Source organism: Phoenix dactylifera, unplaced genomic scaffold, assembly GCF_009389715.1.
Source record: "Phoenix dactylifera cultivar Barhee BC4 unplaced genomic scaffold, palm_55x_up_171113_PBpolish2nd_filt_p 000046F, whole genome shotgun sequence".
Taxonomy (NCBI): Eukaryota; Viridiplantae; Streptophyta; class Magnoliopsida; order Arecales; family Arecaceae; genus Phoenix; species Phoenix dactylifera.
In genome coordinates this window covers 2,141,156-2,425,416 of record NW_024067669.1, presented here as the reverse complement: position 1 = coordinate 2,425,416, position 284,261 = coordinate 2,141,156, and the positions used below count along the sequence as shown (strand labels likewise).

At 39.5% G+C, this 284,261-nt stretch overlaps 25 protein-coding genes and 1 long non-coding RNA gene across 42 annotated transcripts; 17 read left to right on the top strand and 9 right to left on the bottom strand.

The window, feature by feature from the left end:
- Positions 1-13,110: 13,110 nt before the first annotated feature.
- Positions 13,111-14,415, top strand: LOC103713538 (zinc finger protein 3-like). Its single transcript, XM_008800506.3, has one exon. It carries the CDS (start codon positions 13,275-13,277, stop codon positions 14,208-14,210), a length of 936 nt encoding a protein of 311 aa, XP_008798728.3. The 5' UTR covers positions 13,111-13,274; the 3' UTR covers positions 14,211-14,415.
- An 8,823-nt stretch (positions 14,416-23,238) lies between these two features.
- Positions 23,239-32,077, bottom strand: LOC103712158 (uncharacterized protein At2g39795, mitochondrial-like). 5 transcript variants are annotated; one of them, XM_026806774.2, is made up of 5 exons: positions 26,352-26,584; positions 25,688-25,873; positions 24,546-24,860; positions 24,113-24,462; positions 23,239-23,843 (listed from the first exon to the last, which is right to left on the bottom strand). In XM_026806774.2, exons 3-5 carry the CDS (start codon positions 24,738-24,740, stop codon positions 23,684-23,686), a joined length of 705 nt encoding a protein of 234 aa, XP_026662575.1. In that variant the 5' UTR covers positions 24,741-24,860; positions 25,688-25,873; positions 26,352-26,584; the 3' UTR covers positions 23,239-23,683. The 5 variants fall into 5 exon arrangements, 3 of the variants coding, with proteins under 3 accessions (XP_026662575.1, XP_017699642.1, XP_038971971.1); XM_017844153.3 differs by having other exon boundaries at positions 23,245-23,568; positions 23,662-23,843; positions 24,546-25,873; XR_005506997.1 differs by lacking the exons at positions 23,239-23,843; positions 24,113-24,462; positions 24,546-24,860 and adding exons at positions 31,390-31,442; positions 31,541-31,590; positions 31,710-32,077 and having other exon boundaries at positions 25,107-25,873; positions 26,352-26,983.
- Positions 32,078-35,194: 3,117 nt separating this feature from the next.
- On the top strand, positions 35,195-36,060 carry LOC103712149 (60S ribosomal protein L39-like). The gene is made up of 3 exons (XM_008798594.4): positions 35,195-35,276; positions 35,422-35,525; positions 35,646-36,060. Exons 1-3 carry the CDS (start codon positions 35,274-35,276, stop codon positions 35,692-35,694), a joined length of 156 nt encoding a protein of 51 aa, XP_008796816.1. The 5' UTR covers positions 35,195-35,273; the 3' UTR covers positions 35,695-36,060.
- Positions 36,061-43,594: 7,534 nt separating this feature from the next.
- On the top strand, positions 43,595-46,082 carry LOC103712140 (probable cinnamyl alcohol dehydrogenase). Its single transcript, XM_039116042.1, has 5 exons — positions 43,595-43,782; positions 44,070-44,183; positions 44,317-44,547; positions 44,787-45,226; positions 45,724-46,082. Exons 1-5 carry the CDS (start codon positions 43,598-43,600, stop codon positions 45,918-45,920), a joined length of 1,167 nt encoding a protein of 388 aa, XP_038971970.1. The 5' UTR covers positions 43,595-43,597; the 3' UTR covers positions 45,921-46,082.
- Positions 46,083-47,688: 1,606 nt separating this feature from the next.
- On the top strand, positions 47,689-48,814 carry LOC103712135 (ATP synthase subunit b', chloroplastic). Its single transcript, XM_008798568.4, has one exon. It carries the CDS (start codon positions 47,839-47,841, stop codon positions 48,538-48,540), a length of 702 nt encoding a protein of 233 aa, XP_008796790.2. The 5' UTR covers positions 47,689-47,838; the 3' UTR covers positions 48,541-48,814.
- Positions 48,815-52,964: 4,150 nt separating this feature from the next.
- LOC103713529 (probable cadmium/zinc-transporting ATPase HMA1, chloroplastic) lies at positions 52,965-85,363 on the top strand. Of its 4 annotated transcripts, none has more exons than XM_039116039.1 (14): positions 52,965-53,557; positions 55,751-55,901; positions 56,009-56,193; positions 61,536-61,682; positions 62,897-63,092; positions 68,355-68,467; positions 72,630-72,871; positions 75,830-75,935; positions 78,081-78,245; positions 80,880-81,096; positions 82,429-82,616; positions 82,689-82,790; positions 83,126-83,332; positions 84,424-85,363. In XM_039116039.1, the coding sequence occupies exons 1-13, from the start codon at positions 53,063-53,065 to the stop codon at positions 83,306-83,308; spliced, it is 2,490 nt and encodes an 829-aa protein (XP_038971967.1). In that variant the 5' UTR covers positions 52,965-53,062; the 3' UTR covers positions 83,309-83,332; positions 84,424-85,363. The 4 variants fall into 4 exon arrangements, 3 of the variants coding, with proteins under 3 accessions (XP_038971967.1, XP_038971969.1, XP_038971968.1); XR_005506996.1 differs by having other exon boundaries at positions 52,966-53,557; positions 83,126-83,483; positions 84,424-85,358; XM_039116041.1 differs by having other exon boundaries at positions 52,969-53,557; positions 82,704-82,790.
- Positions 85,364-87,175: 1,812 nt separating this feature from the next.
- Positions 87,176-88,627, top strand: LOC103712120 (probable LRR receptor-like serine/threonine-protein kinase At4g36180). The gene has a single exon (XM_008798544.4). The coding sequence runs from the start codon at positions 87,219-87,221 to the stop codon at positions 88,413-88,415; it is 1,197 nt and encodes a 398-aa protein (XP_008796766.2). The 5' UTR covers positions 87,176-87,218; the 3' UTR covers positions 88,416-88,627.
- A 5,487-nt stretch (positions 88,628-94,114) lies between these two features.
- Positions 94,115-102,914, bottom strand: LOC103712114 (D-3-phosphoglycerate dehydrogenase 3, chloroplastic-like; the record flags this gene model as incomplete). The annotated part of the gene is given in 7 exon segments (XM_008798531.4): positions 94,115-94,914; positions 94,916-95,491; positions 96,277-96,372; positions 96,477-96,587; positions 96,687-96,784; positions 96,787-97,062; positions 102,353-102,914. Coding segments are annotated over 7 exon segments (1,815 nt in total), but the record flags the coding sequence as incomplete, so codon positions are not given.
- A 9,245-nt stretch (positions 102,915-112,159) lies between these two features.
- LOC103712109 (probable isoaspartyl peptidase/L-asparaginase 2) lies at positions 112,160-115,244 on the top strand. The gene is made up of 3 exons (XM_008798517.4): positions 112,160-112,614; positions 114,155-114,241; positions 114,485-115,244. Exons 1-3 carry the CDS (start codon positions 112,219-112,221, stop codon positions 114,992-114,994), a joined length of 993 nt encoding a protein of 330 aa, XP_008796739.3. The 5' UTR covers positions 112,160-112,218; the 3' UTR covers positions 114,995-115,244.
- A 9,350-nt stretch (positions 115,245-124,594) lies between these two features.
- Positions 124,595-131,642, top strand: LOC103712098 (50S ribosomal protein L18). The gene is made up of 3 exons (XM_026806744.2): positions 124,595-124,754; positions 127,023-127,130; positions 131,059-131,642. Exons 2-3 carry the CDS (start codon positions 127,023-127,025, stop codon positions 131,509-131,511), a joined length of 561 nt encoding a protein of 186 aa, XP_026662545.2. The 5' UTR covers positions 124,595-124,754; the 3' UTR covers positions 131,512-131,642.
- Positions 131,643-133,023: 1,381 nt separating this feature from the next.
- LOC103712067 (small RNA degrading nuclease 1-like) lies at positions 133,024-143,720 on the top strand. 4 transcript variants are annotated; one of them, XM_039116036.1, is made up of 13 exons: positions 133,024-133,200; positions 133,283-133,568; positions 133,839-134,018; positions 134,116-134,205; positions 134,585-134,653; positions 135,641-135,781; positions 135,897-136,013; positions 136,087-136,156; positions 136,264-136,361; positions 139,670-139,747; positions 139,884-139,991; positions 140,080-140,184; positions 143,224-143,720. In XM_039116036.1, exons 2-13 carry the CDS (start codon positions 133,506-133,508, stop codon positions 143,551-143,553), a joined length of 1,449 nt encoding a protein of 482 aa, XP_038971964.1. In that variant the 5' UTR covers positions 133,024-133,200; positions 133,283-133,505; the 3' UTR covers positions 143,554-143,720. The 4 variants fall into 4 exon arrangements, with proteins under 4 accessions (XP_038971964.1, XP_038971963.1, XP_038971965.1 ...); XM_039116035.1 differs by having other exon boundaries at positions 139,670-139,804; XM_039116037.1 differs by lacking the exon at positions 143,224-143,720 and adding an exon at positions 142,426-143,217 and having other exon boundaries at positions 139,670-139,804.
- On the bottom strand, positions 143,590-149,420 carry LOC103712086 (extensin-like). 2 transcript variants are annotated; one of them, XM_026806742.2, is made up of 7 exons: positions 149,085-149,420; positions 145,019-145,123; positions 144,811-144,937; positions 144,653-144,724; positions 144,506-144,560; positions 143,943-144,414; positions 143,590-143,831 (listed from the first exon to the last, which is right to left on the bottom strand). In XM_026806742.2, exons 3-7 carry the CDS (start codon positions 144,900-144,902, stop codon positions 143,794-143,796), a joined length of 729 nt encoding a protein of 242 aa, XP_026662543.2. In that variant the 5' UTR covers positions 144,903-144,937; positions 145,019-145,123; positions 149,085-149,420; the 3' UTR covers positions 143,590-143,793. The 2 variants fall into 2 exon arrangements, with proteins under 2 accessions (XP_026662543.2, XP_008796706.2); XM_008798484.4 differs by lacking the exon at positions 149,085-149,420 and adding an exon at positions 145,199-146,878.
- Positions 149,421-153,489: 4,069 nt separating this feature from the next.
- LOC103712059 (oryzain alpha chain-like) lies at positions 153,490-157,753 on the top strand. Its single transcript, XM_008798446.4, has 5 exons — positions 153,490-154,070; positions 154,392-154,627; positions 154,728-154,868; positions 156,539-156,988; positions 157,348-157,753. The coding sequence occupies exons 1-5, from the start codon at positions 153,572-153,574 to the stop codon at positions 157,441-157,443; spliced, it is 1,422 nt and encodes a 473-aa protein (XP_008796668.2). The 5' UTR covers positions 153,490-153,571; the 3' UTR covers positions 157,444-157,753.
- Positions 157,754-160,612: 2,859 nt separating this feature from the next.
- LOC103699549 (UPF0481 protein At3g47200-like) lies at positions 160,613-162,490 on the bottom strand. Its single transcript, XM_008781569.3, has one exon. The coding sequence runs from the start codon at positions 162,378-162,380 to the stop codon at positions 160,857-160,859; it is 1,524 nt and encodes a 507-aa protein (XP_008779791.2). The 5' UTR covers positions 162,381-162,490; the 3' UTR covers positions 160,613-160,856.
- Positions 162,491-166,327: 3,837 nt separating this feature from the next.
- LOC103713521 (UPF0481 protein At3g47200-like) lies at positions 166,328-170,150 on the bottom strand. 3 transcript variants are annotated; one of them, XR_005506995.1, is made up of 3 exons: positions 170,070-170,150; positions 168,285-169,965; positions 166,328-166,811 (listed from the first exon to the last, which is right to left on the bottom strand). XR_005506995.1 is itself a non-coding variant. In XM_039116033.1 (2 exons), exons 1-2 carry the CDS (start codon positions 170,085-170,087, stop codon positions 168,340-168,342), a joined length of 1,644 nt encoding a protein of 547 aa, XP_038971961.1. In that variant the 5' UTR covers positions 170,088-170,150; the 3' UTR covers positions 166,858-168,339. The 3 variants fall into 3 exon arrangements, 1 of the variants encoding a protein (XP_038971961.1); XR_005506994.1 differs by lacking the exon at positions 166,328-166,811 and adding an exon at positions 166,858-167,435; XM_039116033.1 differs by lacking the exon at positions 166,328-166,811 and having other exon boundaries at positions 166,858-169,965.
- A 5,268-nt stretch (positions 170,151-175,418) lies between these two features.
- On the bottom strand, positions 175,419-177,579 carry LOC103712046. 2 transcript variants are annotated; one of them, XM_008798434.3, is made up of 7 exons: positions 177,258-177,579; positions 177,117-177,170; positions 176,873-177,007; positions 176,598-176,706; positions 176,458-176,499; positions 176,285-176,341; positions 175,419-176,140 (listed from the first exon to the last, which is right to left on the bottom strand). In XM_008798434.3, exons 1-7 carry the CDS (start codon positions 177,398-177,400, stop codon positions 175,577-175,579), a joined length of 1,104 nt encoding a protein of 367 aa, XP_008796656.2. In that variant the 5' UTR covers positions 177,401-177,579; the 3' UTR covers positions 175,419-175,576. The 2 variants fall into 2 exon arrangements, with proteins under 2 accessions (XP_008796656.2, XP_008796648.2); XM_008798426.4 differs by having other exon boundaries at positions 176,873-177,170; positions 177,258-177,564.
- Positions 177,580-185,851: 8,272 nt separating this feature from the next.
- Positions 185,852-187,969, top strand: LOC103713513 (uncharacterized protein At4g06744-like). The gene has a single exon (XM_039116032.1). The coding sequence runs from the start codon at positions 186,132-186,134 to the stop codon at positions 187,758-187,760; it is 1,629 nt and encodes a 542-aa protein (XP_038971960.1). The 5' UTR covers positions 185,852-186,131; the 3' UTR covers positions 187,761-187,969.
- Positions 187,970-194,138: 6,169 nt separating this feature from the next.
- LOC103712037 (chaperone protein dnaJ 10-like) lies at positions 194,139-206,226 on the top strand. Its single transcript, XM_008798415.4, has 10 exons — positions 194,139-194,731; positions 199,763-199,822; positions 201,168-201,250; positions 201,451-201,610; positions 202,492-202,621; positions 204,440-204,598; positions 204,767-204,945; positions 205,030-205,110; positions 205,185-205,337; positions 205,564-206,226. Exons 1-10 carry the CDS (start codon positions 194,645-194,647, stop codon positions 205,651-205,653), a joined length of 1,182 nt encoding a protein of 393 aa, XP_008796637.1. The 5' UTR covers positions 194,139-194,644; the 3' UTR covers positions 205,654-206,226.
- Positions 206,227-208,469: 2,243 nt separating this feature from the next.
- On the top strand, positions 208,470-210,965 carry LOC103712028 (chitinase-like protein 1). The gene is made up of 3 exons (XM_008798404.4): positions 208,470-208,932; positions 209,966-210,119; positions 210,223-210,965. Exons 1-3 carry the CDS (start codon positions 208,593-208,595, stop codon positions 210,626-210,628), a joined length of 900 nt encoding a protein of 299 aa, XP_008796626.2. The 5' UTR covers positions 208,470-208,592; the 3' UTR covers positions 210,629-210,965.
- A 705-nt stretch (positions 210,966-211,670) lies between these two features.
- LOC103713502 (UPF0496 protein At3g19330-like) lies at positions 211,671-227,718 on the top strand. 2 transcript variants are annotated; one of them, XM_039116031.1, is made up of 3 exons: positions 211,671-212,096; positions 212,228-213,444; positions 227,268-227,718. In XM_039116031.1, exons 1-2 carry the CDS (start codon positions 212,030-212,032, stop codon positions 213,412-213,414), a joined length of 1,254 nt encoding a protein of 417 aa, XP_038971959.1. In that variant the 5' UTR covers positions 211,671-212,029; the 3' UTR covers positions 213,415-213,444; positions 227,268-227,718. The 2 variants fall into 2 exon arrangements, with proteins under 2 accessions (XP_038971959.1, XP_038971958.1); XM_039116030.1 differs by lacking the exon at positions 227,268-227,718 and adding an exon at positions 214,300-214,568.
- Positions 227,719-229,375: 1,657 nt separating this feature from the next.
- Positions 229,376-234,256, bottom strand: LOC103712002 (NAC domain-containing protein 17-like). The gene is made up of 6 exons (XM_008798381.3): positions 233,773-234,256; positions 232,364-232,641; positions 231,986-232,255; positions 230,869-231,379; positions 230,369-230,763; positions 229,376-229,700 (listed from the first exon to the last, which is right to left on the bottom strand). Exons 1-5 carry the CDS (start codon positions 234,254-234,256, stop codon positions 230,369-230,371), a joined length of 1,938 nt encoding a protein of 645 aa, XP_008796603.2. The 3' UTR covers positions 229,376-229,700.
- A 10,625-nt stretch (positions 234,257-244,881) lies between these two features.
- Positions 244,882-250,804, top strand: LOC103711991 (UDP-rhamnose/UDP-galactose transporter 1). The gene is made up of 5 exons (XM_039116029.1): positions 244,882-245,426; positions 245,949-246,133; positions 246,225-246,425; positions 249,803-249,964; positions 250,067-250,804. The coding sequence occupies exons 1-5, from the start codon at positions 245,300-245,302 to the stop codon at positions 250,421-250,423; spliced, it is 1,032 nt and encodes a 343-aa protein (XP_038971957.1). The 5' UTR covers positions 244,882-245,299; the 3' UTR covers positions 250,424-250,804.
- A 3,040-nt stretch (positions 250,805-253,844) lies between these two features.
- On the top strand, positions 253,845-259,956 carry LOC103713492 (FK506-binding protein 5-like). The gene is made up of 3 exons (XM_017844058.3): positions 253,845-255,060; positions 258,105-258,791; positions 259,023-259,956. Exons 1-3 carry the CDS (start codon positions 253,981-253,983, stop codon positions 259,611-259,613), a joined length of 2,358 nt encoding a protein of 785 aa, XP_017699547.2. The 5' UTR covers positions 253,845-253,980; the 3' UTR covers positions 259,614-259,956.
- On the bottom strand, positions 259,795-261,093 carry LOC108511510. The gene is made up of 2 exons (XR_005506993.1): positions 260,898-261,093; positions 259,795-260,775 (listed from the first exon to the last, which is right to left on the bottom strand). It is a non-coding gene; the product is annotated as an uncharacterized LOC108511510 (long non-coding RNA).
- A 1,345-nt stretch (positions 261,094-262,438) lies between these two features.
- On the top strand, positions 262,439-273,913 carry LOC103711984 (chloride channel protein CLC-e). Of its 2 annotated transcripts, none has more exons than XM_026806708.2 (7): positions 262,439-263,097; positions 264,132-264,519; positions 268,142-268,342; positions 268,730-269,196; positions 270,690-271,244; positions 273,027-273,244; positions 273,422-273,913. In XM_026806708.2, exons 1-7 carry the CDS (start codon positions 262,747-262,749, stop codon positions 273,453-273,455), a joined length of 2,214 nt encoding a protein of 737 aa, XP_026662509.2. In that variant the 5' UTR covers positions 262,439-262,746; the 3' UTR covers positions 273,456-273,913. The 2 variants fall into 2 exon arrangements, with proteins under 2 accessions (XP_026662509.2, XP_008796568.2); XM_008798346.4 differs by having other exon boundaries at positions 262,447-263,097; positions 273,030-273,244.
- Positions 273,914-277,249: 3,336 nt separating this feature from the next.
- Positions 277,250-283,988, bottom strand: LOC103711978 (probable cellulose synthase A catalytic subunit 5 [UDP-forming]). Its single transcript, XM_008798332.3, has 14 exons — positions 283,908-283,988; positions 283,577-283,772; positions 283,249-283,460; positions 283,056-283,158; positions 282,727-282,898; positions 281,495-281,761; positions 281,061-281,406; positions 280,836-280,973; positions 280,605-280,730; positions 280,304-280,516; positions 279,894-280,179; positions 279,058-279,251; positions 278,616-278,966; positions 277,250-278,535 (listed from the first exon to the last, which is right to left on the bottom strand). Exons 1-14 carry the CDS (start codon positions 283,986-283,988, stop codon positions 277,951-277,953), a joined length of 3,270 nt encoding a protein of 1,089 aa, XP_008796554.2. The 3' UTR covers positions 277,250-277,950.
- Positions 283,989-284,261: the final 273 nt, after the last annotated feature.

The following is a 284,261-nucleotide window of genomic DNA, read 5'->3' as shown; positions in this document are numbered from 1 at the left end:
ACCTGAACCCAAAATGAGTTCATAATAAAATATTTTAAGAGACATAAAAGAAACTACATAACTAATAAATAACCCATAACCAATATATAGACATGTAAACTGAGAATGAGAACCTCTAAATGTCAGTTCTTTCACCGTTACAAAGTTACTTCCTGTCATAAAAGGTGATATTATTATGAACATTTGGAAAAGTGCTAACTTAAAGAAATTAAGGGAAAAAAGGAAACCTCATTCCTCTTTCAATCTACTCATTGTACAAAGATATCTAATTCTATCACAGTATACTCTAATCAATAGCTTATATGCATGAATCCCTTTGAACATGTAATTCCAATTTATATCTGTGCATGAAAAAAATTGTTAAGTTGACCTGTAGTATAATAATTATCAAATCGATACCAAGTGAGATCACATGACAATTATCAATTAAATACTAAAACAAAAACAAATTTGCCAAATTCTTGTTCATCATATTTCACTTGTAGATGGGATTAGAGGAAGACATGGAAGACATCAAGAGCGTTATCGTCATTAAATTGCTCCAAAGATTGGCTGGTTGGGACGCATGGCATCCTTTTACTATGTTTTTAGATCTTGTTCAGTTTTTATTCCATTCTTCATCTTTTGCTTAGTAGTTTTTTTTTTTGGTTATATTTTGTGTGTGCTCAATTCACTTGTGCATGTCTTAGACTCCCACATTGAAGTAGAAAGAATTACCTCCCAACTGGTTCAAATTAACTTGTAAATTAACTAAAGATTGTCCTGTCCCAACTCTTTTTTGTTGTATAGACTTGGAGCAACATTCATAAAAATGAGAATTTTCTAGTCTGCAACACCAGAATGGGTGTCCAGATTTGCATGGAGAAGTCCAGCTCCATTCCATGATATGTCAGCTTTGAGCTGACAAATATAGTTTCAGGAAATTGACCACTAATTGATATGAAACACTTGATTTACTGACCTAAAAAACATAGCAAGTTGAGCATCCCCAGGCATTCAAACAGGAAGCATTCTTTCACTTAAACCAGATATGTACTTGTACCTGCTACCAATCAGTCCTCTAATTTTGTGGTATCCAAACAACAGAGGAAGCTACTCCACTTAAACCAGCAGGATGGTGTGACTGATCCAAGAAGGTGCCCTCTCCATTAACATCATCTCATTTACTTGTACTGCAGTGGTCATTGTTCTGAAATTGATGTATAGGATTTATCTGTGGTGTTTTATTTATGGAAACTGATAGAATGCCTACTTGAGCACTCCTCCCCAGTCAGCTTCTCAGGATGAGAAAGGGATCCCCTGTTCAAGGATTCAAAAGAAGTTTTGGTGAGGGATTGTAGGAAATCCTATTGTTTGTTTCATGTAGTATCCTCTATGTCAAACAAATAGCTATTAATGGATGAGAGACTATGGAAAGTTTTTAGACTCAGAGAAGAGGAGCCAAATTTGGTAAATGTGTAATGGTCATAAGCCAGCAGCTTGAAGTCTCTTTGTATGTTGATGCAAAAGGAATTTGATTGCCAATTTGCCCAGTAAGCTGAGAACACCAAGCAGTATCAATGCCTTCGTCAAAAATCTGATGCTATCATCGCTTTAATGCGAAACGGTATAGCCAGAAAAGTTAGTATGAGCTATAGTTTGTCTGTCATTTTAGCCTTGGAGATCATCCAGTAAAAACACTGGGATCATTTCTTCGAGTTGAGCGTTTCCATGGATCAGTTGTTTTTTTAGTTGTCCTTGATTGTTGCTCCACATTTTGAACCAATTAGTCAGAGAACTTTGACATACATCTTGACTGGATAAGCTTTACCACCTGTTGCATTAATATATTTAGCAGTTGCAAAGTCCTGCTCAAACTAATTAATATATTTGAGATACATCTTAACTAGATAAGCTTTACTTCTCAAACTAATTCAACTGCACCTACCTTCTAGATTTGGTTTTAGCCTGGCAATGATAAAGTCATTGTCAAGAGCCTTTTTTTTGTTCTGTTTTGTGTGTGTGTGTGTGTGTGGAATGAAAGGAATGCTAGATGTTTTTGAAGAAGAATACTTCTGTTGTGAGGGTGGTAGCCTCTTTTATAGTTAACTCTCTACTTGTTTTGCTTCATGGACGGCCGGAAGGTGTCTTTCTATTGATAATGTTAAAACAAGGGAAGGACGAGAAGATCTCTACAATTCTGATTGATGTAAAAATTACTTGTATATAATAATATGTACAGAATGTATATATAAGTTTAACTATAACATACTTTGGTTATAAAAATAACTTTATTAATATTACAAGTTGGTTATTTTAACAGATAAATTAAATGGTATCCATTCCCTTCTATTCCACACACAAAGAATCTTTAGCAAGATAGCTTTCATAAGCAAGAAAAGAAATGTTCTAATTACTGTCATCTCCAGTACCTAACTTCTCTCTCTATGGACTAATAAATACCAGGATTCATTCACTTGTAGGGAATTATGGATGTGAAAGGTTAGGAGTAGGTCAAGTCATCATAGATTACTCTTGATAGGCCAAGGAAGTGACTCTAAGCATGATATTCGTTGACATGATGTGATTTAAGACAACCATATCTTCCCAAGAGTCACAATTGCTGCTGCACTTCATCTTTACATCTTGCCTTCCATATCATGTTCTTAGAGCACAATGACCATAACAGTAACATTTTTCGTATTACTGAAAACTTACTAAATTATTTTTTAAATTTTTTTTTGAACATCTTGAATGCTATTCTTGGATAATTGAATTATTCAGTATTCACAAGTTCTACATATTGCTCGTATTATCATTAACAACTTGTACTTTAGATACCCATGGATTATGTACAATAATGCCATCCTAATTGAATTATTGCTGGACATCAAAATGGTGGCTGTGTTTCCAACTTTAACACATGCAGGATTAACGTAACCCTGTCAAAATATGGAGTCTCTCACTTTTAGTGCCGAGTTTGAATGACCTCAATCTACTTCATGGATGTTGATTTGTCTAAAGAAACCATCATGGTAGGCCACTGTGTCTCCAGCTAACTTTGCTCTGCCTTTACGTCATTGTTCATGAGATTGACTGCTTGGTTGATGGATGAAAACATGTAATTTAAAAAAATGTTATGATGTGAACAGCATGACTTCTTCGTGATTCATTTAGACTACTTATTGGATTTCTTCGAGGATTAAGAAATAGAGAAGGTCCGTTCTCCATGCTGATTGAGGCCAAATTAAATGTAGAGTTGACACCGAGCTTATTTGAGACCAATATTTCATAGGACAAACCAAGATCTAAGTCTCTCCTTCATTTGTGACAATCCAATGATCTACTTAAACCTGCTTCAACTCGAAGAAGACATGGAAGATAATATCAGCCGAACTAAGCTATATGATAACTTTGTGATTTTTATAAATATGATATTAGAATGTTGCTTCCAGTGGGGGGAGGCAGGTTTTGTGTGCAAAGACTAATCTTGACATAGTTGTAATTCAAATAGTTTTAGAGTTATATATATATATATGCAAAAAATTATGAAACTAATAAAAAGGCAAAACGTATGAAATTCAATTTACTAATATAAGAATGGTGATAAAATGTTTGTCTATATTCTAAGAAGCACATATTAAAAACTTGAATTCAAAAAATATTTTAAAAAGTATAGAAAAGAGGACTAAAAAAAATACCACCGGAAATTGGTAACGAGTATACACTCGAATGAATGAAGAGACGTTACTCTTGCCTTTAAATTTTTGCTAGCATAATTGTACTATATAGATGTTAGAATATTTGCAGAAGAAGAAAAAAAATAAAAAAAGAGAGAAAAAATTAATTTTATTTCTTTGTTCCATCATTTTCAGTACATGTTCCATCATATTCGGTACATATTCCATCATATTCGCTACATGTTCCATTATATTCGATAACGAGTACGAAAAGATATTACTCTTTGCCTTTAAATTTTTGCTATCATAATTGTACTATATAGGTGTTAAAATATCTGTAGAAGAAGAAAAAAATAAAAGAAAAAGAGTGAAAAGATTAATTTTATTTTTCTGTTCCATCATATTCGGTACATCTCAGGGGTTATAAATACTCGTATATACACTCCATACAAAAAAAATTATATAGAATGATATAAGATCATGCTAATGAAGAAAAATAATACTTACCAATATAAGTTATTATGTGATCTCTAAAACTACTCTAACAAGATGATCATACTAATAAAGAAAAAATAATACTAACCGATACATGATCATGTTAACAAAGAAAAATAATATAGGCGGAGACGTGCTGTTATGTGATCCTAAAATTATGCTAACAATAGGAACGCAAAATCTTATATTTTATTTGATTTTCTAATCAAAGCTTTATCAGAAAAATGGAAATTAAACATTAGAGGGATTGGGCCATCATAAACGGCGGAAAACATAACCAAGGGATAAGTAACCTAACTCCTATTCTATTCAAACTTAAGCACCTCTTCTCGCCTTTAAAAAAAAAGCACCTCTTCTCGCCTTCAAAAAAAAAAAAATCTAAAAGTAATTGAGAGGGAAGGCCCATCATGCGCACTGGATATCAGACCAAGCGGGACGTAGTTTTGGTGCAGATGGGATGGACATATTATTAATTGTGCAGTCATCCAGTAGCAACATGCATGGAGTTTTCTCCGTGTTAGATCTCAGTTAGTTTGAGTAATTTATGGCTTCTTCACTAGATGAAGGTGCTCGTTTCTGAGTTTTTTGTATCTCCTTATTGGTTATTCTGATTGATGGAACCATAATCATATCATTTACTCCAGCTCTCCAAGTTTATCTAATCTGCTTTCATTAGTTGATGACAGCAGCTCGGCAGAAAAAATAATAGCAATTATTCTTGATTGCCTGGAATTCTGAAGATGATTGTCCTTCTGTTTGCTTTTTCTCGTTGTATTTGAAATCCAAAGCCAGAAGTTCCAGCCTAGAGAAGGGATTATCTAGAAGAGTTTTCAGAGTTACATCAGTCATATTAATTGTGTCTCACGGCCTCGAACCAAATCATGTTAGGATCTTGCTAAGATCATGTCTGTGTGCAACATTTCCCTTTTGTTTGCCTAACTGGTCATCATGATGGAGACAAGAGGAATTGAGCCTTTGGACCTTGTTTTCAGTGGGTTGTTGATTCCTTTATCATTCATTTCAGCTGACTGAAACCTTGGCCTCCCACTTTTGTAGCCTTTTCTCTTTTCTTTTTCTCTCACTAGCTATATATACATGGGAGCAGATGTGGACATTGAGATCCCAACAAGATATATATGGCCTAACCCAAGTAGACAAACTAACAGGAGGAGATATTCTTGCATGCAGATGGGGAAGTGAATGAGTATATAAAGCACTATGGTTAGGCTTTTGTTGGTTCAGTACACCATCCTTTAGAGTGGGGCTCATTGAAAAGGGTGCTGTTGTGGACCCTAGTATGTGATGACAGTGGAAAAGAAGCTTATCTCAAAGGAGGGGATGAGGGGAAAGTTTGTTTCGTATTAGATATGATAATAATCTAACCAATGCAGAAGAACCTGCTACTGTAGGACATCAGTTGATGGGGGAAACTCCACATTAGCTTTCCTACCTATTGTCGGCCATTTGCCGGCCCTCCAATGTGACAAGCAGCAAGATCTTGTCTTGCCATGTGGACTGCTTTTATTGGCCGTCTTATGTTAGGGTGTCACCAAGCCATTGCATGGCTGTCACAATGCATTCCAGTTTGTTTAAACTATGTGGCACAATGAATTCCAGCCAATTATTAATTTTATCTATTAGCGCACACGTGCGACATGCACATTCTTATTGGCTGAAAGTTCAAAAGATTACCTTTTTCTTTTCATCTTCTCTAGTTTAAGAACTTTGAATTACTTGCTACCAAATAAGTCTTCATGTTAATTTATAGGCAATAGTATTTCTCTGCCATAGTTCTTCATCTACTCTTGTGTATAAGCTTCTTTATGTAATACTCACCGAAGCATTTCGGGGAGGGCTCTCATGCATTCCTCTCATGGAACTTGACATACAAGCAAAACATAAACTTGAGAAAGAGTTAATTATCAATGAAATGGGCGATGATATTTTTTCCTTAATTTCTACTATTTAAGGAAAAAAATGTACTTTGCGGTTTGTATTTCTCGTTTAATGCACCAATAATCAGATATTCAGTTACTTTGGACCAAACTTATGCATTATTCATAACAAGAATGATCAACTAAAGTGTGTTAGACAGTCTTTGGTACGTAGCTAAATCAAGGGAATTTTGAATTGATACTAATCAATATATCATGCAATAAGATTTTGATACTGAAAAATTTAGCGAATTAGACGGTTTGTAGAAAGTTGTGTTTAATTAATTCGTATAGATAGCGTACTTCCTTATATAGCCCCTCTTTGCTCCGAAAGTGTTGTTTCTTTATGTAATTTATATAATGTTTATCAATATATCGAAAATAAAAATTTGATATTAAATTGCACAAATCAATACAAAATGAGTTCTCATCATTCTACTTGAACAAACCTAATTCATTAAAGAAACAAGATCTCAATTATGCATCTGAATCCAAACTGAGCCAACAAAGGAAGAAAGTATCGATGAGTCGGTCATGTTGTAGTCAATATCAAAGGGCTCGAAGGTAAGCTGCATCTAATCCTAATCCCACCCACTTGCAGTTTGCAACACTAGTGAGTATCAAAGTAACAAAGGAGAAAGAATTCTACAAAATCTACCTTGGTAAAAATTAGGGTGGATGATTAGTTACCTCTGAAGATGCTAAAATCACAAAAAGACATTTATAAATTTAGCCGATGTTGGGGCACCTACCGTATATGCATATGAAGAGGAGAAAAAAAAAGAAAATAGGAAAAAAAAGACTCTTGATCATCGTTATAGCAATACTTTATTGAGGCATAAACTCTAGATTATGAAAAATTTAGAAAATGGAGTTCACTTATCATTCCACAACGACACATAAACGTGAAACATTACTTAATTGGCTTCAAAGTATGTTATAGAGCTGTAGCGTCACTTCAAAGTATATAAACCCAATGGAGACTAAACATATCATGAATAATTAAACTATGGTCTATAATTAAATGTGGAACCTGCATGTTACTAAGAGCATGCGAGTTTGGATGTTAGTGGAGAAGTGGTCCATCTACTGCTCTAAAAGAAGAAAAGAATTGACATCTCGAACTTGATACTATCACTTCAAATATATAAGAAGACCAAAGTACATTTCAATATGTTCTTGTTATATGTTAGAAGACTCTGATCACATGCACTAATGGATAATAATGACACCGTTTTATCAGATACCAAAAGAATGTATATGACTGGCTGGCATTGAATTGAAATAAGTGTGTAGCATGCATGCATACATACATATATACATATATATATATATATATATATATATATATAATTTGTGTAGCAACTAATACCTATGTTTCAGAAAAAGAAAACACAAGAAGAAAAAAAAAAAGGAGAAAGAGACTAATATTTATGTTGCAAATGCATCTTTTGTCGTATCAACAACTAAGCACGAGATGCTTTGATTTTTTCTTGATGCACACAAGTTTTGTGGTGATTAGAAAGCTTTAGTAGTCTGTTCTCAATCTGAACCTAAACCAAATATAATTTCACCTAGGATCAAAATATAAATTTATACATAGAATTTGGGATTGAGAACCCTAGATGACCAAAGTCCGATGGGATTTGATCCAACTAATATGGTTCAAAATATTAATTTATCCCCAAAATTTGGACCCAGCCATACACTAGTTGCACATAGGTTGAAGTATAGGACTTAATTAAAGAAAAGATCCAAACCTATCTTGGAGACAAATTACAGCAAACTCAAACTCAAACCCAACCCAAAAATCTGACTGCAAGTTCAAAAATCTAATATTAAAATTCAAATAAACTCCAAATTAACATAAACTTCTAATCTTTTTTTTTCCTAGCATGATATAGACAACCCAAGATTTAAGAGATTCGGATATATATTTTCCAAATAAATATGGTCTTCATTAACCATATCACTCAAACATTATATGGATTTTGTTCAATAAATATACACTTCATTAACCATATATCTCATATCAAATCGTAGCACGTGACACCAAGTTCGCGCATTTAGCCTCCACACACCAATATTTGCTATGAATAAAACGTGATTGCAACCAAATTAGCAACCATTTACATGAGTGGATCTCAACCTAAGATATCTCAGGTCCAAAAACAGCTGGTATTGGAGCTCCTTCTGTGTATGTGATTGAAGAGAAGATAAAAAAGGAGATAGGATTGAATTAAAAAGGACTCTTGATCATCGTTATAATAACATTTTATTGAGGGATAAAGTTCAATAGAGTTCACTTATCATTCCACAATGATAATAGAGTTCACTTATCATTCCACAATGATACATAAACATGAAACATTACTTAATTGACTTCAAAGTATGTTATAAAGTTGTAGCGTTACACGTTCAAAATATATACACCCAACGAAGACTAAACAAATCATGAATAATTAAACTACGGTCCATAATTAAATGTGGAACCTGCATGCTACTAAGAGGATGCGAGTTTGGATGCTAGTGGAGAAGTGGTCCATCTACTACTCTAAAGGAAGAAAGGAATTAACATCTTTAATTTGATACTATCACTTCAATTATATAAGAAGACCGAAGTACGTTTTCGTAATGTTCTTGTTATCTGTTAGAAGACTCAGATCACATGCACTAATGAATAATAATAACACTGTTTTATCAGATACTAAAAGAATGTATATATATGGACTGTCTAGCATCGAATTGAAATGAGTACGTAGCGTGTGTATATATATATATATATATATATATATATATATATATATATATATATATATATATATATATATATAAATTTTTGTAGCAACTAATACCTATATTTCAGGAAAAGAAAAAATAAGAAGAGAAAAAAAGGAGAAAGAGACTGATATTTATGTTGCGGATGCATCTTTTGTCGTATCAACAACTAAGCATGAGATGCTTTGATTTTTTCTTGATGCACAGAAGTTTTGTGGTGATTAGAAAGATTTAGTAGTTTGTTCTCAATCTAAACCTAAACTAAATATAATTTCACCTAGGATCAAAATCTAAATCTATACATATAATTTGGGATCATGAACCCTAGACGACCAGAGTCGACAGGATTTGATCCAACTAATATGGTTCAAAACATTAATGTAGCCCCAAAATTTCGACCCAACCATATACTAGTTGCATATAGGTTGATGTATGCATGGGATTTAATTAAAGATTTGATCTAAACCTATCTTGGAGGCAAATTACAGTAAACTCAAACTCAACCCAAAAATTTGACTGCATGTTCAAAAATCTAATATTAAAATACAAATAAAGTCAAAATTAACATAACCTGTAATCTTTTTTTTTTTTCCTAGCATGATATAAACAACCCAAGATTTAAGAGATTCAAATATATATATTTATTCCAAATAAATACTGTCTTCATCAACCATATCTCTCATATATTATATGGATTTTGTTCGATAAATACACATGCACTTCATTAACCGTCTCTCTCGTATACCAAATCGTACCATTTGAGTCCAAGTTCATGCATTTAGCCTCCACACACCAATATATGCAATGAATAAAATGTGCTTATGGCCAAATTATCAACTATTTACGTGAGTGGATCTCAACCCAGGATATATATCTCGAGTCCAAAAATAGCTAGCCGTTACCCAGTATTTACTCACCATATCTCCATATGTGAACTCCTTCCAAAGCGAGGCAAGTGCGCATTAGTTACACATGGGACAAAGTCCATCTAACCTTTCTTACATTATGGTAAGATTTGATTTGTCATACAAATCATATCTTATCTCTAACACTGACATATGCTAAAATATATGTCATGTTAGACACATATATTATAGTGAATTTCCTTGTTTTAAAGATCCATATAATTGAAGAGAAGATAAAAAAAAGGAGATAGGAGTGAATTAAAAAGGAATCTTGATCATCGTTATAATAACACTTTATTGAGGGATAAACTCTTGATTATGAAAAATTTAGAAAATGGAGTTCACTTATCATTCCACAATGACACACAAACATGAAACATTACTTAATTGACTTTAAAGTATGTTATAGAGTTGTAGCGTCACTTCAAAATATATACACCCAACGGAGAGTAAACATATCATGAATAATTAAACTATAGTCCGTAATTAAATGTAGAACCTGCATGTTACTAAGAGGATGCGAGTTTGGATGTTAGTGGAGAAGTGGTCCATCTTCTGCTCTAAAAGAAGAAAGGAATTGACATCTTAAACTTGATACTATCACTTCAAATATATAAGAAGACCGAAGTACATTTTTGATATGTTCTTGTTATATATTAGAAGAGTCTGATCGCATGCACTAATAGATAATAATGACACTATTTTATCAGATACCAAAAGAATGTATATGACTAGCTGGCATTGAATTGAAATGAGTGCGTAGTATACATACATACATACATACATATACATATACATACATACATATATATATATATATATATATATATATAAAATTTGTGTAGCAACTAATACCTATGTTTCAGGAAAAGAAAAAATAAGAAGAGAAAAAAAGGAAAAAGAGACTAATATTTATGTTGCAAATGCATCTTTTGTTGTATCAACAACTAAGCACAAGATGCTTTGATTATTTCTTGATGAACACAAGTTTTGTGGTGACTAGAAAGCTTTAGTAGTTTGTTCTCAATCTGAACCTAAACCAAATATAATTTCACCTAGGATCAAAATCTAAATATATACATAGAATTTGGGATTGAGAACCCTAGATGACCAGAGTCGATGGGATTTGATCCAACTAATATGGTTCAAAATATTAATTTAGCCCCAAAATTTGGACCCAACCATACACTAGTTGCATATAGGTTGAAGTATGGGACTTAATTAAAGAAAGATCCAAATCTATCTTGGAGACAAATTACAGCAAACTTAAACTCAAACCCAACCCAAAAATCCGACTACAAGTTCAAAAATATAATATTAAAATTCAAATAAACTCCAAATTAACATAAGCTTCTAATCTTTTTTTCCTAGCATGATATAGACAACCCAAGATTTAAGAGATTCAAATATATATTTTCCAAATAAATATAGTCTTCATTAACCATATTGCTAAAACATTATATAGATTCCGTTCAATAAATACACACTTCATTAACCATATATCTCATATACCAAATCGTAGCACTTGACTCCACACACAAATATTTGCAATGAATAAAACATGATTGCAGCCAAATTAGCAACCATTTACGTGAGTGGATCTCAACCTAAGATATCTTAGGTCCAAAAACAGCCTATGCTGGGCAACCTGTTGTGTATGTGATTGAAGAGAAGATAAAAAAAAGAGATAGGATTGAATAAAAAAAAGACTCTTGATCGTCATTATAATAACACTTTATTGAGGGATAAACTCTAGATTATGAAAAATTTAGAAAATGGAGTTCACTTATCCTTCCACAATGACACACAAACATGAAACATTACTTAATTGACTTCAAAGAATGTTATAGAGCTGTAGCATCACACGTTCAAAATATATACACCCAACGGAGACTAAACATATCATGAATAATTAAACTATGGTCCATAATTAAATGTGGAACCTGCATGCTACTAAGAGGATGCGAGTTTGGATGTTAGTGGAGAAGTGGTCCATCTATTGCTCTAAAGGAAGAAAGGAATTAACATCCTGAATTTAATACTATCACTTCAATTATATAAGAAGACCAAAGTACGTTTTTGTAATGTTCTTATTATATGTTAGAAGACTCAGATCACATGCACTAATGAATAATAATGACATTGTTTTATCATATACTAAAAAAATGTATATGGACTGTCTGGCATTAAATTGAAATGAGTACGTAGCACATAGTATAAATTTTTGTAGCAACTAATACCTATATTTCAGAAAAATAAAAAACACGAATAAAAAAAAGGAGAAAGAGACATATATTTATATTTTGGATGCATCTTTTGTCGTATCAACAACTAAGCATGAGATGCTTTGATTTTTTCTTGATGCACAAAAGTTTTATGGTGATTAGAAATATTTAGTAGTATGTTCTCAATCTGAATCTAAACCAAATATAATTTCACCTAGGATCAAAATCTAAATCTATACATAGAATAATTTGGGATTGAGAACCCTAGACGACCAGAGTCGACAGGATTTGATCCAACTAATATGGTTCAAAACATTAATGTAGCCCCAAAATTTAGACCCAACCATACACTAGTTGCATATAGGTTGATATATGCATGGGACTTAATTAAAGATTTGATCTAAACCTGTCTTGGAGGCAAATTACAGCAAACTCAAACTCAACCCAAAAATTTGATTGCAGGTTCAAAAATCTAATATTAAAATACAAATAAAGTCAAAATTAACATAACCTGTAATCTTTTTTTTTCTTTTTCCTAGCATGATATAAACAACCCAAGATTTAAGAGATTCAAATATATATATATTCCAAATAAATATTGTCTTCATCAACCATATCTCTCATACATTATATGGATTTTGTTCGATAAATACACATGCACTTCATTAACCGTCTTTCTCATATACCAAATCATACCATTTGAGTCCAAGTTCATGTATTTAGCCTCCGCACACCAATATATGCAATGAATAAAATGTGCTTATGGCCAAATTAGCAACTATTTACGTGAGTGGATCTCAACCCAGGATATATATCTTGAGTCCAAAAATAGCTAGCCATTACCTAGTATTTACTCACCATATCTCCAAATGTGAACTCCTTCCAAAGCTAGGCAAGTGCGCATTAGTTACACAACATGGGACTAAGTCCATCTACCTTTCTTACATTATGGTAAGATTTGATTTGTCATGCAAATCATATCTTATCTCTAACACTGACATATGCTAAGATATATGTCATGTTAGACACATATATTATAGTGAATTTCCTTGTTTTAAAAGATCCATATAATTTGGGACGCACATAAAAGGCAACATGGTAGCGGAAAGAGAGAAGAGAAAAAGGAGGGAATGGAAGAAACTAATAGCTGTGCAAGTTACCTTGTAAGCCTCCCCCATCACCATTCTTGGTGCTTTTCTGATCTATAACTCCATTTAAACTGCGAAATCACGCCATCCTTCCATTACTGGAAGATAGCAATAAAATTATTGCCTTCTCATGCCTTCTCTCCCTCTCCTTTATAGGCAGGGGAGGGACCTCCGAAGGCCAAACGCATCCACCATCGCAGCCTCTCGAAGAAGCATGTCGGGCCACCGCAGCATGGAGGAAGAGAAGGGGAGGGAGGAGAGAAAAGTTGCACCGCTACTAGAAGTAAAAGAAGGTGGAGAGCCAAAAGAGGTCATTTTGGTGGATTTGGAACTGGCCGAGAAGGATGGAGGGGACGGATCGACGTCGGAGCCGCCCGTGCTCGAGCTCAACCTCATCGGATCATTCGGCTCGGTGGAGGCTGACCAGCCGGCGGTGACCGTGGAGTCGTCGCCCGAGTCGGAGCCGCGCGTGTTTTCGTGCAACTACTGCCAGAGGAAGTTCTACAGCTCGCAAGCGCTCGGTGGCCACCAGAACGCGCACAAGCGGGAGCGCACCCTCGCCAAGCGCGGCGCCGCCCACCGCCACGGGGGGTTCGTCGGAGACCACGCAGCCGGCGTCGGAGGAGCCCCCTACCACTTCCCGCCTTCCATGGCGTCGCTGCCCCTCCATGGGTCGTACCCCGGGAGGCCCCTCGGCATCCAGATGCACTCCATGGTCCACAAGCCGTACATCGGGACGACGACGGCATCGATGGCGGCGGCTGGATTGCTTTACGGGCGGCACGGGGGTTGGTCGAGGCCTCCACCGTTTGTCAACCGCCAGCCGGCGATCGGAAGGCTGCTCGCCGAGGAATTATATGGTGCAACGAGAGCCCCGGTGGCGAGGTTCGATGAGTCGGCAGGAGCGGCAGTCGGAGGTTTCCGGTGGAATAATGGTGGCGGCGGCAGCGGCGGCGGGGGTGATGCCGGTGGCGCCGTCGGCGGTGATGCCGGTGGCGCCGGCGGCAGTCATTTGCATGTTAGACAAGAGGAGTTACCCAAGCTTGACTTGTCTCTCAAGCTCTAGAATGGTTTCTCTTTGGTTTTGGTCCACTTCCTGTTACTAAGATCGGACATAGGACTTGGAGAGTTTAGCTTCTCTTTCCACTGGTTTTTAGTTCTTTCTAATTGACTTCCGATTTGTGAGTAGTTCCTGATTCCTTACTGTTGAACTGAATATCTCTTTTTCTTCTTTTGAGTTGATGTTGAATAATTAGTAAAGATCATTCTGATTTCACATGAGCAATGGAATGTATAGATTTCATTTATTTGGTTCTAGATTTCTCCTTGTTTTTTTTTTTTTTTTGGTCTCATGATTCTTTAAAAGGGTTGCACAAGCATTCTTTCTTTTTTATTATTATTGGATGCCTAGTTATAAACTTTAAGATCTAGGAGAACATGGGTTTTAAACTTATGTTGCAGTTGAATTGGGTGTAGAAGTTGAAAGGTTGCCCTATATGTGGGTAAATCAGTGATTTTTTTTTATTCAATATAGTCAGTTTAAGCCTTCAAGGGATGGTTTCTATGCAATGGAAACTCATGAAGAAGATAATTGTAATTTGTGCAGTGGAAAGGATTTTTATACATGGTAGTATTTCATGATAAGATCATATTTATTACTATATGGTAAAATCTTTATTTTCCTACTATGTTTCAACATCTTGACATCTTTACTATGAAGTTATTGCAAATTGTAAATAACTCCTTGTCATTTTCCTTTTCTAGATTTCCCCCTGTACCATCCTCGATTTTGCTTGTATTTCTATGATTCTTCATTTGCTTTCCTGCTACACTATTTACTAATAAAGGCAATTAAATTATTTACAGCATGCATAAATTCCGAATCCTGGGGATTCATTGCTAATTTTCTTTAAAGCTTTATAACATGGGTGCAAATTTAGATGCCGCTGAGTTGGCTTGCTTGTGTTGGTTTGCTTGCTCTGCAGGTACTCTATCAAAGGACAATCCAATTTGATTTTGTGTTAAGAGGATTAAATCACATTGCAAAACTTAATTAGTTGGGTCTTCAAGTACCCTTCTCAAGTGAATATCTCTCATAGTAAGACAGACTGGAAGGTGTATGGGGTTGTTTATGTTCTCAACATTGTACCTTGTATTGATTAATATTTTAAGTAAAATAGTAGTCCAATATCTCATAACTTTTGCAGAGTCAAATTAGATCATTGTTGATAATTAAAAAGTTGAATTACCCAATAACAAATATTCTTCAAAGAAGAAACTGTGTTAAATATTAGAGTACTATTTCTACATATATATACACATACTTCATCTTATTCTTTTGGATATTTTTAAAATTTACAAATTGTAATAATTAAAATATCTCAATTCTACTATTTTTTCTATATTTTATGCAATTTTTTACATTTTTAAGTAGATGATTCATGATTGTTTTCTATTTATGTTATAATTAAAGAATAATATAGAATGTAGATCTATGTGATTTTAAAAAAAATAGTAATTAATATATACTAATTATATTTTTTTGCTATATTTTATTATAAATCCAATCTAATCAATTGACTCAATGATTGGATTGGTGACCTGGTGAACTGGCCTTTGGCCGGTTTAATAACTATACTTTAAGCAACAACGGGGGAATTCACTCCTACACTTCAATCAACACCATATTTTCTCTCTTGTGATAACTTTGGAGGAAACAATTTTGTTGAAGGATGGTCTTAAAGTACCAAAGAATATAAGGTGCTGGCATTGATTAGCCTTGCAGGTCCATTGGAAAATTGTTCCACCTAGTTAGCATTGGAATCACCTAGTTGATGGGTGATTCCAACTCTATTCTCAAATGATGTATCAATAGTGTATGCATCTCATATATCTTTGTGGATCTCCATCAACTGCCATCATAAATTAAAAAACTTAGTCATAAGTTGTATCAATTAACGACATGAATTTTCTTTTTTTTACTCTTAGCAAATCCAGTTCTTCTCTAAATTATTCTTGAAAGTCTAAATTGTTAGTATGCCAATGGTAAAATCAACTACATCTATGGTTTGAACAAGAACGACGCCCCATTTGCACCTAAAGTCGTAATTTAACTTTTGTATGGAACCCTATGAGTAATAATTATGCCTAGGTGCATCTATATTAAGATGATTATTTTGTGCCTACTCCAGTTATGATACATGTATGCCATGCCAAATAATTCGTGGGAATCGAATGCTGGAATGTGATTCATTTTTCAGAAAATATGGATTAAGTTACGACTTTAAATAGCCACTTTAGCACGATATGACAAGGTCTAATGGCATTACAATTTGATTGTAATTGGATATGGCATGTACAAACAATGTAGTTGGTTCGAGATCAAGAAGAGGACATCGGGATGTGCAAAGAATGTAGTTTATTGAAGAGGAGAAAACATTTGTCGAATAGACATGATCCAATCAATCAATATTGTTTGAGGTAGTTTGACAAAGTCTTTCCTCGTTTGATGTTGCTTTTCTCTTTTATCTTTTACTACATTATTCTTAGAGTGAACAATGACATGAACTCATTTCCAAAAATGCTTTAAGGTGTCCAATATGCACACATAAACTTTATTTATAAGCCGGTAAATACTTATTTGACAATTAATAATCAACCAAACCTTCATATATGGCAACAATTCCAAGCTACATCAATTTCTCCTATCACATGGCTGAAGAACTGTTCATGTGCATGCAAGTTTATGTTCATGTGCACATAAACTTGCACCCTTTTCTTTGGGTAATATAGAGAGATGGTCTTACCAAAGAAGGTTGCACATATAAAAGAAAGGAAGATGGATGGGTTGCAATTGGCTTGCATTCAACCATTGAAACAGGCTAACCTAAATGTCGTACATTTGAATGGCAAGGGTTACCAGAAATCTTTGTACACTACTAATTAAAACAAGAAAAGAAAAAAAATTAGTATGAAATTATTATAAAAAATGATTTAAAAAACAAAAGGATTGCAAGATCCTCAAATGGGACTGCTTTTCTACTTCAACTTTCTCATGTTCGAATCTCAAGCAGCATTTGCTAACCACCACTCTCTTTTCCCCTCTCCTTTTTTGAGTAGTTAGGAAGATTGAGCTTTAGTGGCTACGCTGTGTAATACTGAACAAACTCCTGATGAGGACATGAAATATTTTTATTAGAAAAAAGAAATCTGAACCATGATTTTTTTTTTCAAGAACTAGGAGATCCGGGAGATGATTATAAATTGTTTCTTGCATACAAGGAAATTCCATGCCACTTACATCATCAAGATGCTCAATTTTCTTTTTCTTTTTTTTTTTTTTTGGAACCAAAGCCACAAGAACCAAACAAAAGCTACACTCTAGAAGGAGTGAGATAATTGAAGCAAAACGTTTTATCATCTCTTTTCTTTTCCACTGTGGTTGTAGTTGTTTTCTTGGCCAATGTTTTGTCATAAAAGGTTTTTTTTTCTTAGCCTTCAAGCCAGGAGATAGTATTGACTTGAGCGTGTGGGCGGGCAAAATTACTATTAACTGTTATAATAATTATAATAACTATTATACATCTCAAGTTAATTTTAAATATTTAATATTAGAATGACCATAGGAATAATATGTAGATGCTATAATGATACTATAATGAAAAAAATGAATAATAACAAAACAAATGGTGGTATTTGTCTTTTTCCTTTTCTTTTTATTCATAGAATTATAAACTTTTGAACCATATAATCACTTTATCAGACAACTTTAACAAAATTTGAAGTTTAAAAATAATTAATATTGCAATGATAAAATAATAATAATAAATAATATAATATCATGTAAAGTAAATTATAAAAAAAATAAAAATTAGAGATAAATTACACTTATATCCAATAGTTTGAAAAACCTATATTCTTCTCTCAGATTTATTTTTAACCAATGCTTATTTTTAATCCATAACTCAACAGAACGTTAGTCAAACCATTAACACCTACATGCCATATCAGAAAAGAATTCAAGAATGACCAAAATGATCTTTAAGTGATATAACAACTCACTGAGGACATAGAAAAATATAGGTATCCCGCTATCCATTTAAGAATAATTTCGACTTTTCATATAAGATAAACGATTTTACTAACGTCGTTAATTTAACCTTGAAAAAAAATTTATAATTAACTCCATTCTACTATATAATATAATATAGTAGTTGTTATATTTATATGTTATTTACTTTAATAATATAATGGGAGGTGGCAGGAGTTATCATCATGTTCATAATGCTGTTACTAAAATCGTGATTGACGGCGCCCCAACTGAGTGCGTACTTTTGAAGATTCCCTGCCCGTCATATAAAGACTGATGGAAATCTCATGCTTAGTTTGGCCAAGGCCTGCTTTGGATTACATGAAAAAGATAAAAAGGAAAATGGAATACCATATTATTTGCTCTCATTTTTTGCACTCATTCTTTCTTCTTCTTTTGAGAACTCGCAAGTGAAAGATAAGATCCATGTCAGTCATCCACATCCACGTCAAACAAAGAAAAAGGGCCCAGTGATTTAGCAGAGTGCTTTCTTCCAGCGACAATCCATCAAAGCATCCATTTGTACGTGGGTTTGCATCCAATGGGATATTAGCCAGCTCTGGTTCAAAAGTACTTTGGATTCCCTTGGAGTGGCTTAGGATTCAAGGAGGACAAAGTTTTATGCAGTAATGATGTTTTAAAGTAGGGTTATTTAAATGATGTTCTTTACTTGTTCTTTCTTATAAAGTTTGCAGGTAGATGGATGAAGTCAAGATTTGCATGATGAAATGGATGGGGAAATAGATTCTCATGGGACCCAACATACTTTGATGCAAAGAATAATTAACACTCTTTTAAGGTAATGGAGTTTGTTGCTATCAACTTAGACAGGTAGCAAGTTGGGATTCAAAGTCTAAGAACCATGTTTCAACAGGTGATATGAATCCTCGGAGTTGAAATAGAATATTTGCATGACATGTTGGAAGAAGACATTGATTCAGTGAAGATTGGATCAAGAATGGGCATTGCAATCCCAGCAAGTGGGAGAAGATTGAGCCAAGAAAAAAGAATCCATACAACGCATGAACTACAAAAGACTTGTATCTTTTTTCTTAGGCAACACTAGGAGTTTGAACGCCATTGAAGCATCCATGGAGAGGCATATGTAAAGGTAGATAAGCCAAATCAAGGTGAGAGGTTACTTTTATTAGGCAACACTAGGTTAATTTAACTTGCCCTAGTACGACTATAATTTTAAATTAAAACAGCAGATTGCAGTGGCTGTCACCAAGAACATTTGAAGAGACACAGCATGATAAAACTTTCAGATCCAACCCCACTTTAGTTTTTGAAGTACACCTGCTAAGAGGCCTGCTGCTTCTCAATCTTATGGCTGGCTATATTTCTTCCAGCAAGAGCGCAAGTCCAGCATGGCTACTGCCCAAATTCCACTCTGCTTCATTCCTTGGAATACAGAAACCAATCCTAACCTGAATCACATCTCAAACTATTATGTTCCTGTTTTTATTGTTGTTGTTTAAATAAAGTAAGTCGAATGATCCCCCTCAATAACACCACAAACAATACAATGGTGCGTAGTCTTAAAGTCCTTGTCATATGCCTATTGCAAGGTTAAACATGGCAATTCTCAAGAAGGATCTATCGACATTAAACTAGTGTTTCACACCAGCACTTACTGTGAAAGTTTAGATGAATATTGCAGCACCAAATCATAGTTCTGTTATTAGTAGAATTGATCTTTGGGCAATCAGTGATCCTGAAATGTGAAAGTGGATGTCACACATATACTAAAAGCTAGAAATCATCTCGCCACCTAAAAAGATTATACATTTCAGGCATGCTATGCCTACAAAAGCATATAAAAGCATATAGGCAGAATTTGACTAATGCGACTATGTGCCAGGGCCAAAATGAATAAATGAACCAAATAAATGATGTAGTATTGATTCTGTTTGGTCACTGAAGCACTATCCTTAAAGCAAACAGTTTTCAGAAGTAAAGTTAGTCTCCATCTTACCAGTGCATCTCTGCAATTTATGTTCTGTTAAATACAAGATCTGAGCAAATGCAAAATAAATGCAGGGAGCAAGGAATGAGAAAAGGGACATTATTTTCAAATTATTCCTGTAATGTTGTCACTTGACAACTTATAGACTTACAAAACTTGTGATTAAGTTGGATCATCTCAAATTTTGATCAAACCATTTCTTCCAACATTGCACAGAACTATTATCCACGGCCCGGTAACAAGACACATCCACAGAATATGAGACTATGGGTCCACTCTTAAGAAGTCGGTTTTTGTCAATCTTCCTCAATTACTATATGCGAAGGTTAAGGAAATCTGTTACAGTGGCCCAGAAGATTTATAAGAATACAGAGGAAGTTACAGCAGAAAGAAAAGAAAGACTAAGTTGGACAAGTTTATGGGAGTACAAAATTTATAGCTGCAGGAATTTTGCTCCATAGAAACTAGTAGGCTGGTGTCAGTTTGAGAAAAGTAAGGTAAAGAAGGTGATATGTGCATGAGAAGTAGGTTTTAGAAATCAAAGGCGCAGTCTCCCCGTGTAATGAACTTTCCCTCAACACAACACCAAATTATTTCTAGAGAGAGTAAACTAAGAACATTTTGATTGGACGGATGGTCAACTCTTCCAAGGAAGTCATTTTATTCCAAGGATTTAAATACCAGTACTAAGCCCTCTACCAGTTTTGATGCGGGATGGTATAGTATTTAGCATGATTGGGACAGATCGAGACAGTCAATATCAATAAGAATAAAAGCAAGTAGTATGCAATTGGTAGTCTTACGGACCATCAGTATACAACTGATAAGAACCGATCTGCCCGGTATGAACCGGTATAAGAGAGAAGCAGTTTCCTGCACTTGTACCAGTACAACTTTTCCATCGGAATAGTATGGCACTGGTGGTACCGTACTGAACCAGCAGTATTCAAATTCTTGTTTTCTTCATGTCTGGGATGACAAAATATATGGGCAGATGGGAGGACAAAAGGAGATTCTCTTTGAAAATCTTCTACCCTTTCAAGCAGATAGCTTACAAAGGTTTTTGTTTCACAATTTTATTGGATTTTTTCATTTTCATTGAAAATTAAAGTGCTTACCTGATAGGTAGTTCAAAATAAGTTACAGGCAAAAGCACGCTTCAGACGTTTGAATAAAATGTTTTAAACATTGGATAGATTTCTTACTCAGCATAGTCTATTAACTAGGAGGTCTGATTATATACTGTAGGTAATATGAAAATAGAGCAGGTTCATATCCCTAATATGGGGGACCATGGGGCTTTGGGCCTATGAGCTAGAAAACAAAATGATATGGATGTTTGTTATGGCAAGGGGGAATTGTGTTAGATTTCATCGAGAGTCACTTAGCCCTTTTATCTGATACAGCATCTTAGTCTCACAATCTTCAAAGCTGAAGGCAGAAAAATGAAAAATCAAGTGGATATGAACTGTAAGGATATTCAGTCATGGATTAATATAAGCGATGTACCACTACTTCCAAAGCCTTCTTACAGATAAACTGACCTTTTGCCCAGCTGTGTCTAGTGCTTAAGCTTCCTCTCAATATAAATATCTAGCTTTCTGGTAACTCCTTTTACTGTTGATCTGATTTAACATACTCATCTTTGATAAGCTCATCATTTTTGCCTTTAACTTCTGGCATAGAATTATGATACGTACAACATTATTATCTTATCATCATTCTTATAGATATCTCATTGACTGCCACCAACCATCAAGCAATCATATAACTCTCCAACTATTACCAATTTATCCAACCCCTTCTATTCATTGGAATGGTGACACTTATGCCCACATTCTTCCATGTTATTGGTCAAATGTAGCAAATATTAGTGCTGCAGCATATTGGCAGTCAATCATTGTTAGGACCGAACTTAGTTATTTTCCTGCTAAAATCAAAGTCCACAAGCTCTTATTCTAATAGTTGCTAGATCCCTATCCCAATAACTTTGTTCTACAATTCTAGAGATAGAATCTACCTCCGCTATACCTATCAACTAAGAACAAAGCATCCACCAAAAAAAAATATCATGGAGCATCTAAGTATTTTTAACCATCTGCAAATTATGATTAGTGGGAAGGTGGAAGTGTTTAAATTAGACCTTTAATATAGGACTACTAAAAGTAGGAGCACATTATTGATAGTGCCATCAGAATAATCCTTTATGATGCTTATCTTGCTTGACCTCTTATGAAATTCATCAAACCATATGATTGCTTATGTAGATTTTGTTTTCTGGCCGGTCCCAACCTTCTATTGATAGCCTAAGCAAGAATACTTGTTCAGATTTTTTAAGAAAAGCTCTAATAAGTTTCCCTCATATAAATTGTTCGTCTTTCATCAATTGTTCATCAAATAAATAACTAGATTCAATTCTATGTGGTTACTGCTGTTTCTACCAAACTATCTCCTAACTTTATCTGTCAACTAGTTCCATGTAAGTTAGTCTACTTTTTCACACACGCCAGTTCCAATTTCAACAGCTAACACCACTTCTGCAATCAGCTAGACTTCTCCTTGCACAAGCTTAACAGCAAGCCATGCCACCATGCCTAAACATTTCACGTTGTCAATTGGTATTGCCTGAGCATGTAGTTCCTTGCTTTGTTCATCTTATATAAAACTAATTCTGCATTAATTGTGAAAATTGGCAGATGGTGAGACATGAATTCCCCAATAATCATTTGAGCTGACTCAAAACTTAAACATGCCAACTTAAGACAATCCCAGACACAAAATGCATTGGACCAAATTTAAAACTTAATCAACTTTTGGGGTCACCTTATTAAGTTGACCAGCTTTCAAGTTGATGGTGTCTACTTTGAGCAATCATGGAGGAGTGTAATCAGGTGAATTTTTAGGTGTTGAGGATCTCATTCTATTCCACCGAATTTCTAAACAGATTAAGCAAAAGATCTCTAAAATGTAAATTGTTTTCATTCTAACTCTTAGGTTTAATCCAACACCTCTGTCCAACTTTTGTGTGTGTAATAATAATAATAATAATAAATAAATAAATATAATCATCAAATCTTCTTCAATTTTTGAATTACACATCATGCCCTTTTCATACTAGGCATACAAAATAATAGTAAAGAAATCATTCAGAAAACACTTGCATGAAATATTCATCCAGATGCTACTACTTACTCTCTAACTCTTTTCCCACTTTGGCTGCTTCTATGACTTTGTAAAAGTTCGTGACCATGTCTAACAGATCTTGTATTATTATGCCATCGCATATGAGATTGAAGTACAACTAGAAATGGATGCAAAATCGCCAATGAATTTATGGTGTCCATAAATGAGAAAGAGAGGTGCATTCTGCAAACAAACAAAAAATCTCAGCAATGCATAAGCATTGGAATGAATCAGTGACCTTGAACAATTCCAGTAGGAGAGAATAGAAGTGCAAACCCATAAATAGTTGCAACCGTATCTACTTCTGGACATAAGCCTCTACAATCCTCAACCAGCGAAGCAGCTCTGCCTTGTCCTTGTTCATCATGTACTCATGCAAAAACTCAGCAAGCTCATCATCGACCTCCCTCTCTTCAAGGTACTCCTGCACAGCGCTCTGCATTCCCTTATCCAACTCCCTGCTCACCACCCATCACATTCCTCAAATCTCGATCAGATCACAACATCAACGAAGTGAAGCAGGAACATGAAATAAAAATCAAATTTTGAAGCTATGGAATTATTTGAAGTCACTACATCAACATATTGAAGCAGGAACAAGAAACAAAAATCAAATTTTGAAAGTACGGGATTACTTGAAGTCATGACAACAACAAAGTGGAGCAGGAAATAGAAATAAAAATCAAATTCTGTAAATAAAAATCAAATTTCAAAGCTATGGAATTACTTGAAGTCGCGGCCCATGTAAGGCCGGAGGACGGCGCCCCTCTGGCGAAGGGGGAAGACCTTCTGGACGTGGAGGGAATCAGGCCAGGCGGAGCAGATGAACTCGAGGACGGAGCCACGATCGTCGCCCCTCGACACCTCGACAACGAGGCTGATGTGGAGGTGGGGGCCTTGCTCCAAGGCCTCCACCTTCTTGGAGATGGAGGACGTCGGGATCGGAGCCGCGCCGTCGAACATGGTGGCGTCGACCTTGATGTCCTCCTGTGGCCCACCGGAGTGAGTGCTCCTCAGCCGGATCCACTGCTCCCCGGGGCGGTCCTCGACCGAGAAGGACTTAAAAGTCGCCGGGGCCTTGACGAAGCAGGCCAGAACAAAGGATTAGAGAGGGGAAATCAGAGGAACGGGAGGAGTAAGGAATGGGGGGATTGGGTTACCGGGTGAGGGGGGCGGTAATCGGCGAGGTAGGCGATCTCCGAGCGGAGGATTCGGAGGAGGTTCTCGTCGAAGGCGAAGGGGCGCGGCTCGGCGATGAAGGCACGGGCGAGAAGAGGAGTGAGATAGGAGTAGGGTGGACTTTTGAGGAGGAGGGGAAGGCGACATCGTGCTGAGGAGAGTAGGAAGCGAGCCATCGTGAGGCGGGGTCGTGGCTTCTTCCGAGGGTTTAATGGGGGTTTTGGAGAGCTTTCTTGCGAGGGTTTAAGGGCGGCCTTTGGGAAGCGCCCACCTCCGAAGCGCGGAGATTGCAGGGCCTGAAATGACGCCGCTATAACATTGTAACGTTACCGCTGCGGTATGTAACGCCCATTATTTGCCCCGGTACAGGAAGAGTTGTTCGGGTTTATAGTTATTTCTATTTTAGTCATTATGACAGCTTTAATTTATCTTGCACAAATAGTATGAAGTAAAATTTTGAAATACTTTTGTTTTGACTCGAGCAAAATGCTCTTCTATTTGTTTAATTGGAGTTGAATGATACATATTTTTAAAAATAAATGCAGCAAAATCCATACAATTTTTTTATCTAAATCGAGCTGATTTTATCTGAAGATTTTGTCCAATAAATTTCACTCGATACCGGTAGAAGAAGAACCCAACCTGATAATATTACAAAAAAAAGTTGCAACAAATTTTTTATAGTTAAAAAAATTTGTTATGAAGCCTTTTTTTTGGGTTTAGTGAACCATTCTCGATAATTACCTGATGCACATATTTACTCATAATAAATGCACACACTTTATCCAGGAAGCTAGGAGCATGAGCATGAGCATTAGCATATGAAAATTTGAAAACTGGATCATTTTTTGCAAAAAAAAAAGTGTGACTTTTACCAACAAAAAAAAGTGATAATGGTGTAAATTTGCAATAACAATTTGTTTTTCCGGTTCCAATTCAGACTACAATAATATAATTTTGAGGATGTCCATTATCCGAGGAATCTCCGTTATTGAAGACCTGTCTAGGAGAGAGTGGTTTAAAACAACAGCTCTTGAGCTCTCAAAGTAGCTGTTAGCCTGTTACATAATGAGAATGGATATAGCCCAAGGAAGATAAAAATTTCTAAGTCTCAAACTTTTACCTCAAAAACTCCTCTCCACTGTGCATCAAGACCTTTTCTTTGTTAATGGCTGATCCCCCTCTAAACTAGGACATGATTTACCCTGTAAAGAAACAGCTGGTGTAGACTTGCACCCTTGGACACCAACCAATCTACCAGTTGCTGCCCGAAGCAGATCGCAGTTTTCCTTTGTTGTATACATATTTGCTGCATTTTGCAAAAATATTAACTAAAAATGAGCAGGATAAATAGATAAACTTTCTAATCCAATTCATAAGATCTGACAAGCAATTAATCTGAGAGTTTTAATTCATTGAATGACTTCAGAATTGCCAGAAACCATGCTTTCCTTCAAAGAACATCATTATAACGCAACAACCAGATCTCGGCATTAAAAGCCATCAATTCAGTAAGAGTGAGGATTGGGCAATTTTCTGCTAAAATTGCAACAGAGGCAGGAGGGCCTCCTTCTGATAACGAGACACGACATGGTGTCTTGTTTTCCACTGTTGCATGTGCATGAAGAAAAGGAATTCTTAAGGGGAAGTAGACTGTTCATATCCTCAGAGTCTCCAACCAGTCATAATTCTCTCCCTCAAGTCATGGTTCATCGTAAGAGATTTTGAATTCCCATCTAATGACAGAATAATATACAAGGTTCCTCTCTTAAATATAATGAACGTACCACTTGAATGTCACCTCTAGCAGGCTCCTTCAAGGATACAGGTTACCGATCAACATGCATTTTGGTGGCAATCAAGAAGCTCGTCACCTTAAAAAAATGGAACTTATCCCCTACTGTCAAACAAGCAATGCACAAATGGTTAAAATTTATCAGTGGAAAAAACCTTGCTTCTCCTGTAACAGGGTTCCTTTATTCATTTCACCGCCCATCAAGCAGCTGCTGTTACACCATCGCAAACCAGCATCGCTTCATTTCTTCGACTCTCCAGATCCTGTCTCTCCATTTGAGGCCTTTCTTGTGTGTCTCTTATGCTGGTCATCCACTGCAATATTAGTCGGAGGCTCCCCACTCCTGCTTGTTGATGGTTCACCAGCTTTCGACATTTTTTGGGGATCAGATTTCTCACCAGCAGACACAGCCTGCTCTATATTTCCAACTTCTTGATCCTTGGATAGGTTGGATTGAGAAATTTTCTTTTTCTCATCCACAATTTCCTTCACAGCTTCCTCCAATGCACCCAACCTGACTTTTACCTTCGATAGCTCTGAATCAGGCTCTTCTTCAACTGAACTAACTTCAGCCTCTTTTGCTTTCTCTTCTTCCTCGGCTTGTTTCTTTTTCAGCTCCACTTCCTGGAACACCATGTACTAAATGATCACTTAATTTCCTATTGGAAGAACCGAAATATTTTAACATATTTAAGCGCTTCTACAACATCAACAATCTGTAAAAAGTGCTTCCAATGCATAACAAAGTTGAACCTAGAATATCAATGAAACAACATTATAGTCTAAGAACAGATTAAAGCAATGAAACAATCACATAAAGTTACCTACTAGGTCATCTATATTTAGAAAATGTTCACCAACACATTATATTACTGAGGGTCCAGAGAGGTCAGCATGCATGCAGAAGACAACCCAAGAAAACTATGATGAAATTGTTGGGAATTGCAAAGCTTATCTAATAGAATGGGCAAATTCTACATGATATTTACAGGATAAAATTAGATAGTGATAAATGTTATGTACCAGACATGATCACACTAACTGGTGCAAACAAGCAGATTAACTAAAAAAGGGAAAAATAATGGTCAAATAATCAAAGATAATATGATCAATATACACAAGTAATGGCCTCTAGTACAGCATTGGGATCAAGGAAGCTATTATAAACTCTAACATTATTTGCTGGTGTCCAAACTGGGTTAAAAGGTAAAGCCTTAATGAAAACACTAACAACACAAAGATATACATAAGTATATCACTCATACTAACAGAAAAACTGATGAATCATAAGTAAAAGAAAGTTCACAATGTTGGTTGAGCCAAAAGGCTAAAATAATCAGTTGTCTAACTACACAACCTCTTTTGCAACGATGAAGATCTAGCATTATCTAATAGCATTAGTGAAGGTCATCCAGGGAGAAGGAATCATTTTTGAAAAGGTACCTAAATCTTTCATTGTCACGATCTGGTACCTAGCTCTGCGAAGTCCCGAGTCTGGTAACAATTTTGATGAATCAATGGCCGGAATTCAATTCAACTGAATATCGCGGAAGCACATAACATGTAATTATACAACAAATGACCATTTGTTCAAACAGAGAAAAGCTAAATATCATTCAAAATTTATTTTGACAAACACAATACATTGAAGCCAAAACAAAATCTATTTTATCCCATTGTCTCGTAATACACAAACTAATTCATTATACACACATTTTACATCCTTTAGTATAGGGACATTACAATACTCTCTCTTCACTCCTAACACAATAGTAATCTATAACATACCTTACAGGTTGTAATACAACGCCCAATATGACACTAGGTCCCTTTCTAGAGTAGGCTTTGATATGCACACCCAAAATACTTCCAACTTCTAGCAAGCTAAGCCAACAAGTCCTTCAATTTGAAACATGATAAATAGGTGGGTGAGCTATACAGCTCAACAAGTGGCCAAACAGAGCGAACAATATAGTATTAGAAAAAAGAGAACAATGGAAGCAATAAGAATCCACACCTACTAAAACTCAAAAAGCTAATAACAATATCTTCAAAGAGATATCAAATAACTAGACTTACTGAGTCTTGATACACTTGAATGCTTTTGAAAAATTAGTATTATTAAAATACATGTCTTTTTGTGCAAATTTGTTGAAAACACTCGTTAGGGGAACACTGAAAATATTTAAATATATTAAAAAAATTAAAATTTTTATCATAATCATTTCAATACCAACTAGTTAGTAACCAACTATTATATCCATTGGTCATACATTGCAAACTTGGGGTATTACATTCACCCTTTTGATGGCCTTGTCATCAAACTATATTGTCAAGAAGTTTGGATAAGTTGATAGGAAATTTCAAATACAAACTTGCGACTGACGAGCCCAATATCTAATAATACTAATAACAGAGAGATTCCATGTAGACAAACTTGCAATCTTAGTTTAATATTTTATATTGCACAATAAATAACAATTATCAAAGTTTGCAAAACCAACCATACCGCAATAACATACTCCCCATACTGTGGTGTATCGAGGGCATAACTGTACCATATAATACCACAGTATTTCAAACCTCCATAAACCATGAGTAGATACAGGGGCATGCTGCAGTACATACTACACTAAGATGTGACCGGTACATCCCCATACCATGGTATCTCAAACCTTAATATTATATATGAACCTCTAGCTCTCATTCTCAAAAACATTGATTTTTTTCTTAATCAAAAAGGGTACTGAAACAACCTCACCTAAGCAGACCTGTTATGCCCCTACCAAATTGACCAATATGTTCAAGTTGTTCAATTGGTCATTAGTCTGACCCTACTAACAGCCATGATGAAGCCTTTTCTCGTTAAGTACAAGGGCCAGCTTTGTATCTAAATCCTAGAATAGAAATAAATTAGTCAGATCCAATTCATGGTAGATCAGGATTGAATCCAACTATTTTGCATCCTAGAAGTAAACTCAACAAGTTTAGCATGTAAACAACAATTAATACAATGATACAGATAGATAACTCTCATGTTAACAGCATTTACACTTTGGTTTTGGCAAAGCAAAGCCTGATCGGTTCACCATGAGAAGCCATGCTAAACCCTTGTGATTACATGGGACTAATCAATTAAAAAAAAGAAAAAATATATATTTCTTCAAAAACTTCCACATTGCACCCAAAGTCACCTACCTAGTTTATTGAATCCAAATCCTGTGTCTATTTGGACACCAACTAATACTATATAAGGCGAACTCTAGTTATACTGTAACGAGAATAGATACATCATCAAGTAATTTCCAAAAGCAAAGGTTTTTAGCGTATTAAGTTTGAACAAAAATCAATCCCATAATAATTACAGATGGACGTGAAGGAGGACCTAACAGTATAGCCGTACAGAAGCTGATGACACTCTTAAAAACTAATGCAAGTAGGAGGCAGGACATGGAATGATGGAACTTTTCGTCACTACCAAAATATCGGGTTGAAACTCTTGACAGTTTTAAATAATAATTAAAACCCAAATATGATTTAAAGACATTTTGGTCAGGATTTCTCCCATCATAGTTCTCGAAAAAGAATATGGTTTAATAAAAAACATGTCCAAAGCCTGAAAACCCTATGAAAGTTCCAACAACTCATCACTAAATCTACTATTCATTCATCCACTTTTAGAATGTTTTCTTACAAGAATTACATCAACATTTCTTGCACAGAAAGAAGTTGTCACGGATAGTCATAGTCGAAAACTCCAAATTTTTCGGTTTTAACTGTTGCCCAAAGTAAAACATGTAATAATGCCATCAGAAAAGCGTCCCTTATCAAGACCATGCACCATGCTAGATAAGATCATAAGAAGGCCCCATGGCTTATCAATAGGCAGAGGATCCTTTATTTCTCAAGCAGATTTAACCCATATTTAACCAATCATAATACTCCATTTATGCGATTCTATAGGCTTCTTTACAGCCCCAGCATTTTTAATAAGTATCACATGACATCTTCATGTTAATTTTGTTATAGTTTCATGCATATAAATAATCAGTTTTCCATCCCAAGGCCATGCATTAGTAGTCAGAAAAAAGTTAGCATGAGTTTCTTTGGGTGATGTAGAACACAGGTATAATGTTTTCAGTGAAAAAATGATTTTACAGTACCATACTAGCTCACTATAAATTAGAAGTAATCACATTTGAACTATTATATACTTCACAAATAAATGATTTTCATGAAATATTGTATACTGACCTAAATCGAAATTATATTTGTCGAAGACTAATTCATCGATAGGTAGCACTAGAGGCAGATCAGGTAAATATCACAAGCATATCTACACACATAACCGTAAATTTACTGTATAATACAGGTTTGTGCCTTAAGTGAATTGATGCATATTAGAACCAGATATACATTGCAAGAGAGTGTAAATAGACACAACAGTGGACAGATAAAATTGCAGGTACAAAAAAATATCAAAATATTTTGTTCTGCGAGATATACAGGTCAGAAAACACAGAGAAAAATTTAAGTTTAATTTGAGGATGTCACTTTGTTCATTTGCAACTATGGACTCATTTCATGGTTTCTAAGCTATGATATCTTTATTCAAAACAAGTTAAACCTCTACATATAATCTGAGATAGAAAGTTATCAAGTTAGAACCCAGATAAACTATTTCTGAATGACTTCTCTTAACAACCATAGTGTAGCTTTACAATGTTATATATCAAATGTAGATACTAATACAAATATGCCAAATCAGTTCTCTCCCTTATTCCATCAAATTCATCTTTTAGTTAGTTCAAGTAGATTAAGCAATGTGCATCCAAAGAGGAAAATCAGATTGAATTAGCTTCAAAAGTGTGTTATGCTTAAGAACTACCCGATTGCTACATTTGACAGTTTATGAAGCTCCTGCCTAACCAGAATAAGCAAAATCATCTGTAAAAAACCAAGTTAAACAACATACTGACTGAATTCTTCAGCAATCAAGAAAGTAAAGAGAGTGAAGCACGAAGCGTTACCGCCTCCATTCTTCTGATCTCATATCGAGCATATTGAGCCACCAAATACACAGCTGTTATCACAAAACAAACACCCACAGATTTCGACGTCAAAAGGCAGGAATCTTCCCAAATAAAAACCCGATTTTAATCCAGTGCAAGAAATGAATACCTAGCGAAGGCATGCAGGCAAAGAAGAGCTGCACGAGATGGAAATCAAGCCTGCATCCAACCAATAGAACCAATAGCCTCAGAATCAGAACCCTAACCCTAATACTGGATTCAAGAGTGCTGTATAATGGGGTTACAAAGATTAAGTGGGGGATGATGGAAGGGCTTACCCGAACTTCTTCCTCTTGGGAGGGGTCGTGAAGAGGATCTTAGCGGCGGTCATGAAGTCGAGGTTCTGAAGCTGGCGGTAGGCATCGTATCTTTCCCCCGCCTCAGCAGGTGGCGAAGGCGGCGGCGGCTTGTCGGAGCGGTGGTCCGAGGTGGAGGAGAGCGGCCGGGCGCCGAGAAGGAGGCGGAGGCGGACGCGGGCGAAGTGATGGGAGAGGAGTATTGAGGGAAGAACACGGGGCCCTCCGACCATCTCGCGCTCATCGCCCGGCCACCGCGCGGGAAAGCCTCCGGTAGTCGAAGCGTAGGGAGAGAAGGCGAGTCGGCGAGCAGGGAAGAGAGGACCAGTGATGGTTCAGGGATTTGGCCAGCCTCGAACCGCTTTGGGTCGGTTTTTTCTGTTGTCACTCCAATTAGGGCTGGACTTGGTCCGAGCCGTCCTGGGGCCCATCAAATCAGGCTACCCGCTACCCAAAAAGTTTTCGACCAGGTTTGAGCTTTATATTTAGGATCTATTCCTGGCCCGGCCCAGATCAGGCCCGAAATAGAGCCCAAATTGAGATACTTGTTTGTGAACTGCTTAGAAAATAAGAATGTCATTACCGATTTTGTTATTAATTTACTTTTTAGATAAATATATTTCTGATCATCAGATGGTTGCTAATGTGAAGCAATAGTATTTCATACTATGACATGAAACTGCAGTATGAAAGATTGAAAGATTAAGCTTCAATTGGGTTCGGGGGTCAATCCTGCTTTTAGCCCAAATGGATAATTCAAGCTGGCCCAATCGGATTCAGGTCGGGCCTGAGCCTGAGGTCGGGTCAAGCCTGAGCCTAGTTTTTCCAAAAGTTTTTAGGCCCAGTTTTGAACTACTTAATGCATATAAACACAAACACACAAAGATGCACAAGCTCACACTCACGTATATATATGTGGTCTAAAAGTAGAATATAGCATTGATTCTTTTTTCTTTTGAGAGAAATATTGATATGGTCACTCCAATTCACTAAGGGAATTGACATAAGAGAAAAATAGAGAAAATATAGAAGGTAACAACTGTTGAACAAATAGAAGGTGTGCCACTAACAAAATAGAGGCTCTACCAAAATGTAATATGAGTTATTAGCAATACATGAGTATCTAAAGTTATAAGGTGCTTTTAGGGATGGCACTTTACTCTGCCCAATTGAGTACTTGAGCTTATTAGACCTTAACAAGTGGGTTTTACCCAGTCCATTTAGAGTCAATAATAGGCGTGAATCTTCATTCTAAAACCTGCAACGGATCTAAGGCAAGGGAGGACGGATAATGGCAATGTTCGCTCCAAGTCATATGCAAACCTTGATGATTATAATGATTATGATGATAATGGATAAGAAAGTATTGTGATTGATTATGAAAAAAAATTAACCATACAAAAGGCTATAAGATATATGCAAGTTGTTCATTTTTTTAGTTAATTGCTTTTTTAGTTTATGAAATATTGACATCCTAAAGGATAGTATTTCAATCTATTTGTTTTTCTTTCTATTATTGTTGAAAATTTGTTTGTTATGTTATATGCCTTGGTCCTTATTTTATCTAATATTATGCAAAGTACTAAGATTTAATTTATATTATTATTTTTCGTTTGATTTGTATGAAAAGAGATGATTTTTCTAATTTTATCTATCCTGACCAATCCCAATCTGCCTCATTTAACTCTGCCCACCCTATCCTACCCTACCCCGAGGCAAGTAAGGATAGATACGGATACGTGGTTTCCAATTACAAGGCAACTACATATAATGGCCTACTCGACACATATCCATCCTATTACCATTTCTGGAATGATTGTGACGGCACCTCATTTATATTGTAGTTCGTTTGCATATACTAGTTTCATTTTATAAATCATTTTAGTTGGTGAAGTTTGTTTATGTGAATTGAAGAATATTAAGGAATAAGTCTATTCTACTATTTTCCCAGAATATTGGAGGGCTAAGTGATCAAAAGTTTTTTTTTTAAAGAAAAAAGAAATATCCAAAGTATCTTTGCACCAATTTTTCTATGCTGGCGTGAAGTAGTGAACCTTAAAAGAGAAGTTATTCCTTCATTTATTTCAATTTTCCAACAACCGGGGAGGCACAAAAATATCAATGTAGATGCATTTAATAGAGAAAAAATAATTTCAAGAAAGATATTATTTTATGAGAAGCAAATGTCTTTTTATGTTGTATTTTATTTTTCCCTCTTTTTTGGGATGTACATTAAGGCATTTTGAAGGTGCTAGCTTATCTTGCTGGCATTTGGTGAAGCTGCGTCATAGTTGTAATAAAAATTTGGATTTGCATTCTGCCTTCCCTCGAGGATTTGTGGGGTTATGATTTTTAATGGTCACTTAAATATTACTCGAAAAGATTTTGAAAAAGATTATATCACTATGCTAGAGTAAAATTTGTGCATAAGACTAGGCTGTTTAGATATCAGTTGAAGGATAATTGGGTTAGAATTTTAGCTAAAGATATCAGAAAGGATAAGAAGAGATAATTTTGGTTAAGAAGAGGAACGGGCAGAGATATAATCAGCCCAATCTTATAAATAGAAAGAGATTTAAATCTTAATATATTCTTCATGAATGATACAAGTGTATATAAGTTTACTTATACCCATGAATATAATAAAATTATTTTTAGGATTTAATAAATATTGTTTTTGTAAAATAGACAAATTTGATGGATTCATAGATTGGGATGTCAATCTTCAAGTTTGGAGAAGACTATTCACACCTAAGCCCAAATTAAATGTACTAAATTAAAACGCAAAACATAGACCTGGTTTAAATCTTATACACACATACTCAGTAAGCCCAAGAGTGAACATGTATTGACAAACTTTTGGATTGTTATTTAGTGTTTGCTACCTAATGTGGATTGTATCTTAGCCATATGATGAGGTGAAAGAGCAAAGATACGAGTAGAATTTGGGAAGAGAAAAGGAGTCAACCCTAATTCTTTATCACATTTCGATCTATTAAGTAATATATTCCTAGTTTTTTCCCATTCTCTTTTTGAAGATATCATCTGAAGAGAAGAGTTGAATCCGCAAACCATACTTACTAAAATTTGGGCCACCGTAGGGATACTCACAAGTAAAAAAAATATATGCTATAATTTTTTAAATTTTGAAACCACAAGATAGTAGAGATATGAGATGCGAGTCACTTACAAATTTTTTTGTTATTTAGGTTTTGAATCTGAATAATAAACTGCTGGACTGGCCAATAATCTCCAAGTTTACTCTTTTTTTATTTTATCTTCTCTCTATTCCTTAAATTTTTATTCTTGCGACGAATTTAGTCTGGAATATAGATTTCTCGGCCCCATATTGAAGCCCAAGGGCCCCTGGTCCAGTTAATGGGCTGGATTCATTAGGCCTTTGGTTGACCCGGCCCATTCAGCCCATCCCCAGCTGACCTCACGCTGTTCTCGGATCCCATCTCGTCCTTCCTACCTATAAATGGCGAAGGCCCCGCTTCCGAGTTTCTCCGAGAGGTAGGGTTTCTGCTGTTGCCGTCGAGCGCCATGGTATGCGTCTCTCGACCCCGATTCCGCTCTCTCTTTTTTTCTACTGCTCTTTTCTCCTTTCTATGATTTCTTCCAGCTACGGTTTCTCCTCCTTCGGTCGGATCCTTCTCCTAAACTTGTTCTCTTCTGCTCTTCTTTCTCGTAGCCGTCGCACAAGACCTTCCGGATCAAGAAGAAGCTGGCGAAGAAGATGAGGCAGAACCGCCCCATCCCCCACTGGATCCGCATGAGGACCGGAAACACCATCAGGTGCTCTCGATGTCTCTTCTTCTTCAGCTGGATTCTTCGATGGTTTTCTTGATAAATCTTTATCTCCTCTATCTTCATATCTCTCAATGTTCGCTTCTTTCTTCTTCGTTCGTTTATCAGGTACAACGCCAAGCGCAGGCACTGGCGCCGAACGAAGCTAGGGTTTTGAGGACGCCCTAGGTTTTGCTCCTTGTCTTTTTTAGAGCTAGGGCTTCTTTCTTGCTTAATTTCGTTTAGTGCGAGACATGTAACTGGGATTTGTCTTTACCTGGGTTCAATATTGAACCTTGAATGAGGAAGGAGTCCTGTTGGGATGTTGAGATGTTAGCATTGTATTTTGGGCTCTGGTGAGCTAGTCATCGTTGTCTTGAGAAATGATGTTAATTATTTAAAATTTTGCTATTTTTTCCGTTGATTTTTATTCCTATAAAAGAGGGTGCTCTAATGCAGTAATTCATGAAGTATATGGTTTGTTTGTTATATTACTAATTTGATCTATGTTGTTAATTGTAATATTATTCATAGATGGTTTCTACATTGTTTTGTATATATTTCGGATTCTGTTGTGCTGGACCTTGTCTTGTCTGCTGGTTTATGAATTACTTTGTTACTTAGTTCTTATTCGTACATGCTTTCATTGTTTTTTAATTTTGTGATGACAAAAGGATCACCAGTTAGTGTACTCTGTAGAGGGTAAATGTTTATATTCATTTTGATATCAGATGCCATTAGGTATTTTTATCTGATATTGAATTGTATATTAAAGGGGTTGTGGTTCTACTGTGTTTTGTACAGAGTTAATTAGGTATAACACCAGTTTGATTATTGGTGCAAAGAATGTGCACCTCTAGTAATGTGGCGAGGGCATATGATCTGTACATTGGTATCTAAGTTAATTACAAAGTATCATGTGATCAGTTGACCTTTATGCTCACTGTTTCGTTGATAATTTTCTAATCTTTGCCAGTTTGTAGTGCATAATAACTTCCTGCCAATTTATGATGCATTGTGGTTATGAACTTATTTTATTATTGTAGTACTCTAGAATGTGTAGAAGAAAGATTAGATATTTTAGGATTGTAATATGCGACTAAATATATGGAAATTTAGAAAGGCATTATACTAGACTTTATTTATCATATCTGACTTAGGATTATCAATTTAATAGGTCGGACATAAAGAAAGAAGCTTGTCTTTTGTTTAAAAGAGATGATGGAAGATAAGCAGTATTGGTTCAAGTGGAAGTATCAATTAGGTGGACAGATCTATTATTGGTAATATTGAGATTGAGAAAGATGTGAATGGGATGCTTGGATTGTCGAACATGTAGTTGCTAAAGGTAAAATGTTATAGGAGAGATGCTCTGGGGGATGCATTCTCTAGGTCAATCTGGATGAGAGAAGTAAACACTCATCAGAGCGAGATGTCAAGACAATATAAAAATTGTGAAAGTTATGTGAAGTATAGCAGGAATTAGTTTTGTGGTTTGAATTCCTTGTGTACATCCTAGAAAAATCAAAAGATGACCAAGGCTTTGAGATTGAGAATTCTCTTTCAGGGAGAAAGTGCATATATTGGTTGCACTAACAACTACAGGCTTTAGGTTGTAGGTTACTTTATGTGTCTGTGATGCACGAAAGGAATAGAAGAAAGATCAAGAGGTTTGATAATGGTATACAAGAACTAAACAGTCTATTAGTTTTACTATCTGTTAAATTTTTTTCTGGAGAAACTGAGGGTCAAGAGAAGCATCTGTATTGTGTTGTTAGAATGCTAGCATACTAAGAATTGTATTGATTGAACTGAAAGCATTTTTGAGTAATGATAAATTCACATTTTGATGGCTTCGTGAGCCTCTTCGTTTTATTGAGAATAAAGTAACGAAAGGACGCTCAAATTTCCACTGGGTTACTCAAAATTTCAACTGGGTCATCCTGCACTAATGGGCTGTTTGCCAGGTATTACTAAATAGATTTTTCAATAATTAAAATGAATTATTTTTGCAAAAACATTTGTTTCGCTATGTTTTGTATGTAACTGATTTGGTATATTCAGGCAAGTTATAAAACTTAAATGACTTTCTGGAAAAACAAGTCTCCCCCTGTTTTCTGTAAGATATATTTTACAGAAAACAGGTTTTTTGGTCATCTGTTTTAAGAAATTTCATGGACAAACAAAACTGCCTTAATGGGTCATCTTTCCACCCTTATTTTTCTCCACATTTACTTAAATTAGTTAACAACAGATATTTAAGATATGAAGTCTCTACTTGTCATATATTTTTGATCGGTCAGATGTGACCTACAGTCAAGGCCAAATCTAAATAGTTATGATATGAAATTATGTGTCAATTAGGGAAATAAAGCCGCAGATTAGATAAATGACAATACAGGGAATGCAATTTCAAATTGAATTCGCAGTTATGATTTATGTACTAGATTTCTTTCGGTTGACTATTTGAACTTAAAAATGAATTCTTGAAAGTGACCATATTTGTTAACTTGGATCTGTCATACAAAAGAATGATGCAAAATGATGATACTCTTAGTTGAGTTCAATGCATGTTGGATGAAGTGGGAGAGTGTTTGGCGCAAGTGCAGCCTTTTCTTGTCAATTCGACAAGTAAAATTTAGAAAAACTGATGAGAGCACAAAAGTGCGACCTACATGTTACTAAAATTAGTGTTATTGCTAACTAATAATGATAAATTCACTAGATTAATATTATATTCGGGTTTAACATAGATTAGTATAAATTAGAGATAAAATGCACATTGAGTACAAATTTGACTTCAAATCGGGTCCGAGTCGGGTTCGGGTCCGAATCGGCTCCATTTCTTTTGTGCTTTTGGAAAATAATTTTGGGCAAATCTAAATTGGCCATGTCATAACTATAAGGTGCTGGGTGACCCATGACTTGAAAGACTTGCAACTGACCTCTAGTCAGAACAGATGACCCGTGACGAACTTAGTCCGTCTGTCTACAAGCCAAATTTCATATCACATTATTTTATTCATATGACTAATTGGATGGAAATGGTATCTCCCAGACCTTCCTCCAAACCCAATTCCATTGCAGAAACTGGCACATGACCCATTTTCAGCCAAGCCAAGCACCCGTGCCAGCTCTTCCGGATTTCCAGCATCACGCGTCCGTATTCATCTTCCACCTCATCACCAGCGTCTCCCCAAGGCCGTGGTCCAGCATCAAGCCATGATCCATGTCCCAGCAAGGCGTGATTTCCAGCGATCTCCCAACGCCCATCAAGCCGTGATTGGCTCCTCCGCGTCATCCCCACCTTGCAGCCGGCCCGTGCGGTGCCTCCCATCGATCACGACCCTAGATCCATTGCGTCTCCTCCCATAACGTCCACATCTCCAGCCTCTGACGCCCGCGTCTGTGATCCACGCCTCCTCCCAGCAATCGGATCTCCAGCTCCTCTCAATCTTCCGTGATGCAGCAATGCCCGTTTCTCCTCCCAGCCATCCACGGATCCATCTCCTCCGCGATTCCTCCAGCAGCCAATTCACAGCCGTGATCCAAGCTGTAATCAAGCCACCCGCGTCCACGTCTTCACCGCCATCATCGCCTCCTCGGTGATCCCTCCCATTGATCACCGCAGACCCAGCTGCCTTCCACTTCCAATCCCACGGATCATCGCCTCCTCACCAGCGCATGAAATCTCCCGTCGATCACACGCCCAGCAGCCGGTAATCCAGCTCCTTCCGACGGCAAGCCTCTTCCGGATTCCCAGCATCCAAGCATCCCGGAGCAGATCCACGTCCTCCTTCCAACCTTCCGCTTCCAATCTGGCAGCCCAATCAACTGGATCAGCCTCCTCCCTTCCCGAATCAACCTCTTAGCCTTCCCATGATCCCGCGTCCGTTCCGAAGAAGAGATCCCGTGCACGATCCCAGGCGCCTGTTCCTCCTCATCTCCATACGCAATCAAGGCTCGGGCGACCTATAAGAAGGGGCTCTCGGCTGTGAAACAAGAGAGTGCTCGGGGTGGAGGCCAATAAACAGAGCATTGCTCTGTTCTTGGGAAGAAGAAAGAAATAAAAAAAAAATATATTTATGTTGAAGGCCCACCGTGGGAGAGAGAGGGAAAGAAATTGCAATTTTCTTGTTTTTCTTTTATTTGTAGAAGGAGGAAGCATTAAGCTTCCAATCTTCATTTTATTTTTGTAATTTTCCTTTTATGCAATCCATACATTTATCTTTTATGCAATCTATGTTTTAAGCTTCAATTTAATTTCTGCAATTCATTTTATGCATTTTGGAATTCTTAGTTTTAAGATAATTTTAAAATTTTTCTTCGATATTCGATCTGCAGTTTTCATTTATATTAAGTCTTCAGGAATCGACCCCTACTCTACATTAGAATTCAATTACAAGTTTTCTTTCTTCCCTTTAGTTAGTTTCAATTAGAAATCATATCAACATCCTCAAAATAATGTTTTTTCTTTTATAATTCAAAAATCGATTTCAAATCCGAGTGAACGTTCTAATTTTTATGCAACTCCAATCGCCTCCCTGTGGATCGACCTCTTACAACCACTATTCTTCGAGTAGGAAAGGTAAGAGTATAATTTAAATTAACTTTTGTTCGTCGGTTCTAACAACGATCTGTCTAGCATATTTTTAGGTAGACAGGAAAAGGACGAACAAAAACAGTAAGCATTTAGGTGTGAAACATTGTCTGGAAGCTTATAAGATCAATCATCTATTTTGCAGATGATTTTTTGATATGCACGAAGGCTAAGTTGAAGAAGAATTATAAGATCAAAGATGGTTATTTTAAAAGCTGCCCAGGCCAAGACATCAATATTTACCAATATGGTATCCTGATTAATCCACATGAGGCTTTGAAGGATTTTGGTACATTTTCTATTATACATAATTAATGATTTGTGGAGCTAGTTTGGTAAAGGGAATAATGGTAGAAGGCCGGAGCTCCAAGATCTTCAGCCTCTCTTTAAGAAATTCTAGGAGAAGCTTATAGAGTGTAACAGAAATGTTTATTCAATCTAGTGCAAGTTCAACCACTGCAAATAGTGTCTCCTCTTGGTCATCCCTTAGTGCCATGAACAATATAGAAACTTAAGAACTTTGGTGGAAAAACTTTGGGGGATTCATGAATCAAGTCATTCATTAAAAAGAAAAGCTGCTGCCTCTGATTCTAACAAAGCATCGTGTGAGGAGTCAGGAAGTTAATATATGTTTGAAGTTTGTAGCTGCCTGTCATGGATGTTTCGTTTCTGCTGTTTCCTCTTTGCTGGATGCTGTAAATGGGCAATTCAGTCGAATATTTGGTATTGGACTTCATTTTGCAATTTCAGTACTACTAGGACTTAATATTTTTCTGCTTTTCAATGGAAACTGCAAGATATCTGCAGCATTGTGAATTTCTCTTCAGAGAAAACCTTTGATGTGTAAAGGTACTCTAGGCTCACTAGATGTTGCTCACCATTGCTTCTTTTGTTTGGTGATGAAAATGTCATAAACCAATTTAGCCAGTATTTCATGGCAATGTCGCATACCAACATTATCATGTGGGTTAGTTACAGGACCCCTGAACCCAAATTCAGGATATATTACAGCTAGAATTAAATATGTTTTCAGGATAGATGGATTTAGTCCTGGAACTTGTACTGTTTTAATGTGTGTGCGCCTTTTCTCCTCCTGCAGAGTTCCCTGTTATTTGTGGTTGACTGATTTCCTCAGCATTATTTATTTATTTTTTTATTTTTTTATTTTTTTTGCTTTGAACGGACTCTTCATAAAATGCATGTACGAATACATCCAATAAAATAAAAAAACACAAGCTCGCGTAGTGTCTGTGGCAGCTTTCCCTTTTCTGACCATAGGGTGTATTCTGAGTGGTAGGTTGCATAGGCAACCACCCAGTCGACCGTCCCGTTGGCTTCTCTGAATATATGCTTGGTCTGGAAGGCCATCCTATCCCTTATTATTATCTCGGTCTCAGACCAGGAGGTGCTCCTCCAGAATGATCGAACTGGCATGCAGCACCTGCCGCGCATGTCGAAGATCTGCTCAGGGCGGCTAGCAACTCAGTATTTGGCCATGCTTTGCTAAAGGGCATATGATCACATGTTCACTTGAACAAGGTTTAAGATAATCTGCAGGAATCTTGCTAGTTCCAAAATTCCATGTTATGGAGTGATTTTTTTTCTGTTTGTATTGGAGTACAGGAACTTCACTATTAAACTATTGGGGGTGGTTTGTGATGGGCGGGCTGTTCTGTCCCAAAGTGTAGGATCTGTGAATTTCCTGAATGCTTGGATAAAAATGTTTTGCTTCATGTCTAGGTAAACTGATGTTGATGGAATTTGGATTTTATCAAAAATTTTGTTTTCATTTTTTTTTCCCGTTCTCTATTTCCAACGTGATGATGGGTTTAGATGTTTGTGAATATTATGAATCGAGTGAATAGGGTTGACGAGCAGAATGAGTAATTAGCCTCTTCATACGTGGCTTATTTACGCCATAACAATTTGAATATGGCGAAGTTCTATCAAAAGAATAGTGCAGTTTATTGCTTTTCCAATCATCTCGTGCATTATTTTATTGTGAGCTACGGAAATATCGTGTAGTTATTATCGGTCTTAATTTATCGTGCTGGTACTGCCATGATAATTTCAATCATGCAGGCATTATTTTGTCAGCAAATTAGAAATGGTGTAAACTGGGGTTTTAATATAAGGTTACCAGTTACCTAACTAGACAACTAGACATTGACATATCAGGTTATGTTTGGCGAAGTTTATGGAGAGACTGGAAGCATTTATGGATGGTACAAATGATGATTGGTAAAAAAATCTAAGAGTTGTTTGGTTTTGTTAGAAGCCCGAAAAAGCTTCAATTTTTTTAGCTTCTTTTCAAAAATACTTTCAGAAAAAAATAATTTAGCTTTAATAAAATTTTTATAGTGACCAAATATCTGTGGGCAAAATGATAATTACATCTTATTATTAGGCTGTGAATATAATATTGTAAAATATCGTAGCATAATATATCATATTATATTGGATCATATTATATTCTTATAGTATACTATATACTATTATAATTACATATATAAGAGTATTATACTATGTAATAATATTTTAATACGTAATAATATATAATATATATTATAATATATTTTTTTTGTTATTGTCCTAACTTCAGCTTTCTGGTCCCATCTTCCTTTCCCTTCCTAATCTTGGTTGCACGCGCGCACACTTAGATCTTCCTTCCCCCTTTCTATCTTCGTTGCACGCACGCTTTCTTCCTCTTCCATGTTGCTGCAGACAGCAAGAAACATTTACTTACTCTTCCATGGTTGTTGCATTTACTTCGAATCCTTGATCTATTGAAGTTATACACTATGAGTAGATTTTATATAGCACAACAAAAAAACAAAAAAAAATACTATGTGCTTGGATTCTTGAATGAGATCTAAACAGGAACAAGATTCTTTCACCTATTTGGCATATCAAATTCGAATTATTTGCCGCTACCGCATGGTGGTTGAGCTACCAAAAGCATTATTGCATCCAACAGATTTTTTTTTGGTTTCGAAGAATAAAGAATATTGAGGGCTCCGAGAATAAAAACATTTTTTTTAGTACCACCGCACCGACCCCGCCCAAGAAAGAAAAAAAAAATCCGCCGGCAGTCCAAAAGCTTGTATAGCGTGGCCGCGGGGGCCAAGTTGGATGGGGGATTCGGGTCCGCCTCTTTCGCGCAAAAGGATGATAATCTTTTTTTTTCCGCAACATCGACCGTCGGATCTGTTCATGCACAGATCTCAAAGGACTCGAAATTTTTAATTCGCCCACCCTGCACAGTTGTCAAAGTAGCTGCTGCGCGATCCAGCGGTGGATTCGCGCGTAAGGAAGGTGAATCTTTGTTTCCGCCCCCAAGGATACAACCCCCGTCCTCGGGATGTCTCCTTCGTCCAACCCTGTAGCCTCAACATTAATTAAAGATTCATGAAGTCGGTGGACCGAAAGTTTTTTTTTTTATCAACCGAGACCTCCTGTTACAGTAGGATCCTTTAGAGGGATGGAAGTAATTTACCGTTATTTTTATCCGCCCAGCATCTCTTCGAAGCACATCCCTTCTATATATCCTTCCATGTTGTCTTCTGCAACCTCCAGCCCAACCACAAACATGGATGCAAAAGTGGCCACTGCATGGGCGGCCAGAGATCCAACCGGCGTGCTGTCTCCCTATTCATTCACTCTCAGGTGAGACACAACCAAACCTTCATGAGGATGGTATATATGTGGACGGAAGTTCGTGCTTCTTAATTTCTACATGATTTCCCGAACCAATTTACTTCGCAAAGCCTTGTAATACTTTTATTATGATACAGTAGTCCACGTAAGTTTCGTTTCGAGATGGAAGATTTTATTTACTTTTAGTACTGGTTTCGGTACAGGATTTATCGACTTCACCGGTTTCAGTTCAGAAAATTCAAATTTCTAGCAGTGGATGAAACTTTGACTATATTGTGTGATGCTATCATTGTCAGGGAAATGGGACCTGAGGACGTGCTGTTGAAGGTGCTCTACTGTGGGTTAGACCACACGGATGTTCACATAGCGAGGAACGAGCTCTCCAAGGCCATCTACCCTTTGGTCCCTGGGTTAGTTTAAACTGATGATTTTGATGTTTATATATTCAAATAAAAAGACTGAATGACTCATAAGGATTGCAGCTAATTAGCCCATGTCTCCTTTCTTCTCCGTCCCTTCCTTTCTGAACAAAAAAAAAAAAAGGCATGAGGTGGTGGGGGAGGTGGTGGAAATGGGGCAGCAGGTAGCAGGAAAGATCAAGGTTGGGCAGGTGGTGGGGGTTGGGGGCATTGTTGGGTCATGCGGAGACTGTAGGTGCTGCAAATCCAACCGGGAGCAATACTGCAGCAAGGCGGTGCCCGCCTACAACGGCGTGGATGTCGACGGCCGGCCGACTCACGGCGGCTTCGCATCCACCATGGTGGTAAATCACAGGTTAGCAGCTTTTCTGCACTAAAGTATACTGTCTCGGTACCGAGCTCCGTATTAGTGCTATCCTATTATCGTATCGGTACGATTCCTTATGACATGACATGCTTTGTTCTACACGTTAGTCATCCTTGCTTTTACTTTTACAGTTTCAAACGAAACAAAAACTATGAGATGAATCCATTGAGAACATGACAATTGAATAAAATTTTCACTGGATGTTGACATTAGCTTCTTGTATTCAGGTATGTGGTGAGCATACCAGAGAGCCTAGCACCAGAGCTGGCCGCCCCACTTCTGTGCGCAGGTGTCACAGCCTACAGTCCTTTGAGAAGGTTTTGTGGATCGGAGCCTGGCCTCAGGGGAGGGATCTTGGGGCTTGGTGGAGTTGGGCATATGGGGGTGTTGATAGCAAAGGCAATGGGGCATCATGTGACGGTCATCAGCTCCTCGGACAAGAAGAGAGAGGAGGCCCTGCAGCACTTGGGGGCTGATGCCTATATCGCGTCCAGTGATGCAGCCAAGATGGCTGAAGCTGACGGGAGCCTGGACTACATTCTCGACACCATTCCTGCTCCTCATTCTATCGATTCGTATCTCTCACTCCTGAATCAGGATGGAAGTATCCTTCTAGTTGGTGCTGCACCCCAACCCCTCTGCTTCACCTCCTCCACGCTTATTTTGGGTATGCAGTGCACAATTTACTTGGTTTTTCTAACATGCATACATGCACATATAGATTTAGAGTAATTCATTTAGCTATTCAGGACAGAATGACAGATGCAATATTATCCATCTTTTTACCCTGCATTCTTGCTATGTTCAGCCAAGGATTGGTAAAAATCTTGCTGCAATAGTGAACACTGTTGCAACAAAGTTTTCTATATTGAGATGACTGTATACCAGTCCATTGGAAGCTGAACTGCTACACCCCCTTGTGACTCCACCTTGGTAGATACAACTAAACTGCCATTCTAATCCACATCAATTTATAATGCTTGACATTTCTACACACACACACACACACTTTAACCCTTTATGACTACATGCATTCTGATGAGAAATGCAAGCTATTCAGTTAAACTCACTAATGTGGTACCTTCGATATAGATAATCACTTTGTTTCTAGGTTACTTGTGATTGTCTTCCATAAATTTACTTGCATATTGTTATTTCATTCAGGGGGGAAGACAATCACAGGTAGTTTCGTGGGGAGCATAGCAGAGACACAAGAGTTATTAGAGTTTTGGGCAGACAAGGATTTGACATCAATGATTGAGGTAGTGCCCATGGATTATGTGAACAAGGCAGTGGAGAGAATGGAAAAGAATGATGTTAGATACCGATTCGTATTAGATGTGGCAGGAAGCTATGAATAAATAATGACTTACTATATCGATAAGGCTGTTTTTGTTAGTGTAAGAGAAATAAAAGTTCTCCACATACATAACCTGGTGTATGCTTCATAGCTTGTAACCAGTTAAGTTGTCAAGATTTTATGCTTCATTAAATAATTTAATGGCTGTCGCAATGCTTCATTAGATCTCTACTATATTTAGGGCTTGTTTGAATCAATGGAGATATAAACTATTCAATGGATAAGTACCAAATTTGTTTAAAGTTTACATAAGAATAAGCAGTAGGAGAGAAGAATATAACACATTCGAATTCCTAAAAGATACAGGGATGCCAAATTTCCTGTAGGAGGTGATTTATGTTATACCAGGTTTTTCTAGAAGAGTTCATATCAAGAGTTCTATCTATGGAAGAAAAAAAATGTTTCCCTTCATCAATTTCTTCTTATCACCGTAAATCATATGAGTATTTGATGAATAGCTTGTGAGGGAATCCAAATAAACTTTTGGCATATTTAACTAAAATATTGAATAAAAATCAAAATTTGCCTCTCTTTTCCTCTCCTTTCCTCATAAAAAACTAATCATGCTCTACTATTTTTCTATAAAATTTATTTGAAATATTTGAACAGCCAAATATCTTAGGGCTTGTTTGGAGACCTAACAAGTTCTAGTTTTAATTCATAGAAGAAGAGTTAGAGAATGACCATGGCACTTTGTGCATATAAAGTTCTTATATTTTTTCAGACAAGGTAAATCACCTTCAAGATAGTACGTTCTAATTGAAAATTAGAAATGGAGGAGAATAAATAAGCTAATTGAATCTCTCTATCTCCATTCCATCATATCCTTGAAAGCAAGCTTTACCTTGGGGGCTATAACTAGAAAGTTTCAAGGGCTTATTTGGTTCACGGAAAGCATTTTTCCTTCTAAAAATATGATTCCTGCAAAGCAGGTTCCTAAAAAGAGTACGCCTAGGAAAGTATTTTTAGCATATTTGGTTGACCATGAGAAAGTGACAGATTTTCAGAATGCTTATGTTTGGTTGACCATCCACTTTTCTGAAAAAATTATATGTAATTCCTATTATACCCTTAATAAAAATTAGGTCTTTAATAACTCTTTAATGCTGAAGGGCCTTTTGGAAAAAAATAAAAATAGAGTGATTTTCGGCTTACGAAAAAGTAACTTTTACATGTTTCTCATGGAAAAAACTTTCCCATGAAACATAGAAACCTTATTTCCATGGGAATATAATTTTTTTGTCTCTCTTCTTTGAAAACTCTAGCCAAACAAGAGCCATCTCATTACTTTTCTGTTGACCACACTTTTTTTCCTCCTTTTTCCGCGAACCAAACGAGCCCTAAAGTGGTAGAAACTTGATCCGGTAAACAAAATTGGATAGCTGAACTTTAATCATGTTTATTTTGAAATATTCATAAACCAACCTAACCTTAATATGGCAATTCGGACCTAAATGACGGCATCATATTTTTTTATTATTTGTTACTAAACAAAATAATATATCTTTTGGACCATATAATTACTTTTGGAAGGAATTTTGAGAAAGAAGTTGAATTTCATTTAAAAATAACAAACAAAAAAAATTATTATTTATATTATAATGGTCAATTCTAATGAAAACTAAAGATCATAATATTTTTTTTCCCATGCTATTTATCATGATAAGGTAATAAAGGTGGCCAGAATTGTTATAACAAAACTAAACCATTCGATTTCTTGATAAAAAAAATAAATACTCAATATTTGAGGTCTCAAACAAGGAAGGGAGGCGAATCCAATATGCGGCAAAGATTAGGATAGGGTTCTTCCGCACTCCCTCCCAGTCACTCATCAAGCTTCCATTCTCTCAGTCCATTCCCTCCTCGCGAAGCCGAAATCCATTGGAAGATCGATCCGAGGCGAGGTTAAGACCATAGACATGGCGAGCACGGTCATGGCCTCCTCCTCTTCCTCCGCCACGTGCCAATTCCTCTGCAATGGCAGAAGAACCGGACATCCCTCTACCATCCCACTCATCCCCAAAGTCGTCGTCATGGCCGCCAAATCGGATTCCCGGAGGACCGCTACCACCAATAAAACCTCCTTCCACCGGCGCCTCCTCGACTCCCTGCCCCAAAAGGCCGGCGCAATCGTCGCCGCCGCAGCGGTCGCAGCATCGCCGCTGCCGGCGCTGGCGGAACAGATGGAGAAGGCGTCGCTGTTCGACTTCAACCTGACCCTTCCGGCGATCGCCGTGGAGTTTCTGCTGTTGATGGTGGCGCTGGACAAGCTCTACTTCACGCCGCTGGGTAAGTTCATGGACGAGCGGGACGCGGCGATCCGCAGGAAGCTGGGGGACGTGAAGGACACGTCGGGGGAGGTGAAGCAGCTGGAGGAGCAGGCGGCGGCGGTGATGCGGGCGGCGCGGGCGGAGATCTCGGCGGCGCTGAACAAGATGAAGAAGGAGACCTCGGCGGAGCTGGAGCAGAAGCTCGCCGAGGGGCGGAAGCGAGTGGAAGCCGAGCTCGCCGAGGCGCTCCAGAATCTGGAGAAGCAGAAGGAGCAGACCATCAAGGCGCTGGACTCCCAGATCGCCGCCCTCAGCGACGAGATCGTCAAGAAAGTCCTCCCCACCGCCTGACAAGTGTTTGTTTGATTGTTTGTTACACCTTTCCCCTTCTACTTACTACCTCTCTCTCTCTCTCTCTCTTTTCTCGCCTTTTCCCGGTCTCATCCCCTTGCTCCTCTCTTTTGTCGTTCGTATAATCTTTTGCTATTTTGAATATGAAGTTAATTGCAAGGGGATTTAATGATGAAATAGGGAGATGTTAGTCGATGATGCTGGTACGAACATCAAGTCCTCGTTCCAGAAGGTGTTCTCGATTAATAATAAAGCTTGCTCCAAATCTAACGTAGATATATATAGTTCTTCACAAATCCTCTTTTTGTGGTAAAAAAAATTGATTTGTGTGCCAAAAAATTATAGTTTAATTCGATCCCTCCAACCTACCCCATCTTATTTTGAGACTCTACTCGGCCCATCCTGCCCCGAGACAAGCAAGGGATGATTCATTGTTGTCCCTAAATTGGTGGAAGTTTGGATATGGTCACTCAAAAAGATGAAAGAACTTATTTTACTTGGGGTTTGCTCAAATTGAGGGGTCATGCTTCACCTCAATATGAATGTTGCAGCTTCTAGTGATGCTCTTTGGGAGAGATTTTTAGTTTTAATGGCACAAACAAGACACATGCTCCATTTGCTCGACAACCTCATAGGTATTACAGAGAAAAAAAGAGTTTTGAGTAATAGAAAGTTTGAGCCTAACCAAGAAAGAAATCCTATTCAATTTTAAAACATAAGTAGTTAAGTTTGTTAATTTTTGTCTTAATCACTAAATCTTTGCATCTAGTTCCTTACATTTTTCCTTTTTTTTTATTTTATACAACAGATGACTCGCTCTAGTATGAATACATCCAAAAAAATTAAAAAAAAAAGCAAATCTTAGAGATCACAAGGCAGCTCTATCTCTCCGGTTCACATGACCCCACCCGAGTGATCTACCATAAAGAAAGCTATTCAGTCCGCAGCTCCATTCACTTCTCTGTAAACATGTCTCTTGCCGAAGGTGATACCTCTACTTGCTATATCCTAGATATCTCAGAGCAAGGGATGGTGGAACCAACCTCCATGTGTTGCCTCCAGATCTACCCAACCACCAAGGCCAAGTCATCTAACAGGATGACATTGGCCCTCAAAACGCATTAGGCGTGATTGAAGCCAACTCAAGCTACTCTCAGCTCTGCTCTAAGTATGAAAAAAAACACATCTCAATTCAAAACCCCCAATAAATCATAGAGGGTCCCCCCCCCCCCCCCCGGTTCAATAAAAAAAGGGATCAAGGTTGCATATAGGTGTTCTCAGTTAAAATTAAAAAACTGATTTTCTAATTCTATAGAATTAAAATTTCATGATCTTCAGAACTTACAAAATTTAGGCTGTCTGATGGTCTTTGGAAGTCACAAACTTATATGTGCTGGTTGTTCACAAATTCGATGCATAGAACTGCAGATTAAAAAAAAAAAAATGCAAAGAAAGAAAATTCATCAACAATCTGAATTATGTCGAAAGAATCCAAAAGGTAAAAGAGAAAAAACAAACCCAATCTTAGATTTTAAAACAAATATGTACGCATCAGGCATAAAACCTTTGATTTGGCACGCAAATGATGACCTCGCTGACTTGAAGGCCTCTACTTAAAGGTAAGAGAAACAGCTACTTAGTTTAAGCCTCACACGTCAGATAGAATTCTTTGATAGACACCATAACTAAAATGAAATAATAAAATCTAAGGAAAAGACTCCTCTTGTTACATAGAGATGGTGTGTATTATAATGTAGATGTTGGATTAGTGCCAATTGGTTTTGTTTTCAATTTTTTATTCCCCTTTGTTATATAATCTATTTAAGAACAATCTTGTGAATCTCAATTTCCTAGAAATCAAGCTAGGGGCAATACAATTTTGAGGGCCAGTAGATGCAGTAAGTCAGTGCTGATGGCAAGGGGATCATTGGATGCAAAACAAATTGCACTCTTTTTTGGTTCCTAATGGATTTTCTTGATGCAATAATTAAGAAATTTTCGGTTGCTTTTGAACCTAGAAGATGGGAGTCAGAGTTGCATTTAGGAAGGAGCTATGGAATCAAGGCTGGCTCTGCTTGTAGCCCATTACTTACAAGTTGTTCCTAACTTTTTTTCTATCATTATTTTTAATGGTCTCGAGGCATGAAGCCTAGTGCATTCTAAAGATATTAACTAGAGTCAAAACATATGGTAGTTGAGTTTTTCTATTGCCATTGATTATTATGACAAGTTAAAGGTGTGAAAAAATCAGGCAAGCTCTTAAGATAATCTATTCTATGAACCCAATATATTTCTTTTATCACGACTTACTAGCTAGCCACCAACTCTAGCCTTCTTTTATTTCTTCCCTCTCTTAAACAAAACCAATTCCATTTCATCTGAGGGTCCTGGCATCATATTGGTTTGTTGAATGTTCAATCAATTTACTTCCAATTGACCTAGACATTTGTGAATGATTAGTGTTCCGCATGATGGTTAGGGCTTGCTCATTTTAGCAAATGATCTAGGCTCAAGAATTGCTAAACTCACCATGTCCAACTCGTTTTACACAAGCATGCTTGTATATGTAATGTCCAATCATTTCTTGATATCATTAAGCTTCTCTACCATTTTGTTTACTGAATATGAATATAAATGTAATGGATGAATTATTATATTTGTTCAAATTAAATTTATAACAGAATAAAACAACCATAGTCATCACAAAACTAATATAAAGCCCCTTTACCAACCTCAAACTATCATCAATCTTGTAATGGAGCTATTAGCAAGGAGCCCGAGCCTTAGAAACATACAAGTCCACGTACAATCTAGGTTCGATGTAACCATTCACTTAGGCTCTAGCTCAATTATGCCCCTAATCACTATGATTTATGATACCACATTTTTGCCAATGATGAAGAAAACTTTTAAGTTGGGCATTTTGGGCTCGTTTGGTTCACGGGAAGCATTTTCCTTCCTAGGAATATGATTCCTGGGAAACAAATTCCTAGGAAGAGGATGCCTAGGAAAGTACTTTTGGCATGTTTGGTTGACCATGGGAAAGTGACAAATTTCCAAGGTGCTTATGTTTGGTTGGCCATCTACTTTCTTAGGAAAGTTATATATAATTCCTATTATGCCCTTAATAAAAATTAGGTTTTTAATGCCTCTTTAATGCTTCTTTAATGCTGAAAGGACTTTTTGGGAAAAAGTAAAAATGGAGTGATTCCCGCCTCATGGGAAAGTAACTTTCCCATGTTTCTCATGGAAAAGACTTTCCCATGAAATGTGGGAATCACATTCCCATGGGAATATAACTTTTCCTTCTCTCTCCTTTGAAAACTCCAACCAAACAAGAGGCATCTCATTACTTTCCCGTTGACCACACTTTCCCCCCTTCTTTTCCCGCGAACCAAACGAGCCCTTTGGTAAATAGAGTTTTTGACCAGATTCATCCATCCCGAGTCTATCTCTCTACATTAAAAGTGAGAGATATGAATCAATTAAAACAAAAGTGAGTGACTTTATGGATCTTCAAGTGCATCTTAAGTGCTGATTCTATCGGTCCAAGTTCTATCCTAAGAACAATTTAGCAAAAAGTGAAAATTCAAAATTTGAGAAAACATAAAAATTCAAAACTAAAAAAAAATCAAAAAATCACAATAATAAAAAATATTATTAATATTCTAATATATTTATTCATATGAAAATATCTTCCTCTATCTCCTATCTTAAGAAATTCTCCCCCTCTCTCACATTTACCTATCCAAATGTGGCGTTGTTCACCACCTGTCCATTCTTCATTCCTCCCACTCTACCATAGTTGCCTAGATTTTGAGATATCTTTTCCCTATAATTCTAATATCTCTCTCTCTCTCCCTCTTTTTCTTTCCCAATAATAAAATTCCAATTTCTCTCTTCTAACCTTCATCTGTCATTGATTTTTGAAAGTTCCTATTCTCTCATTTAAGAAGTCTAATTTCAGGCTATAGGATATCTATGCATCATGAAAAGATCCAAGATGGGTTAAGATCCACTGTCCATGAATTGCAGCATAGTAGATCTCGCCTAGTCGTAGGTCATAGTGAAAAAGACGAAGGATCCGAGCGAGATTGTTCCAACTCAACTTTGAATTAGAGAGAATATCCATTTTAATGTTGGAACGGAAAATTTTACCTAGATATTATATTAAATTTAGAAATCACATTTTTTTATATTTATCATTATTTTATTTAAATTTTAATAAATTTTGCATATTTTTGTAATAGTCTACGTTTAATATAAATGTGTGTACATATTATTACCTGCTAATGCGCATTTAATAGAAAACGGGAAGGGAAAAAAACACGTTTCCCATTTGGCAGTAATGCTGACCCAGGGTCTTTCTAGCGAAAGAATGATCACATTATGTGGATCACACTGCGACACTCCCCTGTCCTTATAAATTTCTCCTCTCCAACCCCTCTCTCTCTCTCAAAAAAAAAAAAACAAACCTCCCGGCTATCATTCTCCCCTCCCCGCCGTGCTCCAAGATCCCCGGATGGAAGCCCTCGCCTTCGCCACAACGGCCGGCGGGAGCAGCCCCGCCCACCGATTCCTTCTCTCCCGAACGCTCAGGCCCTCTCCCTATTTCTACCGTCACATTCCCCCACGACGCCGCCCAACCCCCCATTCCCTCTCAGTTCTCTCCATCTCGCCTTCTCTCCGCTTACGCCGCCTCCTCCCTCCCCGATCTCTTGCCTGCAAAGCCCATGGCCATGGCGATCACGACGACGATCACCACCACCACCACCACGGCCACGGTCACGGCCATGGAGGGGAAGGGGAGCTTAATAGGGCTCAGGAGGGGATCCTTCGATTTGCCAAGGCCGTGGGGTGGGCGGACCTGGCGGATCTTTTGAGAGAGCACCTGCAGCTGTGCTGCTGCTCCATGGCGCTGCTGCTCCTCGCCTCCGCCTGCCCGTATGCCCTCCCTGATCGAGCTGCGAAGCCCTTGCAGAATGGTCTTATTGCCATCGCGTTCCCTCTTGTCGGGGTAAGAATTTGCTAATCATTCTCGTGTTTCTTGATCAAACGAGAAAATAACTAGGATTCTTTGACAACCCAGAATCGAAGAGGAACCTTTAACGAAGCAAAGCAATGGAATTTTCTTTCTCTCGAGTTATTAGGGTTTTCTTGCGTGTATAAACATAAATGGGTCATTCTTGAATTATGAGTGCCGACCAGACTTCGAGATATATCATAAAGTTTAATTTGTAATTAGTAAATTATTTCATTAACTTAATAATGGAATTTTCTTTCTCTGAAGTTATTAGGGTTTTCTTGCGTGTATAAACATAAATGGGTCATTCTTGAATTATGAGTGCCGACCAGAATTTGAGATATATCATAAAGTTTAATTTGTAATTAGTAAATTATTTCAATGACTTACTAATGGAATTTTCTTTCTCTGAAGTTATGAGGGTTTTCTTGCGTGTATAAACATAAATGGGTCATTCTTGAATTATGAGTGCCGACCAGAATTCCAGATATATCATAAAGTTTAATTTGTAATCAGTAAATTATTTCAATGACTCAATGGACATCAGTTGCCTAAACATGCCGCCTAAACATACCTTGTTAGTTCGTCTACGCTGGAACACACTAAAATTCATTATTACTTCTCCTGGGGGCAGACTCTTCAGCTCTATCTTTGCTTTGCTTCTCTTGTTTTTCCCCCCAACAATCTGAATCATGATCAGAAAGAAAATTTTCATGCAGCATTTACTCATTTTTAGAACTTTGACTTGCACCCTTGGAACAAGGATATGATCTTGCAGATGATAAAATGGTCTGAGTGTGTGTGTGTTTTGAGAAATAAAAAATGTTTCGAAGCTTCTATTGACAACATTGGAAGCATGACATGCATTAGGAAGCAGTGGTGTGAGAGCCCGTTATATTGAGACTTGTAGCTTTACTGATACCAATAGCATAAACCAAAGGGTGGCCTTAGGCCCTTGTCTCCATTGTCTATAATAGATGAGCTGAAAATTGATTTTTGGCAAGGCTTGTTTCATATGTTGTATTCTGCATATGAGCGATCTAGTATTAATCGAAGATATAAGAACATGGTTGCATGCTGAATTGGATATATGAAGCAAGAACTTTGGATGATATTGTTGAGCTGATCAATTTAACTCTATTATTGCATATTATGTGCAATTTTTAGTTGGAATATGAATGCTATTCAAGATCTGACATAAATTTAATGGCTTCAATGCGTCTTAGGTTATTCTCTTTATCATCTTGAATTCATTGTTCAATAGAATGGTTCATCAGAATTTAAGTGGGGCAAATGTGAATTCGAGTTTCATCAAGTGTTCTTGTGATTCCTAATTGGCGACCAGACCTTATGCAACATAATCACAACACTGGATGAAACTTGACAAGAAGCTTGTTACTTTTGTTGGTGTTGGATGGCCAGACCTTATGGTGCAAATATCAACTAGAGATGTGCTGTAATTTGACTAGAAGTCCTGCTACTTCTGCTATTCCTTCTAGGCTTGAAATAGGGTGACGAGGCCTCGACATTGACTCTGCACTGGATTAACTTGTGTTTTTAGAATTCACCCCAAGATGCTACTCTCCTAGTAACTTGCAGTTTCTTTCACCAACTTGGTTCTGAGACCTTTCTAAGAATGAGTCACCATACTAGAATTTATGTATTTTTATACAATCACATGAATGAATTTCCATTCTAGACTTTGACCTTTTTTGATCAGCATTCATAGCATTTTGTCTTTTGGCGCACAGTTACAAAATTTGTTATTTTAATTGTCAGTGGCAGTATTCTGTTAAATACAAGAAAAGAAATGCTTTGAAAGTTTCTCAATTGTTATCGGAAATTCAATTGAATTTTCTGGATTCTGCTTGTGTTTTAAAAGTGGAGAATGTAAATTAATGACAGTGGAATGGGACAAGGCCCAGCAGTTGCTGTTAACATAATCTATCAGGTAAAAGAGCCCATATGCTGGACTGCGTTGTTAACTGGTATAACTTTATTCTGTAGCACTTTATAAATTCATATTTTTCTTTTAATTTCCTTTTACCGAGTTATAGTCTGTAATGCTTATATCTGAATCCTTTCTATGCCCATGATCCAAAATAAAAATCGATAACCTTTTATATATCAAGGGTTTCTTTTTGTAAATTGGCAATCTCTGAGTCCAATTTGTTTTCTCTATTTTAGGTTTCAGCAGCTCTTGATGCTGTTCTAAATCTTGCTGGTGGGAAAGTAAATATCCATGTTCTCATGGCTCTTGCAGCCTTTGCATCAATATTCATGGGAAACTCATTGGAAGGTGCCCTGCTTCTTGCAATGTTTAACCTGGCCCACATTGGTAAATGACCAGTAATTAGCATCAAGCTCCAATGTTCTTAATGTCCTCCAAAGAGTCTAAATGTCTGAAGTCTCTCATGTATTAATGAATGGCATTTTTCTCTGCAGCGGAAGAGTATTTCACAAGCCGATCAATGATCGATGTGAAGGAACTCAAGGACAGCCACCCAGATTTTGCACTGCTTCTGGAAGTGAATGGTGATAGACCACCTCAATTCTCAAAATTGAATTACACAAAAATTCCAGTGCACGACCTTAAAGTGGGTTCTTTTATACTCGTCAGGGCTGGTGAGGTCCGTGTGCAGAAATCTTTTGCATGTTCGCACTATAAGTTGATATCTCTCGTTTATAGTTCTCCATGTCAGATATGGCACTAATATCATATGATTGCTTGCTGCCAGACATCATTATACACACAGTAGTACGCGGTACTGACTGTACCGACGTACTGGTGGGCATCGGTACCGATACGGTACCGAATCAAACCGAGCCGAACCGGTACGGTACCGATGGGGTTAAAAGCCAAAAAAAATTTGGAGCCGGTACGGACTGGTCGGTTTGGGTCGGTACCGGATCGGTACGGGCCGGTACCGGATTAGTACGCGTCGGTACCGGATTGGTACGCATCGGTACCGGTCGGTACAGGCCGGTACGCATCGGTACAGGCCGGTACGCATTGGTACCAGTCGGTACGGTTCGGTACCGAAATATGTAGCTGTACCGTACTGGTAGGATCCGGTACCGGTATGTACCGGCCGGTACCGACCCGTACCGACCGGTACAGCAGACCATGACACACACCATTATACTATATCCCAGGTGCAGATACTATTTCTGTGTATTGGCTATTACCACCTTCTTGTATCAACCAGTGCTATAGGCCCATATAAATTGAATTATTAGCCTCATTAAAAGATTGTTGCATAACATGCTTATTAGCAGTTATAATTTAATTCTTAAATGATATTTGAGTTAATTCGAGGCATTTTCAGCAATGGAGAGAGCATTATAAATGGGTCTTTTATTGCCCATTTCACCAATGTTTTGGGGTGCTGCAGCATGGATGTAGGTTTTGTCTAAATTAGGATTAGTTAATTTGCTAATTTTATTGAGTCTATCTCTTATTTTCTGGCAATTTTCATAATAATTTTCAGAGATATTCTTCTAGTGAATTTCTAAGTCCTTTTATGAGTAGAATTATCATCTACAGGTCCTACTTTAGGTCTAAGATAGGTTAGAAGAGTTCAAAGTCATCAGAACTATGATTTGGAAAGATTTGATGATCTTTTGTGCGGGATCCTTTTGAATGACGAATTTATTAATATTAGAAAGTCCTTAATTATCTCTTTTTGATGTGGTGGAGTTTTGCTTTGATTAGGAGTTCTATTTTGAGTCAAATAATGGAAGTTAGTAATCTAGGTCCATTATAGAAGTTTGAAGTCCTTATATGATTAAGGAAGTTTGTTCTAGGGATGTTTGAGTGTTTATAAAAATGGATTCATGAGGAGTGACAAATTATATATGATTTATGAATTTGATTAAACAAAGTGACTTCATGGAATTTTATCCTCTGTTATTGTCCCTCTTCTCTACATTTTGTCTTCTCCTCTATTCAACCCCCTCTTCATCTTTTTCCTTCTGCTTTCCCACCATTTTGGCTGTGGAAAAGGATGAATATTTGAGATCTAATAAAAAAGGGTGTATCAATGCATGAATCTCCTGCCATTGTAGGGTTTGGAGAGGTTCAAATGTACACGGCCTTAACCCCATATGTGGAGAGGCTGTTTTTATGTTTCAAAGCCATAACATCCATATCACAATGGTGCAACCTTTCGTTGCGCTAAGGCCACCCTCAAATAAACAGATCTAATTAGGTTTGAAATTTGTTTATGCTCATATCTATATTATTTGCGGACCTAGCTCTATGGAGCTGCATCAAGCATCCCAGCTATGATAATTTTGTTGCCATAGGCATTTGCTGAAAATTGTCGGAGATTGATCTCAGCTCAGCCAGTTGCCATATGATTCACCACATATCAATAGATAATTACGGATTTAAGAAGATATTGTCAAGGTAGGGAGGTATATTGGTTGGTTGTCAAAATTGGGGTTCTCTCTTTCTCTGTCGGATTTAAGAAGATATTGTCAAGGTAGTTAGGTATATTTGTGGGTTGTCAAAATTGGGATTCTCTCTTTCTCTGTCGCTCTATGTTTGCCCTTTTATCTCTAGTGAACAATATTTGAAGGACAAGAATCTTGAAAAAGATATTCAGAAGTTGAGCAATACATCATTAAGCTTGGCTTTGCCACCTCCTTCGCTGAATGGCTTTGTGGTCCTCAAGGTTTTAAAAGCGGACGTGGTATGTGGGTAGTTGGGGGTACTGCATAGCGCATATGAAGATATTTTTGAAATATTAAAAATAATTAAGAATCATAAAAAGGATAAAAATAATTGAAAATTAGCAATCAGTAGATAAATTTTAAAAAAATAAATTGTACACTTCCACCCACTTATTGAAAGCCAATTTTAGTTGCGTGACATGTTAACCTAAATAAATCAACAATATGCTGCTGTTTTCTGTGCTCACATTTCAAGTATGCTAGTGCAATGAGCAAACCTACCAATTGCAAATGAAAAGTAGACAGAGAAAAGAAAAGCGAATGTCCTTAGTAGCATAAGGCTCGGGCTGCATATAAAGGCTGCCTGAGCCTATGTGAGCACATAATGACCCACTATGCGGTTCAACCACAATGCAGTGTGGTCATTAGACTACATCCATGTATGCAGCCACATAGATGGCAACTTGAAATAGTGAGTGACCCTTATCTTTTAATCAAGTGAAACCAAAAGTTTCTAACTGATATGTTATATTTGCTTGAGAAAATGTACATGGCAGTGCTTATTTAAGGATTTAAAAGTTTCTCTTATAAATCTTGTATGGATGGTTTTTTTGACTTTCCTTGCTTCATTACTGTTTTGATATCTGTCTTCTCTGTTTATTAGAGGGATTGCATTTGACCTAAGCTTGCTTCACCATAGCAACATAAGTTATGGTCCCACCAATTGCTGTCAAGATCTTGCTATCCACAATCCAGGTCATACGATCTGGATCAAAATGGTTCTCAGCTATCCAGATTGGATCTGGGATCAGGATTAGTATGTATTCTAAGATTGAGATTTGCAGTAGGATCCGAGTAGCGGATCATACAATCCTTTGGATCTTAAGATCCAAATCCAAGTCATGTTTTTACTCATTAATGCACTTAGTTTGCGCACTTAATACCAATCAATTTCTTTAACTTTTACAGTGATCAATTCACATTCAATAAACTTCCAAAACATCAACTCAGCCGTCTCCTTTAAATTTTCAACCTTTAAGAATAAAGAGAAAATATATTTAGTTTTTTGGAGCTACAACCTATAATTATCTCTTCGCCCATTTTTAAAAAATTGATTCCTTCTAAAATATCTTACTATGCAGGAGAATCAAGTTTGATAAGCCTATGTCTATTTACATTTTTTATTTTTTTGGTGGGGGTCAATAAATCAAATTAAGACATTCTATTGACTTATATCATGAAAAAAGCTACATTAACTAATTGAACATGGTGCTTGTTTATTGGACATGATAAAAAAAATGAGCTTGTTGTTGTTGGAAAGTTAAGTTTTTATGTCCCTGTATGATGGTTTGTTACTCTTTGTTAGTTTAAATTGCAGTTTTAGTGTTCTTTTTACCTTTTATATTGTTTCAATCCTATCTTTTTATGTTTATAAGAAATAGGAAAGTATTTTATATTTTGCAATCTGATCCACGTTCCAATCCAATTCAACCTTTATGATTTATGATATGATCCCAATCTTGACAACATTTGTCTTACCACTTAAGAACTTGGTTCCACACTCAAAAGGGGAACTTGATCATCCAATTACATCCCTCAGTCAACTATACATATAAAATCAGCAAGATAACTCTCTAAAACACCAATAAATAAAATGTGAACATCTAATAAACATAATAATGCAATTAATGAGATGAGATAAAATCAACAAATTTCTGGTGCCCAAATCTTCCATTTGCATTTCTCAATACCTTGGTTGCCCCACATTTGTAGATTTTCAAATGGTCTGTTTTGAGAAAGTGGATTTTCTTCTTATTAGAGACTATCTCAACAAAAAAGAATGCCTGTTGGATTCAGAAAAAAAAAGAAGAGAGAATCAAAAATTCAAAACAAATTTCTTATTCTTCTTTCTCAAACAATGCTGTTTTCACCTCTTATCCATTTGTTGCATGTATCTGAATACTACTACTTGTCTTTCTTCTTAAAAGCTATCTTTTTTTTCCATCTTGGTTTTTGTCAAACACAATGTATTTCACATTGCTTTTCTGTTCGAGAGCGAAATTAAATTTAATTCCATTACTGTTGATGAACTTTTCAGTCACAATGACAATAAAATTCTAGTTTACTAAGCTATTGATATTATATATGGTATTTTCATTGATTAGTATGGAGTTGCTTATTTTTTCAAAATGGCCATTAAATTATGTGCATATATATATATATATATATATATATATATATATGCAAGGTATAAGTAGAAATCATACTGTATGGATGGTATCTGCAACAGTTTGGACTTTGGACTTTCAGCTTAAGATGGCTCACTTATATCTTGGGCGATTCACTTATTATCAGGTGGCATGTCGCAGTGTTCGTGCATTTTGATCTAGTTTGGTCTACATTATCATTTTGATCAAGTCTTGATGTCTTGGAAATCTATCATGATATTTTTCTGTTATGGAAGTTCGATATAGTATGTTTATGAATAATCAGCCACATTGACGCTCTTAATTTTTCTTATAATTTTTTTTTCTACAAATAAAATAATGCTTGAAAAAATTACTGTCTGGCATATGTTGCTTTTTATACCAGTATGAAGTTTTCAATACTATTATTTTGCCTTTGCTATCTTTATCAGCACTAATATGCTTGCTGATGATAATTTGTGTTTCACGTTAGATTTTATTAATTTAACAATTTATTAACCATTTTTCATGTACCTACCCATTACACAATTTTTCCTTTTTAGAGAACTGCCATTACAAAAGATGACATGTGGTATTCTTGTTTATAAATGACCCATATGGTTAGGGCACATGGTTCTTTCACACTAGGTGTGCGTTATTGCCTTAGGCATTTGCATTATACCTGAAACACTATAAGTGTTGCTGTCCTCTCTGGTTATACATTTTAAGAGCCCAGAGTAGTCCCTAGGATCATTTTAAGCTATATCACCTCTCACTGCTGGGTATGTAATCTTGAGGATGGAATTTTGCTTAGGGGGTTGTATCTTCATTTAAGCATCTCAAGTACTAATGAAGTGATTGACTCAAGTCTTGCTGAGAGAATGATGCATTATTGAAACTCTAGATGGATTCCCCGTTATTTAATTTGTCTTTTACTTTGCCTTTGTTACCTTCCTGTGTGCTAGAGTAGAGTTTCTTAATCAGGGAATCATTTTTTTCCATATCATGGAGTATATGTTATGTTGTGGTTCTTGTATTTTGATGGGTTTTTTTTTGATATACTTAGTGTTTATCGTATATTCTTATTCAAATTTGCTTATTTTGATTAGGCCGTGCCTGTGGATGGGGAGGTCTTTCAAGGTTCATCTACAATTACCATTGAACATTTAACTGGAGAAACTAAACCTCTAGAAAGAAAGGTTGGAGATAGTATTCCTGGGGGTGCTAGGAATTTGGAAGGAATGATGATTGTTAAGGTTTGTTTGAAATTCCATTACAAGTTATATCGTTATATTTTTATCATCTTAATACTTTTTTCTATTGCCTAGGTTTCTTGTCAAGCAGATATAGTTCTTCGGTGTGATGTTTTTCTTGCTCTTATTATGCGTTTTTCCTTTTGTAGCTTTTAGTATTTTGATTGATACCTTTTGACTTCAGGAGCCTTCAGTGGAGAGGTCATTTTAAGAGTTAGCAAGAAGAGAATAGAGGCTAATAATCGACATAGATGTAATATTTCTTAACATATAATTACCATCAGGAGGTGCTGCATTGAAAACATTTTCTCATATGTGCCTAGATTTGTTAAACATTTATTGTGGTTATATTTGTTGGCCTTGCCAAGTTGTCCATTTTGTATACCTTCTTTATTGATGAAACAATTTTATTGTTCGCCTGAAAAGATGAAGCAGTCCTTTTTCCCCCTCAAGTGTTTTCTACAAATACTTCGTATAGTTCTGTCGACTAAATGAAATTATAAATATGTTTCTAAAATGCATATAATTTGCTGCAGAGAATTTTAAGGGTTCAATATCTATACTGAAGGATATGCATATTTTCAAAGCCTAACTGATACTATTATAAGGACCCTCCTAATCTTGGGGAGTATTAGTCAGCATGCTCCCACATCAGTGTGTAGCAACCTTCATTGTGGTATTTTGAACAATGGTAGTTATTGCTGATATAGATGATTATCTTTTACATCAATACATTTTTTTTAAGATGTAATCTATATAAGAGAGTGAGCCATGAGGCAACGGTAAGGTTGTTATATTGTGACCTGGTTTTCATGGGTTCAAAGCATGGAAATAGCTTCTCTGCATGCAAGAATAAGGCTATGTACATTTGGCACTCCCTAGACCCTGCACGGGCAGGAGTCTTGTGCATTTTGCGGCCCTTTTTACTTTTCCAGATAATGCTTGTCTGATGGTACTTTGTGGTTTAGAAACTCGATGTTGTTTAAAATTAAACAATAGGTTCTTAATGTAAGTATTTATTAGCTTTTCTATGTTATGTGTGTTGTATTATTCTGGATTCATCATTCAAGTACTTATTAGCTTTTCTTTTCATTCTCGGGGTTTACATATATGCTGAGCTGCTCATTCCACAACTTCGATATCTACCAGCTTTTGTCTTTAAATTTTGTTTTAAACTTGTAATTTATTTAGCTACCTTTTTCCTTTCTCTTCTGTAGGCAACAAAGTCTTGGAAGGATTCGACATTAAACAAGATTGTGCAGTTGACCGAAGAAGGGAAGCTAAATAAGCCAAAGTTACAAAGGTGGCTAGATGAATTCGGGGAGCATTATAGCAAGGTTGTTGTTGCTCTATCTTTGGTGGTTGCTCTGAGTGGACCATTTCTTTTTAAGTGGCCCTTCATAGGAAACTCAGGTACTTTCCTGCTGTATAAAAATATTTTTTGTTGTTTCTGATGCTGCACACGTATTTATCTAACCCGCATACTAGTTAGTTCCTATTAAACTTCTATCTCTTTCAAGTGGTTCAATCGAACCTTTTAAGCATGCTTCATTGGAGTTCTATTTACCACAAATTATATTCTTTTAAATTGCAAATGCTACACTTGATCTATAATGAATTCTTTCAGCACATAGTTTGTAGATATTTGTCATATATATATATATATTGTCATTTATGAGCCTGCATTGATAATCAGAATTCAACATCTAAACTGATTAGTTATTATATCATATAAATCTGATGCCGGAGTCTGTGATTGATGTGAATAAGTTGCATGAACAGTTGACTCGGCCAAAAAGCAAACTGCAGTTTATGCTCATCTGTGCACAACTGGTTCCAATTTGAGCAAGGATTAAAATATCTTGTGCTGGTGCTGCACTGGCCTGGCACTGACACAATATGTACCATTCTGCCACTTGCCAAGCGCCAGTATCTCGCACTGTATTGGTGCTGTGTGCCAGGAAGGCTCAGTAATTTAGTTCATGCCTCCATGGATATAATTGTCACACTATACCCAATATTTTCTGTGACTACTATGTTGTGACTGCATGTAAATCTATCTGGGAAGCTAGTAAGTAATTGTGTTATGCATCTCGCTGTCACATAAATGAAAATTCTCTTCTGTTACTTACATGAATGCATAAGTACAGTAGCTAATATATGGCTAATAAATCCCCATAACATCGTGGTGAACATTTAGATGCAACTATTACATTTTTGTGGCTTAACAAAAAATTTCACCATACAGACAGGTAAAAAATGGATCTATCTGATGTGTGAAGATATTCTGTCCAGCTGTGGTGAGTAGGCTGCAATCAATTCCGTTGAAGCAAAAAATAGGAGTGCTACTCCGTGGAAGTTTTATTTCATGCTCATTACTTAATGTATTAAAATATCAGGATGTCTTGCTTCTAACTTTTTGGCATCGTTAGAAGACATCTGGCTAATTTTGAAGTTTCAAATTATAAAAGCTTCCAGCTGACTCTCCCAACCAATACTCATAGGATTCCATGTTTGCAAATATTGGAAATTAGATAAATGTATTCCTTTTTTAAATGGATACCCTACATAGGTCTCCCTTTTTAAAGGACACAATGGAATGACGAAAACAATAGAATAACACCAATAAGAAAAATTTATATAAGAATGCACACTCAAAAAAGTGGGAAAAAAATAAAAGGGAACCCATTACATCATCATTGAGGCAAATTCTTACTAATAAGTTGATCTGTTGCGAACTATCAACTCCCATCATTATAGAGTGGCCATCCTTTTATAAGAAGCCCCACCCATCCTTGTACGTCATCATGAATCTGGACTCCTCATATGTGCATCAACTTTGCTCAACCCAATGTTTTGGGGCTAATGGTTGTGGGGCACATTCTTACACGCTAGTGTAATGATTGAGGAGGATGACATATGTGGAAGCCAAATTGAGAATATTTGAGTGCAAGAAGACTTCCGTTTGGAATCATTTTATGAGTCAGTGAGGCATTGCTAGTTTAAGATGTCTTTTTATGGTTATATTATCTTTTGTGGAAGTGTGTCTATATATAAATTGGGGGCCTTGATGGATTTGATTTGGTTGATTTATATGTGCCACTCTCACTTAGGAGAACATTTGGTGGAGGAAAAAAGGGGGCAAAAATAGAAGGAAATTAAGGAAAAGAAAGGAGAGAGAGGAGAAAAACTGTTAGAAGGAAAAAAAGGAAAAGGCAAGGAAATAAGAATAGAAAGGGTGGCCAGCTACTTTATGGGCGCACACTTTGAAAGAAGAGGAAAGAAGAGTCCAGCAGTTGATATATGGGAATTCAGAACCAAAAAACCCTCATTTAGGGTTGAGGGGATTGGCCTCATGAGGCAGCAGAACTCTCTCTACAGTAAAACCATGAGACTTGTCAGTGATCATTTGTCATTTTGTTGAAACAATCAAAATTCTTTTTTTTATTATGGCTTTCAGGAGAATTTAAGTTCAAAGGCTTAAAGTTATTGTTATAGATCTTTTTATGCGGAAAATCTGTATAGAAGGAAATGCTTAATTTTCTTTTAGCTTTCAATTTTTCTTTATTTCTTATAGTATTTTACTTTTGAAAATTCTGGCAAGAAGAATAGTAGGCTAGGCATACAACATTAATTTTTTTATAATATAAATTTTTTTCAGATATATGAGTCTCTTTTCGTTTTTATTGTTCAAATTCAAGTATCAACTTAAGTATAGTTCACAACTTCACATCATGAGGTTGATCTACCATATATAGCAAAAGATCAAACATCATTTTTGTCTATTTCCCCATCATCTGGGAACAAAATATCGTGAAGGGAGCCATGGATGAAGTGCTAAGAAGGTATTGGAGGATAGGTATGATTGCTTTGATTATGTAGATGTTGGTTGAGATCATCGAGTTATTGATGCTTCAACTTGAAAGGCCCTTCTGAATTACCCAAAGTGTTGAGCTTGCTATATAGTCAATTTTCATTGCGTGAAATATAAAGAAGCCATGTATTCAAATCTTTTCACTCTTTGCATGTGTATGAATAATGTTGAAGGTGATGCAGATTAATGTATGGATTCTTGTGCATGCGGGCAGCAACATCTTGGCCATGACAATAAACCACAGCATGTTACATGCATATAATTTTGAGCAGCAAGTAGGAATCTTCAGGTCTTCCTCATCATCCAAGAAACCTTGAGATGGGACCACAAGGTCCTAAATCCTATGTGCATGTGTTATTCTTCCATTGGAAAAGTGAATGAAATTTAAGGCACTAGAGTTCTATGGATGTCAAACTATGATTTTTTATTTTTCTGGATCAACTTTCCACTATTGGCAGCTTATTTGCATGATACTAGATGATAGACACTTGAAAGACAGTTTTCTGGGACAAAGTTAAAGGTATTGCCATGGTATTATTTCGGTTCCAACCCCTTCTGGGTCGGAACCGAATGGTTCCGTATGTATACCGGTGCGAACCGGTCCGGTTCGCATGATACAAGCTGGTATTAGTGCGAATCAGGCCGGTTCACACCGGCCCCGCGTGGGCGCGGGGCTACGTGGTTTCCTGTGCTGAGAACCGCGCCCGCGCGCTGCCTTGCGCGGGATATTCAATGCCACATAGTGGCATTCAACGCGTCCGCGGCGGGGGGGGGGGGGGGGGGGTTCTCTTTTGGTCTTTGCCGGTACGGTACCGGTTTGGTTCGGTATCGTACCGGTACCGATGCCCATCGGTACGTTGGTACAATCGGTATGGCGAACATTAAATGTTGTACTATTGCTGCTGCATATATGCAAAGAGGATGCATTCAAAAGCAAATGAACACTGTAGCAAAGGCATGATACTCAACTAGGTTGAAATAAGGATGCTGTTGCATGGTTGATTTGGAGTTGTATGCTCTTAGAAGGCCACAAGTGAGACAAAATCACTTAGCGGAGATTTTTACATGCACAAGTTTTCCTAATATGCATGCAGCATGTGCATTAAACATATGGCATACAAGCCAAAAAAGGAGTGCACAGGTTGTTTTGCGTGGAAGGGCAAAGTGGTTGTTCTGCAAACTAGAACACATTTAGATCTGATTCATTTCTATACCTGTCAGATTGCTCACAGCTCTGGTTGAGATTAGGCAGTGCACTTTCATGGCTGCCATTGCGTAGTGTCCAGGTTTCTTACAGAAACTATTTGCTGGTCATCGGGGCAGGGGGGCCCATGAGGTGATGGGTGTGATTTCACATTTAGTGGGAAACAGTGTAAATTCATTTACTGAAACCATACTGTCAAAATGAAATGTTCGATTCACTATCGTACACACAGTGATACTATGGTCCATGTCTCTGATGCCACAACTGTTCACTGTTCTCTTAATATTTTTGCTTTGAGGCCCAGTTGAAGTTCTTGTATAACACATTATGTAGAGCTTATTGGATGATTTTATAACAATGTCTAAAGCTGATATACGGGCAGAATGGGATTCACCCAGTACCAAGGCACTAGCAGGTTCTTGGTTAGTCATTTAGAGGTCTATGAGGCTAATCAAGAAATCATATATAAAAACAAATCCAAAAAATGATATAAGTCCAAGAAATACATTCCAACATCTAAAACATATCAAAGGCGTCTTTGTGGCAATAGCGTAGTTACTCTCGGTTTCACTGCTCGGAGCACCATCAGCAATAACAGCCTTGGTCATTTCCTCTGGTGGAGGCAGCAGCAGCAGCAGCTGTGCCACTGGTGGCAGTAGCAATAGAATGAAAAAAGGAAAGAGGAACAAGGGGAGAAGGTATAAAAAATTACAAGCATTTGTGCTGTTTGCCTTCACAAGCATTGCCTGAGATTGTTGGCCCTGAGTCCCAGAGCCACTAGATTCCACCACTGTTGCTCTCTTCTTTCTCTCTCTTCCTTTGTTGCTTAACCTAGGGCACAGTGCAACAGGGTAATGTGGTGACTGCACAAATCATGCTCTACTTGCCTGACCCAAGCACTCGCCTATGCACCCATAAGATGTCCAGGATGTCTTGGCACCTTCCAGTGCATGACTTGCATTGACCTAGCTTGCAGGCTTAGGTGAGGTGCCTGAAAAATATGGCACATTTTTAATCCAAGTTTGCATCACAAGTTACTGTTTTTAATAATTATAGAAGCCTTCACACTTCTCGGCAAGACTGAAGCACATTAAAGGAGCTCAAAATATTCTAAATTGATTAAATTATAGCAAAATAAAAGAGGAAGCAGTTTAACATCTTGCTGTTCTTTTCAGCAAGGAACATAATACTTCCTTGCCTATCATTCCTCTTTTTCGAGTTCTCTTGCCTCAATACATAAAACACCTACACATATGGTGTTCTTCCAAATTTCTGATACAAAGAGCTTTAAAGTAAATATTTCCATATAGATAAAACTGATGGACCTGATAAGAGCTTACATTAACTAGTTAAGTCAAAATCTGAAGGGATAATAATTGGACATATGAAAAGCTGCCATGCAAATTCTAATTGCTATTTAAAGTTTATCAACTTATGCTTCTTAAGATGTGTGTGCACGCCATAACTTAAAAATGTTCCCTTTTGTTGTCTGGAGAAGTTCTATAGATGTTTCATATGTAGTGCTTTGATCTAACTTTTTTTCTCTGTTCAACCTTGTATCTGTATAACCTTTTTCTTAAAACATTATCTCTTTTAGTTTCCAGGGGTTCAATTTACCGTGCTTTGGGGCTTATGGTTGCAGCATCTCCATGTGCATTGGCTGTAGCCCCTTTAGCATATGCTATTGCAATCAGTGCCTGTGCTAAGAAGGTAATGTGGTCACTCTTTAGTGCTTTCCATTGGTAGAACTGTACTGACATATCATATTTGAATAATCTATTGATTATTACTGTATTCACTCATAATCTTTATGGATGTTTTTGTCATTATTTGTATCCACTTGTTCACATATGGCTAGAAGATCGCTTAAAATATATTCAAAATTTTTTATTTATTATGTCTGATGCATTTGATGTCTTTTTTTGTTTACTTTCAGGCCTAGAAGGGAGGGAGAACCTCTTATAATTGTTCATGATTTTTATTCTCTTGTTTCTACCTCTTTCCTAGGACATCTATATTGCGCATAGCCTCTCTCATAGATGGAAGAAAAATAGAAAATAAGATCAAGAAGAATACATATTTTAACAGAGGAGCCATAAAGCTAAATGCTATTCTTCTTGACATCATCTAGTTGCTAATTACATTTCAACCTATGGAAAAGATTGCCATTGTAGACAATTTCAAACGTGGTATTGTTGTGTTAGAAAATAGCCTATTGTATTAATCATTCAGTTACAACAATTTTGTACATGGGATTAAGACAAATTTATTTTGGAACAAGGAGCTATAAAGCTTGAAGATGTTTTTCCTGGATTCATTAGTTGCCCAGTTATTTAGTCAAGGAATAAAAATACCTTGGTTTGTGTTTGTGAGGATATGCCCTTATTGTGCTTTAAAATAGCCTATAATCTCAATAATTCACACTGATCTTATGTCTTATTACATTCTCTTTAGCAAAGATCTTAGAACAATTAAGCAAGACTTCTTCGATAAATTGTGTGACTTCTCATATACATTGTAATACTAAACTTTATTTAAGTATTATTATGCATTTTTCTCTAATTTCTAGTTTCAGTCTGCTTTTGCAAGTTGAAATCTAGGTGTTTTTTTCCGTTTACCAAGCAGTGTACAGTCTTAACTTTTGTCTGGGCTCACGAACATCAATACTCAGGGCGCTAAACGAGGATAATATAAAAAATATTCTTCCTTCAGCTGTTCCTCCTTTTTTCATATTATTATATCGCACAAGTGGCCACAGGCTTTTTAACGAACTGTTTGTAGCTACCTTTTGACAAACAAGGGCAAAATTAGGAATTTTCTTTATGGAGGGAAACTTGTCATTTAACAGTACTCGATATTTTATACAAGTATGCTGTGTATTAATTTTCACTTAATTTGAAAACTTGGATTCTGAGTGTCTAATAGATTAACCAAAGAAAAAATGTTTTTTCTATTAACATTGTTAGATTCATACATATGATATGATTCCTTAAAGGCCTTAAATTTCTGACAATGTACAGGTGTTACTATCTATTATAACTTTATATTGTGACAGATAAAACTGCAAATTCATGCATTGATTTAAGCTGTTAACCAGGCCCGAGCTAATTTAGTTTCAATAACACCAAAAAAAGGGTTAAAATGGCCCTTAATGGTTGGGGGAAAACAAAACAGATGACCTCTCATAACTTGGTCACTAGAGTGGCCTTATTGTTACCCCCAAACCTTTTTATCTCAACCTAAATGGAGGTATGTTCTTTATGAAATTTAAATGATCTTCTCAAAATGAGAATTTCATTTGACTAAATTAAGCTAAGCTAACTTGTTAGTATTGATGCTTGATTTCATATTATTATGTAGATTTGGCATTTATATAAGTTATCTTCAACAGAATTTGACATAAAAGTGCTTAAAAGCAACAACATATGCCTAAGTTTGGGAAACTGCTATTCATGCCCTATCAACTGGGACCACCTTTTAACCAAATAACATAGAGGGAGAGATGTTCTTTTATTCATTAATCATCCATATACATACATATCAAGGTAGGCTGAACCAATACTAGTAGGCGTACCGGTCGCCTACCAGACTGGTTCGTACCAGAACCGATCCAGTAAGAACCAGTCTTCTGCCTCCCCTTTTTTCGGTTCACGTCTGCACGCGGACGCGCGCGGATGCGGGTACATAAAAGGCCATAGAGTGGCATTAAATGCCACTTTGTGGCATTTATGACCTGCGCGGGGCAGCACGCCTGTGCGCTGCCTCGTGCGGATAAACTGGCCCGTACGGCCGCGCTGCCCTGCACAGGCGGAGGAATTGCCCGCGGGGCGGTTCCCAACGCGGAGAATCGCGCCTGCGCGGGGCGTTTTGCTCTGAAGGAGCACGTGGCCCGAAAAAATTGACGCACAGGCCGGTTCGCACCGGTACGTCACCGGTACACGACCGATACCGAGCGGGTACCGACCGGTATGGCAGACGTACCGGCCAGTTTTCCAAATAAAAGCTTCCGGTACCGGACTCCACACTGATCCGGTACCGGGAGCAGCCCCGACCATGGAGAGAGAGAGAGAAAGAGGTTGGGCTACTCTCAACAGTGTTTAGCTCCTAACACTTCTTTCCAGCCACAAGCCTGCTTTAAGATCCATGCCATGTTAAAAATATGCTAACATTATACCCTGTTTACTATCACTTGCTCTCTTCCTCACCTCATCCAAATCTCTCTCCCTCATGTCCCACCCCCATGCTGCTACCTCATGATGCCTTGCAATCACCCCAAAATCTACATCTTCTATATTTCCTTCTAGAGCTTGTCTGCTTCTAAATCCACTACTATACGGACAATTGATGGCAATGCTGGTCAGCAGCCTTTGGAATGAGCCTCCAAAGATTTTTTTTGTGATGATCATCGGTGTAGGACCAATTTGATTTTGTACCTGTCTCCAATCTAGCGATGAAAATAAGGAGGGAGTGGCATCCAGCATTGATTGTAACATCAAGGGAAGGCAGGGGAGGGAAGAATGTGATGGGGCAGAGGAGGCTGAGCATGTCCATAGCATAGGCAATCAGATCATCTGAGCCGCCATGGAATAATGGATGATGGGGTAGGCGAGGGCAGGGGAAGGAGGAGAAGGTAGGGAGAGTAGCGACATTGTGGTCGTGGATAAGTTTGCACAGGCTAGATTTGTTATGGTAGTGGGATAAGGAGAAGATGGATAAAAAGTATAAGCATGGTGACCATCCACTGGTTAGGATGCGATTAGGGCATTTGGTGGGTGGTGACTAGAGGAGATGAACAAGAGATTAGGAAGGAGGGAGGGGTTAATGGGGTTGAGAAGCTAGAAGCGTGGTTCCTTTTACCCCTTTATTATACACAAATCTTAAAGTCTATCCTGTGGCTGAAAAGTTAGAAATGCTAGGGGCTAAATATTATTGAAAGGAGCACAACCTTACTCTCTCTCTCTCTCTATCTATCTATCTAGATATGTATCTATCTATTCATACATAGATGTGTGTGCGCGTGCACACACATTATATACACACACATATGTATACATGTATACATATAAATATATGTATGTGTGTGTGTGTGTATATATATATATATATGTATGTATATGTATATATATATATATATTTACATATATGTGTGTGCCTATCTATATATAAACTTTTTTCTGGATTGTCGAATAGTTTTTCATGACGTCACTCCGCGTGTCGGAGGCATATTGGATTACCTCTTCCTTTCGCTGTGTGTGTGTGTGTATATATATATATTTAACTTAAAAAATTGTGAATATTCCTGAATCATACCTAAATACCATAAGTTTCTTATGCTCTTTTTATATCTTATTTTCCTTTCTCTACTCCCAAATATTTTCGAACTTCATCAAGGTGTTTTTTAAATAATTTTTAATTCTTTGTGTGGCATATGTTTGTCCTTGCAAGGTATACCTTAACTCGAAGCTTGATTGTATGAACATGGATGTGACCTTGATGATACATGTATTTTGAAGTTGTTGGATCGGAAGGCTTGATTTCTTCTGGCATTGCATGTTTATATCAATTGTCATAATTTAAACTGATTACAAATGGATTAAGTATTGCACTCAAGTGGTGCAACTAGATTCTTGATTGGAAAATATTTGCTACTTTTTTGGGTACTCCAAGGAAAATTGCTAGAATTACTGTATGCATTTGTAGTTTTCCTGGATTGCAGTATGTTGAGTTTTTCTTTTATTTTCCACATAATACTTAAAAATGTCAGTATATTGATTATGTTATTACTTCTGCTTTTATCTTCTTATTTTCCTCTTATGAGTATAATTAATACAATGCTATTAGTGTGTCTGATTTTGTTCCTTTGTTTTTGTAGGGAATTTTGCTCAAAGGTGGGCATGTATTAGATGCCCTTGCAGCTTGTCAGTCTATTGCATTTGATAAAACCGGGACTCTGACAACAGGGAAGCTTATGTGCAAGGCAATTGAGCCCATTCATGGGCATTTGGAAGGAAGGATCAGATCTGAGGTTCCATCGTGTTGTATCCCAAATTGTGAAAGTGAAGCTCTAGCTGTTGCTGCAGCAATGGAAAAAGGAACTACTCATCCTATTGGAAGGTAAAACAATAACAATGAAGAAACAATAGCAATGGAAATTATTGGATGTCTTTGTGTTATTGTCATGAGAATTGTTTGTCAAAAAGAATTAATCCTCATTGAAAAGGAAAACTCAAATAATTTCCTGCTACTTGTTTTTCAATTTATTTTTGGTGGTAAAAGCTTTCCCATTTCTCTTTGATGGGTAAAAGCTCAAAAATGTACATACCACAACTTAAAGAACTCTTTATAAGAGTACAGCCAGCATTTTACCAGAAGATACAGGTACAAGCTGAAGTTATAGGAAGGGACCTAAACCACATTCAACTATGCTGCAGTTCCCTATTCTGGAACCTTAAAGTCTTGCTAGTGATTCTCATTGTAGTTTTCCATCCATAATATGATCTAAAGAAAGTGATTGCAACAGTTGCAATTGTGTGTTAGCCTCTTTGTTCTAAGTAGGGTTGTTGAACCTATTTGCAATTGTTTGATTTCTTCATCATATGAAAGTAAATTAAGCGAAAATATTCATTCATTTAGTTCTGAGGTCCCATGAGCAGCAAAATTGAGGAGACATACTTATGCATCATTGTACATTATTTGCCACACTTCTGCCTAGTTAAACCACCTTCCCCCCCCCCCCCCCCCCTCCCCTCCCTCAAAAATAAAGAAAGTTTGCCTAAAAAACTCATCTATCCATGTTGGAATCTCATGCAAATTCTATGCCACAAATACCACCTCTTTTTCTATGTAAACTTTGTACTATTATATGATTTTTTTATTACCTCATACCAAATTGTGAACTTCTCATTCATATACAATTTCTTGTCTCCTAAATTTTTCTAAATATCTGCTAAATCATGACCATAAATCACTCTTGTTTAACTAGACTCCTTTTTTTATGCAATAAGGGATAAAGGGAAACAAGTGAATCATATTTCCAACTTTCTTATATTTTTGAATCAGCAGATTTCTGGCCCATAATCCCTCCCAGACTTGGAGTTTTTATTTCTCCTATGTGGCGTAGTTGAAAAGGAAAAGAAGTAAGCTCTTTTGAACCTTACTGCCTTGCTCGCTTCTCTTTCTCATAATCTTCCTAATTTTCTTATAGATCCCAACCATCGAATCACTCCTAAGTTTTTGGCATGGATTGTTGTTTTCCATTTTTGTATGATAAAGGAGGTGAACTCTCTTGCACAGAATATTTTCTACTTACAGATTTGACTTGTCAAATCTGTTTCAAACCATGAATTTCTTAGTCAATCCTAATTTGCCAGCTTCAGTCTCTACCAAATACCATACTGTAGGTCACTCCTAAATCTACAGCACGGACTATCTTCTCCTTGATGATATATGGTATACTGGAGATGCTTGTGTTTAACGTGCATTTCACATGCATATTTGCTAGTAAATAAAGTAAAAAAGGAGGGGTCCAGCATGAAAGTATGTGTTGATCACTTTCATGATGAAGAATGTGTACCAATTTCATATTTTAGACTTAGATTTTTCTTTCATTCTCTTCCGTTTGATAGTATTATAGTGAATCTATCATTTGTTATATGCTGCGTTGGTCTGATTCGAGATTCTTAATCCATTGAATGTTGATGTTCATGTTATTATTGCATTACATCTTTCTTTGTTAAGGGAGAATGGGTTCTTATTGATATGGAGAACTATTGCAACCTACATGGAAGGCACGTATGCATCATAACCATAAGTGACAGGTTTTAGTCAACTATCTCATATGTCTAAATTATTTTCCGTTAATTTTAATTGAGGATTAAAAATTTCGCATAACTTCTACATTGTTACCTTTGGTCTTCCTCACATCTTTTTAGTTCTTCTAGACAGCTCCAACCTTCCCATTATCAGGGCAACAGATTTATATTGACATAACCGTTGATCTTAGTGATTATTCATGATTTCGTTTCTAAATGGTGCAACTTCTAAGCATCCTCCAATATGCACATATTACTCCTATAATTTCTAGATTTGCCACATTTGTTCCTGAAGATTTTTATCTCCATGATTCTTATCTTGTCTTCGTAACGCATTTTGGTTTTTGATATTCTGGTCCATGCAACTCTGGCAGCATTACTGTTTTCATAACCTAATGACATGTCTTAAAAGCATGCGGTAGTTGCAGGCTATGTCAGAAACTTCTCTTAAGTTCAGTTATCTTTTTCTTTTTTTCTTTAACTATATCTTGTTTATTTTATCTGTCTTATGGATGGAATATAGCAAAATGATTGCATGGTGTTTCCACTGGTAATCAATATTAATCATGGTCATTGCATTAAACTTTTGCTGCATTTTTTCTGGTTTTGTTCTAATGATTACTGCCATACACCCTCTACTTGTTTTCTTTGTTATGTAGAAACATTCAACCCAATTCTAGTACCATAAGGATTCATACATCATCCATTAATAGCACGTAACATGGAGCCTTATCTTAGAAGTGATTTCGTATATAACAAATGCAAAAGATAGCAAGTGTAAACATGCACTTAGAATATCCCATATCTTTTTCACAACCAAACTAAAACCTATTAGTCCTCTGATAAATGTCTTAGACACTCCGACATCCTGACTTGCAATTATCAGTATCCCAGTTGGAGGTAAACATCTATTTGCCAATGTTGTTTATTCTGAGTTTAGTAAAATGTTTCTTCATCTCAATTAGTCTATATTTGTATAATGTTTTCTCTAGCATGATTTCAGTGTGTGTTTCATACCAGTTCTGTTACTTAAAACCTTTTTTATTGGTTGGCTACTCTATGAAGGGAAGAAATTGAACTCGGTTAAGTTTGAAATTTTTTATTATAATTTACCTTGATGTATAGAACCATGCAAACTTATTCTCGACTGTTTACTTGTATGATCGGTTTATATTTGTTGCCCAGAAAAAGGTTTTTCAAGTTATGTATGCCCATTGAAAAACTTTATTCTCATATAGCCCTATGCCTGCTTGCTCTGCAGAGCAGTTGTAGATCACAGTCTAGGGAAAGACCTTCCAGACATTTCTGTTGAAAGCTTTGAGTGTGTGCCTGGCAGAGGTCTTTTTGCGACATTGGCTGGTATCAAGGTAGTAGCCTGCATCTTATCTCAGTTTGCTTAATATCACCTCACATATTTTTCTGTCCAAGCAAGCTCCATTTTGTTACATGCTGCTTTAGAAGCATTTCCAGTGAAATGATTCAATTTTTTTTTTAGGCTATTTCTTTTAAATTTTGACATAGATCCTCAAGAAGTGATAAAGTATTGCTGGTAATAAGCAACTACTAATTATCAAGCATGGCAGGCCTGTGTGGAACAACTCTGTGAACTTTTGCATTGCAAGTCTTTATTTCTATGCTTCAAAATTTTTTCAAAATCTAATGTCTTGTATACTCTTTTATCTTTTCCTACTGTGCAGCTATGGTGATTATTTTCACCATGAGTGTTCATTTTCTTTTTTCTTCCACATGTAAATGTCTCAAATTTGATAAATTTCTGTACAAGCTTATGCTTATGTCCTAACTGATCATGGAAATGGGCAATGATGGAAGGTTATGTTCTTTATTGCTAGTGTGAATCAGGTGAAAACTACAAAGAACAGTATTAAATGGTCAGAAGAGCATGGACTAGTGGGATTTTGCTGTAATTTAGTTTAATTTTAAAAATTAATGGATCGGGTTCTGACAATTTATGCTATTGGGGTAATTTACAACTGCTAGACATCAATCTGATGGATGGATGAGATCACATCTTATGCAGTCTGGGAAGTCTAGTTGGTATTTATCTAAATTCATGACAACCAGCGTCTGTGATTATGCAGAACTTGATTTGGAGAACCACCTCTTCAATTGGGAAGCAGATGCCACTACAAAAGGGCCTCATCTAATAACAAGAATTGATTTTATTTTTTAAATATTGAAATTAGTATGACATTGAGACAAAAAAGTGGGGGAGATGAACACTTTGGAAGACTAGGGAAGCAACTCTTCCCATCATTTTCCTTTTCTTGTGGGCCCATCTATGCTGGCCTGACACCCTATTTTATTTGTTGTTGTTGTTGTTTCGTTTGACTAATGCCTATGTTGTGCATAATAGTTTTCCTCTTTCTTAGGAGAAAGTCTACTAGGAGTTCGCTTCAGTAAAAATCTTAATTGGGAGACATTATGGCTTTACACAGGGTACGACTGCTACATCTCATATGACAAGCCTGGATACTAAGGCAGTTGAGTTGACTTTGAAAATAGGTTATTGGAACTAAATGACCAGATTCCACATTTTTACTTTTAAAGTACTTAGCTCTCTCTTTGGAACTTTTCTTGATTTTTATATGATAAACATGACAAAAGAAATGGTTGATTATTAAAAAGTTTGTTCACAGAAAAAATAAAATAGGAAGTTCCTATACTAAAATTATCCTAAACTAATTGCAAAACATTGTTTAGCCATATGTTACATACGCACTCCAATTTTAAAGCTTCTAGAAATGCCAATAATTTTCAACACTTGGATAATAACCCAACATGGCTAGGCAGTAAACTTTGAAACATCCTGTTGACATTTGCAAACAGTTCCGACTTTGCCGCTTTTTGTTTCTAGTGTTGGCTGCTTTAACAAAGTGTCATTATCCTTTTAATATAAAGTTATCCCAATTATTTGCTAGCTTAAGTATCTTTGGGACTTTAATTGACCTTGGTATCTAGGGAACAACTTAAACAACATGCATACTCGTGGCTGATTAATTGTTTTATTTGTTAGATAGCATATAATATCTCTCTTTTTCCGTTAGATTCTGTGGCTGTTTTATTTAGCTAAAGAAAGTCGTTTGATACATTTTTCTTGGTCGATCTTACAGAATGTTCCTCTCTTGGGAGTCTCATTTTGACATCATAAAGATAAATAGCTGCGACTAAATGAGCTTGAGAGAATTTGTGAAGAACAATTTTCATAACTTTATTGTCATGGTTGCATCTTGCATGCATTATTTAGTGTTTGGAAGGTGGAAAGAGTCACTATGTAAATACAAAATTCTACTTCTGTTTGTCTTGGCCCACTGCAATAGTATATAATATTTTATTCATGGATTAAGTAATCCTTTCTTGCCACCATTGCTATGTGCTTGTCTGCATGACTTTGTAGACCACTTTTAGCTCTACATGGATATAAATGAGAAGGTTGCATTTGAAGCTCATTATGCTGCCTACTAATTTAACACCATTTTCTCTCTTTGATATAGTCACTAACTGGAGATAAAGAGCTTTTAAAGGCATCGCTTGGTTCTGTCGAGTATGTTGCCTCATTGTGTAAATCTAGTGTTGAATCCTCAAAAATAAAGGAAGCAGCGAGGACATCTGCTTATGGTAATGATTTTGTTCAAGCTGCTCTCTCTGTCGATAAGAAGGTAAGTCATCCTTTGTCATGTACTTGTCTAGGTTTGCAAATTTATAAAGGATTTATTCATAAGATAGCACATCAAAGCTTGCATATATGGATAACTTGCATCTGAGGTAATTCATGATTGTATATGCTTTATTTCTCTATTTTCATTGTCTCTTCTCCCTTAATAAAAATAAAAGCATGCCTCGACCATCTCTAAAAGATATTTTAGTTAATGTAAGTTCCAAGGGATAACTTCTATTTTATCACTTGATAAGATATCTATAGTTGGTAACTAAGGATTTGGCATTTTAAAATAGCTTCCAACATTTAACAATCTGTCAAGTGAAATGAACAACGTTGTCAACATCTTTGCATCGGGTAAATCAAGGAGCTAAATGAAAATTGAGAATAATATCATTTGCTAATTTAATCATGATGTGATATTGTCTTTTTTAATGTAAACATGTATGGATTTCAGAAAGGGATAGCAGTGTAGAGACAAGTGGCCATCCAAGGACTGTTGGAAGTTCCTTAAAAGTAAGAAAAAGCAGTGAAAAAAAATTCTTGATGTAAGTTTTCAACCTGTAGCAACTTCACAGGGTTCGGCAAACATAAGATTAACAACTTACTATAGTGAACTGGTGGAAAAAGGCCAATTTTCTATCTATAAATGACAGAAACAATCAGGAATTATATTTTTATTCCCTTTATGAGGAAAATTGAATATTTGAGATTTTTCTTAAAAATCATCATGAATGCATATATCTGGTGCACAAACAAGTTCAATCTGCAGGAATTTTTTTTTTCCGTATTTTGGGGGAGAGGGGGCCAATAATATAAAGCATAAGAACATTAATTAATATGTAATAGTGGTAGACACAACTAACAAACAATTTGTTGTACAACTTAATTATGTGTTTTTTTCGCACCTCGACTTTTTTTTTCTTATAGATTATAGTTATGAATAATTTCAAGAAATTATAGATGGTTACCTATAATTTTGTGTAAGGTTCGCTATCTTGGTACCGAATCCTATATCGGTACCATCCTATTATAGTGTTAGTATACGATACGAGACGGCGAGGCGTGCCAAGCGACGGTATCGTACGAAACTGCATGCCAGTTCGGTATCGGTACGGTACGATACTGACTAGTATGGCAAACCTTGGTTTAACAACCATCGAAATTATACTTTTATTTAGAATTATACTTTTTATTCAAATAGATTTCTTCTAAGTGTATGGTGTCGTATAATAGAATAAAGAACTAAAAAATTCAATATACATTTTAAATAAGGTCTTGTTTGGCACAATGGGATAGAATGTGTGTGTATGAGAGGGAGAGAGAGGGCGGGGGCGGGGGCGGGGGCGGGGGCGGGAGAGAAGCCTAATCCCATTGGGTTTGACGGAAGTTTGCCGGACAAGCCCAAAATGTGAGGGAAAATAGAGAAGTTACCTCTACATTCTAGGAATGGGAGAGAAGAGTTTGAGAAATTAAGAGTCAAGACTTGGACTTGTCCCTTCAGCCACAGTTTTTTCCATGTAGAGAGAGAAAGAGAGCGCTTGTGCTGTGGTTTATGACCTTTTTTTAAAAAAGAAAATAGGCTGGTTCTATACCAGTGCTAGAAATATCAATACATAATTTACTTAGAGGAAACTGCATTGTGTTTGGATCTCATCAATCATCCTTTTTTGCAATAAATTGTATATTAAGAAATGTGAATCCTTTTTTTATGAAAAAAAAGAAGCATGGTTTATAGAAGATTAGTGAGGCATCCTCATGTATACGATATCATAAAACGTGGAGAGGGGAGAGAGGAGTGGGGGGGGGGGGCTTTGAGAAAATATACAAGCAGTAGTTTGGGTGGTCCGTTGAGTTTGAATTTTGACTGAAATTAAAAAGATAAGGACATCAGATTGCTATTTCAATTAGATGAGATTGTCATTACTAAAATTATAGAGGAGACACGGTGTTTATTGGGCAACATATTAGGAGAGGAGGGCATTTTTTTTATTAGAGAAATAATAGAAGGAGTCGCCATATATGATTGCATGAGTTTGGGGGTGCGCCTAGCATTTTTCTTTAAATGAATGAAAAGAAATTGCCAATCTTGGGGGAGCCATGTCTCCTGCACACCCTCGTCCCCAGGGTGGGACCCTCTCAAATCTGCCAACGGTGAAGAATGTTTTGTACTTTGATACTTGATATATTATTAATTCATATGTCATGAATGAGTTGATATTTTCTTCTTGGTGAGTTTGTGAAGCATATCTTCTATCATCTTTCTTAACTAACCCTAGCTCTCTTGCTACTACTGTTATAAGTTAGTACTTTGAATGATCAATTTAGAACTAATGACATGAATTATTTAGCATTATCCCAATTGCACCATTATATCTTGTTATCAAACAATGCCCTCCAAAATGGCAATTAAAGATCCTTTTCTAAACTTTTATTTTTTTCTGTTTTCTTTTGTTATATTTTCCTTTCTTTTGATTTTTTTAGCTTATTCTTAGCCCCTTTAAGTATATGAATTTTAGCAAATATGTTGCAGTTTTTTTTTAATCTGACTCAGATCAAAACTGAAGTTTGATATTAAGTAATTATTATGCATTCTTTTTGTGCTTTGACTTGTAAGGGGGAATCTCTATTTTAGGTAACTCTCTTCCATTTTGAGGATGAGCCCCGACATGGTGTTGCAGAAGTAATATCTACTTTAAAAGATCAAGCACAGCTTCGTATAATGATGCTGACCGGTGACCATGAGTCAAGTGCAAGGAGAGTTGCTGATACTGTAGGCATTAATGAAGTGCATTGCTGCTTGAAGCCTGAGGATAAGCTCAACAAAGTAAAAAGTGCTTCTAGAGATACAGGTATCCTACTACTGGTATTGTTGAAGATAGGCTTATTCTCATCATAAAATTAAGGTGTAATTATTATTTTGTTATTAGTAACTGTTTAGTCATCTGATGATTAGTATATTTAGTAATTTTTTTTCATGATGAATTTTCTCAGAAATGCTAGGTATAGCATGCAATTGCAGGAACCTTCTGTAAATAAATCGACTTTCAGATTTTATTTGTTCATGACTTCAGCCTAGTTTTGTACTGATAGATGATGTGGTGCAGCAGAACATAGGCTTGTTATCCAAATAATATTTATCCCAGTGCATGCAATGATATTGTTGATTTTGAATTTTCATTATTGAAGAAGTTGAATCATCGTATTAGGATTTGCAAACATAAAAACTTAGACCATGTACCAACCATCCATCAAGCATTTGAAAACATTATACCTTAAAGATCATGTAGAATGCAAGGAGAAAAGGAACATGATGACAAAGAAGATGAAATCAAGACCATCTATCAAGGCAAAAGTCGTCGAAGAGTAATTACTACTCTCTCTCCTCCATTCTCTTTTTTCTCTCCTTATTTTTTTCTCTTTAGGTACTTTAGTGCCACATCAGCTACCTACTTTTTTAAAGTTATCATAACACAATAACTAACCATGGAAATCTGAAGTCCCTTTGGGCCTTTGGAAAGAGGCTGAAAATGAGGGGGAAAATAGGCCTCCAACTTAAAATTAAGCTTGTTCTCCACCATCTCATGTCAACCATTTCGCCTGGTGCACCTTAATCATAACATAATAGTAAAGTTGAAAGAACCTTGTATAGTTAATGTTAGGTCCCTGATTGTGTGAGCAGGGTACCCTCCTGGCTACCATTCTCATACATGGATTCATTGACCTAATCAGCTCCCCGCATATCATAAAATAGTCAATATATTAGTTAGGCCCCTAGACAAATATCCCATTACCACAGTAAGTAGTTGCTTCCTAGAATCTGAGAACTGCAGTCTTCCTGTACATTTGGAGTCCTCTGAAATACATAATTGGATTCATTGACTCAATCGGCTTCCTGCATATTGTACGAAGTAAGATTTGGGGCACCAAATAACTAAAAGCTAACTACAGTCCGTGGTAGTTTCCTCAGATCAGAGGACCAAATTCATCTTGTATATTTGGAGTCATCCAAAGCCCATAGTTTTCGGTTTCTAGGTAATTTAGACCATGTAGATCATGACCAACGGTGTTCTTTTCATTTTAGAAGCTCAGTTATGGTTATCTAATAGGAATATAGTTTTACCAGCCCAGCTTTGACTTACCCCTGGTACTTCTTTGAGATGGTCCTATACTTTACATTGCAGGTGGAGGATTGATAATGGTAGGGGATGGTATCAATGATGCACCTGCACTTGCCGCTGCAACTGTGGGTATCGTGTTGGCTCAACGTGCTAGTGGAACTGCAATAGCTGTTGCAGACGTGCTGTTATTGCAGGATAACATTTCTGGTGTTCCATTTGTTATAGCCAAAGCTCGCCAAACAACATCATTGGTAATGTCCTTGTTAGGTTCTTAATCATCCTGTCATTTTAACATGGATCTATTTATATAATTGTTTCAAAAGTTTGGGTACTTGCAGGTCAAGCAAAGTGTTGCGCTTGCTTTATCTTGCATTTTTTTTGCTTCTCTTCCTTCAGTGTTGGGTTTTCTTCCTCTTTGGTTGACGGTATGTTGTCACATCTACATTTCCTTGATATTTAGCCATAGCTTCACATCCTTTTTTTTGTTCTTTTCTGTCACTATTGGTTCTTTGAATGAATTAATTTCTTTTATGGTTAATTCCATATGTGATATTCTTTTTCTTTAGCCTCTTAATGTCACTGTGAATCGATGCCTCCAAATATAGTTGGGCTATGCCCCTTATCATTCCTATGTGCTTCTAAAGAAGTCTGTTGTGCTCAACAACAGACTTCATTACTAAACTGGTGTTTGTAGTCACAACAGACTTCTCTACCAATCTGGTGTTTAGTGATGCATCTTTCTTTTGTGGTTCAAATGTAGGTTCTTCTTCATGAAGGAGGGACCCTTCTCGTCTGCCTGAACTCAATTCGTGCCCTTAATAACCCGGCATGGTCTTGGCTACAAGATCTACAGCAGCTAGTGGATAGACTGAGAAAGTCTGTGGCTGATCTTTTCAATAAGAGGCCTCCAAGGAATCACGTAATTCAGGCAGCTCCGTTATAATATATACTACATCAAATTTCACAGGTCCTGTTGCAATTGAATCAATTTTTGAGAGATGATTCTAAATTACGTGTGGAGGATGAATATATGCACAAAATTGTATCTTTTGTCTATATCATCAGCAATTATATTTTGATGCAAAAACTACGACTGCAGTGCATCACTTAGTTCTCAGGTGTTTGTTCCTGCCTTGTCATTTGTAAGCTCTTTAAAATGGAAGAATGTTGAATGCTAAGTAAATAGATTCCTCACTTCGGTAGCGGTGAGGAGGCTGATTGTCATTTATCTGCATTAATGTTGTGCTTTGAAGGTTTCATATAAACCGTCATATAAGCAGATGTAAGCATGTGTTGAAAAACATCTTAAATAGCTTTTATGCAATGAAATTATGTATTTCCATTGTTTTGCTTGAATCTTGACCCCTATCTTTCTTAGAACTGACTTTCGTTGTTTTGCAGTCTTTCGTTTATAAACAATGGCATACAGTTCCAGTTTCTTTTGTAACGCTTGATCCTATATGTTTAGAAACAATGAATTGTTTAATAATTGTGGTTAAAAATTATAAGCAGGAAACACTATGGGTCAATATGGATTACGTGTCAACAAAATGCTGCTTTGTATATTTTATGTCCTGGTATTTAGATTTAAACTTGCTGTCAAGCGCCCAGCCTTTGCTTTCTTTACTCTTTCGTGCCCACGGACTATATTTGAAGCAATATCGACTAAACGATCTGCTGGCAATCTATAGTATTTGTAACTCACTTATGAGTTAAATTAGGAAACTTAATTGTTGAATGGGTGGCTAAAATTGGGGCTCCATATTCTTTATGGTTAATGAATCTGTGCATTGCCTGCTAATTTTAACCTACTATTTATAATTTTCTTATGCAGTTCCTCTTCAAATTCTTGATTTGCTCCAAGAGTATTTATGAATGTTTGCCTTTAAATCAGAAAATTCTCACTTACTCTTTGGGAACATGGCTTTTTTTTATTTAGATCTACTGTAACCTTTATTCATGGTAATCTTTTGTCTTGAAGAAGAGACTGTGAAGAGTGCGAGCCACAATGCAGTAAGGCATCTCATCTGACCCTTGTTTGTGTTTAATATAATGCAGGCATCACAGGGTAGTGACAACATTTCAAGCAAGTTGTTAGTGGAAATACTCTGAGCAAGCACTTTCATCAATGATATAGACCTGCCCATGACTGATCTCCAAACCACTCTGTTAACAAAGTGGATTCTAACTTGCTAACTGCAGCACTTGCAGCTCTTGTCTGTCATCACTAACTTAACCACTTGCAAGGAAGATTGTAACTTGTGTGCTACTGTTGGTCCATTGGTTGCAGGTCTGGCACCCAGTCATGTAAAATTTAGTTTATGGTAGATTTGTTTTACTTGTGCATGATGGAAAATGTGCAGAGATAAGGCTCGAGTGCATGGCAGGGCATGATAGCCCTCTCTGTTCCTGAAAAGGTGACTGCAGGTGGCTAGAGATTAGGTCGGGGATTGCTGCCTGCTTCATGGGCTTTTTAATCAGAACTTGGTCTTTAGATGAATCTCATATTAGGTGAGAAGCATAGATCTCTGCCCACAAACTGATGGGTTAAAGCTCGATTCATAACCATTTCGACATACGTGTTTGCTACGGCAAGCATATCTTCATCAAAACAAGCCCCCTCTTCTCTTGCCAAACACATGAGTAACATCTTTTTGCAAAAGCTTAGCCCATAAACCCAAACATCTTCACCTGCTACATGATCCGAGAATGGCCAGGTCTCAAGAGGGGTTGAATGATTCACTGAGGATTAGCTTCATTGGTGCTGGCTTTTGGAAGAAGCGGAGGAAGGATGCATGTCAGTGAATGGAGCAAATGACAACTAAATGAAACTAAGAAGGTAGGTGATATTGTTGTTTTCAGAATAATAAATCATAGATGATTATTATGCGCTCGACCTTGCTTTTGATGTTATGTTATCCTAAAAGCACAAGTCAACATATGATCATTATCTGCAAAATTTTCAGAATAATAAATCATGGATGATTATTGTGCGCTCCACCTTGCTTTTGATGTTATGTTATCCTAAAAGCACAAGTCAACATATGATCATTATCTGGAAAACAACAAAAACAGCTGTGACAGCTTGACCTTCCAAACAAGAACGAAGTTTTATGTATAGCAGCTTCAACAGTGATCAAACTATGAGCCTGTCACAATAAAAAAAATAAAAACAGAACTAATCCATGTTAAAACTAGGGTCTTGGGACCAGAAGAATATCATTAAAAACCCCCGGTGGGGTTGGTCTAATATCGAAAACGATAGCTCTCAGTGAGTGACCTTCCAACAAACAAAACAATTCAAAGTGGAATGGTCATCAGTCCCTTTCAGACGACCTCTTTTTCCAAGCAAAGTCTCCGCCAGCTAATCACCTCCTTCCTACTAAAGCCAATCACTTATTTTCCCTTACCCCACCCCACTTGCTCTCTCTTTCCTCACCCAAAGGTTCCACGAAACTGTCGGCGAAATTGTATCTAGAAATTGCTATGGATCGAGACATATGATGAATACTCTAAGAACGCGATTCGCCCTCCACGTGTAGATCTCTGGCTATCTCATTGCTAAAGTAAAATATTCTAGCTCAAGCCGATCGTTCTTCAACAAGCATGGATGCTGGGACGCTAGATCTGATGGACTCCTTTGGTTGCTCAAACAAAAAGATTGGAAAAAGGAAACGATATGGAAATAAAAAGAGTGAGAAGAGTTTCTGCGTCTATCTCAGACTTAGAAGCATAGAGTACAGAGACAGCACCAGAGAGGGATGTAAAAAATATGCTATTTACAGACCTATTCAAGTGACCGAAGCAATGGGGTAGTTTCGGAGATATACGATGCTTCAGAAACACCGTATCTCCTAACCTTGCCTCGCCCCACCATGAAATGCACACGTGCACAGCACGGCATGGTCGGCTGCACCGAGTGAATGCGCGTGGTCACCGACTCAATGTCCTTGAAGCCCGACTTGGGCTTCCAAGGATAGGATTTCCATAAAAGCAAGAGAATTTGCTATTACAGTTCGAATGTATGACCGGAAAGAAAGTATTTTAAAGCTTTAAAAAACCCAAAAAAAAGAAGGGGATAAGGATCCATTTTAAATTTAAATCTTTTCAAAATTAAAATGTCTGACAATCTCTTAATAAAGACTTAATTTTTTTAAATCATAAAAAAGAATATCTAGACAAGTACAATGGATGCGGTATTTTGTGAATCTGAACTTTACTTAATGTTGATTCCATTTGAAGAAATCATAGTGGATTAAACTTTAAATTAGGTCATTTCTCACATACTTCTATATATCACATACATAGTACGAATTAATTGGGTTTTTATGATATGACTATTCTTACATAAATAAGCTCTCAAATAAAAAATAAAATTTCTATAAAAGCAAGAGAACTTGCTTTCACATTTCTAGTATGGGACTAAAATGGAAGTATTTTAAAGCCTTTAGAATAACTAAAAAAAAAAGAAGATAACGGTCCATTTTAAATTCAAATTTTTCCAAAACTGAAATTTCCGGCCCAAACAAAAGCCTAGCAACTTTAACCAAATAGAAATATAGAAAGCAATGCCATATGATAGGAGGGTAAAAAAAAAAAAAGGACTGGTTCCGTCATCCTATCCTATACTCTTATATTGGTCGACAAAAATGCACCTAAAGTTTAGTATGTTATAATTTTATACTTTTAAAATAATATTATAAAAATCAAAAAAATATTAAAAAAATTAAAAAGTAATTGAAGAATAAAATATATAAAGTAGTGCCGCGTCATACAAATAAAGAAATCACCCCGTCATAGAAATATATAAAGTAGGTAAGTTGCTGGACTCGGAGGGAAGGAGTGCATACACCATGTCCATCTTTTTCCACTTACTCTTCCTGTGGGTAGTATCACTCGTCCCGGCGGGTGCGGTCACCGCCCCGTCGGACGTCGCGGCTTTGGCTGCCTTCAAGGCGGCCATCTCCCCGGCTTCTATTAGTCCCTCGTCTTGCCTCGATTCCTGGAATTTCTCCTCCGACCCCTGCCGCCCCGGCCCTTCCCACTTCCTCTGCGGCCTCACATGCACAACCACCGGCGGCGGCGCCACCGCCACCTACCGCGTCTTCTCCATCACCCTCGACCCTGCCGGCTACTCCGGCGCCCTCACCCCGCTCCTCTCCAACCTCTCCCTCCTCGCCCACCTCGAGCTCGCCGACAACGCCTTCCACGGCCCCATCCCCGCCTCCCTCTCTTCCCTCTCCTCCCTCCAAACGCTCATCCTCTCCTCCAACTCCTTCTCCGGCACCATTCCGTCCTCCATCTCCAAGCTCTCCTCACTTCAAATCCTCGATCTTTCTCGTAATTCTCTAGCCGGCCTGATCCCCCAGTTCTGGGGCTCCATGTCCGGTTTGAGAACGCTCGATCTCAGCTTCAACCGACTATATGGGAATCTCCCCCAGACGATGCCTCCCAACCTGGTGGACCTGGCTCTGAGAGGGAATTCCCTCTCGGGGACCATTAAAAGAGCCACCTTTGCGCCGCTCCGAGCATTGGAGGTGGTGGAACTGGCGGCCAACCGGCTCGAGGGGAAGCTGGAGGGCTGGTTCTTTCTTCTCCCTTCGTTGCAGCAGGTGGACCTCGCGAATAATAGCTTATCGGGCGTCGAGGTAGGGCCGCCGCCGCCAGGGCAGCGGCTTGTGGCGGTGGACCTGGGGATCAATCGGATCGAGGGGCAGCTGCCGGCGGCGCTGGCGGGATTCCCAGCTCTGGCGGCGCTGTCGGTGCGGCACAACAAGCTGAGGGGAGCCATCCCTTCGGAGTACGCCGGAGCCAAGAAGGGGGTCCCGTTCGGGCGGCTGTTCCTCGACGGGAACTTCCTCACCGGGACGGTGCCGGCGGGGCTCCTCAGGAGCGGGGAGCTGGTGGGGAGCTTGGGGGACAACTGCCTCCGGGGATGTCCACCGGCGGCGCCTCTGTGCTCGCCCCCGCAGAAGCCGAAGGCGGCTTGCAAGCAGGTATACGGCGTCGACGGGAGGCCGCGGCGGCCCCACTCTTATTTGGATCGGTAGAGAGGTTCGCCGGCGGTGGTGTTTTTGGCTACCGGCTTTGGGTCTCTTTGGCGGGTAAAATTATGCGCCATAACAATAATAATATATAGTTTTCTGTAATATTGTTATATAGAACAAGGTTTCTTGTCGTTTCTTACCGTTGTACGGTAAATAACGGTTTACTATGATTGAAACGGACATCAAATACCGGAGTTTTTTCATGCTTCACTCAAGACATCTCTGGAAAGAAAAATTTAGAGTTTATTTGGCTCTTTGCAATCTCCTTCTCATGCATTAATCACCTATCTTCCATCCCCTTTTTTAACATTTCCTTCGACCACCTCAACTCTATTTGGCAAACATGACTCCCTTTGACAAACTCCAACCCCTCCCTATTGCCCCTGCTAATGACCCCAACCCTCTTTAGTGACCTCAACAACTCCAATCCCCTCCCTATCTCCCACTCCAATGATCCTTACCTACTTTGATCTTCTACTTACGTCCCACGCTACCAACCCTCTTTGGTGACCTCCAATGCTACCACCATTACTACTGCACCACTTTTTTTTGCCTCATCATAACCTAAATCGATCTGGGGCTACTTCTGTCTACCATAATTCTTAAGGATGAGATCAGCAAGGAAGGTTAGAAATCTCGAAGGAATGAAAAAATGAAAGAGTTTAGAATGAGAGCTGCATGAAGAAAAGGAATCTCCTGAAAATTAATATGAGAAGCCAAACAACCATATTCCAAATCGAAAATCCCATATGGCAACTTGATCACCATAGTTCAATATTATTGCATTTAAATAAATAGAAAGGTTTCAATTCGTAGTTGTTATTTACATAAAGATCATTTGATATAATAATAAAAATAATAGTTGTTATATAATTCTTTTTATTATTTCTAACCTTTTTTTTTTTTTTTTTTTTTGCTGAAAAAAAGGAGGTAGGGGGGGGAGGGGACAAGCCCACCCCGCGTAGCAACCCCAACCGGGCCCCGCCCCCGCCAGGACTATGTTCGATTCGGGCAGAATGGCCGTTTGGTATAGGCCCAGCTCACCTGACCCCAGCCATATATTACTCATACCTCCCCACCCGTGACCCCGGCTCGGTTACCCCTCTGGGCTCCGGCTCGAGAACCACGTGTGAGTACGTCACACCTGGCACCACCAAGGCTACCAGCCGACCAGTAGCACTTCTAGACCCCGTGTCCAGGCTAGGGGCATCCGGTCCCCACATTTAATCGACGCCCGCGCGTTTCGAACCTGGAACCACTTGGTTAGAAGCCGAGCTCCGTTCCAACTGAGCTACCGCCTTGGCCTTTTTTCGATGAAAGAAACTCGTTTAAACCCTAGCATGCCATTCTTATGTCTCATATGTGCAGCGTCCCTGGCCTTTAATCAAAATGCACTTTGCTTCTCTCAAGATAAAAGAACTTTGATTAGTTTAATTTGAATTGAACTACAAAAAATAATAAAATTGCATCAGATAAAATTGAGACTATATTTGTTATATATAAAAAAAATTATCGGCCGCTCGCTCCCTTCTAGTATGTGATTATAGCCAATTCATAATTTTTGCATGTGCACTGCATGTATCTTAGTATTAGCATACATGAGCTATAAGGCAATGAGAAGCCTCCAAAATTATAGGGAAAGCTATCATAATGTTTTCACAACTTTTGTTTTTTAGAGGTTGAGGGATGATGGGTGGTGAAAGGTTGTTCATGCTTGCACGTCTTGTAGTGTTTAAAAGCCAAGCTGAAGTGATAGATATGTCGGTGGTCACTGGAAGCTTGTGATGCCCATTGATTGCCAGAAGGTGTGAAGAATACACTACAATTGTAGGGGCCCATGGTACACGTTCTCTTGTCTCTGTTTACAAACTTTTTATTTGTTAAAAGCAAGAAGAATCAATTACGCCAAAAGAAAACAAGAAGAATCCCTGAAAAAACCTGGTCATTTTCGTTTCTTGTATCTCCCCCTGTGAATGCCTATATGTTATTTTGTTTTCTTTCTGAAGGTTTGATTGATTGCTGAGGAATTAAGATACATAAGTTGTGCACGTTGGGGCCATCTAATGCATTCCATTCTGCCACTTTACAGCTGCTGATGAACACTAGATTTTTTTTTTTTTTTTTGCTTTTTCATTTCAAAGTTGAAGAGATCATGAGTCATTTGTTAGTATATTCTCTACATGCAATAATAATCATATATTTTCTTGCTAATGGTGGGACTATGGTGGGGCATATCTGCTTGCTAGGTTTATATATCCTGCAAACAACATTAATATATTAGAAGACATCATTTATTTTGCTGAATGTTGCAATGGTAGATTACGGTAATGCACTTAGCATGCATTGTTATGCCCCAAATCTAGGACATAACACGGCTATGCTACCGAGAGATACAATCCATAATAATATGAAGCCAAATATTTCATTTAACTTCCAAATTCATCTTAAACAAAATATAATAAATAAAAGTCTAATTTTGTCGTCCATTAAATGAAACCAATACTGGTTCAGTGCATCTAAATTCAAACACAAATACCAAACCCGTAATCCTCGATATATTAAGCTACATATTCATAACCACTAAAGAATTAAAGTTCTGCTATATATATCGTCAAGCTTGCTAGCACGAACTCTAAACCTAAACCATCCTTCGTCGCTATTGACCCTATTCGCCTATAGAGAAAAAAATAAAAATAGAGATATATGAGCAACACAGCTCAGTAAGTAAATCTTATTCTATCTTACCGGATCAAACAAAATTTTTTTACATGATTCAATGCATCATTTGGAAAGTAAATTTATACTGTAAAATAAATATTTCATAAATATAATAACAAACTGTACCATAGCAAACTAATATGTATGTACAAATCATACAAATTCGTAAATCTAAAAGTATAATTTAAAATATTCATAATCCTTAAATATTTGTCATTTATCCATACTTTTAATTAATACAGTGCTCCCAGATTTTGTGCTACAGTCATTATAACCCGTGACAAGGCCATCTTCGTAATCGACAAGATATCATAGTTCGTATTCGTTACCAACTTTAATCCGTTGGCAGAGGACCGTTTTCATTGGATGCTAGCTCGAGGATGTCAATTAACCTCCATTTCTAGGGGCAGTCATAGCAATATGAGAGCCTTTAGAAAACTTATATCTTTGTCTTAAAGCTAACAGATAAATAAATAAAAAATACTAAATAGCATGATCAGATTTGCATCTCACAAACCAAGCTATTTTTATTAAAATATTCATGAAACTATATTTCATAATAAAGCATAATTTTCATAACACATATGCTGGTATATAATTTTAAGAAAAACATGATATTTCCATAAGCAAATTTTATACACGGAAAACATAATTATTTAAAAAATAATAAGGAGTGTAAGATTTACTTGGTTCTTTCGCCATAGACTGTCAAACTTTACTAGATAAATCAGTTAACCCTGGTTAAAAATATTAAAAGTGAAATTAATTTCTGTTCGATGATTTTAATCAAATTAAAACAATACAAAAAGGATACGGTGGGTCAAGTGACAGTATTCAGTAGCTCCGGGCGGGTCGGATCTAAATAACTCAATCAATAAATCAAGGGGTATGAACTTGATCAGAGCCAAGGTCATTCGACGAGGCTCATCATTAGTGGGTTCTAGGGACACTTAATAGAGTTGGAGTGATCAGTTAGGCAGACAGCCCAGGCACCAGGGCAGTTTAAGGCCTCTTTCCAAGGGTCAACTCGAGTCGTGGATCAGATCAACAAGACCCTGTATTGTGATCCATAAGGCTATTTAGAGAGAGAAATAGGTATATGAGAGAGAAAGAAGAGAAAGAAAATAAGAGGAGGCCTCTCTCCTCTTCTTCTTTTCTTTTCTTTTTTTTTTCTTCTTTTATTAGTAAACATGGGAAGGAAGCAGCGAACCACGACCGTGGTCGTGGTGGTTCGACGAGGTGGCAGCAGGTGATGGTAACAACAGCAAAGAGCGGCCGGCGACGGCAGTCGACCGGCCGAATTCAACCCAAAAACAAGGCCGAGAAGGATGATTGTTGGCTCGTTGTCCTTGGATCCTGACCCACTTGTCAATGGCTGAGGGTCCGGGCAAATGCGAGAAAGGGTTGGGGCTCTTGGTGACAAACGCCGGCAGCGGTGGTGATCGAAAAAGAAAAAAAGGGCCAGTAGAAATAGAGAAAAAATAGGGAGGTTTGATTTTTGGTCGATTGCTCAACCGACTGGAGTGATTCCAAGTCGTGGAAAGAAGAAAAAAAGGAAGGAGAGAAAGGACAAGGCATTACCTCGGCTCTGGTGGTGTCCCGCAGCTCCAATTTTCGGCGAACACGAAGACGAGCAACCGTGAGTTCAAGTGGAGAAAAGAGGGAGAAGAAAGCTCGATGATCAATGGTGGAGGATCATCAAGGGGTGGGGAGATGGGTTATATAGAGGAGGCAAGCCTCCTTGGCTCTCGGAAGTCGACTCCCACCGGGAGTTGAATGGAGAAGAAGACTCCCATCGAGAGTCTTCCTCTCTGTTTTTTTTTTTTCTTCAACCAGATGGGAGCTTGAGTTGGGCCAAACCCTAGTCAGGCTGGTCCAGCAGACCGAGTTTTGACTATGCCCAGCCATCACATTCTCCCCCTTAAAAGAGTGATACCATTTGAAATAATCCAAGACCTTACCCAAAATAGCTAACCAAAAGAATATTTGGATACTTTGATCCTATATAAATAACATCATCCAAAATAGCTAGCTGGAAAGTATTATTTGGATTTCTTGATCTTGTATAAGTACCCAAAATCTACCAACAAATAACCAATATGGGACTAAACACACGTCCGCATGGGGCCTCACATACATCCTTCTTATCATGTTCAATAATTCTGTTATAAATAACCAAATTGGGGAGTCCCTACTCAACAAGGCCGAAGCTTTCTCATGAGTTAGATCTGATGGCTAAATTTTCCTGTGATTCCTACCATGTTAAATGATGATATGTACGACAATGGATCTAGAGCACAATCTTTGTTTACATCGTTGCCCAGCATTTCAAATAATTGTAAAATACAAAATTTAATATATAGAAATGCTTTGGAATTGCTCGTAGATCAAACGTTTAATTTTGGCATGCACAAACGAACTGATAATTTTACAGGATCATCAGCACTCACCAGCTGCTGTGCACTTGATTTGTATGGAGGCTACATACCATCAATATTGGCAAAATTCCCTTAGCAAGGGTTGAGTCCAAAACAGAGTCAGGAATGGCTTCCAAGGTTTCTTCAAGGAAAGACTCAATTGCCAGCGGTGAAGATCCACTGGAAGTTGTTAATACTCTAAACGCAGCATGCCTTCCTCATCACAAAAAAATAGCAGTACCGACCAAATGACAGCAACCACGAGCACCAAAAATCAAAGAAAGTTGTTAATACTGAAGTACGACATGCCTTCCTCATCACAAAAACAAGTTGACTTGACTGCACCGACCGAACAACAACCACGAGCCGGAAGAATTGAAAAAGGGATGAAGAGGACTTGTCAATGATCTTGCTGCTATAAATAATTGAGAGCAACATCCAAGACACCCCTTCATGCATCACAGAATGGTGACTATAAAGCGAGGCCACAGGAAAAGTTTCGTATCTCTAGGCCTCATAATAATGATGCAGCATTGTCACAGTTGTTTACCCAAACATCTCCTATACCCTAGAGCAATGCAACTTCTTTTAAGAAACACAGTGCAGAACAAATATCTGAAAGGATACAGAATTGGAATACCATCACAATAAACAGAACTTTCCTGGTGACACTTGAAAATGATGACAGAACCAGCGAGCGGAAGTGACGAAGAGGTACGGAGCATGTTCCTGACAGAAGAACGATGACCAGCAATCTTGGTGTTCGAGGCCAGGCAGAGGCAACCGGTCCTCCAGGATCCCTCACCGGGAAGGCCCGGTTCACTAGGAATATCGAGTTCAATGATCGAATCTCGACAAATTCATCAACCCCGGTGACCATGCGTCATCGGAATGTCGTTTTATCCCTGGCTGCCTCTACTGTTTCTTAACCTTGAACTTCAGCTCAAATGGAAACTTGAGGATGACTTCTAGGTCCTCGAGGGTCCAGATGAGGTCTATGGCTTTTGTATCAAACGTCAAATGCCAAGGATTTCAGAATTACAAAAGCATTCTGTATGAAAATATGAAGTACACTATTACTGAATAGCACACATGCTTGATCAATTAACAGCAAACACAATCAAAACGAAGGGTTGCATCTAATACTACCAAGAAAAGCCCGAGAATGTGACAAATTTATTCCGAGTTCTCTGAAATACTCTAGATTACTACCATAAGTTCCTGTGCGTCAAAATTGGGGGTTGCGGTTTCTGAAGATGGCAGTGACTTTGCTAAACCTTGAGGAAAACAAATTCTTCAATGGCTGGTATCTCCCCAATCTTCTTCAGAGTTTCTGTGTCTGGCTCCTCATCAACACCGATTGCCATAAACTGCATGCTTCCGAGGGGCAATCCTTCCGACGCTCATAAAACTAACATTTATATTCTGCTCACCCAAGATGCTCGCTACTGTCCCAATCATCCCCGGCTGATCAACTTGCCTGCAGAGGATCAGGCTTCCTTCCAAGCTTACATCCACTTGGAATGATCCTACTTTGGTTAGACGAGGTATCCCATCCTTTACTCTCCCTTCCACTCTTATTTCCCCAGTCTCAGACATTGCACTTGCAAACTTCGACTCCACGTTGGCAATCTGAACCTGTATGAATTCTAGAGGGTTCTCAGGTGAGCCATCCAACACAATTCTCTCTTCTGTAATGCGGACCCCTCTTTGTTTGGCTGTGAAATCAGCATTTACAAGATTTACAAACATGCTAGAGATGGGCTCAATCAGACCCTTGGTGATCATGGCACGAAGTAGCCTAGTGTCAAGATCATCAGGAGCTCTGGCAGATGCATAGGTCACCCTCACTGATTTTACTCCACTACCTCCAGCCACAAGCTGGACAGCAAGCCTGCCAAGCTTTTCTGCCAGAACAACAAATGGTGCCAGCTCCGAGAGGACCTACAAATACAAAAATTATTGTATAAGTTCTCTATGGAAATGCCAGGAAAAGGTAAGGATACTTGTTTCACAGGCTTGGCGATAGGTTTCATGAACAGATGATATTTTACTGCTCTCAGAAAATAGGCACAGCTATCGGAACTGCAACATGATCAGAGACTTTCTTTTTAAACACCAGGTGGTGATGGCTTTGCAGACATTGTACAAAAGAAAGAAAAGGAGTGTCTAGTGCTTACACTGGCTCCGTTAACATATTATTAAGATGTACAAGTTGTATGGAAGCAGTTCTCTGATATGTGGCCTGATGACTGTATGGTTGCTTCCAATATCAGTCCAGCAGAGGTTTGTCTAGCATTGCTCAAAACAAAAGGAGCTTGGCTGAACTCTTTCCTAAGGAAGGCTGCTTGACTTTTTTATGTGGTAAACCCCCATCAGGTGGAATTCTATTGTTGGATTTGACTTTTCAATTGCAGGTGAGTTTAAAGGGTCAGGTGACTGCAACAAACAACTCTTGGTAAGCTATCTCCTGCTGGAAGGAGAGCTCACTTAAACAGCGTGCCTAACTTATATATTTGAGGTTGAAATAAAAGCCCTTACTTCACCGCCAATTAATTAGAAAGATAAGAGATGATATTTCTGAGTAAATAGTAATACACTTGTTGACTGATAGGATTTGGCATGCTCTTGGGGCTAATTTTATTATTTTCCTTCAAAACTTAACATTTCTTGGCATAAGTGAAGGATAAAAGGGCTACATCATGAATATAATTTTAGGACTGTCATACCTCAGCAGGAACCATTGGTGCATTTACTGCAGTAGCAGCAAGTTCCCCTTTCAAGGCACCCACAACAGCTTCAGCTATTTCAATGGCTACTCCTTCCTGGACATCCCAACCAAAAGAAATGGAACGAACAAAAGATTACTATTTAATTCAATAAACAAATCAAATAATGCTTGAAAATTAGAACAGAACATTCAGGGTACCTGTGCTTCCATTGTGCTGGCACCAAGATGTGGTGTTACAGTTACATTTTCATGCAGCACTAATTTGTTGTCAGCAGATGGAGGCTCTTCGGTGAAGACATCGAGAGCAGCCTGATTGAGTCACTCAGGGTTACAAAACAGAAAATTACATTCTTAAAATTCCAAGACATATGACAGCCAGAGCTGAGAGAATATGATCGAAAAGAGAACCTGTGCCACATTGCCAGAATCAAGGGCTCTGACTAGAGCTTCTTCATCAATGACACCACCTCGAGCAACATTTACAATTCGTACTCCTTTCTTCATTTTGCAAAAGCCTCATCGTTGAGAATCTTGGATGTGGAAGGAGTAAGAGGCATATGCAATGAAATGAAGTCAGCAGTTGAAATAGCTTCATCGAAGGTTACCAACTCCACTCCTATAGCATGAGCACGGTCTGCAGCGGCATATGGATCATGTGCAATCACATGCATCCCTAGCCCTTTAGCACGTCGTGCAACTTCTGATCCAACCTTTCCAAATCCCAACACAGCAAGTGTTTTCCCAACAAGTGATACACCAACATATTTGCTGCGCTGCCACTTACCTGTGGAAAAAAAATCATCAGAACAAGGTTGGAAAACATGAAGATCTAATGACTTCCAAATTAATAAAACTGATGTAAGTAGGTGCAGCCTGTGGGAAAAAAATAAAATGGAATTCATTGAGGTAGCAGGAACAGGTTAATCAACGAAAATGAAAATCAACCTTACAGCATTCCCCAATATGTTCAAAAAATATCTAGAAATTTACTTCAACTAATGCATCCTCAAGGAACAAGTAGATTTAGATGATTTGTAAATTTCAAAGTCCCAGAATTCTCCATATTGGGGAAACCCTAAAGACACAAGATACCAAACTCTATTGCACTTCAAAATTAAAGGAGAATAGTTCATAGCTGTCACTGCCATGACAATTGGGATTTTGGTAGAGGGTCCATGCGGATGAGAGTCTATTCATTAGAAATTATGTGCGTAATTGTAGGTCATCCAAAACCTTATACAACACCATATAATATGTTATAACTACTTGTACGTTCATGCTAAAAGAACCAAAAAAGAAAAAAAAAAACTCTCCTCATTGTTGATATACCAAGGTATGATAAACTTCTCATTTATTGGAGCAAGCAATTGCCAAAAAACGCAAGAAGAAAAAAATAGGATTCAAACAGAGCTCCTTGGAGGGTTCTAGCATCTAAGAGGGAACTGCTTCACGAAATTTTATACAATATGTAATAATTCATTTGCTCGAAATTATTAAAGAACTGATTTTGTTTCCATGAATATAAATGTAGTTGGAGACAATTTAAAGAAAAATGTTTTTCTAGATTTAAGTGATAGACAGTTAATTCCATGTTTATCAAGTTTAAGAAAGGAAAGTTAACAGGAAACTTAAACAAAAAATGTGCCATAAAATGTTGGAAGAATTGAAACATATTTGAAAATACAGAATCTTCGACTAAAGGAAACATTTTGTCAGTCCCATTATAATGGTGGCAAGGTCCATGGAATATACAAATACAGCAGCAGAAATGCAGATTCTTAATAAATATGACCATTTTTATGGTTTGCTTAGGCAAAGAAGAGGTTGGTAATGAAGTAGACAGCCTCCTGATGGTGGAAAGGAACAGCCTATGATAGTTTGGCATGGGCAATATAGCTATGGATACGGATACAACATGACACGGATAAGCTGATACGACAACCTCAAAAAAGTAGGATACGATACATCTAAGATACAGCAATGAATATGCTAAATAACATGTTCATAATTTATATACTAAACATCCACTTTCATAAGCTCATCAATTAGTTATCATTCAAATCCAAAGACCCCAATCCATAATTTATATTTTAATACTCACATCAAAGACTATAAATTGAACATTCATCATTAAAAGGTTAATATTAGAAAGAAAGAAAATGCCCTCCCTCTCATTTTTGGAGGTCTCCAAAAAGTATCTCAAGTATATCCAAGAAATGTCTTAAGTATTTTTAAACTTTGAAACACAAGATATTTAACATAAGCATCAAACAACAATCCAAGAAGTATCTAATGAGTATCGATATGTGATACGTATCTAATATGGACATGGCATGTGATTTGAAGTATTCGTGCTTTTCTGTTGGGTGGTTTAAATCACTGGATAGTTTTGGGCCCCGTGACTAAGGCATTTCTCATGCATCATGAGATCCAAGAGCAAAGGTCAAGTGAGGATTTTTCAAATCAATTTTTTGAATGTCGTACAACAATGTTATTGTATTGTAAAAAAGAACACATGCCATGAAGTTCTAGCATATGAAGCTTAAGTCTCAACGCAACAAGGGTTTCAGGATAGAGATTCTGGCTCTGATTTATCGAACAGTTTTAATATTGAATAGATCATTTGAAAGAGAAAACAGATGAAAATAACAAAGTATATAAACCTATAAGATGCGACAAAAATAGGTATTCAGATAAAATATACTAATAATTCTTTTGATTACAACTTTACAATGAGAATATATAAGGACTGAGTGAGTTGCTTGTTTGCCTGAAAAAAGGAAGAATGATAATATATCCTTATTAGTTCGATTTAGTTGGTAGTATTTTATGAAAATTAGTGCAGAGATCTTCAAGAAAGCACAAAGTTTGTTTCTTATCTAGAAAGTGATAAAGTTCAAGCTTTCTAAAAGTAGTTCGGCATGGATTTAATATATGCCAGCTTAAATGTCATGACCATGCACAGCAAATATAAGAAACTAAACAAACTAAACCAAGGCAGAGAGTGCACAAATTTGTATAGAAGGCCAACAATTGGAACAACCACGTCCTGCAAAAACATGAGCAGAGGTTATAAAAAGGATTGAAAGCTCACCTGGAACAAAGATTAAGCTCCTTAAAACAAGAATCCATAAGGCATATACCAAACTGGCAATTTCAGCTTTAAAGTCTAGAAGGATATGGTTGATCACATATTAGTCAATTTTAAGAAATAAAAAGATTCCATGGTAAAATATGGCTTAATGGCATATAGATTTGTCTATACGAACAGCTAACCTCTACAAACATGATATAGAATAGAGTAAATTGACTTTGTTATCTGGAGTTGCTTGCAAATATAAGAGAGATGGTAAGGTCTACAAAGATCATTGATGGACTCTTCCAACAAGGGGATGACATCATGAATCATGTAGAACTAACATTTGCTGCACCTGGCTGCCAGGTTCTATCATGAAAATAATATATTATGAAGAACACCTCGATGAATCAACATCCTTAATGGTAGATATTTTGCATTACAATTCCAATTTTATGAGTTGGAAAAAAAATCCCTTATGGCAAAATTCCCAAAAATATGTCCCAGATTTTTTTCTCCGGGCCTCACCACATAACCTCTTTTTTTAGTATTTTAAATTCTTTAAGACTAAGTTCAAAATTTAACATGAGTAAGAAGTTTTGCCAACCACATGCATCTCACTAGCAACTGTCTCCTATTGCCCAGAAAATAGCTACACATGGACAATGTGGTAGATTGGTTAAGAGTGGTCCAAACTGAAGGGATGCCAGGACTGACAGATAAGAACACAAGGAATTTGAACTCTAGTGAAAAGAAAAAAGTTTCCTGCCTGCTAATTGAAGGAACTCTAAGAATTTAGAACTTCAGAACTCTAGAATTTAGAACTTCGGTCAAGTATTCCTTGCATTGGAAAATAAAGTATGTTTCTCTGATTGTATAGTCTAACCATAACCATCAAATATGGTTCCCAAGTAAGCAGTGGTTTATTGCAATCATACTAAAAAATGTATCCTACTAGTTGACCAGTCAAACCATCACATGAAAGTTTCAAATTTTGAAACACTTCAAATGGGGAAGACAAAATTCAAACTTCAAAAGAAAGCATAGATGTAGTGGACTTCGGAGAGAGAACAATAAAATAAATGAAAAGCATTGAAGTAAATGCACTAGCTAAAGATTCGAGTACTACAAAAAATGGCCATCTAAATGTTGCGGGAACTGAAAACGGACCCACTACTGCATATATACATATACACCACACACACACACACACATAACATGCATGCAAGTACCTATATTTGGCCAAAGTCAAGTTCTGATGAGCAACAAGCTGTTGCACACAATAACCTAAAATACATGTAGGATACATGCAGACAGGCAAAGCAACACTCTGAAGGTGTAAAGAATCAAGGACGTATTGTAGGAAATACTTTATAAGTCAAATATAAGTAAAAAAAATATCAAGATAATGAATAAAGCTATATGAAATCAAAGTGAAAAAAAAAAGAAGTATATGAGTTCCCAAAGCAATCTTGAAATGATTGAGAGAAAAGAAAGAAGATAAGAAAGAGAAAGAGAGATCAGAAATATTACTCTAGATGCTAAAGAAAATCGACCAAAGTAAAGAATACCACACATCAAAACAATAAAGAACTTCAAAAGAGGAACATCAAATTTTATGAGAAACGGGACTAAAAACTTAAAAGGAATATAATTAAGATGACCTGGATCAGAATCAGATATGCTATAAGTAAATGTCAAGCTGGAGACTGATTGATAATGAACAGGGTGGTGTTTTGTCTCTTAACAAAGTGGATCCTAATCATTTAATATGTCAAAGAAATGCTTTAGCAAGAATAGTCAGTTTATGACACAACATATCTATTGCTTCTGCCCAAATTCAGACAACGAGCATCCAATCGATGTAAGTTGGCTATTATAGTTAACTATCCTGACTCACTAGGATAAATAGATAAAACTCTACTTTCCTTCTAAACATATATGATAGAGTGGAAACATGATCAAGTCTGAAGAACAAATATGATGGCCAGTCCAATAATTATTAGACTTTCAATACCAAGAAAAAAATTAGCATTGCAGAATCAACTTACTGTAAAACAGAACATAGAAAGCTCCTGCAAGAAGTATTAGTGAATCAAACCCAAAATGGTCAAAGGAGAAAGATTAGAAACCGCTAGATTTATGGGCAAGTTTTAATCAGTAGAAGAAAAGAATGCAAGATGATTTACAGCATAGGCCCTTAGAGTTCTATTCCTATATCAAGTTGGATGGAAACATTGTCTTGTGTTTCTTTACTCCCCTATAAATAGATGCCATGAACCCTTTCTTATCAACCCGAAACCTTTATTTCTTTTACTGTCCTTCCATTGCTGCTTTTTCTCCTTTACTTTATCTAATTCCTCTATATTACAAATTAAGCACAAAGATCAACACTTTCGCTGGCATATAACATCCCTAGATGTTCTGCATCAGAACTTCAATAACTTCCAATAGAATAAGCCACAAAATGCTGGGAAGTGAATCTCCAGTCTAACCTTTGGACTACCATTACTTTTTCGAATATTTTATCATAGATTTCGTCTTTTATTATAGATTTGGTCAAAAACATATTTTTTGAAGCGGTAGCACACTGATATCACATATTGTTTGACGAAGAAGTAGACTAATGATTCCCTTCAACACAAGTACCATTTAGATTCGAGGAATTTTATCGCAACTACCTACTTATCTACTTATATGATATAGACAAAATCAAAAATGAAAATGGAAATAGAACATTCTATTTTCTGTTTAAAGAATAAGAGCATAAAGGAATCACTGCTCAAGCAAAAATATACAAATAAAACAAACTTTCCAATCGAGAACTCACATTTGGTTACAGAAGGCATTTTTAAATTACACAGAACCCCCAACCCGACATCCAGATCTATTCCGCACCCCCCCCCCCCCCGGAAAAAAAAAAACCCAACCTTTTTTGATGCAAGGCATCAGGATCTATCATAATAAAAGAAATAGAGAGAAAGGGAGAGAAGGATACCGGCTTTAAGGGAAGCATCAGCCTGAGCAATGTTGCGGGCCATGGCAGCGAGCAGAGCGATCCCATGCTCGGCAGCAGCAACGGTGTTAGCCGTGGGGGCGTTCACAACAAGACACCCATGCTCGGTGGCGGCGGCGAGATCAACGTTGTCGATGCCGACCCCGGCGCGTCCGACGACCCGGAGGCGGCCGCCGGAGGACTCGAAGACCTCGCGGCCGACCTTGGTCCCGCTGCGGACGATCAGGGCATCACAAAGCGAGATCTTGGTGCAGAGCTCCTCGGGGCTGAGGTTGTAGGAGCAGTCGACGTTGGCAAAATCCTTCAGCAGCTCGAGCCCGGCCTCGCCGAGCTTCTCCGCGACCAGCACCGTGGGCTTGGCACCCACGCCGCCGGTCTGGGCGGCGACCACGACGAGGCGGCAGCGGCGGCGGTGGGGGATGGCGGCGGGGGAGGGAAGAGGGGCGGCGAAAGAGGGAGGAGGGGGGGCGGAGGGAGGGGGAGTAGAGGAGGTTGGATGGAGCGGTGGAGGCCACCATTCTTTTCGGACGCTCCTTTCGCGCTGTTAAAGTCTGGGGGCAGAGCACGAGAGCTTTGTCGCGTATTTATAGACAGGGAGAACCGAGCTGAGGAAGCGGGTTCAGGGGCTTGGGGGGTCCGGTTTCCAGAAGGCTTTTAGGGGAAGAGCTTTAGGGTTAGTGGCTGGGGCCGGGGACTGGGATACGCAGCATCCAATCTTTTCGATTTGGTCGCTAAAGGTCATGAAACCTTTTGCCTAATTTTGAAACGAATCTGCATCTAGATCTAGTATTATTTCATGTCGTAAAAGGCTAAAATATTTTCAACACAACTAAAAACTACGTATATTCTTTTTAAGCAGGGGTGGTAATTAGATTGGCCAGACGAGATGTGAATCAAGTTGGATACATGATATATGAAAAATCGACCAATTCAAATTGAATCGGTTTATTAAACAAGTAAAAAATACAGATTCAAGCTGACTATTTTATTCAACAAATAATTTAACTTGATCTGTAATGATTAAAATAAATTAAATGGGTTGAACGGTTAAGCATTATCATCTATATTTTTTAAAAAAATTAATATTCTTGACGGAGCGATACATTATTGGAGCGCGTCCAAATTAAGCCATTGCTAAAAATAAGCTTTAAAATATGTCCGTAACCCTAAAGACAAAAATTAAAAGATAAATTATTGGGAAGAAGATCATGGAATGGGCTCCCTTTCGAGGTTGTTCCAAAACTGAAAACTAAAAGACGCTCACAAGCTACATGGATTAGTTTATAACAACTTAGAACGAAATTCATTAAACTATTATAAAGTTGCTCAATATTCTAAAGCATAAGTTGCCAAGAAATTGGTTCCTAGATTGGGTGCGTGTTTGAGAAACGAATTCGATTAGTTTCCCTTCCAACTGGATCGAGAAGTGGTTGGACAATGAAGGTCCGACCTGTTAGCCGAAGTCAAGCCTAAAAGAGCCCACTTAGCAGTCGATGGGCCATGTTCATCTGGCTTCCTCGGTCCATGGATTGAATGCCCCTTATTCAAGAAAAGGAAAGGTTGGCGGATTGAGACCCAATCCATGGATTTGAAACTAGTTTGGAGGCGATACCAAATTCTTGATGGGCATGGAAAGCTCAATATATTAAGATAAATTTGGCCATCTAAATCCTTGAATGTTTTGTAATGCAATATGTGTAACAATGTATGCAATGATATCAAATGTACTTCCATAATAAACATCTCCTTTGCCTCCAAACATAGCTTGAGCATTGCAAGCAACAAGATAATCAGAATCATTCACCATCGCTAGTGACAAGATCCATGCTTAGCTTCTACTGCTTCTCTTGCACTCATAAGCTCGTTGGCCTATAAAGTACGACCAATAATTCGAAATACTTTCTGCTATACAATATTGTTATATTTTTAAATTTTTATGCGTATTTTGTTGTTTTAATATCATATAAATTTATATATTTATATTGGCTCGTCATTTGACTCGGAGAGTTTCCAATCTACTTGGATCAACTTAAAAAATATTAGTTTTTTTTAAGATCAATTAATCCTTTACTCTATTGACTAACCAACCTGACCGACCAGATCGACCACTCCAATGAAAAGAAAAGCTGGCTTGAAGATAAAAGACGAGCCCTCATAGTCTGAAATGTTAGGCCCGCCACTAAAACTTCCATCACCTCTTCACATGGAGGCTTTTGAATCTTAAGACCAAGGGTGACCCTCAACAAATTGCACCTACCCCTTCTCATGTGCACCATGTCCCACTAAGTTTTTCCCAATGCCTCCTTTCTTGGTTCCTTCATCTGATCGTGTTCGTATAGAGAATCTTCTATCTCCGTATTAAAAGATAAAAAATATAAAAAATGAATATACTTCAACAAATATATGTAAGGTTATGAGTGGGCATTTTATATAAAAAAAAAAAAAATTTGTAAAATGATATTTCATATAGCTCTAAAGCATTTTATAAATTTCTAAGATACTTACATTCTTTGAGCACAGTCACATTCTTGAGCCCATGGCCTCACACTACTATAGCTCATTTTGCCATGAGCAATACCACTACCGAGAAAAACTACTCAAAAAAAGTCACTCAGGTGTCCTGCACCAATCACTTTGCTTCATTAAATGGCCGCTCAACACGCCATTCAAAAGGAAGCTACGACAAATATTTAGGGTTTATCTTGGTACTCTGGGCCAGTCCGGCCTTTCTTATCCTGCTTTACCCGGACTAGCTCGCACTTAATTGTTCAACCTATTGGGTCGAGCCAGGCTCAATTTTTCATGCTCGAATAAAATCGGGTCGAGCTTGAGTTTGACATGTTTAATCTAACCTGCCCGTACTAGATCGATCCTTTAATATATTTATATATTACATCAATGTATATAAAAAAAATATTTTCTATATATTAAAAAATAAATGCACATTATAAATAAATGTAATAAGTGTTCTTTCTCGGCGGGCCAGCAGGCGGATAGGTGCGAGTAGCATGTAGGGATTAGCCGCCTTCTTATTTCAAAAAAATAGAGCACGGATCCTTCGTGGTGCGCGTGTAGCACTGTAGAGTATTGTGCAACTATGGATGGCCGTTATCAAAAGATAGACGATCAAACAAGTTGTCCACGAACGCATGACATGTCATACACAGCATACATCTCTTTTAATAGCAGCTATCTAGGAATGCACGGCACTATCAGTACATGGGCTGTACCTTAGAGAATCTGTTGAAAAAATAATGCAAAGAGACCTGCACTAGTTAAATGCTTGCACAAATGAAAGCCGACAAAGTAGTGGGCACAAGCACCTTTGGGCTTTGGGCATGTGCGAGTCTAAACCTAATATGAGTGAAATGCCAAGAAGATAAAAGAGATTACTTTATAGCCTAAAATTTTTGAATTCATGCTAGTTTTAAACTCTTACTAACTCGTTTGGTTCGTGGAAGAGAAAAAAATGGGATCAATGAAAAATGAAGAGGTGCCCTGTGTTTGTTTAAAGTTTTTAAAGAGAGAGATAAGAAAATAGTTTTTCTATATAAATTCGTATATGCTATTAAAAAAATATTTATGACATAAAAATTTATTTTTTATTTGCTGAAAATAAAAATATTAATTTTAAATTTTTAGATAGAATATGATAAAATTCTCCTGGCTCTGTCCAAATGTTTGCGTTAGCGAGATGCATCGGCGCATGCCCAGCTCCACAGAAAACCAAGCTGCCACTAAAATCGATGCAAGCCTTCAGTAATAAATTAGTAAGAGTAATGGAAAAGAACAAAGACCAACAAAGCTTCCCTCGAGCAACGAAAAGAAATGCTGATTCCCAGACAGAGTGGACGTGTAACTAAGGGCGTTGTTGGGAACCAAAGCAAAAAAATAGATCATTCTTGTCTCTCTCTCTCTCTCTCTCTCTCTCTCTCTCTCTTCTAAGGAACAGTAGATCATTCTTTTTTTTTTGTTGAACAGTAGATCATTCTTGTCTTGCCCAGAAGAAAAGAACAGAAGAAAAGCCAATATTGCCGTATGCCTAACAAAAATCAGTACAATAATCATGGATTCGCCGCCAGGAGTAAAGGCTACAGGATGAACGCATATAATAATAATGCAATCCAACATTGGGCTGGACTCTAAAACAAAAATAAAAAAAATAAATAAATAACTTGTATTCTAACTATTTAATTTTAAAAAATATATTTTTATTTTGATTCTAAGAAAAAATAGAATATTTTAGTTGTCCAAAATTCAACCTACTTTTTTTCTAGTTATCAAATTTTATTTTGATTCCTATCAAGAATCAAACATGCATGCCGGTGATATCACTATCTCGATTCTTATTCTAATTCATTTCGATTTCGATTTCGATTCTGATTGCATGCTAGATAAACCAAACATCCTTAATTTCTTCGATTAATTTAAATTCAACGAACAAAAGTCAAATTAGGCTTATGTTAATCCAAATTAGATCAAAAGCACTACTGTGGTAAAATATTTTAACTGCCCATACGAAAGGAAGTGGGAATCTGTGTTGCCTCTCTTGCTCTTAAATAAAAATAAATAGACAAAAAAAGAGTCAATGACACAGTCCTTCCTCGAGGTTTGAAGTAATTATAGATTTTCCCATCTAACATTTAATAAATAAACATTTCATTATCTAACTTTTGCTATGTGTATAACATATAACTCCTTAGGGTTATTTTCTGTTAAATAAACTAATGGACCTTATCAAAGTCATCACTCTTTAACCTATTTGGGTCTTATTATATTTTAGCTAATTTGGGACGAAGTTAAAAAGAACAGGTTAGCCTAAAAAAGACTAAAGTTAATTTGAGATATATTAGTCTTTTTAACCTTGTATAAATTAGCTAAGATATTGTAAGAAAAAAAAAGGCTAGAGAGTGATGACGTTACCAAACTCTGTTAGCATATTTAATAAAAGAATAAAGATAGGGGTTATGTACTATGTGCATGATTAATCATCAAGGGTAGAGGTAACTTACTATTATTTCACTCTAAAATCTCACAGAATTCATCCTTCAAGAAAATTGTCCCAAAAATCTAAAAATAATTAAATATCATATTAGATTTCTATAAAGCATCATATCACAACTTAAATGTTTTGAGGTAGTGTCCAATCTATGTCAAACCTACCGAAACTAGTCTAATGTCCAGAGTCTCGACCACCTCTTGGATCAAAACATAAATTTTACCAAAAGGTGGGGTTCGTGCTTACCTGAATGCAATGGATCCGGTCTCGATCATGCCTCCTTGCTATCCATACCTAGGTTTCTACCTGAGCAAATTAAAGTTCTCGGATTAGATCAAATTTATCAATCAAAAAAATAGACTAATTCTGAAAATTAAACTCAATCTAAGTCGACTAATTGAGGTCAAGCTGAGAGAGAGAGACTCAGTTTAGGTTCAATCAAGACCGGGTTTTGATTTCGATGATGTTGCTAAATCATTGCATCCGATCTAAGGGTCAATTGACATAGGAAGGAGAGAGAGATATATATCTAAGGCCAGTTGCACTTTTGATTCTGATCTATTTGGTTTAGGTCCAATCAAGGGCTTGACCTATTCAATCTGGGTCGACCAAAATAGAAAAGAGGAACTAGGTTTACTCGAGGCTTTGGATTTGGTCTATCGGTGACCTAGACCAATCAATGTATCTGATTTACAAGTAAAGTAGAGAGAAAAAGAGGATTTTCTTTTTTCATTAATTAATTACAAATAGGGGGAAATGGAAAGAAAAATAAAAGAAATAAGAAGAAGAAGAAGAAGAACTGAGAGAAGGAAGAAGAGAGGGAAGAGGGAAGAGAAGAGAAGAGAAGAGAAATCAGGGTGCGTTTCGGGGATCTGACAATCGGGTATAGTACAATCGGCCCGGAGGCGGCCACTACAATGGTGGCGATGACCAAGGATGGCAGCACTAGCTGAGATTGTGACAGTCTATAAGCAAGGCCAATTGAAGCGAAACAATATCTTAGTTGGGTTAAATCGAGGGAGAGGTCTCGAGTTAAAAAAAATAGAGGAGGAGGAGGAAGGGAGCTCACCGATGTGTGGTAGAGGTGTGGGTCTCGACGGAGGATGGTGGGTTTCGGCGGAAAATGAGTGGCAACACTCAGACTGGGAAAAACATAGCACAGTAGGATCTAAGAGAGAGAAGGGGGGATTGGGCGACGACCACTAGAGGAAAGAAGAAAGAAGGAGACTCGGTCATGGATCGACCGTACATAGAGGGTTAAATAGAAGTGTTTAAAATATAAACATGGCGGTTTTGCACCCCCTCGAGGATCAGACGGCGATTGGAAGTGGCCTGAACGGCCACAGCCGATTCGTGTCGGACTCCTGTAGTCCACACTAGCCATGGTTACCGTGGGTTTATAGGCTCAACAGAAGGGGAGGGCAGAGGATCGCGAACACATCCTCTATTTTGAGCCTTTTTCTTTTTTTTTTTGAATGAAAGATAGAAGTCAGTTGAGCTTGCCGATTTCAATCTAAAACAAACCCAATTAGGCCTTCTCACAAATCACCTTCAAGGTCAGATCGGCAAATTCTCTAAATCAATAATTGTTGTTACTATTGTTATTGTTAGTATTATTATCATTGTCATCGTCATTATCATCTTGATCCTATTATGGTAATAAAACTTTAGCCGTATGGACACCCAAAATCTATATGCTTACAGGAAAAAAAAAATGGACAAATTCCCGGATAAAGGCGCAAAGCTGGTTCCAGCCTTGGGCGGAGAAGGCTGTGATGCGGTGCGTCGGAATGGCGACTCTTTGGTTGTTCAAAGGGCACTGATCATGTAAACTTGCGAGGGGGCGTGGCTCACCCTTCGTTCAAAGCATCAGCCAAACTTTTAGGCAAAAAGACCATCAAGTATCTCAAATAATTTAATCAGATCCAGTTGGATCCAGATTCGGCCAGAACTGAGCTGTTTATTGCCACGCGTTAAATAATGTCACGTAGCGCCAACCTCGTTGGACCACCCAAAGTGACCGTACCTCCTTTCACGTGACGTGATCGCGTGGCTAACTTCGAGCCATCAGCCCTTGGATTCCGAATCTGTTCATGCTGACAAAAGTAAGCTCTGACTCTAGTCTCTTGTTTTTATGCAAAGTAGGGATTAATTTTGGTTTTCCCTCTACAAAGTGCTGTTATGTGTTCTTGGGAAAATGAAGGCATTAGATAACCATGAGCGAAAATTATTTGGAAGAATTTAGGTAATTGAGAGTCAGCAACTTGAGATGTATATGTCCACATCAAAATTTTATTATAAATTGTCTCTAATAGTGTAGGGTGAAGCAAAGGTGATTGTTATTTCCACAGATCATGATGCATACAAATCTTGAAACGCATTGTTTTTTATCTACTTGTCTAGTTCTTTATTTTAATATGCTTTCAAATTTCATCGAAAATATGTCATTTGCTATTTCAATCTTTGGAACTGGTTCTGTGGTGTTCTCTATGCTCATTGTCAAGGAAAAATAAAGAAGGATTTTCTTAAGGAATTCTTGTGGCGTGCTATATTTGCTAAGAATTGTATTCTCCATGTATTGAGCTTTTCATGTGAACTTGCTTGGAATTAGATTCAGTATAGTTTCCAATTCACTCATTGGTTTTTTAAGTTGTACGGCCTGCAACATTACTTTTATATATAGTATAGTTCTGTTTTTCTGGAATCAAACCAAAACCTCTTAAAAAGTAACTTATTGAGGCATGTTTAAAAAAATTGCCATGTTGAAGAAATATCTCTGCTCCTAATGATCTAATAAATTGGCACATTAGAGCTACAGTCATATGGCATGACCATTCAATGGAGGCACCTCTTTGGTCTTTATAACATCTTTAACCTTGATGTGACACAATATGCATGGTAAACATTAAAAATTAAGATAACTTACAAAAGCATGAATAGGTTCTATGCTATGGATAGCACCATGAATAGATTCTACGATATGGATAGCACTAGAGTTACTAATACAAATAGTAAGGAACATCGAAAAAGTGTTCCACAATTGGACGATAACTAGAGTTCCCATAATCGGATGGCATTAGGGCTCCTCTAATGTTGGAGAATAAAAATTGTAAAAGGAAAATGAAAAAGTATGGAGCATTTATGAGTTCCACAATTGGATGATAGTTAGAGTGGCTGCATGATTTGATAATTACTTACAATTCATCTGCACTTCAACTTTTTTTTCCCCATTTGAAAAGAGTAGGAGTGCATCATGATAAATAGGTCACTAAATTTTATAATGCCATGATCAAAGGAAACAAACAAAATGCAGAAAACAGTACTTCAAGATTTTTTGTTGTAGATAAAGACTTTGTAAAGTAATCCCGAAAACATGGTGATTGCTACTTATCAGAAATTTTCATTTATAGGTCGATGCCACTTGTTAAAGAGTAAAATTTTTCTTTGGCTACAGATGCCACACAGTAAATTTTGATTGACGTGTTAGCCACTCTTGAGTTTCATGCTATTGTGAATCTTGGAGGAGGACTTTATAATAGTTTATTTCAATCATAATAGATTCTTCGCAACAAAAATTTTGCAGGACTAGGATTCGTCACAAATTTTGATTGATATAAAAAATATGGTTAAAATTTTCACGATACTTTTGAAGTTTGGGATGGGAAAGATTAGGCCAGAATCAAGATGAAGCAAGGATTCAGTTCTACGTCATTGGCATCCAATTTTTAATGATTTTCTTGACTCAGCGAAGTAGCGTGTTTGGAATTTTTGTCCCCAGAATATGCGCCATCCCTCTGATGAACACACCTACGGCCAAGATCACCTGTACCTATGGCCGAGAAGTGGGCCCGGCTAGATATAAGAAAGAGCAAACGAATGGCGAATCCTCCCTGCATCCAAGAGATTTTCCCGGTGCCTTGTCGGCTGGAGATTCCCTCGTTTTGCGAAGCGGGCCGACAAGCGGAATCCAACTTGGATTCCAGCGCTGACGAGTTCAACGCTTCGTTTTTTAAGAGATGTTATATTAATCACCACCACACGTTACTTGTCCAAACCAGTATCTATTAAATAATAACGATTCTTTTACTTAGTTTAGATGTTTATTCACGCTCACCAAATTTGAATAAACATTAATGATAGAATCAAATAGCAAAAAAGAAATGCTATAAAATATTATTACTTACAAGCTTTGTATACATTCAATGAATTATATAAAAAAATTAATTAAATATTTATATTTAGTTTGAATATCTCAAAGTATAAACATTGAATAGCCTAAAAACATATGATAAAAGGGAAAATCATTAATGGTGTTAATCTAAGTTTAAAATGAAAAGCTATATGAAGTCATGCTACATTATTCACTTTATCGGCCTTAAATTTGGTGCCACTAGGGTTTCCTATGAGTGGTCAAACATAACAAAGGAATCACGTTTGCTTGACAACTTGCATCAATCCCCTGCTGTGACTTTGGACGAAACAAATTGCATCAATTTCCTTACATGAGTTTGGACAAAAAATTGGATATCAACATATTGGTATTCCATCCCATTACTTGCCAATGATGGGCACTGCTTTATTTTTTTCATTGCAAGTAGTGAACGTGACAGGATGCCTTCAGCCAGTTGTTATAGCGTTTTAATTTTACAGCCGTTAATGTAAATGGTAAATAGTAAACCTTCAGCTTGCACCGTCGCATTCCCTTCCCGGACCTCGGTCACTTTACAAAATCGAATATAAGAACATTTCAAGTCCGGACTTCCTCAAGTGTCTATAAAATGGCGCTACCGGTGGCCCGGAAGTGCCCATCCCAGTATTCACAGAGATCGGAGAGAGGGAGAGAGAGAGGATGGGAGGTTGGGCGATCGCCGTGCATGGGGGCGCCGGTGTGGACCCCAACCTTCCGGCGGAGCGGCAGGAGGAGGCGAAGCGCGTCCTCTCCCGGTGTCTCCACCTGGGCATCGCCGCCCTCCGGGGCGGCGCCGCCGCGGTGGACGTGGTGGAGATGGTGGTCCGGGGACTGGAGACGGACCCCGTGTTCAACTCCGGGCGGGGGTCCGCGCTGACGCGGCGAGGGACGGTGGAGATGGAGGCCAGCATCATGGACGGCCGCGGCCGCCGGTGCGGCGCCGTCTCCGGCCTCTCCACCGTCAAGAACCCCATCTCCTTGGCCCGCCTTGTCATGGACAAGTCCCCCCACTCCTACCTCGCCTTCGACGGAGCCGAGGAGTTCGCCCGCGAGCAGGTAACGCCGTTTGTTTTGACCTCCCTCTGTCTTTCTCTCTCTCAAAGCCGGTGACTGTATCTCCGTCCGGCGAGCCGTTGTAAACTCTGAAAACACGGCTTTATTTCACGTGGTCGGTTGTGGTGGCTTCTCGTGAGAGGTATCCGCACTCGCGGTAGATACTCTGAAAAGAGGAATCTTGCCAGTCCTGCCGGACGTCTGGGGCCATGGTAGGGTGGCAGGCAGGGGATCCTCTGCAACCCAACTTGTACGAGTTTTGTGCAATTTGGGTACATGACATGTCCTAATAAAAAGTACTTAAAAAAAAACCCTGCTATGCCACTGCTGCTTTCACTTGTTCTACGTGGCAGTGGACTACCCTCATCCACCTCTAGCATATGAGATGGGTGGATTTAGAAACCCTAACCGGCAACCATATGTTCTAAGTTCGACATCTAAAAAAATTTGCAGTTTTTATCTTGAAAATAATATTCTACCTTAATCAGATGAAAAAATATAATTTGAGTGCAATTTGTTTTTTTGTGCATACATGCGGAGCATAACTTTTAGAATCTTATCTTGACATACTATGTATATAATATATTATTTTTAAAAATTATATAAATGATAGAAATTTGTTGTGTAATTTGAACATATAGAAATTTTCTATATTTCTGATGGCATGGATTCCTTCCACAATTGTCTCCATCTTTTGGCCCACACAATATTCTGCATATGGAGGCATGTGGTTGGATCGTGTGGAAGGCATTTGGTGCGGACCCACAGACTGAATATTCCCCTTAGAACATGCTTTGTCTGCAGTCATTGGTGTATACAAATTTCCCTTAAAAAAATCCATGTATGACGACTTAATGATAGGATGAGCTTCTCTTATGTATCAAAAGAACACCTATATTATTAATTTGCCCTCATATTTGCCTATAAATTCTATGAGTTCTACCAATCTCCTCTCGTCATATGGTTGAAATATTTTCATGTGTAGCATTACGTGGAACTTTAGTGACGCAATTTTAGAACGGGCGATGTGCACTGAATCTAATCCGTCCTTTTCGGTCACTGTAGTTGGGTGGACTAGGTTTTGATAGCCAGGACCCAACTTGGCATACTTTTGAAACCTTAACCGTGCTTTTTCTTTAAGAAAACCTAAAGTTGTAGCTGCCATCTACTATCTGAAGCGCGCCGACACTTGTGATTAAATTATTTAAGATCGAATCTCAGTCCTATAAGCAATTATTTTGGTTGGTTCATGCTTCTCGACGGTACCTACGTGGGTCCTTACATTGCCGGAACTTTGACTCACCGAATTCTACCAACTCAAAAGATCAGCCACCCGACCTTATTTTTTTGCACAAATCTTGATGCACTGGATCATTTCATGCGCAAATTTCTCTAGGAAAGGGCATATGGGCGGCTGTGCATTGCGTAGCCAAGACTTTCGTCGAGCCTTCGTGCCAGAATTTTCTTTGCATCTTCTCTCTTGTTTGGTTTGCCTTTTCTTCTGTTCTTTGACTGAAGCTATTGAATCCATTGTTTGTTTCAGGGTGTAGAAGTTATCGACAATAGCTATTTCATCACTGAAGAGAACGTGGGCATGCTGAAGCTCGCCAAGGAAGCCAACAGCATCTTGGTTCGTCCCACATCCTCCTCCATCACTAACTCTTCTTTCTTTTGATCTATCCATCTATACTGTCTCCTCTTTTTGGGTCCTTTTGATTTCAAGATCAAAGCTCAGCCTTCCTATCTCTACTCTCTGTGGCCGGGGCCAACTTAATTGAAATTATGCAATAGCAAACTCTATGTAACGTAGATGGTTTAACACCAACTCATTCACCATCTGATGGATATTCTATATATACTTGGAATCGAACAGTTTGATTACAGGGTTCCAGTTCCTGGCGTCGAGACATGCAGCGCCAGCGCTGGATCCATGGTGGACAACCCTCTGCAAATGAACGGCCTCCCTATCAGCATCTACGCGCCAGAGACCGTGGGGTGCGTCGTGGTCGACAGCGGCGGGTGGTGCGCCGCCGCCACCTCCACCGGAGGTCTCATGAACAAGATGATCGGCCGCATCGGCGACTCGCCGCTGATAGGCTCTGGAACCTACGCCTGTGACCTCTGTGCCGTTTCATGCACCGGCGAGGGCGAGGCCATCATTCGGAGCACATTGGCGAGGGACGTGGCGGCGGTCATGGAGTACAAAGGTCTCGGCCTCCAGGAGGCAGTGGATTATATCATCAAGAACAGGCTGGACGAAGGCCAGGCCGGGCTTATCGCGGTCTCGAGAAATGGTGAGGTGGCCTATGGATTTAATACTACAGGAATGTTTAGGGCTTGTGCTACCGAAGATGGGTTCATGGATGTGGGGATATGGGAGTAGGTGTACGTATACGTTCCCGGCCGGTTGTCTTCGTCTTGAAGACAACTCTAGGAATTTGTCTGCCTTCATAGCCAGATGCATGGGATCTCTCTCTTTTCTCAGGGTGAATGTCGACGGGTGGGTTAGCGAATATTAATGCCCGTCATGGAAGGAGAATAACAGTAATATTATCTCTATTTGTAGGCCCTCTTTCACCATCTGTTCATCATGTTTATCACCTTAACATCTGCCATCTCGTTTGGTTCGCAAATTTTTTTTTTTCCACTAAAATATTTTTTTTAAACAAGTTTGATGTTTGAATATATAATGCTGAAAAAATAGTTTTTGCACATTTAGTTAAATGACAAAGTGGAGAATGGCTTATGTTTGGTTCTGGATCTGCTTTCAGAGCACTTTTTTTTTTTTTCAAGACTTCAGCATTCACTGAAAGAGGTGGGCAAAGTGAAAGAAAGATAATTAAGCTTGTTTAGGGATAAGGTTTAACTGACAGGTATCTCAGAGTTTCACGGTCTTGGGCTGCAATTAATATGTCTCGTTGACATAAGGCCAAAACCCAAAATAGTAGGTCTGATCCAACTCAAACTAGCAACGATCCACTTGAATTTGCGTCCGGGTTTAAATTTTCCATCTCTTTCCAACTTCAAATAAAATTTGGATCAAAATGAGGGGCCTCCCTGTTCTAATCTGAATAGATCAATCCTGGAGGCCGAAACCCAAGTGGTTAGAGAGGGAGGGCCACTTCTGATCCTGCATAGGAATTTTGAGGCAGCCATGTAAGTCCGGGTGAGAGCATCACTATTATATTTGGCTCCTACTCAACTTGTAGATCACCTGTGATCGAACTGAAAATCTATGGTCTAGAGTAATTTGGTTAACTTGCTCTTACCACTCTTTGCTTTGGAATAAATTGCTCCTCTATGTTGTAGAGTAATTTATTCCTAGATTAAGTAGAGTAAATGAATTTAGAAGGCAAAAGATTATGTACCAACCTTTCAGAAATACTTATTTTGTCCTTCTCAAAAAATGGTTTGGTTCAAGTGCACTAATGAGTATTTGACCGAAAAGAATGGAATATATAGGTTAAATGAATTTTACTCCCTTTTATTCTGTTTTCAAACATAGCGTCTTAATTTTTTTGCTTACCAAATTAACTATTAGACTTGAGTTAGTCTTTCCTAAGAACATATTTAACAAGACGACTAGAAATCAAAATGTACTTATATTTTTCTTGAGCCTCTCTATACTCCTAATCCCCTTCTCTTTGCACCCATGTACTCACTCACCTCCGCCTCGATCTGGTCGGTCTTGGTCGCTGTGCGCCACCAATCAGCCGGTCTTGCTCTTTTTTCTTCTTCCTACTGCGCTTTTCTTGTGCCACAACCCCCTCATTGTGCTCTATTCGAGCATTGACAACCTCATTCTACTTTCGGCTACTCTCTCTCTCTCTCTCTCTCTCCCCCCCCCCCCTTCCTCTCAAAACTTTAGCCTCTTATTTGATTGTGCCTTTTTCCCTTTTTGTCTTCTTCTCCTAATTCCTTTACTCACTCTCTCTAAATCCTTCTCCTTTAGGATAATCTTCTACCCTTAATCCCTAATTAGGACCTTCTATTTCTCTCGAGCTATTTTCATTATTTGTCTCAAATTTTGGCTGACTAAATTTCATGCGGCGGCCATTCAAGTGATAAGAAGATTAATGTAATGTTTTAAAATATAACCCCAAAATTGAGGTAAAACTGTAGCTACTCACTCCTTTAATATAAGTAAATAGTATGGATTAAGTTTAGATAACAGAAACCTTCAGACTAGGATTGGTTTTGAACATTGAAATTCTGAGATAAAAAATTGAAAAAAAATAGTGCATGATGAATTAAATTATTCATGCTTGTAGGTGGACTAATTATATTAACTTTTGGAAAAATTGGTCCTCCAATTTCCTGAGAGCAATTATTTTTTATAATCATACTAATATTAATTGAATTGGATGCGTTTGTTTTCCATATAAAGATGCAAACTCATGATTTGCGCATTGGACTGAGAGTGGGCCTGGCCTGGCCCGAGATCTATCAGGCCGGGCCAACTTTGGAGCAGGCTACAAGCTACGTCCATGACCATTCGAGTGAAATGTGGGCTTAAAAGTATGGCCTATAAATATTTCGAGCCGGATTCGGGTATATGGTTTGCCCGTCCCGGGTCTGGCCGAGACTGAGCCCGAATCAGGCCCGACATCAGAGCAGTAAATCAGGCTTGGAGCCAGCCCCATAGTCAGGCTTGGAGTCAGGCCCGAGGAAGGTTAAAGTGGTCAAATTAGGCCCTTCCGGCATCGGGTTCTATATACACCCCCCCTATTGCTAAGGACACCCCCCAAAAACCAAAAAAAAAATACCCAAACTAACCTTTAGTGTAATTACCATATTGCCCTTGAAATTTTCTCAGTACACCCCCCCTTCCTCCTCCTCCGTTTCGTTTTGAAAAGAAAAAAAAAAACACCCCTCAAACCCCCCTTAAACCCCTCGATCCATTTACATCGTTTAGGCGATCTTTGAAGGAGATTTAAGCCCCATTCGAAGCATGGACAAGCAACTAGTGATTTGGGACGAAGAATCGGCCGCAAAGGTACGTGTTCCACCTTGTTTCGAAATTTTTTTTTTTCACGGTTCGTGCTCCGTTCGGCACTGGATCGCCGAACAAAAGGCTTTTGTTCGGCTGAACAGTGCCGAACAGAAGCCTTCTGTTCGGCAACCCTCAACCGAACAGAAGCCTTCTGTTCGGGCTGCACAGTGCCGAACAGAAGGCTTCTGTCCGGCACTGTGCAGCCGAACAGAAGGGTTCTGTCCGGCTCTGTGCAGCCGAACAGAAGGGTTTGTCCGGCTCTGTGCAGCCGAACAGAAGCCTTCTGTTCGGCACTGTGCCGCCGAACAGAAGGCTTCTGGTGCCAAATCGCGTGCCGTGCTGAATTTGTGCCGAACAGATCCTCTGATTCATTAATTTTGGTGATAAATTATTTTATATGTAGGGCTATGCTACAACCGAATCGAGTATAATTGGATCAGAATTTGTACTGGATTACACAAGCGAATTTACAACTTACGAGGGTATTATAATGTATTGTGCAATTTTGTATTAGTTTAGCGAGTTATTTTTACAACTGTGTACTTACATAAATTGTTTAATGTATAGATCTTCAAGAGTAGAGAGGACTTGTGTAATTGGGTGTCGTGAAGCTGGGAGGCGAAATGGTTTTGTTGTTGTAATCAAATCATCCGATGCAGGTACCATTTCTAAGAAACCCAGAATTACGTTAGGTTGTGAGAGGGGTGGGACGTACCGAACCAAAAAGAAAAGCGAATAAAAACTGCCTGTGGGACAAAGAAGTGTGGATGCCCTTTTGCATTAAGAGGAAAGAAATTGGATACTGCGGATGATTGGATATTACTGGTCGTATGTGGAGTGCACAATCATCCCGCTGCAGAGAATCTGGAGGGGCACTCATATGCAGGGAGATTATCTGAGCAAAAGACGGAATTGTTAGTGGATATGTCAAAGAGTTTGGTTCGTCCAAAGGACATATTATCCACATTGAAGGAAAGAGATGCCCTCAATGTTACGACTATCAAGACTATCTACAATGTACGTCAACGGTTTAAGGTTGTAGAGAAAGCCGGGAGGTCTGAAATGCAACATCTATTAGGTAAATTATCAGAGGCTAAATATATTGAGTGGCATAGGAATTGTACTAATACGGATGTTGTGCATGACTTATTTTGGGCACACCCTGGCAGCATTGATTTGTTCCGTGCATTTCTCCGTGTGTTGATAATGGATTGCACGTACAAGACGAATAGGTATCGTCTTCCGCTCTTAGAGATTGTGGGGGTGACATCTACTGATATGACATTTTCAATTGCTTTTGTATACTTAAATTCTGAGTGGGAAGAAAGCTATACTTGGGCATTAGAGAGATTGCGCAGTGTCATAGCTGATGATGTTTTGCCTGAGTTGATTGTTACAGATAGAGACTTGGCTTTGATGAATGCAATTCATAGAGTATTTCCTACTGCTAGACATTTATTATGTAGATGGCATATTAGTAGGAATGTTTTGGCCAAGTGCAAAAAATTTTTCGAATTGAAGGAGAAATGGGATAAATTTATTATGAGTTGGAATATACTAGTGCTGTCCTCCACGGAAGACGAGTATAATGATCGCTGGAGTGCACTGCAGAGAGAGTTCGGTACCTATCCAGATGCACTACAGTATGTGTCAGATACTTGGCTGAGCAAATACAAGGAAAGATTTGTTGCGGCGTGGACGGATACATGCAGGCACTACGGAAATGTGACGACAAATAGGTATCACAAATAAAGACTCATTTAATTTTAATTTGCCTCAATTGTTATATCTAACTTTCATTTGTTTACTAGGGTCGAGAGTGCACATGCAAAGCTCAAAAAGCAGCTTGGATCAAGCCAAGGAAGTTTCGAGTCATCTTGGACTAGAATACATGGATTGATTGAGTTGCAGCACAGCTCCGTTAAAGCCTCATTGGAGAAGAGTTTATTGGTAGTGCAGCACAACTTCAAGCCAGCTGAATTCAAAGAGTTGCGAGGTTTCATATCTATAAGTGCGTTAAATCATGTCCTCGCCCAATCGAAACGAGCCAATTCAGTTGGGTTTGATGATTCAAATTGTGGGTGCGCTATTCGACGCACACATGGTATACCATATGCTCACCAGATTGCGCCGGTACAGGGTGGAAGGTCGGCCCATTCCTCTCGACTGCATAGATCCTCATTGGAGGAAACTTGATATTGTGCCTACCCCCCCCCCCCCCCCCGTGCAGCCAATTCAGTTGAGTTGTGATGCAGAGTTAGATTTGATTGCGCTACGATTCAAGAAGTTAGATGGGGCTTCTCAATTGCAGATGATCAAGAAGTTACGAGAGATTGCAAGTCCAGATAGTACACCTCTTTTAGAGCCTGCAAAACGGAAGACCGGTTCACGTGGGCGCGCTTCAATGAAGGTTGATACGTCTACTCGACCGTGACCCGTCTGCGTTTGAGTTGGTTCTATCTGGACAGGATAGTTATTCACCTGGTGTTGAGAAAGTTACCATCCGCAATCCATCTACTCAGATTCAAAAGAGGCGGCCCAAGCAAAAGGTAAGTACCAAATATTTATTTCCTTACAATAGGTATCACAACGTCTACGGGACGGTCCGTGCCGTGCCGGTATGTGATGTGCCGATACGGGACATGTCGGGACGTGCCGTGCCGAGATGTGCCGATACGGGACATGTCGGGACGTGCCGTGCCGAGATGTGCCGATACGGGATGTGCCGTGCCGAGATGTGCCGATACGGGATGTGCCGTGCCGAGATGTGCCGATACGGGACATGTCGGTACGTGCCGTGCCGAGATGTGCCGATACGGGACATGTCGGGACGTGCCGTGCCGTGCCGGTACGGAATGTGCTGAGACGGATAACTATTTGGATATTTCTGCCATTGTTACATATTTTCTATCATTTGATATTATTTGCAGGTTTTTCGTACTAGAGCCCAGTCACATACGCCCATTATCTATATTGATGCTATTCCTTCTGCCTTGAGACCATACATCCAGCATATCAAGGATGTAAAAGCTGATGGGAATTGCGGATTTAGGGCAATAGCTGACTTACTGGGATTTGGAGAAGATGACTGGGTGCGTGTTAGGAAGGATTTATTGCAAGAGTTGCAATGTCATTCGGACCACTATCGCACATTATATGGTGTGGAAGGGACGATTGCTGAGATCACTCATGCATTATCCTATTATGATGATTGTCCACCATATGACAGATGGATGACTATGCCGGACATGGGTCATCTTATAGCATCCTGCTATAATGTTGTCCTATACCATCTCTCGTTGCAACAATGTCTGACCTTCCTACCTCTCCGTTCTGTGCCAGTACCTCTTCTATCCCGCAAAGATATTGCTATCGGATTCGTAAATGAAAATCATTTTGTTGAGGTACTACGTTCACAACACTTGCGAATATTTAATTTTGCTTATTTAATTTTGCTTATTTATAATTTTGTAGCTATTAATATTTTCTTATTTCTAATTTTGAAGGTGTTCTTGTTGCCGGGACATCCCGTTCCGCCAGTAGCGACCAACTGGCGAAAATATCATCTTCCTTGTGCTACCGGATGGAAAAATTCATATGAAGCCCGGATTCAACAGTTCAAAGAGAGCATCTCACCTAATGTTATAATTAGCGAGACAGTAGAGTTAGATTGATTGTTTATATATGTACAATTTTTGAAAGTTGTAAATTTTTTTGGGCTCTTAGAGTCATGTACTGTGAAACTCCATCATCAATATAAATCAAAAAATATCTGTCTTCGCATTGTTAGATTGATTGTTATGTGCACTGTTATATTTGTGGAAAATAGAACGGGCCAGGCTTTACAAAGATTACACGTAAATGTACCAAAAATATATATTTTTCATTAATATCAACAGTTTCAAATTACACAAAAAAAAAGTCGAAGCTACATAATCAAAATAAAGGCTCCATCATCAATCCCTATGACGCTGTCGTCGACGTGTGTACTGCTGTACGTCCGAATGAGAGGGTGCTGGATCCGAATGAGAGGGTGCTGTACTCGGGCCAGGCTCATCACCCAGAAGTAACTGATGCATCTGACAAATAGCATGAAATAGGTGCCCGGCACCTAGTGACGTAGCCTCTGAGGGACCCATCCGTACAATGTCGGTACTGATACCGAGTGCATCTGCAATACGCCGCCGGTGCATGTCAGCATCATCATGACCTCCCCTAGCTCCAGAATGAGTACTCGAGCGCAGATGAGGAAGCTGAACTGCAACGTGCGTGATACGGAGATACCACTCCATGTATCCCGGTACGCTGTCTGATGGCCGGGTAACTGGGTGGCTCCTGCTCGCCTGGCTCAGCACGTGGTCCTCCCACCGCTCCCAAGCTGATCCATATAGGAGTAATGTATCCGGTACGAGCCTGCTGTGGAACCTCTGTTGGCTCGCGTAGGGGCTAGTGGCGCTCGAGGGATGGTCTGAATACGACCAAACTGTCTAAGAACCCTTTCTGGATGATAGGGTTCTACGATATCAAGGCACTTGATGGAGCCACTAAAAAATGCGATATCAACATATGGGCGATCTCCCCGAAGCCGATGATGGGGATCCCAAATAACCTGCAAAACAAAATGTCCATTTCAGTTTTATACTATATCGCATATTAAAAGTACTGACAAACACAAGCAAATGGTAATATGATACGTACCTCATCGATGCTCAAAAGGTCCAATGACTCACGTAGAACCACTAAATGGTCCATCGTGGTACGGGATGGAGTACCGGGCATCCAGCGGTGCACGCGGGGACTGGCATCAGTATACTCAAGCGACGGGTGAGGACTGAGTGCTGGAAAATGCTCATAAATCCATGCCTGCAGAAGCGTCATATAACCACTGATCTGTCTCACTGATGACCTCGACGCAATCCCCAACTGCCGATACAAATATGCTAAGGCAGCTGTACCCCAGGCATATGTGCTCACCCTATCCAGATCCCGCAGTAAACACAGATACGCTATAGGCACCCTGGTCCCACTCTTATCAGCAAAGAGTGTGCAGCCTAACAAAAATAACAAATAGGCTCGTGCTGCACACTCTATCCTCTGCTGGCTGTCTCTATCAGATACAGAGTGAAACTGAGTCCTCAGCCACTCCATCCTCACAGACTGACCGCGCGATGACAGTACCTCCTGACGCGCGTCTCCAGCTGACACTCCCAACAACTCCACAAGTAGCTCCTCAGCATCCCGATCACTCATCCTCTCAGGAGAAACTGCTACTGAGGCACCTGCGACAGGAATCCCTAAAATGGCGGATACATCATCCAACGTGATAGTGATCTCGCCAAATGGTATATGGAAGGTGTTCGTCTCGGGCTGCCATCTCTCTACGAAGCCCGAAATCAGAATCTTATCGGTGAATCGATAAGAGCACTGTACTACTCTATGAGGCCCGACTGCCTCAATAGTGCTTTGAACCTGGTATTTGGTTGGTTTGAAGACCACCACTTCCATTCACCAACCTTGGCAGTATGGTTCATGCACTTTAGTGGAGCCCGTTCCTGTAATATAAATGTATAATTACTACTACTTTATAAAACATCAATAAACAAAATATAATGCTATAACAAATAAACAATACCTGTTGCCTCCAGATGGAAGCTGCTATATGCGTCCTGAAACTGATCAGGACGGACTCATCCTCTGGACCTCCTGGACATGGTCCAACGGACTCATCGTCTTCGCCCCTAGCGGGCATATCATCATGCTCTGACTCAGGAGAGGGCGATGGCATATGAGCAGGCTCGGGAGAAGCAATCCTAGCACGACGTCTCCTAGCTGACACCGTAGGTCTAACTCTGGAGGATCGGGATCCACGTCTGAAAATATAGAAATTCAATGTTAGGCTATATCAAAAAAAAATAATTCAATTGCATACATAAATGATAAATGATAAAACAAGCCAAAAAAGAAACAAGTTACTTCTTGGAATCTACATGATTGGGTTTTGTGATAAATAATTCAATGTTACTTCAATTGCATACATAAATGATAATTCAAAAGTATACGACTCGTAAACTCAAGACATAACTCAATAATAGACTTTACCTAAAACTATGCCGCAGTTCTTAGTTTTTGTTTTTAGTTTTTGTTCGTTAACTAATGTTGTGGTTTTATTATTTGATAGAGCATTTGATATGAGATAATCATTCCAAGATCAAGAATGACATCGATGAAGGTAACAAGATCATCATATTTGGATGCACCATGTTAATGCTATATGATAATGATTCTAAATTATCCCTACTTCTCAAATTACTATCTAATCTAGTAATGAAAAACTTGTCCTTGATGTTGGGTATCCAATTCACCCTAAGGACGTGATCTAGGCTAAAATTTGGGAATAAAAATAATCCTTAGTCTAGCAACAGAAAAAAAAAAAAATTTGGATTCGGCCCCATGGGGACCAAGATACATTGGTTCGGCCCCATGGGGCCGAACCAATGTATTTTGGTCGGCCCCATGGGGCCGACCCAATTGCAGCGGGTCGGCCCCATGGGGCCGAACCGAAGGCACTGGTTCAAAGAACCAGTGCCGAACGATTTGGGGAGGGGGGGGGGAGCTACCTCGAGGTGGTCGTGGAGGCGCCGGCGAGGTGCTCGTTGCTCGGGAGATGGCCGGGGAGGTGGTTCCGGGAGAAGCCGGCGAGGTGGTCGGAGATCAGGAGAATGCCGGCGACGAGAGGGAGAAGGGGGAACGGGGGGGTTTTGGGCGTTGGCGGGTGTTTTGGAGGGGAAGAGCGGGGTGGGGGGAGGGTTTGGGGGGTGTAGAGAGTAATTTAGGTGAGGGGATGGGGAGGGTGGGGGGTAATTTAGGAATTTTTAATTTTTTAGGGGTGTCCTTAGCAAATGGGGGGGGTGTAGAGAGTATTTAATTTTTTTTTAATTTTTGGGGGGTGTCCTGAGCAATAGGGGGGGTGTATATAGAACCACCCTCTCATCTCCAGTCTCTGTTGGCCTCCGCCGCCTCTCCATCCTCTTCCAATCCGATCCTTTGGTCCCTGAAGGGCTTGCCCTTCGACTCGTCGCCGGACGCCGGTCTCTTGTCCAAGCAGGGAGGACGCGACCCTCCTCTCATCGGCCGACGGCGGTGCATTCAGGTACGCCTTTCTCTTCCTCTCTAGAATCCACTTAATCCCCCCTCTCGGTATCGCAGATGCTGTCATATAGAATCGACGGTTCTTGAGATGTCTTCTCCAGTTTTGAGATGCGAATCAAATCTCCCAGCAACCATTCAGTAAGGGGAAAAAATGCAATGGAAGAGGATGTCTTCTTGATATGCCTTCTCCCGTTTTGAGATCTCTTATTCTTCTCTTCGCCTCTGCCGTCTCTCCATCCTCTTCCAGTTTTGCGGCTAGGGTTCCACCGGCAACCATTCATTAAGGGGAAAATGCAATGGTTCTTGTATCTATGCCTGATGCTTTGCATAAATTATATTGAATAGGAAACATCCGAAGCATTACAGGAAACATCCAAAGCATTTCTTATATTCACGTTATATTATGGAAAGATGTTTAAATTCATAAATGTTTATTAATCAGTTATTTTTCTTATTCCTATGTTAGTTAATGAAAAAGTTTCAGAAGAGATACTGAGATGCTGAAATACTGATGGATTTGCTCACAAATTTATATTATTGATGATCTGATACCAAAAAATTTAGGGCTAATCTTCTTCATAAAAGAAAAAAGATTTGAGGGCTAATCAGACCATTTGAGATGGCAAGAAGATGAGTGCTTGAATCAAAGTTGATTATAGTTAAAATGCAATTTTCTGGTTTTCTTTCTTCCCGATACAGTGACAGGGTGAGACCGGTACAGGGCATGGTGCCGAGACTGCTTACCTTTCTGTCAAGAATGGTGAAGATGTGATAAACCTTGAAAAGGATTAAAAGGTTGTTGGCGAATCGTATGTCTTGGATGCTCATCCATCCACTTTCTCACTGCTGAAGAAGGCCTGCATATTTTTGTTTATCAGACAATAAAGTATTACAAAGAATTTGTTATTTGCTCTTTTTAACATGTCTGTTTAAAAAATAATATAGATGTCTCAACAAAGAACTGACTTCCCTCAACCCTTCTATTGAGAGGTTTTAGAGACAAACACAAAAGTATTATATAGATTGTTTTAACTAGAACTGATTCCCCCCATTCCCTGGCTTCTCTCCGGATCAGCGACATAGAGACTCCTCTAGCTAGTGGAGACTAATGTCTTTGCTGAAGTGATAAAATTTTTGATGAATATGAGAATCATCCTTTGGGCAACATTATCAAGTAGAAAAGCAGCCTTTATGTGAATTCTTGGTCGTTAGCATGTCAGGGGAGAAAAGACTGATGGTTACAGAGCATGAAAAGGAATGTTCAAACTCAAACTCGAAGAAGAGGACAACAGGTTGATGTGATGTGAAGAAAGTCATCAGTTGCTAAAGTTCAAAGCTACCTTTTTCTGAGAGGCTGATGAAACCTAGTTCTTTCGTGTATTTACAGTCCTAGAGTATTTACCAGTTTATAAGTTGAAGCCTAAGGTGGACAGAGGATGGATAGGAGACTGAACTAGAGGGGATGGATGGATGGGAGATCAATTGCGTATATTGATGTATTTATTTGTGTTCTCAAGGCATTGTGTCTATAAAAAGAAATTCTTAATTGATAAGAATAATGAGGTACCAACTGGGAGGTGTAATTGAATAAAAATGTTCCTAGATACATGGACATACAATGTAAATTGTATCTGAAAAGTTCTGATGTAAATTTGAATGGTTAAGCTTTTTCTTATCATGTGATCTGCAATTGTGTATAGCATATTGTAAGATAAATGAAAGAGACAAATTTGTCAGTATATTTGGAAGGACTTATTACACTGCTATCAGATCCAGTTTTTCATATTATAACATTTTGTTCTTCTTTACTTTGATTCCATAAAAGCTAGAAGTTCTGTAGGATGAAGTTAGATATAGGTTTTGACTATTGGGCATTTCAACCTCTTCAATTGTTCCACGTTTTCTCTTCAAAATGGTATCTTTTTAGGCTCCCCCTAGCTCTTATGCACACACATACACAGGGACTCGCATAGTGGCAGGCATTCTTGTTTCAAAACTGATGCTCTGATGACTACTATGCCATTTGATGCCAAAATTTGCTGCACTAATCTAATTTTTGACATTTGGCAGTTCCATTTCATGAACATCATCTTTTGACTTCTATTTGTCATTTAGTAACTCTTCTTCTGGTTCCAATTTCTTGTTTGATAAGCAACATTTAATTTGTTTTCTTGCCTCTTCTATTTGTCCATGCTTCAGATTTTAATTCTCATAATAGCAGTTATTGCGTCTGGTGCCTTTTTACCTGGTATGCAATTATTGTGAGCAGATGTTAAAAAATATCTTCAGCAACACATGGAGGAATGGATTTCTTGCACCAGAGTACAGAAAAAGGGCAGTTTCATATGTTTGTAGAAACAATTTTCATGATGGACAGGTAATATTCTACTGCCGATTTATAGTTACTGATTCTTTTCTGTTCTTTATATATTTTTGTCCTATGATAATTACTTTGTTCACTTGTTTATGGGGAACTGGTGAACACTTCCTTTTAAGAGGAAAGGGTTACCATATTACTTGTTTTTATCTATGTTGTATTTCACCCTAGCAGTTGTTGCATGGGAAGAAAGAAAAGGTTAAGGCAATAATGCACCATAATATTGCATTGGATAATGAGATTCCAGAGCAGCATCCAACACCCTTTTGTGGAAGTGCCCAACCACTGAAACACATCCAGCTTTCCTACAAGTTATTCACATCATAGACCTTCATATGCTAGAGACCTTTTTTGGTAGAAAAGTGTGCAAAACTTCATTTTGCCTAACACACTTAAGTATTTTAAAGTACTGCTGATAAATATCAATTTCATCGGAGGTAATGACCCTATCTTAGATGTTGTGTAGTTGCTTCAAGGTTCTATTCCATATTCATGTTACCTTAATATGATCCAGTAAATAAACCATGAAGTGTAACAAAATTTTGTTATAAATAAGCTTATAAATACATGTGGTGTTTTTCTCTTAGATGAATGCGGTGTTGTTTCTTTTAGCCCATATTTGGTTGTTATGAAGGGTAATTAAGAATTGGACAACCATTCCAGGAAACCCATTCATAGGAATCATCAGGAATGTTTAGTTTGATTCCTGTGTTTGAATAAGTCCACATAAATCCCTAGAGAATGAAATAAACCCGATAGGATATAAAATAGTGCATAATGATTAATATATCAATGATTTAATATCAATATTAATATTAACATAATATTACTATCATTATTTAGTAACAATATCATATCATGATAATGATTATCTAAATAATATAATGTAAATAAAATAATATAAATGTATGATTTATAATTATGAACTATATAATTATATGAATATAACATGCTATATTATTATTGTTATCAAATATTAGTAAATAGTAATATTATTAGAGTAATTATAATAAAAACAATGCAAACATAAATAATATAATATATGATATAATAATATCATTATAATATTATAATTGCCGATAACACATATTATAATAATTATAATAATATTGTTGGAACAATATAATTTAGTAATATAATCATACTACAAGTAATAATATATCATCAAACATAATATATTATTAAAATGATGTATCATATAAAAATTGATAATATTATGTTAAATATAACAATATTATTACTCCTATAACCATATATTAATCTTTCAATACATTGTTTTATAATTAATAGTATTTATTCTGTATTACATATTAATATAATATTATATTGTACAAGATTATTATACAAATATTATTACTGTAATTAATATTATTATGATTACAATCAATGCAAATGGAAGTAATATAATAAATAATCTAATAGTATGTTTTATATCATGTTAAGAATAAAATATATTTACTAACAAGATAGTAATAATAATATTATAATTATAAGAACATAGTTGAATGATTCATAATATATATCATATAAAATATGGGATAATATTATCATTAATAATATATCATGAAATACAGTATATTATTAATGTAATATATAATCTCAATATAATATATGATATTATATATGTAATATTATTTTAAATATTATATTATAAATAATATTAATATAATATAATGTATATAATGTTTTATTAACTAATAGATAATAAATTACTGAGATATATTTTTAGGAAATAATTAATATTAATAATATAATAGATGTAAAACTCTTTTTACTGCTTTCCAAACACAAGAACCGTGACTAGGGAAAATGATACCGATGGAATCTAATACCCACGGGAATCAACATTCATATGTCCAAATGGGTTATAACAGGGGAATAGACTAGATCAGAGTCTGATACTCATTCCCACCTTCTGTCAACCAAACCTGGCCTTCGTGTCTCGGCAAGAGTTAACAAGAAGTTCAATATTAGCTATTTATTTGTGGGCATGATCTACTTGGACAAATGGTGTCATTACCATTACTTATCTATTATAGCTCTTTCATTGGAAGTTGGTAGCATTGGAAGGCAAACGTGTCAACAGTGTAGGCATCCCTTGTCATTAATATTAACTAGATTATTAACAGCTAAACAGAAGATATGCAAATAAGCAACTTTCAGTGCTGTTGTCTCAAGAATGTGTGTAAGATATAGAGTCTGCCTGTTTATATGTGATATAATGGACCTATTAGCATGTCTGAGAGATTCAGGATAATGGATTGATACTAGTACCTAGGTCACTGGTGTATTTAAGTGATTAAGAAGAGAAATGGAGCTGGATGGTGACTGTATGTTTTGTATATATTTTGGATTAGAAAGTGTAAACACGTCATCCTCATTCATCCACTTTCTCGCTTTTGAAGTGGGTATCCATTCTTCCTTCTATCAGACAATTAACAATTAACCTGTCTATTGAGTATTTTTAGAGAGAAGCACTACAAGGTTTTTTCAACAAGAACTGATATCACTTAACATGTCTATTAGGAAGCAGCTGTAGATAAGCATGATTTATATTATTGCAACTAGAACTGATTCCTGGCATATCCCAGCTTCTTTCCAAATCAGCCTCGTAGGGTTCCCTCTAGCTGGCGGAGACTAACATCTTTTCTGAAGTGGTGAAATTTTCAATGAGCAAACTTGAGAACCATTATTTTAGCAACTTTATTAAATAGGAAACGACATTTATGTGAGGTTTTGTTGATTAACATCAGAGTGAAGTGTAATTGTGGAGGATGACAAGTAATGGTCAATGCCAAACTAAAAGAAGTGTACAGCAGGTTGTTGTGATGTGGAGAAAGTCGTTGGTTGCTAAAATCAACATCTACTTATACCTGAGAGGATATTTAAAGTTACTTCTTTCATTCATTTACAATACTAGGACATTGATCAATTTATAAGGCCTAAGGTGGATAAATAATGGATAGGAGATTGAAGTAGAGGCATTAGATAGATTTGTGATCAACTGAACATTTTGATGTAGGTATTTGTAATCTCAAGGCAGTATTTCTGCCAAATAAAATTCTTAGTTCTATGAGAACATACCAACTGGGTACAATTGGGAAAAGGTGTACCCAGATTTATGGGGATGCAATGGGACTGATATTTGTGATAGTTCTTTTCTAAAGTGGGAAAAGTTAAGTTTCCTTTTATCATCAGTTGCAATTGTAGGTAGAAGATTTTAAAAAGGGAAAGAAATAGATAATTGCATCTAAGGACAAAAACAACATATTTGTCTTTTCTCAAGGAGGCAGACTTGCTTAATTGGTATATGCATTTGGAAATACTATTTTACATTGCCATCAGGTCAGGTTATAACATAATATAAGGTTTTAATCTTTCTTCTTTGTCTAGATTGTCTATGTTGCACTGACTAAATTGACTGTGATATCTTGGTCTCATAGTAAACTGTTAACTGACGCATAAACTTGACCTTGTTGATAAGTCAATTTGTATTGCACCTTAGACAAGAAAAAAAAAAAGACCTGGTGATGATCACTTTGGATTGTTCTAGCACTGTTGCTTCATATGCTTAGTATGTTATGACATCCAGTCCTTATGATATCACGGTAGAGGCTGTATTTATTGGTCCCAAGGCATGCTTGTGATGTACATTTTGTTGATCTGCCTCATTTCTTGGTCATTGTATATTGTAATCACAGAAGCAAACAAACAGCTGGTTCCCAGTGAAGATTGTCCTTTCCCGCTTCTCTCCGCTGGTTTCATAATTGTTTGCCTAAGGAACATGGAACTATTTCTTCCCTTCTCATCTAGGGGCATCTGCACTGACTCCTCATGACATTGCTGACTACAGATAATTACCATTCTAAAGTTTGCCTAAAAGGCTACGATATGGAATTTTACCTGAATAGTATTTTTATTCTTTTAGGTTCTCAGTGCCCCAAGAAGCTTCTTTGGTGTTGAAGATTTTGTGGATGATGACAACAGCAGACCATACACATACAAAAAGGAGAAGAAATCAAAGAATCCGCAAAAGCATGTTTCGTTCAAGCAGCGGACAATAGCATACATGGAGCCCTTCTCACTTGACGTGTTTATATCCAAGCGGTTTGTTTCAGCTTCGCTCACCCACAGGGTGACATGCAAGCAGGTTGCAGTCGCAGGGACCAACTCAAAAGACATCAAAGCAGCTCTCCAGTCCAGATCAGATATACCTGCTTGCCTGGCCGTTGGTCGGATCTTAGCTGAGAGGGCCAGAGAAGCTGATGTTTACACTTGTACTTACACTCCAAGAGACCGCGACAAGTTTGAAGGGAAGATACGAGCAGTTGTTCAGTCTCTTATAGATAACGGTATCGATGTTAAAGTTTATCTTGATTGATGATTTGCTGGTGCATGAAATCTTTGTTGGAACAGTCTAAAACAAAAAAGGAATATTGTAAAGTTGGTGTTTCTTAGTTAATATTTTATCACCTATCTAAAATAAACTTGTTCAGGATGGGTACTTCACCATGTTTGGTATCCCATTGACAGAAGTCAGTTGGGTCTTGGGTTCAAGTTTTTTTAACCAAGCTAATTTTTGACTTGTATTGAGGGATGCTCTACATTTAGTCTCTACCTTGGCCTTTGAGCTAATATTAGAGTTTATGATTTTAATTATCAGATCCATGTCTACTGGATAAGCCTTGTCAAGGATGAGGAGGTGAAGTATGAAATAGAAGGTAGAAAATAGCCCCATCAGTTGGATTGGTGCCACAGGTGTTGTGCTATGAACTTGGGAGGAGAATGAGATGCAGTCTACCATGCTGGTGCAGAGCATGGGAACTCATATGCACACCTTGAAAATTTTCATGCAAAGATGGAAACAAATACATTTTTTTTTTCTCGACATCTGAATTGTCAAGGTGTACCATGCAGCTGTCTAGCACTACAGGAACCTACATGGCCATCAAATTGTGGAGTCCTGGATAACATTAAGAACCTTTGATAGCATGCTACATAAATATAGAAGGGTAAGGGGCACCTTGTCACAAACTCATGGATGATTTAAACCAAATAGAAGGGAAGTCATTGATCAACAAAGCAAAGGAAGGAGTTTTAACACAAGCTAAAACCCAATGAATCCACACAGAAAGGAAATTGAAATGGCATAGAATCTATTTTAGGAAAGAAATAATCAATCGTTGGCATGCTCCATATCCAGCTTGAGGGCCATCAGGAGTGAGGACTTGGAGGCGAAATACTTTGATTGGGGATGCATACAACTTGTCCTTCCAAAATCTAGTGAAGAATGGATTTCACAATGTTGGCAAGAAGATCTTGTGGGTGACACTACAAACTGCTTTGACTAGAATTCGAGAAGGTTTCTCATTTTCTGGATGAGCTAAACATGCATAGAATTCGAGCTAAAAGGTATTGAGGAAGTGCAGAATAAATGTTAATCTCTTCACAAATTTTTCTTCCATGATGTTCTATTAGATTTTGGTGCTTTATCGGATCCCAACAATCGAACTGTTTTTTAAATTTTATTATTTGTAACACCTGAAGTTAGGAGCTGGTGTTCAGTAACATCGAATCTACAATGTCAATTCCTTTTCTTTTAGAGGGGTAGTTTTAGCTTCAAATTTCTCTCATCCCAAACAAGTGAGGTTACTGTCATAGAAGGGCAAAACCGATCTTTCACTGTAACGTAGCCGTAGCCGAAAACAAAAACGATTACCGGCGGCAGCCATCACCGTTTTTGTGATTTAGACAAATCGAATGATTTTTTTTTACCAACCCTAGGACAATCCTAGGACCTTTCCCTGTCGGGTCGGATTCTTTTTTCCTGACGGGTTCGCGGGTCCGGGTCGTAAATAGCCACTTCCCAGCCCTAGGACTTCATCGGAAAGGGGGGAGGCGAAGGGTTCAAGGGGGACGAAGCGAGCGGCATCGAGGGGGAAGGGTTTCGGCGAGGACAAAATCAGGGATTTATCCTCTTCCCACCAAATTTTAATTATTTTCCCCCCTTTTAGCTATTTTTTCCATATCCTCTCCAATGGACGAAGTGATTTCGAATGCAGACGGGGAGGTACTTATCCCCACTCACTCTATCTGTGCAACCATTTTTTTCTTCTTCTGTGGATTAAGACAACTATTGGTGTTTCATGTAGTTCGTCTATTGCATTTGTGATCCTATCTATATCCTCTGCGACAACTGAAGTAGATTTTCTTCCTTACTGGGTTCGTTATGCTGTGAAACTTTTAGTTATTGATGATGAAGACAATGCGTGCAGTGGGCACAAAGCAATCCTAGAAGTTCATTCTATTCATTTCATTGAATAAAATTCAGGTCTTTGTGATATCAGTGGATTGTAACGATCATGGAGAGAGTGTATGTGTGCTTCTGTTGGATTTGCCGGGTCTTCCATAGACATGCTGAATGCTACGTTTTATTTTGTAGGTAGTTCTATCAGTTTGAATGTGCCAGTAAAGTGTAGTCAGTTACCTACTCTTTATAACTACTAATTGAATTTGCCTCTTTAGATATACCTGTTATGCTGGCAAAGCTCTGATCAGTGTTTGTTTGATTGTGTTAAGGGTTCAGATAACTAGAGATCATGCTTCATAAGAAATTGCTATTTTGCTGTATTATTAGTTGCAAAATGCATTGCCTTGCGTCAAGTTTGTGCTTTTATAGTGTTAGCTTGACAGACCTATCTCTGCTAGGTTCTTGCCGAGATCGTGAAGTTCACCCAAAAACAAGGATTGAAAGGTGGCAAAGGAGGATGGAAAGATTTTTTGCATAGTCATGATAGGAGATTTGGTGCTGGTGTAAGTGATCCGGCAAGAAGAACTAAAGAGATATTGGTTGCTTTTCTGCAAACGTTCGAGGAAAAACATCTGAAGGTAACTAGTGTAAAAGGCATTGCATTGTTATGAATAAAATACTTCTCATTTATTATGTCTCTAATACTTTCACGGTTTTCTATTTTCTTGGTTTCAGTTTTTTGACAAAATGATAAGACGTCTTGCTGACTGCAAAGCAATAAAGAAGTTCATCACCGACTTTCCAGTCCAAGAGACCCCTCTGCAGGTATATGTTGCTTGGAATTCTGTCTTAGGTTAGGCATTCTATTTGATTTTTCTTGCACTATCTCATTTGAAGGAAACTGCTTAACTTGCACTTCCCTTCCATATGATGACAGTCCTGCTAATATTGTTGAAGACTTCTCTTCTTATTTTGGAGACATCAGCTTATGTGTTTAAAATCCCCATTAACTGATTTTTTGATGACTTGGACTGTATATAGATTTTGAGTTTTTTTTTTTTTGAAATGAAGTTATTTTATATTTTAAACATTACTGTAATAGCTTTTCCTTTGTTTGTTTGTGCAAACGTTTACCGGCAAAATTGAACTTTCAGAATGTCAGTCAGTTCATAATTGTCATTGACCTACACTTGTACAAATGCAGAGGCTGGTCCGTTTGACGATGGAACATTCACTTTTCTCACGATGTTACTCTTTTCCATCCCATGAGGAGGTTGGATTCCATCTAGCACTCGACTCTTTACATTTCACACATGCTATGAATATCTGGTTAAAGACGGTGTTTATGCTGTCATGATCTTCTGATGCAACCATCTATGTCGTTGCTCACTTAAGTTTGTTTTATCATTAAATTAAAAAGTTTCACTATGCTAGTTAGCTTCTAATGGTAATAGATACCAGTGATATATATGTTCAAGTTTATTTATTTTCTTTCTTATCATTGATGGATTCATAATTTCATATAGAGCCATGTTAAAATCTTTAAATTTTCATGTTCAAGTCTCTTGTCTGAAATAAGCAAAACAAAAAAGTAGATAAAAGTAGACTATTTATGACAGTTGTAGATAAAATTAGCTAAGTCTAACACCATTCTTGACAAAGGTTTTATGAATTTTATGAAGTTGCGGAAATAATTGGTCTGACTAATTTCAATCAATAACATACATCTACATGTATTTGCACACATCTAAAAGGTCCATACTTATACCCTTGTCGGCTTTTTGAAGGTTCATTTGGTAGTTTCTTCTGAACAGTTGAACGCTTGACGCCTTTGTCATGTGTCTGAATGATGCTCGATTAAGCTTTCCAAATCTCTTTTTCCTGTTTTTCTGTAACTATCAAAAAGAATGATAGTCTATCTCACAAGATGCAAATCATGTAGAGACAATTATTTACCAATAAAAAATATTTTCTCAAATTCTTATATTAAATTATTATGATTGTCCAATTTATAAAGTTTTATGGCAAAGCAATTCCATGTATTGGTGAATTCATATAAACTACATATATGTATATCTACTTTGAAATTCCGAATTCAATCAACTTAATAATCATGAGTTACTGGTAAATTCATCATGTAGGACTGCAAGAAATCCAATGTCCGTTCAATTTAAGAATCTGAGAACATCCTTCCATTTGAGTAAGTAAAAGCCATGTTATGATACTGATATTTATTTAATTTGATGGTGTGATTTGGCAGGAGTGGATAATCATTCCACTAGGTAAAGTTTCTGAGGCAATGAAATCAAAAGTTATGCTTTCAATTGATTGTGAGATGGTCCTTTGCGAGGATGGTACTGAAGCAATTGTAAAAGTATGTGCAGTAGATCACAATTTGGAGGTATAAAACTGCTTTGCGTTATGTCCTAATCTTCTATTCGATACGTTATCATCATATATACAAAGCTTTTCTGCCTCAGTTTCTACAAGCTTTTCAGGATAGCTCTTGCTTTCAGGTTAAACTTGATGAACTTGTAAATCCCAACAAAGCTGTTGCTGACTACAGAACAGACATCACTGGAATATATGCTGAAGATTTGGAGGGAGTTACTTGTTCATTGCCTGATATACAGGTAGTATTAGCTACCTTCAGTTTACTAGTTATGATTGAATTTTCTTGCCCAAAGTTAATCTGGCATTTTGCAGAAATCCTTTAAGAAGCTTTTGTCTCGAGGGACTATTTTAGTTGGCCACGGTGTACATAATGATTTACGAGGTATGCTGTATATCTTATAATTTGTATGTATATTTGTTGCATTCTTTTATTGCTTTATTGAACTAAATAAAGGATTTTCTCATGTTCTAACTTCTCTAACTATACAGTACTAAAAATTGATCATCCACGAATTATTGACACATCATACATCTTCAAATGTGGAGACTTGCCTACTGTTACACCTTCCTTGAACAATTTGTGTAAGGTATTTTCTGAAAAAATAAATTTCTTTTGCATACAACTATTCCAGTTTTCAGTTATTTCTAATCTGTTAATACCTGTACATTGTAATGTCAGCGGTTGTATCTTCTATACGTTGACTATTCTGGCAATCTTACTGTGTTTTTAACTCATGTCGTTGTATTTTAATCTATCAGCTGAACAATTTATTGTCGTGCTTCATTTTCATTGTTCAATAAATTTGCTTGCAGTATGCAGATCTTTTGACTCTGTTTTTTTTGTTTTCTCCTCATTAATTAAGTTGTCCAGTATATTCTAATGTCCTAACCATAAGGGAAATATTTAATCAAGGACTTGCGTTAAAGGTCAAATGATGGTTCTGTGGTCCCATCATAAAATGTAGATCCAATGTGATGTGCACTACAAGGAGCCTAGGATAAATACTCTCTATTAACCTTCTTTTTGTGGCTTCCTGACATGCTTCATTGCATGTTCACAACCTACGCAATTCTTCATCATCAATCTTCTTTATTGTTGCATTCTTAATGTTGTAAAAACGTTTCTCTCCCGATTAAAATTTGATGTCATCAATGGAACTTTTAGGCATACCATCAGAAGGTCAATTGATTAGAAGAGAAAGGGACAATTGACTAAGGGGCTAATAATGCCTGGGATCTTAATATATCCTTAGTTAGGCCTGTAAACCGCACGCATCAAAATGAAACTTCTTTTATTTCGGATCTTCCAAGTGCACTTTCATTGTCAAAATGAAATTTAAAACATGGATTACTAGTTCTTGATAAGAAGAAGACATTAGTAACTTCTAACTTCATCCAATCAACTGCCTTGCAATGCCTCTCCTATTTTAAAGACAAACAAAAGAAAGCTCTCCTATTTTACATTACACGAGCACTTACATATTAGCTTCCTTTTATCCACCATCAGAGTTTGGATTGACTTGCTCTGTAGTTTATGAATATGACAAAATTGGTTAGTTTATTTGTAATTTTTCTTTAATCATATGTTATTAGCTTTGATCTTAGTGAATCTGATGATGTACATCATGGTTATAATCCTTTGCATCAAATTGGTCTTTCAAAATGTCAACAATACTTCTTGACTAATAAGTAATCTCTTGGCTAATAGTCTTCTTACAGAAAATAATGAATGCTGTGGATCTCAATCATGATAAATTGGATAAACATATCTATGGAATTGAATCTCATTCTTTATATTCAACTCCTATATTGGGGTATTAATTGGAGGCAAATTTCAAAAGATGATTATTTATTTATATTAAAAATATCTTCTGAAAAATTTCACTATGATTGAAGCTCCAGAAAGCAGCCATTTCTGATTTTCTTTTGACGAGCATGTAGTATGACATGTTCATATTCTTATTCATCATTGGTATGGAATGATGGAATTAATGAAGATCCTTCACATGGTTCTCTTCCTAGAGCTTGATCAAAAATGAGGTCAGCAGTTCCCATTATATGTTTGATCGTCACCCTTTGGAGAAGTATCAAAAATTGGTAATTAATAAACAACTTGGGCAATTGATGTTAGGTTTAGTGAATCTAAACAAAAAGATGGACAAGTGTAAACAAAACTCAAGCTTAAATTTGATTTATGTGCTTTTTGATTGGTGTGGATTAAAGGTGATGAAAGGTTTGAAACTCAATATCTGACCTGCGGAATCACAGCTTATGCCAAAACTGCGATGCCAATCAATATCTGAATTAGGACAACTTTGATTTTCTTGGATGATGACTGAGCATGATAGTGAGAAACACAGTTGAAAAATTCATATCACAATTGCAAGGATAAAAGCATGGCATGCAAAAATATTTCATGAATGCAACATGCATGAGGCAAAGGATCATCATACATATTGGAGAGAGTGGAGAGCAAAAAAAAGGAGTTTTATGATGCTCTAGGGGTTGGATATAGGGGACGCCTAGAGGCTTGCCCCATCATTGTTTTATGAAGTGATATATGCGGCTCCTAACTGGCCTGCATATGGTCTAGACTGCCTCTGTGTGTAGATTGGGCACATAGTGGTTGCCAAGCGGCCCCCATAAGCCTAACCCTTGGATATCTAGCCCTCCACCTCTATACTTTTTTCTTATTTTTCTGAATTTTATTGAGCTAGTTCTATATTTTCTATTCTCTTTTCTATTATTATAAATTTATTTATCATTTAATATTTTTTAAAGGTGAGCCACATAGTTGCCAACGTGCATTAGGAAGAAACCTTGAGTCCTGCAGTGATGATACAGTTAAAGACTGGGCTCTTACTCAAGTTATAGGCCTTGTGAAGTGACCCCACTGCTTCCTCGCTCTTTTAGGAGTGTAATATAGTAGGCGTGAACCTATGTGTGAAGTTTGTATTCTGGCTTCATGGGTCCAAGGGTTTTAAAAGAAGCTAGTCCAATTTATAAGGTTATTAGAATTGGAATAGCAGGCTGGTCCTTTTTTGTCTGTTCTTTGCAGCACATGCCGGACTATCACATAGCAAAACTGCATGCCTGGCCTGCTCTGCAAGACAGGGAAGTGCCAGACTGTCACATAGCAAAACTGCATGCCGGACTGTCCATGTGCATCAGCGCATGTCGAAAATTAGCATGGTGGTGCTGGCATGTGGCACTTGAAGCCTTGTATGAGAGCACACAAGTAGGCAGATATTGGGATTCCAAGTCCAGCTATTGGATACATGATCAACTAAACTTATGTGATGGGATTTGTGATATGAGAAGATGATATTACAATGTAACTCCCTCTAAATTATAATAGTGTGTGACAAATCCTGCCATGTGATGATAAAATTATTTACATTTGGCTCACTTTACGACGACTTGTATCGGTCTTTGGGACAACTATTGTAACACATAAGTATTGAGGACCTGTCTATAAAGAAGCTGATTTAGCCTAATTTTGAACTCAGGTTGTGGAAGCTGGACATCTTTGACTGGGGGGAACTGTTCTTTATCATATTGAACATTTACTACAATTTTGGCATTGTGTCCAATGCTACTTATAAATAGAAAAATGTCCTGATTGTTTGTAATTCTTTTGATTGTCTCATAAGCACAAGCACATGTTCTACATAAAGATAGAAACAGGTTTATGTTTACTAATTTTCAAGAACTCTTATTAGCAAACCATTACAAAGAACAAAATGGCAATTCATGCTGAACTGCATCAAGAGTCTTAATACCAGATGTGGATGTATATGATTTGTATAGGCGTGCTCTGTTTCCTCATTCTTTTTTCCTTATATATCTTGTCATTGCCCTTCATTTCTCATGTTAATTGTTTTGCTTTTTGCAGTCTGTGTTGGGTTCTCCAGTACGACAAAAAGGTGAACCACATGACTGCTTAAACGATGCAAAGGCTGCAATGAAGCTGGTTCTTGCTAAGCTTGAATATGGATTTGATGATCCCATTTCTGTTCTAAACAACAATGTCTGTCAGAACTAGGAAACCAAAATTTTACTTGTTTGTTGAAGACGCTTAACTAATTTATCAATTTTTTGCATTCCAGTTGTCTGTCTCTGATCAAGCGAAGTTACTTCTTCACAACATACCAGTTGATGTTCCTTATCAAGACCTGCTGAGACTATTTCCTGAGAAATATAATGTTGATATCGAGGTGCTTGATTACTCATGCTTTATGTCTTAGTAGTGTATATAGAGAGTCTTTTGTCTTTTCTGAAATACAATAAAGGTTTCTTTTGCAGAATGATCTAAAGGTCCGAGGCCCTAGCTATGCTACATTTGCTGTTTTCAAGGATGCCAGAGAGGCATATGAAGCATTCAAAGGAATAGAAGCCCCAGAAAGAAGGGTACGCACCAAATTAGTCTGTTTTCAACTTTACTCAGCTGAATTAAATGGTCTTCATCTCCTGCAACTTTCTGCTTTTTAATGCCATTATCTCATTATATGCACATCCTATCTCTTAATTTCCATGCGAGCAGGAAGGTAACACATTGAAGTCTGTGTTTCTAAGAAATGTGTCAGAAACCAATGCAAGAAACAGGATTGGCCTAACACTTTTATTAATTAGTGGAAAGTAACATATAGAAAGTGGGAAACATGTAAGTCAAAGAGAAAGGGATTATTATTTGAGGGCCAACAACAATTATCTATACCTTCAATATCCTTCGTGTAGTGTGGATTTCAGATTCAGGTTGAAGTATCATAAAAAGACGTTGAAAAATGTAAGCGCCGAGAAGGAATATGAAGACATTTACGTGTAGAATATTAAGTTTACATTATATTATCAGCCCATAGTAGTGTAGCTGCCTGAGTTAAAATCATTTTTGAGTTTGAGGACTGAGAACTCTCCTAAAACATTTGAAAATGGACCACCTTAGAATTGTTGGAATGTACTGTTGATATTATAACGAGTACATCGATATACTGTGCAAACCTGCAAAATCAAAGTTAATTTAGTGAATCACTGAAAACAAGAGATTGAAGAACCAGTCAGAACTAGTTACTGAAGAACCAGTCAGGGTGGTAGGAAGCTGGTGCAGGGGCAAGAGAAAGATTATGTAGTGGCATGGCAACCCTGGTAGAAAATTTTAGCTACCAATGGTTCTACAGATCATTTAAACTTCACCTTTTGACAAATAGAACACTTTTTCCCTATTCCAAACAGTACTAGTAAAATCATTGGTCCATTGGGAACATGTCATTGAACAATATAAGGCTAGGAGGTTGTTTGCCTCATTAGGCATCGGGGAAGTTGGAGATAGATTTCACATCTATTTTACCGTAATGTTTAACTCTGCATAGAACAGATTTCAAAAAACTATATATGGCAAGCAATGACATGCAAATATGTCCTTCATAGGTAACCAAGCAACACTAACATAAATTATGGGCTGTATTTCAGGCTTGGTGCTTAAATTATCATGTTATCCTTGGTTCTTTTTTTTACTTCAATTATCTAATTGATGCGTATTATCAGCTTGTCTGGGAAAGACTTAAAAAGTATGATGATTGAGTAGTTTCAGGGGTTGGAGGGGCTATGGATTCCCTTGTCTTTTTTTGGGACTTGTCAATATGCACATGCAAAATGCACATAAAGCCAATCACAAGTTTGATTCTTGTGTTCAAAAGATCAATTATGTAACTTCTAATATTTTTAGGCAATTCAAAACGAACATTTATCATCCATCCAGCATGCTAGAATTAATTCTCAAAATGAACTAATCAGTGGAACTACTTTTACTTGCTTGATAGAAATTAACTAAGTTCTAGGTTAAATTTCAGCTGCAATTGTGCTTTCATTCTTGTTGTTGTAAGCCAAAGTTACGATTACACTCTTTTTACACTATTGCATCTGTTAGCAAGCAGGCTTGATCAGTTGATTATTGGTAGACATGTTACAATTTATTATCTAAGGGAAAATCTAAGTCTAATTAATCAAAATTGCCCCCATTCTACCTTCCACTCAAGGTTGATTTTATTTGGATGGCCACATTGACCTCATCTAACTCTAGGTGATGTTCTTTTATTTTTTTTTTATTCATTTCTTTTCAGAATCCTGTTTAAAGAGGAGGGTCTGTTGACAGAGGCTTATGAGGGAAAGCACCAGTTTGCAGGTTATTTACATCTGTTTTGGTGATACTAGAGCTATAGCTGGAATAGGGGTATTATGAAATAGGTATGACAGGTTAGTGTAGGCCACATTTTCAAATTTTGCTACAACGGGTGAAGTGTTGAGGTTAGAGAGGATTTGAACTGAGTCTAGATGCCAATTAATGGGTAAAGATGATCCAAGAGCTTTAATGTTAAGTTGGGAACAGCGTGATGAGAATAGTGTTCCTTGAAATTTGGGATAGTTGAGGAGATTCACTGAAAACACAGTGGTTAACTGAGTTGTAAGATATCTCAGAGCCAAAAATGCCTCTGGATAGAAATTATTCATGCTGATATATGGTAGTATGATAAGATACATAATTACCTTTTTACAGGATTCCATTATCTGAACTAGGGATTTTGGGATATTGGCAACCTTCCATAATACCTCAATCTTTAGCTGATATGGTTCTCTCAGCAACTTCTGTTCTTGCAGGGCGATACCACCATGTGATTGGACATATCAGCAGGCCCTCACACTAAACTTCCCTCTAGCATGCGAAGACTTTATTGCCCTCTGACAGTTAACTTGTTCTTCGTTGAATGTCTTATATTATACATAATGAGAGTCTTATAAGAATGTTCTTGATTTTGTGACTATACTTTGCTTCATTATGCATACAGTGGTGTATTTTCTTGAGCATATCGTAGTTCTTGGTTGTGAACGAGCATTTATCCCTAGGGAGGGCTCTAGTGAATCTTGATGCTCATTACATTAAAAGAAAAAAAGGAGAGGCTGGTTGGTTGCAGAGAGTAATTTGGTTCTTTAAGATGGAAGAACATATTAAGGCACTGCTCTCTCTCTCTCCCTCTCTCTCTCTCTCACACACACACGCATGCACCCACGCACACATACGTGCATACATAGGTCAAGTTCATGTGTGCATGTTATATTCCCAAAAAATGCATACCAGTTACCTTCATATAATGTTCCCTCAGGCAAAAAAAATATAGAGTTTGAGCACCATAATTCCTTTCCTGTCACAACTGGAATTTTGGTTGCCACCTGTCAAATGGGCATCATCGCGTGGTTTTGTGCCCTTCTTAGATCTTTCTATAAAAGCTTAGGCTTACGATATGAGAATACAATTATGATGTTCTTCTTTTTCTTCTCTCTCTGTTTCTCTTGCAGCAATAATGATGATGTTACAACCAAGTAACTTCTAGAAGCCATCCGCGAGCACCATGATTCTGCTAAAATACTAAGAACTTTTTTCTTTTCTTCTACATCCAGGACTCCAGTGGTCGGCCTCAGAAGAACGTCTTCTTAGAAACTAGAAGTGGGAAAAGCATCAGCTTACATGTTCGAAGGATGACCGCTGCTGCTCCACTCGATGGACATGATCCATTAAATAAGAGATGGCACAAGATGGAAATGGTGACCCAAAGAAGGCAGCACGCAAAAGATGAGACCAATGATTCAAAAAAGCCACGGACATCTTTGCATTACTGTGAGCATGTTAAAGAGATTGAGAAATTGAAAGAGGAGCTCTGTCAGAGAGAGGATGAAATATTCGAGTTGCAAAAGATGATCGCTGCCCTTGCTAGGAAAAATGGATTGTGATATAGAAAAATATCATCACACATACATCCCCAGAAATTGGTTGTAACATCATTTCCATTTTGATAGCAGCAATCCTCCTGTACTAATTGGCTTCCCATTCATATTGGTAAACAAGCATTTTTTGAAAGTAGAGTAGAAAAAGACAACCACAAGTCTTGGTTAAACTACTTCTGAATCAAGTATTGTACATGTTAAACTAGCAAAGCTGGACTCTCAGTAGCAACTGCATCTCTTCTCTCATCAATATGGTGGTGGTGGATAGACCCCTCGGTAAGGTGCTGCACACAAAAAATTTCACACAATCGTTATTATGCACATGTTTTATCTTTCAGTGATCTCAAAACAGGGGAGAGGTGTTTATTTGTTTGTTTGTTTATTTATTTATTTACCTGGTTGATAACAGGGTTGGGCTTGTGGTGGAGGGGGGTAAATGGCTGGTGGGTATGTTTCGGTGGGTGGATACGCTGCAGTTGGATATGCCGGTGGCACCGGGGGAGGAGGGTATGCTGCTAGCTGATAAGGAGCAGGATTAGCCGGTGGTGGACATGGTGGGGGTGGATATGGTGCCGGGTAAGTGGTTTCTGCAGGGCAAGCTCCAGCCGAAGGGTAGGAAGGGGCAGCCATTGATTGCAGGGGTGCATAAGGAAGGGCATATTGAGTTGCTGGATTGTACACTGAAGCAGTTGGTGCCATTGTTTGCGGGGGTGCATAAGGAAGGGCATATTGAGTTGCTGGATTGTACACTGAAGCAGTTGGTGCCATTGTTTGCAGGGGTGCATAAGGAAGGGCATATTGAGTTGCTGAATTGTACACTGATGCAGTTGGTGCATAGCTCATTGGAGCTTCGGCCTTTGAAGATTTCTGCCAACAAGAAATTAGGGCTTCAGGTTTGTTGTTGTCTGCATGCATTGACTGATCAAGAAATTATAGTTGGAGTGGAGATAGGAATTACTTGTGCTTTGCCTGCTTGTGCATAATGCATGATGAGTTTTACATCGCCAGCGTACCTGTGGAGGAGAGATTGCAGCGAGGGGAATCACTCGTGCAACAAGAGAAGAATTGGTTTGGTAGCTAGATTTTAGAGGCTTGGAAGTCTTACTTTCTGGATTTAGACTGCAGTGACCAAGAAGAGTCATCATAGCCTTCAGAGAGGACCTTCTGCAACTGGACCCTAAGAGTAGAACATTGAAACATATAATTCGGTTTTGATTCTTTCTTTTCAGAAGAACAGTTGGTAGAAAGTGAACATTTATTTACCTGCCGCTGCCAATGAAGTCGTCGTAGGCGATGGTGTTGCTGTTCCAGACGCTGATGCTGATCTCGCGGAGGCCTTCGATGAGGGGAATCATAGTCTTTTCCTGAAAGCGAGGGTTCCTGCCTCCATCTGCATGTATTGTTGTTCGATCTCAAAGAAGTCGAACCAATCTCTCAAACAAATTTCCAACACAAAATCGATCCAATATACCTGTGCAGGTCCTGGTGCGAAACTTGGTTGTGGCATATTCAAGGCAGACGAATGGATCCTGCCTCGATATCCACTCTGTGTCCTTCAGTTTGCTGCAGCCAACCACTGATCAAAAGGATCGTAGAGTTAGAGTTCAGGGATGATCTCCGTTTCAGTTTGAAGGAAGTATTGACAACTCACCTGTGACCTCAAGAAGCTGGCCTTGGATTGACATGGCAATGAAGGGAAGGAGGTGACGAGGATGGGTGCTTGGTGGTGGTCAGAATGGATAAGTGGGAGAAAGGGGCTGTGACTTCTAAGGGGGGCTGAGAGGTGAAAGAGTTTATAAAGAGTCTCAGAAAGGACTCGGTCTTGCAGTGGGCATTAAGCATCTAATTAATATTCTATGCAGCACTAGGAACCGCGTTTATGCAACGGCTAACGCGGCTACGTAGCCTTTTCGCCATGCGTGGGTCTCGTGAAAAGAATCGATGCGTGGGTCTCCGTGTGCACCTTCTCTCTTTTTAAAGTTTAACGCGAATATGTTCGGAATTCCAGTGATTCAGTTGTCTCCCTTCAAATAGAGCAGTCAATGGAAATGGTTTTCATGAACTTGCTTCGTGCTTTCCCGGAGATTACTTGGTTTGGAGACATAAATTTAGATTTGCTTGCACTTGTCGTGGCTGACTTTAGGGTAGAAAAGCGGCTGGCTCTGGCATCCAGGGTCAACCCTCATCTTGATACGACACGATGACATATAATTTGGTTGTTTCTAATGATTCAAACTTGGTTGAGAACTATATGACTTACTAATTGTCTTCTGCACTTTATAATGGGCGATTGCACAACAAAAACATGTAACCTGTTTGACTTCACTCATCCCGTTAGCAGGAAGCCTATCCTTGATAGAAACTACGACTTCTCCCTTCTCTTTTACTCTTCTATTTCTAAATATTGCTTAATTTTCGGATATATGCTCCCATGGGCTTATGGTCAAATCAATCCAAGCATAGATTTCTTCTATTAATTATAGGATGTAAGGAATGGTACGGTCGTTCATGCACTGCATGGCCGGTCGAGATTTATGTTACAGGAGAGAAACCATTGACCGAGTGAAAGCACTTCTCTAACTACATTATATACAGCATAAACAAATAATTTGTTCTTCTTAGCAACACTGGACCTCATATTGATGCCATATTATTACTATAGTGGTACAGTACGATATAAATTTTTTTTGGCATACCGAATATTGATACGCCTTTCGTACCATATACCAATATCGAATTGGCACGGTATGGTATGTCCCATACCACCCGGTGAATCATGCTTCTTAAAAATTCATATGGATATCAAAATAATGAAAGAAAGTTTAGGGTTTAAGGTTTATTGCACACTTTCAAATCAAAAAAAATAAAGCATTAGTCTTTCAAGAGGGACCGTGACAGCATTAAACATTACAACTTAGTGAACATTCAGCATGTAAAAGGACATGTTTGAATTTAAATACGTCATGATAATGGTAACTACATAATTTGAAAAATCATCAGCATGTCATTGCCAATTAACAAACCGATTGCTGTAACAAATAACATGAAGGTGGTGTTTGGTAGGAGCATAAGACTGGAATAAGATCATATGCCAGAGAGCAAGATTCGGAAAATGGCCAAAGACGTGAAATACGCTATGCCTTATCAAACCTTCTTATGCTAGTTTTCTGGGAATATACTATTCCATTTCCATTTTGGAATAGCTTAAGCGTGTTCTTTATATCCATTTCACCATTTTAGATTGTATCCCTAAATCTAATTTTGTATTATCAACTATATTTGTTACAACACTATAAAATTATATTATTATATGATATTTCATTTATTCATATTATTATAAAATACGTATTTAGTAATATTATACAATACTATTATATCATATTAACATTTGATTATATCTAATATTATATTAAATATAATATTTTATATTAATACTATAATATATTATCATATGTATTCTTATTAATAACATGACATATTATATAGTATTATTAACACTCGTATAATTGTTCTACTAGTACTATAAAGGTATATTATAATATTATAACATAATATATAAAACCTTTATTTATCATGTGATACTATGATAAAGATCAATAATTTTATTATAATTTAATAATATTTCTACAATAGTTTTATATATTCATCATAGTAAATATACAACATTTACAATATTTTTTATAGTTTGTTATGTTCTAATATTATAATATGACATTGTAATAGTATAGTATTTCTTTAATTAAATAGTATTTATGTTACTATTAAATATCTATAGTTTATTATGCAATATTGGTAGTATGTTATGTTTATGTAATGTTGCTAGAATAATATTATTATATATTATATCATTAATTACAATAATTCTTTCATATTAATATTATAATATAATATCATAACATTATTACGTACTATTAATAATACAAAACATTGCTATAATATATTCTTTAGTTCTATTATGATATTTAAATTATATAATATACTCTAATCCTATAGTATTATATTACATTTTGTAGTACATAAATATTAATATTTAGTTTTGGTGTTATACTAAATATTAATATTAACCATATAAAATATGGTAATCCATTATATGTAATACATAATATAGAATAATCTTTTGTATGAATATTGTATGTCAATATTAATAATATTATAGAAAGTATATGCAGTTTTGTCATTGCATGAAAATCGAACAGTTTTTTCCTACTTTAAGCTTATTTCAAAATTTTTGAAAACCAAACAAAATTTGGTATAAACACCTACCACAAATATTATGCCACTCGGCATAGCTTTCCCTATTCTCATTTTTCTTATATGCTCCTACCCAATGCCACCAAAGGGTCCTATCCTACTTACCATAGCATAGCAATCAATTATGCCCCTTAGATCTCCCCTCTCTTCTCCATTATCCCCTTGCCCACTATGGACTCTATTACTATCACTCAGAGAACCCCTAACATCATCAAGAATGAGTCAATGGTGCCACAATGTAGGGCTCCCACCTTCGAGAAGAGTCAGGTAGATCTCCCTCCACCTGCATCCCACCCACATTATCAATCTTAAAAGGAGCTGATTGAGCTTGAGCTTGGCTCAAATTTACTTTTCAGGCTTGAACAAGCCAAGCTCAAGTTGACCATTTACTACTTCATGCCAAGCTAGAGCAAAGCCCAGCTAGCTCATTTACTACTTCATCGCACGCAACTTATTAAGTCCATTAATAAACGGTCCCTATGGCATGCATCATTATTTCTTGGTATACTGGTTGCTAAGATAGAGGTTTACTCCAAGATGAGCTCGAGCAATGCCCGGCTAGCTCATGTTCTGCTTGTTGAATCCCTAATGGCTATTGCACTCAACTTATTAGGCCCATTAATAAATGGCCAATATTCTTGGTATACTGATTTAGGGGAATTTTCCTCATCTACTTCCTAGCCAGAAATACAAGTTTCTTCGTGCTAGGAAGAGTAGGAGTACCTCCTGAGAAGAACTACCAAAACAAGAAGGTCTGAATTCATGAACTTACTTACAATGGGGAGGTCAACCGAATCTATTTTCCCAACTTTCAGTTTCTTTTAGTCATTATTATATATTGATTCATGTGCATTACGATAATTACACTTTTAACTTGTCAAACTTATTACTTTTTTTTTTCTGGTTAACATATTCCTCTCTTTTTAAGTTTCTAAAAATTTTCATGCTAATAGGACAATCAAACGTCATTTGGATCACTTTGAGATCTATGCAGATGGATATATATTTGGATCATTCATGCGGTTGTTTTGAGATATACGCAAGCAAATGAATATTTGGATTACTTTGCAATCTATGCAAATAAATGAAAAATCGAATTAATTATTTACTCATCACTTCGAGATCTAAGCAGATGCAAATGGATGAATATTTGGATAATCCACACAATGACTTTCAATTCTTACAGCTTTACAGTAAAGAAAAATAAATATGGTAGGACATTTTCATTCAGCAACTCAAATTGCAGAAAGAAGCAAATAAGCTGAAACCAAAATAAATTCACATACCTCAGCAACAACCGTGACAGTTTCTAGTAGTTCATCCATGCTGTCTCCTTTAAGAGCACTTATTGTTTTTTTCTTTATTGAGGAGGGTAAGTTAAGAACACTTTTGTTTTTTTCAGAAAAAAACACCTCATCAAGAACACGAGTACATGGGCTCAAGCAACCAGAAGACTAAGCCATCTCCATTTGATTTGGACGCAGGTGGTGGGAGGAAGGATAACAAGTTTCAGTGGGAAAAGCCAAAAGAAATTGGAGACGAAAGCTGACAGCTTGTTGTGGCCCCTGAGAAACCCCAGGATAAGTGGAGATACCCCTTTTCTGCAGTGGGCTACGGTTCACGGTATCTATATGACGTAGTAGACTCTGAACCTTTTTTTTTTAATGATGAGACGTAGCAGATTCTGAACCAAGATAAACTTATAATAATGCCCTTATCTTTGACGATCGGATTTCGTTGGAAAATATTAATGAAAGGTTTGGCTTATTGTGAGCCATCACGGAATGGAATGCTCCCCATTTTCTGATACGAGTTCATCGATTGATAAAATATCTACCTGGACGGAGCCCACAACTTGTCACCTTGTTCTTAATTGCCATGGAAAATGATGGCCTATCACTTGCTGTGCCTATCATGTATACTTCATGCCTGACATAGAGTTGCATCACAACAATTAAAAATATCCTTACAAGAAACTATGACCACCTTATTAAACCATCAGTTCTATATATATATCTCAGAGAAATTCTGCAACACCATAAAAATATTTGATACTTCGACTATTAATTCCTTTGTTTGAACCATCTTACTCTGTTTTTCTTTTTTGATGGGAAAGTGTGGAGTGGGGCGAGCGCTGTCCCGAACATAATATCTTTTTTTTCTTCTTTTTTTCCTAATATGAAAAATATAATCTTCTTATACAACTTTTCTCCCTTGCTCAAGTGCTTCCAGTGAACTTCTAGGAAAGATCAGGGCTTTAGTTATATAATGGTTGATATTATAGTGTTTTAATTTGAATATATGAATATTTTGAACTTTCTCTCTATAAGTGATACATGTTGCATAATTGGTAGTTGTAAAATTTTTGAAGATTTATAAGAAGACAAAATTCTATAATGCCTTGAGGATTGAATTATGAAATGAAGGAATAGAACCGTATGCAACTTTTGGATGAGCTTTATTTTATTCTTATGCCAGTTCTTCTTGTGTGAAAAAGAGAAGCAAGCTGGTTTAAATTTTTATTTTCTGCATGTTGGCTGATAGATAATGAAAGCGAAAGGTTAGTAGATGCTCCAAAGATGTTATTTACACTTTGGGGACCATATCTATGATGTATATAAAGCCTAAAATTATTATTGGAATAGTTAAGGACAAGGTGTGCATGGCTAAAATAATTATTAAATTTTTTTGTAACATAACTTTTATAATTTGGAAGCTTTAGTAATTTATAATGATCATAACACAACAAAAAGCTGAGAGAAAATGGCATTAGTAGACATGTTGGTGAATTCAATGCAAAATTAATATTTTTATTCTGATAAATAAATTTAGAAGAGATCAACCTCAGTGATCACATTATTCAATGCAAAATTAATATTTTTATTTAGAAGAGTTCTTTTCGTACAAACAACCACATGCAATGACCTGACTTTTTTCGTCTGCTAGCCCATAATTTATATATGTTTGATTCTGATCTTAGGGCCGCATGGGCGGCCATGCAAGGCCCGCACAGATCTAGTTTAACTTCAACCCATCCAATGAATCTGTACCGTCCAAAAGTTGCGCCCCCACGAGTACAGAAGATAGCAACCGTCGAGATATTTTACTAGCGGTAGATTCTTTTGGATCGCGTCACGGTGCGAAAGATTCGCGGGTTAGGGAAGGAAGCTCCAAGACGGGAGGTGCGCACGTGGGGCCCAGCGACACCACCACGTGAATAGGATGCTTTTGTTTTGTTGTCCTGAAGACAAGATCCGACGACATTTGGGCAGCCAATGGAGGAGTGCCACGTTTCCGGGTATGGAGCCGGCAAGATTCCAGCTTCCAATCCCAGCCGGGAATCCTGGGGAAGGCATGGATGGGAATCATAGGGAGGTCAGGTTGGTGGGTAAGTTAAAGCGGGTGAGTGGTCGAAAGTGGTGCGCATAAAAAATATCTATGCGGATACTGTCTCTAAGCTCCAAGGTGTTGTATGGAATCATCTGACTTGCGAGGTTTCACACCATTATCAACATAACCCCAGCTACCATCCATAACAAACACTAATTAAATCAAATAAAAACGGTAAAAGCAAAAAATAAATAAAAAAATAATGGCCAAAATAATGTGTTTGGCCCTCATTCTCGAAGATATCACATCTCACTAAAAATAATTTTCTCCAATTCTTCACACGTCACTCTCTTTCTCACTTTGTAAATCCCATTTCAACCTAAATTAACTTAGACTAGCATTAAAAGATAAACTATTTCGATTAGAATTGGAAGAGAAAATTAGAAAAAGATAGGAATATAATCTTAGTATCAGCATAACAAGCAATTGATTTCCAACACTGCCCTTCATTATGAAGACTAGGCCAATAATATTAACTTGTCGATATCATCGAATACCACAGCAACTATTGCCAATATTACCACTTGATGAATAAATAATTGAACAGTGCAGCATTTTGGTTGGCTTGAACAATCACTTCTTCATTAGCTTCTCTTTTGATGTATATCTTGCAGTCAGAGATGTCCTTCACCACTTTCTCTCTACATTGATTTCATGATCACTATACCAAAATTTCATTAAGCATCTAGCTTGTCTTACTGGACATAAAGCTGCGAGTTACAATCACTGCTCAAGAGTGCATTAGCCAATACTGGCAATATACATATCAATAAAAGTTCATGTAAAAACCTTTCCTCCAAAACTTAATAATTTTTACCAGCTAAATAGAAGTTTGAATACAAAATATACTTTTTTCTTTACTAAGATGACATAATAGAAAATGTTAAAAAATATAAAAATATTTTTTATATCCAAATTTACTTATATGTAGTTGAAGAGTGAGGAGGCCCTATATTCATGGTGTAATTTACTTGATTGTTTGAGATAGCCAGGAAAATCAATTTTTCAGTATGTTCCAAAAAAACAATAACCTGATATCATCCGACTAAATCTTTGGTACTATCAAGAGAGATGTGAGAAGCATTATGAAATTTCTAGCGACACACATATCCTTTTGCGGATGAACAGGATTATTAAAGCTGAATGATCAAGTCTTATCCTACCAAATTCTTCCACTATATTACTATATTCCAGAAATAATTGATGAAGTTATCCAAACCTTTAGCTGGATTCGTTATTTGTCCCCATCAATGTACCATGAAAAGCGTGACGGTATTTTCGATGAAATTGCCTGAGTCTTTTGCTAAAATAATTGTTTTCATTATATAATCACTAATACGACAAGATTATATATAAAAAAGTAAAGAATGACTCGTATTGATGGCTTAAACCTTGCTCATGCTGTCATGCATTCGACACCCGCATATGCATTCCTATGCGTGCGTTTGGAACGGGCCTCGTAATTTCCTCTTGACTTGCGAAGCTAGTGTCGCCCGCCCACACTCCGCTTCCAGAAGGGTTTGGCTTCATTGGTTCACCTCTCTCCATCCCCTCCTCTCTCTCGCTCTCTCTCTCAATTAATAGAAAGAAATGATCCACTGCAAAGCCCCAAGCTGTCGACTGCCAGCATTAATACAATAGCATTTACCTCCGATAATTAAAAAAAATTATATTTACATTCTTAAAATTTATTTTATTTAATATTTAAATTCATAACTTAACAAAGTATTAACCAAATCATTAATTTTAAATAAAATTTAAATACCAAACCAGCAAAAATTTTAGAAATGATCAAAATAATTTTAAATAATATAATAATTATTTAAGAATATAAAATATATATATAATTCCTTATTTATCCAAAAAAATTAATTTTTTATGCAGAATAAATAGTTCTATTAAAACAGTTAGTCTAATCAACCATAATGTAGATTTTATAAATTACTAAATATAAATATAATAAATATAAATTTTAAAAAAATTTGAAATATTCGAACCATTTATTATGTTAACTTTCAAACCAAGCATATCTATAGAAAGACCAGTAAAGCTGAGGATTAGATAGTCTTGTATGTGGCTGGCTGGTTTAGAGGAGCCCATTAATTGATACGATGGACTTGCTTTAGAGCCTTTCAAGTTTTATTATTATTATTATTATTTTTTATGCATTCGCACTGAGAGAACCAGCCGTTGGAGAAAAAAAAAAAAAATCAGCCTTATCATTATTATTTTTACTATTTGTCATTTATTAATTAATAAACCCCCTCGCCACCTCTACATAAGCAGCGGGTGCCATCCCTGCACGGAAGAAGAAGAAGAAGGCTCCTTGCCTCTCATCTTTACCTCCCCATTCTTCCCCTCTACGATCCAAATCCCAGCGACCATGGGTCCCAATACCTCTACCGCGACCGCCGCGGTCTCCGCCCTCCTCCTCCTCTACCTCCTGGCCCTGGCCTCCGCCGCCACTGCCGCCGTCGACTCGGGCATGTCCATCCTCAGCTACGGGGAGAGGAGCGAGGAGGAGGTGCGCCGCCTCTACCAGGCCTGGAAGGCGCGGCACAGCCGGTCCTACAACGCGCTCGACGAGGACGAGCGGCGCTTCGAGATCTTCCGCGACAACCTCCGCTTCATCGACCAGCACAACGCCGCCGCCGACGCCGGCGAGTACTCCTTCCGCCTCGGCCTGACCCGGTTCGCCGACCTCACCAACGAGGAGTACCGCTCCACCTACCTCGGCGTCCGGACCGCTGGCTCCCGCCGCCGCCGGAGTTCCGCCGCTGGGAGCCATCGGTACCAGTTCCGCTCCAGCGACGAGCTGCCGGACTCCATCGATTGGAGGGACAAGGGCGCGGTCGCGGAGGTCAAAGACCAAGGCAGTTGCGGTCCGTATCTTCTTTCCTTTACCTTCGTCCGGCAACATTATTACTATTTTGCCCTCGCAGTTGACGGTTTGATGGAGCTAGATCCTTGTTTCTCTATTCACCGGAAAAACCTCTCCGTCATCTGCTTCCGATCAGACCTGAGCTGACTCACTCATGTTTCTTGATCTGCCGATATGTTTGATTTTTTGTCGATGAAAACTTGTACCAAGCTGCTAACCGTATGAATGAGATTTTAGAGTAAATTTATCGTGTATTAAGTGAAAGAAGTGCAGAAGAATTGGAGATCTGATAGTGTTTTTGTGCTGTGCTTTGGTGTTGCAGGGAGCTGCTGGGCTTTCTCGACGGTTGCGGCGGTGGAGGGGATCAACCAGATCGTGACCGGCGATCTGATATCGCTGTCGGAGCAGGAGCTGGTGGACTGCGACACCTTCTACAATGAGGGCTGCAACGGGGGGCTCATGGATTACGCTTTCGAGTTCATCATCAACAACGGGGGGATCGATACTGAGGAGGACTACCCTTACAAGGGCCGTGATGGTAGATGCGACCAGTACAGGGTAACTTGCCGATTCTTCTTCTCATATGTCCTGCGGCCTCTGTAATTCCCTTCTTGGCTATAGTTTTGATGGTGGTGTCTCTTTTGTGGTGGTGCTGCAGAAGAACGCGCATGTTGTTTCCATCGATTCATATGAGGATGTTCCGATAAATGATGAGAAGTCTCTGCAGAAAGCAGTGGCAAACCAACCTGTTAGTGTTGCTATTGAAGGTGGTGGCAGGGCATTCCAATTGTATGAATCGGTAAGGTTCTATGCATGGATAATTTAAGTATTTTGTCATAAATTTAAACCAAAGTGATGATTTGATCGTTAATTGTGCCCCTTATATGTGAATATGCTGCATAGGCCATCCATCATTATGCTAGAGAAGCAGGTGACTGCAATTATAATTTGGTGTAATGGATGTGGCTTCTAAAAGTAATCAATTTTCTGCCAAAATCTTTCTGGCAATTTGAGTTTAGCTTGTTGTGTATGATCAGATGCTTGTTAGATCAACTGCATGTAAAATTTTGCAGATGTCTGAGATATAAGAATGAAAGGATTTTCGACCCTATATTACATCATGCAGATCCTTGAAATATAAGCATGATCGGAATCTTCTTTACCTTTTTTGTCCTTACATGGGACAAGTATCTTCTCTGGAATTTGGGATGCGTCGACTCTTGCATAAGTAAATTAGTACATGCCTTGCTGGTTGTTTATGTCATGGTTGTGGATTTCAGTTGCCATGTTTTACCCCTGCTACATGTCTGTAAGATTGTTAACCACTTGCTATCATCGTTCATGATTTGCAGCTTGTCTACAATATAATTTTATAGAGAGACGTGGAACAAAGAATTTCTTGTATATGAAAGCCCTAATCATGTTAGAGTTCCACTAGATGTAGAGCATTGATAATTGATATATTCATCAATAATTTTTTTTAAGATGAGAATTGATATATAAATGCCTAATTATTATGTAACTAGTATATTAGAATTGGTTCGGTCCTTCTGAAAAAGTATGATGGTAGTTAGGCTTATAGAGGCATGCTGCCTAATCGTGGTGGGTGATTGGTGGAATATGCTTCATTCAGTCTTCGCTTTATGTTCTATGAAATTCAGAATTAACATCAGAAGAAGCTTATGTTGCAGTCATGGAGTATATAGTTTGGTCCAGGGATTCCTCTTGAAGCTATTCCTTATATCTAAATGTATAAATATAGACTTTCAATATACTGTGATAGCTTTCTTTTATTCTGGTGTGTGGTTTTGTGAGTTGCAAACTGTGGCCACAGCTATTGGGCTGTTTTTTGATGGTCAAATGTGGCTGCTCTATTCTGTCCCAGTGTGCATTATAGTCACATAGCATCTTCAACCTTCCAAAAGCCCAACATTATCCTTGTCCTTGAGCTTTCCTTGTTGACAAAGTTTTTCTTCATCAGCAAACTCAGATTACTTTGCCTGGGTGTTTCTTATTAATTTATGTGTTGCTTGTTAGTGTAACTTTGACATATCTACACCATTCATTGTCAATAAACTGCTATAGTGACAAGCTCATGTTGTCAATTACTGAATCATAACAGCTTAATATAGACTGATTTTACAATTATTTTGTGCACTCTATAGGTCATATTAAATAGTATATTGCCATTCAGAGGCATCCGTAAATAATCGAACTATCAAAAGTTGAAGTTTGTAGAGTCATTTTACTCTTGACAACATGTATCTTTTAGCTTCAAAAAATTGGACATGCTGCACGATGTCCTACACGTTTTTTTCATCAATAATACTGATCATCTAATTATATAAAAGAAAACTAGATTATTGAATGTATGATCCTCCAGTTGTGTGGTTGTTCATGACTATACATATTTACCCTAATCATTTATCTATCTATCTGACTGTTTATTTATTTTTCCTTCGAACTCAGGGAATATTCACTGGATATTGTGGTACCGATCTGGACCATGGTGTAACTGCAGTAGGCTATGGCAGTGAGAATGGCAAGGAGTACTGGATTGTGAAGAACTCATGGGGCTCAGAGTGGGGGGAGGCTGGGTACGTTAGGATGGAGCGCAATATTAATGCAGCCACCGGCAAGTGTGGTATTGCAATGGAGGCATCATATCCCATAAAGAAGGGCCAGAACCCACCCAATCCTGGTCCATCACCTCCTTCCCCTGTGAAGCCACCAACTGTTTGCGATAACTACTATTCCTGCCCAGAGAGCACGACATGCTGCTGTGTCTATGAATTTGGACGCAACTGCTTTGCATGGGGATGCTGCCCGCTCGAGGGTGCGACCTGCTGTGATGACCACTACAGCTGCTGCCCCCATGACTACCCCATTTGCAATGTTGAGGAAGGAATTTGCCTAATGGTAACTCCCTAACTTTGGAAAATAACTTTTCATGCTTATACTCATCAGGCATTACAGTATGAAATCAAATCCTCATTGGCAGAGTGATTCGAAAATCACTTACTGATAATTTGGATGGTTTATTGGCCAAATCATTTGAGGCCTGATCGGCAAATAGGTGGAAATCAGCACATAATTAGGCATGCCCATTTAATGGATTGAAAAAGAGTGCTAAATAGATCAAAGCTTCTTGTTTTCATTTTTCTAGCCTCAATTCTTTATTTTCCTCTGGTTGACAATATATCCATCCTATTTTGCATATCTGATACCTTTTTCCTACCTAACTCTTGTTTTTCTGTGTCATTTGGTTTGACAAACAGAGCAAGAACAATCCACTGGGGGTGAAGGCTATGAAACACACGCCCGCAAAGCCGTATCAGGGTTACTCTGGCGCTCTAGGCAGGAGCAGTGCTTGAGAAGCACATTGGTTGATCGCGCAGCTAGAAGTATGTACGTGATGGAATTAATTCTTGACACTCTTGTGCTCTGTTATAAATTAAAGATAGCTGTTCTGGGTATTTCATGATGATTAGAAGCTTTTGTACATATATCTAAGTGTCAGTTGTCAGATTACTTAAAGGGAATTTGAGAGCTAAATTAATTATAACAACTATAAGCCAGTTCCATTGTAAAAAAACTAGCATCAAGCACATTGGATGCAAGCATGAATTTATCTTGAAACAGAGCCCAAGATGCAAGGGAAATGTTGATCACTATTTTATTTTATCTATTTTCGAATGTTTCATGCTGGAAGTCCCAGGAAAATCCTGCAGCATTTCAGATTACATGGGAAGAGAGTAAACAACTATAGACACAGTCACTTGTAACTCTAAATTGATCTTATCTGCTGCAACCCTGCTTATAACCCTTTCAGACACCACCTTTCAGACAATCAGCTGCTGATTCGCGCATACAACAAACAAAAAACGATAAAAGTGATAGTTATAATATAATTGAACTCGAAGTGGCTACGAGAGTTGTATGGTGAAAACCAATGGTTTAATGCAATTAAACACCATGGTGGTCCCTGCATGCAAACCATCACATCCTTGTTGAACAACAATTTCTGAATTAACACGGCAAGGTGGAACTCGACACCTTGATGCTTATCTTGTTAACGCTTTGTTAGCTGGAGGAGGTCCTCTTCCCCAAGTTACAAGAGCTTTTGGGATGTCAAGTTTCAGGTGCAAATTTCAGGATAACAAACATTATCTAGAATTTTTCGGCTTGCTTTCGGATGCTTTTTCTGGAAAAGAGAGTATTAAAAAAAAAAAAAGGTCTAAAGATGGATAAGGAAAAAATAAGAACAATGACAAAAGCAGAGAAAAGAAAAGAAAGACCAATTAGTAGTTGATCCAATCCTAACCTACCCTAGAAAGAAAAAACAATCAATAGAAGAAAACTAGGTAGAAAAAGCTAAAACCAGGGATTCAAGAGCTGCCAAAACATATAAAGAAGGATCCAAGAAAATGACATACCTCCAAACCAATCTAGCCACTCCAATATTATTAAAAAATGGCTAGTAATTTTTAGTCTTTTCCAGTAGAAGTGCCTTAATCCATAACTTTGCTGTCCCTTGTTCAGCAGAATCGACGCATTTGATTGGGAAAAAGTGGCAGATTGATCCTGTTCTAGCAGAAATTACCACTCTCACATGTTTGGTTCGGAGAAAGCGGTCGCTGAACTGTGGGGCTTCAGCCATGCCTGACTTCAGTTGGAGTGAGCTGAAGTTGGGACAGGGAGGTGCATGCTCCCACTTTTCATTCTAATTAATCAGAACTTTATTACTGAATAATAACCAAAAAGAGCAATTTGACTGACAGCTCTCACAGTCTTGTTAAAGCAAAGCAATGAATTCCAACATTAGCAAGCTTAAAGTAAACTAAGGTAGCAGAGGATTTGTTTGCCCGCAATTGAGCAAGTTAAAGTTGCAAATGCTGCAATTGAATTACAGGCATCCGGAAGCAGCTGCTTTTATGACTGTAATTGCAACTGTATGCCTGCATTCCGAACCACAAAAAAAAAAAAAAAATCAGCAAAATTTTTCATCAATTTAAAACACAAAAAAAGAATAATCTCTCTGCGTCAATCTATCCACTTGTACCCAGGCATTTTCATAGCATTTTACAAAGATTGCGACCCAATATCATGTTGAGAATAATCTGAGTGTGATACATATCTATTCCCTTCCACAACCTTTAGAGTTTCAGCCACATAAATTTGCTTCCGTATGCAAAAACTTCAGAATCAAATACTTTCTTCATTTTTTCCCATTTTCAAACGTTTATATTGACATATACATAAATCTCAACCCAAACCAAACCAATAGAAAGGCAGAGAACTCTCATCCCAAGTGTCATTCCTGACTAGATGAGACACCCTGTTGACAACCCCATAAACTGTTGACCAAGCGCTTTGCCCTTATAAAAGAAAAAAAAATCCCGAAAAGTCATGCAATACAGCTTTTTTCTTTTTTGGGAACGTACGAATGAAAAAAATCTTTAAAAAAGCTGCAATAGAGCTTTCAAGAACCAAACAAACTCCAGAAAAGTCGCAGTGGACTGCTCCACCTTCAAAAAGCTTGCTCCTCCGTGCTGGCAAAAGAAAGGCACTGTTCTACATCATTAGCTGCAGATTTTTATTTGAATAGATATGCCCATCACTTTCAGAGGACCCAAACAATTGGCACTAGGGCTGAAAGCAGTATCCTACCTTACATATTTTTATATTCAGTTCAGATCAAATTTAGATATTATTTTTTTAGTCTAATCAGATCTGAATACGGATAGTCAGTTTAAAATTTTTTCAGATACAAATATATATAATATTTTCAGATTCAAATTCAGATATCCGTATAACAAAAATAAATAAAAAACTTAAATTAAATTAAAAAAATAAATTAAGTGATTAATCAAACTTAAACTAAAAAAAATAGATTCTCTTTATCGTCTTCAAGTAACTAGGATGTCGAAGATCCTGTTCATTTTTTAGTTTCCACCTGGTGATTACAACCTGATGATTACAACTGGCTATAGCCTTGAGGAGCCTTAGAGGCGTCATAAATCCCGTCTACTTCGATGACAAGCAATCTTAAGCAATATATTATTTATAAAATTATTAATTTTTATTATTTATAAATATTTATTAAAAGTATTTTTTATTAATTTTTTCTCTTTATTACTAGTTTTTATCGTTGAAGTTTGCTTAAATTTGATTAATATCCAAAAAAAATATCCGATTTATATCCATTTTCGAATAAGAAAATATATATATATGCTTACCATCCAATTCATATCTGCATCCATTTAGAAAAAAAATATGAATATTAATTTTAATATCTATTTAAAATCCATATCCATATTTGTTAAAAAATATAGATATAAACATACATATACCAATCCATATGGGTTTCATTTTCGGGCCTAATTTTCAACTTGGGAAGAAGGAAAACAATTAGTAATTAATAGCAGCAAAACTCCAACTCTTTACCTATGGTGATAGATATATCGATGATATGTGTATGGTATTCAAAAACTCCTCCCCCCCCCCCCCCCCTCTTTTTTTTTTTGTAAAGACGGTAATTTATGTAGCTCTAACTTGAGTACATCCTGCCAAGCCACGAAAAAGTAAAGAGTACAAAGGAGAGGGAATGCCTCCTATAGAAGTCCAAAGAAAATCTCTGGAATGCCGGGCAACGAAGGAGGCGACCCAATCTGCTGCCATGTTCGCCTTCCGAAATACATGTGCAGCCTGCAAGCCACCCATCTCCTGAGCTAGCCTACGGATCTCTCTAATGAGAGGATGGCCATCACCATATAGCTCTTCCCGTTCATGAGTTTGGTCTGTAATAGCCATAGACGCTATAAAATGTCTGAGCGAGAGTTAGCACCAGAAGAACCACAGCAGCAATGAAGGAAATAATCGCCCATGGATTGTTGAAGTACTTATGCTTCAAGCTGGCTCTCCAACTATTCCACCGATGGTTGTAATACCTGTTCACCTGCCCCGAGAGCCCGGACAAGTAACCGTCGTTCATGTCGAACACCACCTCCTGGCACAATTTATTGAACATGTCGGCGACCTCGTCGTCGTTCCCCAGCCAATGCTCGATGATGCCACGGTAGTGCAGGTACCGGACATCCTCCTCGGAGTCGATCAAATTGTCCATGAAGATCACGTACGAGGTGATGTCGTTGCTGCAATTCATGTGGCACTGCTCGAAGGCTATCAGGTTCAGGAACAAGGATTTGGTGCCGTCGTGAATGAGCAGGCGGGGGATATGGAGCACGCCGTTCTTGAATTCGATGTCCCAGAACCGGTCGGTCCTCCGCTTCCGGAATTTGATGCCGGAATCGCGCAGCTCGGTGACGCAGTGGACCAGCTGCTGGCGGCGCTTGTCGCAGACGCGGGCGCGGTCGGACCACCGCTTGAGCCAGACGCCGGGCGCCGGCCGCGGGCCGGCGCGGAGCAGGCTGCAGCGGAAGACGTCGAGGCAGTGCAGGCCGCCTTCGGACAAGGGGTCGAAGGCGGCGGCGGAGAACTCGAGCTTGAAGCGGTCGCTCTGGTTGAGCGGCTCGTAGGTGGGCATGAGGGGGTCCAAGAATTGGATGGCGAGGCGGGCGACGAGGCCGCAGCCTTGCTCCGGCAGGCCGAGCTGGAGACCGAGCAGGCGGCCGAGGACGAACAGAGGGATCTGGTTCTCCAGCATGATCATGTCGCGCTGGATGGAGTGCATCGTGCCGCGCACGGCGAAGACCGGGTCGCAGTGCGAGTAGCCCAGGCTCGTGAAGCCCTCGCCGGCGGCGCCGCGGAAGAGCTCGAGCATGAAGACGCCGTCGAGGACCATGACCTCGACGAATTCGTCGCTGGAGAGATGGATGTGGCCTTCGTAGCAGGACCTGGCTTTGTCCTCGAGGGATTTGACGGCGTGGAGGTAGAGGTGGATGTCGTGGCCGGTGCGCTTGAGGACGTGGTGGAGTGCCCGCCACTTGTGGCTGTCCATGTCGCGGAGGCGGCGGCGGCTGCGGTGGTAGGGTCCGATGGACACGACCTGGGGGAAGTAGGCCTTCTCGTCGCCCTCGCGGAGGGACTTGGGGACGCGGTAGATGGAGAGCTTGGCCCAGGGGCTGAAGCTCTCCAGCTGCCGGGCTTGCTCGAGTTTCTCTCTTATGGAGATGACCCATTCGGAGTCTTGAGGGGGGTTTGGGGGAGCGGCAGGCTCGCCGGCCTGGGTGAGGAGGGGAGGGGCTTTGGAGGCGGGGGTGGTGGGCTGGGATTTGCCTTCCACCTTTTCTTTGAGCTTGAGGGTGACGAGGTACCAGCTCAGGAGATCTTTGTTGAAGACGGCTACCATTCTTCGCCCCCCGCTCCTTCCAAGGCTTCTTTCGAGTGTTCGCTAAAAGTTGGTGATATGGAGCTTGGCTGCAATAATGGTGGGAGATCACCTTGGATACTCTGTAATAGAAGGCACCACAAGATTAGATTAAAGAACATTAATTTTGATGATGACTTTGGCGAGGATTTCGTTCTAGCCTAGCTTGGTTTATTTTGTTTGTTTTGGGTGCCCACCATCTCTCTTTTCTCCATTTAGCGGTAATTATTTTGAGTGTGAGAATCTGTTGGGAGAAAAATGTATTGCCCAAAATACGTGGATACATCTGTTGCGGACCCCCCTCACGCACCGCCGTCGAATCCCACAACCAAGGAGGAGCCCATGCTCGGATGATGCCAAGGAAGGGTCGTGCAACGGCCAAACTCAAAATCCGGACCAATTACTTTGCCTGGAGGGGTGGCCGGACCTTAGCCAAGCCCCTTCACACTTGGCCAAGCCTAGGCCAAGCCCATTCACACTTGGCCAAGCCAAGGCTCCCAGTGCTTGGCCAAGCATGTCCAAGCATGCCAAAGACATGTCACTCTAGCATCTACCAACTAAGCAAGATGGTCCCTTATGTGTATGTATGTCTTGCATGCCATGAATGTGTATGGAATGGTGTGAGGCATACAACAGTGGATTTTGAATGCTTCCGCATTCACAGAGAGACAAAGCCTTCTAGCTATCAGATTTCCATAAATAGCTCTCAAGGTCTTATCGCTTCAATTTAATGTATTTCAAGGGATTGTTTTTAGCATGAGCCACTGTTATATTTATGGCACATCAATTACCAAATGAAATAGTTTTAATTTTATCAGCGAAAGCCTTCGTCTTTAAGTTTTGTTAAGATTAACTTTGATGATAACGTATCAGATGACAGAAGTGGAGACATAGCTAGCTTTATGATCAGAGAGGTCTTGACTCTAGATTGGCGACGGCGAAAGGTCTTTGCATTTATGACATTTTTGTATCTGATGCGAAATTGAGGGCTGTATGAGAATGTATTACCTATACAAAGCTCACTTTGGGGGCAGAGTGTATTCAACTTGAAGAGGATTTTGCTATAATTAATGGATGGATCCAAGGTCAAGCTAAAAAGGACTGTAGGCATCCATTGCTGCAGAATATTTTTAAATTGACGAGGGATTGTACAGTACTCCGAGTACAGAGAGACAAACAGAATAATTGATTGGGTTGCATCTTTTGTTGCTCAGTATTCTCGCGACTTCCTTTGGATCAACTATGAGACCATTCCTCCACCCCTAAACTATCTCTTGTTTTCTGACTTCAGTGGATGCATTCATTCTATGAGCGTGTGATCCATCCCACCTATAAAAAAAAATGACCCTCTTCCCTCAAGTTTCCTCAATTTAAAATACAAGATAAATTAATTCTGTGAAACAATGTGCTATGAGAGTAGCTTGTTGAAGTTAAGATGTATAATTGCAATGATATTAATTTCATATGTAATGAAAATAAAATGAGGATGTTTCTCATTGTCATATGGTGTTGACTGAAAATTATTCAGCAATGTGAACCATGAGTATTCACCATAAGTATTACACTTTCTTAGAACTTGGATAGAAGGAAATCCATCTAAAATCAGGTGGAAGAAGTTGGGAGGGGGGGGAAGGTGCTCGAACCCAAGTCATGGGTACCAACCTCGAGTGGCTTTACAAACTTTACTAGATGGCAACTTTGACATTATTATTAAACTTGGCTCCCTAAATCTCATAGAAAAAATAGTTATTTCATGACAAATTTAATGAACATTAAACATATCATGATTGTTATAGTATGATGTGACATATACTATTAAAAAGCATCGACAAATTTTGGCGAGGTAGTCAAATTGGCGATGCTTCTTTCTAATGTCGGCAAGTTAGAGTTGCTATATCCTATTTTTCTGTAGTGTCACTCTAGCATCAACCAACTAAACAAGATGGTCTCTTATGTGTATGTATGTCTTGCATGCCATGAATGAGTATGGAATGGTGTGAGGCATACAACAGTGGATTTTGAATGCTTTCCACATTCACAGAGAGACAAAGCCTTCTAGCTATCAGATTTCCATCAATAGCTCTCAAGGTCTTATCGCTTCAATTTAATGTATTTCAAGGGATTGTTTTTAGCATGAGCCACTGTTATAGCACATCAATTACGAAATGAAATAGTTTTAGTTCAGTTGAGGATATCGTTTGAAAAAGAACACCACATAAACTATGTAGGGGGGGGGGGGGGGGGAATTAAGAGACTTATTTTCTCAAGGCTGCACGAATAACATTACATAAAATAACTTCTGATTAATTTATAAAATGGAGTTAAAATTCCCTAAGCATACCAAGCAAACTCTTTTTTTTGCCCTGGTGCATAAATGCTATAAAGATATGCAAGAAGCTAAGGGACTTAGTTGGCAACTTCAAGTAAATTTGGATCGAGTTTGGAAGGAAGATTCATCATATTTGGAACTTGATTGCATAGCCCAACTTCGGAAAGCTATAATTTATTTAATATAAATCTATTTATAATAATTTTTTAAAAAATAATAATTTTTCGAGATTTATGATGATGCGACAACCTCAAAGGGTTCAGGCACTAGCATGTGAGTATAATGATATTTAAGCCTCAAAATATATTTGTTAAAGTAATTTTTTTAAAATAAAAATTTGGGTAGACATATCTTCCAAATCTAGAGGAATTAAATGACATGACAGAAGGCTGGACTAATATGAGAGTTGAGATCTAACACCACATTGACTTTCATCTTATTAAGGATTTCTTGCCATAGTTACGACATTATCTGAGTTATTAAAACATTCTCAAATTATTATTGGTTCCTTTGGTTGTAAACTGATGCAGAATTATTCAATTATTCTCAAATTATACATGAATTTCATGATTTATTCATGAGCAATTCATTGACTAATATTTTTTTCAATATCATACAAATTAATCATACCATATATTGTTGCAAGTGGTAATGTTTTTTTTACTAGCATTGTAATTATTACGTCTCATATATTTCTTTTAAGTGAACAAATTTACATATTTTTTGGTATAATTTAAGTTTACATATTTTAGATAACCCACTCTTGAAGAATTTACTTTTTTTTTTCCAAATTCCGAATGATCATGTATGGTTGACTTGTTCCCGAATGCCGAACTTATGACCAAACAGCTTTCTACTCACTTAGCATTTTAGCAAATCCTACTCATAAGGAAAGCAGCATCATGTCTCCTTGCAACTCCCTCCTCCCGTTAGGCTCTTGCTTGTAAGCTGAGGTCCCTTGTTAGAATTAATAATTGATAGGTTGTATATTTAACATACTGCCACAAAAAGAGGTGCTATCAGCTGGATCTCATTTTGCTTCACCTCCTGGATCCATTTTGCTGACAGATTGCATGTTTAGTGCAGATTGTATGAGAGAGCAATGAGAGTATAATATTTTTGAAGCGGTGGTGCAGGGAATTCAGAAACAGAAAACATGAAAAATTAAGAGCGTGTTTGGTTTGCGATCTGAATCGAAATGGATTGGAATAGAAATCGGAATGGCCATATCTCGACATATTTGGTTCATGATTGGAATTGAAGTGGAAATAAAATTTGAATACTATGGGAGAGTGAGGATCGAGTTTTTGAGGATTGGGTTTTGGGGGATTGGGATATTCCCATTCCCCACAGTGATCGAAATAGGATTGGTACTCCCTCTAACCAAACGGCCTAAATGAAAGTCGTTTCCCAGCAGAGAAAAAATAAGAACAATGGACAAAAGCAGAGAAAAGAAAAGAAAGACCAATTAGTAGTTGATCCAATCGTAACCTACCCCAGAAAGAAAAAAACAATCAAAAGAAGAAAACTAGGTAGAAAAAGCTAAAACCAGGGATTCAAGAGCTGCCAAAACATATAAAGAAGGATTCAAGAAATGATATACCTCCAAACCAATCTAGCCACTCCAATATTATTAAAAAATGGCTAGTAATTTTTAGTCTTTCCCAGCAGAAGTGCCTTAATCCATAACTTTGCTGTTCCTTGTTCAGCAGAATCGACGCATTAGATTGGGGAAATTACCACTCTCACATGTTTGGTTCGGAGAAAGCGGTAACGCTGAACTGTGGGGCTTCAGCCATGCCTGACTTGCAGTTGGAGTGAGCTGAAGTTGGGACTGGGAGGTGCATACTCCCACTTTTCACTCTAATTAATCAGAACTTTATTACTGAATAATAACCATAAAGAGCAATTTGACTGACAGCTCTCACAGTCTTGGTAAAGCAAAGCAATGAATTCCAACATTAGCAAGCTTAAAGTAAACTAAGGTAGCAGAGGACTTGAGAAAGTTAAAGTTGCAAATGCTGCAATTGAATTACAGGCATCCGGAAGCAGCTGCTTTTATGACCGTAATTGCAACTGTATGCCTGCATTCCGAACCACAAAAAAAAAATCAGCAAAATTTTTCAACAATTTAAAACACAAATAAGAATAGTCTCTGTGCGTCGATCTATCCACTTGTACCCAGGCATTTTCATAGCATTTTACAAAGATTGCGACCCAATATCAGGCTGAGAATAAACTGAGTATGATACATATCTATTCCCTTCCACAACCTTTAGAGTTTCAGCCACATAAATCTGCCTTCGTATGCAAAAACTTCAGAATCAAATACCTTCTTCATTTTTCCCATTTTCAAACGTTTATATTGACATATACATAAATCTCAACCCAAACCAAACCAATAGGAAGGCAGAGAACTCTCATCCCAAGTGTCATTCCTGACTAGATAAGACACCCTGTTGACAACCCCATAAACTGTTGACCAAGCGCAGTGCCCTTATAAAAGAAAAAAAATATCCCGAAAAGTCATGCAATGCACCTTTTTTTTTTTTTTGGGAAGGTACGAATGAAAAAAATCTTTAAAAAAGCTGCAATAGAGCTATCAAGAACCAAACAAACTCTGGAAAAGTCGCAGTCGACTGCTCCATGCACCTTCAAAAAGCTTGCTCTTCCGTGCAGGCAAAGAAAGGCGCTGTCTACATCATTAGCTGCAGATTTTTATTTGAATAGATATGCTCATCACTTTCAGAGGACCCAAACAATTGGCACTAGGGCTGAAAGCAGTATCCTACCTTATATATTTTTATATTAAATTCAGATCAAATTTGGATATTATTTTTTTAGTTTAATCAGATCTAAATACGGATAGTCTGTTTAAAAATTTTTCAGATACAAATACACATAATTTTTTCGGATTTAAATTCAGTTATCCGTATAACAAAGATAAGTAAAAAAATAAATTAAATAAAAAAATAAATTAAGTGATTAACCAAATTTAAACTAAAAAAATTTAGATTCCCTTTATGGTCTTCAAGTAACTAGAATTTCGAACATTCTAACTATTTTTTAGTTTCCATCCGGTGATTACAACGTGATGATTACAACTGGCTACAGTCTTGAGGTGTCTTAGAGGCGTCATAGATCCCTTCTACTTCGATGAGAAGCAATCTTAAGCAGTATATTATTTATAATATTATTAGTTTTTATTATTTATAAATATTTATTAAAATTATTTTTTATTAATTTTTTTTTATTTCTAATTTTTATTATTGAATTTTGCTTAAATTTGATTAATATTCAAAAAATATCTGATTTATATTCATATTCGAATAAGAAAATATCGATACGCTTAATATCCGATTCGTATCTATATCCATTTAGAAAAAAATATAGATATTAATTTTAATATCTGTTTAATATCCATATTCATATTTATTAAAAAATATAGATATAAATATAAATATATATCATATCGGTTTCATTTTCGGCCCTAATTTTCAACTTGGGAAGAAGGAAAACAATTAGTAATCAATAGCAGCAAAACTCCAACTCTTTACCTGTGGTGATAGATATGTCGATGGTATGCGTATGGTATTCAAAAGCTCTTCCCCTTCATGAGCTTGGTCTGTAATAGCCATAGACGCTATAAAATGTCTGAGCGAGAGTTAGCACCAGAAGAACCACAGCAGCAATGAGGGAAATAATCGCCCATGGATTGCTGAAGTACTTATGCTTCAAGCTGGCTCTCCAACTATTCCACCGATGGTTGTAATACCTGTTCACCTGCTCCGAGAGCCCAGACAAGTAACTGTCGTTCATGTCGAACACCACCTCCTGGCACAGTTTATTGAACATATCGGCGACCTCGTCGTCGTTCCCCAGCCAATGCTCGATGATGCCACGGTAGTGCAGGTACCGGACATCCTCCTCGGAATCGATCAAATTGTCCATGAAGATCACGTACGAGGTGATGTCGTTGCTGCAATTCATGTTGCACTGCTCGAAGGCTATCAGGTTCAGGAACAAGGATTTGGTGCCGTCGTGAATGAGCAGGCGTGGGATATGGAGCACGCCGTTCTTGAATTCGATGTCCCAGAACCGGTCGGTCCTCCGCTTCCGGAATTTGATGCCGGAATCACGCAGCTCGGTGACGCAGTGGACCAGCTGCTGGCGGCGCTTGTCGCAGACGCGGCCGCGGTGGGACCACCGCTTGAGCCAGACGCGGGGCGCCGGCCGCGGGCCGGCGCGGAGCAGGCTGCGGCGGAAGACGTCGAGGCAGTGCAGGCCGCCTTCGGACAGGGGGTCGAAGGCGGCGGCAGAGGACTCGAGCTTGAAGCGGTCGCTCTGGTTGAGCGGCTCGTAGGTGGGCATGAGGGGGTCCAAGAATTGGATGGCGAGGCGGGCGACGAGGCCGCAGCTTTGCTCCGGCAGGCCGAGCTGGAGACCGAGCAGGCGGCCGAGGACGAACAGAGGGATCTGGTTCTCCAGCATGATCATGTCGCGCTGGATAGAGTGCATGGTGCCGCGGACGGCGAAGACCGGGTCGCAGCGCGAGTAGCCCAGGCTCGTAAAGCCCTCGCCGGCGGCGCCGCGGAAGAGCTCGAGCATGAAGACGCCGTCGAGGACCATGACCTCGACGAAGTCATTGCTGGAGAGATGGATGTGGCCTTCGTAGCAGGACCTGGCTTTGTCCTCGAGGGATTTGACGGCGTGGAGGTAGAGGTGGATATCGTGGCCGGTGCGCTTGAGGACGTGGTGGAGTGCCCGCCACTTGTGGCTGTCCATGTCGCGGAGGCGGCCGCGGCCGCGGTGGTAGGGTCCGATGGACACGACCTGGGGGACGTAGGCCTTCTCGTCGCCCTCGCGGAGGGACTTGGGGACGCGGTAGATGGAGAGCTTGGCCCAGGGGCTGAATCTCTCCAGCTGCCGGGCTTGCTCGAGTTTCTCTCTTATGGAGATGACCCATTCGGAGTCTTGAGGGGGGTTTGGGGGAGCGGCGGGCTCGCCGGCCTGCGTGAGGAGGGGAGGAGCTTTGGAGGCGGGGGTGGTGGGCTGGGATTTGCCTTCCACTTTTTCTTTGAACTTGAGGGTGACGAGGTACCAGCTCAGGAGTTCTTTGTTGAAGACGGCTACCATTTCTTCGCCCCTCGCCCCTTCCAAGGCTTCTTTCGAGTGTTCGCTAAAAGTTGGTGATATGGAGTTTGGCTGCGATAATGGTGGGAGATCACCTTGGATACTCTGTAATAGAAGGCACCACAAGATTAGATTAAAGAACTTTGATATCTTTGGCAAGGATTCGTTCCAGCCTAGCTTGGTTTATTATGTTTGTTTTGAGTGCCCACCATCTCTCTTTTCTCCATTTAGCAGTAATTATTTTGAGTGTGAGGACCCATATTTTACGACTTCAAAAGACATATTCTGAAATAGAATAGCATACTTATTGACTTACTCTAAGTGCGCAGATTTATATTTATTTTTATATTTGCTATATAATAAATAAATTTTATGTATTTATATTTATATTTATAAAAAATAAAAAATTTTAAATAATATTTTTTGGCTAGTTTTTTAGACGAAATACTGAATTGTTACAAATGGTACCATAAGTCTAGATTGAATTCATAGTATTTGGTATTTATGATTGAATTTTAATGGATTTAGATTCTCCGTCTAACCGAAACACTAGAACTTAAATAAAAAATATATACAAAAATAATATAGATGATATTTAGTTCTATATTAATTATATAATAAATAAAATTTGTTATTTATATTAAATTAAAAAATTTAAATAATATTTTTTAGTTAGGTTTTTTAGATGGTGTTCTACATCATTTCGGCATGTGGGACTTTATATTTTTAAAAATTATTTTGGAATCCGCATTGTTAAACAAATTAATACTTTATGCCATGTAATAAAATGGGCTGATGTAATTCATGATATTGGTACAATACAATATGGTTTGAAATGACGTGAAGTACTAATGCATGCTTTTTCTTTTTTATTTTTTAGCATCATGATTAGGCCACAAAGCATTTGTTTTATTTTTATGAGCTTACATAATTAATCGATTAGATTTTAAAAAAATATTTAGTTCTTAAATCGATATTGGTATGGGACCAAACTCTTTTTATAGTACACTCTTGACCCGTAAATCAGAAGGCCATGCGTTGCCGCCTGCGTCTATCATTGCACAAGCTCAGGAGGGCCATGCAAATAGGCAATTGAAACTGGTCCTTTCCTCAACTACTCTTCTTTCCTTTCTTTGTTGATGGGTACATTCTCACCAACCGTTCTTTATTGTTCGAAAAGAAGCATTGAAAGAATGGTGACAGTCAGTGCAGGCCTTTTTTCTTTTTTTATTTTGAGCGTGACATCCTTAGGAGGGGGTCCAGCCTTTCATAGATTTCTCGTTCAAGGGTACTGTCGTCAGGACCAATTCGCTTGGGTTAAACCGAAGAATGATGATATAGAATCTGACATCCACTTGGGACGACCTTTGCAAAGAAGACGCGAGAAGCAACAATTACGTGTGAGGGCTACGTCCAGTCTCACGGTTGTTTGTCGTTGTTTATTTTTAAAAGAGTAAAAAAAAAAAAAAAAAAAAAAAAAGGTGACCCTCAAGATTTTTATCTGAAACTTTTTCTTGCAGCAATTCAAAAATTTTTATCAGCCGAAAGCCTTCATCTTCGAGTTTTGTTAGGGTTAACTTTAATGATAGCGTATCGGATGACAGAAGTGGAGACATAGCTAGCTTTATGATCAGAGAGATCTTGACTCTAGATTGGTGACAGCGAAAGATCCTTGCATTTTTGACATTTCGTACCTGGTGCGAAACTAAGGGCTGTATATGCAAAGCTCACTTTGGGGGCAGAGTGTATTCAACTTGAAAAGGATTTTGCTATAATTAATGGATGGATCCAAGGCCAAGCTAAGAAGGATTGTAGGCATCTGTTTGCTACAGAATATTTTCAAATTGACGAGGAATTGTACAGTACTCCGAGCAGCTCATATGTACAGAAAGGCAAACAGAGTAGCTGATTGGGTTGCGTCTTTTATTGCTTAGCATTCTAGCTACTTCCTTTGGAACAACTATGAGACCATTCCTCCACCCCTAAACCATCTCTTGTTTTCTGACTTTAGTGGATGCATTCATTCTATAAGTGTGTGATCCATCCCACCTATAAAAAAAAATGACCCTCTTCCCTCAAGTTTTCTCAATTTAAAGTCAAGTCACCAAGTCATGGGTACCAACCTCGAGTGGTCTTTACAAACTTTACTAGATGGCAACTTTAACATTATTATTAAACTTGGCTCCCCATATCTCATAGAAAAATAGTTATTTCATGACAAATTTAATGAACATTAAACATATCATGATTGTTATAGTATGATGTGACATATACTATTAAAAAGTATTGCCAAATTTTGGCGAGGTAGTCAAATTGCGGATGCTTCTTTCTAATGTGGGCAAGTTAGAATTGCTATATATTTTTTTTTTTTTAGTGTCACTCTAGCATCAAACAACTAAGCAAGATGGTCCCTTATGTGTATGCATGTCTTGCATGCCATGAATGAGTATGGAATGGTGTGAGGCATACAACAGTGGATTTTTAATGCTTTCCACATTCACTGAGAGACAAAGCCTTCTAGCTATCAGATTTCCATCAATAGCTCTCAAGGTCTTATCGCTTCAATTTAATGTATTTCAAGGGATTGCTTTTAGCATGAGCCACTCTTATATTTATGGCACATCAATTACCAAATGAAATAGTTTTAGTTCAATTGAGGATATCTCTGGTTTGAAAAATAACACCACACAAACTATGTTGGGGGGGGGGGGGGGGGGGGGGGGGGGGGGACGGCTGCACGAATAACATTACATATAATGACTTCTGATTAATTTATAAAATGGAGTTAAAATTTCCTAAGCATACCAAGCAAACTCCTTTTTTTTGCCCTGGTGTATAAATGCTATAAAGATATGCAAGAAGCTAAGGGACTTATTTGGCAACTTCAAGTAAATTTGGATCGAGTTTGGAAGGAAGATCCATCATATTTGGAACTTGATTGCATAGCCCAACTTCGGAAAGCTATAATTTCTTTAATATAAATCTATTTATAATAATTTTTTAAATAATAATAATTTTTTGAGATTTATGATGATGCGACAACCTCAAAGGGTTCAGGCACTAGCATGTGAGTATAATGATATTTAAGCCTCAAAATATATTTGTTAAAGTAATTTTTTTAAAATAAAAATTTGGGTAGACATATCTTCCAAATCTAAAGGAATTAAATGACATGATAGAAGGCCAGACTAATATGAGAGTTGAGATCTAACACCACATTGACTTTCATCTTATTAAGGATTCCTTGCCATAGTTACAACATTATCTGAGTTATTAAAACATTCTCAAATTATTATTGGTTCCTTTGGTTGTAAACTGATGCAGAATTATTCAATTATTCTCAAATTATACATGAATTTTATGATTTATTCATGAGCAATTCATGACTAATATTTTTTTCAATATCATACAAATTAATGATACCATATATCGTTGCAAGTGGTAATGTTTTTTTTTACTAGCATTGTAATTATTACCTCTCATATATTTCTTTTAAGTGAATAAATTTACATATTTTTTTTGGTATAATTTAAGTTTACATATTTTTAGATAACCCACTCTTGAAGAATTTACTCTTTTTTTTTCCAAATTCCGAATGATCATGTATGGTTGACTTGTTCTCGAATGCCGAACTTATGACCAAACAGCTTTCTACTCACTTAGCATTTTAGCAAATCCTACTCATAAGGAACGCAGCATCATGTCTCCTTGCAACTCGCTCCTCCCGTTAAGCAGAGGCCCCTTGTTAGAATTAATAATTGATAGGTTTTATATTTAACATACTGCCACAGAAAGAGGTGCTATCAGCTGGATCTCATTTTGCTTCACCTCCTGGATCCATTATGCTGACAGATTGCATGTTTAGTGTAGATTGTATGAAAGAGCAATGAGAATATAAGATTCTTGAAGCAGTGGTGCAGGGAATTCAGAAACAGAAATCGTGACAAAATTAAGAGCATTTTGGTTTGCGATTGGAATCGAAATAGATTGGAATAGAAATCTGAATGGTCGTATCCCAACACATTTGGTTCATGGCTGGAATTGAAATCAAAATGAAATTTGAATACTATGGGAGAGTGAGTATCGGGTTTTTGAGGATTGGGTTTTGGGGGATTGGGATATTTCCATTCCCCATGGTTATTGAAATAGGAATGGTACTCCCTCTAACCAAACGGCCTAAATGAGAGTCCAGCTCCAAATAAACATGTCCTAAGTTCTTAAATTTCCACACGCTTTAATATCATTCCACTTCAAGGAGATGTGCCTCTACATGTTGTCATATATAGAGTACAATAGAAATGACCTTTAGAATGATGATGATGCTTATCTGCATGGTGGCATGTTGAGGATGGCATGAGCTTTCCATATCCATAATGGATTATGCCTGACTGTAATTCTAAGAACTTTAAGATCTACTACAAGGTTCGAACAACCATCATATTTGGTATAATTCACGTTTTAAAAGTTCTGAATTGTCCTGCCGGAACTCAAGTTACTCGACCCTAATTGTCTCAACATCAATCTGTAACTCTTGGACTAAATATTTGAGATCTGCTTCATGGGTTTAACTCATCAAAGTTTGAGAGCATTGTATTCAAGTGTGGTAATCGAGTCGGATCGAACAAGATAAGGGTTGGGTCAAATACATGATAGATTAACAATTTGTTGATTTGAACCCGACATGCTTATTAAACGGGCTAAAAATCCACATCCAAACTTAACCCTTTTATTAAATAGATAAGCTAGCTTGATCTACAATGGGTTGAAATAACTTAAACAGGTTAAATTAATGATTGAGCATTGCCACCCTCTGTTGTATTATTTGGATATCAGTTTGATGTCAAACAACTGAGTCTATATTAATTTAGGTAATCTTACTCAGGGCAATAAAGGAACCTACCATCGAACCTAGAAGGATTCAATAGGCTGAGTAGAGGAATTTAGCTCCCTAGATAAATTTTAAACTTAAAATCTTAAATTTTAGTTGAAAGACACTATTAATATATTGTATCAGTTAATGCAATCTAGTCAGAGAAAAGTCTGTTTAGTTCAGGAATAGTCTCTCTTTTTTTTTGAGGAAAAAGGTGGCTTACAACCCAAAATCAATTAAGCTCAGAAAACAAAAACAGTTAAGAGGGATGATCCAGATATTTGATCAGTCAAACAGATGACAGCCAGGTAGAAACTTCATATTAGAATATATTTTTAAGCTGAACTTCTAAGTATCATCAATCTATAACCAACAGCTGTTATCTTGTCTCTCTTTTTTGGATCATCCTCAGTCCTATACTTCATTGTCTGTTCTGATTTAATGTTGTATTGTTTTCCGTATCACTCATTTATTTTGCACAATCCAATTTCTTAACCATTCTCTTGATGGCTAGACCATCTGTTCCCTGTACGAATTCGTAAAAGTGTTCGAAACATTGTCTGATGCAATGGTCCCAACCCAATTGCAGAACTTTTGTCTGCTCCTTTAATGAATAGTACTCAGATCTGTTTCCTAATATCTCACCCTGGACAAGAACCCTTCCTGATTGAGTCAAAGAGACAGCAAATGGCCACACAAACAGAGAATAGATATATGCATCATGATAAAAAATATTGGTCCATATGGTTTCCCTCCATGTTCATATAAGGATCAAGGAATGAAGCAATGGACATGCATAGGGGGACCAACTTGCTGCAAATAACATAATTTTAATGAACCGTAGTGTTAAAGCATAGGACTAATATTTGTTCCATCTTCACCTTGAACATCAAATCCTTGCAGAAATGCAGTCTCATAACATGGATCGCTCGAGCAAGGGCTGATGAGATGGTGTTTGCTTTGTGGCACTTCAAATATGTTGAGTTTCGCATCGGAGTTCTGACTATAACTGCAAGGCAAATTTGGTGCATGAAAGCCATTATTTCTAGCAGAAGTTAGAGATTGAGCATGGCTGTTGGGTGGAGTCACAGAAGGTAATCTAGATAGAAGCATCCCAAGACTGTAAGACACTGATGGGAGAAGGGGAGGGATAGGCTGGAAAAAGGAGCCCTTCATGGGGCTATTCCAATCAAAACTAGCCAATTTGCTTGGAAGTTCCTCTTCCTCCCCGCGACCAAGTCTCGACCTGCACCTCGATATCTCACTAATCTGCAGGTTGTGTTTGGGCATATTGGTATAATGATCTGAAGCAACTGGGTAAGGTCGTTGCATAGCGAAGATGCCAGGAATGCTCTGAAGGTAATTAAATTTTCTCTGTATATTGATCACCAAGTTAAGGTCTTCTGCAGCCTTTAGCAGCCAAAGAGACACAGGTTATTAGCATCGAATTATAACTCAATAAAATCCAAGAGAACTCCATTTATTCTTGTCTAAATCTCATGCTAGAGATTTAAAAATTTTCAGAATTTATATATGAAGGATTGGAGGACAGACCTTATCTAGTGAACCCAGTTGAATGACACCTTCCTTGACAGCAACAACTGCAATAGTCTGTGAAGCATTGGAGTTTAAAGCAAAAGATCAAGCTTCTGAACAGAGATGTACTCTTTCTCCGGCAAAATAAAAACAAAGTTGTTTTTCAGTTATTTGCCAATTAATAGTCATACCTGGATGCCAGAATTGAACTGGGATTCCCAAGCCTTTGGTTGCTGTTTCCAGAATTACAGAAGAACAAACATTAGAAGTGGGAAAGAAGAAGAAGCAGAAGAGAAATTTTAATGAAATTAGAAGTAGGTAATCTACTAACTAAATCAAGTGATGCATTCCATGAAGAAGAGAAGTTGGGATCGGTTTCTGTGTGGAATTCACTAAACACCCACTTGTGGCTGTTATCAGCTGCCACCTTCCCCATTAATCTGAAGAAAATAAACACCAAGAAAAACATCCATTTTCCAATGCATTTAGTTCATATCTTCTTCTCTTTCTTTTTCCAAATTTTCACTATTATGTTCTATGTAGAGGCAAGATTATAGTTCATAACTCTCTTCCATTCAAAAAAAAAAAAGTTCATAACATTCTCACCCTTCTCCATAATTGTAGACCTCATGTGACATCTTAAAGAAGATATCAGGTCCAAAGGATCTCCCCTTTCTGAAAGCATTCCTTCCACGCTCGCACTCGTAAAAATCGCAGAAGCCATCTTCCCATACTAGAATCCTGAAACAATATGATGTCAAAAGCCTCACAGGAAAAAGTGAAGGACGAAGGAAAGAAGGAGAAGCAGCCTTCTTTGAATATACTTCAGAAACATTCCATTTAACGTTACCAATTCCTTTTGTTTCCATTGGATCGATCGAAGACTGCTTGTCCATCATCCCATCTGCCACCAGTTTAATTCTTATATCTGACTCACATATCAGGAAAAGAAAGAAAACCTCATTCCATTTCTTTGGTTCTGAGCTCTTACCTTGGTGGAGGATAGTTTCGAGGGAGGATTCTCCAGAAGACAGCATAAACCCATTTGGAAGAATTAGCAGGATTTTCGGAAGAACAGAAGCTTCTAAGAGCTTGCTGCCAAAGACAATTGAGCAAAGGAAGCCCACCATCCATGAGAAAGAGAATTTAAAAAAGCAAAAAAATGGAGTGTGGAAGCTCTTAGCCTCCCTGAAAGGCTCTCTTATAAGTAGAGGTGGGACATAGAGTTGCTCTCTAGTTTAAAACAACTCAGTAAGGGCGCCCCACCGTTTCCCAACCGTTCTCTTCTGTAAGTTTGGTCACAGGTTGGGTGTTTGGGGACATTTTGGCTTCATATAAAGATTTGGAATTCAGAAAATACATGATAATGTTGCCAAAAGTTCAGAAAGAATCCAAATAAATATAAATCTGAAGAACATTTAAACAACAAAATTTTTAATATTTTTTTGTGCATGTAAATCAATAAAATTTAAGATTATTAAAATGTCATTGTACTAATGTAAAACAAGCATAAGAGAGCAAACAATAGCCAAAAACAACAGTGACATATAGCATTATTAATCTGTAATTCACAAGGATTACTTGGATCTGTTGTGAATCATTCATGAATAATGCATAAATAATTGAGGAATTTATTTGTTTCGAATTGGTTGAAGAATAGTTGGTCAATAAAAAGAGAGAAAAATCTAGAAAATCTTGATAATTCAGAAAATGTTGTCACCAATATCCTTAAAGCTTGTTTGCTTATTATGTATACATGGGACTACTTGGCTCATATGTGGAAGCCATAGCCATGGCTTGTAGCTAGCACTGGTAAGCCAATAATTGAATTGGTTGATGCTTGCTGCTGGAGCCACAGAATGGGCAAAGCATATTTCTGAACACCGACACCGAAAACATGAAGAAAAATATGTTCCATGAGACTCAGATTTTTCGGCAGCAGAATGTCGGTCTCATTGGCTTCAAGCCTTGTGTGGTCCTCGTTCCTTCAGCGAGGGACAGCATCATAGACTGGGGAAGAAAACACCATGTACTCATCAACTTCATCCACAAGTAATGCAGGGTGGACTGTCTCTTGGGCAGCAAGTGGATGAATGATGAAAATGAGGTGCAACATTCCATGGAGTTCAAACTCATCCATTAAATTGGGTTCCTTAGTTGAGCAATATCTATTATATTATCCATCTATTGTAATATATACAAAACCCAAACTCTGGAGTGAGGGTGTCTGCATATATAGGTAAACACATGTACACATCTATTATGGTATATAATAGATAGGTAAATATGAAGGATCTCACCTTCTCCCCAACTTTTCAGGTACACCTAAGGGCATAAAAATAAGTAGAAACATTGACATATATAACAATAGCTTCCTCAAATTAATCAGCCAAGGGGTTGACACATGCACAAGGTTGTTCAAAAAACATAATCTTATACTAATTCGCAGATTAATGTGATTTGATATCATATACATATACATAAACAAATATATGTATGTGTGTGTGTGTGTGTGTGTCCGAGATTAATTTCAACCAAATAGTTCACATAGTATAATTTGATCTCACAAAGTCTCATAATTAGGTAGTTGATAATAGGCTTATGTCTTCTACTTTTTTTATTTTAAGACAAGATCACAAACAACATTGACAATGAAATGGTAAGCCGATGTCAACCTAAGATGCCATCTGTTTGTTTGGTTGGAAACAAGTTCACTAGGTTTCATTGTCATATGCATAATTATAAACAAATGACAATTATAAATATAGCGTAGCATTCAGTATGATTATTTGCATGAAAGTTAATTAGCCAACTAGTGTTCCCTAGTAGATGACTAAGAAAGATACAAAATGATAGGCAACATAACTCCCAAGGAAAATAATAGACAAACTAAAACAAAGAGAAAAATCATCAAATCTACTTTGAAAAATCATTAAAAATGGGATCCCAACTATCCATATCCCTCCTCTTATATAAACTCATTGTTCTAAAAAAATATACATATACATATGCATACTTATATATATATATATATAGATCCTCTTATATAAACTCCTTGTTGCGCTCTTAACCATGTTTACATGCTTGATGGTTAACAAAAAGAAAAATATGTACATATATATAGAGATTTGGAGCAATTTCTGAAGTATTGGAAACTTGATCTCGGGATGATTTGAGTAGATTGCCGACACTTGCACAAGCTAACTTGCCAACTCATACAAAAACTAATTATTCGTAAATTAGTTTAAATAATAGAAAAGTTTAGGAACACAATATTAACCTAATGAATGTAGGAAGGATAAATATAAATGTTTTTATTAAAAAATAATATAGTATTTTATTATCTGGAGTTAATATGTGTCATATAAATGTGAAAGGATTAGGGGCAGCGAAGGATAACACTCTCCATCAACATGCCACACAGCCCAAATACAAATTGGATACTAAAACCTACCTTCCCCTCCACATGCTCTCCTACTTTGAAGCCATAAACATTGCATGTGATCCTTCAAATTGACAACTTCAACAACACTAAGTGACACATCAATCTAACAACGCTTCTCAATAGATCAAAAGGTGGTCTTGGATTCTACAAAAGAATATAAAAAGGAAGTCTCCACTCACAGCTAGCTGGAGTGATTGATACCATGCCTGCCTTGGCTTTGTATTCCTATGAGGAGTGGGGTCAGGTCAGGCTTCACTGGAGTCGAGTTTGGGCAATAACATTCGTAACCTTGGTCACATCCAGCATCATTCAATTAGTCTTTTGCAAGCAGTCTTTTATTATTATTATTATTATTATTATTATTATTTGCATTTTGTGTTGATTATCTCTTAATAGCATTGCCAAAATCAACCTTATGTCAAGGAAGAGGAGACACCATGACTGAAAACCTCCTTAACATTCTTTATAGTAGAAAGAATATAAAGTGCACTTATATGAATCATTTAAAAATAAAATAAAATAAAGAAGTCCATATGAACATGGATCTTTGCGTTTTGGCCCTCTGAAATTATGTAATTATGTATGGGCTGATCATATCAGACCACAGATAAAATAGTTTTGGAGTCTGGATGGCTGGAAATTACTGGAAGAAGTTCAATTGGACTAGCCTCATTTTAACCCGCTCTCGGTTATAACTCGTTTAAGCTTGGACCCATGCACACTGGTTTCAATCTCCTGCAAAATGAATTATTGAAAATTAATAAAAATAAAATAGTTAAAAAGTTAAGTCGATTGTTAGAAATTAGTTACTGCCCTCTGATCTTGGGCTTTCAATCTCCATCAAACCAACAGTGCTGTTCCATTGATTGTTTATGACTTGGAACAACTGGCTCTCCATCGTCATATTGGCTGTGAAGACCCCACTTATATATTGTTAACTAATTCTTATGACCTAGAGCATGCTCTCAACTTATTTCATTATTTCGAGATTATAGCCTTAAGAGATTCTAAAGCCCAAATAAGGTTGTAGTAGCGCGGATCATAGGTTGGGCTTGGACGCAAAAAATCTTAAATGTTAAAAAGGCCTGGTCTGAAGTCCGACTAAAAATAAATAGAATTTAAGTTTGAGGCACAGCTCATGATTAACTCTAAGTTGTACTGCCCCTTGCAACGGGGCTTTCAATTTTGTAGGGAGTCGACCTTCCTTTTAGACCTCCATAATTTAGGCAAGGCCGTAGAGGTTATAGAGGGTAGAGGATGGATTAGGCCCCCCTCCAAGTCTCCAACAAAAAAAGAAGATTTAATAAACAGAATAAATGGAAATAAACACAATTATTTGACATGTTGGATTTAATATGTACATTAAATGGGTTAGAAATGTTGACTCAGCTATTTGTTTGGTAAACAGGTGATTTCATGTTAGGATTTCTAACCATTTAATAAACACATCGGGTTCGAGTTAGACAATTTTTTCCAATTATCTAACTCCAACTTAATCAATTTAATTTGATGCTGAAATCAACAAGTCCAAACTCTCTCTCTCTCTCTCTCTCTCTCTCTCTCTCTCTCTCTCTAAAATAACTTGGTTAATCCATCACTCTGGCTAGGATATTTACTTTGTGTTAACTTCATCCAAATTAGAATTGAATTTAGTATTATTTTTAATAATTACAATGTTTAAAATATTATGTAGCTAAAGAAGTAATTATTTAATTATTTAATCATAGCTCTAGGAACCGGTCGGGAGAGAGGTTAAGAAAATAAGGGAAATGCAGCAAGACGGTAGAAGAGTCAAAATTTTTCTATTTCTCACTTGAAATAGGATATGAAGGTTTCTACTGAGAACGTCATTTTTAGCACAGCATTAAAAAAAAAAGAGAGAAAGAAAGAAAGAAAGAAAAAAGAACTTTTTGCAGCTATTCTCAATTAGGTGAATTTATTGAACTATAAATTGTGCAGTTCACCAAATTCACACCCCTGTTCTTAACGTCACCCTCGATGACATGAGAATCAATCTCAAGCAAACTTACTTGGTTTTTTAAGGTTACACATAACTCCTCTTTTTTGTGCTCATTCATCTAAATGCAAATTAGGTCATGGGTGTATCAACGTAGGCACTTCGATTTCAAGAGTCTTCGACTGGGGTTCAAGAACAATAAATGATGAAGAAATGCTGCAATTTTCAGCTACTGATGGCCACTCTACCAATCAATAATGATGGAAGATCAAATAATCCATGTCAAACATTTTGAGGGAACTCCTCCTTGGATTTGAACATGGACCTTCCTTTGAATAAGAGAGGGATGCAACCACCTGGATACAGCTTCTTTCATTTTTAACATCCCAAGTTCACTAATAAAAATGCCATGATCCATCCCCCTTCTCTATTCCATTACTTGGTAAAGATAAGTTGAGGGGCACGTAGCGCTAGTGTAACAATAAAAGCTCCAGGAAGGAAAAAGAAAGAAAAATCCGTTCATCTAATGTTTAACTTTCCATTTATCGTTTCACTGGCGGTCTATATAGGTATAAAAGGAAAGTTGTATAACACCCAGTCTAGCTAATAAGAAACTAGGTCTAGTCTACTTGATCGATCGAGATGTAAGAATTGGAGTAGGAGACAGAGAAAAAAATAAAGTCATGTTCGACTTAGAGTAGGAGATTAAAAAAAAAGGAATGGAACGTTGTTCGAATTAGTGCAGAAGATGAAAAAAAAGATAGAGCTAGAGTAGGAGGTGGACTCCTCTTCTATCTCAATTTTTTATGAGAGCTAGGAAACCTATACTCCAACGCCTATTTAATGACCTCCTTTTCACCTCCACCAACAGGTTTTTCCGATCGCCACTGCTAAACCACATTTGGTTCCTTTCTCCTCCTCTTGACGTCCAACGACTTTGGCTTATTGAGCGCTTACTAGAGTCTTAGGTTCTGAGAGGAAGTTCTTTTTTTTCCTCGTTTCTCCTTTTCTCTCTCCTCTTCTCTTTTTCTCTCTCTTCACCACTCTTCCTCTCTCTAGAAATATTATAGACATGTGGAAGTCCAGACATCTTGATCGGCCTAGATGACCCTTGACCCTATGAGGGGTCCCAGGTCTCCCGGATCTATGTTATGTAGCCTTAGGAGGAGTCTAGGTTGGCATTATGCGGCTCTAGGAGAGGGTTTGGGCTGACCTTATATATTATGATCGTCTACCATAATCTATGGACAGTTATGATTTTTTTGATGGTGAGATCTGGCTTTGTAGGTAAGCAATCATTTAGGCAAGAAAATTTTGGGTAAATTTATTTAATATCCTAAGTTCATAGCTTGAAGAGTGGATCGGTATTCAATGTACTTGAGTCTTAGATCGATAGAAATAAGAATTCTTGGACATTAATCACCTATATATAGGCTATTTTGTGTATCAATGATTTTGCATTGTATGGTATATGATGGCTGCTTAGTATACACTTATTTATTAAGTATATATGGATCTTTATGAAAGAATATATCATATATTATTGATTATGATTTGTGTAGACTTTGATACTTGCGTGCATCAATTTTTTTAAAAGAGTATGATGCTGAGTTATATTCACATAACAAGCATGTAATCAAATTGTGGGTTGTACTCTGAACTAGCCTTGCCATGCGCTGAAAACATGGTACTTGTTTATGTCTCACCATAGGCTGGAAATATAATATTGTTGATGCCCCACCATAGGCTGGAAATATAATATTGTTGATGCCCCGTCAGAGGCCAAAAATGTGGTACTGATGATGCTTTGCTGCAAGTCGAAAATATAGTTGTGGTAGTCTAGAGCTGAAAACCTAAATATTATCAGATCCGATATATGCTAATTTGATATATTTATTTGATATAATTTATTGCATTAAAAGATGTGTATCCGTTATGCATGATTTATTATTATGGTATTTTGAGGCATGAAATTGATATAAGCAATAATTATTTGATAATTTCTTATTTATTATTATTATTATTAAGGTGTGGGCATGTGAGAATTTATATTTATTAGTTAGTCAGTCTATTTTTTGATGCTAAATGACATTTGAATATTTGCAATTGAGTCAGTTTGATCATTTGAATATGATGGATTTATTTAATTAGATTGTTTGGCTATTAATGTTTGATTAAATTTTTGGAATTATTTAAGAATTGTTCAACTTAACTCTTGTATGATTTCTGAGGCATCGTTTTAGAGTTCATGTGGCCATGTTACATGGTCGGCCCTTAGTGACAGATCTGGGGCGTGACAAGCAACGAGAAAGTTACATATTTACCGTTCACTTTTCTGTGACCTTCCAATAAGCTTTAGATCCTCCAGTGTATAGACCAGCTAGCGAGGGCTTTGGGCGAGTATCCAAATAAATAAAAAGGTAAGAACCCTAACTATTAGCTGAGCGAGATACAAATTCTCAGAGGAAATTTACAGTAACCGTTGGGGAGGCTTCCAAAGAATCAAAACATCTCTGTCGTCTCATATTTGATTCACGGTAGCTCAAACCACCGTATTTGCTCTCCAGGTTGGCAAAGAACAGGACAAACCAATGAGAATTATCAAACACGTACGATTGGGTTAATAATAGCACACATTTTAAGGACCATCCTGTGACTCGATTCCTTGAATGCTGAGAGATCGACATGGTTAGAAGCATCCTTGCCGAAGAATATTGACAACCACCATCCTTGTCCGATATTAAGGTTTTATCTGGGGTTCGATCTACAGTCCGGATCAATGGGAGATCAACTTGCACAGTAATTATCTCTTGATATAGTTTGTTGGTTCCAAATTAACAACTGGTTTGTTCGCATAAAGGGTCATGCATGGTTGTATCTTTTGCGCACGGATCATGCCCAAAAGATTTGAAGTGCTTTGAGAGATGTGTGAAGGGCAATATCATAAAAGAGGATTGATCATTCTTTCATGCAAAAGATGCAACTCAAACCCTTGCTTAAATGGGTGTGGCTAGAGATAAAAATTGGCTATGCGCACCAAATCGGTTCTATCTACATGCAATTCCAATAATAATAACATAATTCTATCTTATATTAGTGGGGGTCACTTTCATCTCTCTTAGCCACAACAAGTTTTATATGGTTAGCACATGCAATCGCAATAAAATAGAGAGAATCAATGAAAGCTAACAGCTATTTTTGATCTAATCTTAGATATTCCAAGCATAATAAATATCATTGATACTATTCTATTATCTATAGATTCAGGTTGTATCTTTCGCACGACAAGAATAATTGGTGCTCTTTCTCAATGCTGATCATTGGGTAGCATTAATTCTGTATGAATTTCAAAGTACTCGGAACTTCTCCATCCATCATTTATACATATTTTGGAGTGACCATTAATTGCATGATCCTGCATTCGTGCAAGGGTGAACCCTTCTTTTGAATGATACAGCCCCAGTCCATCATCCATTTACATGAGATGGCAGCATTCCTGCATGGCTTCTGAGAAGGCCACGATATTCCTACCATGCAGACGCGTGCCGTGCATCAGCCGGAACCAATCCCCGTACCTCTACGGGCTGGCGAAACCTTCCGTCGCAGCAACGTAATTAAGGTTGGGTCGGGTACGAAGGTCTGCTTCCTAATTTGTTCTTGGGTGGCTCACGTGAACTCCTCTCGACAATTTCCTGTGGACTGAACCAGAAAACCATGCACGTGAGAAGCTTGTCGATCCACTCGGCCTGAGGTGATCTGACCAGACCGCAGCACACCGTACCAACCTGTCCAGCCCTTGTCCTCATGCGTTTGGTTAAAAGGTAAAGTAAAAAGGAGCTAGCAGAGCAACAAGCTTGCAGAGGAGAGAGAGGCATCCAGTACTGCTCAAAAATATCTATAAGATAGCGGAAAATTTGATATAATTTAAGTTGCTTATATGCATCGAAAAGCAAATAAGGCTTTGAATTAGATTATCTCCTTCGTTGCTTGGTACTTTGAAAGAGATCGTTTGAACATATTTTGTAGCCGCCCTTTCATGCTTATGTCATCTTCTTTTTCTCGATGCTGTTAGTTGCACTTATATTAGAGCAGTGTGAACCGCTGTTGTATCAAAAAAAAATAATAATAATAATAAAGGAGCGACAAGCTTGAGTAAAAATGGGCGAGTTTGGGGGTAGTCACCTGACCTAGTCTAGAATCAAGATGGCAACCACCAATAATTTTCGATCAGCTTTTTCCCGCGCATCTTCGGGTGCTGCAATCGGACATCCATTGCGACAACTAGTCACATTATTTAGGCACCCACGATTGCTTATAAATCTCACCAAATAGTGATCTGATTGCATGCTCTATCACACATAGACACACACTCAGTTCGGTCTTATAGTATTTTCCGATTCACGTTTCTAATTCTCGCAAGACTTGGACTGCTGTTTAGTTGTCAGTGTGAGTAGGAGTGAGGTATGGGAGGCGGCGGTAGCAGCAACAGCTATTCGCCCATGCAATTCCTCATCTTCTTCACATCACTACTGCTACTACTCCCAAGTCTTCTTTGTCTCTCCAACGCCACCACCTTTCCAACATTAATCCACAGCAACACCCGAGAAGCCCTCGGGATCGGCATCGGTATCGGCATCGGCGGCGGCAGCCCTCCCCCTTCAGAATCCGAGCCCAATTGTCCACCTCCTCCCCCTCCTACACCTTGCCCACCTCCTCCAATCCCTCCTTCTCCTCGTCCTCCTCCGCCGCCGCCGCCGCCACCCTCGCCGCCGCCGCCTCCACCACCAACGCCGCCGCCACCTTCGCCGCCGCCACCCTCGCCGCCGCCGCCGCCCTCGCCGCCGCCACCATCGCCGCCGCCGCCGCCCTCGCCGCCGCCACCCTCGCCGCCGCCGCCGCCACCGCCGATACCAAAACCAAAATTACAATTCGTAAATGAACTGCAGAGACGAGCTTATTACGTCATCCAACGCTTCAAGAAAACCATCACCTCCGACCCCAGGGGCGTCACGCGGACCTGGAGAGGAGCCAAGGTTTGTAAATATAAAGGCTTCTTCTGCGAGACCCCGCCGAACCGGAAAAAGATGCCGACCATCGCCTCCGTCGACTTCAACACCTTCCGCCTCGCCGCCCCGAGCGTCAAGAAGTTCGTCGACCAGCTCCCCGATCTCGCGCTCTTCCACGCCAACTCCAACAACCTCAGTGCGCGCGACACCATCCCGCGCCTCTCCAAGCTCCGCTTCTTCTACGAGCTCGACGTCAGCAACAACAACATACCCGGCTCCTTCCCCATGAACGTCCTCCCCCTGAACGTCACCTTCCTCGACCTCCGCTTCAACAAATTCTCCGGCACCGTCCCGGCCGCCGTCTTCGACATAAAACTCGACGTACTCTTCCTGAACAACAACAACTTCTACCAGCACCTCCCGGCCGCCCTCGGCCGCACCACCGCCGCCTACCTCACCTTCGCCAACAACCACTTCACCGGCCCGATCCCCCGCTCGATCGGGAGAACCAGAAAAACCCTTATCGAAGTCCTCTTCCTCAACAACCAGCTCTCCGGCTGCCTACCCTACGAAGTTGGGCTGCTCAAGAAGGCCACGGTGTTCGACGCCGGCACCAACTATATCACCGGCCCGATACCGCTCTCCTTCGGCTGTTTAAAGAAGGTGGAGCAGCTGAACCTGGCTCAGAATTTACTCTACGGGGAGGTGCCGGACGTTCTTTGCCGGCTGGCCGACGTCGGCCACCTCGCCAATCTGTCGCTGTCCAGCAACTACTTCACCTGGGTGGGGACGAGCTGCTGGCAGCTCATAAAGAGGGGAATTCTCGACGTCCGGAAGAACTGCATCCGGGGGTTGCCGGAACAGAGGTCCCCGGCGGAATGCGCCCAGTTCTTAAAGCAACCAAAATACTGCCCGTACCTGCCTCACATTCCTTGCCGAATCCCGCGGAAGGACGGCGGCGCCGTCCAGTCTGCGGCGGCGATGCTGCCGGGGGTGGAAGTGCCGGCGGTGGGCGGAGGCAGGGATAAGGCTAAGGCGTCCCGGTACAGTACGTACTCGGCACTGCATAACGGTCGCAGGCCCTGAATGTGTCTCCGTCCTCCTCTTTGTTGTTCGTAGACTTTGGATTATCTTTTACTGTTACTACTCTGTCTGCCTTCTAGAATTCGTTTTCTGTCGGTAATCTGTGTCTTGGTTATTATATCTTAATTTGGTAGACTCCAAGTAATATCCTGAGCGTTTGAGTTAGGATGTAGCAATGCCATCAATAAAACAATTGCTTGACTGAATGTAAATGAGCTTCATCCTAGTTCTCAAGTTTCAAAGTTATATTTTGATTTTAACCTACATCTTAAGCAGATCCTGAGCTTTTTTTTGAGATACAAGATTGAAATGCCACTTTTTTGGGCCGATTTGAAAACCTTTTTAAAAAACAGGGTGCCAACAAGCTGAACTAAGGACTGTTTATGAGCAGATTTTTCTGCGCTTACATACAAGGAAGATGTCAAGGCAAATTTTGAATCGTTCAAGTCAAATCATCGAGCTAATTTTATTAAAGTATTGAATATTTGGCTCAAGCTCAGCCTATGGGCATCCTTAACATAATCAGGGGGGAAAAAAGCGCCTGTACACACTGTCGAGTGACTTATATATATATCCTGCTATATACAGTAAGCCAGCAGAATTTGAGATAAAAAGATGGTTTCGTGGCTTTACCAAGTGATCCAGGAGGATCATCAGATTCAATGTACATTATTTTTGATTCGATGTTGAATTGCTAGTCAACTTTCTGAAGACTGTAATTTGGTTATATGCCGCTTGATTGAGATGATTCTTTTTTTCTTTAAACTCAGCTGATTTTTTGAGATCTACGATATGGCACTACCCCTTAAAAAGGGCTACTATTTTAGCGATCAAGCCCAAATCCCATCATTTATATCCTGAAACAGGCCAATCAGATTGAAATTTTTTTTTTTCGAAATTTTTTTTGACCGGATGTATCTCTCAATCCAGAAAGAATTAAATGAAGCATTAGAAGGCAAAGTTGATGTACAAATTGATATCTACTTTTTAAAATTTTAGCTTTTTCAAGTTCATTTCTACCTATTATGTCTATTTTAAGAAAATGACCTCACTATAATAAATAAAGAATATACACCCCGGTTTTATGATCATTAATGGAAAAAAATGTAAACCTTATTTTTGTAATTTTTATTTTTTTAAGTTTTTTTTTTATAGATTAGAGTTGAGTGGCTTCCTCATCTGATTGCTAAGCATTACATATATCATCATCTATCCATAGGATGGTATGATTTATATATATATATATATATATATATATATATATATATATGAGAGATATTTGGCGGCATTTTTAAGTTCTACAAAATTATTTCCGGCATTTTTTTTTCACTGATGAATTCAATTATTGTATCCGTATACGTTATATATGATATTACCGTTTTTAGCACAAAGAAAAAAAAGAAAAAAGAGAAAATCCAATTACTGCATTTGCATATACCATGCAATGCTATCAGACCAACCAAATTTACGGCGGAGTTGTGCTCGAGCAGTGGAAATGCCGAAACTGTGGCCAACAGGGCTAGATCTCGCACGGATAGCTTGGCACGCTTTGGGTCAAAAAGCGACTATAAACTATAGGGATAGGGAAGGAAGTTTCTCCGACACAACTCCGATCGGAGAAACTTCGGAACAAACAACTCCCCCGAGGGGGACGAGGCCGGAGGCCAACCTTTTGCCGCCGCAAGGCTGGCCGTACGCAACAGGAGCAAGGGAACTCCCCTGGTTCTGGAAGGCACATGAGTCCGAACGCTATTATGAATGTGCGACCGACACTACACTACGTAGGTACCTGTGCAGGTGAGGCGTCGGTCGGTCCTAGAAACGGCGGCAGCGGCGCGAGGAGTTAACGACCGGACGTGCTGTGGCATGGTTGAGCACCGAGTCCTTACCAATGGACTGCCCAGTGTGTAGGAGAAGGATGTTGTCGACGCTTGTTGCTCGTGACGACCCCGCCACCACATAAGGAGACTAATCACCTCTTAAAGAAGTTTGCGGGCTGCTGAAGGAAACTAATCAAACCAAGCGCCTTTCGAAGCGATCTGGTACGACAATTTATAGGGCTTCTCAACAATGTTCAGTCAGGCCTAGATCGAAAGGTTGCCCCGGCCGGCAGTGATCCAAATCATCATCAACGATGACGAAAAGACAGTGCAAGCTTTGCTATGCCGAAACCTAAATGTAAAGTCAGCAACACTTCTAAATGCCACTTCTTCCCGTCGCATCCAGTGGTTAATTCATGGTTCTTGATCGAGCACATTTGTGCACAGGTGGTGCAGCACAAATGTGACCTAAGGGTGGCCTACCACTGATTAATTTGGACCACGGAAAAGGGTTTAGATCACAATACACTGAGACCACGATAGTTAACTTAGGTCACAATAGTTGGGGGAGCAGCTGATGGGACCATGGGCATGCAGTTTGAGACCCAAAGCCTTTTGTCTATTTCTCTATTTGCTGTGCAAATCAGGAAACGTGATCATGTGGTTTGAATGTGCTGCTGAACTTTGAGACTCAAAATCAGCATCATATGTTAAAGCGGCAGACTAATGATATCATTTATGTAGCCTATGTATACATGCACATATCATTACAGAAAAAAAAAGAGAATTTCCGACTGTGATATGCCGATGCTAGAAAGAAGCGTTGGTAATTTAGAAACTGCGCCAAAATTTGCCGATGCTTTTTACTAGCGTTGATATATTACGACGTTTAAAAGTGTTGGGAGGGGAGCAAATAACTCTTCCGACGCTTTTTGGTAAGCGTCGCCGGAAGCTAATAATTAGATAATGCATATAAACGTCAGGGATGATTTACCGATACTTTTTTACAAAACGTCGTCGGAAACAAATAACAAGACCACGCGAATAAGTGTCGTTGGAAGCCAATAACAAGACGACACTTGTAAGCGTTGTCGGATTTCATATATTTCTCCAAATCAATCGACCAACCCACCATCCATCGGCCCTTTTTTCTCTTTAATCTAAAGCGTCGCTGCCACCGCCGAGCTCCGCCTCTGCCTCTCCGTTGGTCTCCTTCTCCTCATCCCTTTTTCTGCCGGTCTCCTCCTCCTCCTCGCTGCCCGTAGCTACTACCAATCTGCACTATTTTTTTAAGCTCCAGCTGACCACCCTTCTTCATTGTAGATCTCAGCTGGCCTACCTCCACTCTGGTGATTTTTTTATTTCCAAAATAATTTTTTTTGAGTTTTTGCTTGATGCCCTAATATTCTGTTTTTCTAAAATTAGTGAAACATTATAGGAAGATTGACATTGAAGATTAGCATTTGCATGGAATTATGACTATTATTTATTTTTATTTCACACTTTTCCAAAACTAATAAATTTTTACGGTCAAAAACTTTAAGGATTTTATAAATAGTTTCAAGAAAACAAGAATTTTATTATACATATCTTAGTCTAATTCATTTTTCTTCTTATATTTTTAAATAAAAAATAGAAAATAAAAATAATGCCAAATAGGACTGGTGCCGGTTGCTTTAGAGCAACTGTACTTTGTGCTAAGAGGTTTGTTCCTCGTTTATCCACTCGACTCGGTTCGAAGATCGATTCAGACACTAAGATAGCTCGGCCTACTCCTACTCATCGCATCTCCGGTCGTTTGCACAACCCTTCTCTCGATTCGCCTACCACACCCAAACCACCCCAGCAACCAAAATCAATGGAATCCATCTCAACTTCTCCACCTTACCTTATCCCTCCTCATCATATCATGACCTTAAATCCCCTTGAAAATGTTGATCCCCTCTACAGTTAGCACTTTATGTCACTCTCCCAACCCGCATTGCCATCCTTTTTTTTTTCTTTAGTAAAAACGGCCATTCATATAGTTCTAACATGAGCACATCCTGCCAAATTAGAAAAAAGAAAAGAGTACAAAGGAAGAGGTATGTCTCCTACAGATGTCTAGATGATCTCCGTGTTGCCATCCTTCACCTCCGCTTCCATATAAATAACTCCCTATTGAGCTTGATTTGAGTCGGGTCTATTTGAGTTTCTGACTATGCTCAAATTTGTGTGTGAATCAGATTCTGGGCAAATCTTCTGAGTTTAGGCCCAATCTGAAGGTTTAAAAGTGTTTCTATGTTGGGCTTTGGATGTGAGGAAGGCCTCGCTCGATGCCAACCCTACAAGCACTAGACTTGAAGTTATTCTAACTTAAGAACATGAGATGCACATGAGAAATCAATCATCTATATAGCTACAATGAAAGTAGACATGAGCATAATTATCTAAAAGAAAGATGTGGAAATTATATTTTATAGAAGGATTCATAGAAAAAATCTAGATTTTATCAAAAATTCTTAGAATCATACATGAAGCCACGTTACGCTTCTATTATTGTGTTAAAATAGCTCTCCCCTGCATAACCAATTATTTTTGATAAAGGAAGGTGATAATAAGATATAGGTAGGGAAGTTGACACTGATTGCTAGATTGTTAACCAATCTTCCTAGTGGCTAAACCCTTGAAAAAATCACAAACTTAGCCATCCTCACTAGCCTAATAGACACATTCATACATTGCTCGGTTGGAATTGATAATTCAAACCCGCCGGTAGAATCATTTATCTCAAGAGCTCAACCTTTGTTGAGAATTATGCCCCCTTTTTTTTTTGGTGAAAACGGCATATTATATAGCGTTTACGTGAGGACAACCATCCAAGTCAAGAGAAAGAAAATGATACAAGTTAGGAGGGATAATATCCATCCTAGTGCATAAAAAATCTCCAAAATATTGAGCAACGAAGGAGGCAAGCCAATCCACAGCTCTGTTTGCCTCTCGATACACATGCGTTGCCTAAAAGGACTCCATCTTTCTGATCAGTCTGTGGGTCTCACAAATTAACGGGTGGCCATCCTCATAGTAATCCATTCCTCATATCCAGATGATCACTATGGAGGAGTCTCCCTTCAGGTATACCCTATCAGCTTTAAGAATCCTCCTCGCATAGGAAATGGACCCCTCACATAAAATTACGCTACTTCAACTTCTCAACAACGTCAGAGCTTAGCTAACCATTTCTTATTCACAATTTTCTTCAATCACTACTGCGATATAGGAAGAAAAGAGTAAAAAAATATGGGTTTTGGTAGCCCTAATTTGTGGGGTATCGATGGCTGCCACTAGAACCAAGGTGGTATAAATGGACAACATATCATCATCCAGCAGCAAAAGATCAATAATAGGACGGAATGGTCCAAAAGAGCAGGGCATCTACGTCAATTTAGGAGCAACTCAACTAGCATATACCATTCCAACTCCAACAATTGCTACAACTACAATCATCCATCACCCTCTACATTCTTCGCATCACAACAGGTGGATGACTCGCACTCCTTGCAAGCAGTGCTAGAGTATTTTGCGAACAACACAGAGAACCTCAAAATAAAGGAACCTGTATATCGAAAGAAAAACAGAGAGGTAGACTGGGTTGCCTTCTATGTTGCTCGGCATGCCGGAGAGTTTCTTTGGGCTTGTGCCGATGAGCTTTCTTCTACTTTATATCATTTTATTTCTTCTGACTTAGCAAGCTGTACCTATGTAAGAGCTATACGAAATGTCATTTTTTACCAAAAAAAAAAAAGAAGAGAAGAAACCTGTTGTAGTAAATATCCAAAGCAGTGGTCAAGGATGCGAATGGGCTACTAGTTGTAAAATTATTTTCATCAAATTTTTATATCAATTTCGGATTTATTCATCACTAACTGCATATTTAATATGCTACCAATCATTGGAATTCCTTAATAGGTGTCTCCTTAGGTTAGTTGTTGATAGTCCGCCACCGCAATTCTTCTGAGATAGTAACCACTAACGAGAGATTTAATAAGAGGTCGGGGGTTCAAATGATGGGCCGATTAATTGTCTCAAAATATATAGCCCATGCATGATTTTGCAATCTTTATTTAAACCAACCTACCATTATATAGTCTTTTAAACCAATTCACAAACAAGTTTGTACTTTTTTTTTAAGAGAAAGGAGGACGTATCCATATTATAATTTCCTATATCTAGATTTTGAGATGCACCATCTCTAAATATCTAATCCAAAATCTCTAGTTGCTAAGTGGAGACAGACATATGGCTACTAATTTGTACATGGCATCTACTACTCTTTACCATTCTTTGCTCATACATTGATAGCATCATGATCACTTAAACTGATTTAATCTTTTTATTAAGTTTAATAATAATAATAATAATAATAATAATAATAATAATAATAGTGAAAATCTGCGTTGCAGTTGCCGGAATTCTAACCCCATAGATCTCCGAGTGCATCCCACGTGCTGCCACGCGAAGGAACCCGCGGGAAAAGAGAAAAAGGTGAACTACGGAAGCAGCCCCAGTGCAATCGATACCAACGACACCGCGGACGGAAAGAAATAGAACAAGAGACCAGAGAACGGAGAAAAAGAAAGCGAAAGTGGGGGAGGGTCGGAGGAAGGGCACCCGTCGCACACAAACAACGCGGGGTGCGCGTCAGAGCCTCTGAGGTCAGCCGGCGAATCAAAAAAGGGAAGAAAAAAAAAAAATAAATCTCCCCTTCTTTCTCTCCGCCCTGAATAAATTCAGACGCGTTTTGATTAATTCAACCCCCGCCGTTTGCCCCTCGTCGGCCCCTCGCGCAGTCCCGTCTCCCCTCAAAAAAGAAGAGCAAGACCAAGATCAGGGGCTTTTTACTTCGCCTTTCCGAGAAGGAGGAGAAAAAAAGGGGGAAAGCAAGGGAATTCTCGTCACCTCCGTCCTTCACCCTGGGAGATTGAATCCGATCTCCATTCTCTCCAGTTCTTGCTTGCCTTTTGCGCATCTCTCGTCTGTCTATCTGGGCTCGATCGGATCCGTGTGAGAAGTAAAGGGTACGGGGAGATGGTAAAGGAGACGGAGTACTACGACGTGCTCGGAATCAGCCCTACAGCCACGGAGGCCGAGATCAAGAAGGCCTACTACATCCAGGTAATTTCGTAGGAAACCTAAGATTGAAATAGGGTTTTCAATCTTCCGATTCCGGTGCTTTTCGCCGTGTTTTTTTTTTGCTCTTTCCCTAAAGGTCTAGAAGACTGTTTCTGCTATCTCATAATCCTCCTCTTGTTAGTTGTTATACAATATCCGGTTACTTGGATAGGATTTGCCCTCCTTAATCCCTATCGACGGGCTAAGTCGAGGCAACTTTAGTTTCCAGTTCCTCTCTTCAATTGAGGCAGTATTGATGCTTGTAGTATTGGAGAGCGTTTGATTTCTCTCACCTCGTATCGTGGAAGTTCTTCTCTCTGTAGGATCGGGGTTTAGGTTTGGATTAAAAGTGAAAACTGGAGCGAAACAAGGATGCTCGTTGATTTCGTTGCTATGGATGAGCGGCCATTTTGTCTTCCCTCGGTCGAGGTTAGAAAAAGAGGGTGTTGAAAGGGTTGCGAGCGGCCAGATCTCTGTTAAACTCCCCTTGGATTTTCCACTCGCTGTCCCGGTTATTCAGGAATTAGCCGGCGTAGATAAAAATTTATCCGCAACCAGTAAATATAAAAGAACGTACATCACATGTTAATTGCTGTAATGATAGTGCTGCTACCTAGTGTCATCCAGGGCTCGTTTGGTTCGCGGGAAAAGAAGGGGGGCAAGTGTGGTCAACGAGAAAGTAATGAGATGCCTCTGGTTGGGGTTTTCAAAGGAGAGAGATGGGAAAGTTGTATTTCCATGGGAATATGATTCCCACGTTTCATAGAAAAGTCTTTTCCATGAGAAACATGGAAAATTTACTTTCCAATGAAGCGGGAATCACTCCATTTTTATTTTTTCCCAAAAAGGCCCTTCAGCATTAAAGAAGCATTAAAGAGGCATCAAAAACCTAATTTTTATTAAGGGCATAATAGGAATTATACATAACTTTCTCAGGAAAATGGATGGCCAACCAAACATAAGCACTTTGGAAATTTGTCACTTTCCCATGGTCAACCAAACATGCCAAAAGTACTTTCCTAGGCATTCTCTTCCTAGGAATTTGTTTCCTAGGAATCATATTCCTAGGAAGGAAAATGCTTTCCGCGAACCAAACGAGCCCCCAGTGTTTTCCTGGAGATTTCCTCGACTATGACCACATAGCGCACACCATTCCCACTGTGATATTTTAAATGGATGTCCTATATTTGTATCCCACTCAATTATGCAAATATTCCTAGTTATTTCTATGGTGGCTACATTGGGCTTTTGCTTGCTTAATGTTTGTAGGTGTATTCTATACTTTCATAAATCTTGTGCGTGAAGTTACTTTGTAGTGCTGCTGGTCCTTGTGCAGAAAGTCAGAACTGTATGCTATAGCTTCACTTGCGAGCTTTTCTTTAGAATTCACTTTCCACATGTGATTGATTTTTAAACTGTACCCTAGTTTCCCTTCTTCACTTTAGTTATGCGAATCCAATGTTGGACTTTGTCCTGTTGTGAACAATGCTCAGTATTTAATGGACTTGATGATTGCAAACCAGGAGAGGTCACATTACAGTAATTCAAATTTGGCTCAAGTAATGAAAAAAACAGCAATAATGTATTGTCTATGCATGCGAGGCGTGCTTGCTTCCAAGTATATGACCGAAATGCATAGATGAGGCTGTTAATCCGATGTCTGTGTTGTTGGTCTGATCGTTTCATGGTAAAGACTCCAATCTGGTATCTAGACCACGTTACTATTCCTGTTGTGACTTTTCTCTACAAATTTTGGTACATATGCAAATTTGATGTACTTCCGGTAATATATGAAGCAATTTATCCTACAGTTTAGATCATTAATAAAACTTAAGCATGGATTTTGCTCCTCCTTTAAAAGCATCTGTTACATGCTCATATATATTTTACGATTGATTATCTTATAACATAAGACTTAGGAAACTTGGTTTTAGTATTGATTTTGGTCCAAGCCTGGATTGATTTGTTTTTGCAATTGCATGTATAGTTTTGGAGGCTTTGTGCACTAAGCTAATCGTGAAAAGATATTGTATACAACAGCAATTCAATGCATATTCTATTGTTTGGTGTATAATGTCACTGATTTGAATCCAAAATCTTTTTCAGAAAATGAAATTCGTAATAATAAAATGTAAGAGAAATTTTAAAATAAAAAATTATAAAAATAGAAAGGTAATTCAATTTATAAAAATAGATTGGAAGCCAGTTGGTAGTGAAATATATTATTTGTCGAGAATCCTATTCACTTAATGTATGTATTCCTTTTGAAGTAATATATAATCTTCTCACCAAGTACATATATATTCCCTGATAATAAAGTAGCATGTATTATTCTTACCATTTACATATATTTTCGGGATAATTTTACATATATGCTTTATGTACACACAAGAAATTTCAAGAATCTTTAATTTCCTAGTTACAATGAGAGATGATTAATATATTTTTCAACTTTTTTTGGTATTTTCTCTCCAAATTTCAGGAATTTTATGAAATCTAACAAGATATAGTTATGTAGATACTGAAATTTGTAAACAACTCACATTTTTTGAAATATTATTCATGAAAAGCTAATGAGGAAGATATACTCTTTAAATGTTTAAGTAAATATCTTCCTAATTTGGAATCTCGTGAAATATAACAATTTATATAAGATTTTGCTAGTTTGGCATAAATTCAATTACTAACATCGAGAATTGATCGGAAAAATTGATCTTTTCCTATATTTCTTTAAACCCAAATTTGTAAGCTTCCAAATTTTCTTATAACTTATGAAATTAGAGTATGATTTCAACAAAATACTTTCCAGAGGCTGGATCCACGAATATCAACTGAAAATAAAATTAAGATATGTCCCAAAAATGATATTATAACTCATATATGCATTAAATTTGACCCCATGCGTGTGTATCCATCAATTTTTCCATGACCAAAAACATCGTTCAATGTAGCTAAAAGAACCTGCTGCTGGCTTCACCAAATCACCTTTCCTCCTGTTGTAGAGCACCCCTTTTTTTTTCTCATTTTTAACATCCTAGATGCTAAATCTTGTACTGATAAGTTTGATCTACCTAATATTCAATATAACATAATTTTTGTGTAAGAGCATGCTATTCATATAAATAACCCTTTTATTTGGTTTTAAGATGAGAAAGACACTTGTAACTTAAGATGGATGGCCTTTTCCACTCTCGCTGTTTAGAGTTTACGTTCTTTTTCTTCCTTTTGAAGCCAAGCATATTCTTTGTAGCTATGTAATGCAAGAGTCCTGGAATGTAGCGCCATGCTGGATTTCAAGGTCTTCTGCATGCAGGTTTTTATCTTATATTTTGTGAATATAAGAATTCTCTTGGATTTGCAGTTCTTAAATGAGCAAGTGAATACCAGGACATATTTTTTAAAATTAATAAATTTGAGGAAATAAAGCAGATATGCCTAACCCTTTGTGCAGAAGATTTAAGTCCTTTCTTGTGCAAGGCATGTGCCAAGTCCAATTTAAATGAAGGTGCATTTGGCAAGGTGGAAACATCCTTAGATGATATACAATTGTGGCCCTTAAGAGGACAGGCAAAGGGGCTATTCCTTCCAGGCCAAAGTCTTTTTAGAAGCCCTCCAAAAGAATCTATGTTGCAAACATACGAGAAAGTAGTAAAATAGAATGCATTTACCAACCCTCCTACTAGTTAAAGGGTGTATTCTTCAGTTTATGTTTTGTGAGATTTTTGTGCAAGGGCATTAAATCTTTCATATCCTTTCATGCAAAAGAAAGTTAATTTAAGGTTATTATATGTGTGAAAAGCTAATTGAAGAAAATTGAGTCACACCAAACATCTTTCTAGAATTAGAATCCAATTCTTCACCCAAATTAAAATCAATGCAGCCATTGAAAGCTTCCATCTTAGTCAAGGATCCTTCATACGAAAATAATCCCAATGGACAAAGCCCTTCAGCAAGCCCCAACCACTAGATCTCAAAAGCTGTGCACTTAGAAGGCGTCTTTGACACCATCTTCTCACCCCAAAGGAATTTTTTTAATCTTAGTTTTATTAGATGGTTGGCAACTTGCTGTAGAATAGTAATATCTAATTATCGTATTTAAAACAACATCGTTAATGATATGATGTCATTGTATGTTATGTCAATCAGCACAAAATTATGGAACATTTACATTTGTACCTAAAAAAGGTTCTGTTTATGTAGTTTTTAGACTGACCTTCAAATTAGTAATCTGTAATGACTATAAAACAAAGTTTCTTTAAATGGAAGTCAAAAGGTGGTTGTATGATGTATTCTTTCTCGCTGGTTTATTTTTATCTGCATTTGCAAATGTGGATCATGCATTGTCTGCATTTCTCTCGTTTGCCAGTTTGTCAAATCGCCTAGGCGCTCCTAGACATTGACCTTTTTGAAGGCCTAGGTCTACAGAGGACCTGAGCAAAGAATTCCTAAAAAATAAAATTTATGTTTTCATATATAGAATCATATGGTTCATTAAAAGCACAGAAAAGAACATTATATTGATAAACAGTGAGGTTGTCAACTGCTTAAGTTGTGCAATAGTGAAATCTTTGATTTACTTACTTTAGATTTACTTAATAATTTTTCTGTTGAAGCTTCTTAGAAACATAACACTGTTCAAGCATCAATTAGTATCTAAGGGAACACGTTATGAAATGGGCTCAACTTCATTCTCTCTTGAAGTAAATCACTTTATACTTAAAGGGAAAATTAGTTGAAAAATTTAACTCCTTAATAAATCAACGGGCAGCTTCCTGAGACACATGTGGCCCCTAAGTGAGCAGGCGCCTGCCTAGGCACTAACCTAGGCTCTTGGTCGACTACCGCACATCAAGGCTTGGAAAGCACCAGGTGCATCGGCGGAGGCCTGTGACAAGCTTGTCATACAGTTTCTTGTGACTACATATACCTTTTCCTGTTTTATGGATTTAGAATGCTGTGTTCTTGCAGCTGATATATTATTCGATCTAGACATTGCTAACATTGCACCATGTGCTTTCTCTTTGCTCCTTGTAGGCAAGGCAGGTCCATCCAGATAAAAACCCAAATGATCCCCAAGCGGCACAAAATTTTCAGGCAAGTCCTGTGTTTTCCTTATCTTAATATTTATATGAAATTTGGCATAACCCTCTGGAAAATTCGGGCTATTTTACTGATGTTAATCTGTATACATTTACCAGTTCACTAAGATATTGTTAGTTAGTCAAGATGGCGGGAAAAGTTCTTCATTGACTCCCCTCTTGTTAGCCATGCATGCTTTTCAAGGAATTCCTTCTCTCTTTGGTTGCCAAGATAATCAAAGAAAAGTAAATCAGTGGATGAACAGAAAGTAACATAAAAGAATATGGGGAATTTTCTTGGTTTGTTAAACTAAAAAAATTGTAGATTGTGGTTGAAATATGATTTAATCTTTGACCACTTTGCTATTTGTTATTTTCTTTGAAAATCTCTACCTTTTGGAGAAGAAAACTTATATGTCTCATAGAGAAAATTTTGATTCTTCTTTTTTTCCTGTTTGCTTTATTCTCTGAATTTTCTTTACCATATCAGTTTGACGACTTTTATCCATTTAGTATCTCTCACATTAATGGGAAACAGTGAGAAATCTGTGGAGAGGAGAGGGAGAAACAGGCAAATTGAAGGATGCCACTGCATTGCACAATCTTGAAAATTTTAGATTATACATTCACATATTAGAAAGATTATAATATCTTAAAGTCTTGGTATTGATTGATTCACAACTCCCCCCTTTTTCTTCTTTGCCTCATGTCTTGCAATCTCATCATTCCATCCCTTTTGACTTATGAATAGGGAAGCAAACATCCAGCAAACCTTTTTGTAAAGGCTTTCGTGATGATCATTGTATATCATGCTTTAGCAATATAATGGAGTAGCTGTGTGGCTTACTCAATGTTTCTTTGACTGATGATTGCAGTGATCTTGCTTCTTAACTACAACCATTGTGATATGTTTAAAATTCTTTTCATCTCACCCGAAGGTGTTTTCTAATAATTAGGATAATGTTTTAAATTCTTCAGCAGGCGATATTGTCTCATTGTACACTACAATTATAATACATAGGAAGACTTTTAAAAAATTAGAAAATTCAACCTTTACTTAACTTCTAAAAGAAGGGGAAAAAACATAAGCCATTTTTTTCCTTAAAAGGAAACATAAAGCAGATAAAAGAAGATTTAATGAATAAGCATCATAGAACTTGTTTGTTAGAAGCTTTTAGTGATTAAAGTATCTTCTGATTCAAAGTTGGATTGAATGGCTATTGCAATATACTTTTAAATTTTAGTGATAGACTTGCTTGTTACTGCTGTACTATATTGGATTAATTTGGGAGCTTTTAGTTTTAACTGACTATTTATCATCAAAGTATTCACTACTTACCCAAAGTGCTATTGTAATTCAGGTATTAGGGGAGGCTTACCAGGTGCTCAGTGACCCAGCACAGCGCCAGGCTTATGACAATTATGGAAAATCAGGCATTTCAACGTATGTTCACTGTTTCAAGCATGCACCATTTAAGAAAAAGGGAATAAACTGAATATTTAGGGAGAAATGCTCTTTTTCAGTTTATTTGCAATTCTAAAAGAATATTCCTTCACTATTTTTAATCTTTCATCTTTTCATCACACTTAAATAATAATTGGGCAAACAATGGGCTAATATTCGGGTTCTGCCGATGTTTGCAGAGAAACAATTATTGATCCTGCTGCAATCTTTGCTATGCTATTTGGGAGTGAGCTTTTTGAGGACTACATTGGTCAACTTGCTCTGGCATCAATGGCTTCGCTTGATATTTTCACTGAAGGGGAACAGATTGATGCCAAAAAATTGCAAGAGATGATGAAGGTATTGTTTTCAACTGGTTGTCTCTTGTTGCGTAATCCTTCAACTGGTAATGTTTTTTAACTTTATTTCTCTACTTCATTGATGTTGGCTTCCAGAAACATGGCAAATAGATGGAGGTGGAATCCTTCTACTAGATATTGAATCTTATGTTACAAAGAGTCACCTGGATTTTTTTCTGGGATAATTACCACAGTATAGGTTTGGGTCGTCAATTTTGTTGGCTAGTATGAAGGTTTTTGGAATAAGACAGATATGACCAACCACAAGAATTGAGAAGTAAGAATGCAACAAAGTGGGTAAAGAAGTTCTCATAAGGACATATTGATTTGTGCAAAATCTAAGTCGCATTAAAAGATCACATGTTAATACAAGGCAAAGATTTTGGAGAACCTTTTATAATGCCGGAGGCAGACCTTAAGGGGATTATTGGTGAATAAGGACTCACAAAGACAGAATCAATTGTGGGGACAAGGCTTCATATGTATGGCTTTGTTCAGTTTTGTACATGAAACAACTTGTGGTTTTAGATGCAACTCTTAATGAATATCAAGTTACATATATAAAGTTATACACCCAAGATTTCAGTTCTACATCTGGCTAGCTGTGATTCGAAACTTGATTGCTAGCTTTGGGTTCATTTTTGCAATCTTATGTGCAAGTTTACTAATCAGGGTGATAACATGTTGTCTAACAATTTTTTGTCCATTTTTTTTATGTTTAGCTTCTTTTTCTATGTATTGACGTTTTGTATCTGCTATCCTAAAGTTTATCTAATTCTTCTCTTTTAATTAATTGTTTGATGATCAAAATAATATTCTGCCATTGAGTATTATATTTATCTTATTTAATTTTCCCATGATATTTTACTTCCCCAACTATAGGTTGTTCAAAACGAAAGAGAGGAGAAACTTGCACAGATACTAAAAGACCGACTTAACCTCTATGTTCAAGGACACAAAGATGAGTTTATTAGTCATTCTGAGGCTGAGGTGGCAAGACTTTCCAGTGCAGGTAATAATTTATAGATTGTTGGTTTTTTGTTTTTTTGTTTCTTTTTTTTCTCATATCATCTTTCAATTTGTCATTTATTTTTGGAACCAATAAGTAACCACCAAGAATGTGGGAGTAGAATCCTTGTGCTCTATTCTGAAACATCTTAGATTTTTATGGCACTTTGAGGTTCATTTTCCAAGTATCCTAGTTATAGTAGGCGAGAAGCCTTGCATCATTTAAGCTACTATGTGATACACCAATGTCATTTCTACCTTGAGGCATTTTGAGCCATTAGATTTTACCACGCCCATCTTATCCATCAGTAGGTACTTTTCTTCTGAAAAGAGAGAAAAAGAGAGCGAGGAAGGGAGAGGGAGGTAGTGGCCCGCTGGCGGAGACCAGGGAACCGCAGGGAGTAGGCGGAGGAGGAGCTCCGCCCCGTCCCGGAGGAGAACTTTTTTTTTATTTCGCGAATTTTAAGTGAAGTCGTTAAATCGCTTGCCAACTTCATTTAAGATCGCCAAATTTAAAAAGGCCCTCCTCCAGGATCGTTTTGAACGAAACAAGAGACCCGAGGCGGAGCCCCTCCTTTGTCTCCTCGGCACGGATCGCCGGCCTCCATCGGCCCTTTGCTGGCCTCCACCACCCTCCCTCCCTCTCTCCTCTCTCTCTCTCTCTCATTTCTCTCTCTTTTTCTCTTCCGTTCTCCCTCTCCTCCGCCTTCTTTATTGTGTCGATATGGGCCTGGCACGAAACGGTACGGGGACGTACCGACCCGTGCCCCCGGGCAACCAGTTCGGGCCCTGGTTCCGGCATAGCTGACCTTGCATACATGCATACATTCATACATACATTTGCGACATAATAATTGGTTTGTTCTTGAATGATATGGATGGCTTGTTTGCCTGGCAATTTGAATGCTATTTGTGGGGTCATGTAAATCTGAAATTCAACTCATCCATCAAAATATCATTGGAAGGATGTAATTTTTACCATTAGCAATTTTTCCCCTTTTTTCAATGAACTCTTAAAATCTTTTAGTTATTTTCCTTTTGAAATCAAACTGAAGACATGAGCATAAAATAATCTTTATGTCATTTGACAATGTATTCTGAGAAGATCTGGAAATTACAAAAATTAGTGATTTTGATATTATAAAATCTTTACCTTTTCTCGAGCATAAACTTGTAAATGCATTCATCCTTCTTTCGAGAACATAAGCCATGAGCACAAACACATGCCTGGATCCTATTTATTAGTTGTTCTGAGAAATTTCTTAAAATTTAAATTGATTAGGTGAATGCAACCATTAATATGAGCAAATAAAACTGGAAAAATACCTAATACACTGACTTGTAACAACATCCAATGCTTCACCCCGTGAGGCCCTCCCCATGTAGGACCTCAAAGTCGGTGAGAGAATGTAGACTCAGATTTCTTCAGAGGTGGATCTAAATTATAACTTAATGAGAGATGCAAGAATTACAGTACCTATCCGTGGTACATCACCTGGTCAACTAAATGTAGTTTACCTAGAAGCTAAAGGAGTAAATTGCTCATCAGCTTCTCATGGTCTTATGACACCATGTTGTATCCCATTCAAGTTTACCTAGAAGCTTCTCATGACAAGGACTCTGTGTGCCAGACCTCTATTACTTGACCATATCTCTATATGTTTTGATGCTTCAAATGCGGACATCTTAGTGGTGCATGCTTGAATTTTTTCCCCTTTGGTGTGGGTATACCTTCTCTGAATTTGCATTTGAAATGTTGGTTCCACAATAATTTCCTTCTGGAGATGCCTTTCTGATTAATTCCATTTAATGATTCCTACAGCTTATGGAGTGGATATGTTAAATACCATTGGCTACATATATGCAAGACAGGCAGCAAAAGAGCTTGGGAAAAAAGCTATATATCTGGGCCTGCCATTTATTGCTGAATGGTTCAGAAACAAAGGCCACTTCATCAAGTCCCAAGTAACAGCTGCAACAGGTGAACCACTAAATTGGCTTATCAGCTGGGGGGCACATGATATGCTTGTGTTGTTAGAGTCTTGGAATTTGTGCATCATGTGTTTAGAGGATGCATCTATGCTTTCTTGATTGAGCGTATAATGTTTAACAGTTTGAAAATGGTGATTGGTTGTTGTTGGACTTGCAGGTGCCATTGCTCTAATGCAGCTACAAGAGGACCTGAAGAAACAACTCAATGCTGAGGGCAATTATACAGAGGAAGAACTTGAGGAGTATATGAAGAATCACAAAAAGTTATTGGTAGATTCCTTATGGAAGTTAAATGTTGCTGATATTGAAGCTACCCTATCCCGAGTCTGTCAGATGGTCTGTCTTCCTTCTCCTTTTAAGTTCCTATTTTTTTCACCTTAACCTTTTGGGTTGAATTTGTGGTGATAAAACTTATTTCAGGTGCTCCAAGACAACAGTGTCAAGAGAGAGGAACTCCGAGCTCGAGCCAAAGGGTTGAAAACTCTTGGAAAAATATTTCAGGTATCTTTCATGATATGAATTACTTGGTTACTAATTCTCTATTATATTAATTATGTCTACATTCTGTTGTATAGAGGGTCAAGCCTGCCAACGCGAGTGAGAGTGAAACATCGCTTAAAAGTGGAGTACCGAACCAGTTGAGTGAAAATGATCGACCCAATGATGGTAGTTCTCCAGACACATCACCAAGATCTCCCATTGACCAGCCATCTTATGCAACTCCACTTGTAAGTTCATGATCATTTCAACATATGCAAAAGAACTGCTCCCACTCAAGATGCTCAATATTTGATTGAAAACTTTATAATTTAGTCGGCCCCTGTTTTCTTCCTATAACTACAGCTTTTGGGTCATAATTGAGTGGGAGCCTGGGTTCTTTGCATTTTAAATCTTATCATGCCCCCTAAAAAAAATTAATGAGTAGATGATAGAAACAAATTCTCTATTTTCTAGAGCCCATACGTGGAGGTCCCGCAGTTTGCTGGTGCCCGGTACAACCATAACTTCCCCATGCCTACTGCACCACCTGGAAGGTATCTTTGATCGTCAGGCAGTAAAGGAAGTAGACCAGATATATGATCGTCCTGTTTTTATATCATTCTGGTATCAAAAAATCTCATTTGTTGGGCCTCTTGTTTGTATGAGTAGTCTGATAGTTGGATTGCCCGTGCTCTTATATTGCTGTCATCATCATGCATTATTTTATTCAAATGGAGGCGGGCACGGGTTCGTCCAGTGTGCACACCCTCATGCTGTGTTTTTGGTATGGATGATTTAGGTTCTGGATCCCATGTTTTTGTTATGCTAGGCCAGCAGCAACGAGACTAGCATTGTACATCAGAGGGTTCTTTGTGTGGCTTTCCCTTAATTTATAATGCTGTAGAAGCAAGAGGTCATTGTATATATATATAGCTGAATCATTCCTGATGCATGTTTTAACCTTTCTTTTTATTTTCTGCAAGAAATGTTGCATGATTGTATAAATCTTGCTTGTTTTATAAGCTTTACTGAACAATGTTGCATGTTCCTGTTACTTTGTTTCTTTTTTTTTTTATATCATGTAAGATTGATTGGTAAATGATAACATTTGGTAGCCAGGATACTGGATTCTGGGTATGGGGCTTCAGAAATGTCTTTTTGTTTCTGTATCGCCATTTTACTTCTTAGGAAGGAGGCGGGGATATCTGTTTAGAGCAGCCACGGCTGAAAGTTATATAATGCCTCAGCATGCAGATACAACTGTCTGGCACTAAACATATCAGCCTGTGCTGTAGTGCAGTGGATCAGTACTTGGTAATGCTGTACGCACTAGATCTTGGTAAATGATCATGATACTTATGACTAATTTAAAATAAAGCCATGCATGGAGATTTGGGGATACTTGCACAGGGAGCAGTGTTTAGTGGGCGGTGGTCGCGATGTATGTGATCTTATTTTGTTTTTTTGAGAATAAGGAGCAGCTGCAACCGTACCTTCTACTCAGATCAAAGTTCAGGCCATCAGATCGGCCAAACCTTGACTCAGGGTGCAAGGGTGTATAGAGTAAAAAGAGCAATGTCCTGCACAAGGCGAGAGGTTGTGCCATCTAAACTAAAAGTTTGGTAGTATGTGATACAATTAGAACTTAGAAGGAAGGAAATCATTGAAATGTTTGACGGCCGGTCCTGATCTCTTATCAGATGGGCCATCATGAGCAATGGTAAGAGCTTCGAGGGAAAATGGTCTGAATCTGGTGCTCTACTTGTGGGTTTTGTTGCAGGTAAGTTTAACTAGCCGGGAAGGTTAGAGCTACTAATGAAGATGTTTACAATTGGGATTCTGACGGCAGTAATCCAAGCAAACAAGGGTTTCTCATGCCCTTTCAGAGGGAAATAATGTAGCATATGGTGATGCAAGGATAAAAAGACACGTGATTGTGTGGGACATTAAGTGGGTGGTCTTTAAATCTATTGCAAACTGTAAAGAGGAATCTGGGATATGGTGTTTTGGAAATTTGTCAGTGGTGCATTAGCCTGTTGGCTGAACTGAAGAAAAAAAATGTTCTCTTAATATAAGCATTACAGATGCAATTTGCATGTGCCTGGGTAAGTTATAATTAAAAAATGAAACTACAGAGTTTTTTAGGCTGCCTGCACGAGGCATGAACCAAATCCAACTCTTGAAACAATGATTTTCACGCACACACATATTTATGTGTATCTATCTGTATATCTCTGTGCGTGTGTGTGCGTGCGTGTAAACTACTAAATTTTAGTTCGGATGGTATGGTTCTTTAAAGCAAGAGAGGGGTTTATCAACCCTCAATTCGATCCCTGTTTTTAATATCCTGTATCACGAGCTCTAAGCTCGGGGACCAGGTTGGTGTGGGTTGGATGGGATTGAGTCAGAACCCCTGCTCATTCTCTCTTAAAAAAAAAAAAGAAAAAAGAGAGAGAGAAAAAGTCCATAGGTATGGAGTGCAACTGTGCAAGTTCCATTAAGAGGGATCCTGGTGCACGGGTGTAAAACTATGCATCTCTCTTACAAGGAATTGAAGCCAAGGTACCAATAGAAGTCAGTCATGCAAACTCGAACGTGTGTGGACATGAGATGTATGTGCAGGCAAGCATGTGCACGTGTATATTTTTGATTACAAGATCTTTTAAATGTATAAAAAAAATCACAAAATGCTGAAGCATACTTCAGTTGGATTTTTTTTTGTGGGGTAAAACAATCGGACTATTCATGTATTATTCTAGTTGAACACTGAGTACAAGCTGACAAGCTTTTCGACAACCATGGAGTAACGATCGGTGTCGGTGTTCCAGATGGAAGATGGCATGACAAGCCTGTCGACGGTCAATATATTACGCTCGTCAACCCGCGCTAAGCGCTCGGTTTATTTCTGCCGCCATTCTCAGCGGACATGATCGAGGAGGTTGAGACATCCCACCAGATGAGACTGAAAAGCCGCCAACCCGTGACCAAAACCTTCCCTAACTAATCTCCAAAATAATAATAATAATAATAATAATAATAATAATAATAATAATAATAATAATACTGATATATCAAATGGAAAACTTAAGAATGCACAACGCCGTTGAACAGGAGCTATCTTACGTCCATTGTCATAACTTCAAGATTCGAGAACATAACCTTGGTTTTTTAAAACCAATAAGATCTGCAGTTGAAGTAGTATAGAAGGAAAAAAAAAAAGAAAATATAATTTCCTCATCAGCTGCATGTCGATCGAGACTCTTAACCAACTTAACAATAATAAAAATATCAAGAAGTAAATGATGTAAAACAAATGATGTAATAAAGAGACCTCACACCAGAAGTCCAGAGCCGACGTGTAACCTTCGCATTGGCTCCTTTATCGATGCCTCTTTTCGGCCTTCCACCCACCACCTTTAATAGATCTGTATTCCTTTCTTCCTTTCTCCTTCCCTTTCTCTCAGGCACTGTGTCGAACGAGTAGAAGGGGGTCGTCGGCGGGGATGGGGAGGTGGGCGGCGGCGGTGGTGGGGCTGCTGGTGGTTTGGAGCGTGGGGGAGGCGAAGAAGAAGGAGAAGGTGTGCGACAAGGGGTGGGAGTGCAGTGGGAGTAAATACTGCTGCAACGAGACCATCACCGACTACTTCCAGGTGTACCAGTTCGAGAATCTTTTCAGCAAGAGGAATGCGCCCGTCGCCCACGCGGTGGGGTTCTGGGACTACCACTCCTTCATCACCGCCGCCGCCGTCTACGAGCCCCTCGGCTTCGGCACCACCGGCGGCAAGCAGATGGGGATGAAGGAGGTCGCCGCCTTCCTCGGCCATGTCGGCAGCAAGACCTCCTGTAAGATTTCGAAATCCAATCCATCATTGTTCTTCTCCCCTCCTTATTTTGGAGGCAAAAATTTGTTTTTTTTTTTAAAGACGTTTAATATGGAAGCTGATGGCTTCCTGACCCCAGCTCCATTTGCCCCTGTCAAAACCCTAATTTCCCTCCTCTTAGAAGGGGTAAGAGAAGGGATTTGGATGGTGAAGTTTGGGGAGGAGAACTGATTTGGATCCTTTTTTTAGTTATGCATCCCTATATTTATGGAAGGTTTTTTTTGGGGGGCTGAAATGGGGAAATAGTTAACTATTGTTGAGAATTGCTAGCTCCTTTTGAAAGACATGGATGATTTGGGGGGATGAGAATATTTGGTGCTGGGATTGCTAGGAAAATGTAGAGAAATTCGAGGATAGGACTTGCATTTCATGGCATCTTTGGTGCGATAAGAGAATTGAGACCAACATGCTCATTAGCAGAATCTTAATAGATTGAATCCATGTTGCAACTTTGCAGCAGATCAGCATGATATATGTGTTTTCATTTAGTTAAGCAATTCCTTTTTCATATTGATCAAAACGTGATCATCTTTGACATATGTAGTATGGATGACAGAAATTGGACTTTGGATAAAAACAAAGCTGATGTCCAAAGGGGTTATGCTGGAAGGTTTTTGGATTTGATGCAGGATTCTGATGAGTATTCTTCCATGTGATGAAGAAATTTGACCAGATCTAATGGTTCCACAAAGATTACCTTGAGAAATTACTCTTGAGACATCATGCCAACATTATAATTAGTGGTGCCTCTTGGAGTCCCGAGGCATAGCATCTGCTAAATACGCCGCATCCATTCTCAACGTTTATATCCAGATTTGTTAGTGTATATTTACCCTTTAGTTTAATGAGCTTCTCTGGAAGATTTTCCATCAAACAGTATGTAATTGAGGACTGATTCCATGGTGTATGCAGGCGGTCGAAATTTCTGATAGTCTCCAAAATTGGTGCCACAATTACCATTTCTTCTCTTATGATTCTTAGTTTACCTTTTGCAGGTGGGTATGGCCTCGCATCCGGTGGCCCGCTTGCATGGGGACTTTGCTATAACCATGAATTAAGCCCAAGCCAGTCCTACTGCGCAGATGACTACAAGTACCCTTGTACCCCTGGTGCTGAATACTATGGTCGCGGTGCTCTTCCTGTGTACTGGTATGCCAATATCATCTTTCCAGCTTTCGTGAGATCTATGGACATGGCCAATGATAATCCGGTTGAAGTAACTTTGCTTGTTAATTTGCTCGATGGCTTCCAGGAACTACAACTATGGACTCGTTGGTGAGTCACTCAAGATTGATCTGTTGAATCATCCAGAATACTTAGAGCAGAATGCTACCCTGGCATTCCAAGCTGCCATCTGGAGGTGGATGACCCCGATGAAGAAGAAGCAGCCTTCAGCGCATGATGTGTTTGTTGGCAACTGGAAGCCCTCAAAGAATGATACTTTGGAGAAAAGGTTACCTGGCTTCGGGATGACCATGAATATTCTCTATGCAGATCTTGTTTGTGGTCAGGGCTACATTGATTCCATGAACAACATCATATCCCACTACCAATATTACCTGGACCTGATGGGGGTCGGGCGTGAGGTCTCCGGAGATAATTTGGATTGTGCCGAACAGAAGGCTCTCAACCCATCTGGCACATCTGCATCTTCCTAAGCTGTGAAGAATGATGTTGACCATCAATTGGATACTGGTAGAGGATGCCACAAATAAATGGTTGTCGGTCTACTTCTCCATATAAGATATACTGTCCTGTGAAAACTTTACTGTCCTGGTTCGAGTAGAATTTGAAGGATGAAACTGTTCTTTGTAGAAGGTAAACCGCTGTTTATAATATTCTGTTTTGTAGATGGTTCCTGTGAGGGCGAACATTGTTACTCAAGATATACTGTGTTTATGTTTGTGGCCTGGAGAGAAAAAAAAAGAACTGGTGGTGAATATTCTTTTTTTTTTTTTTTGTGAAGGCTATGACTAATGCATATTATTCTTCCAATTGATGGTTGGTTTAGTGGATTGCATTTCATGGGAGCTGCAGCAGGAACCCTTCTTGGTTTTATTCATCCACTTGTTTCTAAGGTTACTTAAAAAGCCAAGCTGTTCATGAATAGCTCAATTGCTGCTCCATGGCAGTCTTGTTTTTAGATAGGCTACTCAGGCTGTTGATTGGTCTCTGAATTGGCTCTAAATTGGTTCTCAGATTTAGGATTTTGGGAGCTGATTTCCCACAGGCTCACTTGACCTCTTGAAGGTTGATGTAAATTCTGTTTTGTTTTGTCACAATTAATCATACCACTCAGGCATTGCCTTTGTCATTGGCGGAGGCCAAAAAAAAAAAAGGCTAAGCTTGTCTGAGCTTGTTAAGTTGAAAAGCGAAGCTCAAGCCTCATTTTATGCTCATTTATGAATGAGTCGAACACTCTGGGCTCTCCGAACATGTCGAATACGATTTTCATACAATGATTGGGCAGCCCAAAGCTTAGCTCTTCTTTTCTAATATGTAGCTTCACTTACTTTTCTCTATTTTCTGATCAGTCCCTAACATTTCTGAGCATTCTCTGGACCAAGTCAGAATTGGTTTGTAACCGAGCTAGCACATAGGCTCCTAAATCTTTTTTTTTTTTTAACTAAAGTAGATGATTCATACAATTCTAGTACGGATGGGACACTTCTAACCGCTCTTAAAGAGAACCCAAGGTTTCATGGGACACTTGCAAACCTTTTGATTAATTTTTCACTGATTAAAGAGAAGCCAAATCCAATATCCTTTCTCTTGCACTGTCTCACTTGTTCCTTGCAGCCCAAGCCGACCCAAATTCGACACGGTGTTGACCTGGCTTTATTTAGCTAGATCAGAAAATCTATCGACCAGATCCGCCACCCTCTCTTCTAACACTCTGACCTTGGGAATCGCCGGCCCTACCATTTGAAGCGTCAGCAAGAGCAAGACCACGACCGAGTCCTCCATCTTCCTCTCTAATTTATCTCCGCTGAGTGGTTGGACTTCCCATTCCCCCACACCTTGCTCCGACCCGCCTCCAATTCCAACTCTTCCCATCTATGCGCTGCTTCGATGGCGGCCCCCGGAGACGAGACAGAGAGTCCCCGACGCCCCCACCACCACCAGGTAATTCCAAATCCTGTGTCTCCTTTTCGCTTTTTTTCTTTTTTCCTTCGAGCAAATCGGAAGTAAACGGCGGCAAAAAGGGTAAATCTTTGCAAAATTTCATATCCCAATCCTCACTCTCATCTCCTCAGCAAACAAGACGGAGACCGAAGACGATGACGGCGGAGGGAATGGCCGGAAAAGGAGACAGCACCAGAGCCCGATGTCGAGCACCGCCCAGACGCCCACCGTCTCCACCGCCACCTCCCCCGGCGCCACCATCAATCTCGGCGACGAGTACACCCTCGCCGTCCAGACCAACTCCTACAACGAAATCTGGGCCAAAATCCACTCGGGCGATGGGCCGGCGACCGAGAACGAGGACGTAGCGCCGCCGTCGGCGGCGCTATCGCCGGCCCGATTGATCGCCCGGGTGCTCCAGCCGGACCGGGCGTCGATCCAGGAGGTCCTCTGCACCGCACCGCCCTCCCACCTCACCCGCCTCGTGTCCTCCTACTTCGACAGCAGCGAGAGCACCTCCGCCGCCTGCCTCTCTCTCCGCCGCGCCGTCGACCATGCCCGCCCCCTCTACGACCCCATCAGCAAGCTCCTCGAGCTCCTCCCTTGCACCTCCCCCTCTCCCACATCCGCCGGCACCGGCCCTGGCCCCCACCTCACCCCGGCCCAGTGCGACTGGGCCTTCGACACCTTCTTCGAATTCGATCGCCTCGACAACCCCTTTCCCGCCCCCTCCACCGGCTTCCAGGGCATGCGCCGGTGCTTCTCCGAGCTCCGGCAGCAGCTCGAATCCCACCTCCGCAAGGCCCGCCGCCGCCGCCGCCTGCTGCGCCGCGCCACCCGCGGGGCGGCTGCCTGCCTGATCGGCGCGGCCGCGGGTGCCGCCGTGGCCGCTCTGGTGATCGCCACCCACGCGCTGGCGGCGTTGGTGGCGGGGCCCGCCGTGTGCCTGCTGCCGGGGGATCTGCTCGCGGGCCCGAGGCGGCGGGCGAGGGAGCACATGGCGCAGCTGGACGCGGCGGCGAGGGGGACCTATGTACTCAACAATGACTTGGATACTATCGAGAGGCTGGTGGCGCGGCTCCACGAGACGGTGGAGAGCGACAAGAAGCTGGTGCGGCTCGGGCTGGAGAGGGGGCGGGGGATGCGCCACCCCATCGAGGAGGTGCTGCGGCAGCTCCACAAGAACCACCCCTGCTTCCTCCACCAGCTCGAGGACCTCGACGAGCACATCTGCCTCTTCTTTGCCGCCGTCAACCGTGCGCGGTCCCTCCTCCTCCGGCAGATCCACCACCACCACCACCACCGGCATAGCGGGTGACTCCTGATTGCGGTGCTCACCAATTCTTTGGTAAGATTGTTTCTGATGCTGAGCTGCTCGATGCACTGCCCATTGTTTACTCATGATATATTAACAATTCATGCAACTCTGAATCGCAACTCATTCTTGCATAAGAGCTTTTATTTCTCAGAAGGAAGGGTTGGAAAGAGATGTTATAGATGCTAAGAGGAATGAAAGATTTTATTAACCTGTGTGCCTTCTCCTTCTCCTTCATATTGACCTGTGTGCTAGTGTTCTTGTTAACGCTGTAAATCTTTCTAAAGCAAATTAGCAAGTATAAATCTTTCTAAATGATTTTCTCAAAAATCATTATCTAATGAAACAGAAGAAACATATCAGTAATCACATAATTGTCAAAATTGCCACGAGAGAGAGAGAGAGACATGTAATTCATAAGTGCGGGAACAATGTATACCTGTTTACAAGTAGGGCAAAGTATCACTCCTTTCATCCACTGAAGAATACACTGTATGTGCTGATCATGTGTACACTTGAGAATTACTTTTGGATTTTGTCTATCATATATCCTGCCATGAACAAACATAACCACCATTCAGAAAATTAAAGAAAATGAAAAAATAGTGTAGTCTTCTAAATAAAAGGAAAGTGAGAACATAACATGGGGGTGATTTAAAGTTATCATTCCCCTTCTCCCTGCTCAGCTGTTAATATCAAGCTATTCAGCTGTTAATATCATTATGTATAATCCGTCCTTACGCAATCTAATTATTTCTAGCAAGCCCTCTTCCCCTTCCCCCTTCCATATCTTGGAGACATGAATCATGAATAATATGGATGCATTCTTGATAAATAAATTGTAATTCAATAAAAAATAAATAAATGAATGATTTATTCTTTTTCTAGGATGATATGCATATGTTGAAGAGGAATTGCTCTTTCAAAAACACAACACAAAAATCATGAATGATCATAGAAGGGAACTACCGGTAAGATCGACTTTATGGATCAAGTATGATCCACCAAAAATCTGAGAACAGTGCAAACATATTAAAATTCTTATTGCTCTGTTCAATGTCTTTTATGTGCAAAATCTGCCAAAATATTTTTTAGATTTGTATATACGACAAGCCGAAGGAAGATGGAAAGTACTTTTTCCAGGAACCTTTGTTTTTGTTCTCTGTTGGGGGAAAAACCCTAAGTTATATATCCACAGAGGCGCTCGGCCGAAGAGCGCCGACCGGAAAGCTGCTCGGCCAAAGGATGCCGACCAGGAAGGCGCTCGACTAGAGGGCGCCGACCAGAGTGCGCGCCAAGAGGTGCCCAACCAAAATAAGCTGCTCGGTTAGAAAGTGCCGACCAAAGACAGCGCCGAGGCGCTCTGCTAGAAGGTGCTCGCCTAAAGGGCGCCAACCAGGAGCACTTGAAGCAACCCCGCCACAGGGCGCCCCATTGGGCGACCAGCTCGGCTCGGCACTCTTGCCGAGCCGATGCCTTAACCAAATGTTCAACCTCCGCCTAAAGTCCAAGGGACTGACAACTCCTACGGCTTGCGACCTGCCACTATCTCCAAGCCATCAAGGCATAAGATCTTCGCAGGTATTCGGCACGACCTGCCATTAATGCATGAGACTCTCTCAAGTCTCCGATGCACTCAGTCATTTAATGAACACGGCCCAAGACGATCTCCGGATCACTGAACCATCAGAGCGCATGGCTCTACCTGACCGCCGGTTCATTCGGTAATAAATGCACTTACCATCCACAGACCCCAGGCCCGCTACGGCCGACGGATCAACCACTCCAACAGGTCCGATCGACCGTGACAACTCCCTGGTTCCGGTCTGATTCGGCCTTTTTTTCCACCACGCCATTAATGGGCCAAATCGTGCCCAATTATCACATAACGGGACAAACCTCCTGTCACCTCCCAGGTAACCGAATCCTCCTATAAAAGGGAACCTGGGGGGAAGAGAAAAGAGGACGGAATAACGGGAGGAAAAACCCGAAGCTCTCTCTGTCTTCTCCACATACTCTCTTCCCTGCTCTCTCCACATACTTGCCCCCTCTGACTTAGGCATCGGAGGGCCGGCGCCGGGGAGCCCGGCCACCGGCTTTTTTGCAGGACAGGACAGGACTGGACGCACCACCCCTCTTCGAACTTGCACACCCCCCGCGGCGGAGGACGCAGCCGGCCGGCGCACCGCCGTCTGCCCCCTGCAGCAGCGGAGCTCCTCCTTCTCCGGCTTCGCGGCGGCCCCCGGGTCCAATTTCCAGCAACAGTTGGCGCTAGAGGAAGGGCCCGAGTTCGCCACCATGAAGCTAAGAAGCAAAGGGGCTTCCAACGCCTCTCGACGTCCTCCACCAAGCCCAGAATGTTCCGTTCGGAACTCATCACCCCCGGTTGAGCCAGCACCTCAAGTTCGACCAGAACAATTTGATGCCCTGGTGCAGCAAGTGCAGGCGTTGGCTACCGCCGTTCAAAACTTGCAACCCAGGGGCATCCCAGCAGCGCCGCCTCCTCCGGCTCCAGTTCAACTGGGGCCCCCTACTAGCGGGCTTCCTCCTCGAGGTCAGGACTCTCAAGTCCAGGCCTCCCTCTGGAGAGAGCACCCAGTCAGAGATCACGGAGGCTGGCCACAGCCTTCAGAAGCCGAGTCGGTTCCAGGGCAACCTGCACCCAGAGGAACCGCTGTAGCGATCCTCCAGAATGATGAACTCGACAAGAAGGTCGAAAAGCTGGAGCGCCAAATCCAAGCACTCCACGGGAGAAAATCGGGACGTAACGGCGACTTCGAGTTCAATACGAAGTCGCCCTTCTCCCAGGAGATTGAAGATGAACCGGTTCCCCTCCGGTTCAAAATGCCCCAGGTGGAGCCTTACAACGGCAAGGCTGATCCCTTTGACCACCTGGAGAGTTACCGGGTCTTGATGGCCCTACAAGGAGCCTCGGAAGCCATGATGTGCAAGGCTTTCCCGGCGACACTTCGAGGACCAGCCCGGCTTTGGTTCACCGGGCTGAAGCCAAGTACTGTCTCCTCCTTTGAGCAGCTCGGCAGACAGTTTGCCGGCAACTTCGCCGCCAGCCAGCCCCAGCGGCGGACATCCGACTCCCTCCTCGACATCAAACAAAAGGAGGGAGAGTCCTTCAAGGAATATCTGGACCGGTTCACCGCCGCAACATGGGAAGTCCGGGAGCTTGACCAGTCAATCGCCATGTCGGCGCTGAAGACTGGAGCCCGGTCCCACAGATTCCTCTTCTCGATTGAGAAGAATTTCCCAGCGGACCTCACCGAAATGTTCGCTCGGGCACGGAAGTATGCCAAGGCGGAAGAGGCCGTGGCAGTTAGGCGGGGTGGAACCGAGCAGAATCCCAAGAAGAGGCGCCGCGAGGAACGCGGCCGACCCAGAAGCTCGTCTCCACGACGAGCTAAGAATCCGCCCCGCCCGAAGAGTCCACCCCGGTTGAGAGGACCACCGCAGCAGAGGTCACTCCGCCCGAGGTTCCCGCTGCAGGCCCGTACACCTGAAGGGAGGTATGAAAAGTATACTCCCCTCAATGCTCCTCGGGCCGAAATCCTCATGGAGATTGAGAATCGGGATTGCATCCGGCTCCCCCCTCCAAAGCCAGACACCAGAATCCGGCGTGATCTCCGGAAGTATTGCCGTTTTCACCGGGATCACGGCCATGATACCGAGGATTGTTATCAGCTCCGAAATGAGATCGAAGCACTCATTCGCCGAGGGGTGCTCGATCGGTTTGTGCAAGGCCGGCGCGAAGGGAAGAAGCCAGCCGAAGAAGCAGCACAGCCTGAAGGTTCCAATGCCAACAGGCCCATCGCCGGCATCATCAACACTATCCGAGGAGGGACCTCGGCTGGAGAAGCCTCGGGGGAAGGAACCTCCTCGAAGCGCCCGCGCACATTTGAAGCTATCTCCTTCTCAGACGACGATCTAGAAGGAGTCGAAACTCCCCATGATGATGCCATGGTCATCTCCATGATCATAAATAAATTTGATGTAAAACGCATCCTGGTTGATAATGGAAGCTCGGCGAATGTTTTGTATTTTGATGCTTATTGTAAAATGGGGATGACAAAGGAACAGCTACAGAGGATGAATGCTCCGCTAGTTGGATTCACTGGGGATTCAGTCCCAGTAGAGGGCGAGATCGACCTTCTGGTCACAGCCGGGCTCGCCCCTCGTGAAAGTACCGTGGGTATGAGCTTCCTTGTGATACGCCTGCCCTCGGTTTACAACGCCATCCTTGGAAGGCCAGGACTCAACGCCCTCCGAGCAGCGGTCTCAACTCACCACCTGCTGATGCGATTCCCCACCAGCCAGGGGGTCGGCGAAGTCCGAGGAAACCAAATGTGGCAAGGCGATGCTACCTGGCGACCCACGAGGCAAAGCGACCCGCCGAGGTGCCTGCCCCAGCGACTGACCAGCCCTCAACCGAGGTTATGGAGGCACGGGCCAACCCCCAGAAAGAGCGGGTAGAGCCCGGTGAGTTATTAATTCAGGTTCCTCTACGTGAGAACTCTCCCGAGCTAACCGTGCAGGTCGGCTCCGGCCTTGGCGAGCACGAGAGGGGTCGCCTCGTCAACTTCCTGCGAGACAACATGGATGTTTTCGCATGGTCGCCTGCAGACATGCCGGGGATAGATCCAGAGATCATGGTCCACCGGCTCCAAGTAAAGCCAACCAGCAAGCCCGTGAGGCAGAAGAAGCGAGGCGCCGCCCCTGAACGACAGCAAGCAGCAGCCGAGGAGGTCAGCAAACTCCTTGAAGCTGGATTCATCCGGGAGATAGCTTACCCGGAGTGGCTCGCCAATGTGGTCCTCGTCAAGAAGGCCAACGGGAAGTGGCGTATGTGCGTGGACTACACCGACCTGAATAAAGCCTGCCCGAAGGACAGCTTTCCACTTCCTAGCATAGACCAGCTCGTGGACTCCACCTCGGGTCACGAGCTGCTGGCATTCATGGACGCCTTTTCCGGATATAACCAGATCCGCATGGCGCCAGAAGACGAGGAAAAGACAGCCTTCATCACCGACGGGGGAACCTACTGCTACAAAGTGATGCCATTCGGTCTAAAAAATGCCGGGGCGACTTATCAAAGGCTGGTCAGCCGGATCTTCAAAGACCAAATAGGCCGAAACATGGAGGTCTACGTGGATGACATGCTGGTGAAAAGTAAGGCGGCGCAAGACCACATAGCCGACCTCAATGAAGCATTCTCCACACTCCGAAAGTACCAGATGAAGCTCAACCCAGCTAAATGTGCATTCGGGGTCACCTCCGGCAAATTCCTCGGCTTCATCATTACACAACGAGGAATCGAGGCCAATCCAGAGAAGATCCGAGCCCTCCAAAGGATGACGCCTCCCAGGACGGTCAAGGAGGTACAACGGCTCACGGGCCGAGTGGCAGCCCTCGGGAGGTTTATCTCCCGCTCGGCCGAGCGCTGCCTTCCATTCTTTGCAGCCCTCAAGAAGCCTAAGAACTTTTTGTGGTCGGACGAGTGCCAGCAATCTTTTGAAGAGCTCAAGCACCTGCTGGCTTCCCCTCCCCTACTCACGAAGCCTCAACAGGGTGAGCTCCTCTACTTGTATTTAGCTGTCTCCCCTGTAGCAGTAAGCTCGGTCCTGGTCCGAGAGGAGGGGAAACTTCAGAAACCGGTGTATTACACCAGCCGGGTCTTAAGGGATGCTGAGACCCGATACTCCAAGCTTGAGAAGACCGCCTATGCTTTGGTCATCTCAGCTCGGAGGCTCCGACCCTACTTCCAAGCTCACACAGTGGCCGTGCTGACTGACCAGCCGATCAAGCAGATCCTGCAAAGATCGGATCGTGCGGGTCGGATCACTAAATGGGCCATTGAGCTCGGGGAATTCGACATTGAGTACCGGCCCAGACAGGCGATCAAAGCACAAGCACTCGCAGACTTTATGGCCGAGTGCACTATACCAGATGAGGTCAAGCCTGAACCTGAGCCACCGCTGGAGCAGACCCCGAGTTTTACATGGGCTCTGCATGTCGATGGCTCTTCAAACTCGGGGGGTAGTGGAGCAGGATTTATTCTCACCAGCCCGGAGGGGGTGGTCGCCGAGCAGGCCCTGCGCCTCGAGTTTCCTGCTTCCAATAATATGGCGGAGTATGAAGCGCTCGTCGCCGGGCTTAAGCTAGCCAAAGAGCTAGGAGTGAAGGACTTGAAGGCCTTCAGTGATTCCCAGCTCGTCGTCAACCAAATTGTGGGCGACTTCGAAGCTAGAGACCCGACCATGCAGAAGTATCTCCAGAAGGTACGGGATCTCGCCTCGACCTTGGACTCTTTCTACGTCCAACATATTGCCAGGTCGGAGAATCTCAGGGCCGACCGGCTATCAAAGCTGGCGTCCTCTCGCATGAGCGAGCTTCCCAAAGGGGCAGTCCTGGAATATCTCCAAAAGCCCAGCACGGACGAGACCGAGCGGACCCTCTGCACCGAGCTCGAGCCGAGCTGGATGGATGGACTCATCAGCTATCTGCAAGACGAAACTCTCCCTGCTGATGTACGAGAGACTCGCCGAATCAAGCGCCTCGCCACCCGATACATACTATACGAGGGAAAGCTCTATCGGAAATCCTTCACCTCTCCCCTTCTCAGATGCCTTCGCCCAACGGAAGCTAATTATGCCCTGCGCGAAGTCCACGAAGGAATTTGTGGAAACCATCTGGGAGGACGAGCCTTGGCCCATAAAATTCTGCGCCAAGGGTATTATTGGCCGACACTCCAGAAGGATGCTATGGATTTCGTCAAGAGATGCGACCGGTGCCAAAGGAACGCCAACGTTCAGCGCCGGCCCTCGGCTCTTTTGACTTCTATCAGCTCCCCTTGGCCTTTTGCCCAGTGGGGAATTGACATCCTCGGGCCATTTCCTCTGGCCACCGGGCAAAGGAAGTTCCTGGTCGTCTCCATCGACTACTTCACTAAGTGGGTGGAAGCTGAGCCCCTCGCCCGGATAACCGAGCAGAAGATGCGGGATTTCGTTTGGAAGTCCATCATTTTGCAGATTCGGGCTTCCCCGCATCCTTATCTCTGACAACGGTCGCCAGTTCGACAACATCCATTTCAGAGAATTCTGCTCCGAGCTTGGCATTGACCACCGCTTCACCTCGGTCGCGCATCCTCAGACAAACGGAGAAACCGAGGTAACAAATCGTACTATTTTGCAGGGTCTCAAAACCAGGCTCGACAAATCCAAAGGACAGTGGGTCGAAGACCTATACAATGTCCTGTGGGCTTACCGGACTACGTTCCGCGTCCCCACCGGCGAGACTCCCTTCAACCTGACATATGGGACGGAGGCCGTCATTCCACTAGAGATTGGGCTCCCCTCTCCAAGAGTCGAGCACCACGATGCTAGCTCTAACTCTTCGCAGCTCAGAGGCAACCTCGACTTGATCGAGGAAATAAGGGAGGTCGCCCGAGTGCGTATGGCGAGGTACCAACAAAAGACAGCTCAGTACTACAACGCCAGGGTCAAAGTCAAATCTTTCAGACCAGGGGACCTTGTCCTAAGAAGAGCTGAAACCTCCCGACCAACTGAGCGAGGGAAGCTGGCCCCGAATTGGGAAGGACCATACCGAGTCACGCGCATTCGCCGACCCGGAACTTATCAATTGGAGTCTCTAGATGGGACTCCCATTCCGCGGAGCTGGAGCTCTGAAAATCTCCGCGTGTACCACCAGTAGAACCCTAAGGGGTTCCCCATTATTCAACCATTGAATTTCATTCTGTGAATTTCATTTCACAATAAACTGATGGTTTGCGAACTTATTCCGAGCTCACCAATTTTCCTGATTATCTCATGGCATCAGGTTTATTCTTCTTCCCTGACCACGGTTGGGATGCCCCGATGCCTCGGGATGATGGAGTACCTGCGTGGACTCCCTGAAGATGTCCGTGAGTTCGTGGTGCGCTCTCCATCAACCAACGAGCTCGGCTCGTTCTCCTACCCTGGCCACGGTCAGGATGCCCCGAGATGTCGGGATGCCCCGGTTACCGGAAAGCTCGAGACGTCGAGATATGAGTAGCGGTCCTCTCTGACCGGACGAGCTCGGCTCGTGCTCCATCTATTGAGTAGCGGTCCTCTCTGACCGGACGAGCTCGGCTCGTGCTCCATCGACTATGAGTAGCGGTCCTCTGACCGGACGAGCTCGGCTCGTGCTCCATCTATTGAGTAGCGGTCCTCTCTGACCGGACGAGCTCGGCTCGTGCTCCATCGACTATGAGTAGCGGTCCTCTGACCGGACGAGCTCGGCTCGTGCTCCATCTATTGAGTAGCGGTCCTCTCTGACCGGACGAGCTCGGCCTCGTGCTCCATCGACTATGAGTAGCGGTCCTCTGACCGGACGAGCTCGGCTCGTGCTCCATCTATTGAGTAGCGGTCCTCTCTGACCGGACGAGCTCGGCCTCGTGCTCCATCGACTATGAGTAGCGGTCCTCTGACCGGACGAGCTCGGCTCGTGCTCCATCTATTGAGTAGCGGTCCTCTCTGACCGGACGAGCTCGCCTCGTGCTCCATCGACTATGAGTAGCGGTCCTCTGACCGGACGAGCTCGGCTCGTGCTCCATCTATTGAGTAGCGGTCCTCTCTGACCGGACGAGCTCGCCTCGTGCTCCATCGACTATTGAGTAGCGGTCCTCTGACCGGACGAGCTCGGCTCGTGCTCCTACCCCGACCTCGGTCGGGATGCCCCGATACATGGGGATGTCTTTATTGGCCAAGCAAGCTCGGCTCATTTTTTACCGGCTTCAGCCAACGAACTCGGCCCGCTATTCCATTTCTGGATTTCTCTGCCGACGTCCTCGAAGAACGGAGTCCGAGCAGAGAAGCGTCCTCAGTCGCCTCGGCGCAAGGACGCACACGGTACAAGGTACCCATTTATTTAATGTCTTTACATTATTTTATTCTTGGACTTTTCTCTGCCGACGTCCACAAGAAGCGGAGTCCGAGCAGAGAAGCGTCTCCAGTCGCCTCGGCGCACGGACGCATTTTATTTAATGTCGGCATTATTTTATCTATCTATGGATTTCTCTGCCGACGTCCTCGAAGAATGGAGTCCGAGCAGAGAAGCGTCTTCAGTCGCCTCGGCGCCAGGACGCATACGGTACAAGGTACCATTTATTTAATGTCTTTACATTATTTTCGTTTTCGGATCTCTGCCGACGTCCTTGAAGAATGGAGTCCGAGCAGAGAAGCGTCTTCAGTCGCCTCGGCGCCAGGACGCATACGGTACAAGGTACCATTTATTTAATGTCTTTACATTATTTTCGTTTTCGGATCTCTGCCGACGTCCTTGAAGAATGGAGTCCGAGCAGAGAAGCGTCTTCAGTCGCCTCGGCGCCAGGACGCATACGGTACAAGGTACCATTTATTTAATGTCTTTACATTATTTTCGTTTTCGGATCTCTGCCGACGTCCTTGAAGAATGGACTCCGAGCAGAAAGCATTTGCAATCGCCTCGGCGAAAGAATGCTCACGACACCGGCACATTATCATGCCAAGGCTGGTGAGCCCCTGTCACGAGTTGGCAAATATTCAACCAATCTGTGGGAAGAGAATTCGGTCCGACCCTGATAATTCAAGGCTCGGACCCGAAGTTAATTAACTTCGCTAAAGTTAAGTCCTAATGACCGCCCCAGGGCTTGGTCGCATTGGACTAGGCTCGGAAAGACTTTCCGAGCCCGAACCCTTTGGGTGAACGATACTCCAACTAGTTGGAGGACCAAACAATGGAGCTCGACGAGCCGAACCTAAACCCAAACCCTGTGGCGGGCGAGATTAGAGGCCATAGAGCCCATGTCCTCGGAACTCAAAACGGATCCGAGCTGGAAAACTTACGCTACGTAAACGAGTTTCCAATAAGAAATGCATATTCATTTCAAAAAGGCCCGTAGGCTAAGTACAAAATTCGGGTTTGGCCCTTACAAGAATGGGAGGCCATCCCAACCTTACAAGAAAGAACAAAAATTACACTAAAGGTTCGAGTTCGACCACCTCAGCCTCGGCGGTCCCGGGAGTGGTCGGCTCAGCAGCCGAGACCTCTACAATGGCCTCGGCAATAATAGGAGCGGCCTCGGGGGCGACCTCGGTCGCTTCAGGATCGGCTACGGCCGCCTCAGCTCCCGGACTTTCTGCCTCCGCCTCCGCCCTCCCTGCTCCCGGTTTGAGCAGGTTTACATCGAAATCCGGGAGAAGATGCCGCAACTGGTTGCGGAAATCCCGGAAGCCTTGGATTAACCCGTTCACGCCCTCCTCTGCTAAGAGGTCGCGAAACTCCTCCGACTCACGGAAGAGCTTGACGGCGTCCTGGGCCTGCTCCCGGGCCTCCTTCTCCCGAGCCTCATGATAGGCGGCCTTCCGCTCCAAAATCTTTATTTCTCTTTCGCGATCCGCGAGCAGAGATTGCACGTCAAGTAGACGGATCTCGAGATCTCGGACCTTTATTCGAGCCTCCCCCACCTCCTGCTCGCGTATAGCGAGCGACGATTTGGCCTCCGTCCGGCGGGCCTCCGCGGCGCGCACTTCGGACCTAGTCAAAGAGTGCGCGCCCTTCTCCTCTTCAAGTTCGGCGACCAGAGTCCGAACCTCGTCTTCGGCCGTCCCTAGCTTCGCTTGAAGCACTTTCTGCTCGGCCTCAGACGCGAGGAACTTTGTTTCGGCCTCCTCGCGCCCCCTTTGATGCCTTCGGGCCCGGTCCCGATAGTCCTGGATGATGTGAATCATCGTCTCGGTCTCGTGGAGGCGCTGCAAGAGGGACATGTAAGAAACAGTTTTAAGCCGAAACACCAATTTGCACAGAGATAAAAGCTGACTTACTCGGATGGAAGAGCAAATAGCAGAGTCCATGAACTCGCCGTAGTTCATGGACCGAATTTTGGCCTGGTCGGCCGGGAGCAGCGCGACCCGAAGAACTTCGCGCGCCACTTGTACATTATCGAGGGCCGAGTCGCCCTCGAAAACAGCCCATCCAGGAGCGTAAGGCACCCGCTCCTGAGGACCCGAAGGACCCGCCAGACCGGCCTCAGCTGGCCGGGGTGCGGCCGACCCCGTTGCTTCTTGTCTATTCCCCGGCTCAGAGCTGGGGAATTGGGGTCGAGTAGACGGCTGACCGGACCGCTGCGTGGTAGAGATGGGGCGTGCGAGCGCCAGATCTGCTGAGGTCCTCCCTCCCTGGTCGGAATCTGGAGCTTCCCGCCGACCAGGGACTTGCGAAATCGGCACCGGACACGGAGGTGCCATTGTGGCTCCGCCAGAGCCCACGCCCTCTCCCCGACCAGCCTCAGGGCGCACGGGGCGAGAAGCGCGCGCCTCAACGGTTGTGGTCGTCGAGGTCTTCGCCGAGGTCTTTGCTTTCTTCCTCGGCTCGGTCGGTTCTCCTGAGAGTTCAGCCGCCCTCTTTTGGAAGCGGGCGTAGAGGACTTCGCTTTTTGTCACCATTTTCGCGATGTCTGCATAGACGGACAAAATTAGGACATTAGAACAATTAAGGAAATAAAAATTACTGTAACTCTCCTTACCCTGAGGACGTGCCGAGCTGAGGCCCACGTTCACCAGAGCGTCCTCGCTGATGAGGCCGTTCAGCAGGATCCCGTCCCCAAGGCCGCGGATGGCGTCAAAGATCCCCTCCTCACGTGTAGTAAGCCGAGGGAGCTTGTTGATGGATTTAAGCTGAGCAGGCCTCCACCTGGGGTCAAACCCCCAGGACCGTTCAGAGCCCAGGAAGAAGAATTTCTCCTTCCAGCCATGAATGGACGAGGGGGCACCATGGAAGAGCGGCCGACCCACCCGAAGGGCGATGTAGAGCCACTCTTTGTCTACCGGATTCGACTTAAAAATAAAGAGTCGACGGAAGACGTTGACAGAGGTAGGAATCCCCTGTAGTAGACACAGTGATAGGAAACCCATCACTGCCCTCCAAGCGTTTGGAGTAAGTTGCGCCGGGACCAACTGGCATACCGCCAGCAACTCATTCACAAAGCTGTGAAGAGAAAATCGGAGGCCGGCCCAGAGTGACTCCGAGTGCACTCCGATCCGGCCTACCGGAGGATCGGTTACCCGATCCCTTCGCCTGGCGGGTTCCAAATGGAACCCGTGAAGAGGGAAAAACCACTCTTCGGTCATCTCGACCTCCAGGACACTCATGGTGGATACTACTTCGCTAGGCAAAGAACCCATTACAAGAGAGGGAAATCAAAAAGAAGGGGGACCTGGAAAAGATGCCGGAGAAAAGGGACTTCGGTCTGAGGAAGGCTGGGAGAATAGGAAGCTGGAAGCAGAAGGCAATAGAAAGAGGACAGGGGGCCGGGGGAGAGTTTATATAGACCTCCCCAACGGCCCGGATCAGCGAAGAAAGCGCTGCGTCCTGGTTAGATGATAACACGTGTCGGCCTAAAAGACAGAACGACGCATTTAATTAGGGCTGGCGCTTCGAATGTCGAAGCGCCCCATCGGATCGTGCGGAAAGGCATCCGCAATCGAAGATCGTGCGGCCCCATCATGAGCCCACGACGCGAGGACGCTTCGCAAAAGGTGTCCCAATAATGAGGCTCTTCGGGAAAGAAGAGACGCCGCCTATTAAAGGCTCCTCGAAGCGTTCGATAATTCAAAACGCACAGTAAATCAAAATTTTCGGAATTCGTGACGACCCAATTAAAGCTACTTCTCGCGCTCCAGCTGATAGCCAACTGGAGCTCGGAAGTCGGGGGTAGTGTTAGGGGAAAAACCCTAAGTCATATATCCACAGAGGCGCTCGGCCGAAGAGCGCCGACCGGAAAGCTGCTCGGCCAAAGGATGCCGACCAGGAAGGCGCTCGACTAGAGGGCGCCGACCAGAGTGCGCGCCAAGAGGTGCCCAACCAAAATAAGCTGCTCGGTTAGAAAGTGCCGACCAAAGACAGCGCCGAGGCGCTCTGCTAGAAGGTGCTCGCCTAAAGGGCGCCAACCAGGAGCACTTGAAGCAACCCCGCCACAGGGCGCCCCATTGGGCGACCAGCTCGGCTCGGCACTCTTGCCGAGCCGATGCCTTAACCAAATGTTCAACCTCCGCCTAAAGTCCAAGGGACTGACAACTCCTACGGCTTGCGACCTGCCACTATCTCCAAGCCATCAAGGCATAAGATCTTCGCAGGTATTCGGCACGACCTGCCATTAATGCATGAGACTCTCTCAAGTCTCCGATGCACTCAGTCATTTAATGAACACGGCCCAAGACGATCTCCGGATCACTGAACCATCAGAGCGCATGGCTCTACCTGACCGCCGGTTCATTCGGTAATAAATGCACTTACCATCCACAGACCCCAGGCCCGCTACGGCCGACGGATCAACCACTCCAACAGGTCCGATCGACCGTGACAACTCCCTGGTTCCGGTCTGATTCGGCCTTTTTTCCACCACGCCATTAATGGGCCAAATCGTGCCCAATTATCACATAACGGGACAAACCTCCTGTCACCTCCCAGGTAACCGAATCCTCCTATAAAAGGGAACCTGGGGGGAAGAGAAAAGAGGACGGAAAAACGGGAGGAAAAACCCGAAGCTCTCTCTGTCTTCTCCACATACTCTCTTCCCTGCTCTCTCCACATACTTGCCCCCTCTGACTTAGGCATCGGAGGGCCGGCGCCGGGGAGCCCGGCCACCGGCTTTTTTGCAGGACAGGACAGGACTGGACGCACCACCCCTCTTCGAACTTGCACACCCCCCGCGGCGGAGGACGCAGCCGGCCGGCGCACCGCCGTCTGCCCCCTGCAGCAGCGGAGCTCCTCCTTCTCCGGCTTCGCGGCGGCCCCCGGGTCCAATTTCCAGCAACATTCTCCATATGCAGTTAACAAACGAATGATCTATCTAAATATAAGTATTGAAGCACAATCAACCACAAAGATTATATGAATGGTGTAAAGAGAAGGAATGAAGGAGGATGGAGGGGTCTAACCGGCACCTGCACCGAGCTGCTCTTCTCTGTCGTCGTCGTCCTTGGTACTCAGGGCAAGAGCATGATGTACCCATGTTTCCTTGTTTCAGGATATGAACCCATAATGTATCCTTTCCCTCTCCAAAAAAGGGGGAAAAAGTCCTTTCTAATTCTAAACGAACTGTTCCTAGGTGTAGTCCGGAGGGCACCCAAGGATATATTGATTGTTTTACTGAAATTCGAAACGAACTGTGCTTTTGCAATTATAACGGAACTGTTCTAAATTTAAGGAGGGCGAATCCTTTTCCTTTTGTGTATTTTGGTTTGATTACTTTCTCAAGAATATGTATCATCTATGCATCTACATATGTGTTTGTTGATGAATCTCTATGGAAAGTATATTGGACTTGATTGATTAGGGGGATCAGATGGGGGGCATTGTTCCATGGATACGGATTGATTTCGGGAGGAGGGATACAAGAATAGTTGTAATTTTATATATCATAGTAAAGTAGTGAAGGTGCAACGCTGCCTTGGTTTGTTCACAAATATTTGGCAGAAAAAAGAGAAGAGAGAGAGAGAGAGAGAGAAGAAAAACTACAACAATCATTTCTTTCAAACATCCTGCTACTCCTAAAATTGAGCTTAACACAAATCTGACATGGGCACTGCCCCAGAAGATGTGTTGTATATTGAACTCTGTCAACTTCTTGGCCAGAAAAATAGCTGTGTGGCCTAGCTTTGTGAAGCAACTTTATTACATTCAGCATCTCAAGTCAACCATGAAACTATGCACTGCGGTACAACAAGTGGATTGGAATTACTCACTGCTGATCATAGCTAACCCTGAATTAATCCACTTCAATTTGAACTTAATGTATTTATATTATTCGTAGAAAAATAAAGACCCGACCACCAAATACCCAATCTTAAGCCAAAAAAACTGATAAAACATTAATAGAATATGTTTCTCCGAGCCTCCTTGGCTTTACAAAATTGAAATAATTAACTTTTACATAGTTAATCTTCAATACTCTTGCTGACAATAATTTATGTGTGGTGGATCGATTATTACATATAATTGGTTGATGATAGTATCTATTTATTCAATTAGCAGTTTGCAAATGGCTAAGCAATGTTGGAGGTTGAGCTGCTTGGAATGCTGTGTTCATGCCTCTGGGAGGTCTTAATAACGAAAAGGGAGCACAATATGGATAAAGAACTTTGAAGGTAGACTCGTGCATCATCTATAAGTTTGAGTTGAAAAAAGTCCATGCAACTCATGTCTTTTAAGTCTTATGTCGCCATCAGTAGCTCAAATTAGGATTAAAGATCGCCAAAATATTTCTTTTCACAAACTCCGAGTAAGCTTCCGTGGCGCCCCTACTCTTGAAAATCAAGCTTGCTGTTGAATTCCGTGGCCATAGGTTTGTTCCTCATTTACGTCACAGTAAGCCCCAAAAGAGAAGACAGCCTATAATAAAAGGTAGTTCGAGTAAGAAAGTCCACGGAAGAAGAGGAACTTTCACTGATGGACGGTTCCTCGTCGAGCACTCTTTTAGAGTTCGCAAGCGTAGGAAGAAGGTGAGTTAGAGATGTCTTGATTTATAAAAAAAATATAAATTTGAAAATTTTATTTTGAAGTAGCAGTTTTCAGGTATTTGTAGATATTTTTTATTCAAGAAGCTTATGTGTTGAATGGAGGAGAGGGAAATGTAGCAATATCGGGTCGTACTAAGATTTTTTTCTTCTCCCATTTTTTCTTCTGATTTTCATTTCTACTTGTTCGCAGAGAGAGAGAGAGAGAATTAAATTGTGAATTTTGATGTTGATGCCATCTTCTTTTTTTTTTTGTTAACTCTAAAATCAAGTCCAGCTTAACTACTCTATTTCGTCGAGCCAAGAAATGCTGTAATCTGATTTTGGTTGGAAACTAAATGTCTGTGGCTTTATGGAGTCCGAAGCCTGACAACACCATTCACATGCTCATTGACCTATGGTAAATTTGAATGCACAAAATATGGTGCGATCCAACAATGTTGATTTTATTTTTTTGTTTGGCGCCCCTTAAGCAATTCATCCATGTCATAACCACAAGGTGGATCAACGTTTTTATAGCAAAACCATTCAAACATTCAGCTAAATACAATCCATGGACTTCCTTGTCCAGTTTGTGAATAATATAACAACACTAACCTGCTCCGGACGCAATTAACGGGCATGGGAAGAGATAGTCCAAGTCCTTCAGCTGTTATTGTTAACAGGGAATCTACGAACTAATGTACCATTTTTGCAGCCTGATGAAGAAATTTAAGAAATGACTAGATGCTGGAAATATCTGCAAGTCTGCATCACAGATCAATGAGAGACTAAATTCAGATGCTGAAGTGGTGAGTCAGATAACTGCTCTTCTCCACCACAACCCATGCCAACATTTTAAGATCCATTGGGGTGAGGAGATTCGAGCCTCCATCTGCGAAATATTGTGAATATCATCAAAATCTACATGAAAAATATCAGAACATTAGTGCATGTACAATCGGGCTTTGAACTAGATCCAAGCAGTACCGTTGTGCCCTAAAATCAATTCCTAAATATTATGGAGCTTGGGTCGACATCGGCTATATTACCTGGCAACAATAATCTTGTGCATGAAAGATCTGTCTAATGAACACTCCTATGAACAAAGAGAACATGAGATGCAGAGCAATACATGCACATCGCACTGCAGCAGAGGAAAGAATTTGTTTCACAAATCCAGCATCGGAGCAAGAGCTCACGATGACATAGACCAGGAAGTTGGCAGCATTGCTTGCCTCTAATGATGTATAGTTATAGACATTCTTTTCTCCCCAATGAACTATATTGAGTGCTGCAATAAAATCTAACATGATTTTTTTTTTTTGCAATCATAAATATTTGAACACGTGCACCTTCGAGGATTGTAAATGACAGAGATCAGTAAAGCTAACAGAACAGATGGATTAAATTTTTGTTCCTATAATATTGTGTACCTATGATGATATGAACTTGCCCCATAAACCTTTGAAAACTTTTACTGCAGCTCCAATTGTCAGCACCCAAAAGACAGCAACCAGTCCAACCAGGAATGAGATAAAAAGAAATCCACCACTGTGGCTCCCCCTCTGCCTCCCAGAGGCCACAGTGCCTCCACCTGTTGCGGCATTTGGTTCTTGAGTACCAATCTGCCCTGCTCTGAAGCTCGAAACACGTTGAAATGCTCTACTTATTAAAGCATTCTCTGAGGCTATTGCAGGACTGCTCGGTACAGAATCTAGTAAGGCTGAGAGTGCCGAACTGAACCAAGAGTCTGAATCATCTCTAACAGAACTAAACTGCCCCTGGGTATTCTTCCCAACATTTGATGGAGCACTAGCATTTACAATACCTACATTATTCAGATAGCACAAATAAATGAGAAATAGACGAAGTAACAGCATCCTGACCTGTCAGGAATCAGGATGCAGCATTCATATAAGAAGTGATTAAGCACCTGATGCTGGTGGTGCCATGATAATATGATTTGTCTCTCCAGCAGTTGACGTGCTGAAATCCTGCTCATGTGTCCAGAGCTCAGTGGTGATAAAAGATGCTTGGCATTCATCAAAATATGGATTCTGGCCTGCTCCATCAAGAGGCACGAATTCTTCATCTAAAAACCTGGTGGCATCAAAATAATCATAAGCATCGTAAAATCCACCAGTTTCATGAATGATGTCCTTGTTGCTGGCATCATCTACTCTCCACTCTGTAGACTCTGGATCATTGAAATCTCTGATTTCCAAGAACTCTTCATCAACTTTGAGTTGGCCCTGATCGGAACAATTCGTGGATGTTGTCACAGGAGTCTCAGTAGGCAGAATGTAAGCAGGATCTGGCCTGGCGATCTGAAAGTCTGGCTCCTCGCTGCTCAGTTCGCACCAGTTGAGGTTCTGTTCAGTAAAATTAGCATCTCCAAGAGACGGCACCACAGGAAGGCTCCCATCTTCTGCTTCAACATCAATCTGCATCAATAGTGACAAATCCAATGGAATTGGACGATCATATCAGTAACAATAATTGACAGGAAATCCAACATCTTTTACAAGCAAGGTTTATTCAGTTAAAACAAGTGAATTGTTCTATGGGTCTGTCATTTTAAAAAATGCCATTAATTTTCTAAAACCTTAGAAAAAAGAGAGAGGGGGGGGGGGGGGGGGGGGAGGGTGTGGACTGTTCTATTATCCAACTCAAAATCAAGCTGGATTCTCCCATTCCTGCTCTAGTCTTATGTTTCCTTTTCCCGGTAAGACATATTGCCCTTCTTCCCTTCTACATCCCCTCCCTAATTCATGGTTATTTGTTTCTTTTAGTAATATATTTTATTATTGCTGCTTTTTATATTTAGTGTTCATTATATGCATAAAGACTAGTTTGCATGCATGGGTCTCAGCAAAAATATGGATCTATAAACAGACAGCATGCCATCTCCATATCCGTTAATTTCTCAAATGAATTTGGGGATCATATGGTTTTGGTCCATGTGGAAATCTAGGTATTAATTCAAAAATTATTCCCGACCAAACAGTGGAATCTGGAAAAAACGAAGTACTGAAGAAGGCCCAGAATACCTCTGAAACAAATGCAGAACATTCAGAAGGTTGTGGAATTATGTCTTGTTCATCCGATATTTGTAGCAAAAGGTCCTCCAGATCATCCATTGGAAGCATGCTCCCCTCACCTAACATGCTAGTGGAGTCACCACCCTGAGGATGTCCAGGCATGGTGTCTTCCTTGCTATCATCTTCCCACTCCTTTTCTACGAAAGGTGCACCATACTGTTCCCCATTCTTTGGACCGGGTCCACTCTTCCTAAAGACCTTATAGAGAGCATAAGAATCCTGCAAAGAAGGAGATCCATCGATGAGAGACTTACAAAACTTTTTATGGAAGAATAAGCAAAACAGTTGTTAAGTATTAAGATAGATGTTGCTTTAGCAGTGACTTGCCTGCACGTTGCTGCAGCTCATAAGCATCTGATCATCCAAGGTATACTCATACATGACCCAATCGGTGCGTTCTCCCTTAGGAGCACGACCACGGTAGTAAACAAGGGTCTTCTTGTTACCCACAGCCTTGGAGTTCTGAGAGATGGTCCGGTCCTTACCTGTAGTCTTCCAGTAGCCACATTTGGTAGCTCGATTGGATCTCGATCCATTAGGGTACTTCCTGTCTCTAGGGCTAAAGAAGTACCATTGCTTGTCACCACTCCTCAACAGTGATCTTTCTGCACGTATCAGCAAATCATAGTTCAGAATTAAGTTAGACACGCACACACACAAAAAGAAAAAAGATTTAAGTTACGCAAGAAAAATAACTCTCGTTCTGCCAAAGTATGACTCTGATTAAGAGAAAGATGACCCAGAAAACTTCAGTGATCAGGAAAAGCATTAATAATTCATGTTAATGAATGGTAATTTAGGTGATCGGCAACATGAGGATAGAATAAGAAACTGAGAAATGAGAGAAAATATAAAGAGAGTGTGTGACTAGCAATTGTAAAATAACCAAAACAAGTGCAGTAAGTAACTGGATTTATCCAAATTAAACAATAGAATTTAGAGGGAAAAGTAATATTGCACAGAGATGCTGCTATTCGTGTGAAAACCATCTCTAAGATCTGAGAAATAAAACATGGAGAAACTAAATTAGGTTCTGATATTGAACATATCTGTAACAAATTGTCGCTAAGAGAAGCCGAGCCGGCAAGCTGTCCTGATTTCAAAAAAGACCAGACTCCTGGCAAGGAATTGTAGTCCAAATTCTCAGCAACATGAGCCAATGAATAATAAGATAAGGGGAAAAATACCAAAATAAGGAAGGTGTCCAACCACAACCATTTCAGAATGCTGAATCAACTGGATTTGGTGCTGACATCCAACAAAGAACTAATAAATATTGAGTAAGTGTAACAGGATTCACGATGAATTCTAATTCATATGCTCATCTATGAATGAAAGTGAAAGTAGACAATAAATATGAAATAGATACAAAGAAAGCAAAAATTGTCGCTGAAGCAAGTGGCAGGAGACCGAATTTATCAAAATCCAGCAGCAAGTTGAAAGGCAAAATTATTATCACTTTGGGCGAGAATTAGAGTTATTCCAAAGATCTGACAATTATAAGGAAACAAATTATTGAGAAAAGGCACTAGCTGAGCAAATCAAAGGGCGTAACCAAGAATTACAATTCTATCCTCGCAGATCCACTTTCCCTTTTCTTCAGAAAGCAAGAAGAGAATCCCTAGGGATATCCAATTATCCAGTATGGTTCTGTCCACAAGAATTCGAGATGGAATATCTATAAAAGACAAAGAATAGAAGAAGAATAAGAGAGTGAGAAAGAGGGATTTGGGTACCTGGGAGTTCCCAGGGCTCCCACTTGTAGACGTCGACGTCGCCGATCATGGGGAGGCGGATGCGGCGGCGGCAGACCTTGCGCTTCAGATAGTAGAGCACCAGCTCCTCGTCCGTCGGGTGGAACCGGAACCCCGGCGGCACCACTTCGCTTCCCCAAGAGCTAACCCGGCCACGCCCTCGTCCTCGTCGCCGTCGTCGCCCCTCCTCCGGCTCATCGGCCCTCGGCACTCCGGCGCCGCTCCCATCGCCGGTCAACGGTTGATAATAAGAAAGAGAAAGCGGGAGAGCAGCTTTCCCTGTCTCTCTCCCCCCCCCACCTCCCTCGCAACCTTCCTTCGGCTCCGTGGTCGAAGGATTTAACGAGGGGAAAGAAAGGAAGAAAGCGGTGGCCTGGGGCCTCCTCGGGCGATGGAGCCTCTCTCTCTCTCTATTTCGCGACTTCAACCGTTGGATCGTGCACCCCACAGATCTCAAATCGTACATTGCGCGATCCAACGGTTGATGCCGCGAAAGAACGATACAACCCGAACCCGGAACGATAAAAGCCAGCTCTCTGCGTGGGCCCCGGTGACGTAATCCAGGACAGAACGGGCCGGGCTACATCTGGGCCCTGAGAGCCCACAAAATTCTTTTCCCATTTTCCTCTTCTCTATTCGAATGGAGACTTCATGGGAGAGAACCTTCGCAGCAGCTGCCCTTCCCTTTGAATGCTCCAATTTGCCGCGTTGACATATATTTGTTTCGACAGAAAGTAACAGTATTAAATTTGTTCTGGAGCCACAAAGTCAAGTCAGCGTCAGTGGGACGCAATGGTATAAGGTAACATGCTAAATTGCCAATAAAGAAACAAAAATAGGTGAAGGTTTGATTTGGTGTGGACTAAGATATAATGAGCTGCCTAAGTCTATGAGATAAAATCAGGGGATGATTTCTTAAAGTTTATGAGTCAAATGAGCCCACGATTGTGATTCCCCCTAATTCATCTATTTTCACACCTGACATTTTTTATCTTTTTCCTCATTGACTCTGTTCGCACCTGATGTGATATAGTCGGTTTCCAATGCGCTACCATTCTTTGTGCAACTTTGTGTGCATCATAGACAATTTTCTGGTTCAACTTTGGTGAATGTTGTACATTTTGTTTGAATAAAAAATGTAATCTCTTTTCGGATTGAATTATATGATCACAACATAGGTGAAAGCTTGACCAAAAATCATGATGTTGATAGTAGGGTTGAATCCATTTCTCTTGTACCAACAGCAAGAGTTTAGCACTTGACACCTAACACCTTCAACTTTATTTAGATCCGTTACCCAGTAGAAAACCTTGTGTCTAGGGGCGGTTTAACTTTGGCCAATGAGGGTAGGGATAATGCAATCACAGGCCATTGTTTGACTCATACATAGTAGTCATTACTGTTGTAGGAATAAAGGGTCCAAACTTAGTCCCACATCAACTAGATAACAGAAAAAGTCTGTTTCTTACATGGAGAGGGGCTACCCCTTTCTCTTCAGAGGCGCCTTTTGTGGGACAAAACTGTGCGTTGGAAAGAGACTAAGAAACTTCCTTCAAAGCAGACAATATCTCTGAGGAGAAGAAGTCGCTTCCACTGTCTAAGACCGATGGGGACTGAGCTCTGAGGTTCGGGGGCATACCCTCCGACCTTATCAATTACAAAATTAGTCCTCGCCACTTCAACCCCAAGTTTGAGATATCCTTAGTATTTTTACCAACTGAGGGTCTATTTGGAAAATTCAGAAAGATTTTTGCTGAATTTTCTACATGAATCAAGTTGGTCCACCTAATCTATATTCTTTTAAAGATCCATCCTAATTTTAACCTAAATTCCATATATGAATCTGTTGGCCTACAGGAAGAACAATAAGATCTTCATGAGTTCTTTTTTTTTCTCTTTTATAGAATTTGAACCGGAGAAATATTGGAGTGATATGGATCTACTGCAAACTCCAAGAATCCAATACGAAATTTAGTCTAATCCTACTTGATTTGCCAAATAGACCTCTAATATTTATTAAAAAAAAGAGGAAAATTTCTCTTGTAGGGAAAGTGGAAGTTTTCAGACATAGAATCCAGGACAAAATCTTTCCCCAACGGACTGTTGCCCCTGCCCCTAGTGAAGCAGCGGGGGGCCCGCCGATGCTCTTTTCATCGACCTCGACCCGGTCAATTACGGTGACTCGGGTGTCCCAAGCCATCCTCCAATCCGGCATATCCACGTGTCCGATTAGGTGTGACCACCGACGATTAGTACGGAAGCTCTGAGATCATCCCTGATCCCACTTAATTTCCTCCGCTGCTGTGCCGATGATGATAAGCTCCATCGGCCTGCGTGGAAATCAAGCTATTTCCATGACTTGGTCTCTCTCCGGGATATCATGATATCATCCTGATCAATATCTAATATTTATACATTGGTGTCATGTCCTTTTCTATCCCACATTCCCACGGATTAGTTGGTATTTTATTATGTTTAATCACGTGGTCTTTGTGACTTCAGTCTTCGTCCCGGAAGTTGCTTTGGTTGATGGGTTAGAATGTGGTTCTAACTCTTTCGTGCAGTAAAAGTTTTACTTACAGTTTGACCAAAAATTTTTAAAATTTACTTTTCTAAGTTGCCACATGGCGATGCAGACTTTATTTGTCGTGCGCTCATTTTGCGCTGCTGCCCCCTCATCTTGTTTTGGATTTTGCAGAGTGTTGATGCACGTGATGTGGGATATAATTTTTCAGATCTTAAAGTAATGGCGCATGTCTTTCTCATTATCCTTAAGAGGACCTGAAATTTTCTGCAACTGGAGCATTCGTTTGCTAATACAAATGTTTCATTTGAGTGCTCAATGTAAATGAAATTATACTTGAGAAATCCTCCATATCCACATTGCAGACATCTTATGCATGCCCCTCTAGCCTGGAAAGTTTGTGCACGAGAAGAGCTCTGTTCCAGCTCGAGCTGAGCGAGCCATAGTGTCCATGGATTTGGAGAAGAGGAAGAAGGAGACGACGACCTCTCGCAACATGGTGATGGAATCTTGCAAGATAAAGAAGAGGAGGCGGAGGCGGAGTCGGACGGGAAAGGATTAGAGGAGACAAGGACGCGAACAGGTCTATACGGGCTTGTTTAGGCTTGGCCCTCTTGGGTGTGACATTTCTGGCCCAAATAACGCCTGCCCAAGCTCTGACGGCGGTTCTTCAATGGATTAGCCCACCCCGACCCACCCATTGTTTAAGCAAATGAGGCATTTTAGATGTCATTTTGGGGATTATTCCTCAAATCACTTTTTTTTTGGTGAAGTGTTATTCCTCAAATCACTTGGCCACCGTAAATTGCTAAAGAAAATTATGATATTTCATGTGACACATTTATCAAACAAGGTCAAAAATCCAAAACCAAGCTCAACTTATTTATTTAACTAGGTAATCCAACCCAACCCATATCCAAAGGTTAGGTTTGGATTTTACTATATCTAACTTTTGTTCCATAGTTGGTCCATTGAGAGATTAGATCAGGTCCTAGTTTTGGTCATAAAAATGTGCATCAGGTTCCGGTTGGATGGAGAACAGGTCTTGACATCCATCAGGTATCAAGCATTATATATTCAAGAGTTAATCAAGCTAAAAAATCATGTCGTGTTAAAACAATCCATATAACTATTAACACATATTCTAAGAGTTTAAAATTGAAGGATATATGTTTGTTTGTTTGGACCCATTCCCAACCATTCATCGCCAAGTTTGGGACGAGTCCAGGTCAAAGTTGGGTCAGGGTTGCAGTGATAGCCTCATAAATCACATAGCAGATATGTCATACTGATTCAAGTTTGTGAAAGAAAGTTAAGTAGGTCCTAAAAAGGTTAATGAGGCTTTAAACGGTTTGAGCAGGTCGGTTATAATTGTTAACTCAATATAATTATTAAACATGTTAAAACAAGTTAAATAGGTCAAGATTCTAAACCTAAACCTAATTTATTTAATAAACAAGTTATGTCGAGCCAACATATTACAAAATGAACCTACTTATCTCGAGCCTATCGCAGGTCAATTTGGTTGGCCGGGTTGCAAATTGCCACCCGGAGCTTCTCTATTTTGCTAACTCAAGGCTTGAGCTAACCTATATCCCATTTAGCTGAAGTAGGCCCATGTATGTTGGGCCTAACTGGGTAACTTGGGTTGGACTTAGCTTTTGCTCGTCGGTATTGGCCTACCCCAAGTTGTCCAATATGCATACCTAAAGGTCGCATGCCCCTTCTCTCCCTTTTTTCCCCCCCTTTTTTTTCTTTTTTTTTTCTGTTGTTTTTGGTTGTTGTTGTTGTTGATAGGATGGATAAATCGTACCACTCTAGTATGAATATATAAAAAAATAGAAAATAAAATTTAATGGAAAAGAAGAGGAATAGTCTTATAAATGTCCCACAAACAATCAATAAAGTGCTGAGCCACAAATGTAGCGACCCAATCAACTACCTTTTTTATCTTTCGGTACACATGATTGACCCAAAAAACAATACAATCTATCGCCAATCTGTGGATGTTTTGCAGTGGATGCTCCCCACTAGCTCCAAACAGATTCTAAATCCATCCGATCATTATCATCGAATCATCTTTAAGATAAATGCAGTCACATTCTTACATCTTGGGTTTTCTACTTATAAAAACTAAAGCTAGGTTGGGTTTGAAAATGGGACAATACCAAGGATGGCAGGGGATTCGTAGGTTATGAATTGTATCGAGCATAGTTGTGTTTGAAAACAGTAAAGTATCTAGGGTAGAGGAGCGTTCCAAGGGATAAGTAATGAAAATTACACCAATTGGTCTGATAATTGATCTCCAATAATTCAACCAGATATCCGATACAATTCAATGGTTCTTTATATCCCCTGGAATTTGGATATCCCGTTCGATTTATCCTATTTGATTTGGCACAATGACCATAGTCTCTTTTAATGAATAAAATCTAAACAAAAAAGATAAGGGCATAGTTGTCTTTTAACCCTAAAAAGGAAAAAAACACAATGTTGCAATTGCATTGCAGTATCATTTGATTATTGGATGATTTCATGCACTAATTATAACTGATCTTGCCCCTTTTTTTTGTTACGAAGGAGAAAGCACACTTGGAATTAAGATCGGAGTTAAAATGAACTATATGCATCAGCTTTAATCAAGTGAGCTAACTTGGTTGGGATCCGATCACTCCTTTCCAAGGATATATCAGCTTCCAAGAATGTAGAATCCAACGAATCAACTATCTAGTTTGCCCTCCTTGTAAATGTGGGTGGCCTTTAAGGCTCAAATAACTTTTTTCATCTGCAAAATATCTTTTAACAGAGGGTTAATTTGAGGCCTACGAGCATGCAAGCCATTAATCCAGGAGATGATGGTAACCGAGTCACCTTCTAATGAAACTTGAGCAGCCTTAAATTTGAAAACAGCCAAACATAGCTCCTCCCAAGCTGCAGCCAATTCAGCAAAAGAAACTAAACACAAGCTGATCTCTTTCCACCATCATGGACTAGACGACCATAACAATCTCTAAGAATAAAACCAGCACCTACGGCATTATCCCTGTCCGATCCATCAAAATAAAACTTCGACGCATCCATGAGCGGCCCAACGCATTTGGGGGCCTAAGACGAACTGACTAAGAGGAATCTTTCTGGCCTTCTTTGAGTCGGGGTCTTAGGTGACTGCTTTAGTCACCTAAGAGTTGGGTCAGCCCTAGACGCACCTGAGAGAATAGGTTAACTAGGTATGATATATAGTACCATTCAAGGTGGGAGGGTGTTACTATTCACGGTTACTCTAGTGCCATGCAAAAGTATTAAAAGGAGTAGTTGAATGACCTGAAGGAGGTTAGCATACAAGTAATGCGATCGCCTTATCACATCATCCGGGGAAGAGACCATCTTTTGGAACAATCTTCCGTTCCTAGTTTTCCATCTGAGCCAAGTAGTATCGGCCATAAGAGCTTTGATCCCTTTCTCTACTTGGGCATGGGTAAGGAAGTCCAACAATGCCGCCAGAGATGGAGGAACAAAGCTCTTGGCGCTCGTATCCACACTCGTTGCATGTGAGCTGCCGTTATACCAAAAAAGTAAAAAAAATTTGATGCAAATAAAAGTACTATATTAGCTCATCTTGACCACATTCAACATCAACCCATTACTTTGACGGTGCTCATTGGCGCGTGATAGCGCTTATTCCAAACCAGTTCCTCCACTGTTCCTTCTGCTCTCCTTGGTGCATGCTTGCTTACGTCAGTATTAGAACCACTTCCTCCACAGTTCCTTATGCTTTTTTTTTTTTTGCTTGTTATCTTTAAGCCCACGATTCCAACAATATTACTGTAAAAAACCTATACAGACATATATTTAGTCATACTTCGGTTATTCGCTATATAGATCTTCGGTATTTATGCAGGATCGAGAAATCCAAATAATACTTTCAGCTAGCTATTTTGGATAAGATCCAAAATTATTACAAATTGTATCAAAGTAGATCCGAACCATAACATATGTGGACTAAAAGACTGCAGCATAGATCCATTAAGGTTGACCACGGGCTGTGATGCTTGTGATTAGATTTATATAGATTTGAACCTTTAACCTGATGAGGACGTTAGGAATTTAAATGGAGAAAGTATGTGAAGATCCGTGCGAGCATATAATACTTTTCGACTAGCTATTTTGGGTAAGGTTCTGAGACAGTACGAATCCAGCCCGAATTTAAATTAGATCTTCATGGTTACATCAAGTTGTGGCTAGATAACCTAGTTGGATTTGTTGACACATTTTCTATGGGAATCAAGGGAGTAACTCTTTGTATCTCAATCAAACCCCAAGAAACCCAGGTTCTTAATCTAGAACATGCTAGAGTAAGAGGAGGGTTAGCAAACTGGATGCAGTTCGATAAACTTAATTACTTTTCACGGTGGAGATGTCCATCGTACATGGTGGATTTTGAGAGTCGGAAGCATCATACATGCTTGATGCCTCACATAGAAAGTTGCAAGGATTAGCATTTCGGAATCCCAAAGTCTCACGGGTGAATATAGTACTGGACGTAAACCGCACTCATACTAGTATATATATGTTACTTGAAATTTGGAGTTTTACAACAACAAAAAAAATATTGCTCGCATGATTGCACTTTCAAATTTGAATCATTCAAAAAATCTTTTGGATGGCATGTAGGATTCTTCTTGTCCAGACGCGGTCATTTAAAATCTTTTGAATATGAAACTCTGTAGCCTGCATGCAGGCTCCGCATCCTGCCACATAGCTTCTTTGCTTGGGTTTGCGGTCCTCAAAAGCGTTTGCCGGAGGGCGATGCTTTGAGTGGTACCACCTCCATTTCATTCCTTCGCACTCAGCCACCGTAGCTTGCGGACACCGGGAGAGGCCAGACAAGGCCCAAGTGCATGTTCCTCCTCTATCCCCACGCCACCCCTCAATATATGGTTTCCACCATTAATAAAATGAGATGGCTCGACTAAATCCTTGATGAAGTTGGCCTCCTCGTATGAAGCCAGAGTGACGAGGACATCCCTCTCTCTCTCTCTCTCTCTCTCTCTCTCGCTCGCTCGCTCTCTCATCCCACTCATAAGCTTTCTTCAAGTCCCCACTGGAAATGAAATATTTCATGTGATCGTCAGATAAATAGCTTCTTTCTGCGTGATTTCCAAGGTCAACAACAGTTTCATATGCACCATATAGTCCTTTATTAATAAACTTTTGTGCATTCAGGTGTTGGCTGACAATGAGGCCAAAGAGCCATTCCGCAAGCAACGCAAGTGGCACTTTACTTAAGAGACTGAAAAGATTGCGGGCTTAAAAGAATTGTCAGTTTCTTAGAGTGCAACTCTTTTTAAAAAAAAAATTTGAGGCATGCTATAAGTCAGACCAGATTTGATTCATTGCTTTGAATGATGAAAATGTGAAGAATGAATGCATTCATTGGAACAAGTTGAAGCATAAGACATGGAGATTTTTGGTTCCCACTGTTCTTTGGAATTCCTTTTTTTTAAAAAAAAACTTGATTTTTCATATTGATTCACCATGAATTGTCATGAACGTTATTTCATAAAAGCACTTTAAATAAAATGGAACTATGGGTTGAATGTTTCAGTGTCTAAATTTATAAAGATTTTTCTAATGATTGATTAGAATTAATAAAGAAAAATTCTTTTGCATTATGTTATGATTGCGATGAACTCTCCGTCGACCTCTTAAAGTTAATTAATAAGATGTCAATGGCATTATCAGGAGAGAGCTCTACAAATGACTTGGATGGTCTTTAATCATTTTTTAAGCAGCATCTGCCCTAAGCAACATCATCATATTAAATCTTCCTAAAATTAAGATTAGGATCCATCCCATGGAGGAAAAGGAGTGCTAAGAGCAGCAAAACAAGCCTTAAGACTTTTCGCATGCAATGTATCTCAACAACTTAACAGAAAAGTGGGAGAGGAATTTCTCAAGAGAAAGTGTACCTAAAGGGAAGGAGCTACAGTAGCAGTTTTTATCACCAAGGACACTCAAGGCAAGCAATTTTTTGACGGAGGGCCAACCCAAGCTCCTTGAATTATTGAAGAGGACAAAATAAAAAATGAGACATATTCAAACTAGAAGGAGATAGGATTATATTTTTGGATTATAAAGATTGGTGCCTTTTAAGCATGATGTTGTTCTGAATTTTGGCATAATCTCCTTGTTAATATTGAAATATGATGGCAAGATCCATGCCTAAACCCATTTTGCGCACCAAAAGAAAAGCAACAATCAATCCTTTAACTACTAGTTTGTAATGTGTCTACATACTTTGACATTTCAAGCTTTAGTTGGTGTAAGGTACCATACTGATATATATGAACATTAATATCTCTTGGTTGGCTTCTTCCATAGCCTTGGTCATTAAGAATAGTAAGCTTCACTTCAAGATTTATTGTTTGTGCTCACATATGGTTATTGGTACCATTTATGCATGCATTACAGTTTGCTCTATAAAGCAAGATTTTAAATCCTATGAGACAAGGTTGTCCTGATTTTTTGATGGATTAGGACACTCTTGTCCCCAAAGCTATCCTAATGAGTACCCTTCATCTTCTCTCCTTCTTTCTTTTCTTAATTCCTTTCTTCCTTCTTCTTTTCTTATTCTTTTCTTCTTATTTTCTTTTCCTTTCATTATTCTCTCCCTTTTTCCTTCTTTCTTTTTTTATTTATTTTTCCTCTTTTCGCATAGAAGGATTTTGAGTCCCATCCTAGTCCGATCGGATCATGTTTTCTCATAGAAATAAATAGGACGAAAAAGCTAATATACCTCTTGTCTTGTAGAAATTTAAATATTGCGCAAACCTATAATATTACGAGAAACTTGATATACTAAATGTCAGGATCAAGCGCTACCATTGCACCAAAAGCAATTGCTGTTAGTGAAGACGCAACTATATTTTCTTATAAAAGGCAGCGCAAAGCCCTATACTAAACGATAGATGGGCAGGAGGGGCTGCACCACATGGGTACCACGGGTCGAGCGGTTAGTCCACGGCCAATTACGATCTCCCGAGTCAAAGGGTGGTGCTGACCTCCCATAAGGCCAACACTATACTCGAGTCAAGTTATCCTTTACGTCTAAATTAGCAAAGGAGCCCCTCAATTTTTCACATACCATAATGACCATAATCCTTGCAATAGTACCAACAAAGTTTTGCTGGTTTACCTATATACAATGAGCAGACAATCCTAGGTTATTTCACCGGTTAATATTGATTTGGATTGGACCCATCAAGGAAGGATTCTCCACAATTAGGCTAGCCAAACCCTATAAACTCAGACTAGTCAAATACGAACACCTTAAAGAAGCCTATTTTCTTGGTGCATGCATTGAATTTCCATGCAAGCCATCTCATTTGCCGTCGTATGCCGCCTTTGCAGAAAAGTAATACCTAATTTCCCATACATGATGGCGCTATGACCGGACATGGTGGCCTTGGATGGTGACATTAGAGCCAAGTTTGGAGCTCGTCACACTTTCTCCAAGCCTTCCCCTGTGACAGCATTATCGTTTACTCCTTGCATTGCACATGAAATAAACTAAGTCGTAGATACCAAAGACTGCATAATGTAACCGTGTTTCCAAAGTTTGGTATTTTTGGCAGATTTCAAGTCTACCAAACCTCGCCTGCTAAAATTTGTTCTCTTTTCTTTTTTTTTTTTTTTTGGAACAACGGCTGCTCATACCATTTTGGCATGAGTGCAGCCAGCAAAATCAAAGGAAAGAAAATGAGAAGCGATGCAGAAATGTCTCCCTGACAAGACCACAGAACATCTTCTGAATGCTGAGCAGCAAAGGAGGCAATCCAGTCAGTTGCTCTGTTCATCTCTCGGTACACATATATAGCCTGGAAACTCTACACTTTCCACCATCCGAAGTAAGTCATATAGCAAAGAGTGCTCATCTCTCTTTCGACCCCCACCTCGCAGCCTCCCGATCACTAAGGCCGAATCTCCCTCAAGGATAATACGCTCTGCCCCTAAAACTCGCTTAGTATAGATGATGCCTTCCCATACTGTTCTGAGCTTCGCCCCTTTGGCTAACAATCTATTGGTGCTTTGCCCTCCGGCACTAATTAGTCTAGCATTATGACTCCTGATCATAAATTGATCCTCCCTTCCTCGAATTAGTTGAAGTCATTAAAACCTAAACCATATCGAAAATAATAAGGAAAACAGAAATTAAAATCTCGGGGACTCCGCCATCTTTTATCACTTAGCACGTCGTATTTTATATGCTGCTTTCTCAGTCCATCACTCACCTTTGGTCGATCTTATGAACGGTCATGATGAACCAACCTGCATGTTTCCTGTTTTTACAACCACATCGAATTCGTGTCCTTCTCGCCACAGTGCGACTCGCCGTCCGTCAAAATTTATAAAATAAATAAAAAATTCAAGCCATCGGCCTTGACTCTTAACAAGAATTTTTTTTTCAAGAAAAAAACGGAAAGCGCCTCTTCAAACACACAGGCGTTTCCGCCGGCTATTTAATCTCACCCCCCGTCTCTTGTTCCCTTGTCTTCTTGCTCTCGAGAGGAAAGCGCTAAAAGCCGGTGCCACTTCATCTCCTTTACTCCTCCTTTGCCATCCCTCCACCTACCTATTCCCCACCCTATCCCCTCTCTTATTTATCCCCTCTCTTATTCCCGGGATTTAAATCCCTTTCTTAAAGAGGAGGGAAGAGGAGAATATCCAAGGGGAGAGCGAGGAATGAGAGGATAAAAGGGAGCAAAAGTTATAGAAAGGAGGAGGAGTAATTATATATTTGTTAAGCGGCTTAATTTTTTCCGCCCCTCCTTTCCTTTTGCAGACGTCTGTTGCTTGTTAGTCGTCACCGACCGACTCCTCCTCCCTCAGGGGCTCTCGCTTCTCTTCCTCCGGCGGCACCACAGCTTCTCTCCTCGTGGCGTCTTGGTAAAAGAGGGAAGAAAGAGGAGAAGAGAGAGGAGAGAGATGGAGGAGGGGAAGAAGTCGGCGGTGTCAGACGCGGGGGCGTGGGCCATGAACGTCGTCAGCTCCGTGGGCATCATCATGGCTAACAAGCAGCTCATGTCCCCCGCCGGCTACGCCTTCTCCTTCGGTCGGTAACCCATCATCCCACCACCGCTGCTCACATTCGCACTCAATGGCACCGTAATCGCGTCAGATCTGTCCTTGCACGCTTTCCTTCACGTTCCGTAATATATATATATATATATATATATATATATCTTTTTTTCACGAGATCGATCCATACATCTGTCGATCTATCGCGATCAATGTCGTGGGAGCATCGTCTTGTGGGGGATTCACTTTCCTCCGCTAGGTGCTCGCCGATCCGTTCGTATTTGTGCTCGTTCTGAGCTTTGCAGGGCCAGATTCATATTTTTTTTCTACTGTGTTTTGCTCCCATTCCTCATTGGTACTGCTCTGCGTTTAATATTGTTCTCTGGCCACCTAATGTTTTGTTTCGAACCATTGTTTATTCTAAAACAAATCCATCTCTGCAAATTTTTTTAATTGAATGGATGCCCTTGCCGTATATCTTCTATTGCCTAATTTATCTTCTTGACTTCTTTCGTCGCCTTTTGTTAATGTCTGCTATTGGGTTTGTGATTTGCAGCCACCACACTGACTGGGTTCCACTTTGGGGTAACTGCATTCGTGGGCTTCGTGTCGAATGCGACTGGATTTTCTTCTTCAAAGCATGTTCCTCTGTGGGAGCTTCTCTGGTTTTCCATTGTTGCCAACACATCCATCACTGGGATGAACTTAAGTCTCATGCTCAACTCTGTCGGCTTTTATCAGGTGCCTATGGAGTGTCATCTTTCTGCATTCTGATAAAATTGCATTTATCAAGGCATTGGGAATGAGCGACATTTTGCTTGTTGTGCTGTAGATCTCAAAGTTGAGCATGATTCCGGTTGTCTGCGTGATGGAGTGGATCCTTCATAGCAAACACTATTCTAAAGAAGTGAAGATGGCAGTGGTGGTGGTGGTTGTTGGTGTTGGTGTCTGCACAGTGACAGACGTAAAAGTTAATGCCAAGGGGTTTTTGTGTGCTTGCATAGCAGTGTTGTCAACATCCTTGCAACAAATTGTGAGTAATTTCTTGTTGCTTCTAGCAATATGCGTGATCTACAATTTTGGGCACTCCCTGTTCTCTTGTTTGATACCTGCTAACTGTTTATCTGTATCTGAAAATACTCGCTTAGATGTTTAGAAATCAGAGGGATTAAAAGGAACCAAGATGTTTGATTCTTGCAAAACAGTTGCTTTTAATTGCGTTATCACTCAATTTGTTCGCCTCATGGTTGCTCTTTTTGTTTCGTTGTTTGAACTTGTAATTGTGGTATTATTATAAGTTATTACTTGTTTATAATAAGGTCTTCTAAATGGACATGCATGTTTTCTTTCCATCCCATGTGAATTGAATACGTCATATCGGTGCAGGATCTAACTTACATGTCTAGGATGTTGGTATCTAGATGATTTTGGTTGCTTTAATGGAGGTTGCTTCTTATTGTATTAGGATCTAACTTACATGTCCTACATGTCCTTACGATATTTTGTCAGTGATTGAAATCATTCATTTAAAAGGATGTTGGGACTCTTGTGGGAGGTCACAAAGCTGCTCTAATATGCATTTCAAAGATTGTGTGCAGATTTTCCCTTTGGTGGATTAGTAGGGTTTATAAGTGGGTGCTGGAAGGCTGTGCATTTCAAAGATCTTGAGTGTCGATTTTCCTTTTTGGTGGATTAGCAGGGTCTGTAAGGGGGAAAGCCTGGAGGTGCTGGAAGGCTTTTTTAATAGAAGTTCAGCAAACAGGACTATTCTTTTCAATATGCCCTTATATAGAAGTGAGAAGCAATTTTGACACATGCGCAATCCATATGTTTTGGCGGGAGGGGAAACCATCTTTGATAAATACCTAGTCTCTCATGAATGGCTTCATTTTGCTATGTTGGTTGCATAACAAGGGACTAGTATGCAAACTCAACTTTGAGATTCTCATGATAATATGGACTATGCTTTTATTGGTGTAAATTTTGAAGGACTTGGGTTCTTGTAATTTTGATGTAGTTTGGTTAACTAAGTATCTACTCGGCCAAGTTTCTTCAATTTCTTTAAGAAATAAGGATTTTGTTTAAAGTAATGATACTAGTGAGAAGTGCCTTATAGAGAAGTCATGCCCTTTCATACAATTGGGCATGCCATTATGGCACTTGCAGAGCAAGCATGTTAATTGATATCAATGGTGAAGTTTGAGAATAGATTGATCTCTTGGGGTTGTTGATATCTCTGCTTAAAAAAAAAGACGGATGGAGGGAGGGGGTACCATCATATTGTCTTATTTTGTAAGATAACTGAGAATTGGAATGCATAAGATTGAAGTGGTTACTATAAGTTGGTCCTAGAATGGCAATAAAGCGGTCAACACTTGGCTTGGTCAAGGTGAGTGACAAGTGAAGTATGAGTCTTACATAAGCGTGCTCATAGTTGGTCTTTATAGTGGCCTTTTTTAACTTATTAGTATTTCTTAATTATAAGAATGCATGTTCAGTCAAAAGGTAATATTCATTTAATACAAAAAAAAAAAATCAATTCTACTAGAGACCATCTTCATCATTTTAAATGCAAAATTTATTAGTCTAGCAAACTCTATGGTTAATGAATATTTTCACGAATTTATGTTCTTGTGCATTAGTAACCATACATAAACCTAGCTACCCTCTTTCAGGCTTTTCCTATAGTCTATTCCTTTTTCTAGATTGCTCCCTTCTATTTCAATATCATCCACACTACAAGGGATACCCACTTAGTTTAGCTGTCATATATGATTTAGAAGTTTCTGGGAATACAGATGTAGACAAGGTTTTAGTGTAAACTGATGTTCAGGCGATACCGAAACATGTAACTTCATTATTGCCACAGCAATGTTAGAGGAGTAAAGAGATGAGAGGTGTTTTCAATACTTTAGTGAGGGTGGATATTGCGAAAATGCACTTTGAGGGCATTCTGTAATCATAACATCAGCGAAACTTTTTGGATGATTTTAATAGCCATCACTTTTGCTGAACTTTCTGGAAGATTTTGATAGAAGTAATAAAGCTGTAAATGTTGTATGGTTTTGAACATTGGCTAAAAAAAAGCTCGTCCACAGCTAATCTAAAGACAATAGTCACGAGAATGTTCAGGTGCTCATTTTACCAGAGAGAGGCAGGCTTGCAAGTAAATTGAAGGATGCCTAGGACATGTTCCTGATGTTTTTAGCTCTTCTTTTTGAAAAAAAATGAGTATATCAAACCTGTTTTCCAGAGGATGAACTGAATAATTCCATTGAGGTCATTCAGAAGGCATCATAATATATCACTAAAAGCAAGGAAAGAAATGAATCTAATAGGGATATATGAGTCATTCCCTCCAACACAAAGGTTGATTTTGATGCAGCAGAGATTAGGGGCATTCGCCTTTCATGATATAAGGTGGGTCTGTGTTGTTTTAATTGCTTGATGTTGCCATTTGTGGTAGTTTGGTGCCACCATCATTCTTCTTCTGATGAAGATCAGAACCATGTTTGACAAGGGATGGAGTGATATCCTTCACACAATTCCATATCGTGTTTCATGTCTTCAAATCATGCATCTTCTCAAGGTAAGAATCTACAATTTATGGCTGCAGCTTAGTCTAAACAGGTGGATTTTGATTTTATTTGTCGAGTTTTTCTTTTAAGGAGGCAGAATGATCATATGTTGGATATTCTTCATTTGCTTAGTGGTTGTCTGATAGTATGTAAGATGGCTGCAGAAGGTAATTACTAGCCAGATGAATGAAAGGATCTCGTAAGAAAAGGTGGCCAAGATGATGCTCCAGTATCGATGGAGGATATGGCACATTCCCCTTTGACAGGAACAAGTGGGGATCCACAATTTTGGACACTACAAGTGGTGTAGGTTTTGATAGTTATTGTTATGATCATAATGATCAGACTAAAATTGCTTTTATTTCGAGAGCAACAAGAGTAAAGCTGATGTTGAATCTACTATATGCCAAGAAATGACTGGCATTTCTTGAAACAAATATACCTTGTTTGTTTTGTATTTGTGAATCTTTACTCTCCAAATTTAGATGGAGTTCCCATTGCATATCCATCTTTTTGTTACAGGTTAATAATATGTTATTATTCAAGGAACTTACAGTTTCTTTTATCAATTAATTTTTGCTCATGTAAAGGTAGGCAATTATACTTGTTCCATAATGACCTATGGTCCTTTGAGTTATCCTTGTATATTTGCCTAAATCCTTTTGGCATGAAGTGCACCTCTGTACACACTTTTGGTTGATAGTAGACAAGTGTAATTTTCTAAAATGACATAATAAATATTAAGAAGAATTATTCTTGTCTGTCAGCTAGGACTTCGGCTTTTCTGATTCCTGTCAGCTCATGTTTCAGTCTGTCTGTTCTTTCTATGCAGTCAATTGGTTCCTTGCAGAAGAAGTATTCAATCGGTTCTTTTGAACTGCTGAGTAAGACTGCCCCAATACAAGCCCTTTCTCTTCTGTTTCTTGGACCTTTCATAGATTACTACCTGAACGGCAAATCTTTAATAAAGTACAACTTTTCTTCTGGTGCAATTGTAAGTTTCAATATATTAACTATTTTTATTATTGCCGGTGTTATTATTATTATTTTTAATTCATAAGGGAATACAAGATAACACTTGAACTAAATCATGCAGTTCTTCATACTTCTTTCATGTGTTCTTGCTGTATTCTGCAACATGAGCCAGTATCTTTGCATCGGTCGTTTCTCAGCAACCTCATTCCAGGTTCTGGGCCATATGAAAACCGTCTGCGTCCTTATGCTTGGTTGGCTACTGTTCGATTCACAGCTGACACTGAAAAACATAATGGGAATGGTGATAGCCATTGTAGGGATGGTTGTCTACAGCTGGGCTGTGGAGTTGGAGAAGCAAGCGAGCACTAAAATTGCTCTTACCAAAACTAGCCTAACTGAAGATGAAATCCGCCTTCTGAAAGATGAAGTGGAAAATGCACCTGTAAAAGATGTAGAGCTTGGGGAAACAAAGGCCTAACTGCAGCTTGTGGTTTAATGAAGCATACAATATTGGGCTGTCTGGTTGAGCCTTGAATCTGCCATGTTAAAATGATAGCTGCAACAGATGCAGGTGACTCGACCCATGAAAAGTCAGCCCCATTTCTTCTTCTATTGTTCAAATTCTCTATAATGGGGTAGTTACCAACATCAGGAGGTAGAAGATGTAAAGGCTATCTTTTCATTACTATAGTATCCTAGGCTGCGTAATACACCATTTCATTTGTTTTGCTCATGCATGGTTTCCAAGGGAGGATAGAGTTTCCTACGTTGTCTGCATGCATTGACATTTAGCAAAGCCTTTTGATTAAATTAAATTTGTTTGATTTGATGTTGAAATAAATGATGTTTTGTTACAATCTGTTTTTGGCTTCAAAATGGTGAAATTGATCCCTGGTGGTGCGTGGCTGCCTCCAAAGTAGCTTTAACTGGTATCAAGTGTACTACCATGTTTTGAATTTTTTAACTCAGATATGTGTGGCCCGTGGCCCCCATGAATCAAGCACCTGTCTGAAATATTGCTTTATGACTATCGAAGTGCTTCCAGGTGCTATTATCAATTGGCAGGCACTTTCCCATTTCCCAGCATCAAGTTTATAGAACTTATAGAAAGGCTTTTCTGAGTGTCATATGATTATAGTAAGATAAGATGTGTCATCATAATCAGGTGGTCTGATCATGAGAATGTAGTCAGTGCACTGTAATTCAATGATGGGTGGTTAATGATATAATCAAAAAGGTTGCATTTGGTTTGTGAACAGTCAAAAGTGCAATTCAATTCATCTTCAGAGTATGAATTGTCATGGATTAAAAAATGTAGCGATTTCTGTTTTCTTTGGCTAGAGCTTTTTAATCTCTTGGTTGGGATGGTTCCAGGGTCAAGGGTATTTTTATTCATTAACCAGAAATAATTCTCCTCTAGCCTCCTGCAATTCATGAACAAATAGGGTTGGTGCAAAATAGTTATTTGTTTTCTTAATCCTCCTTATCTTTTTTTTTTCCGAAAAAATTCCTATTTGGCAGGAAAAGGCCTGGAAGACTTATTTGATGCATGCTTCCGGTCTTATTCATGAAAGAAAAAAAAAAGTGTAAGGTCTTGTTTTTGATTTGTGAATATTTTTATCTGGGTTAACTAAACAGATGTTGCTTGTGGCAGAAATGGATGGATCTACTTTATCTCATATTTCGCATAGTTTTATCCGGATTAAGTGGTGCAGGGGGATCTATTTTATCACATAATCAGAATAACTTTATCAGGATTAAGTGGAGTAGGGGAGGTTAGAAAAAAAAAAATCTCTGTATCGTTGGGTACATTGAATGCTTGAAGGTATGGGATCGAGTTTGCCGGTTCTTGTAAATTGGCAGATGCTTATTGTAGATGCCATGCACTAATGGTATTGCATCTGATCCACCGTACTCTGGAACATGTTGAGCAGTCATAAGTTCTCAAGAAACCTCAAATTAAACAGACAGGGAAGCTGCCATGTAAACGACAAGAGAAATTTAATGAACAATTCATCTGAATTTAGAATTTTGTAACTGGAAATTCTTGATATTGTAGAAACCTGAAAATTTCTGTATCTTCCATCCATGATTTAATTTTGCAGCCTTCAACAAACCTGCAAACTAAATACAAACGCCGTGATAGGGACTAAGATTTGCCTAACCACGAGATTTGATTTATAGGAGCTGTTAGATCATCATATGCTCCATTGAGCGCTTGGTTGGCTACTGTTCGATTCTCTAGCACCTAGATGCATGATGGATCTTTGATAGCAGGTGAAAGCTGGCGCTCCTATCTTCTTGCTTCAGCGCCATCTAAAGTGATTCAATTCACTTGAGAGCCCCCACCTCCTTGTTTTCTTTAAATTAACTTCAACGGCGGCACATTGCGAGCAGTAGAGCCAGTAGGGGTGTAGGTTATGCCATCAAAGGATCAAGCTCTGCTTTGATTGCCACGAGTGATTCGTATCGGTTCAATATCTTTGTACTTTTGGTCGAGCTTTGAGGAGCATGGAAAAGGCTTGTCCATGCCACTTCTACTTCGAGGACTAAAATAGTAGTTCTTGAAGGAGATTCTAATATTATGATTAGTTGGATCAAAAACTATACGGGTGCTCACCTCTGTTAATAGTTATCTAGAAAATTAGTATACACTTGGAGGCCTTTAAAGTTAATTATATTTATCCAAAAACAAACAGTATTGAATTAGATGGCATTTTTTGTGGCCAATTATTCAAGCTGGAAATTAGTATACGCGTGGAGGACTTTAAAGTCATTTTGGCCAATTATTCAAGCTCCGTTATTGGGTAGTTCTAAATACACCCCCCTATTGCTCAGGACACCCCCCCAAAAATTAAAAAAAAATACCCAAACTAACCTTTAGTGTAATTACCATATTGCCCTTGAAATTTTCTCAGTACACCCCCTTCCTCCTCCTCCGTTTCGTGCTCCGTTCGGCACTGGATCGCCGAACAAAATGCTTCTGTTCGGCTGAACGGTGCCGAACAGAAGGCTTCTGTTCGGCGATCCAGTGCCGAACAGAAGGCTTCTGTTCGGCAACCCTCAACCGAACAGAATCCTTCTGTTCGGCGGAGGGGAGGGGAGGAGGGGTAGGAGGGTGGGGAGGAGGCGGCGGAGGGGGAGGGGTAGGAGGGGTAGTTGGAGGAGGGGGAGGTGGAGGAGGAGGAGGAGGAGGGGGAGGTGGAGGAGAAGGGGGAGGAGGGGTAGGAGGAGGAGGAGGAATGGGAGCAGGGAGGAATAGGGGGTGGAGGAGGAGGCAAAGAAGGGGGAGAAGGCGGAGGGGGATGCAGAGTAAGAGGGGATGGGGATGGGGGGCGGAGGTAGAGGGGTGGAGGAGTAGGAGGAGGGAGGAGGGAGGAGGGAGGAGGGAGGAGGAGGAGGAGGGTGAATAGGCGGAGGATGAGGGGAGAGGGATGAGGGGGAGGCAGAGGTGGGCGGGAAGAGGGGGAGGGGGAGGAGGAGGATGAGGAGGGGGGAGGAGGAGGAGGCAGAGGCGGGGCGGAGGAGGAGGGGAGAGGGATGAGGGGGAGGCAGAGGTGGGCGGGAAGAGGGGGAGGGGGAGGAGGAGGAGGGGGGAGGAGGAGGAGGCAGAGGCGGGGCGGAGGAGGAGGGGAGAGGGATGAGGGGGAGGCAGAGGTGGGCGGGAAGAGGGGGAGGGGGAGGAGGAGGATGAGGAGGGGGGAGGAGGAGGAGGCAGAGGCGGGGGGTGGGGAGGGTGGGGGTAATTTAGGAATTTTTAATTTTTTAGAGGTGTCCTTAGCAAATGGGGGGGGGTGTAGAGAGTATTTAATTTTTTTTTAATTTTTGGGGGGTGTCCTGAGCAATAGGGGGGGGTGTATTTAGAACTACCCTCCGTTATTCTGTCCCCGCCCCCGTCCAAAAATTTAACCCAAAAATTCACGCTCCTAATGCTAACCCACGCGAGTCTTCGATCTCACCGTCATCGTCCCTCTCAGTCGCCGTCTCTCCGTGTGTAGAATTCTCTGATCAGTTTCGTCGTCGTCGTTCGCACAGATGGCGTCGGAGTTGGGCGGAGGCGACGACACCAATGGCTCCCTCTTCGAGGGCATGGTCCTCTTCACCCCCTCCAATCTCTCCCAGACGCCGGACCCTTCCCCCTTGCCCCCGCGGCCGGCGGTGCCGCCTCCTCCTCCTCCTCCTCCCTCTCACACCCAACCACTCGACGAAGACCTCTTCTCCGATCTCACCCTCCAAATCGCCGAAACCCTCTCCCCCGATCCCCCTCCCCTCGCCCCCGCCCCCGCCCCTGCCGATCCCCCTCCCCTCGCCCTCGCCCCCGCCCCTGCCGATCCCCATCCCCTTCCTCCTCCCCCCTCCCGCCAGATCTCCCGCAAGAAGAAACGCGCCGTCCGGATAGGCTACGCCCGCGACGACGCCACCGCCGCTGCTCCCGACGACCCCCCCTCTCCCCCCCCCAGGCCCCTGCCCTCCTCCTCCGGGGAGCCCGCCGTGATCGCCACCACCCCATCGCCAGCCGAATTGCCCCCACCGACTCCCCTTGAAATCGATTCGTATCCGCATCACGCAATCCCGGAGTTGCCGGATCAATCCAGAGGAGAATCAGATGACAAGAGCTCTGATTCGATTCTTGAAGAAGAGGAGAATCAGGGCAAGGATCTTCGGTCGGTCGAAGAAGAAATAGTTCCTTCAGAAGACTGGGCATCGACAAAAGATGATGCCTTTGGGTCAATTGAGGAGAAATTGGAGCTGGTGAGAGCGCGGATATCCAAAAAGCTGGATTTGCTTGGGAAAAAGGTGGCTTCGGTCGCAGTGGAGAGGAAGGAACTGGTAAGGAGGCGGAGGAAAGCAGCTGAGAGTGTGAATTTTGCGTCGGAGAGGTATAAGGAGCTGGAGAAGGAGCTCGAGGAGGCCTGTGAGGCTGAGGATTTTGAGTGGGCGGAGAGGGTCAGCGAGAGCCTTGCGGCAGTTGAGAAGGAGAAGGATGAGCTGCTGATCAGATTGAGGGAAGTGGAGATGGAGTGTGATTCTGTGGAGTCGAAGATGCAAGAGATGCTGGAGTCGCAGATAGGGGCGGAGGAGGAAGGTGCGGGTCTGCTGGAGCAGTTTGCTAAGGTATGGTGTTTGGAGAAGGTTTTTCTTTCTTCCTCTTGTCATGTCAATTTTCTATACGTATTGCAATTAATCTATTGTTTGCACTGTTGATCCAACTTAGCTTATTTTAACTAGTAAATGATTGTATTGTTTGTATTTTTGAAAGCTCCGATCGTGTTGGCTTGTGATAACGATGTATTTTGAAATCATGAGTTAATCGGCGACATTGAATTGGGTAAATAATTACACAATCAAGCTATGCATATACAAAAAGAGATCTGTTCAGCTTGGAAGAGATGATTAGCATAGTAGCCCTACTACATTAGAATAAATTTACGTTACAACTAAAATGTCTTCTTCTCTATTATGTTCTTTTATATTTATATTAGTTTAGCGTTTATTATATAATCCACGTGAATCCTTTTGCTGACATACTTACTTGGGTGTGGCACTTGTAATTGTATACATTGGCCCTTTGAGGTTGATAAATTCATTGCCATACTTAATTCTTGAGCTTTATGCAAGTCTATTAATTGCATAAGAGTCTTTCCATGATCAGAAGGGGACAGTGATGTCCTTGACATGCATCTAATTAGCTTGGAAGTTCTCAAAATCATGTAATGCACACATCTAGAAGGATATCCAGCCATAACACAGATCACGTATAATTGTATATCATTAGTTCAGATTTCTTCAACACCAAAACATGAGTAACACAATGTTTATATTCAAAACAAAACAAACTCTGAACTTACCTTAGATGACATAGGATTCTTTGAGCATGGTTTGACTAAAAGGAGAACTAGTAAATACCAAAGCTCCTCGGCAATGTTTTGATCCAATAAATTCAGCTGGTGGCTTTCTCTTCTCCATGCCTCCACTGGCAATGCCACTGTTCTAGTGGATCTCTAGATTATCGTCACTTTAGCATGTGGTTTCATGATCTTGTTGGACCTTGCTTCCAAGATTGCCGACCAACCATTCTAATTGGAACTTATCCTCTTGAGTTTGCATTAAATCTTCTTAAAATATTCTATCTTCCATTCAGTACTTTTAAAAGCTAAGATTTTTTTTTTTTTTGGTACAACAGCGGTTCACACCCTATGGGTGTGGATGTGGCAAAGCTAAGATTCTTTCACTTGTAGGTTTCCTGTAGGTTTTATTAGATTATGCATATTTTATCTGTTGTCGTTTCATTCCATTTATTTTTATCTGTTAGTTTTGTTTAGCCAAATTACAGTTATATTGAATGAGGTAGGGAGATTGCATGGTTTCCATTGGAGATACAAGTAGGTTGTAACTCCATGGTGATGCCCCACCTCGTTTTGTAAAGAGGACTGTGCTTGACTCCTGCCTAGACAATTATGGATCCAACACAATGTTGTCTTGTGTTAGCATCACCACGCTCATTGATGCAACAATTAACATGGTTAAGTTCAAGGCATTGTGATTTAACAAGTCCTCATGGTTTGCGGCAATTAGGCACAAACTAGCATGGCTCATGCATTGTTCGATGTGCTTCAGCTCAGTGACCACAATCTATTGCAGTCTGACACAGTACTTGTGCAGTTTGGCATGGTTTGAATCTTAGTTGGCCAATAGGTTCGCTGCATCTAGAAAATGAATATAGATTTATTGTATGCTTTTATGTCTTGAAAGTTAGGTTAATTACTTTTTAGTTTCAAATGTTGATTAGCCAGAAATGTAGATGCAAATAAGCATGTTGATTACATACCCCACCTCAACACTACCCTGTAGTCACCTGCATGTAGCTCAATTACCTTGCTTTGATATGATGGATATATGAAACCATTCAATTCTATTATGTTTGGTCCAATTGATTGCTGTGCATATAAAAAAAATAAATAACAAACAAAAGAGGAGTGCTAGAAAAATAAGAGGTCATAATCAGGTAAATTTAAATGCTAAACATGATTTTATATGGATGAAATCATGTTCAATCTATAGATTAGACCAAGTTGGGTCATTGTCTGGTTAAAGGGAAAAGGTGTGATGTGCATGTTAATTTGTAGCTATAACTTTGTTTATTACAAACTTTCATCAAATTGGTTGAGATCCCCACCCCCAAACCCCGCATCTATGTCAACACTATATTTATATTTATCAGACCATGTTCTTACTTCTTCCTTAAAAATTAGATGTTTTGCATGCTTTAATAATTAATTCATCTGTTCAAATGTGAATATAACTTTTATTATTTTTTAATACCTGTCTGCTTGTACACGTGCATGTAGGCTTTCATTTTCTACATGTTGTGGAACCACACCCTCCTCCCACTTGTCCGTGGGCCCAATTTGAAGTATATGTGGTGCTCACATAAGAGGGATGACGTGTGCAGTTCACACATGATGTCTAGGTGAGGACAAATCTCTTTTTTTGTGAGAAAAATGGTTTCTGTTGATCACATGCAATTATATAACATGTAAAAAAGAGAGGGTTGGTGGAGATTTGATCCATATGGAGGTTTTTCTTAATGATTTAACTGATAAATAGATATAATTATAATGGAGGAAAAAGAGATATCTGGATGATGTTAATGTCTGAATTTAATACATGCCATTAGATATAAAAAGAAAAAAATTGTTTCCTGTAATTGGGATTGACTAAGACCAATGTGGCAAAAGAATGATATGAATCTTAACATCTCCAAATACTCGTGCTTTGTAAATTAGTCTGTTTTCAATATCTGTAAAATTTTAGATTTATGTGTGATATGCTATGAAAGAAATAACAATTGAAGCTACTTTGTTATCAAGTTGAAATCATATAAAAAACCTTACGCATGTTTATTTTTCCTCAAATATGGGAATGTTTTGCAGTTAGAAACTTTTCCCATAGGTAGAAGCCTAAATACTTGGCATGTTTTCTGGCAAATAACACTTTAAAACCAGTAAACTTGGATTGTTCCAATCATGGCAGAATGACTGATGACATGAACTGTTTTTATTTATTTTTCATCTTTGATCTGTTTAATTTATCTTTAAACTTCTTTGTTTTTTGGTGTTGAATTACTGCAATTTGTAACTCTGTTTTTCTTTTTTCAGGATGCTGTTGATTCTGCGGCTCTTGTTCTTAAAAGTGCAGAAGACACATCTTCCAAAAAATTAGAAGAATGGAAATCATTAATGGAATCATTGGAGATTAAGAAGTTAGAGATGGAAATTCAATCATGTCTAATATCTGAGGCACGTTTGGGATTGGCGCATGGGATAGATAGTTTAGTTGAAGATGACAAGAAGGAAAAAGAAATGCTGAAGAGAAAAGGGGGTATTCTGGCAAAGGAATTGGATGAACTGTTAACATTGGTGAGATTGAAGGAAGCAGAGATTGCTGAGAATAATTCTCAAATCCAAGAAGTTGAGAGTAGAATTTCTAATGTGGTATCTGAGTTTCATGAGACACAATCTAGTATTGATTCGAAGCATGATAACCTGCAGGCAGCCCTTTTGAAGGTTGAGTCAGAAAGCGAGGCATTATTAGTGAAAAAGAAGGAAATTGATGAATTTATTTATCTAGCAGAACAAAAGAGGTTGAAACTGATAGAACTTGCTAGTGTTTCTGCAGATGAAGCAAAAACTTGTTTGGACTTGGTTGGATTGAGAAAGAGTTTGGCATCCTCCTTCTTGAAGTCCAGGGAAGATAAAGTGAGGTTGGCAAAGACAGAAGTAAAAATTCTGGAGGACATCCAAATGCTCAAACAACAAATCTCTGGTTCAAGAACCACTCTTCAGGTTGTCTACTAATTTCAACATGGGGTCCCCGCATTTCAATACTATCTGGGGAAGATAAATCATTTCGTGCCCACAAAATGTATATGCTCGCTATGTTGTCAATCATATCAATCACACAAATGCACTGTTGACCTTCCACACGGACACATGCATGTACCTGAACAACCTTTGTTTTCTGTAGATGGGCCTTGACACCTTCCTATAACTAAACTTCTGGTTTTAATTCTGTAGGAACTATCATCGTCAAGGGCAAGCATCGAGGAAGAAATTGTTTCATTTAAGCAGAGAATAGGCTTTATTGACAAAAGAGGCCCTGAGCTGGAGGCTGAAAAGAAAGTTGCTGCTGCTGCAAGAAATTTCAAGGAAGCAGGGCGAATAGCTGCTGAGGCAAAGGCACTGAATATTGAAAAGGAAGACTTACAAAATAAAAGGGAGAAGGCTGTTTTAGAGCTGGAGAAATTAGAGAAGGAGATCAAAGGTATCCTGGACAAAATACAGGAGTGCGAAATGCAGATTTCACAAAAGGAAAAAGAGGCAGCAACGACAAGTTTTAAGAGGCTCCAATTAATAGCTGCTGCTGCTAGGGCAGAGAGGGCAGAAGCTCTTGAAATGGGTGATGATGAAGAAGGTGACATATTACTTAAGGAGGCTGAGAGTGCAGAATGCAAAACAAGGGAGCTTCAAGAAGCATATGGCCTTGAACCAGACGGCAATGAGAAGACGTCGGATCATTTTGTTTCCATAGCTTCTATCATTAATCTTGCAGGACAACATTTAGCTGAAATGGCTTCATCTTTAAAACTACCCGTAGCCAGTGGGTAACAACTGTAGCTGGTAATATGGCCACCCAATCTGAAGCATGATGTGCTCACGAAACGTGCTAGTCGAATGGAAGTTTTCTTGGAGTCCTATCATGCCAGTTCTGAGCATTTTTTAGGCACTTTTTTTGTAAGCACGAGCAATTCCTTTAGTTTCGTGAATCAAGATCCGAGGCAGCTTGAGATTTTTTCTTCTCTTATTTTGCTTATATTTGAGCCTGGTTTTCTTTTTCCTTTTTCACCCATTTAATCTTAAGTCGAGTCTATTTGTTACTTTAATTTTACTAAACCCAAATTGCAATGCACTGGATGATCTGCACATATCAGCATCGTGATCTTTTGCTTTCTGTAATTTTGCTCCAATTCTATAATTTAGCCATATCTTATCTTGATTGGTTCTAGCTGTTGATTGATTTTATATATGGATTTAATTGCTAGGCAATGTGGTATGTAATATTAGTCTGTTTGGTGTTCTCAGTTCATTCAGATATTGATTGTTGAAGCCACATTGGTTTTGTTGTCTCCCACTGCTGTGATTTTGCATGTGTAATAACCTTAGGTGATGCAGAATATTGTTGCTTAGATCAAGAAATGGAAGCATGAGGAAGTAAGTTGATTTGTGCCGACTGGATCAAGAAAACATTTCAAGACCATTGCTACCGAATTCCTCTAGAGAAAGCTTAATGTACCATTTGCATAGGAACAGAATTGTACCCATAACACTAGCAATATTGAACCATGCAACTTTGAATAGCAATCTTTGTAGGTAGACATACATCAGGGAATTTGAGAAAACTAAAGAGGAGGATGGAAGCATCCTTCAGAATCCAACCGGAAACCATCTCCTGTGAAGCCGGGTGCGTTCCAGCCTCTGCTTCTCATTCCGGCACCTGGCACTCTCTTCTCCACAGCACCATTGGGGATAAAAGGTTTCAGTCTGTTTGGTGTTGCTCCTGCTTTTCCAAGAGGACAGGATTTGTAGGTCAGGGACTTGAGACAATTACCTGCCGAATCCTGGTCTTCAGTAAGTGGAGGCGATCCATGAGAGAAACCTTGAGACGAAGGTCAGCCAGGGCCGAAGGCAAAGGACTTTGCACTGGTGATGGCCAGGCTCTGGAGGACCCTTAGCTCTCAGGTTGCCGCTGCTTCTCCTCCAGCACCCTTAGCTGCATGCATTCAGCATCAGATGCACAAATACCCCGATTCAGATGGATTTGGATACCAAGGCCAAGACGTTAATTTCGCATGTAAATGTTAATCAATTGAAGAGCTTGAGATAGAGAGAGACAGGCCAGAGAGCATCTGCTTGCATTCAAGCATGCGCACAGTGGTCGAGCTCATCCAGCCTCCCATGCAGCGTCTCGGATGAAGGAAGAGTGCGGATTGAATTGCCTCTTTTGCGGCTTACCATTCTAAAGGTTTTATTTGGGCGAACTACATGTCTATGCTTGATTCCTTGTGTGATCTCTTTTTTTCTGACTTTGTTGGCCGCATTCACATTCGTCGTGTGTGAGCCGCTATTGTAAAAAAAAGAAAGAAAAAGAAAAAAAAAAAAAAAGAGGAGGAGGAGAGGAAAAAGAGAGGAAGAGTGTCAGCCCCTGCTTGAGCCTCTCAGTCCCTCGTAGTAGTAAATCACCCATCTCTCTCTGCCTGTGTGTGCCAACTCCTGATGCCTTTTGTGGGGTCGCAGCCTTTAAAAGCAGCAGCAGAATGGTGCAGGTTGATAAGGCTGTGAAACTTTTATATCTCTACGTGTACACCCCTGCCACTGGAATCCGGACTATGAGGAGAGGAAGTAGGATCGTGGACCGGCCGGGTCTCTCCATCTCTATTCTTCTGGAACTCCTCCGTGCACAAGTGACAGACACATGACATGCCTCAAAGCATCCCCATTTGCTTGCATTGGGGTTAAAAGTTTTAAACCAAAAAATCAAATATACCATTTTTTTATTTATTTATAAGATCCTAAATCGATGTGATTATTTGTAATCACTCTTAAAAAAGTACAAGCAACAAACAAGCTCGAAATGTCAGACTTGCTTTGCCAAACTCTTGCATGGTGATTTTCTGATTCATCAAAGGAAAACCCTTGCAGCGAATCAAAGTATAAGATTTATTTTTATATGGAAGGACTAATGTGAAAATGTTCATTATTGTCAAGTTCGGTTTATGTGAGATTGATTTTTTTCCTTAGAGCCATTGGTGAAAAAGATATTTACATACATCCATATTTTCATCTTTCAATAAATCCTACACTATAAAAGCAGCTAATAAGTGTTTGTGCAATGCTTTCCATCTTCTCCGCTATCATCCATTTGGAGCTATTATTTTTGGATTCTCTAATTTGATCTTTTATTATTGTTAAAAAATTTCTTACAGCTCTGCAAGCAAGCAAGTTTTATTTTGTATTTGATTTGTCATTTAGATTTTTTTTTATACTTTTTTTGGAAAACCATTTTAAGAATCCGGAATACATTAATAAACAAAAACCCAATAGGCTAATGAGACTAGAACAAAAATAGTCTCTTTGAAGAAAAAACAAGAAAATACACCTCTCAAAATATATTAATCTTTTTTAATATTTTATAAATTTATAAATCAATTTAAAAATATAAGAACTTATTATAAATTCTGTCTCTAAATAATAATCAACACTTTGCGTATATAACGGGCACCTTTGTGAATTTTTTGCATTATTTGTGGTAGATGATGGTGAGATGTTTTTTATGAAAACAAGGGGGGAGAGTGAATTATCTATCCAAAACTTTGTTTATAATATTAAAAATTTTTAAAACCTTAATTATTATCAAAAATGGGAAGAAAAAAAATCCCAGCAATTGAACAGAGAGAGAGGGAATGGCTGTCGCCGCGCGTAAAATGAAGGCCTTGATAACCATTGGATCTCGATCCATCGGTGAGTGTGCAATTGGCGCTTGATAGATCCAACAGCCGCAGGAGTCTTCCCTGGTGACCGTGCACTCTTCCTTTCCTTTCTCTTCCCCCCCTGCATCATCGCCATCGCCTTATCCCCATCTCTCATCACGCTCTTTCTTTTGGAAAAGGAAAGAAGAGAAAGAAAGAAGAAATAAACGAATTCTCTACGTGGTAAACTATTGATCAATCTATTCTGAGCGAAGATGGCTTTGGCACTCTGCATCGGAGCTTCCGCTCACCTCCGCCCTTTCCCCGGAACTCCCATCCCTCTTCGCTCCTCTTCCTCCTCCTCTTCTTCTTCTTCTTGGTTCCTTCCAAGGCGCAGCTCGAGCGTTGGGTCTCTGGCCAGCCTTCCCGGACCGAGAGAGGGAAATTCTGGCACGGCGAGAGAGCAGGAACAGAGATTGAGGGGTGATGTCGCCGAGGAAGGGAAGTTCGGGAGTGGGATGGCTACCGCCATAGAGGAATCGATGCCCGCCAGGGATTTCGTCACAATCGCCGCCTGTGTCGTCGGCCTTCTCACCGGCGTCGGAGTCGTGCTCTTCAACAATGCCGTAGGCGAATTTCTCTCTCTGAACTCTCTAAAATTAATTGCCATCTCCTTCGCTTGCTGATTTCTCTATCTATAGCTGATTCGCCTGCGTTCTGAAAATAAAAGGAGAGTTTTTATTTCTCCGTTGTTATTGTTTCCCATAAAGAATATATGAGTGGAAGGAGCCATTATTGCTTGTTGGAGCTTGTTTTCTTCTTATCTATTCTCTGCGTCATTGCAATAATTGCGAACAAGAAACATAATAAGAACACGAACCCACTTTTCTTGAGGAAAAGGTTTTTTTGTCGGACCTAAAAGTTGAAAATTGATCCATATGAAAAGATGATGTTCATGCAGATGACTGGGGAAACGAGAACGCAGTTAAATTAATACAATGCATGCTTGCATTGCCACAGTATCTTTTTCGAGTGTTGGGCGAATTGGAGGCTTGGTGTGCATAAGTGTACTGCTAGGAAGTGGATTTTCTGATGGATGTGCTGCAAAACTAGGAAGAGCAGAGTAAGATTAACAGAACGTACATTACTAAGTAGGGAACACAGTGTGGCATCTAGAAGAACTTTAAGTGAAGTTTTGACAGAAGTTGCTGAAGATGCTTATGTGAAGAAGGTCATCAGATTTAAAGGGGAGACTAGTGCACAGGCCTCCCACCACTGCAGGGTCTAGGGAGGGTCAAATGTATGCAGCTTTACTCTAGTGAGAGGTTGTTTCCATATCTCAAACTTATGACACCCAAGTCACAATGGAGAAACCATACTGTTGCGCCAAGGCTCACCCTTAGAAGGCCATCAGATATGACATTAGCGAATGGCCAAATAGTTGGATTAAGAGTTGCACATTGTGGTCAATCATATCCCAGAAAAATTTGGAACTCAATGCAACATCATGTCATCAGCTTAATGAAGAATCATGACACCATGAATGCTAATTAAAATCATAAATTAGCTTCCTGGTTTTAGGTTATTTCGAAATCCTTTTAAAATTGGTAGTGCAAATTTGTTTCAGTATTAAAAATCTGTCGCTTTTTTTTTTCCTTAGGTGCATGAAATAAATGACTTCTGTTGGGATGGTTTACCTTCTCGAGGTGCCTCATGGTTGAGGGAGAAGCCCCTTGAGGAAGTTTGGCAGAGAGTGGTATTGGTACCTGCTTGCGGGGGTGTGATAGTTGGCATGTTGTACAGCCTACAAAGTTCTCTGCAAGCCCCCTCAGAGGGAATGCTATCTAACTTAAGGGGTGCATTGAGACCATTCTTGAAGGCCATAGCTGCTTCTGTTACTCTTGGAACTGGGAACTCACTAGGGCCTGAGGGTCCTAGTGTTGAAATAGGTTCTGCCATAGCCAAAGGAGTTGGTCATATTTTTGAGTGGCGTGGTGATAAAAGGTTGTCTCTAATAGCTTCTGGATCTGCAGCTGGAATTTCATCAGGTCTTTTTTCTATCTTTGGTGCTCTTGATTGTTTTCTGTTTATGTAAAAGCTGTCATTGGAATTGTGCATCCTTTAACGTAAACTTATTGCAGGAGATGGTCTATCCTGAACACATGAGACATATTTGATAGCCAATCAAACATGGAACAGGCATATTATAAACCTTTGTTTTACCTACATCTTTGCTGATTCTATCGGTATTCATTTTTCTTCTGTAAATACTCTAACATGTCATCATTACCTTAGTAAAGTGCATCTATACCTTATACAAAACATAAAATGATTGTTCTGACATTCAGATGTATAACAAGGAATTTGAGAATGAAATTCCTCTCATGAGATATGGATCACTCACAAGCTGGAACAACTTCTGTTTTTGCATGATCTTGATTGAATGGGGAGATGTTTATGCTACTAAGTTTTTCTCAAATTAAATATCATATAAATTGTTTGCTCCAAAAAATATCATATAAAGAGAACAAGGATTTTTAAGACTGACTTATATTTGTGTATTGAGATTTACCCTTTATATTGTTCACAAAAATATTTTTGTAATTTTGATTTTAAAAAAGCTCATGATTAGATCGTTTACTCTCTCTTGAATCACTTGGTCTTGGTTTCCAACAAAAAGAGTGGTTGCTTTCAATGCCATCTATTTTGACTTTGATTCTCCATTTTAAGCAAATGCTTTCAAAAGTTTTTAAACTATCAAGCAGAATTGGGAGGACTGATGTCCCCTTTTCTTGTTAAATTTTTAGTAAATATAGAAGTGTTATCACCAAAGTATAGCTGTATTCCACTAATGCTCCCGCGGAAGCTATTATAAAAAAATATATATAGGTGCTAAGCAAATGATTGCCCCAAACGACCGGCTTCACGGCAGCCTTGACCTTCGGATTGGTTGCGCCCACTTTACACTATTAAAAACATAATGAATATAATTAATAATGGCTGTTGCACAATCTGCTGATCAGTTAATGACTTTCAGATCATCTCTTTGGGGAAGGTCGATTATAAGCTACAGTATCACTTGGCACTGTGGGATGGTTAAGTTTCTAAAGTCCATGGAGAAGACTGAAGAGACCTTTTAAAAAGAGTTTAATAGCCAACTTGTACTTAATCAAGGTCTTGAGACTCGATTTCAGATTGGTTTCAGTTGAGCTTGTTGTGCTTTGTTTTCTGTAGTTTTATCCAAGTTTTGGATTTCTGAACACAAAAAAATGACTGAAAACAACAGCAAGACCATAAAACATATATTATAAAAATTTAAAGTACATATTTTTTGGAGTTATTGGATGTATGGTTCAGTGTTCTAGAGTAAAAGATTGAGACCATAAGAAAATAAAAAAATTATAAATAAAATGCTTGAAAATTATGTTGCATTTGAAGTATGACATATAATTGAGTTGTTTGATAAATCCTGTTATCTACTACATCCCTAAATAAATATGTATAAGAGCAAAAATACATGTATAAAACAGCAAATGTACAAGAACATGGTACATCATATGGGTTCGTACCAGTTCATACTAGACATAGTGTACCATACCGATACCGTATTGGTTTGCAGTATTGGAGGGCGTACTAATTATTAGTATGCCAAACCGACCCTCATAACAAGCATACCGACGCTACACCAAAATGGTACCGGTGCGGTGTCGAGTACCAAGATTGCGAACCTTATACAAAAACTTATTATATGATTAACAAATTTACCACTCTATCAAGTACCAAATACCCAACATATAAATATAAAGTTTAATTATAAGATTGCAATTAGACATAGCTCAGATGTAATTCCAGTTCAATTATTGTAAATACTCATTTTAGGAGAGGGGGAAGGGGGGCTTGATTGACTCCATATGCTCTTTTATCTTCTTTTTCCTTGCAAATCTCTCAAAAATTTGAAGAAAAAAAATCATAGATCTAAGAAAAGTAACTTTCTCTTGAATTTCTTCAAACTAGACTGCTAATTGCTTCCAGTATTCTCAAAAATTGCAGCAAATGTATGTTTAATACTTTAATCTAATAAAATTGTTCTCAAGGTTAGATTTACAACTCATGAGTCAATAGTAGCACTTCTAGGCAACCATTGTCCGAATGCTGAATAAAATATTATTCATGTCAATTCCACCTTTAAAATTTTAAGTGCAAAAAATATGTTCAAATAATCTTTTTCTCATCTTTTTATTTTATTATATATGTTATCAATCAGCATATACAATGTATTTAAGTAGTCTTTTTCTTCATTTACCTATATATTTCTGAGGCTTAGGGGGGTATATAGCTATTTATTTATTTAGACATATTAATGCATAAAATTGATAAAACTTGGATTGTTGATGATTACTAGAATGAGTAATTCAGACAAGACATTCTACTATAAGCTAGAATTCCTCATTTATCTCCAAAAAAACGACCCAGAATAGCACTACTTGAAAAATGAATAAATGGTCGTAAACTGATACTAGAGGCAAAAGAATTACAAATACTGTTCATGTTAGTTCATGTGAGTTCAGCTAAAATTGGTCGAAACCTTCAAAATTGGATGACTGCAGGAACCCAAAACTTTAGGTCAGCTTCAGCTTGAATCTGGCTGAAACCAAATTTTGGCTTAAACCAAAACTAAAACTTTGTTCTTAATACTATAGTACACGTGTTAATATTGCTATATTCATCTATCCGTTTTTCTCCATTCACCCAAATCTTGCATAGATTGCATAATAGTTTCTGCATGGATTTCATATGTGCAAGCATGGTGTGTAATCTTTCTCATAGTTATGTTCTATATATTTGTTCACAGCATAGCCGCAAATGTTATTGTCCATATGTTCCATATACTTTTTTCCTTTTTTTTCAATTAAGTTTTTACGTAGATTTTCATGATAGTTTGTGCATGGATATATATGCAAGCATGTTGAGTCATCTTGCTTGTAGGTACAAGTCTTTTGTAAACATATATTTCTCTTTTGTTTCTGTGGCATAGTGCAACATACCATTATTTACTCCCGGATTTCATGAAATTAGGATTCGAGTTTGTTGCTCTAGGACACAACAATATTTGCCCTTTCACAATCTGAAATGAGTTGCCATAGAATCTCCTTTGTTTTCATATCATTCTTGATAAGTTTTGCTGAACTATCATTGAGGGAATATAGATCTACAACAAAGGTGTATAAGATATTTGAGGGTTCTCTTGTTTGGATGACAGTCAATGCTAAACCAACCTCCTGCCTCAAGTGACCTTGTCTGTAAGTTAATTGGCAAGTGTTACTAGGTTCTGTAAGATGTTCAGTCAGGAAGTCAAAGATATATTGGCTACATTTAGTTGTCTGGACATATGCAAAGGGCCTCCTACTTCTTCTTTCAGTTCAAGCAATTTAAAAATGGAGCCAAAGAAAGATGTACAGGGATGATCTCTTGTGATTGAAAAAATAGAGACAATCTCTTATCACCAAAAGATTAAATCCGATCACATACTAATTAAAGAATTAGGCTTGTTTGGTTATTGCTATGTTTACTTTAAGTAATTGAAGGACTTTGCCAAATTGTTTCATCAGTTTATGATTTTCACTCCAATATGATTTTGCTTATACCCTGGGTAAATGCCATGCATTGTAGGTTTTAATGCTGCTGTAGCTGGATGCTTTTTTGCTGTGGAATCTGTCTTATGGCCTTCTCCTGCTGATTCATTCTCATCTCTTTCAAATTCAACACCCATGGTGATACTCAGCTCAGTCATAGCATCTGTTATTTCAGAAATCGGTCTCGGTTCTGATCCAGCTTTCACAGTCCCAGAATATGATTTTCGTTCTCCAAGTGGTACATTCATTTTCTTTGTTACACAAAGGGGATGCTAAATATTCCATGGTACTGTCAGCTTCTGGAGTCACCCTCATATTTTTAAATGTAGCAAATTTGTTTTGTAGAATATTGTTCAAATTCTCTACTATTCTATTAATTTTTCTAATGCATTAGTTTCTAAATAAAGTTTAGACTTTTAAACAATCACGTTATCTTTCAACTGTTTTTCTTCCATTTTTAAAATTTATTCTCTAAAAAGTGGTTTGAAATAAGTTATAGTTCTTTATTGGTGGGTAGAAGAAATTAAGTTAATGATGCTATCTTTTAAGCCATTTTTCTCATGCTACAGAGCTTGACAAAATTTGAAGGTGTTTATGTGATTCAAATCATTCAATACATTTTCAGAACTTCCATTGTATCTTCTGCTGGGTATCCTTTGCGGGTTGGTGTCAGTAACCCTCTCTGTGTGCACATCATTTGCTCTGGAAGTAGTTGATAATTTTCAAAGGACCACAGGAATTACAAAGGCCATATTTCCGGCATTGGGTGGTCTGACTGTTGGTTTGATGGCTTTAGCTTACCCTGAGGTTCTATATTGGGGCTTCGAAAATGTGGACATTTTGCTGGAATCGCAACCTTTTGTTGATGGCCTCCCCACTGCTATCTTGTTTCAGTTAGTTGGGGTAAAAATACTTGCTACATCCTTGAGTCGAGCTTCTGGATTGGTGGGAGGCTACTATGCACCATCTCTTTTTATTGGTGCAGCAACAGGGATGGCGTATGGAAAATTTGCGAGGTCAACATTGTGTGGCCCCAATCCGTTGTTTCACCTCTCTATCTTAGACGTGGCATCACCTCAAGCATATGGTCTGGTAACATTTTTATGCGGAATATCTGTCTACTTTCATTTTACGTTTTGACAACATACTGAAAGAATACGCCTCAGTTGTTTTCTTGTTTCATATGCATAAACTCATCTCTAGATTCTCCTTCCCTTTCCTTTTGATTTCTATGTTAGCATTGGAAATTTTTTGTCAATACAATAGTAGTTGATTGCACATGGATTACTTCTGGGTATACATTTAATACTGCATATAGATATTCAGTATTACAAATGTTTTCACATTTTAATCTTTCAGGCGCCTCCTCTTTCTAAAAGATGGTTATACATGAGCACAGTGGCACAATTATAAGGAAACTTTCATCATTTTTATTCTTTTTATTATTCAGCAAGGCTATGTTTGATATCATGAGTAAAAGTAAGGCATATATTTCATTTTATAAAAGAAGAGCTTATACCATGTTTAACAATATTATATTTATGATTCTTACATTGTTCGACAAAATTATGTAACCAAATAAATGTCATGCTTTTGGTGTCCTTGCTGCATGTTGATACAAACTAATCAGTTTCCTTGTACATATAGACATGGGCAGAGCCAGATGGGGACAAGGGGGGACAAGTGTCCCCCCCCCCCCCCCCCCCCCCCCCCTCCTCAAACAGCACGTTTTCCCTTGGTACTCTTCTGTAATCACTGAATAATGCAGGCTTGCCCCTCCTAACGTTGCTAGTTTGACCCCACAAAATGCCAAATGAGATCAGATCCTTTGAACCGTTAGAATCTTTTACCGATCTTATTCCAATTTTCTGCCACCTTAAGGTAATAAGATAAGCCAAAAAAAACATGGGGCTGTCCAGTATGTCATCTTGGGATTTCCTTTGATTCATTGAATGGCCAAATTACAGTTTGGGTTACTATGGGGTCATCAAGTTTGTTACATTTACCATGAGCCACAAGCAATGATAGAAGTGGACACTATAAGCAGCACTCATAAAAAAGGAACTATACATGGTAATTAATTTCTTATGCACTGAATTTTACCAATATGCTTCAAGTAGGTTTTATTTGTCATTCTAGATAATTACATAAACAAGGATGGCTTGGATATTATAGAAAAAGAGAACCAGTTCTTTGTTTAGGTTGTGACTTGGTGGTGAAACCATGAAAGGACTTTATAGCTATTATGGAGATGTGCCCTAGTAGAATCAAATTGAATAGGCACTGTCTTGCATTTCATTATGTGCGCAACTTTGTTGCAACTTTTATGTGTCACTTGTGTATATTTTTTATTTCTACTATATACTTCTCAAAATTTTGATATCTTAGATTTTATAAACTAAAAATCAACTTATATCTAGCGATGAATAACAATCAGCACCCCTCCCCCCCTCGCACACCCATTTAACAAATCTTGGGTCAGCCACTGTTATATAGAGCCTTCAACTGATTAGGGTACACTAACACAATTTATACTGGTTGTTTTCTCTCTGTTGTCCTTCACTAACTTTATTTTCCTTTGGCAGGTGGGCATGGCTGCTACTCTTGCAGGTGTGTGTCAAGTACCCCTGACATCAGTTCTGCTCCTATTTGAGCTAACACGGGACTATCACATAGTTCTACCATTGCTTGGAGCTGTAGGGTTATCATCATGGATCTCATCTAGCCAAAATAAAAAAAGAGATGCCGCAGATAAGTTGGACGACTTTAAAGTAAAAGGAAACAGTCAACAACCTAAAGACCCATTATATAAAAGCCCGGAAATTAATTATCTAGCAGTTTCTGCTGAGGCGTCTGATACTGCTGATTTATGCAAGATCGAGAGTTCTCTTTGTCTATATGATGCCAGTGCTGAAGTCAGAAATTTGGCAGAAAGGATGACAGTTGCACAAGCTATGAAAACGAAATATGTTACTGTCTTGATGAGAACTTCAATAGTGGAAGCAGTCACTCTTATGCTTGTTGAGAAGCAATCTTATGCAGTGATTATTGATGACAGTGGTTCCTTAGTAGGACTGCTAGAACTTGAAGACATCCAAAGCTTCAGCAGAGTCGCTAGAACAAGAATCATGCAAAATGAGGTAATAGAACAAATATGTTTTATACTTTTTAATTTAAATTCAGTTTGCCTGCTATGGCTGTCAATTAGGCTGGACCAAACTCTCTCTCTCTGTGCCCCCCCCCCCCCCCCCCCCCCCCCCCCCCCACTTTAGCTGCACTCCTGATAGATTTGGTCCAAAGGTTTGTTGACCTTTACCCTTTTAGATTTTATTTTATCTTACTATATGACCACTAAGAACTCCCTGTTCTATGCACAGTTAGGGCCATATGCTCGACGTTGTTCCCTAGCATGTCTTCAGTAGCATCACTATGCTCACTTGATGTCCTTTATTCACATCTCCAACCAAGCATGCTCTCTTGGTACTCTATCATGAGTTTTTACATCAGTAAAATTATTAATAGGCCCTTCCTCCTTGTTATAAGTTGCTTTGTCAGCTGCTTCTTTGACAAATTTATCTTGATGGTCAATTAAAGAGATCCCTGTTATATTTGACCGTTTGATTTACATGATTCAAGTATGTACTGCTTAGAATAAAATTTGACTGTAATTTTTTACGGTGAAATCTGAAATGATATCATTGCATTAAGAACAAAATTGTGGTATTAATGAACAGTCTGAATCAGAGACTGTTCTGATTCAGTTTGCATCAAATTTCATCGTTGTGGTCTAATGAGATGTGTTAAGATTGTAGCCTTGTTTGATCTCCTTTCCTGAGAAAAATTAATGCCAAAACTGGCTTGCATGTGAACTTGATTTTGGCAATGATATCTGGATAGGATGTGTTGTTTTAGTTCATAAGTACTTTTGCATGCTAAGTTTGTGGTTCGCTTGAGGTCTGCTGGCATCACGTTCTTCCTCCAGAGAAAGAGACATGTTAGATGGGATCTTGGATGAAAACTAAAACATAAGGTGGTGAGAACTGGATTTTCTTGTCTTTGTTATCTTGATGTCTACCTTGATGACATGACTCTCTTAGGATGTGGAAAATGGTAGAAATGCAATTTGGATTAGATCCTGCGGTTCCATTACAGGTGTTGTTATTGATTGGTAATCTGAGAGAACGTAGTTCAAATCGGTCCTCATTAGGACCCTTATTTTCTGAGGTTGTGTCCATCAAAAGGGTTCTATATATTCCGAATTGATGGACCATGTGAACTTTGAACAATAGAAGCATTATTACCTGTTATGATTTAGTTGATTCTCCTTAAGTCCTTTGATCAGGGTTATGTTGTATTTGGGCGATTGGACAAATTTGGGCAGATTCGGAGTATATCATTACATCAGATGTAAAAACTCATCATACATGATTCCCTATGCTTCCTTGCCAGTCTATTGGCATGAAAAGCAATCATAAATTCTTAAGCACTGAATGATGAAATATCCAACTTTTTTCTATCTCAGTATGATATTGTTTTTGGCATTTAATAATATTTTAAATCTCTGTATCACAAACTTGCCAGCTTGTGAGACCATCAGTTAAGCAAAATGAAGCTCGAATCTGCATCATCCTTGCGGTCTTTCTTTTCCATTTGCACTGGTTGAAATGGAGAATCATGCTAGCATTCATGTTTACAGTTTCTCACATAACGAAACAAAAAAAAAAGGAAAGGATAAAGACGAACGATAACTCCACATTTCTTCAATTGATTGCATCGGTGCCATTTAAAATAGGTGTGTTCCATGCCCGTAAGGTCATAAACTATGAAATTCTTGTTTTATGTTAGATACTACCATTAGTTCAGATGTATGGAGGGATCTCTCTCTGACCCCTATGCAGTCAATTAGTATTGTTGTTTTCTAGCAGGTAGACAGGATTCAGGTATCTCACATCTGCCACCTGAAGGGAAATAATTGTAAAGCATGGACTGCAACACCTGACATGACACTACTTACTGCTGAAAGGATCATGGATGCACATGGGGTGAATCATCTCCCCGTAGTTTCAGACCACATCAACAGACAAGGGAGGGGAGATTTGGTTGGTCTGCTAGATAGGCAATGTATCAGCATTGCTTGCAGGTAATTTTCCTGATTAACCCCAGTAGTTTCCATGGAGTATCGGACATTCATGGAGGGAGAGAGAGAGAGAGAGAGAGGTGTGCTAAATCTTATAAATTTAGCAACCATAGTACACAAAGATATTGTTTTCTCCTACAACTGATATCTGTGGTTTTCTTTTTTCTTAATGTTATCCAGTGCTGCAGCAGCTAAAGAACTTCTCAGCAGCTAACTAATCAGTAGAGATGTGAAGCCTGATCAGGTAAAAGCAAACTGTAGCGCCATAACTTCGCTAGAGTTTTGACAGGTAATACAGCTCTCGGTTGATTTGCTGCAAACTGTAACTGGAGCCTGACCACAAAACTTTGCTGCTGATTGCTCCTTAACAAACTGATCATGGCACAACAGCTTCAGCATGTTAGTATTTAGTAATGACTTGCCGATGTCCATTCCTGCTCAATGTGCTGACAGAGAAGTGGTTTCAATTTGGCAGTTGCACGCTTATACCAGAAAGTTGTCCATGGCCTCTCTTATGTATACAAGATCCTCCCATTTTTCATGTGTACCTTTTAATATGATACTAGATCAAACTTCCCTTGAAACAAGGTTGGATGCTTAGAAATGCTCCTGCCTTGACTAGCAATATCTGTCAGCTTTCCATTCAAAGCACCTCTTATTTTTCCATATCAAGTTGAAAGCAAAATTTAGTACTGTGCATGGTGCAACAGTGATGGTTTCTCCGAGATCTGTGCAAGTGGATGAAAAGAGTTCAGAGTGCTTGGAGATCCATCTAAGAGCATGATCCAATGGTCGACGTCGCGAAAGAAGATCAATCATTTTTTTTTTTTGGATCAGATATACAACCCGAACCGCAAGGTGTGGTCTTTTGGCCGGTCCTCTTTCCGATCACTAAAATTCCTATCCAAGTCTTGCAAATCAAACACATGGCAATGAGTTCATACTAGTCGACGCCATTAAGTTGGTGATGATATTATTATTATTATTATTATTATTGTGAGGGTAGGTGGGTCCAAGTCTTTTATTAGAACGAGATAGTTGTCGAGCATTGTTGAGCTAGCTGCAACCTCTAGAGAGTAGCATCAGCCCATGAAAATTTCTATGATCTCCGCATGTTACGATGCATTCTCATTTCTCATGGGTTTTGACACCTAACCTTGCTTGCTGAAGCGGCGGGAGCCGAGAGCCATATAAATTTTGGCAGCGCTCGTAATTATGCCCCCGTTCATGTGGCCTACGTTTCAGGCATTGCATGTGATTGCAGTACTCCCAGTGAAGCTGGAGCAATAAGTCTTCGGCCATGGGATCACCAAATCTCATCAATGCTCCATCGAGCGATGATGAATGTGTTCATAGCTCCTCTTTGGACCATAGGCACATCAAAAAAAACTTCTCAAATTAACAATGTGGATGGACGCCATTTGAGGTAGCTGTCTCCGGGCAAACGCGTGAACCATTGAATCACTAAGAAATATTCATGACTTGGCTGTGTCTCCTACTCTGTGGCCCCTTTGGGAGCATGATAGCGCGCACCAAGTAGCTTGAGTTGCCTTGATGACTTTCAGTTAAAACACCAAGAATTAGGTAGATATGCCTTCGAAATCTAATCATAATGGGCGCCCAAATGCATGCAACTTTTTCCGTTGGATTGTTATGAAGGTGAAACGCGTTAATAATTAAAGTCGACATCCATAGACTCTAAGAAGTTATCATAGATTTCTAATACAACCACCTACCAACATACGAGGTTCCAATGTTATTATACTTTGCGCCTTATCTATACTGATCAAAATTGTTATTACGTGGAGAATATTTGTCAACCTGACCTTGGAATGAACCAAAATTTCCGACCTTGGTATTGACCGAGGTGTCGTGCCTCGGTACTGGCCAAAATGTAATCTTGTTCTGATCAAGCAGAGAAGAAGCACCACGTGTTTTCTTGAAGACCGTTGGAAAGTGATTAATACATATCAATCATGCAACTAAGATCTCAGGCAACAATTACTTCGACTCAGCCATAGTTGCATGATTGACCTAATTATTGCCACGTGCATAATGTGAAAAGTCGTTATTGTGCTGATATTACATAACGAGCTATTACCATGCAACTGTTGCATGCTCCATTGATGTCGGTAATAGACAACGACTTTTCTAGAATTCGACTAACTTGATGGTCGGAAGGTCCTCACCGAAAACCTCCCCCAAAAGAACTTTTTTTCAAGTCAAATCTATATGCTGAGAGTATAATCAGCCACGTCGCCATTATCACCTAATCCAAAGCTTTTTACCTCGGATCACAGCCGATCTCGATCTCGATCTCGGTTTGGGACTCAGCCGAGCTCAGCTTGCTTCGGATTTTATTGGCAGCAACACCTATAGACCATGTAGTGGCATTTGCTTTAGTACACGTAAAATAAGCTTTGAACTTGACAATGGACTTGGCAGGACATGGAATGTGCACATGTAAATAGTGCATACAGTCCTTTTTCTTTCTTTTTTTTTCTTCTTTTTTTTGATGGAAATGCAGTGGTGTGTACTGCCGAGCTGCAGTTTATGCGCTTTGCCGGTTGTATTTTTTGCGTTAGTTTATGGTCTCTCTCTAATTAGTTCGTAGTTCGTAGTTCGTGTCTTTATTTTACTGTAAAAAAGGGTGACGGGGAGCGGGAGGATTGAATTCTTTGGAATCTCCAGAAGCTCGACCTCTCTCTCATTTTTGCTGCTTCTCTTGGAGATTGGAAAATGGAATCCTAGGGGAAGCGAATCACCTTGGATCATCTATCGGTGCATGTAACTTTTGTTGGAGCCTTGTCTCTCTATTATTTTCTTTTATTTAATGATGAATTAATTCATTCCCCACCGTCACATGGGACTCCTGCCCGCCACCGACTTTTCCGTGCCGGTGCGAGGAAAGGGCGGTAACTCAGCCCTTCCCACCCCCTTGGCGAAGTGGAAAACACCACCTCATCTTACGTGGACTCGAATCGTCTAACCCTAACCCTAACCCGAACTAAATTATAATATAATAAAAAAATATTATATAAATATTTTTCTAAACATTGAATTTTGCATAAATATCCTTCCACAATTGATATTTGCATATATATTCTCGTAAAACACTTGTTTTGCTATTCTACTTTTTTATTCTTATTTTTGTATATGCACCCACACCATCTAACGTCGTTAAAAAACTAGCGGTTTCAAATTAAAATGACTAAAATACGTAAGTAGATATAAAAAAAAATACTTATAACGATCACGATAGAGAACAAAAAAGTAATTTCAAAATTTATTTTATTTTTAATTAAAATAAATATGATTTTTATTAATAGCGTTAGAAAGCTGCATTTGTGTAAAAACAGTATTTTATGAGAGTATAGAAATAAATATAAATTTTAAAAAAAATATTTACACAAATTTAATGTGTGTATATATATATATATATATTTGCTGGGGACCGCAGATGCACGAGAAGCCAGAAAATGATGTAATACTCAGAAGGCATACCTTGTAACAGGATTCAGATGATGTAAAAGAGGTCTCGAGAAGACAACGCGGCTGTTGAGTTGGGCTCCAATGAGCTCCCATGCATGATGAATGGGCGAGGAGAAAAGCAAACTCCCCCGTTTCCGAACTCTCAATTAGCAAACTGCCATTCTGGTCACGGGTTGCTGCTATAACATTATAGAAAGCAGAACTTCCAAATAGATAAGAGGAGTATAAAGCAGTGGTCCACCGGGAGGCTGACCACCGCCCGCCGGTCGCACTCTGCAGCTCACCAAAGAAAAGGACCGTCGGTTCCCAGACACCCAGGCCTCGCCTGTGAAGTTGTTTGCTTGCCGCCAAATAAACAAACAAGGGGTGTCTCAAAACTTGTCTGATCTCCAATGATCGAGTCAAAAGGACTTCAAAAAAAAAAAAAGAAAAAGAAACAGCAGGCCATGGCAAGCGAGGTAGAAACAGTTCGATTCAGTGCTGTTGATGACGGCAAAGATGGATGGGAGCATGATCTCAAAGTTGCAACAAAATGGATTGACATTAGATTAATATATCATTACAGAAGTATCTTGTGAACAAGGACGACGACACTATTATTACACACACCCAGAAGCAGCTCAAGGGAGACCCCATGGAGGCTTTGCAATCATGCCTGAGAAATCGCAGGGATCTTCCCATCTGATGTAATGACAGTTTTTTTTAACTCCTTGCTTTCCATTATCTGCAGATGTATTGCTAGAGATAGCAGGGATGAACATGCAGCCCAAAATGGAATAAATAGAATCAACTGAACACCTTTTTTTTTTTTTTTTTTTCTGAAGCTTCTTCATGTCTAGGTTGCAGGCAAGGCCTGCTTTATTGTGAAGAACTGGACAATATATAGAGATCAACTGCAATGGAACATGGACAATGTTGATCCTTCCTCTCCCATGTCATCCAACTAATAAAGAATTAAAGCTGCGGCCGCCTATCTTCTACGAACAAACTACACAGGGTCATCCAACTTCCTGATTCCTGACTGGAGCCAAGGGCTGGACTCGGACTATAAAGGAGAAACAAAAAAAATGCAGGGCAATCGGCATTTCTATCTACAGCTGAGCACAGAATTCCTTCTCGTACTTGGGGAAAACTCCGGAGGACGTCTACCTTTCCATCTGCGCTATGGCAACAGAGAAGTTGCAGGTCATGGCCATCTGAATCCAACCATTCTGTGCCTAGTTACAGTCTAATCCACACTCCTCCAGAAGAGGGCCATCGGACTTTGCCAGGAATGGATCGATCCGCACCCACAGTAGAGAGAAGATGGAGGCAAGGAGAATGGACCAGACAATGATGATTGTAGGGGTTCTGTTCTGCCGACCAACCAGACCTTTGAGGAAAGGATAAAGGTGGACGATCACCCAGAATGAGAAGAAGAGCTTGCCAAACAGAGGTCCCCAAGATTCATATCCATTGTTTATCGCATTTGAGACACCGGCCACCACACCAATGATGTTCACGATAAGAAGTGTGGTAGGAGGGATGAGCAATGTGGTCCATTTGAATGTGTAGAGCTCCGAAAACTTTTCATCATCACCAGCCTTCGTTGTCACGGTGAAGTTGGTATCTATACCAGCAAGGACCTTCAAAAGACCCTGAAACACTGCAAAGAGATGCGAAGAAACGCCTCCAATAACCCAAAACTGCTCATTTCTCCACCAGTCATCGATGCCGATGCCACTCCACCTCATTTCCAGGATACTCGTTGCAAAGATGCATATGAAAAGCGACAGAAACCACAGGCTAGCGACATTGCTAAGCTGCAGGGAATAGCAAGTGTGAGAATGCAGAGCAGATGCCAAATTAGGGGGTTCTGTTTAAACTCATCAAAAAGTCATACCTCTGGAGTGATAAATTTCCCTGTGAGCAAGCAAACAGCAGGTAAGGTACAGTAAGCCAGAAGTGGAATCGACGTCCAAGGATAAACAGTAGCATTTATGTATGAGAAACGCTCCAGCCATTTCAGCCCACCCCTATATCCGTACCAGAGAGGGCAATGTCTGCTCAAGAAAATCTCGACAGACCCAAGGGCCCACCTAAGAACTTGGTGAAGACGGTCAGAAAGATTGAGGGGGGCAGAACCTTTAAATGCAGGCCTGTCTGGTATGCAGTAGATCGACCGCCATCCATGACAGTGCATTTTAAAGCCAGTCAATATATCTTCCGTGACCGAACCATAGATCCAACCAACCTATATAGAGAGCAGAATAGTTAATTGAGAGCACAGATCTTCAGACATTTGGAGATCATTATCGAAGAATTAAAATGTTCAGAATAAGTACCTCTTTTCCCCAGTCTGTTTTATCTTCATAGCCACAGCTAATGACATGGATAGCTTCCTTCAACAGCGACGCTGGAGTAGCACCTTTCGGCGTCCCACCATTCTCGAGTAGAGTAGAAGCTACAAAAACAGGAGACTGTCCAAACTTCTTCTCCAACTTTTGTTCAGACAGAATTGATTTCTCATTCTCAATTCCTGTGAATGTTATATGAAAGTTAAGAAGTTGAAATTTATGAATGAAAAACCAAAGGACAAACTTTTATAGGTTTGACAAACATTGGGAACTTCAGCTATGCTATTTGTAGGGATCCCTAATGCAAAAAAGGAATAAAGAAATAGTCATCAGCAAAAAAGATCTCAACGGGACAGCTTGTTCTTGCCTCTAAACAGTTTCAGCACTTCAAAGTATAGTGAATATGGTCTAACAAATAATCTTTAAGAGCATGGCAGTCTCCTCTGTGCAACTTAAAAGCAAGAGTAGATGCATAAAGTAGCCTTTGATTTGTGATTTGGAACACGCGAGGCTTATCTACTTCAAGTTCATTTTCTGTAAGTTCATAAAAATTCTTTAACAGAATACAAATTCTAAATTGTTCTATATAATATTGTCTAAAAATGCTAGAGCAAGTAGAGCCCATTAAATGCAGATTGTTTAAGTAATTCAGAAACCATGTTAACAAGAAATCTAAAAAGGCACATCAGATAACTAGAAAAACCAGCAGGTCACTAATATATATCTAAACAATGATTCTAAGACAGTGTCATTGCAACAAACCATTCATCAGAATAACAAAACGTACAGGAATTTTTTCGTTAAAAAAAGAAAGGCAGCTATACCTTCAATGCCCTCTTCAATGCGCTCCAGAGTAAATGCAGGTGGTTGATTGTCGCCTTTCCTGAAACCCTTCTTTTTCTTTTCCTGTTTAGCTTTCGTGCTCTTCTTCTTCCTCCTCCCAGAGCAGCAGCACCCACAGCAGCACCACTTAGGCCAGCAGTTGCAAGTCCTTGTTGGGGGCTTCTTAGACTTTGGAGCATCATAACCATAAAGTGCCTGTCTTCGGAAAACACATCCAGTTCCAACGTAAATTGGCCCTTGAATACCATCCAGACCTTTCATGTTGATCTGTATCATAAAGCTTGGTGTAATTCTTCCATATATAGCCAGTGTATAAATATTGAAATCAGAAACTAACAATTCAAAAGAGAAAATAACATGATGTTCAAAGAGCTGGAATATTCATGCTTACATCAAAGAACACTATGTTTCGGTTAGCATATCGATCATGTCGATCAATACCATCGAACCTCTGCGGGAATTGCACATAGCATACGTTCTTCCCCACTAGTGGATCCATCATGAAACACATTGCCTCTCTTAGGGCCTTGCTGTTGTTGATGTAATGGTCACAATCCAAGTTCAACAGATAAGGTGCATTGGTGAGTACAGCAGACACTCTAACCTGTCAAGACCAATAACAGCAACAAAGAAAGTTGTCATCATTAAATCAATCGAATAAAGAAAAACAAGTCTGACGGACAGGTTTTTACCAGAGCATTCATAGCACCAGCCTTCTTGTGGTGATTGAACCCTGGCCTTTTTTCTCTAGAGACATAAACCAAGCGTGGCAATTCGTTTCCTTCCATATCATGCCCACCACTTTGGCCCAAAAAGACCTGATAGTTCAGATAGCAATGAAATGTTCAATTGAAACTGCGAAGAAAGGAGTGATTATGATTGTTGCTTGAGAGGCAGAATGCAAGAATATATAAACTGCAGACCTGAATCATCCCCGGATGATCACGGACATTATTTCCAGGCCATGGAGTTCCATCCTGCATTGTCCACCCTTCTTCCGGAACCTTTTGAGCTTTTGCAACCAAAGCATTGATTCGTACCTTGAATTCCTCATATTCCCTCTGCAATCAGAATAACATGTCAATTATAAGAATTATTGCAGAACTGCAACAGAAAAATTTGAAGGATCGCTCAGCCTTTTTGCATACCTTCATTGCTCTCCGTTCCTTAACAAATGATGGTAAGACCTTATCAATTAGATAATCTATCTTCTGCTGGAAATACCACTCTGGCGCGCGTGGCTCGATATTGAATTTCTTACAGAAGGGGACCCATTTCTTTGCAAATTCAGATGTTTCTGATAATGCTTCAAATGTCAGCATCGCAGCACCATCATCCGAAACATAGCAGGATACTTTCTCAACTGGGTAATCTACTGCAAGAATGGAGAGAACAGTGTTTGCTGTGACAAGAGGGGGTTCCTTCATAGGATCCACTGTACTCACATATATGTCAAGTTCAGCTAGTTGGGAAGGTCGGCCTTCCTTCTCATACCTGAAGAGAAAATGCAATGAATCAGGCACATAGTTCAATCAACCACCTAAAGCTAAAAAGAATAATGAAGCTGGTAACTACAACTAACCTTAATGACAGTCTGTCAAGATAAGTTTCCCTTTCAATTGGGGTCCACTTTGGGAACTGGTCGAGAATCCATGAAATAGCAAACCAGATTTCACAGATTACAGATATGAGCCACAACGGGTATGCATCAGGAGTAGGATTCATGATTCGGTAATGAAAGAAGAAACCAAGAACTACGAGCCGGATTATGATAATCATTCTGTATGGGTTGATTTGGCTGGAAGGAACAGGCAGCTTTCTCGATAATGGTTGTCTAGCTTCATCCATTCTAGACGAGAAATACCAAGACAGATATTTCCATATTAGGAACAATAGCTTAAATTAGAAAACAGAAAGAAAAAAAAAATGAATATTGTAACTTATCAATATTGAAGCATATATTAGTTAAACTAAAATTTTGATACTAGAAAATGACAAAATGAGAAATCACTGTTTCCCTAAATATCATATAATAATTCATAGCATTAATGATGATAAAACATCTATGGTCCATCCTCACTGCTTCATTACATATAACCAGCAGGTCTTGGTCAAAGAAATTTGGCCCACTGAACAAGTTCATTCTGCCACTAATTTCTAGCCAAAGCACTAAAATCTGCATTGCCTTCTGAAAAATGTTTCCACCCCATTCCATCATTCCCTTAAAAAATTTCTACTATAAGAAATATAAAAGATACATATCCACCACTTTGAAAAGCCAGAAAAGATTTATTTTGAAAAATTGATGAAGGTTTCAAGAGTCCACGACCACGGAAAAGCCAGAACCATTAAAGATCCATGAAAATGACTATAATTACACAAACAGTGAAAACAATAGGAATTCACATGGTTACTATGAGAATCATTAAGTCATCAGAAATTATGTACGCAGAGGTCGCACGTATAAAGTGCATCAGATTGTCTATAACTTCAGAAGAAATATCAAGTGGAAAGGCATATTTCATTGCGCGACCATGTTCCTGGCACTCCATAGGAATTTCATTCCAAAAAAAAATTGATGCAATGAAGCTCAATTATCATTTGTAACAGAATGGCCCACTTGAAAGATATTTTTCCAGGTGCTATTCAACTCTATAAGCTCTTTCAAGATCTACTGTGGTCTAATATACATTATCATCTAATATAATCTCAAAATGGCTATGAAAGTTGGTGACAACAAAACACCATCTCTATAAACTAATCTCAAAGTGATTCTTCAAGTTATCTAATACCAAAGAGGCTTCAGGAGCTTACAGTGGTAAATCTGGCCCATTGCCCTCGTTATCCCAATCTTTACCATCATTATCATTCCTCATATGCATTTTCTCTTGCTTCTGCTTCCAATTCTCCATCCTCTCCTTCCATGCCACACTTCCATAGCCATACGCCGCAAGATCCTTAGAAGGATCCATGGATCGGGGTTGCACTGCAAGAAAAGAATTTTTTTTTTTTCAGTGAAAGACTATAAACTAGAATGCCAAGTGGATCAGGACTTGAGCTTCAAAAGATGGCACATCTGTCATAATTTTTTCTAAGCAAATCTAGGAACTAAAGATCCAATTTTGACTGTAAAATCCATATACCTGGAAGACTGGGATCCGCAAAGGGAAGTGGGTGAATCCTCTTTCCTCCCCCACCCATGAAGGAAGGGACGAGAGCGTGCTGTTCCGGAGGAATATCATCCACCTGAAAGGAAGAAAACCCCTTCATGAGTAACCCAGCAGGAGAAAAAGATCCAACCAATTGGCAGTAGAAAGACTGAAACAAGCTGGGTACCATCTCGCCATTGGTGAGCAGAGGGACTTGAGGCGTTACGTGAACAACTTGAGGCATATCGACATCACCCCCTCGGCCATAGCTCATGTGGCCCTGCAACATGGCTTCGGCCATGTACTGCATGTCCTCCCTAGTCCTTCCAGCAAAATTAAACTCGTTCTCAAGATCATCGATGCCATCCTCTTCCTCATCGCCGGCAACTCGAGCACACCCTGTGAACACAAACAATTCCTAAGGACTTGGCGACCAAAAAAAAAAATGGCTGCAAACTTGTTTGAGATTAAAAAGCTTCATTAAGGACTAGGATCTCCAAGGCAGACATTTTTACCCTTGAGACGCTTGAACCTGGTCTTGCACTGGGGGCAGACCTGGTTACCCTCCTGGCGCTCGTACTCATAGCAAGTTCGGCAGACGGGGAAGGCACACTCGTTGCAGGCGACGAAGAGCTCGCCGTCAGCAGTGAGGCCGACATCGTCGCCACAAATCTGGCAGATTTGCCCACTGAGCTGGTGCAAGGGCTTCGGCTGCAAGACCAGAAAGAAAAGATGAGGAAGAAGAAAAGAAGAAACCCTTGAAATGCCCTCCGCTTGATCCAACCCGAAGCCTAAGAATGCAGCGGCCTACAAAGCCCTAAAACCCAGGCGAAGACCCGCACTTACCCCAGATTCCCCCTCGCGGCGGATGACGACGAGCTCGTTCCTGTTGTGAGAGCCGGCGACGAGACCAGCGCTCGCTTCCATCTCCACGAAAACAGAAAACGCCGGAGAGATGCTTCCCTTCCACTCCAAAATAACCCAAATTCCCTCTCGATCTAACGATTTTCTCAGCAAACCAACCCCCAGATCCTAACTTTTTCCAGGAATGGGAGCGAGAACCGAAGCAAGAAGTGATTTTTATCCCTCGATTCGAAGAAAAGAGCTCCCTTTTGGCACCCAGGGCCGATATCAAAGTTCCCCCATCAGAGTACCCCTAAGATGGGGAAGCCTTGTGGGAGAGATGGCAGGAGGCCCCTG

What these genes read in the sequence shown, in the direction of transcription:
- LOC103713513 (XM_039116032.1), top strand. Translation starts at nt 186,132, where the DNA reads ATGGGAGGCGGCGGTAGCAGCAACAGCTATTCGCCCATGCAATTCCTC.
- LOC103712046 (XM_008798426.4), bottom strand. Translation starts at nt 177,396, where the DNA reads ATGGTGGGCTTCCTTTGCTCAATTGTCTTTGGCAGCAAGCTCTTAGAA. An exon ending in GTCTACAATTATGGAGAAGG is followed by an intron (nt 176,707 to 176,872) that starts GTGAGAATGTTA and finishes TATTTTCTTCAG; the next exon opens with ATTAATGGGGAAGGTGGCAG. An exon ending in AACTGGGTTCACTAGATAAG is followed by an intron (nt 176,141 to 176,284) that starts GTCTGTCCTCCA and finishes TGGCTGCTAAAG; the next exon opens with GCTGCAGAAGACCTTAACTT.
- LOC103712098 (XM_026806744.2), top strand. Translation starts at nt 127,023, where the DNA reads ATGTTAAAAAATATCTTCAGCAACACATGGAGGAATGGATTTCTTGCA. An exon ending in ACAATTTTCATGATGGACAG is followed by an intron (nt 127,131 to 131,058) that starts GTAATATTCTAC and finishes TTATTCTTTTAG; the next exon opens with GTTCTCAGTGCCCCAAGAAG.
- LOC103711978 (XM_008798332.3), bottom strand. Translation starts at nt 283,988, where the DNA reads ATGGAAGCGAGCGCTGGTCTCGTCGCCGGCTCTCACAACAGGAACGAG. An exon ending in AATGGGCCAGATTTACCACT is followed by an intron (nt 281,762 to 282,726) that starts GTAAGCTCCTGA and finishes TTTCTCGTCTAG; the next exon opens with AATGGATGAAGCTAGACAAC. An exon ending in CTGGTGCTATGAATGCTCTG is followed by an intron (nt 280,517 to 280,604) that starts GTAAAAACCTGT and finishes TGGTCTTGACAG; the next exon opens with GTTAGAGTGTCTGCTGTACT.
- LOC103712086 (XM_008798484.4), bottom strand. Translation starts at nt 145,232, where the DNA reads ATGTCAATCCAAGGCCAGCTTCTTGAGGTCACAG. An exon ending in CTGCAGTCTAAATCCAGAAA is followed by an intron (nt 144,561 to 144,652) that starts GTAAGACTTCCA and finishes TCTCCTCCACAG; the next exon opens with GTACGCTGGCGATGTAAAAC. An exon ending in CACAAGCAGGCAAAGCACAA is followed by an intron (nt 144,415 to 144,505) that starts GTAATTCCTATC and finishes TCTTGTTGGCAG; the next exon opens with AAATCTTCAAAGGCCGAAGC.
- LOC103712149 (XM_008798594.4), top strand. An exon ending in AGGACCGGAAACACCATCAG is followed by an intron (nt 35,526 to 35,645) that starts GTGCTCTCGATG and finishes TTCGTTTATCAG; the next exon opens with GTACAACGCCAAGCGCAGGC.
- LOC103713492 (XM_017844058.3), top strand. Translation starts at nt 253,981, where the DNA reads ATGGCGTCGGAGTTGGGCGGAGGCGACGACACCAATGGCTCCCTCTTC. An exon ending in TGCTGGAGCAGTTTGCTAAG is followed by an intron (nt 255,061 to 258,104) that starts GTATGGTGTTTG and finishes TTCTTTTTTCAG; the next exon opens with GATGCTGTTGATTCTGCGGC. An exon ending in GTTCAAGAACCACTCTTCAG is followed by an intron (nt 258,792 to 259,022) that starts GTTGTCTACTAA and finishes TTAATTCTGTAG; the next exon opens with GAACTATCATCGTCAAGGGC.
- LOC103699549 (XM_008781569.3), bottom strand. Translation starts at nt 162,380, where the DNA reads ATGGTAGCCGTCTTCAACAAAGATCTCCTGAGCTGGTACCTCGTCACC.
- LOC103712140 (XM_039116042.1), top strand. Translation starts at nt 43,598, where the DNA reads ATGGAAGTAATTTACCGTTATTTTTATCCGCCCAGCATCTCTTCGAAG. An exon ending in CCCTATTCATTCACTCTCAG is followed by an intron (nt 43,783 to 44,069) that starts GTGAGACACAAC and finishes TATCATTGTCAG; the next exon opens with GGAAATGGGACCTGAGGACG. An exon ending in ACCATGGTGGTAAATCACAG is followed by an intron (nt 44,548 to 44,786) that starts GTTAGCAGCTTT and finishes TCTTGTATTCAG; the next exon opens with GTATGTGGTGAGCATACCAG.
- LOC103711991 (XM_039116029.1), top strand. Translation starts at nt 245,300, where the DNA reads ATGGAGGAGGGGAAGAAGTCGGCGGTGTCAGACGCGGGGGCGTGGGCC. An exon ending in CAACATCCTTGCAACAAATT is followed by an intron (nt 246,426 to 249,802) that starts GTGAGTAATTTC and finishes CTTTCTATGCAG; the next exon opens with TCAATTGGTTCCTTGCAGAA. An exon ending in ACTTTTCTTCTGGTGCAATT is followed by an intron (nt 249,965 to 250,066) that starts GTAAGTTTCAAT and finishes TAAATCATGCAG; the next exon opens with TTCTTCATACTTCTTTCATG.
- LOC103712120 (XM_008798544.4), top strand. Translation starts at nt 87,219, where the DNA reads ATGTCCATCTTTTTCCACTTACTCTTCCTGTGGGTAGTATCACTCGTC.
- LOC103712109 (XM_008798517.4), top strand. Translation starts at nt 112,219, where the DNA reads ATGGGAGGTTGGGCGATCGCCGTGCATGGGGGCGCCGGTGTGGACCCC. An exon ending in AGGAGTTCGCCCGCGAGCAG is followed by an intron (nt 112,615 to 114,154) that starts GTAACGCCGTTT and finishes TGTTTGTTTCAG; the next exon opens with GGTGTAGAAGTTATCGACAA. An exon ending in AGGAAGCCAACAGCATCTTG is followed by an intron (nt 114,242 to 114,484) that starts GTTCGTCCCACA and finishes GGAATCGAACAG; the next exon opens with TTTGATTACAGGGTTCCAGT.
- LOC103712037 (XM_008798415.4), top strand. Translation starts at nt 194,645, where the DNA reads ATGGTAAAGGAGACGGAGTACTACGACGTGCTCGGAATCAGCCCTACA. An exon ending in GGAAAATCAGGCATTTCAAC is followed by an intron (nt 201,251 to 201,450) that starts GTATGTTCACTG and finishes CGATGTTTGCAG; the next exon opens with AGAAACAATTATTGATCCTG. An exon ending in TATCCCGAGTCTGTCAGATG is followed by an intron (nt 204,946 to 205,029) that starts GTCTGTCTTCCT and finishes AACTTATTTCAG; the next exon opens with GTGCTCCAAGACAACAGTGT.
- LOC103712067 (XM_039116035.1), top strand. Translation starts at nt 133,506, where the DNA reads ATGTGTGCTTCTGTTGGATTTGCCGGGTCTTCCATAGACATGCTGAAT. An exon ending in CCTTGAACAATTTGTGTAAG is followed by an intron (nt 136,362 to 139,669) that starts GTATTTTCTGAA and finishes TGCTTTTTGCAG; the next exon opens with TCTGTGTTGGGTTCTCCAGT. An exon ending in TAGAAGCCCCAGAAAGAAGG is followed by an intron (nt 140,185 to 143,223) that starts GTACGCACCAAA and finishes TTCTACATCCAG; the next exon opens with GACTCCAGTGGTCGGCCTCA.
- LOC103712135 (XM_008798568.4), top strand. Translation starts at nt 47,839, where the DNA reads ATGGCGAGCACGGTCATGGCCTCCTCCTCTTCCTCCGCCACGTGCCAA.
- LOC103712002 (XM_008798381.3), bottom strand. Translation starts at nt 234,256, where the DNA reads ATGTACGATTTGAGATCTGTGGGGTGCACGATCCAACGGTTGAAGTCG. An exon ending in GGAGCCCTGGGAACTCCCAG is followed by an intron (nt 232,642 to 233,772) that starts GTACCCAAATCC and finishes TGATACGTGCAG; the next exon opens with AAAGATCACTGTTGAGGAGT. An exon ending in GTTCTGCATTTGTTTCAGAG is followed by an intron (nt 231,380 to 231,985) that starts GTATTCTGGGCC and finishes CTATTGATGCAG; the next exon opens with ATTGATGTTGAAGCAGAAGA.
- LOC103712158 (XM_039116043.1), bottom strand. Translation starts at nt 31,960, where the DNA reads ATGGTCGGAGGGCCCCGTGTTCTTCCCTCAATACTCCTCTCCCATCAC. An exon ending in TGCCTGCATGCCTTCGCTAG is followed by an intron (nt 31,443 to 31,540) that starts GTATTCATTTCT and finishes TTGTGATAACAG; the next exon opens with CTGTGTATTTGGTGGCTCAA. An exon ending in AGATCAGAAGAATGGAGGCG is followed by an intron (nt 26,984 to 31,389) that starts GTAACGCTTCGT and finishes ATGGTGTTCCAG; the next exon opens with GAAGTGGAGCTGAAAAAGAA.
- LOC103713502 (XM_039116031.1), top strand. Translation starts at nt 212,030, where the DNA reads ATGCGCTGCTTCGATGGCGGCCCCCGGAGACGAGACAGAGAGTCCCCG. An exon ending in GACGCCCCCACCACCACCAG is followed by an intron (nt 212,097 to 212,227) that starts GTAATTCCAAAT and finishes TCATCTCCTCAG; the next exon opens with CAAACAAGACGGAGACCGAA.
- LOC103713538 (XM_008800506.3), top strand. Translation starts at nt 13,275, where the DNA reads ATGCCTTCTCTCCCTCTCCTTTATAGGCAGGGGAGGGACCTCCGAAGG.
- LOC103712059 (XM_008798446.4), top strand. Translation starts at nt 153,572, where the DNA reads ATGGGTCCCAATACCTCTACCGCGACCGCCGCGGTCTCCGCCCTCCTC. An exon ending in CAAAGACCAAGGCAGTTGCG is followed by an intron (nt 154,071 to 154,391) that starts GTCCGTATCTTC and finishes TTGGTGTTGCAG; the next exon opens with GGAGCTGCTGGGCTTTCTCG. An exon ending in GTAGATGCGACCAGTACAGG is followed by an intron (nt 154,628 to 154,727) that starts GTAACTTGCCGA and finishes GTGGTGCTGCAG; the next exon opens with AAGAACGCGCATGTTGTTTC.
- LOC103712028 (XM_008798404.4), top strand. Translation starts at nt 208,593, where the DNA reads ATGGGGAGGTGGGCGGCGGCGGTGGTGGGGCTGCTGGTGGTTTGGAGC. An exon ending in TGTCGGCAGCAAGACCTCCT is followed by an intron (nt 208,933 to 209,965) that starts GTAAGATTTCGA and finishes TACCTTTTGCAG; the next exon opens with GTGGGTATGGCCTCGCATCC. An exon ending in GGTGCTCTTCCTGTGTACTG is followed by an intron (nt 210,120 to 210,222) that starts GTATGCCAATAT and finishes GATGGCTTCCAG; the next exon opens with GAACTACAACTATGGACTCG.
- LOC103713529 (XM_039116039.1), top strand. Translation starts at nt 53,063, where the DNA reads ATGGAAGCCCTCGCCTTCGCCACAACGGCCGGCGGGAGCAGCCCCGCC. An exon ending in AAGGAATGATGATTGTTAAG is followed by an intron (nt 61,683 to 62,896) that starts GTTTGTTTGAAA and finishes TCTCTTCTGTAG; the next exon opens with GCAACAAAGTCTTGGAAGGA. An exon ending in GCCCTTCATAGGAAACTCAG is followed by an intron (nt 63,093 to 68,354) that starts GTACTTTCCTGC and finishes TATCTCTTTTAG; the next exon opens with TTTCCAGGGGTTCAATTTAC.
- LOC103711984 (XM_026806708.2), top strand. Translation starts at nt 262,747, where the DNA reads ATGGCTTTGGCACTCTGCATCGGAGCTTCCGCTCACCTCCGCCCTTTC. An exon ending in TCGTGCTCTTCAACAATGCC is followed by an intron (nt 263,098 to 264,131) that starts GTAGGCGAATTT and finishes TTTTTTCCTTAG; the next exon opens with GTGCATGAAATAAATGACTT. An exon ending in CAAGAATCATGCAAAATGAG is followed by an intron (nt 271,245 to 273,026) that starts GTAATAGAACAA and finishes GTTGTTTTCTAG; the next exon opens with CAGGTAGACAGGATTCAGGT.